General features: G+C 41.4%; 2 protein-coding genes across 4 annotated transcripts; one reads left to right on the forward strand and one right to left on the reverse strand.

The window, feature by feature from the left end:
• Positions 1-714: 714 nt before the first annotated feature.
• Positions 715-58,139, reverse strand: mtmr1a (myotubularin related protein 1a). Of its 2 annotated transcripts, XM_071926416.2 has the most exons (19): positions 57,922-58,139; positions 55,801-55,906; positions 55,677-55,700; positions 51,087-51,110; positions 45,358-45,442; positions 42,952-43,046; positions 42,569-42,676; positions 41,501-41,599; positions 36,478-36,561; positions 30,177-30,326; positions 25,729-25,917; positions 25,009-25,194; positions 23,552-23,710; positions 23,414-23,461; positions 21,755-21,847; positions 21,124-21,237; positions 19,033-19,076; positions 18,801-18,933; positions 715-3,366 (listed from the first exon to the last, which is right to left on the reverse strand). In XM_071926416.2, the coding sequence occupies exons 1-19, from the start codon at positions 58,026-58,028 to the stop codon at positions 3,199-3,201; spliced, it is 2,016 nt and encodes a 671-aa protein (XP_071782517.1). In that variant the 5' UTR covers positions 58,029-58,139; the 3' UTR covers positions 715-3,198. The 2 variants fall into 2 exon arrangements, with proteins under 2 accessions (XP_071782517.1, XP_071782518.1); XM_071926417.2 differs by lacking the exon at positions 55,677-55,700.
• A 3,403-nt stretch (positions 58,140-61,542) lies between these two features.
• Positions 61,543-232,817, forward strand: mtm1 (myotubularin 1). Of its 2 annotated transcripts, none has more exons than XM_078291627.1 (16): positions 61,543-61,633; positions 94,018-94,098; positions 108,965-109,037; positions 117,867-117,961; positions 136,856-136,966; positions 138,494-138,595; positions 151,991-152,074; positions 152,928-153,077; positions 177,335-177,520; positions 187,917-188,099; positions 188,392-188,547; positions 191,100-191,147; positions 191,428-191,520; positions 200,613-200,726; positions 217,753-217,929; positions 232,182-232,817. In XM_078291627.1, exons 2-16 carry the CDS (start codon positions 94,042-94,044, stop codon positions 232,374-232,376), a joined length of 1,824 nt encoding a protein of 607 aa, XP_078147753.1. In that variant the 5' UTR covers positions 61,543-61,633; positions 94,018-94,041; the 3' UTR covers positions 232,377-232,817. The 2 variants fall into 2 exon arrangements, with proteins under 2 accessions (XP_078147753.1, XP_078147754.1); XM_078291628.1 differs by having other exon boundaries at positions 232,185-232,817.
• Positions 232,818-288,358: the final 55,541 nt, after the last annotated feature.

Below are 288,358 nucleotides of genomic sequence, written 5' to 3' on the forward strand. Positions count from 1 at the left end.
GAGGAGAAATTTCTGGTTGTGTTTGTAACTGATGCGCATAAGAGAACATTTTGGAATGACAAAAAAAAAGAAAAGAAAAAAATAGTAATAATAAAAAAAAAAAAAGTAAAATCAATATTAGGTCACTATCCAGGCTTTAATTTGGACAAATCTGAATGTAACAAAGATATTTTCACACATCTCCAAACTATTTTCAATAATATGTGACTGTTCTGCCTCATCTCTCTTTAGGTTTGTTTACCGTGAAGTCACCCAGTCTGAATGCAGTGATATTATAACATGACAATGACCTATTACATCAATGCTGATTTTACAATCTAAGCATTGCTTCAGACATGCTGCCACTCTGATTGTCTTCTGCATGCAACGCATTTGCCTGTCTCCCACTACAACACACACACTTACAGTCACAGTATATTGTACTCATGTACATGCATAAACACAAACACACACTTTCATGCATGTTTATACATATACATGCACACAGTTACTGGTCACTTAAGAGTGCTGTTTAACTCTGTGGGTCTATCTGACACGTGAATGTTGACAATCTTCACTGCTTGAAGTGTAATAGTGAGCCTAAATTCTTAACTCTGTTTTCTCTCTTATTTCACTATCGTAATTCACTGGCAATACATCACAGATAGCTGTTAATACTATGAAACCCAATAAAATAAACCATTTGAAAAGAAAAGACAACCTGAGAGACTTGCCTTTTGAATTCTTACTTTTATTTTGAAAGTGGAATGTCAGAAGTGGTTATGGCTCATTATGGGATTTTGTGTTTTTTAATACCTCACTTATTAGGCAGACAAATGATTTACATGAATGACAAGATTCACATGCCACTCAACTATTCAGACTTCAAAAACACATGTCATTACATAAGAATAAAGGGAATGACATTGCAATAATGTAGAACACACTGACTAGATGACCAAAATAAATACAACACAGCTATGGGTAAAGACTGATGTGTGAACAAAGGAAAATTGCAGCCATTTCTATTGGTATTCTACTGGTATTGTCTAGGCCTTTTCAGTCAGTAGGGAGACATTTGGGTTCCCAACATGAACTTCTCATGAGGATCATTTCTGTTTCAAGGGATTACAGATGATGTAAGGCTGGATTAACATTGGCACCAAAGATTTGACGCATACATCTGATATTTCCATAGCTGTCCTGGAGGAAAGCTGCCTGAATCTAATATTTTCCTTTGAGAAAATCAGGAGGAGGAGGGTTACCAAGTTAGACAGATATCTCAGAAAATAATGCAATAACTTGTCAAGTGTTGGTCACAATGAGAGATCATTTGGCTACAGAACATCTATTAGAACCAATAGGCAAGGTGAATTTCATGTTATTGAAAAGACTTAAGAATTATATCAAATCCTCTTTTGCAGGTGGCTGGCTAACAGCAACTTGGAATCCTCCCCCAGATCTGTACCACAAGGAAAACTAAAGAATTGAATTAAAATAGATTTCCTGTTAGTGTGTAAATATATTGTTGGGATAATTAGGGCCTTTGAGAACCTGGCCTTGCTTACCGGCAGAGTTACACAGTCAAAGAAACAATACTTTAATTTTGAAACCAGTTCCGTGTACAAAGACCTATAGTTTGGTTAATTTATAATAAACACATTAGAAATTCAAGTGAATTTTCACATCAGAGACAAAAATCACTAGTCTAAAAGAAGAGATACAGGAGCAGTAACATGACATGACGTTATGAAACGTCTTAATAGGACAAAGGCAAACTAAACTACAAAAACATCCAGATTTTCAAAGGAGCATAAGAAAAAAATTAGAAATGTGTACAGCGGTTAGGAGCAGACCATGGACCAAAAAAAGTGCTTGATTATTACTTAATATTTAATAAAAACAAGCTCAGAACACTTGAATTGGGTAATTGACTGATGTGTCCCTTTTTGAAACTATTTTCAAGCTTGTTTTTACGATTTTGGTGCCTATAATTGGGGAGCAAAATTTATATAGGTATATATAACATTTTTGAAGTGATTACACAAAATTTGCATGTTCTTGTAAAGCCCTCCTCACATTTGAGTGACTGATACGTGCTTTTCTGACTAGCAAAGTGAATTAACATAAACCATAATCATAGCCCTCTCAATACCCCAAAAACCCCAAAACTGGTTTCTTCGGTCATTTGTATGGTCAGACCCACATTTTTACCCAAACCTGGTAAGGAGATGAAGACAACATGTACAGCAGTACATCACCACCAAACCACCTGCTGCATTCCACTGGGTGGGTTTAACTTAGACACTAAAGATCTGCTGTCATCATAGCTGTCCAGGGATAAACCACATGAAATTAGATTTTTTACCTGTTCAGACTCAGACTTGGTGAGGTGCTGATTATTGGATGTTAGAACATATCAATAGTAAAACGAGGAAAAGGTCACAATCTTCTCACAAGTCAACATCAGTAGTCAATAAATGACTATTTCTCTTTTTACCACATAAGATTAAAAATCTGACCTCTTTCTGCCAGTCATGAAGAATGCTATGCATGCCAACCATTTGGTTCATGTTCAGCTATCTTTACCACTTAATACAGGAAAGATATTTGCAATAACATACATAAGTAGCGTGCTATCTGAAATCAGCTAGATAGATAGATAGATAGATAGATAGATAGATTTTTAGTCAGATAGATTTTTAATCCTATGTGGTAAAAAGAGAAATATATATGTATATTCTTTCAAAAAACAGCAGTGCCACATTTTATATTTCTACACATCATTTGTGAGAGTAATTGATAGTGGTGATAATCTGTGATAAACAGTTAACATTTTGGCAGGTAGAAATATATTAGTATGATCTATTCATATTTACAATTCAAATGTTAGACTTGATTTAGTCAAAATACTATGGTGTGTCCCTTTTTACAAGAAGATACTACATTTTTCACATTTCTCTTCATTAAAAAATAAGACAAATATGAAACTTCAGTTGAGTTTTGAGCTGCAGACATCACTGCAGTTTAACTTCTCCATGACACAAACACTACAGGTAAAAGACCACGCATGAAGTAAACACGGTGAGTGTGTGTGTGTGTGTGTGGGTGGGTGTGTGCGTGTGCCAGAGGGTGGTGTGTAAGGGAGTTCCTGTGATGTGTGTGTGTCAGACTGTGGTGTATAGGGGTATTCCTGCAATGTGTGTGTATGTGTGTGTGTCAGACGGTGGTGTGTAGGGGAGTTCCTGTGGTGTGTGTGGGGGAGGAAGTGTGTTCAGAGGAGGACAGGGAGTGGGAGGCGGAGGTCTCCCTCTGCAACTCCTCCACCTTCCTCTGGAGCTCTGCCCTCAGGACCAGCAGCTCCTTTAGCGTCTGGTGCACCGGCATCTGATGGTGAGGACGGCACACAGATAAAAGACAAATCAGAATGTTGGTAACAAAAGGCTCCCCGATACTTCTGGATGGATAACTCAAAAATGGAACCAGGGCAAGGTGGCGGTAAACACAAAAAAACATAAAGCAAGATCTTAGCTTCAGGTAGCCAACCTGAGGTACAAAAAGGCCCAGCAACATTGCTGTTAAGAGTTGCAATGTCTCATTTAGACATTGCAATTAATTTGGGTTTTTCCATTTTCCCTGCTGAAAAATGCGAAGTGGTCCAAATGTGACTCTGGATTCAAAGACTCAATAGGGAGAAAGAGCTGGGACTTTGGGTTGGTCTACCTGGCGGTCTTGGAGTTCCAATGTTGGGAAAGGACTGGAAACCCAGTGAATAAGACAGCAGTTAGCCAAAGTGTAGATGCCATAGGTGTAGGCTAGACTTTTGACAAAAACTGTTAACATTTCTCCAACAAAATTAATGCAGAACAATCCTGAGGGTTCCAGATAGTAACTAAGCATTTAAGCATTACTAAAAAACAAAAACAAACATAAAATCTGTGTAAGATAAATGTAACAAATGTACTGTAATTAATAGTAAACTACTACTTTTTTAACACTTGTCCTGTCAAGAAAAGTAAGCTGCAATCTTGCCAGTCACCTAGACCAATGGCTTTAAGTCATGTGGAGGTCCAAGTGGAGGTGCAAGTTTTCATTTTTCATTTCATTTTCCAAACAATCACTACAGCAGCTGAACTTGCTAATGAGTTCTACCCTCTCTGGTTGAAAGTGTGCTAATCACTGAAATTAGGTGCTGTGGCTGGAATGAAAACCTGCAGACATTGGACCTTGATGGCACATGATTGAAAACCACTGGTCTAGATAGGAAGCTGGGTTGTCCACTGCCACAAATTCAGATAGCTACACAACACACTTGATGATGAATCTGTTCTGTGTTGAACACATCTGTTATAGCTACATATATCGATCAGTAGCTAGATTGCCAGATCACTATATAACTGGTTCAAGTGCAGGTAGCTGGTTAGGTAGGCTATGTTAGAGAGTTGGTCAACTCCTGGGTAGCTAGTTAGGCTATGTTAGAATGTTAGATAATCCCTAGGTAGCTGGTTAAGTAGGCTATGCTAGAAAGTTTGGTATATATTATACTGAACAAAAATATAAACCATTTTTCATGAGTTGAAATAAAAGATCTAAGACTTTTTCTATACACACAAAAGGCTTATTTCTCTCAAATTTTGTTCACAAATTTGTTTAAATCCTTGTTAGTGAGCACTTCTCCTTTGCCAAGATAATCCATCCACCTGACAGGTGTGGCATATCAAGATGCTGATTAAACAGCATGATTATTGCACAGGTGTGCCTTGGGCTGGTCACCATAAAAGGCCACTCTAAAATGTGTTCTGTTTTTATCACACAACACAATGCCACAGATGTCGCAAGTTTTGAGGGAGCGTGCAATTGGCATGCTGACTACAGGAATGTCCACCAGAGCTCATGTTGCAGCATGATAATGCACGGCCCCATGTTGCAAGGATCTGTACACAATTCCTGGAAGCTGAAAACATCCCAGTTCTTGCATGGCCTGCATACTCACCAGACATGTCACCCATTGAGCATGTTTGGGACGCTCTGGATCGGCGTGTACGACAGCGTGTTCCGATATCCAGCAACTTCGCACAGCCATTGAAGAGGAGTGGACCAACATTCCACAGGCCACAATCAACAACCTGATCAACTCTATGCGAAGGAGACGTGTCGCACTGCATGAGGCAAATGGTGGTCACACCAGATACTGACTAGTTTTCAAAAAATGCATATCTGTAGCCCTAGTCATGTGAGATCCATAGTTCAGTTCAAAAGCACAAAAAACAATGAACTGGGAGGGAAATTGCTGCAGCTCTTGGTGTGAACGTATTGGCAGCAAAACAGCGATAGAGAGGTCTTCGTGACAGGTAACGTTAAGCTTATTATGTCCGTTTAATTTACTATAATGTCAACTTGATTAGCTACTGTAGCTCTATGTGGCAATGAATGCAGTTCACGATCACAAGGTAAACCCTTGGCATTAACAGTAATTAAGCCGTGCTACAATGTTGTTGTTTTTTTACGGTAACGCTAGATGCTGGATATTGCTAATGTTAGCTAGTGTGTGTGTGTGTGTGTTTGTGTGCGTGTTTGATACAGCTTGTGCAGACGTCTCCCAATATGTCGTTTGAGCATAAATGCCTCAGTGTCGTCCAACACTTTTCATAAGACACCTGTTGACACTTGTCTTATAACCATAAAACAGCCTTAAGGCTGGTGGTGCCAGGTAGGTTAGGCTATGTAGACAAGGACCCGGATACTACTAACATGTCGCAATTCCCAGCGCAAAAGCAATTGCGGGTGCAACTGGTACCGCCAGCGCAAGGTACTTACTAAAGTAGGGCACGCAAATGAGCGGAGGCGCAGATATTTAATTAGAATTGTGACTGCGCTAATATCAGGGCCAAGCAATGCGCACAATAGCCCATTAGCGGCAACGTAATGATGGGCAAAAGAAGCGCATATGTCTCTCCAGTGGAGCTGGAAGTGTTGGTGGCAGAGAAAACCCCAAAGAGCTGCAGGGAAGACATATTTAACCTGCACGTAAAAAGTCACTCTGGAACGACATAAAGTGAATGCAGTTGGGCACCAGAAGCGCGATTTAGCAGAGGGAAAAAGCACTGGTATGATATGAGGAGGTGAGCCAAACTGTTTACCACAAATAAAGCCAAAGAGGAGCCTTAATTCCCTTGGAGGAGCAAGTGCAGGAGAGCCTGACTGAGACAAAGGTGCCAGGTGTGGGAGGGATGGAGACCTGGGCTGCGGTCGAATAGTCAAAAAAATACGTCCTAACTCCTATTCCTAACCACTTTTCCTTGACCTCGTTGGAAAACGTCATGAGGTCAAGGAAAGATGTCAAGGAGAATTCATAAGGACTTAGGAAAAGACAACCGCGGTGCTAAGAGAATCCGACTGCACTTACACTAGGCTACATAATTATGCGACGGCGGATGTTAATGACGTGGGTCTGCCGTGGTGAAACTACAATGTTCCGGAGATGGACTACTAAAAGCGCATCTTAGATACTTCGCCCCGTGCGTTCTTACCGTGTTGTTTCATGCAGGCTATATAAACGTGGACAACCCAGTGAAAAATATTACTTCATCACCAAGGTTGGAATTGAAATAAAAAAGGAATATAGGCTACCAGTCACAAAAGTGAAACGAAATGGTTGTCACACTGAGAATGGTTGCTCACGCTCACCCTCCTGTCCACTCATATTTATCGACATGAATCCCAATTAGTATGATTGTATGAAAATTATTGTTAAATTCATGCAACATAGGCATAACTTGTTAGGCCTACAAATCTACTACTGTACATATCATCATTCTTAAGTTTCAAACATGTTGAATTAAAAACATCATCTGGCTAAAAACGTCTCATATCCCTTTTTCTAGAAAGACAGACTTCTGTGTTATGGTTAATATGCTGATTATGATCTGATTATAAGCCTATGCATATAATAGCTTAAGAACCACCACACACCTCAGTAAACACCTTGAAATGTTGACTTGATTGTGCTTTGAAGTTGTTATGGCTGATACAGGCCTTTATTAAGGCAAGGGTTTCAGCATCTGTGACTGAAGTAAAATTAATTAATGATATTCCTAAAGGCTGGCAATACAACAACGCTCAGAATGAAGAAATAACTAATGCAAACTGAGCATAGGTTACGCTACAACGTTAACTTCACTTTGATCATTTTACGACAGCAGCGTAACGTTCATAGTTCACCTCTATGGGTTTAACATATTGTTGAAAGTTCAAAACATATAAGCATATTAGCAAGTTATGGCATAAGATGGAACATGCTTAATAAGCAACGGTAACTTGCTTGATGATCTGCGTCCCTTGTCGGTCATGATCGTTTGTTTTTGTGAACGGCCGAATGGTGCGTCGTTGCTGCCGCAAAGAATTGTGGGACGGCATTATCTCCTTTCCTTTCGTAAAGGATGGTCCAGTGTATCCTATGCTAAAGGAGCTAAGTAAGGAAGCATTGAAGCACCTTTCCTTAGTATGTAGAGAATTCGAACAGCTCTTATCATGGCTGCCACTTAGGTACTTCCGGGTCATTTCACTCAGTTAGGAACCTTCCTAAGCAAAAAAGACTATTCGACCGCAGCCCCAGTGAAGGTATGGTTACATATAGCTGGAGAAGCCACGCACACACCTCTCCACTGTCGTGAGTTATTACACACACATCTTTTAGCTGCATTGTTTTAATCAAGGCAATGTCGTGGAGACATTGGCTCATAATAAGTGTCAGCAAATCCAGAGAAGAGCCTGCAACTTTTCCTTTTTGTATATTTAGGTAATAGTCTGAATATTGAGTGCGCATTCTGCTACTCTGCCAATGAGGCTTAAATGGTGCATTTTTAAGTCAGCATACTCGTTTAAACCCTGCGATCTAATGACTGCATATTATGCTGTGTAGATGACTGTGTCACTTTGATCTTGGAGCCGGTTCCAGAGACAGTCTCTGTGGAGCCGGCCTATGCGCAAAATGATAAGACATGCTTTTCCTAGGTCTTAAATTCCGTACGCAATCGACAGGTGATAATGGCCACTGCCAATTTCCATAAATCCCTCCCTTTATTTTGCGTCTCAGTCTTGGAACACCCACAAATGCATATGCAATTAGACCAAACCGCAAAAAACGGCACACACAGATCAACCCATGGTTTCAGGCGCAAATGCCCTGTGCACTGGCTTAGTAGATCAGAAAACAAGGTTTTAGCACCCGCAATGCGATTTGCACTGGCGCAAAGCTTTAGTAGATCCGGTAGGTAGGTTGTAATGTCTTGATGAAATCTGCTTTGGTGTGTCATTTTTTTTCCTGATGTTTATTGTTCTGAATTCCCCGTCTTTCACCAGCAGGTGGTATCACTACATAAGGTACAGCTTGGGAATTTGGTAAGGCAGTGAGTAGGACGACTAAGGGGGTCCTTTACATGCGCTCTGCCGTAGTTTTTCTCTCTTTGATCTGGACTGTCGGTGATTGAGCAGCATATGAGTGAATGAGCAAATGTAAGTTGGCTGAAATGTGTAATTAGTTAAATCTACCGTTATTGTTGCATAGCCTGTACCCTGTCATGACGTTTTGATGACTCAGGTTCAGCTGTTGATTCATTTGGCCATTACCACCTCATAAATAATTATAATGCCACGATGCTAAAGTTAGCATGCTAACACAAAATCGCTAATGCTAATGCTAAATCGCTAATGCTAACGCTAATCGGCTAATACCTTTATGTTAATGTTAATATGCTGCTGCTAGCTATTTTAACTCAATGCTGGTTTGTGTACTGACTTATTTCTTGGTTGTGTATTGATTTATAATTCCAGAGACCATATGACTGTTCAAGATTATGGCATTTATGGCATTAAAGTCCGAAGGAATCTGAGATCCCTGCTTCTGTGTCACTCTCTGATCGGAGATCTACTGTAGATGAAGAGACTAGCCTAAGTTTTCTGAGAAGACGCAACTACTACATCTTATATCTTCAATATTGGTCCTTCGAGCCGGATATCTTCACCTGCAGTGGTTACAGTATGGCAGAGCAGGGAGCAACAGCAGCCCCAGACGCAACATCAGGTCAGTGACAGAGTAGGCACCTTCCATCTCATCTGCAAGATTATCAGGTGACCCTGCCACAATCATTGACAACGTCTAAACCTCTTAGTGCCAGCAGTCCGGAGTTGCGGTTATCTAGTAGGCAGCAGATGTCTTCTGTAACAGATGACCAGCTTCATACAATGCTCGGGCATCCAAGGGGTCTGATACGGAGTCCAAGCGATGAGGTAGAGGAATTGGAACTAGCTACTCTCTCTAACCAGCTGAGTGAAGGTCTGAGGCTTGGACATTCTTTGTCAGCGGAGGACATTAGTGGGCCTTCCTCAGTACAAAATGCCAGCTTTTGTGATCTACCCCAAAGCTCTCAACAAGCTTATTCATCCCACAGTGCAGTACCTATGTCTGTTTACGCCCCTACATCGTCGCCCATCATCTGCAATGCAGGACCCAATACACCTGTACTGCCGTTTACATCAATACCGGGACAGTTAGGGCCAACGCAGTTTCTCGTCCAGCAACCAATGATATCAACGGGCTATACAGTGCCATCCACTTCACTACCAACAGTGCCATCAACGCTACTGTCGGCAGTAGGTCCCATTTTTTCTGCCCCGCCAGTTAACCCTAGCTTGGCACAGCCTATTCTATCTCAAACCCCAGGGACTGGGCATGCAGGTGCCCACCCATTGATGAGAAGCCAGCAACAGGTGCTTCAGCCAACATTAAGCATGCAAACCCAATCAGTGCCCATACAGTCAGGAGCACCAGTTACCTATCCCCTTGCAGTGACAGCTGGACAGGGCACAAATCAGCCGTTGGCGACAGCAGCAGCCTATCCTCAGTACTTGCCTGCTTCTAGTCAATTCATGCCAGTGTATCTGACCCAACCAGGAACTGTTCCAGTTTCAGCTCCTCAGCACCAGCCGACGGAGATGCATCAGCTCGCATCCACAGGATCGCCAACACTATATCAACCCCTACCTGTGGTAGCGGCTCAGCCCCCTTTCTTCCATCCCTCAGCTACACTGGTTTCTCAGCCCCAACCAGTTCAGACAGCCTAACAGCCAGGGTATCCCTCATATAATCCATTAGCTTTCCAGCCAGCTGTTTCAGCTCAAACAGTCCATCAGCCATTCTCAGCCGTGTCTCCACTCCCTACTCAACCAGTTCCAGTGCCAGCACTTCCCAAGTTGGTGAATGATAGCGAAAGGGAATTCACAGATCTGAAGATGGCACTGGACTATTTGTTGACTCCACACACTGAACTGTCTGAACACTATAAATATTGAGTCCTTATGGAACACCTGGTACTGGAAGAAGCGCGCCTTATTGCTCAGGCTTGTCGCCACCACCCTCAGCCATATTCAGCAGCTATGCAAGCCTTACAGCGACAATATGGGCAACCGCACCAGCTCGCACAAGGTGAAATCACATATTTTATTTGAGGGACAGTTTTATAGAGCATCTGCAAGCACGTGGCCAACTGCAGACATACAGTCTCAACCCCTACAACCTCCAGGATCTTGCAGAGTGGCTAAGAGTGAAGACTGAAGTGCAACGGTTGTCTTCCAAAATGGCTCAACGGAACCTACCTGAGAAGTCGCTGACAGCAAAAAGGGACAAACCCTTTAATGTGCCGAAGCCAAAGAGCCAGCAACCTGTGACGATCTATCACGGAAGTGATACCCCTACCGCGGAGCCTGTTTCACGAACACAGTCAGTTCCTTCCAATCCAAAGTCAAAGAAAGCAGCAAAACTCTGTCTTTTCTGTGAAGGTACTGACCACTATCTTTCACAGTGCCCTACAATTATCACACAGACTGCTGATCAGATAGAGACATGGATTGCAGAGGGAAAGAGATGTCGTAAGTGTGGCCGCACTAGTCACAGACCTGACGCATGTACACTCAAAAAGGCTTGCATTGAATGTCAGGAAATCCACCTACGAGTCTTGCACGTCATCGCTAAGCCAAGTCCAGGGGTGTACCTCATCACGCCACTCAAGAGAACCTCCCTCACCCCTACTAAACAAGGTGTTTATCTGAAGGTTGTTCCTGTCATAATAAGGAATGGTAGTAAGTCGCTACACACCTATGCCATACTAGATGACGGCGCTGAGCGCACCATCATACTTACAGAAGCAACACATCAACTTGGTCTGGTAGGTCAAGCTGAGTCCATGGCACTGAGGACGATCCGTCACGATATAGCTCACCTCAGTGGTGCATCAGTTGACTTTCACATATCGTCCACCATACAGCCAGACAAGAGACATTTCATCCGCAGTGCCTTTACAGCTAGCCGCCTGGTTCTTGCAGATCAGTCATATCCGGTGCCCCTTTTGCAGAAGCGCCACCAACATCTCAGAGGGATACTGATCCAGCCCTTTGATAATGTCCAGCTGCTTCTCCTCATCGGATCGGATAACACCCACCTAATCGTGGCGAAGGAACCAGTTCACATTAACCCTAATGGTGGGCCAGCAGCGGTTCACACAGAGCTTGGCTGGGAACTTCAAGGAGCAGATGGCCTTACACCACACCAAGTCCCAACCAATTGCTACTTCAATTCTATCAGATCAACCCCAGAAGACCTCCATCAACACGTGGAACGCCTTTGGCAGGTCGACGTCCTGCCCTTCAGGAGCGAAAAGCTGGTAACCCGCTCCCGCCAAGATCAGGAAGCTATCAGTCTCCTAGAAGCACGCACTACTCAAGTGAAGTTTGGAGACACACTGAGGTATGCAACACCACTACCCCGCATCAAGGGAGCCCCCTTACTGAAAGCAACAGCTGAAGCCGTGATGCCAACTCTTCGTACCGAAAGACGGTTGGTGAAAGATCCTGTTATGGTCAACATCTATGAGGAGCACATAAGGAAACTACTTGATGGAGGGTGCATCAGAAAGATCAGTACAGATGAAGTAGCCGAAACACGTGAGTCGTGGTTCGTCCCTCACCACCTTGTCGAGCATAACGGGAAACACCGGCTGGTGTTTAATTGCTCATTCTCATATCAAGGGCTCTCCCTCAACTGCTGCTGCTGCCGGGTCCAACACTTGGGCCATCACTTCTTGGTGTACTCCTGCGATTTCGACAGTATGCCATGGCGGTGAGCGAAGATATCAAGGCAATGTTTCACCAGGTATGCCTTCTGCCTGAGGACCAAGCCCTTGTGAGATTTGTTTGGAGGAACCTGAGACGCGACGAAGCACCAGGTGTCTACCAGTGGCAGGTCCTACCATTTGGGACCACTAGCAGCCCCTGCTGCGCAACATTTGCCTTGCAGAAACATGTGCGGGACCACATAACTGGAAATGAGGATATAATGCAAGCTCTAGAGGAGTCATTTTATGTCAACAACTGCCTTCGGAGCCTTCCAACTGCTGCAGAGGCAAAGTCCTTTGTGGATAAGTTACGCGACCTCTTGTCAGCTGGGGGTTTCGAGATAAGACAATGGGCAAGCAACGACCAAAAGGCAGTGTCCCATCTTCCAACTGATGCCAGATTCGAAAGCACGGAACTTTGGCTCTTGGAGAAGCACAGTGACCCCCAAGAACCTGCTTTGGGCCTGAGCTGGCATTGTTTCTCAGACAGGCTTGGCTATAAAGTCAGACCCGTGGAAGTGTCATCTCCCACTATGCACAATATATACCGGGTACTGGCCACCCAGTATGATCCTTTGGGTGTGATAATCCCCTTTACTATGCGGGCCAAAGTTCTCATTCAGCAACTGTGGGCAAAGAAAAGGAATTGGGATGATCCAAACCTTCCTCCTGACCTCCTGGATGCGTGGACCAAATGGGAGAGAGAACTACCAAATCTGAGTAACATCACACTACCACGGATGTATACATTGCCGGAGCTGAACCCTGAAGCCACTGAATACAGCTTACATGTGTTTTGCGATGCGTCGGAGCAAGCGTACGGTTCAGTGGCTTACCTTGTGATGAAAAGTGAAAGCAAGATCCATGTCGCCTTTGTAATGGCGCGTTCCAGGGTTGCTCCTAAGAAACAACTGTCGCGATAGTCTGGCGAAGTACCAAATCAAATTCCAATTCAACCCACCTGGAGCTCCCTACTTTGGAGGCATGTGGGAGTGCGAAATCCGCTCGATCAAAAATGCTCTCCGGGTGGTAATTGGAACTGAAGCTCTACAGGAAGAAGTTCTACTTACCCTTCTGATTGAGGTAGAAGGTATCCTCAATGCTAAACCGCTTGGATATGTGACATCAGACATAGCGGACCCAGATCCTGTCATGCCTAGCATGCTGCTGATGGGGCGGCGGGACGCCTCTTTGCCCCAAGTGACCTATGCACCCACCTCTGTCACCAAAAAACGATGGCAGCATAGTCAGATGATGGCAGATCACTTTTGGGCCCAGTTTATTAGGAACTATCTACCCACCCTTCAGGTCCGGCATAAATGGCAGCAACCAGCTGAAAACTTGGCCCTGGATTCTGTGGTAATGATTGTTGACCCACAGTTGCCCCGTGCTTCTTGGCCTGTAGGGAAGGTTGTCCAGGTCAACGCCAGCTCGGATGGATGTATAAGATCTGCTGAAGTTCAAGTCAAGTCTGTGGCCCGGCTGGTTCAACCGCCAGCAATACCAGGGGCCTCATGTATAAACAGTGCGCACGTACAAAAAGGATGCGTACGCTGGTTTTCACGCACACGCGGGATGTATAAAAATGAACGTGACGTGAGAATGTGCGGGCCATGCCGCAAACTCTAGACCAGCCGTGAGAATGTGCGGGCCGTCCCGCAAACTCTTGTCTGGCTCTGTCAGTTGGCGACGCCAAACTACAAAGTAGTGAAACTCTCCAAATGTTTCAAAATAACATTTTCACTCAATTCACTGTGCTATGTCTATGAAGTAGTCTATGAAAAACCATAATTATTTCCGCTGATACACCATAATAGTTTGATTATTTATGTGGATAATGTTTAACATTAGAAAGGCCAAAACCCATCTGGCATTGTTAGTTTCAATTTTTAGTTCCTCCAACACTTGAGGAAAATGGTATTTTTTCCTCCTCCATGACTTTTCCTAAATATGAGGGTTTTAAATGAATGAAAAAAGCCACTTAGGAAATAGATACAGGCACTCTCCACTATATCGCCACGTTGGTTTGTGTGAATGCGCGTCTCTCTCTCCTCCGGCTTGCTTCAAGTAGGTCTGACTTATTGAGCGCAATGAAAACCTAGTCAAACTAATTTCCCACAGATGACATCAGGCCTTACTCACAGTGCCAAAACCAAGATCGCCAGTAAACTGGATAGTTTTCTTTGTTTATGTGACATGGAGATGTTAACGCACGTCGGGGACTGTACAGTTGCCGAGGCGCACAGAGATCTATGGCGCACAGGAGGCGAGGCGCACAGATCCATCTCTCCTGGGAAGAAAACGCAGTGTCGGGTGGGCAGATGCACTTGGAATAAGTCCTGGAACAACTGTGTGATGTCCAAATGATTTGTGTGTAGTACCTGCTCACACAAACCACCGAAGTTGTGCGCTGACTGCGGGACTGAATGGTAAGAAAGGAAAGGCCACCCGTGTGTAAAACTAAAAAAAAAAAGCAGTGTAGAAAAAAATGCCACAAATTGCCATATTTGGAGCGGCAGCACTGCGAACACTGGACATGTCACATTATATGGTTTTGTTTTTAATCTTTGAATCAGTTCAATTGTGCAATTTTACCTTTATTTACAAGAACACTGCATGTGTAAAAGCACATTGGACATATTTGGAGAGGGGAGCACTGAACACAGGCACATTCACCATCATTTTTGACAAGAAGGTGACAAGAGGGGCGTATTTATAGTCATTTGCATAGTTAATTCTGGGAGGAGACAAGGCGGGGTAAGAGGCTCGTGCATGTGCGCTCAATTTCACGTTGATTGGGATGTATAAAGGAAAGGTGCGCAGGACCTGGCGTGCGCACGGTTTTATACATCTGAAAATTTCTGTGCATACGTACTTTTCAAGTTTTGTGAGTACGCCATCTTTCAGTATGAAATCTACGCAGTCTTTTATACATGAGGCCCCAAATTCCACGTTTATCTTTCATTGCGTTTCAGATTCTCAGCGGCTGTCAAACCCTGAGTGCACGCTGGCTACGTTGGTGGTGAACGCACGCGCACCGCGAGGGGAACCGTCAGGGCCTATTATATTCTAAAAAATTATATTTAAAAAGTCATCAGTTCTAATTTTATTTTATCAATTCATAATTTGACAATCAACATCTATCGTTGGAAAAGGTCAGCCTTTGCTTTTTATTTTCTCCAATACTACCTACCTTTGGTGTGAATATAATAAAATATGGTTATTTATGGTGGAGGGAGGGTCATGCATTTTCCCCCAGTCACCCAGTCAGGAAAAATGTTTGTAGCTCCGGGGGAGGGTCAAGATAAAAAAAAAAGTCCCCCCCCCCCCCCCCCCCCCATAAATAACGAACAGTCCCTAAATAATTATAATGCCACGATGCTAACGCGAAATTGCTAATGCTAATGCTAAATCGCTAATGCTAACGCTAATTGGCTAATACCTTTATGTTAATGTTAATATGCTGCTGCTAGCTATTTTAACTCAATGCTGGTTTGTGTACTGACTTATTTCTTGGTTGTGTATTGATTTATAATTCCAGAGACCATATGACTGTAGACAGTAGTAGACTGTAGTAGATCGAAGATCTACTGTAGATGAAGAGACTAGCTTAAGTTTTCTGAGAAGATGCAACTACTACATCTTATATCTTCAATAGTTTATCATATTTCATTCTGTTCTATGATTGATTGTTGATCAGTTAGATCTAGTTAGGCTCTTACTCTGTAAAGTCCTTTGTGACATGTCTGAGAAGCTGACCAATATAATAGTGTCAAACGTAATATATCAATTGTACATTCACAATTTTCAATTCCCAACATCTAGGCCAGTGGTTCCCAAACTTTTTCTGTCAGGCCCCCCTTTTATGAAAAAGGAACATTTTCAGCCACCAACACGTCAAGACGTTTTATGTATTTAATTGCCACTTTTCAATTCGGCATACATACTACCCTCCAAATTGCATTTATTTCAATACATTTTAAATTTTTTCAGACCGGATGCACCGGCTATTCCCACAGTCTTCTTCCGCCAAAACACATAAACCGAATTTAAAAGTTGACATTTTATTAAAATGCAAGCTGTTTGGCGGATTATAAACATGCCGAATTAGCCGTAGGAAAGGCTAACGGCTAGCTAAATGTTAGCTAAGATATTCAGTAATGGTGTATTTATGACCCAGTTATTATTTCTATTGGTTAGCTAGAAGGCTAAATCGCTAATGCTAACGCTAATCGGCTAATACCTTTACCGTAAATCCTCTAATAGTGACCTGTAGTCAATTAAAAGCCGGGTCTCTGATAAAGGCCGGGGGCGTGGTCGACACGAACAAATAAAGGCCGGCCTCAAATACAGTCCGGGGAAAAAAACAAAGGAAACAAGACTAGGTCAAAACCTAGTATATGGCTGGACCGTGTCCGTCTCCTCTCTCCGCCGCTGTCCTCTCCACCACGGCCACGGTCCGCAATGATCCTCCCAATCCAAGCCCCGGACCCCCGCCGAAATCTCAGCCAGATCACCGGGAACACATCGGCGCCCAGCTATCGGCACTGGCCGGAACCGTGCCTCCGGGAAACCCCGGGGGCACGCTGAAACCTCCATGCTTGTCTGTGTCTCTCTCTCCGCCGACAGAACAGAGGGCTGTCAGGTGGACTGAGCTCGCGCATATGCATCGAAATGAACGCCGATATGATATAACTGTATAGATTCTATTCTTAGGTTCAGTTAGCTTCAGTTAGCTTCAGCTTACATGCAAACAACGGTGGATACCGGTAAACTCCTGGTGTCTGTTTGTAACTGTAGTTTGTAGTAACGTACAAGTGCCACAAGATGGCTCGGCCGGCAGAAATCTCTGGAGCATGCCGTCGTCGATTACCGTAATTATCGAAATGCATTGTAGTAACAAAAAAACGTCTAGCTGACGTATCCCAACAGAAGCAGATCAGAAAACAAGGAGGCTTCGTACTAAAATATGAGCAAATATACTTATCAAACAGAGGGAATTAGAAATAAAGGCCTGTCTCTAATATAAGCCTGCTTCCAATAAAGGCCTGGTACCCTCTGCAGTTGAGGTAAATAAAGGCCCGGGCCAGTATTAGAGGATTTACGGTATGTTAATGTTAATATGCTGCTGCTAGCTATTTTAACTCAATGCTGGTTTGTGTACTGACTTATTTCTTGGTTGTGTATTGATTTATAATTCCAGAGACCATATGACTGTTCAAGATTATGACACTGTGCATTGGTGCATATGGCATTAAAGTCCGAAGGAATCTGCGATCCCTGCTCCTGTGTCACTCTCTGATCGGAGATCTACTGTAGATGAAGAGACTAGCCTAAGTTTTCTGAGAAGACGCAGCTACTACATCTTATATCTTCAATAGTTTATCCTATTTCATTCTGTTCTATGATTGATTGTTGATCAGTTAGATCTAGTTAGGCTCTTTCTCTGTAAAGTCCTTTGTGACATTTGGTCTTAGGGTTTTATTTCCATTGTGGTCTTTTACTATTTAGTTATTCATGACTGAATTTAAATTTAGTTTGTTAAAAACTATTTCTCTCAATCCCACTGTGACTTCTCTATTGGAAGCCACAGTGGGGAAAGTTTTTGTCATGCCTCTCATCACTCAAATATATGAACTTGAACTTCTACTTAGAAAAAGTGAGTAATGATTGCTACACTTCATTTATACTTGATTTAAAAATCATAAAAATATAATCATAAAATTATTTTTAATGTGGGCATTCCAACGAGTTAAACACGTCGACGATTCCAAGTTGTAGCAACAAGATGCCATCCCATTCTTATGCTTCTTCCCATATGACACGCAGCATAGCAGCAAACCAAACCCTGACATGACAGAGTGTGAAGAGAAATGCAGTTGAATTTAGCCTAGCATAGTTTGTTTTGTTTTGTTTTGTTTTTGGGGGGGGGGGGGGGGGGAGATACAATACAACACAATACAATACAATTTTAATCCCCAAGGGGCAATTTGATTTGGGGCATTGTAAAAACAGACAGTCAGATACAAAAGAACCATATTTGAGCTGAAAGTGCAAGTGCAATTAAAAAAGGAAATTGGCAACAGTCCATACATCTGACTGCCTTTCATGTGCCAAGCTCCAAATAGAGCGCGAAACTGTCCTTCAGCATTTTGTTTACTATGCGAATGGCCTCTGGTACAAATGATACTCTGCGCCGGTTGGTAGAGCTCCCCTCTTGGGAGGTGCAGGTGCCGCCTAACAGGGAGCAGTTGACACTGGGACTAGAGAGTATTGTCCCCCAGGATGTCGTACTCATGTCCTTTATCCCTAGTTTCAAATGCTCCCTTAACAAGTCAAGAGAAAGAAATGTAAGTGGACTAGATACATTTGGTCACTGAATTGCGAAGTGCTTACTGGTCTTACAAATGTCTTTCTGTTTTGGTTGTTGACTAGTTTTACTGGTTAGATTGTGGCTTTCTGTTTTGGTTGTTGGCTGGTTTTACTGGCCAGTCTGTGGTTTTCTGTTTTGGTTGTGAGCTAGTTTCAACCGGGCAGGTCAGCAGCCTGCTGCCAGGAAGACAAACTCCACCAAGCTGATACGTCACCATCTAACAGGGATACCTTAAACATGTGCACCCACACAGTACATCACACTTAAAAGAGCCAGCCTACCTGTGGCCTCATGCATGGGTTCCAGCGGGTATAATAACTGGTCCACAGCTCCAGATGTCTGGAGGAGGCCAGCGGATACAGAACATGGTGCTCATAGTCCACATAGAATGGATTGGTGAAGTCCTCTGGCTGGCTGGAGGGGAAGAAAAATAAAAGTCAGTACATTTTTCAGCCATTCTTTTACTATCAGTCACTCACTCCCTAAAATGAATGAATAAAGCAACCATCTTACCTGTTAATGTAGGACCACAGTGAAACTGTTTTGGTCTGCACTTCCTAGACAAGGCAGAGGAAGTAGGCAGAGGCAGGAGAGAAAAGAAACAAATGAAAACTAGCTTAGTGCTAATTTCAAGCTTGCCACTTGTTTTGTCTGAGAAGCTGACCAATATAATAGTGTCATACTAATAGTGTAGTATATCAATTGTACATTCACAATTTTCAATTCCCAACATCTAGGCCAGTGGTTCCCAAACTTTTTCTGTCAGGCCCCCCTTTTATGAAAAAGGAACATTTTCAGCCACCAACACGTCAAGACGTTTTATGTATTTAATTGCCACTTTTCAATTCGGCATACATACTACCCTCCAAATTGTATTTATTTCGCTACATTTTAAATTTTTTCAGACCGGATGCACCGGCTATTCCCACAGTCTTCTTCCACCAAAATACATAAACCGAATTTAAAAGTTGACATTTTATTAAAATGCAAGCTGTTTGGCGGATTATAAACATGCCGAATTAGCCGTAAGAAAGGCTAACGGCTAGCTAAAGTTTAGCTAAGATATTCAGTAATGGTGTATTTATGACCAAGTTATTATTTCTATTGGTTAGCTAGAAGGGTAACTAGTAAAAATGGAATAACAAACAAAAGGTAAAGCACCCAGATATGCTAACACTAGCTAGTTCCCAAACTAAAAAAGCAGCAGCCTTTGTCCTCGCACCTGCCGGCTGCTATTAAAGCCACTGTACCTGACATATTCAAACGGCTTCACTACTTATCAGTTCGCTGCGATTGCTGCATAGCTTGCGGAGGACTGTGAATGCAGCCAAGTCTTTTTGGGGTCCTGGCGTCACAGGCATGGGAGGGTACCACGCTTGAGTGGTAGGAGGGCTTTCAACAACAAAAACACAGCCTTGGCCAACTTCTGTGTTTTTGAATGCAGAAATCTCTGGAGTGGGTGCACCGTGAGCTGTTTACGTTGTTTCACACACTACCATTCAGCAACCCCTGCTGATATTTACTAGTCATATTATGCTTCAGGAAAGCAGATATATTACACATTACACCTTTAAGTTTTTTTAATTCAACCATTACATGGTAAACTCTACTATCCTAATCCAGTATCTAGTTGTAGTGTTCAGTCCATCAGTTATTAAATATATGGCTCTATCAGTAAAATTTACATTTGGTACTCAATATTTATCCCAGAGCTTAGACACATGCAACTGCTCTAGTTAGCTAGCGCCACCAGTAGAGTAGCTTCCGCTGATGTAACTGAATAAAATTGAATGAGCATCCAAAATGAATGGAAGTCCATGAACATTGTCCCTAAAAAAGTTCTTCCTTATGGACTAACCACAGAATTTGAATGGATAGAACGGTCTTTCTCATTCTCATCAACGCTCCTGGATGGTCGGAGCGGCGGCCATTTTTATGTGTACCGTTCCTACATAAAACCTCCTTGGTACCGTTGGCCTAGCTTCCGTATAAACCGACTTACGGCAATTCGCAGCGAGGACCAAGCAGTGGAAAACTGGCGTTGCGCTATCTCTGTGGCTTTGCTGTCAGTGAGGACCTACTCAAGGATTTTTGGACAGATTGGGTTTAATCACGCTATATTACTGTTGGTAAGTCATCACAATTTATTCATTTAACGTTCGTCTTGTAACATTACAAAGCTAACCCACTCACGCTGTGTGGCAGCCGGTGTGACACACTTTACGGCCTTATTGGCCAAACTTCCGTTGTCACCATAGAAACTAACCATAGACGCCATTTTTTGGTGTACCACCCAAAATACCATAGAAAACAGTGTAAAGACCGTTCTATCCATTCAAATTCTGTGGGACTAACCAACATATTGAAGCTCTCCACCTAGTGGCAGGCTTGAAAAGGTTACAGTAGTCAGCTCAGAGCTCAGAAATCTCACAGCAATATTGACATAATGAATTTTAGTTTTCTTTTTAGCTTTCTACTTCGCATGTACAATTTTCCACTTGAAGTATCAAATGTTTACCCAAAATATCAAGGTATCCCCTTATTTGTCAACTGTCACTGCTCTAAAAAACCCACTACCCCTGTTAATAGAGGAATGGTACATACCTTGGCTACCCTCTCCTGTTCGCTGTTATAGAGGAATGTACCAAACAGACAGCTGTAGAGGTGGTCCAGCACCGCGATGAGGAACAGCTCATTGAACTCAAAGGCTGCTGGGAACTACAACCAAGACAACATAACCTGTATTTAACTGTATGCATTTGTCTCCATTTTTACCTTATTTTATACCACGTTTATAAAATATATAGCCTACCTGGTCAGCATCAAAGAGTTTAAAATATTTTAACTACCTTAATTTAAAGTCCCAATCAGTAAGTGTAGTATGGTGCCCTCTGCTGAAACACTGTTGCCCTATTACTGTCTACAGTTTGATTCACTGAAAACTCAATTGACAGATTGAGCTGCTGATAAAAGGACTACAAGATATGTCGCTAAACATGAGTCTTACATGTATTGTAACTGTATGTTACTGTATATTGATTTATCAAAGTTGAAAAAAGCTTATTTAACATGGAATAACCTCTCAGTTGAAACCATCACTAACAACAAGAGATAAATATAGTTTGATTTGATGACTACAGCTGTGCAGGTCTGGTTATGACTAATCTTGGGTTAGCAGTTCTCCAGGTTTTGAAGCCTGGGTCAGAGTTCATAAGGACTGAGGAAGAAGCCTGACCTGTCGAGTCATCTGCCAAACACAGTCGATGAACTGGATGAAGAGAGGTGAGCGCTCCGAATTGGCGTGGTTCTCATCACCATGACCCACACGCTACACAACAGAAAATCACCTTTCAATAGAGATATGTGTATGTAGGTCTGCAACAATTATTCATCATTATCAACAATGCCAAATCATTTATTAGTATTTCTGATTGTCAACTTGTTATCAATAATACTCAGGCATGAACAGATCAACTTGGTGGACTACAGCAGTAGCCTACAATAAGCTTACTCAATCTGTGTCAAGCCGCCCTGAATAAAAAAACAAAGGACATCCAAGCAGAATTTTCAAAATGAAACCCATACTGAGTGCTATATATCCATTTTGGAAAAATTTTGCTTCCTAAATTTCATCAGTCAATATTTCAACTGTTTTGTAAGTAAAGGTCTCGTAACTTTTAACAGTTACCCACAATGGACGTAACTTTAATACCAGCCATTTGACTTTAGTCAATGTTTTTAGTGTCAATGTTTTGAAATGGTGGATATCTAATTTTTGATTAAAACTCTTCATATGTTGCAAAAGTTCCAAAATGAAAATAAAGAATATAAGGAGAAATCTGTACAAAATAAAAATACAATTTCTTTTCCCAAAATGACAAGTACATTTTAATCCTTGTGACATAATGATATAAACCAATATCCACACATGCAGGCCAGCTGTGTTGCTGTTTTCATCTCTTTTCTAAAGCTTGTTGTCAAAACCCGGGCCGACTCAAAGCTCCTCCCAGCCCATTCAGTAGCTTTTCATTTTTTTAAAACTAGCTTGTCTCCTCCCTCTCTGTTTAAAAGCAGCACTCACCCCCTCCCATCCCTGAAAAAAATTCTCGTAATGGTGGAATCGATGAAGCGAGCGAGTAAACATGTTAAACTAGTAAACTTGTTACCTACCACTTCACTTGTCATTGTGGGACATGTACCTTTCAGTGGGAGAAAAATCTGGCTAAGTGAGACTGGTAACCGGCGACTTCTCCGTAGGTATGTTTAACTAAGCTATTAGCCTTTATGCACGGTTTGTCCTTAGGGGATTCTGTAGTCCAGTAGTTTTGCTGTGCTTTATTTACAAATGTGTTGCAGTTTCTGTCACCCTCTGGTGGTCTGAAAATCGCTTAGTCCAGGTTTAAAATTGGAGCTCTGGTGCCAAAAGTGACAAATTTAGTTTTTTTGTTTTGAAGGCCAGTCTAATTCTAGCTTTCTCTGGCTAGTGTGGTGCTGGTAATCTAGCATTTGAAAAGACAAGAGGGTGTCTTCAAAGTTAAGTGTAAATATGTTATATAAGCACAGTGCTAACAGTATTAACTGTGCAGATAACTGCAGAGGCAATATTTTTATGACATCTTAAAAAATGTTTTAATATTTAAGCAAAAGACTGCAGTCTCAATTTGTACCAGCACAGTGCTATCGTCGACCTTACGTTCGCTAAAATAACAATAGTTGTAACGATGACGATACTGCAATGGCACTGTTTACATGTCGATGATCCGATGGCACTGTTTACATTTCTTGAGCTGACAAATCAATTAGTTGCTAGAATAATCGTCAGAATAATTGGTTCTAAAAATAATCAATTGTTGCAGCATATGCTTATCCCTCCTTCCCTCTCCCCATTCCTTACAGCAGCAAACTTGTGTCCAAAACTGATCCACTCCTTCTCCACCAGAACCTGGAAACACAAACACACACATACATACATTACTATGTTGGACAGATGAAGCCTAAAGGATATAGTTTTTCTACTGTTGTTGTGTGTGACCTGGAATCCTCTGAGAGTGCGGTAGTGGCTGTCCAGCATCAGCATGGCCAGAGAGGTGAGCTGGGCGGTTCGGTCCCAGCCGTCACTACAGTGAACCACTACAGATGTCTTCCCAGACTCCAGCTTATCAGCAATCCTCACTGCCCCGGCTAGCAGCAGCTAAACACGACAGGACCACCGGTAAGCACATTAACAACAGTAGAATGAAAGTCATCTTGTTACTACTCCCTTTTGTATTCAAAGCTCAGTGAGAAAGGTGTCATTAGGAATCTGATATAAAATAGTATTACATAAGATAATGAATTAAACATGACAGGACTATTTCCATAGAAAATGTATTCTGCATTGATCCTAATGACTTGTGGACTGCTTAAGACCAAAATAATTATTTACATATTCAGTATTCCTAACATTCAAAATCAAATTTCTGTTGTTGTTCAGTTCATGCAGTTCTTAATGAGGTTTTTATATTTGTCAATGGGAAAATTAATGTTGAAGTGGACTGAGGCTGACATGAGTCAAAATGTGTCAGCAACTCGTGGTTGGTTATATTTCATCACAAAGGCAGTCCAACTTGGCTTCACTGGTCTTTTACCTAATTTTAACTATTATCAGTGTGGAATTAATGGCCAGACAGAATAATTTCACACAGTTGTCTTTTAGTTAGTCCCCTTCCACTGAATAGGCAGGGTTGATCAGCCTGCCATCCCTCTGGTAATGATTTCACTTCAGTTTGAGAATGTTTTCACATCTTGTTGGTTGACGGAACCCTGGAGTGTTTCCTTCTTAGTTGGGTTGGTTTGGCCGTAAGAGAACACAGCCTTCAGAACATGACCTTGTTGAGAGGGAGGTTTCTCAGTATGTTTCCAAACCAACTCTGGTTGACGTGACCCAACCCAACTAAAGGAAGCACTGTGCATTATGAGTTAATGACTCTAATATCACAGAAACTTGATTAATAGGGAAATAGAAATTGTTCACGGTTGTTTGACTTGAATGTCAGCATAATCTTTTGTTTCTACAAGCTGAATTGGAAAACTGAGACAATTAAATGAATGACTATGTTTACATGCTCAGAGAATAGTGTTCCTAACTGATACTCAGTAACCGGGTTTTGGGTTGGTGCATGTAACCATCCTAACTGGGCTAGAACTTGGTAAACTCAGATTCCGATTATGAGAAACCTGGTTAAGATGTCTAGCCTACCCCCATATTAAACCTGTAACTGTGGCATGGAAACATCTTACTGTTTTCACTTTTGGCTTTCACCGTCTGTCAAACAACATTAAAGGTCTGATATTTTACACTTTCCAGTGTTTTATTTTATGTCTAGGGATAAAAGATGTCTAAGGATAAAAGAAAAGACACATAGCTCGTAAAATAACAAAAAATAAAACAAGGAAGTCTGTGCATGTAAACGTGTGTGTGTCTGTGTGTGTGTGTGGGTGGGGAATCACCCGGATGTACTCTAGCCAGTGTGTCTGGTCGATAGCGGAGTGCCAGTGGGCTTCGTCTATGGTGGGGTAAACCACCTCCTTCATCTTCCTCAGAGATTCTCGCATCACATGGATGTTGGGGATCTCCAGGAAGTTCAGCTCCACGTTGGGGTAGAAACTCTCACTCTCATACCCTCCATCCTTCGCCTGGTAGTGGTGGTGGTGTATGTTGCAGCATAGGAAAATTACTATAATGTCAATGACAGTACTGCAGCAGAATGCCACACACAATAACTAGGAGTACATGACAGGGTGTTAGCCATTCAGTTAGATAGTGGTTTCATGTCTCTGACTGTCCTCCCTCAATCCCTCAAATTGTCTTTGGCTGTCACAGACAATAGCAATGTGCTGTTAGGTTTGCTGGTAGAGGCCTTCACTGTTCACCACCAGTAGCTCACATAAAGGATTTCCTGATGAAACCATGAAAAGCTGTCCAAAACAAGTCCAGTTGTGTATGTTTGGCTTTAGATGGATTAAAGCAGTTTAATACAACAGAAACCATTGGGTGATCCAGTAAAATTTAAATACGGGGATAATAACATGATCTGTTTTTCTGCCATACATCTTCTTTAAAATCTATGGCTTTCAAGGGAGAAACATACAATTTTGTGGCAAAAAGAGGGATATGGATCCTTTCCAGTCCTCAAATGCCTGATTATCATTCTGACTAAAAACTGGTACCTTGTTGGTGTCTGCCACGCTACTCTGCCGTGCATCAAAGATGGTGAGCTTGTGAGACTGGGCGTTGGCATCCATGATGATTTGGAGGAAGCGCTCGTCCTCTTTACAGCGACGGTCTGAAGGTCCAACTAATGGCTGGCTGCAGCGTATGATAGTGGCCTGAGACTCCGGGTGGATCCAGGACAAGGCCTGCAGGGAAAGGAGGACTGGTTAGAGACCAGGAGGATTGGTTAGAGACCTGCAGTCTGTTGTACCAGCTGGATGTGCATTGGATCGTAAACTAGGGTGTAAAGTCTAATCATTACATTGAAATTAGTTAGTTTGACATCAAAGCTGTGTCTTTGTTTAGTCGCGCCAAAGATAAGATAAGATAAAATAAGATAAGATAGCACTTTATTGATCCCCTGGGGGAAATTTGGGTGTCAGAGCAGCAATTGGCAGAACAATGGCAAGGCAGTACAGGAAAGGTAATAAGGTAATAAAAATTAGTGATGGTGAAATGAAGCTTTCTGAAGCATTACGGTTTTCCGACACACTGGGTCGAAAATGGGTTCAGTACTCGAAGCTTCATATGAGATGAGACATATCGCCTCTACTGGTGAACAGAGTGTAGCACAGTAAACCAGACGAATACTAACAGCTTTACAGTCTATGAACGCCCTGTAGGGTAGCTGGTCTGTATAGCGAATAGAGTAAGCTTTTGCCCTCCCACACGGTAGACCCGGGTTCAATTCCACATACGGGAAAATGTGTGTGCATGAATTTGTGTTTTTCAGTGGTTCAAACTTGATAATAAAATATTGAGCGTGAGAGTGAATATTTTTTGACAATAAACGCAAGGACAGAAGAACAAAAGGGATAAATAAAGACAACGACTTCCTGATAAAGTGGAAGAATAGGGAGAAAGTGCTTAAGGACAGACTGTCATTGGGCACTTGGGCAGAGGTAATTCAGTGATACGTTTTGAAATAGCCTGTATTTTGCTATTATATGGAATGTGCTGCACAAGCACATTGATTTGGTTGGGCATTTATATATTTGTTTCAAACAGAAATCAAGTGAAAGTGTTATTTAGGCAAAGGCATTTGTGTAATATGACAACCTTGTTAGGATAAATTCAAAATATTCACACACTGGGGAACGGCAGCTCTTTCTTTCTGGCTCCATCATGATACATAAATAAACGCAATCTAATGGACTGTCCACAACGACGACGCTATGCACGCAACTAATACTACCACCCATGATTTGTTCATTCTTACAGTTCATTGTAAAGGGAAAGCCGCCAATACGTTTCAAATCTGACAAATCCGGTACTCGGCAAATCGAAGCAGTCATGTGATTCACTGCGGGAAGGAAGCAGTCGCTGCTTCGAACGTCATCATTCACGTGACATTTTCCGTAAAAAAAGCAAGCTCCGAAGCAGTGGTTCACTTGAAAGTACTTCCGAGTTTGAATCACGCTTCGGAGCTTCGGTGTCAGACGTAACATCACTAATAAAAATAGTACATGAAAGATAACAAGGCAATATGAATACATATAAACCTATAAAACTATGAAGATAAAAATATTGTAGTGAAACCAGGGCTTTCACAACATAAAGTGTTCATGCTGATACCATTCTGTCCCTAGCACAACAATGGCCCTTCACCTCTCAGATTATAAAAGTGTCAAGCTTGATACTAACCAATCTTGAGAGTGGATTCCTCCACCAGTCAGAGACAGCTCTACGGACAATTAACAGCGCTTATCTGCCAGCCATATCAGACTGCAACAGACCAAGGACCCCTCAAGAGGACACACACACAGACTCATACAAATTAAAATAGAGGATTTCTTTTCATCTGGACTATGGGACTGAGTTCTAATGAGCTGAAGTTGGACATTTGTCACATTAGAGACTGCCATATAGTTCATATCATATTTCTGAAAGAATCAGGAATTGTTTCTTTACCCTGTTCTTGACACTCTCCCTCCCCCTCTCTACAAAAGGGCAGCCATAAATTCCATCACTCACTAGATTCTTGTTATTAGTTCAATTTTCTATCTTGTACCCTTCAGTGAGTTTCTAAAATAGTGTGAATTATAAACCAAATTGGTTAATCATATAGTATATGTTTAAAGGTCCCATATTCTACACTTTCCAGTGTTTTATTTTATGTCTTGAGGTCCATTAAACACTGTTTGTGTGGTGTCATGTACCAAAAACACTCCATTTTTACACATTCATTTTCCAGCATCTCTCTGAGTCTTGCCAAGAACAGGCTGTTTCTGATGCTGTGTCTTTAAGGCTCATTAATATTAACAACCCCTCTATTCTGATTGGCTAACCGTTTAAAGAGTGAAACGTGAGACACCACAGACCCGGCAGCTACAGGCAGCTACAGGTAGGGAAAACTCTCCGGTAAATAAACAATGTTTAGATAGCACATCCAACTCCTTTATCAAAGGGGCAAAGGAAATCCCGTTTTCTACGATATGGGACCTTTAAGTTGTTTAATCAATAGTATGCTTTGTATGTTACAATGTCACTTACTTTATCTGAGGAAATGGTAAACTGGTCTTTACAACTCCTTCCAAGCTCCACAAAAGGTTAAAACCACCCATTCCCATGGGACCACATTGCCATCTAGTGTCCATAATACATCAATAGTTATACTTGATTTAATTGTTTTTCCTATATTAATCACCAAGTTACCAAGTATTAGGAGTATAAAGTTATGCATTTAGGCTATTCTGCTAAAGAATGTAGTTCATAACCAAAGGTTTTATTTCATATTAATTTAATTAATGTTATGCATTCTATAAGTGTTTGTTTATAGGTTTCATGATATTCGCCGATTGACAATAGTAATTGGTCAAGTATCTGAAATACAAGCGCGTTATTCTCTAAATCTTAAACATTCCATAACCAAAATAAGATACAGAGATATCACTCCCCATCCTATCTCTCTCTTTCTTGGGTGGATCCCATCTCCAAACAAAGAAATTAATTAGTATACCTCAAAATGCGCAAAGTATCTGTTTACATTGCAAAATCCTGCCTTGAAATTCTGAAAACTATATATTTCTGTCCTTTGTTAAACCCCGGCTTCATGCCAAGGCTAAACGCTGAGGCTAAGAACACCAATACTAAGATGTCAAAACCAGCAACAAGCCAAGACTTTATAAAGCAAGAGCTAAAATTCAAACCTTAGGGTGGACGCACACCGGACTCGTCTGGCGGACGACATACAACGTCCAAAAATGTGATACTGTTGTTTACAATGAAAGTGCACACACTGCCGCCGACGGGCGCTGTCTGCCGGCGCCCAGCTATGACTTCCAACACTGCTCAAAGTCTTGGAGCGCTACTCAGCGCCATTCATCTTTTCCATTACTGCTATTAAACCCAGAACAAGACCAAAAAAATAGATATTAGATATGCGGCTTGAAATGTGTCATTGTGAACAGAAGTAGCAAGCTATCCAATATTTTCAAAACAATAATAATTTTTATTTTGTCAGCTGACATTTGTTTTCCATCTAATAAACATCGCCTATTAAATCAAATAAATGTAGGCTATCTAGTATATCCATTCATTCACTTTATTAATGGCCTGAAGGGGGTCACGCAAGCTGTAGGTTTGATGTCAAGTCAAGTCGCGCCAACAGTAAACAAAAAGATGGATGATGAACTGTTAATCAATGAAGTGGGGAAATATCCGTAATTTCTTCTCATAAGTTTTATTACACTAATATTTCCTACATTTAGAGAAGAGCGTGAAATCGACAACTTACCCATCTTAAACTTGGGCTCAGAGTGGCTTGAGCTCGCACATATTAGAACGTCCACTGGGGCTCTCTGAGCGATACTTCCTATCTGCTATACCTGCGCATTGTCCTATCTACTACGCGGCGCTTCTTGTCCTGTGTGTGACCCCCTTTACTGCTAAAGACATTTTTGAGCTAATTAGTATTTAAATTATCGTCACCAAGCCCGTGAAGACTGTTGTAAAGAGCGAGTTGATTTTAATCTGTTAATTAGTAAAAGTTAGAGAAGTCAGAAGCTCCATGTCAACTCATCGGACCGCTGGCCGCCATATTCTTGTGCAACACCGCATGAATAGGCCTACTATTACTACTACTACACTCTGCCTACGAGATCCCAACCCAATCTCAATCCCAGCTCGTCCTATATTGCCGCTTTGTCAAATCCCTTGGCATCAGTATGTTGATGCACAAGATACCCTTTCACATCTGTATAGACTCCATGGTAAAACCTCTTGCGGCAGTATTTGACGCCTACAACTTTTTTCTCATAGATCATGTTGAACAGTAGTCTGACTGTTGAGCTCTGAAATAAACTCAATGGATTTACAGTTACTTAGTTGTCTTGGATGCTGCCAAGTTGAAACTAACTAACATTAACCCCTTACTCTCAGCTCAGTATATAACAGTCATACTGACCGGTATGCGGTGCTTGGCTCTGAAAACAGCTACTCGTTTGATGTCTTCATCCTTAATGCTGGTGGGGATGACCAGGATGGAGGGATAGGTATCACACACCTCGTAGCTGCTGTTCATCTTACTGATGGTCCAGCTCTCGTTGGGAAGACCCTGAAGCATAACCACCAGCCACATACAATTCAAATAACATAACATCATTGAATCTTGAATTAATGTATCATTATATATTAACATTAAATTTATGGCTGCATTGATTTGTAAACGTCAAGTACATTGACTATGTACATTTGTCATATATTAAACAATCCAAAGTCTGAGAATACAGGAAGCAGAAACCAAGTGATATGTTGCCTTTTCCAGTGCACTGTAACTCTAACTGCCATGTGCAGCAAACTAGCTTGTTATCATTACAGAGTAAGGAAAGTAGATCATTACTATTTACTATTTATTAAAGACATATTGTTGTTCTCAGATACTTTGCTGAAAAATTACATTTACTGATAGTGTATGGAAAGAGATTAGTCTCATTAATGACTAATATACTGTATGTAATAAAATAAATTAATACTACCCATTCATCTAGCCATTAACTGGGTCAGGGTTGCAGTGGCAACAGAAAATGTAAAAAATGTAAAATGTAACATCATGTACGAAAAAAGACATATTTGTTAAAAATTTGCTTTCATAAAAAGTTATAACACGTGCAAGCATATTTTCATATTTTTAGCGCAAACATTTTCAGAACCTGAACAGATATGTAAATTGCTGAATTGGCTTGCATTTGTATTCTTGTTTTTGACACACTTGAAAATGGCCCAAGCAGAGTCCTTCCTAGTGTTGCCGTGGGCTATCTCTATGGCAGAGGACCTTTAGAATTGATTGTTGTCACCAAAGAAGACGAGGAACGAGAGAATCAATATGGTGGGACTGTAATGGCTGTCAAATGCTGATACATTTCAGCTCTGGTTGGTATGTCTGTCAATTTTGATAGCCACGTTGGCAGATAACCAACCTGTGAAACAATCTTTTCTATCCTAAATAATAATATGGCTGCTAAGAAATAATACTGGCTGTAGAAATGCTGCTAGTCTGCTAGCTTTTGTGTTTTCTTGTCTACAGTTGGCTTTATCTGCATTGATTTCCCATTTGGTTCATGGATGCATGAACAATCGTTGATTTATACTATTCCACTTTCCTGTGTAAACCAGAGATGCAACACCTCCTCCCCATGCGGTCTTCTCCAATGATTGACTTACCCAATCCATGATATGATACATCATTCTGCTGCTGCAAGTTATAGGTGTAACAGTCAGATGAAATAAACTAGAGGCCAACTAGCAAATTAAGTACAATTTGATGCACACACTATGATGGACAGTAGTGTGTTGCACATGAAAAAAAGAATGCAATGGAAACTAGTGGTGACTCAAGACTACTACATTGTAGACAGTCATAGCTACATTTTGACTATTTAGGGGTCGGACCCCTTAATAGGTGCTTGGACCATCTTTTCTAGGATAGAGAATGGACATTCATTTTAAAACCACTTGGGGGCGCCAAAAGATTGATTTTACATGTTCTATGAGCCCTGAACAAATACGGCAGACGATCGCTCTTGTATCAACCAAACTAGATTGATTTCTTTGAATAAACACTCATATTTTCCAAAAGATATTCATAAGAAACAAATCTGCAATATGTCTAGAGTCTAACCAGCTACTTGTTTTGGGACTTAATGATATAATATTTTGGCAATCTTTTTCAATGACAATGAGTGATAATTAAGGGCTAATATAATTAAATGGCAGAGGTAAGAAAATTGGCAGTTTTCATGTCATATCATCATATAAATGCCATCTATAAATGCCATCTGACTGCAATTTCCCTCTCAAGGGGGCCTTAAATGACATTAACTACTGTTAAACCCTCAGGGACGAATGATAAGAACACAGGATTTAAGTAAGTTTGAAAAATTTCACAGTTTAATGTTCAACATGGATCTTTTGAGTTTAGCTCCATCAAACTGTGAGACAGACGTATGTTATAAATGGATAAACGTTACCAAAATAATATAAATGGACAAATGTAGCCAAGATGATAGCCTAAACCTGCCCTTCTGTTATATAGCACTGACAGACGCTATGATTTTGATAGTGGACTTGCTAGAACAATATGCTCTCAAGGCTAATCTGACATTATCTGACTAATAAAATTATGGGTGATTCTCTGAGATGGGTGCCTTTGGGGTCATACCATTTTAAACTTAAAATCACTAACAGTATCAGTTGAAAATAATGATATCACATTCAATAAAATTATTATATAAATATAAAATTATATTGATATACGATATTATCTAGATAATTATCAATAAGATTAAAACCTTAGGAGGAGGATTTGACGGGGATGGTGAGGCTGATTTATCACTCACAGCCTGATTATCCCTGGCTTCAGCCATGACTGTGTTTACCACAGACACTTCCCAATGAGTGGCAGAGGAATAGAGGGCTCCCCCTTTTGGGTCAAATAAAACATTGATGACAGACGAGAGATGGGGGTTGTGCTGTGTGTTTGAGTTTGTTTTTCAGCCTCCCAACAAGTTGCCGATTATAGTGGTGGTCACAGTAATAAAAAATTAGAGGCAGTGACATAATTGTTATTGTTTTTTACCACAATATATGACAATACCGATTATTGTCCCATAGTTCTGACTACAGGCTACGAAGCAACAGGAAGTTATTCATTTTCAATGGAAGCCCGTGACACAAAGCTACAAACGCCAGTGCGTAAAAGGTAGGAGCGTGTTGGGCATATGCAGCTACAAATTGAAGTTCAGCTGGCTTCAACTTTTTATTTTATGTCTTGAGGTCCATTAAAAGCTGTTTATGTGGTGTCATGTACCAAAAACACTCTCTCTATCCATTTTTACACATTAATTTTCCAGCATCTCTCTGAGCCTTGCCAAGAACAGGTGGTTCTGTTGCTGTGCCTTTAAGACTCATTGATATTAATAACCCCTCTGTTCTGATTGGCTAACCGTTTCAAGAGTGAAACATGAGACACCACAGACATGGCAGCTACAGACAGTGAGAGGCAGGGAAAACTCTCCGGTAATAAACAATGACAACCGCTCAACCGCTTTGAAAAAAAACACTTTGTTCAACTAATATTTCTTACAAAAATGATAAAATGATTTGTGACGCCACAAAGTTACGGAAGTCCAAACGGCTCGTTTAGAGGCTCGGTTTTCTAATATAGATTGTGTGGATTTAGTTGGCTACCATGTGTTTTGATACTTTCACAATGTTTACATAGCACATCCAACTCCTTTATAATCAAAGAGGCAAGGGAAATCCTGTTTTACACGATATGGGACCTTTAAAGCCCCTACGTATAGGATTTGAAAACTTGATTTTGGCGACTTAGTGGCTTTTGCGACACCCCCCTCCATACAGCTGGAATATGTAAACAAAATACTGTAGCCCAAGCATTAGTTTCTATATTATTCTAAATGACAGCATTGTACTATGAAGTAGTTTGTTATTGTGAGAATTCGGGTTAACAGATGTTTGGGGGATTGCTGTCATTGTGAACATAGCTTATCCAACATTTTACTATTCTGATGCTACGAGCTGCAGCTAATGGAAAATGCTACCACTAATGAACTAGACTAAACACAAATCAAGTAACATAATCGGAGTATGGAGTTGTATTAAATGTGCCGAATACGGCGATCAAGGTGGCAAAAGGCAGGACACAAGAACCCAACACAACCGAGGCAACCAGACGGCAGATGTGGACTATAAACGATGCGATTACAACCCACACACACTGGACTGGAGGATCGCCGTGGTCTGCTCACTGATGTCAGTCACTATGATAGTTTCTTTCCCTTCACCAAATGCAAAAGGCAAATGCGACTGTAGCCCCACTCTCTGTCGACAGTCGGCTACGTACCGACAAGTGAAGCTAATTTGCTAGGTTACGTTAGGTAGGTTAGATAATTTGATAGCTTAATAGCTGTACATGTAGGTGACTACATAAAAAAAACATTACACATAACCGCAGATATAACCCACACTGGTCCTAAAAAAATAGTTAAAAGCTTTGGTAACACAATTTGATACCCTTATTGGTATTTCACTTACATGTCTAGGAGAAAGAAAGCCAGCTCTATGTCGGTCTTAAACCAGGGGCGGAAATTACGGGGGGGACAGGGGGGGTCCGGACCCCCCCTTCCTGGGACTAACAGAGAGTTGTCCCCCTCAATATATCATTGTAAACATAACTATATAATTTTAAATAATATAATAATATGCATTGAAAGCACTTGTGCTAATTATAGACGCAAAACAATGCGTTTTTAAGTTTCGAAAGATTGCGTCCCCCCCTCATACGCCTCACAGTGGTTTGGTCCACTGCCTACCTGCCTCCCCGAACCCCCACACACACACATTAGCCCTCGGTACGAGTGTCTGTGGAGGATCTCTGGAAGTGTGTCAGTGGTGGCTGACCCCCAGTAAGTAGCTGAGGTTAACTTAAAACAAAGGATGTGTCAGACATTTTTCTTTACTTCTACCACTCAATAGAATAAAACTCATTCACAATTGTAACCAGACTACATTTTGTTCGCTCCATTACCTCGCGGTTGAATCTTGTGCGTCAACGTGTTGGTACGGAGCAGCCGCGTCTCCTAATGCATGTATGTGTATGGAGGCAGGAGGTCTATCCACAATTAAAATCATCATAACTCACTGAATTTTCGACCGATTTTCAAGCGGTTTGGTTTGTTACAAATGCCAGACATGTATTTATGATACAGGATACTTGGTTAAATTAAAATGCGGGTTTTCATACCAAAATACTTTATCTTTTGTAGATGGTAACAGTAATATTTCTATAATATAATATTTAAGATTAACTTACCCTATGTAATTAGGTTCTAAGTATATTATTTTTTTCTTACTGCATGTAAAATGGCTGCCACTATGTTATTTTGTTCATAATTTTGGAAATAAATGAAGACTTAATTAATAAAAAAGACATAATTACAACAAACATTATGTTAAAATATAAGTAAGTTTCTGGCAGGCTTAATAGCGTTCTGGACTTTTACACATTGACAGCAAAACATTAGAGATCTGCTTTTTCGGGAAAACTAAATCTAATTAGGCATATATTAGCTTTAGTTCAGTTAATGGGTGTTGCATCTCACCTACTACTGTAAATAACCTGCATGCTGTGTGTGTGTGTGGGGTGTGTGTGTGTGTGTGTGTGTGTGTGTCTATTTGTCAGCCAGTCAGTTAAAATGGCAGAGAAAAGAAAAACAGACATCCGATCATTTTTCAGTGCACCGAAACGCCAAGTAGAAAGACCCCAGTAATATCAAAGGCAACTTGATAAAATCTTCATAAGAAAGGAATGAAGTGCTTATGGAAATGTTTCATAATGGACCTCTATATACATTTAATACAACAGTACTTTTGGCGGGACCTTTGGTGTCCCCTTCAGGAATTGCTCTTGAGAAATCTTTCTGTTTATTGTCCCCCCCAACAGTGAAATGAAATATCCGCCCTTGTCTTAAACCCCTTCAGCTCCCGGAGCTCTCCAACGAGTAAACGCCCGGCCGCGGTTAACTCTGGTCTGACTCCATGCTTTGTCATTCTCCTTCTTAGCTCTTTTAGCATCTTATAGAACTAGTGCTCCGCGCCGATGGGTCTGTGGAGCTCCCGGGGTCTCCTGTCTGGTGTGTACCAAGGGGCCGGGAAACAGGTACTTCAAGCCGATTGGTCCGTGGAGCTCCCGGGAGCTCCAGGTCCCGCCCCCCCCTCCTCTCCTTCTTAGCTCTTTTCTCTTCTGTTATAGGCTTCTTGTTTTGTTTTGTTGCAGAGGGTCCAGCAGTTAAGAGTTCTGTCTTCCATGTTACCACTATCTGCCACATTGATTAGCTTCATGCTGTTCAATCTAAGCAACTAGTCTGCATTCAAACTCCCTCTCTTTTCTTCCTGGTTTGGTTGAGGTGCCTCCTTTCTGCCGTAAGTCAGTACGGCCACTTAGTTCGACCCGGGGACACAGAAAATGAACAGACTGAAAGCAACACATAGACTAAATGAATTTTCTCTGCAATGGTCTAATTTTTCTACTGACAAACTTTTATGGTATCAAAATTAATTGAAGGATGATATGATCAGATACAAATTCTATACGTAGGGGCTTTAATGTGAAGTGTGAGAGCTGGATCTCATAGCAGCCTGATGTCTCTTAGCCGATTCCCTCCCTTCTACTGTTAGTCCTTGCTTACCTGTCTCCTGTATTCAGCCATGGGGTCATACACCTTCCAGCCGTCCACAGGAAACTCCTCCTTGTACACAAAGGCGAACAGAGGCTGCAACACCATAGGACAGTTACTGACAGGACTCCACGACTCAGCAGATAGCAATATGTTAGAATTCAGTCATCATGGAATGCATATCAAAGTCATACATGGTTTTGTGTTTATGGCTCTTACATTCACACTTGATTTCTCACAGTACAAGCTCTGGCTGACTTAAACCTGCAGCATGGAAGATTTTCCTTAAATACTGAGTGTATACATACACACTAATAATATGATCTTAACCTGATTAACACAATACTCTGTCTGTTGTAATTATCATGTAAACACCTTTATCTGATTATCTTATTTGGAGTAGTTAGTTTTCTTTTAAACCGCTCCAGTCACCAGACACAATAACCCAGATGTTGTATTTTCAGCGCAAACAACATGGCGCAGTGCAGTGGACTGGCGAGCAGTGCAACAAAGAAGCTCGGAAATGTGGTTCTTGCGTCAGTTCCTTTAAATCTGCAGACTGAATTTTAAATGAATCCAAGTAAACAGGGTTATTACAGAAACCACGTTACTTTGAACCATGTAAACATTGTAATCAAAATATTGCCTTAAGCTGATTACTCATGTAATTGGAGTGTTAGTGTGCACATACTTATTCAGTGTCAAATGAATTGTGATAATGATCATCAGTGCCATGCTCTAGGGTCCCGGTCAGAAGCTTTCTTTCAGCCGCCATATTGATAGTGTTCCATTATAACCACATATCCATACAATAAGTCCCAATGCTCGTGATCATATGATCGGACTCAGAAAAACCTATTTAGTTGCCTAAATAGACAATACCGCTGCTGACTGAAGCTATCTGTGTTGTCATCAGCACATAGGCCTAAAATTTTATTTAGTATGGATGCGATTGTTTTAAATTTTAGTACATAAATATAGCCGCAAGCGGCAATGGGCAGGGTCCAAGCGCAATATGGTAATTTGTCCAAAAATAAGAAACTTAAGACATTATGATTAGTTAAGAGCGCATGGCTTGAAAAGCTGATGCATTTTAGAGATCTTTCTTGGTCTAATGTCCAAGAATATCTTTTGCCACTGAATCTGCTTGAACAGAGGAGGCAATGAAAAAGCTTCACAATTAAATTGAACTCATTTTGTCAAAATGGCAACCTGCAATACTATTCTCTGCTAACTGATTTATAACTATCTACTGCAAAGATAGGATGAACTTACAAACCCCACACAGAGAAGACTTTCTGAATCACAAGTTTGTTGCTGTGAGAAACCGGTGTTACACACAGGATTTAAACTCACGATCTTTTCCATTGTAGACCTATTCATTAACCACTAGGCTACTGAGTCCACTGGATCACCATGGAGGGAGCACAAAAAAGATAGGGCTAAGTTATGAGACTGTCCAACCTATATTTATGGCTTTACAGATATGATCTTGAGAGTCCAGACATAATTTGTCTTTAGTTTGATAAAGATTGATCAAATCAAAAAATCACATTATCAATTTATCAAACTATTTGCAGCTAGACATTGCGATTTACCATGCGCTCAGTTTTCAAGCTATCATTACAACTTTTTGTATGTTTACTAATTAAGGTACGATGATTTCAAAAATCATGTTGTTTTTTTTCTGTAATGTACAGTTTAGGAGGACAACGCTGTGGGATCACAGTCAGTTTTTGCTATAAACAGAGGGGGGCGACTTCAGAATCGGGGGTAGGTACCAGTGTACGAAAGATTTATCTCACTTCAGCCGACATGTCCTGAAAATTTCAGCTGGGATGCCTTCATGAAAACACTGCTGTCGGAGGCATTGGATATTAATTTGGATATGTCGATGACTGGTATGAAGTTTTGAGCGGGTTACTTGGCTGGAAGGGAAGAGCTATTTAATGAAGTATGGGGCCCATTCCTTGCCCAGTTGTTGGATATAAAAGTTTGATGCTACCTACCTTAGCTTAATTTGTATTTGCACCAGGTACGTGCTGTTCATGCTATGTAGATTTCCTAGGGTGTTGTGTTTTTTGTTTTTTTTTGTTTGTTTCTTGTGTCTTCATTTTGATGGTGTGTTTTGTGTTGTTTGTCCGGCTAGATTTTAATGTTATTGCTGGACTGCAGACTTTTTTCCTTTTAGTTGTTTAAAAAAAAAAAAAGACTGGACAGACCCTGAAAGAAGACATATTATGTCATTCATGAAACTGTAATAATGTAACTGTTATTTCAATGTAAATGTCTGACCAAAAACATTAATACAAAAATAAAAAAATAAAAAAATAAGTGTTCCTAGTCTCGGGGTCCCAAAGTTTCCCCCCTCTTCTACCATGTACCACTGTCAGCGCCTCTCTCCTTACGGCCTGGATCCACATTTTTCTTCTTAACGGCTCCCTTATTTTGCTCAGGAACACAAAAAACTGTAATTCACGTTTTTTAAGTTTGTTGGAGGTGAAGCCCACCACACAGCAGCTTTTAGGCATGTTTAATTTGGGGAATAATGACAATGATGTACATTCAGTCACACAAAGTGAATGGAGAGCGGTGCAGCGGTTTCCCCCATGATGGGCGTGGCCTATTTTATGCACTGTCTCTATACCAACACCAGTGGCCTAGTGGTTAAGGCACAGGTCTACAGTGCACAAGTTTGTGAGTTCAAATCCCGTTATCAGCACTGTCCTCTCACACTGACAAGGTTCTGGGTTGGAATCTCTGCCCTACCCCTTTCTGTGTAGAACCTGCATTTTCTCCCTATGTTTGTAGATGCAAATGAGTTAGTAGAAAATTATATTGCAAGCAACAAAATTAGTTCAATTTAATTGTAAAGTTTTTCCACTGCCTCCTTTGTTCAAGCAGATTCAATGATAACAGTAGCAAAAATTATTCTTGGACATTAAGACCATCAAAGTTCTCTAAAATGCATCAGCTTTAAAGCCACACTTCAAAAGTCTTATTGTGAGAAACACAACAATTGTGCCTGTGACTCAATGGGTCATTGTGTATGGCAACTGCCTTCAGAGGTAAGGGTCATGAGTTCTAACCTCAGGTGGGGCACCAAAACTACAAATTTTATTCACTTCTATTGTACCTGAGGTGGTCAAATGACCAATAGTTTAAGTGTCGCTTTGTGACTGTTTTAGTGCTAATGAGTGTGAAAAGGTGTTATATTTACATAAAATTAAAGTCACTGTGTCCACTGTGTAACTTGCCAAGTCTTGAGACACTTGGTCACATGAGGGCATTATTCTCTGCAAGCTAAGGTTTCTCATCTTTGTACAATTTAGCACATTGTGCTTTGACCCCGTTCATTGCCGCATGCAGCTATATTTGTACATTGTATTGGTTGCCTGTGGCTGTAGCCTATGGCTTGTGTTGTTGCATGGTCGGGCCCATCTTTATTCCCCCGCCAACTTCACTTTGATACATTCTTTCATATTTTTCATACACTGAGCTGACAGTGACAGACTGATTGTGTTGTGCATAAATTTGCAATCGAGTCAACCTAACAACTGAACATTATGTGCTATCAGAAATATCAGAATTTCTGAGCACGCATGAACAATATAAACAAGGAGGTAAATATGGCAGGGAAAGTTGCTGAGATGTGATGTTTATGGGTAGAGAGCATTCAATCTTGTCAAAAACTGATGGAAAAGTGATTTTTATCATATTTTGAATGAAAATATATCACCCCATGTATAAAATACCAAATTCATATTAAAGATTCTAAAAAAATATAGGCTATAATAATATTATTAATACTATTTTATAATACTTTGTTCTACATGTGTCCATATTGTGAGAAGCGAGACAGCGGGTAGAGTATCTGTAGGTCAGTTGTGGTGGGCCAGTTTTGGTCACATTTCCAGGGCAGTTTTTTTAATCCCAGTCCGCCTCCATAATCAGATGGAAGAGTAATACTCTTCTAATGTTGCAATGGCATTAGCTTGTACTAGAGAGAGAGACTTTAGTGCCTGAAAAAATATGAGTTACTGGGCTCACTAAATGAAACGTTAAAAACAGTCCCTCTCCCCCCATATGGCAGCATCAGTAGAACAGTGACGTCCCTGCAAGTCATGGATACATAACTTACCAGTCTACATTTAATTTTCATTCTAGAATTGGATCCATTAACTCCCAAACTGAATCAAATGAAGATGCAAAGCAGATCACTCCAGTGAGTCTTTGGACAGGGTGTCTGCAGATCCTTCTTACAATGTTTTAGGTATGGTTGTTCCAGAGCTCTTAAAAAGTTGTTTTTCCTTGGTGCACCACTTTCCTGGTGAGAAATCTACGCAGTGCACTGAACTCTGACACTGCTACTGCTTTTAAACCCTTTATGCTTATTTTAGGGGTGTAGCTAATTTGATTTAAATTGACATTAGAGTGGTCTTGAAAAGGCTTTCAAGTTCAAGTTGCAGAAATCAAAACTAACTTCAAGGACAAATGAATAAGAGCCATAAATGGATCATTGCGTTAGTTCAGGCAGAACACCGAAGTCGCTCACACTATCAGCTGATCAGCTATCAGCTGACTCTAATCACCAATCACATTCAAACAAGTCAATGAGGCAGACTTTATAATTTGACAGCTCACACTGCTGATCATTCATGCTGCTGCTGCTGCTGACCCAAGTCGATGCAAACTCCCTCCACCACCCCAACCTCCTCCTGCTATTATCTGTACACAGGATGCTTGTGCAAGCTATCTCTGAATTATGTCTGGTTTTATGTTTGTTTTTGTGTACTGTGCCTTGGGGGGTTTATTGCGCTCCCCGCAGAATCTCTTGCATGCTGCTTGGATTCATTTAGGAAGCATCCTTAAGAGCAGAGCTTTTCCCGCCAAATACAACTGTAAACCATATGTGCTATAAATTGTCCAAACTCTTTTGATGTAAGAGTCTCTGACTGAACCCTAAATCTCATTCACTCTCATTCACAGAACCTATTCCAATCTCAACCCATTTTAAAATCCTATTGAAACTCACCAGGCTGTTGGAGAGGGGGAAGGAATGCTTGGCCAACACTTCTACCACTTCTGGCTGGCTCTCCTCTCTCTTATAGGCAAACCTCAGACTCCTCATGTCCTGATGCAGAGAGAACATGTGATGACAGTTCAAGCCTCAGGTTGGCAAATGTTAACAAGAACTGGAGACTCGTCACAGTTGAAGAGATTCTCAATATTAGCAATTCTGTAAATGGCACTTGTTGAGAAAAATGTTTGCTCTCCACTGCAATCACAACAGAAGATATATTTTCTCTGATACCTCAGCCTCTACATGAGAGGGAATATGGCAAATTAGACCAATTAGGCTAATACAGGACAATATCTGTGCGAAAAGTCTGAAATCATCCAGATAAGTAACACTATATATTATTATTGATGAAAGTTTATTTTCATAATTATTATTATAATTATTTTATTTTATAATTATTTTTATAATTGATTAAGTTTAGCAAAAATAAGTATTTTACGTCTTCCTACTCCATTTCGGACATGTAATATTTATTTATTTATGTTGTTTATTGAGAATTTGTTGTATATGTTTACTGTTAATTTTATTGGTTATTCTTGTTTTGTTTTCTTACATATGTATATATATATATATATATATATTTATTTATTTATTTATTTATTTATTTTTTAACATGTTCGAAATAAATCTATTCTATTCTATTCTATTCTAAATTGTGTTCACAGACACACACGTTGTCAGGATGGCCAAGTGGTCTAGAGCTCCAGGATTTCAGGTCTCTGGATCCCACTTGTGAAAACTAGTTATGATACTCATTTAGCTGCCTTTTTTCCAGTCTTTCTACACCCTGTATAATGCCACATACATCTGATGGTGGCTTTCTCCAAAATGTATTTAGCAGTATGCAGGTCATGCATGGACTTTTGTTGCGTGTGTATGAATCTAAAATCAGAATTCACCTCAAGGTCAGGTGCTCTCCTTGTTACTCCCTCAGTGTGTAGAGGAAACAGTTAGTACATTGAAACGTTATCTCAAATTATTATGCGCCTGTGTGCGTGTGTGAGTGTGTGTGTGTCCTACCTTGCAGACCAACTCCAGTCCTCTGGTATTCTCTCCATGGTTGGGGACGCTGATGGTTTCTAGTCGACTGATGGCTCCCAGGTTCACATCAAGCATGAATGGAGACTCCTGGACGAATGGAGACTGGAATTAACAGAGAACAGGACTGGAGGAAGGATACTCGAGTTAAATGTTAATAACAGCTATGATGGCTAGCATAGACTCTAGACTCTTGTCAATGTCAGATAACTTATTTAAAACATTAATTCAAAATTTATATTAAACCAATGACCAGCAAACAAAAAAAACCTTTAGCTGTCTGTTCCATTATGAGTGTATACCTTGAATGTAAAACTATGGACATTTCCATTAGAAAGAGGAATAATAAATTAAATATGTAGTACCCTCTCCAAGCTGGCGAAGTAGAGCTTGTAGTCTGTGATGGTCAGTGTCCCGGTTACCAGACCACTGAATGGACAGATATACATCACATCCTTGGCTAGATGTCACACATACATCCGCAAACACGCGCACACACACACACACACACACACACAAAGGTGGTGAGCAAATTGTACATGTAAATTGTACATCTAAATAATAATAATAATAATAATAAACTTTATTTGTATAGCACCTTTCATACAAGAAATGCAGCTCAAAGTGCTTTACAACAGAGAAATTACATGCACCAAGTGCTTCACATAAAACTTGATAATGATAGTGAGAATAAGATAAAGAGGAGAATAGAATACATAAAATGCATCTTCACATGAAAATAGACATAGAATGAGCATAACATAAGATGGAAAATAAAACCCACTGAATAACAATAAAAAAATTTTAAAAGAAGTGCAGCAGTGCATAAGTGCGAAGCAAAGTGAAAGAAAAAAAAAAAAAGAGTTTAAGGCCTGTATCGGGAAAGTCATAGCTAGTTAAAGGCTAAAGTGAAGAGATAAGTTTTTAGCTTTCTTTTAAAAATATTTAGCGAGCTGGCTTTCCTGATATCTATAGGTAGTGTGTTCCATAGCTTTGGGGCGTAATTGACAAAGGCTGCATCCCCAATTTTCTTTCGGCTGTTGCTGGGAACCTCCAATAAACCAGCAGCAGATGATCGCAGTGTTCTTGAAGGCAGGTAGTGAACAAGGGAGTTAGCAATGTAGCTTGGTCCTAGCCCATTAAGGGCTTTGTATATAAGGAGGAGGACCTTAAAATCAATTCTAAATGTTACAGGAAGCCAGTGTAGAGCAGCTAAAACTGGACTAATATGCTCTCTCCTCTTGGTTCTGGTTAATAGCCGAGCTGCAGAGTTTTGAATGAGCTGAAGTCTCTCAGTGGTTTTTTTCGGGAGACCAGTAAAAAGTGCGTTACAGTAATCGAGTCAGCTTGAAATAAAGGCATGAATCAGTTTTTCAGCATCTTTTTGATTTATAAATGGTCATACTTTAGCTATGTTTCTAAGGTGGAAAAATGATGTTTTCGTCACCTTGTTAATGTGGGACTTGAAGCTTAGATCTGAATCTAGGATAACACCAACACTTGTAACCTCAGATTTAATCCAGGGAGTCAATGTTCCCAGATTATTAAACAGCATTTCTCTTTTTGTTTTAGGGTCGACTAGTAGGATTTCAGTTTTGTCCTCGTTTAACTTTAAAAAATTTTTGCTCATCCATTTATTTATTGCCAAAAGACAGGTAGTAATGGAGTTTATAGCTGCAGCATCATTTGGTTCAGCAGAGATGTACAGTTGCGTGTCATCCGCATAACTATGGAAACATACATCGTGCTCTAAATAACATGTTAACTTAAAGGAATATTGGATATACTACAGTGCATATGCTAATGATTTGAGATGAAGTTAGGTAGCTTGTACTGTGCATTAAACATATACATGGGCTAAAGCATTACAATGCACTTCAGCAGACTAAATGCTGGGCATGCAAAGGTGGAAGTGCTACCATTCTACTCATCCCACAGTGGAAAATATGAAACTTTCTATACAAAACCTGTGTATTCCCTTAGTAAAGGTGCAATAAGTAATATTTTTTACTGCCCCATAGCACAAAATGACCATAATATATACTGTATGTGTGGTGTTGATAGGGTTGTTGATTAATATCAATGACTCAATGTGTTCGGACAAGACAATAATAGTAAACCAAACTTGTCTTGAGGAACCAGGCAATGTTGCAGTCAGACACAATTCCAACTATGTGTATGTCCAATTATTTTAGTCCAAACAAAAAGGATAACAAGGGCTACAAAAATGCTCAAAAAAGAGGGGGCGAAAACAAAAGGTTCAAAACCTTGCAACTCGCTCTATCAAACGAAAAGTGATCTTGGCATCAAAATATGCAAAATAAACATAAGCAGTCAAAAACTGTGAACCACCACTGTTTCTACGCATGCCTGTGCCATGAATTGGCTATACTATGTAGGCATGGTAAAGGCCGCACATGGAGAAAAAACAAGCACAGATCCTGTACAGGGCCCAGGTGAGACTATAATAAACAAAATTCTACGACTGTCAAGAAAAGTATTTCCACTGAGGATTTCAAATGTTTAACAAAACAACAAGGCAAACAAGGCAACATAAAAGCCGTATTATTACAGTATTTTGCATGGTGATTTATTACCTCTTCACTTAACATTTCTGTTGGATCTCTGCGTCAACTAGCTAGATTACTCCTCTGTTTTGTGAAATATGACTTTATCATTTATGTCAGAGACCTGTCGATGTTGTTGTAATAGCCCTCTTTATCCACTTTCAAACAAACTACTGGACCTACAGATTGACAGGGTGAACTTACCCACAGTCTGGATGCTCTCTCCTGGTACCAGAGGAACCTGGTCCTGCATTTGGACCTGCTTCCCGTCTCTCAGAGCCTGCAGGTTCTGCACAGAACATCGACCAGTTAGCTGGACCAGTACAATCAGCATAGACCAGCAGCTTAGAACTGTGTACAACTGGAGGTTGTAGACAGGAAGATTTTACTGAACATGTTCACAACAAGGTTTTACTGAGATGTAATTCATAATTTGTGCTAGTGAGCTCCTATGTTCTAGCACAATGTATCAGAAGGGTGGTCTTAGAGAGGCCGTCCTTCAACCTGAGGAGCTGGTTCAAACCCTCGCCCTGCTGAAGTGTCTTTGAGCAAGACACTGAATCCTTACCAACTCCAGGGGTGTTGTTCTGCAGCTGACCCTGACCTCTAAAAGAAAAAATGACTATTTCCCAACAGGGAGCAACAGGCTTTACAGTTGTGTCACAAATCTCCCAGCAACCATGAAGGTCTATTGCACAATTGGCTCTGTGTAAATAATGCATAAATAATGTAATGCAAACATTACACATACTGTATGTTAAAACCAGGCTAGAAAAAGACAGATATTTAAAAAAAGATGTGTACCAAATTGTGGCATGGCTGTAGATCCATTCAGCAACATTAGAAGTGAATTGAATAGTCTGATAAGGTAGATTTGTTCCTAAATTTAGGTTACTGTGACACAAAGTACACTGTCTTGTCTTTAGCCCTGGTCTCTACTCCAAAACACTCTGAATCGTAGCTTGAGAACAAAACTGTTAGCTAGCTTAGCTGACTAGCCAGCAGGATAATTTTACAAAGCAACTGATGTTAATGTTAACATGAAACTAGCCACTGCTAATGCTTCTACTTAACCAGAAGTAGAAGCATTAGCAATTCATGTTGGTTAGAAAAGAAAACTTTTATTCCACTCTCACAAAAAGGGATTCACCTCCAGTGGAGCTACAGTATATTAGTGGCTTTAAACAGACAACAAGGTGGAAATTGGAGTAAGACACATAGGATGGCTGAGATAGAAGGAGAGGAGAAATAAGAAAGAGAAGGAGAGAGAGACAGCAGGAGGAGGCATGCAGACAGGGGTAGAGGGAGGAAGGAAGGAATGAGAGAAAAGAGAGAGAGAGGGAGACTTGCCAAAGCATGGGGAGGAAGCTCAGAATCACTTTCTCCATGGTAAGAGAGCTGTTCACATGTATCCTGGCCCAGGGGAGAGCAAGCATGGAGAGAGAGAGAGAGAGAGAGAGAGAGAGAGAGAGAGAGAGAAAGAGAGAGAGAGAGAGAGAGAGAGAGAGAGGAAAAGAAAAGAAAAGAAAAAAAAGAAGCGTACTGAGTTAGTACAAGCAGAGATTGAAAGTAATGCTATTCTCAGTCTAAAGTGTGTTCAGAGCTGCTGGTTTCCATTGGCTAGGAGACAGACACAGACAGGAAGTAAGAGGTGAGTGGGCGGGACTCTGTGGACAGTAAACGGGAAGTAGAGTTAACGTCTGTCCTCCAAAATCAAAGACAATTCTAACCTATCAGCCAACAAGTCATGTTCAGTTTCACACAATTCAATGATATAATCACATCCTGTTCACTTAGTATGCAATTAAGTCTGCTTTGTTTAGGGAGAGAATATTAAAGGCACTGTAACACACTAATGTAGATAGCCTATTAGCAAGCAGTTTAAACCAATTCAGGAAGTGGATTTTCTTAAAAATCAGTTTTCTTCAAAATATTCACGTATGCTATCTTTAATAAATTAATTAAGAATGGATGTTCTGTCATTAACATTAGGGCAGTTTACTTTACATTTTGAATGAATTGACCTGAAAGTGCTGGTCAGATGTTAATAAGACAGTGACTACTGGAATGCACAAAAAAATCACTCAAGCATAACTCTGGCCATTTTGGACCTGGACCGTAGATCATCAATTGCTTCACAATAGACCTACTTACATCTTGCTTGCCTGGGTGTGCAGGTCTCCAATACAGTACTAACAGGCCACTCCAAAAATCGACCTCAAAAGCACCCAAAGTATCTATTTTTACACATTGATGAGACATGTCGGTAAAAAGATGTAAATGAAAATTGGCTCAAGTCAGGCCTTTCTCTTACAATTTTGATGATACCATGGCTGCTGCTTTAGCATTTCCTTGCTCCCTGTTTGCCGGCCGGCTGTGCCTGCCTGTCTACATGCGTCGCTGTGCAAAGTAGTCAAAATAGTGAAAGTTTTCAGGTCGTGGATACACTGAAAATTAAACATATTCATGTCCAAAAGAGCTCAATGACCTTAGGCCTGTGGCTCTGACCTCACTAGTGATGAAGACTTTTGAGCGATTGGTCAAACAAATCCTGACTGATAAGGTTCAGGACCTGCTCGACCCGATGCAATTTGCATATCGGGTTAATAGAGGAGTGGATGATGCTACTACTACTTTATTTAATTATCTGTACAAGCATCTCGAGGGTACAAAAACTCATGCAAGGCTTTTATTTGTAGATTTCTCCTCAGGTTTTAATACAATCCAACCACACATTTTAGCTAGTAAACTACTGTCCACTTTTAATCTTGATGCTGGCATGGTTAAATGGGTAATGGACTTTTTAACATGTAGGCCCCAGGCAGTCAGGGCTAATGGTGCCCTATCCCAGAAGCGGTTGTCATCCACAGGCTCACCCCAGGGGTGTGTCCTGTCCTAATTATTGTATATTCTATATACAAATGACTGTAGGGGTAACTACGACGACAGGCATCTCCTGAAGTTCGCAGATGACACTGTTTTAATCAGTCTGCTCCAGGATGGAGAGGTCGATCATTGGCCAGTTGTGAAAGACTTTGTAGAGTGGTGTGACAACCACTTCCTGAAGTTAAATGTTCACAAAACTAAAGATATGGCCATCGACTTCAGGAAAAGCTCCCACTCAACCTTCCCAACTACAATCAAGGGCTCACTTGTTGAGACGGTTGAGTGCTACAAGTACCTGGGAACAGTGATCGACAAGAACTTGAACCATGACCTCAACACATCTGCAATCTGCAAAAAGGGCCTGCAGAGACTTCACTTTCTGCGCAGACTGAATACTTTTAATGTGGACAAGACACTGATGGCTTTATTTTACAAATCCTTTATTGAGTCTATTTTAACCTTTTGTTTAATTTCTTGGTATGGGAACCTTACAGTGCAAAACAAAAATCGTTTGTTCAATATTGTTATGTAGCCAGCAAAATAATTGGCACGCAGCAGCTTTCTTTAACAGATATCTATGACAGACAAGTTTTGCAGAAGGCACGGTCGATCTTGGCCAGCTCTGACCACCCACTCTTGGAGGAATTTGTTCTTCTCCCCTCTGGGCGGAGATACAGGTCCCCCAGGGTAAAAAGCAATAGGTTTAAATTTTCCTTTGTTCCAAGCGCAATAAATGCGCTTAATTTGCACTAAACCTTGACTGCACTGCTCAGCAGCACTTTATTATGGTTACCATTCCAATGGTTTGATAGTTTTAACGAACAGATACATTTTTTGGTTGTTTGCTGTAACTGTTGTGATTAATGTCCCATGTCCTCTTGTATGTTGTGTTTGTGTTTTTGCCCTCTACTGCAAATCAAATTTCCCCTCGAGGGACAATAAAGATCTGAACTGAACTGAACTGAACTGTCTCATGTGTAAGGGTCACTATGTTGAAAAAGACATGCTTTCAGTGCATTTGGGGTTGATTTTTGGAACATCCATTGGCCCGACTGGACTGGAGAGCCACATCCAGGCAAGCAAAATCCACAATCCAGGTGGAAAACAAACGCCCAGAGTCATGCTTAAGGAGAGATTTTAAACAGAGTCCCATCTTAAAAGTTAGTGAGCACCTTGACAAGCTGACAAGAAGGAAGCAGCTGAAAATCCGGTAATAATGTTGTGCAATAATTCAAAAACAAAGGGGAAGGAAAAAAGCAGGAGTGAAAGGCCCAGGTCAGGGATTTCCTCCTACTCCTCCTCCCCCACACCCACCCACAGATTTCTTATTTTTCGTATTTCTATATTATTGTTGTAATATATTGTAGTATAATGCACATACTTTACATATTTTTATTTTATTGTAGTATAATGCACATATTTTACACATTTTTATATTTATTTCTTATTTCTATTTTTCTTCTAATTTAGAAATGACTTTCTCTATGCCTATATACACTCACCGGCCACTTCATTAGGTACATCTGTTCAACCGCTTGTTAACACAAATATCTAATCAGCCAATCATGTGGCAGCATCTCAATGCATTTAGGCATGTAGACATGGTCAAGATGATCTGCTGAAGTTCAAACCAAGCATCAGAATGGGGAAGAAAGGTGATTTAAGTGACTTTGAACGTGGCATGGTTGTTGGTGCCAGATGGGCTGGTTTGAGTATTTCAGAAACTGCTGATCTACTGGGATTTTCACACACAACCATCTCTAGGGTTTACAGAGAATGGTCTGAAAAAGAGAAAATATCCAGTGAACGGCAGTTCTCTGGGCGAAAATGCCTTGTTGATGGCAGAGGTCAGAGGAGAACAGCCAGACTGGTTCGAGCTGATAGAAAGGCAACAGTAACTCAGATAACCTCTTTACAACTGTGGTGGGTCCAACCTTGAGGCAGATGTCACTTTGGTAGCCGGTTGACACTGAGCTGAAAGCTGATACCTACCCAGTATTAGTAAGGTGTACCTAGTGAAGTGGCCGGTGAGTGTATATTTCTCTTCTAGAATGTCAGCAACTGCAACGAAACCCAATTTCCCCTCGGGGATCAATAAAGTATTTCTGATTCTGATTCTGAAAATGAATATTAGATAAGATGAAACTTTATCAATACCTGAGGGAAAATCTGGTCATTGCAGCAGCAAAAGCAAAAGGACACGACCTCACATCACTACATATGCACAGTACACGTGTACGGTACATAACTATACATTTTGTCAATATATTTACTGACAGATGGTGATCGCATATGTACAGGTGTGCTGATTTGAGTACATTACTAGCTTTCCACCTGGAAGAAGGGAGAGAGGTTATGACCAAAAGCCTCAGCATGGACACAGCCAGCTGAAGCTGCTTTTGCTGGTGTCATTGTTTTAGGCCAACAAGGAACCATCAAAAAATAACAAAATACTTATTTTGTCTCAGTCATCTAGTGATGTAAGATCCATAGTACAGTGTTATGGTTGCCCGGTGAATTAAAATGAAACATTCTGCTGCCATAATTGTAGTAGTCAGTTTTGTATGTTAATTTAATATACAGTATATTGGGTAACACTTTAGTTGAAGTGGTGCTCATAAGTAAGTGCGTCATGAGGCATTATAAGGCATCATTAGTGCATTTTAAGGCATCATTAGTGCATTTTAAGGCATCATTAGTGCATTTTAAGGCATACGGCATCATAAATGCATTGACAATTATTATGATCAGAGAATGATATAATAGACACAATGTGCAAAAATATTTAGGGGATTGAATACTTCATGGGGCAACTACATAGTTAATAACATGATATTAAATTGAATGTAATTTTCTGATGACTGTCTTGATTATATTGTAACATTTATCTATGCTTTTATTTATTCTTTATACTGGAGCAGAGCTGTCTGTGTGTTTAACACTTTGGCTAAAACTGGACACACACACACACACAGACATGCATGTGTGTGTCTTGAATGTAAAGTATTTATTACTAAAGAAGCTGATATGAAGACTACAATTCTTACCATCAGATTCGGCCTCTTGGAAACCTGGGGGTTAAAAACACCAAGTACACAGGGTGGGTTACACACACACATACAGTATATATATATATGTGTGTGTGTGTATACATATATACATATATATATATAAATACACATACATGTACACACACAAAGTCAACATACAGTGGAGGCCAATGTAGAACCCCTACCCTACCCAGGATCTATCCTGCATTAGCAATGTACACAGTGGCAGCTTTGGTCGTCTATTCTGCATACAGTGGCCAACCTGCATCTAACACCATGCGTTCATATTGGTGGATGGATGGTTGCAATAACAGTGTACAACGTGAGACTTGTATAACAGCCGAATGTTTATCCATAGCACACATAAAACCATAACAGGCCCAGACTAACAAACCGAGGCCTCCTGTAAAAGGTCCTGAAAAAAAACGGCAAGACAAGACTATGTATAATAACAAACACTGCAAGAATTATGAGCTATGAACAAGCTAGGAATGCATAGTTCCCTCAGCGCTGGCAATGCAGCAAATACACAATTTCCTTCATTCGTGGAGGCTTGAATGTTGACTCATTACATTACAATACGTCATTTAGCAGACGCTTTTATCCAAAGCAACTTGCAATAAGTGCATGTTGTCAGTAGTATATACATTAGTCAAACCAACTGTATATCACAGTCTTCATCAGCTAAGCCTTTAATAGGAATAAGTACTATTTGTAGAATCAGAGTTGTTTTTTGTTTTTTTTAATTGAGAGTGGAAGGGGAAGATCGTTGCATCAATGGCATCACCGGAAGTCCCTCCAAACAAATAATTTTATTCTAGGGGACAAGTTGAGCCTCCTTAAAAGTGGTTGACCTTTTGCAGAAGACCACCTTTAACCATGCTTAACCAAGTTGTGCGGATACAGAAGACAAAGCTTTATAGAACAGTCGTGGTTCTGAAGGGTAGCAGTGGCAGGGTAGATAAAGGATAGCCAACAGCCCTTGAAAAAAGCAACTAACGCAACACAAAAGCAATTGCGGGTGCAAGTGGTAACACCAGTGCAAGGTACTTACTAAAGTAGGGCATGCAAATGAGCAGAGGCGCAGACTGGTGATGGCCCCTCTGAAGGAGAGCCCTTAACTCCCAGACAGCAAGTGCAGAAGACCTTGACACACCTTGTGAAGGTACGGTTAAATATAGCTGGAGAAGCCGCACACACCTCTCCATTGGAAGAATAGACAATTGGAATTTTAATAGGGATGCAATCTAATGAGTTATGTTGTGTAGATGACTGTGTCACCTTGATCTTGGAGCCGGTACCAGTGACGGAATTGGGGCCAGGGCCAGCCTCGGTGGAGCCAACCTGCTTTTCCCAGGTCTTATATTATGTGTGCAATCAACAGATGATAAAGGCCACTGGCTCTTGATAAATCACATCCGCTGCCATAAATCCCTCCCTTTATTTTGCACCTCAGCCTTCGAACACCCACAATGCATATGCAATTAGGCCAAAGCGCAGAAAAAGGCGCACCCAGATCAATCCATGATTTCAAGTGCAAATACTCTGTGTGCTGTCTTAGTAGATCAGATATTAGTAGATCCGGGCCTTAGAGCCTGCATAAACGGGGTCTAAGTGTTTTTGGTAGGCAGTAGGTATAGTGTGGAAATGCATTTAATGGGATGGTGAAGGTAGGAGTGTGTACAGTTAGAGGCTAAACTAGCAGATTTATCAGTGTACTTGCTAAGGTAATACTTTTGTTTGAGTTCGTTGTGAGTGGGTAAAGAGTGGGGTGGTTCCAGGATGCTCAAATCAACTGCTGAGTCTTTGTGAGGTGTCGTGGGCCTAATTCAATGAAACATTGGTCAAGTGCCCACTTGATAACCCCAATGACAATCACTTACACACTTAACCTGAAAGCTAGAGTAGGTAGCAGGCACCTATCTAAGGCTGCGGCCACACTGATCCGTCGGAAAATGGACAGAATTATTGACGGATATATTTCTGTCCATTGGGCTGCTGGAACGTCAACAAGGTGGGAGAGGCAAATATACAGCTTTGCTCATAACGGTATTACAAGAAAAAAGAAGAAGCAGACTATACAGTATAAATTCAATAAGAAACTGACCTACAGTCATCCCAACGTTATACCAGACTTTCTCTGTTTTATCTTTGGTTTGGTTGTTGTTTCTGTGATCGCCTCTATTTTTTCCAAAACAAACGTAGGAACGCCTCTGATTGGCTGAACGGACAGTGATGAATCCGTCCGTCCAGAAAAAGTTCTGCTGGGTTTAACTTTCTGTCCGTCAAAACGGACGGAGATCAGACGGAGACGGACGCATCATCAGTTCTGTCCGGACAATGGACAGCTCTCATTGAAAATGAATTGAAATGAACAGAGATGGACAGACACAATGGATCAGTGTGGCCGCAGCCTTATGGTCCTGCAGATTTATGATGGTAGAGCCTGATGTTTTCTATGATATTCATTTGTACTCAGTATATCATTCTGTTAAATCCTGAATTGGGCCTCTATATGAACGCTCACCTTGGATTATGGCACAATGGATAGTAACATCATATCTTGTGCATTGATAAATGTTTTTGGGGCTATTGTGACAAGTGGTAGCCCAAAGCAGGCCTATACTTGTTTAGATTGTGCAGTCACCAATAAGGATGTACAGGAATAGGCCTAATCAATGATCTGTTATTTAGGCCTATTCTTGACTGTGTGCAACATCAATCAATGTTATCAAAATGAAAGATTAATCTTGGTGTGGGCTGTAACAGTTTCTTAGTATTTTGGTGTAAATATGCTATCTTTTAAACTGACCATGTCAAATACCATAATGTAAACATTCTGTGTTCAAGAGTTAAACTATGAACAAGGACAAATCACCTGGCATCGATGGTATTCCACCTGAATTTTATCTCTCTTTCTGGCCTCTGCTAGGACCACCAATGTTAGCCATGGTCAACACTGCCATTCAAAAGGGTTCTTTATCCTCTAATACGAATATTGCTATTGTCTCCTTATTATTAAAGAAAGATAAAGACCCTCTAGACTGTGCAAGTTACCGGCCAATCTCTCTTTTAAATGCAGATGTAAAAGCTTATGCCAAAGTCCTAGCGTTGAGATTGGAGCTTCTTATGACAATTTTAATACACCCAGATCAAACCGGCTTTATAGAATCACGCTTAGCCTCCGATAATGTACGTTGTCTATTACATGTAATACATTCTGTGGGAAGTCTTAACTCCTCCAGTGCTATCCTTTCTTTGGACGCTGAAAAAGCATTTGACCGGGTTGAGTGGCAGTATATGTGGTCAGTTATGGATTATATGGGCTTTGGGCAGGGTTTTATCAATATGATCAAGGTCCTTTATACCAATCCCACTGCTTCAGTCCTAACCGGCAGCATATGTTCCCCCGTTTAACCTTGCGAAAGGCCAAAGACAGGGCTGTCCATTAAGCCCCTTCTTGTTCGCCATCGCTCTGGAACCAATGGCTCAGACTATCCGTCAGTCCTCTGGTCATGAACCAATCACTGTCTGCAACTCAAAGCATTACTTATCTTTATTTGCAGACGGCACCATCATTTTTTTGCAGAATGTACTGAAGTCTACCCCTCATATATTAGCATTATTTGATTAATTTTATCACGTGGCAGGATATAAAATCAATTGGTCAAAATCCACAATAATGCCATTTAATATAGGGGATTCCGCACCTCTTAGGGATCTTAACCTGAAGGTGGTAGCCAGAAACACTACCTTATGTTTGACATTGGCTCTTCTCATGTGTTCTCCTTTCTCTTTAGTCTTGCCTCACTAATATTTTGTTTTATTTTTATTTACTTATTTATTTTGTTGTTGTTGCTTTGTTTAATGTATGTATATCTTGAATATTGCATACCATCACCTTGATTGGTGCTTGAGGCAAGTAATCTATGGTGTATTTTAGGGAAAGTGTAATGTCTATTATATACCAAATAGAAGTGTTCTGATGATCCTTGTTTTATTATATGATATAAATAATTAAAAACAATTGATCACAAAAAAAAAACGATGAATCATTTGCCAACCAAGGGATAAGAACCTGGGACCCCTGCATGAACGTTCACTGTCCCACGAAGTGAGCAAAAGCTCACTTATAGGTATTGTATCTCTGTATCCCGCAGCTCTATATCTACAGGAGGGTGGGAGCAACAAAGTGACTTATACAAGCTGCTGGTCGCAGCTAAATAATCAACTTCTCACTGCATGAAAACAGTGCCAGTCCAGTTTTCCACGAATAGCTACAGTTTGGAGGCGGTTGTGGCTGAAATAGATACTAGGTGACCATAAGAACTCAGCTCACTGTTCAGCACAAGAATGTTGACTGCTGGTAATCTATGGACTTTTAACTAAACAACAGCCCTGTTTGGCCCTGCTGTAGAAAGCAGGCTACTGAAAGCCTGAAGCAGATCAGCTAAAAGCAGCACTTTTCGCTGATCTAAACACGTGGGAAAATAACAGAGATGCCTGGACACACACACTAAACACACAACACACTAAAGCATGCATACATGTGCATACTGTACATACTGGCACTGCTGCCAGCCTTACCCTGAAATCTGGTCTTCTCCCAGCCTGCCAGTTACAAAACACAACCTTATGAGAAATACTGTCAGGAAACAGTGTATGTACTGTATGTGTGTACTATGAATGTGTGTGTGTTCAGTCAGCTTACCTTGCCATCCCTGCTGATAATGTCAGGGGGAACTGATCCTGAGATCTGACTGGAGATGGTGGCTGCTATCAGCTGTTTACACCACTCTACATGAGAACCTGTTGGACTGGAGAGAGAGAGAGAGAGAGAGAGAGAGAGAGAGATGCTCTTAAATGGGCTTGGTACTTTGTATTAGTCAAAAAAAAAACGTAGCTTCATACTGTTATTTTGAAAGCTGTGACTAGAAGTCCTAAATTTGATTCTTGCTTGACATAAGCGTTCACACAGCATATTGGACTAGACTGAGAGATTACACATTAACAGTTTAGAGACATGTTAACAGACATGAAATTTTACACTGTGACTCTGTGTTTACTGTGTATTTTACAACCCAGCCACAGACATTCAACAAACATAGAGAGGATGCAGTCTGTAGCCCTTATACATTAAGGAATGGTCATTCTGGTCTAAACAGCACTATCTTCTTGATTAGGAAACATTAATGTAAGATGTGATTATCAGGGAGAGGACAGTTGATCATGTTTTATTATCCTGTCATAAATACATCCAAGAGAGAGAATTATTAATATCTAGATTACAAGGAGTTAAAGAAGAGTTTAGTAATAGCAGAATTCTTGATAATTTATCATACATTAAGTGTCTAGTATGTAAAGGGAAATGACACCATTTTAAGAATTCACGTCATTTCTGTGCCCCAAGGTAGTTCAGTCAATGTTTTTGAACACCACTTATTCCTGAAGCTAGAAATCAGAGCGCGCACTTAAATTTGTGATGTCTAGGGCTGCAAGTAATGATTATTTCCTCTCATTCTTCTCATTCAAGTGATCCACCAAGAAGCACTTTATTTCAATAAAATCTCAGTTTTTAAAATTGCTTCACACTGCTATCATCCTCCACTGTTTATTTTGGTGGAACACTGTTGTGGGAATAACATGCGAACCAAAATTGAAATTGTGTTGAAATGCATGCCGCGTGTTTTGGATCTATGCCGAATTGAGGAGTGAGTCATAATATTTAAAAAGTCGTAAATGTTCTGCAAGGTTTGTACGTTTGCCGATAAGCAAGGCGGAACTGAATTGCCAGATTATTAAACTGAGTTTGGCACGAAATTCTATCCATACTGGAGAACCGCACGTATCTGGGCTACAGGGCTACACAGTCTGTAGACACCGCCCAGTCAGCTGCACCAAATACCATCGATACTGTCTGGTTTCATGTGAATGATGATATAGGCTATCGAATTAGAAAGGCTCAGTGGAGACGTTGGGGTTCCACAAATTTACCCCAATGGCAAAAGAGTTTAGATTCGCTGGGGCGGAGAAGTGTTTTGTAGATTAAGAAATGATGTGATCGCGTCGGAAATGCATTTGTCGTCAAATAATGCCAGAGTAAAGATGGATGCGTTTCCTGATACAGCTGCTTCTACGTTCAGGAAGACGATTAAATACAATTTTTTTGTGACATTTCAAAAGTTCGCTTAATTTTCGCTTCACAGTGCATGAAAACATTAGGCTACATTGTGTGTGTCGCCTACATCCGTGTAGCGTACATTACATTGTATGCCTACTTTAACACCACAACATGGATTTTTCTTATACCATAGAAGCCTGTCTTAGTATCTTAATATCTATTAACCAACCTGAATGCATATAGGCCTACCCACCATTCTGAGCAGTCTAGCCCGTAGCCGTTCTCTCTATACGGAGAACGTATCTTAACTTAAAAATCATTAGCATTGCTCATTAGCAAAGATGCATAACTCTAACCCTATAAACCCACCAAGCAACATTATTTCAATACAATTCTAGCTGTTATAACTGGTTTACGGTCGCTACCGTCCACCACGGTTTTGGTAGAAGAAGATGCAACAACAGGAGAACCAGTTCTAAAATTTGCAATTTTATTGGCATAAGTGCTGCTTGGTGGATTATAGCTATGCCGAATTGAAGACAAGATCCTAGTAATTCAGAAAAGGTCTCAGGTAATATTTTATGGTTGTGTAGTTTTGCCAATTAGCAAGAAAGCATTACATTTACAGGCTATTGAATGGAGTTTGGCGTGTATTCTTTAAACACAAGAGAGAACTTAAGTTTTAGTATAAATAACTCGGTGTCTACTCACCTGTCCAGGGTTTCACCGGTGGTTGGTCCGCAGCTCGCTGGGCTCCGGGTTTTTCTGTTCGGGCCCGCTCCGTCCGCCGTCCCGCCGACAACGGTCTGTTTCTCCATCTGAAAAATGAACGCTTCCTTCCTGTGTTACCGGGGGATAGGCTACGGGTTCCTCTGATGATGTCGACAGATGAGGATGGGCCTACTGGGAATGATGGAGAGGAGAGGCTGCTGTAGTTAAGGATTGCAGAGGCTGATGCTTCACAGCTAAAGGTTTTTTTTTTGTTTCATTTTGTCGAGGTGAGGCTTGAAACCGCCCCCACAGGCGAGCAGCGGGATTACAATATATATTCCCAGCCATGACAATTGATTTGAACAGGCTGTTGAATTTGCAGTAGCCTAAAAAACTAGGATGCTGTCGGGGCCGACAACAAGGGTATATCCCCGAAATTCTCAAATCCTCGAAGGCCCCATTAAGTCAAATATAATAAAAAGTCATTCAATAATCACACAATGAGACTCCAGGGTTAATCTTCCCAATTATATTGGTTGTATGTCCCAACTATTTTTATTTTGCCAAATAATAAAATTTTTCCTTCTGGGCTAAACACTCCAAAATGAATGGATATAATCCTCTAGGGATTGTCTCCCCAATAATAAATGTACCTTAACTATTTTTTTTACACTCAATAATAAATTTAACAAATTAAATATAGCCACTAGCAACGGTGGCTGGGTTCATGACAGTACAGCAGCCAGAGCTGAAACGTTGAAGTTTGCATTAAGATTACTGTCAGTTTTGTCATATTAGGCTGTTGAGCCATCAGGCCCCAAGCTATCAAATTCTGATACTGAAGAATAGCAAGTTAAAAGGTGTCAATATCCAACTCCATATGGCTTTACTGTGTTTAGCTGTACACTCAAAATGCTGCTGTTGAGCAAAATCTAGTCGGATCTGTATGGAAATTGGTTACCAAGTGATTACCAAGTTTCATAGCTATTGGTGAAATTCTGTTTGAGTTATAAGCCAAAATGTCATAGGCCACGCCCACTTTCACTAATGACGACCAATCTTCAGATTGTGACTAGGACATGATCCTAGAGCATGTGTACCGAATTTCGTGCAATTTCACTATTTGGATTAGGAGATACAGTTTTCTGGGCTTTGTGGCGCCCCCTATTGGTCAATATTTGATTGGCTTTGCACACATGTTCATTCGTTTCATGATGATTGGACCATCTATCACAAAGTTATAACAATTTAGCTTATAGGCCACGCCTCCTTCACAAATTTAAGAGTTAATATCTTCAAAATTGCAGTAGATATCAACAATCTATAAACCAAATTTAAAGAGCGTAGTACCATAGATGTTACTGAGCGATTTTGGTGGTAATCGGTCAAACGGTGTAGGAGGAGATGTTAAAAATGTGTTTTTCAAATAATTCAAAATATCTCAAAAATTTTCAGGTGAACCTTGAGGGTCCTTATGGCAAATTTGTAGAGTACGGTTAGGTGGACTTGTGTACCAAGTTTCATGTAAATCTGACAAACGGTGTGGGAGATACAGTCCTTTAAACTTTTTATTTTTGACCTTTAATTATAGCGCCACCATCAGGCCGATGGGGGTGATATTTCTTGTGAGTCTAATTGAAGCCATACTAGACCATGGTGCAAAGTTTCATGGCTCTAGCATTTACAATCTCAAGGGAAATTGAGCCCAAATAGAAAAACAATAATAATTTTTAAAAAAGTAACTGTACAAAAATGTATTAATTTATTTATTAATAATAAGCACAGAAAGTGCAAATTTCATAAAAATCTCCATAATTGCCTGAACAATTCTCTTGACAAATTTCAGTACAATATAATGCACCACTGGTGAGATATGGGTCCAAATAGCATGGAGATTCATTTAATCAGTTAATGAATAATAGCTCAATCTAGTTGTAATTAAAACATTTGTCACACATAGATTAGTTACCACAGTTGCAAAGCCATAGCTACAGTAAGGCTACCTAACACCAGTTGACTGACCTGAATGTGGTTACTTCCTGTTGAACATGTCTTGTGCAGTGGGAAAATAACTGGCTTCCTTACACAAATTTAATCCCATTCCAATATTCAGCTTGGATTATGGCTGTTTCACCTGATCTCTTCTGTGAATATATTTGTTTTCTCTCTGCAGTTTGCAGGGCAGGCAGGACTAGACTGTCTGTGCACATGTGATTGACAGGCAGAGGTGGGACGCCTCCTTGCAGAAGAGCTGTCCTGATTGGTTGTTAAGATGCAGACGCCCTGAGATTTTTGAGTGGCTGATTACAGGGCCTGGGACAGCCACAAAGACCATATTTTTTTTCTCAGAGCATTTGATTCATTGATATTTATTGATTGCTTTTATACTGTTAAAACTGTCATAAGTGGCTAGAGAAGGCCTTAAATGAGGTACAACTATTGACCTTTCAGAACCTTAAGAGCTGCATCTTCACAACATGTTATTATCCTGGTTTCAGATGGTTGGAACATCATACAGCCTTAATCTGTGTTGTCATTTAGACTGCCAGGAAAGCACATTTTCAGTGAAAAGGTTCAACTTTATGTTCTGGTAAATTCGGCATGTATATAATCTTCTAAACAGCTTGAATCTTAACGGACCAGCCCATTTGTGTGCTGGGGAAGTGGTATTACTTCTCACACAAAATAGCGACTCCTTACCTTCGATATGTTCCAAAAATCCACAGACAACAGGAATAGCGGTAATGTCAGTATCCTAATCACGGCATGCATTCATCAAACAAAAAAAATGCGCTAACTTGGTAAAACATTGATTCTTGATTCTGAAACCAGCGGCACCATGCTGATGATGGTCTTGCTCTACGTAAGGTAGGAGAGTGTTGTCGCAATGACAACGCAGAACAAAAGTGGCCAGGCCAGCATTGGACCAGAAATCACACGTAGACACTTTAAAAACACCTGTAGTGGAGTGAAAGTCTTTCAACAGGGGGCACTGCAATCTGGATGTGGCCTTCAACAGCTCATGTCTACAGATTGCATATTTTGTATAGTTTGCATTTTATTGCATATGTTAGGCTGCGATGCTTCTGATACTATGGAATGGTAATCAGAATGGGTTTTGGGGCTGCCGGATCATCACATGCCAGATGTTTTAATTAGCCTGGGTCCCAGTGTGAGACATCACATTTCTTATGTGGTCGCAGAATGAAAACGTCCATGAGGCCCTGGACTGTATTGTTTAATTCCATTAAATCCAATTCTGCATTCCTGATGGCATGATAGGCCCCAGTTAGATTATACAATATTCCATAGGAAGGGGGATGGCTAAAATCTTTCTTATTTTATCATTATTATTATTATTATTATTACTATCGTTGTTATTATGATGATGATGATGATGATGATGATGATTATTATTATTATTATTGTTATTATTATCATCATCATATCATTCAAATCATGATAGGCATTCATATCAAGTTCCACCATAAACAAAAATACCATTTTGAACCAAAACTGCCTTCATAAAATGTATTTGAAGTGTTTTTCCAACACATTTGAAAACTACATTTCCCTACATTCCATGCAAGCTTCGATTTGACAACCGGCCAATCCGCGCCATGACAGCCCGACACGTGACCTGGAGTAAGTTCCTGCTGCGGCCATAGGGAAACAGACCGACATCCAGCCACGGGAGAATTGCACTTTGTGGGTAAGTAAAGACATTTGGCCACAAAGTGGCCAACAGAGTGTAGCTTAGGTATTCTTCGGAGGACATGGCTATAAGTTTTTGTGCGCTGCAACGATGAAATTGCCTGAATTAGAGGTGTAACAAGCTGTCGTTCCGTCTAGGCCTCCGCTATTTCCTGGTGCAGCTGCACTGGTGTGCCTGCTGGAATGGCCAAGTTGGAAAAGTTCAGTTTAGGGGTTTTGGAAAAGCTTTGTCCAGCTCTACTCCTCTAATAGCTGTTCTATGTATTCACAATTTATCATATTTACTACCTATTTACTACTACCGATTGTATTTTCTACAGCAAAACAGACAAAAACAGACATTTTGGCTCTTGCATTTTATTCAGACCTCGTCTGGTTTGGGGACTGTCGCTCTCCAACATTGAACTGGTATAGGCCTACTATGGGAACACAAGAGTTAGGTTTCTACACCGCAAACTGCACTGCATGGACCTGAATCCCTCAGATATTCAGCTGTCACTTTTTGTTAGTCTGTGCAAACTGCTAGTGAAATAGGATAATTGTGTAATAGTTTCAGTTTGTAGCCTAATAGTAGCTGCAGTGCACGGGAGACCGCGTTTAGGTGCAGCAGATCATAGGCCTTTTTTTTTTTTTTTTTTTTTACTGCTATAAAAAACACGTGCATTGAATTTCAGCTACAGTGACTCCCCAACCTATTATTATGCCCTGTACCCACAAAATTTGTGTTCTATTGTTAGTTTGAGGTCCATTTGGACCAAAACGTTACTCATTACTTATTAAAAAAGGTGCTGCATTGCAAGTAGTAGAGTGCAGGAGTTCTTTAATTGTTGAGTCTCTTGCTTTTCTCCAACGCACCAGCACAAACCTTTTTGGGTGTGCGAGTTTTCTGCTTGCTGAAACAAATATTTTCAAATAAAGAATTGTATGGGCTATGCAATTAAAGTACAAGTCTTTCAAGTTTGTTCTGATGTAGCCTAATGCATTTAATTCAACCAAAATATGTCATTAATAGCTTACCAACTTGCCATGTTTGACCTACATGGCAGCAGGTCAGTAGAAGCTGTACAGCCACCCATGCTGATGTTGGCCAAAACAAATCCAGCATGGGACTGATACTGATTGGATTTCTCATGGCCTGAGGGAGCGTAGTGATTTGATGGATACAATATGGTTAGTAGGGTTACTAGTGTCTCACCCCTATGAATGTTTCGATTTTTATTGCAAAGGTGTTTTAGGTTGGTACAGTATTTGTTTTTGGGTGGCTGGTTCAGGGTTGTGTATTCTCCCCTCTTTTCACTGTTCACTAAAGATTGGACCCGTCCAGTAAACTACTGTAGTTTTTTAACTTTATTTATCCAGAGAGGATTTTTCTGACCAAACATTTTCTTTTTCAGCGACATTTTGCTTCTCATCAGTTATCATCCATCTAATTGCTCTAGTTGCTGACATCAATATGGAGGCGGGTATGCAAGGGGTGATTGGATTGGCCAATGATGTGGTGGTGATCCAGTCCTGGTGTGATGTAGTCCCTGACCAGTCAAAACAAGGAACGTGATGATGTTATTTGTGAGGGCAGCTTCACACTCTTGGGTTCAAGAAAAGCATAAACATAGGACAGTGTGAACGTTTTGTAATGCCTACTGCAAACCCAAACGATAATTTATGCCTCGCCTCTATGGTGAGAATTTGCAACATTGATAATTCAGTCTTAAAGATTATTATTATATATATTTTTTTATCTTACTAACATATCAGGCCTCAGTGTATGCTACAAGGCTAAACCCAGTTAGCAAGCTCAAAGAGTAGTCTGTGTGTCGATTTAAGTTATTTAGCAATAGCGTTATGTTAGTCTCATGAATTGAATTTGATCAATTTTTGGCCCCTGTCAAAAGACAAATTTGACCTCATCCCTTGCCAAAGTTGGTTGTATCATTAGTCGCAAAAAATTGTTGTGGCAGGCTTTAACACTCAAAAAGGCAATACATACGTAAGTACATTCACAAAACATAAGAACAGATGGCTGCAACCACACTGAATAGCATGAAGCTTGAAATTGAATGCCATGTAGCTGCAGAATATTGATTGTATTGTATCTGTCTTGAGTGATATGTACAGTTTGCTGTCTGTAGCATGTCCTCTATAGTATGCCCTTGGACCATTTGTGTACTGTAAAACTAAACTCTTGTATATTTATTGTGCTTGGCCGTGGAAGGGATTTTCACGCTTGTTCCACTTTTTCGGTCCCACTTATGTTCTGGTGCAGATTGCAACTCTCAAAATATTCTTATTGACTCTGGATACTTTATTATGATAAAGGTGTCAAGTGGTCCTTTACTTGTTTCTGTTTGGAGGTAAAATGAATCCAAATTGTTTTTTCTTTCTAGCAGTAGTCCTCTAGCTGTATTGGCTCATCACTGCTGAATGAATAAAGGAGAAACGGTCCAATATCTTATTCTTGTTTGGATTATAGTGGCGTATTGATCAGGGAAAACGCAAGTAAACTCAGTAATTAGAACAAACATTGCCTCAAGTAGAAAGCCACACAAACCCTCTGTTCCAGTTGATGCTTCCTTCCTTGCGTAGGTTTCACAATTGTAATAATTTCTTCATAAGGTTTGTTCATAGAGCCACTGGATTCTCTGTCAGTGTTTTCTTGGAAACATCCAGTCATCAGTACTTTGGCCCGTCTGATGCCAATAAGGATAGGTTTGGAGTAGACTGTAAAGTATTGATGTAGATGTCAGTTATTACAACAGAGACACTCAGAGGAATGCTGCTGTCAGGGTGATTCTTGACTAATATCAGCATAATATTACAGATTAATGTACTCACACACATGGCATGCCAGAGGTTCTGTTGCTGTAGTCTGACTCTGATACCAATAGGCCATACAGGCATCTCTGGTCAGTCATCATTCTCTGACATATCTCAGTGAATGTGATGCTTAACTGACAGCACGTTGTTTATGGTTTGGTTTCTTTGTCAATATCAGCAGTACCGAGCCATAGCTGATGCTAAATAAATTGAAGCCATAAGGGAAACTATGACATGTTATATATGGAGGGGCATTTCTGCTCACAGTAGAGAGAGACAGGAATGACAGGGCAGAGAGAGGGATGACATGCAGCAAAGGGCATGGACAGGATTGGAACCCGTGCCGCTGTGATTAGGACTTAGCCTGAAAGGTACACACTCTACCAGTTGAACCACCGGGGAGCTCTGGCCATTATATATTTATTTTTTTCAAAATATGTTTATTCATTTTCTTATTCAAGTTATGCACAGAATCAGAAATAGTTTTCGCCAACTTCACCAGCTGGGGGAATGCATTCTCTTTCATTGTGCTTATATTTCAACTTTGTATTACAATGTTTACAATGAACACTGTTGTCTTTTCGGGTGTAATGCTCCTACACTGGACTTTTCGCCTGTTTGCTTGGCTTTCTTCTTCCTCTGTATAAGTGGTGAAGTTAAATTGTGCCCTCGTGATGGTAAATGATTTCAGCAAAAAATGAGAAATAGCACATGGCCTACATTGTCGATTAATCAGTTAATATATGCTTGATCGATCAAATTCTTAACAGTGATTAATCGATCGTCGATTAACATCCCTATGTCATTACTCTTTCTCCCTGTGTTTCCTGTCTCCCAACTTTGAACTTATGAATAACCCCCCCAATAACTTATGAATACCCCCCCCCCCCAAAAAAAAAACAACAACAAAAAAACCCCAAAAAACACTGAATTTTGAAGCCAGTAAGGAAGTGGCGGCAGGTGGCAATTCTTCTAATGTCAGATTAGGGTTACGGTTCCCGAAAAAAACCTCACGGTTCGGTACTTGCACGAGTGCCACAGTTAATTTGGTTCTGTGTCACCCCCACCCAGACATCACAGCTGGATACCATTACTAACACAGGAGCATGGAGCAAATTGTGGAATTTTAAGTTTTACTTTCAGGCTCTTGTCAGATTGACAATGCTGCTGCTCTGCTGGTCTGTGAATCGCCAAATGACAGACATGACGTGATGCGCACATTGGTGCATTAGAGATCACGTTTGATCAATTTCTATACATTGACCAACTTTTGATTCAGTGGCCTCAGTGCCAATATTGTGGCGGTGTGCCGCAGAAGGGCCTGACGTCACTCTGCAATCACACTGGCAGCAGGAGGAAAGGAGAGGAGGAGGAGAGCCGGTAGGACCAAAACAACTTTGGTCATTCCCTGTCAAATCAACCAAATTTCAGGAATTTCCCCAGCTCAAACGTTTGATTTTGATCATTTTTCTCCTGGCGGAAGATACACATAAATGATGAAGAAAGCCCAAATATTAAAGCTCACTGATCATGTACTGAATTTCCCCCAATTTTGTAGCAAGGGGGGTCAAAATGACAAATTTCGCCTATGATTTGGAGCAAGTTTAGGGGTCTAAAAGTGACACTGAGAGAGGTAGCAGCTCCACTATTTTTTCTTTTACAGAGACACTTGTAGGTAGACTACAAGATTCAAGCATTTGCAGCACTTGATTTTGTGATGTGTGCCTATGGCAGCCAAAAACGTTGTGAATCTGACTCCAGAATGAAATTGTCAAATTTCAAAGGTCAAAAACCAACTGTGAGACACATGGTCGGAAGCTAGTCTTTTGTGTCCATAAAGAAGAGGTTCTAAAGTAAAAATAATTAAAAAATTAGAAATGTGTCTTTTTCCTTCATTGAAAAAAAATTATGGCAAAGATGACAAAAAAGTAATAACTGGAGCTATACATGGCTTTCAGAAATGTACATCTGCAAAGCTCTGGAATGCATCTTTTATCTTTTTAATGTCCTTATCCTCAAAATGATACTGTCTGCCATTGGATGTTGTGGATGGCACCGGAAGAACAGACAGTATGTGCCCGAGTGGTACCCAGCACTCATCAGCGCGTCCTGGTCACTTGAATGATCTTGAAGTGCCCAGCTGAGCCATGAAGGACACAAGAACGTCCGGCTTCTCCTCATCACACTTCACAATGCTGCCCACGTACCACTTCTGGTCATATACAGCAGCAATGTACTGTCCTGGCACATATTGCTGCATGCTTGGCAGCCCTGCAGGTTCCTGGATAAATGTTCCAGTGGTGTCTGCAGAGATACAATACATCCGGCTATTCTTTGTGTTCTATATAACTTTTAAATTTGGGGATGTGGGAAAGGTCAATTCACAGGCCCTCTACACAATTATGAATACATTGGTTTGCCACAGATGGTTATAGTGTAGTTGTGACTCAATTTTTTGTACATTTCTTTTGTCATATTTGCCATTTTTTTAATTAAGAAAAAAATATACATTGGTATGATCTGGTAATTGAGAAATCTTAGGGTACAACCGAATTAGGCATAATGATAGCCTCTAAGCTAAATTATTGTGGTAGATTGGCCTTTTTTTTATTCATTGCTATTCCATATTTGACATGAAAGTCAGCATCGCTGCTGTCCACAAACATGCTGACTACACCAGGCCAGATGCATAAAACTATGGAGATTCAAGCCAAAGCAGCCACTGTATCATTACACAGCAACACCGCAATATATTGTGAGCCATAATAGCATATTGATTGATCACACATGAGTAGGCTAGGTCTAATTTATGATCTGATGTGCATTATTCTTATGCTCACACCATAACAATATGGTGACAATATGTTAACCTATTTACTGGCGCTAGAATAAAAATCACGCTTGCAGAACAAAGGGATGTCAATGCACACATCTATAAATGTTATATTTAACTCCGTTGAGACTAATAGGCTATATGGTGCGCTGAAAGATGAAGTTGTTGGAGTTTTTGTTGTTCCAGACAGGACGATGTATTGGTAAAATGGTCTTTGAACTTTTCTATCAGAAATAAAGTTTACTATTATTTAGGGCTGCACGATTAATCGTATTAAAATCGGGATCTCGATTCATACCTCTATGCGATCTCATTCCTAAAATAGAAAGGTGCATTTTCTGGAGAAAATGCGTGTGATTGCTGAAAGTGCAAACTGTAACCATAATAACAAATATCTAGTGTGTGTGTGTACATCCGTATCTGTGTGTGTGAAAATAAAGACAGATGAAGAAGACACACTTAAAAAAACTGGTGCAGTTTAGTGTGGGTACAGCTCACCCTTTCTGTTGGCTGTCTGTGACTGATCTATCGTTCTCCTCTTTCCCTCTTTCTTATCCTATGGCTGTATCTATGTCACATATTTCTGTCTGTCTCCACTTGTTGTCTCTGTCTCATCTGCTTCACTCTCTCCCTGTTCTTCAGTTGCTGTCTCGCTCTCCTGGTAAAACAGGATAGGTAACATCAACTGACTGCATCTACATACTGGTGCTGATACTGGTCCTATATACACCAGTGTGTACCAGTAGCTGTGTGTGTGTGTGTCTCTCTTTGTGTGTGTGCGTGGGTGCGTGGCTGGATGTGTACCGATGTGTAGTGTGTGTGTGGCAGACTGTACAAGTACTGGTACTGGCACATACTGGTACACGTACTGGTACTATATATGTTCCAGTAGCTGTGTGTGTGCGTGTGGGTGGATGTGTACCGATGTGTAATGTGTGTGGCAGACTATACACGTACTGGTACTGGCACATACTGGTATAGGTACTGGTACTATATACGTACCAGTAGCTGTGTGTGTGTGTGTGTGTGTGTGTTTACACGGCCTACCGGCTTTTCCCTCTGTGTTGAAAATCGCGACAATGGCCAGAACCGTTATAGATGAAGGTCCGTGCCGCCTAACTCCTCTGTAGACTTATCATGAAGAAGAAAAGTCCATACATCCATAATTGATCTTGTGGAAGTGTTGGAAGTGTTCCAAAGTTACAGTCCAGTCTTCTCTCTCTCTCTCCCTGAATCCCCCGCAGCTGACGAGCCAGTGCTGCATGCATCGGTAAAACGGCGATATGATATAAATGTATAGATTTCACTTTTCACGCTTCAGTTTAATACAATGCATGATACTGGTCACTCTGCTCTGGAAAATACTTATTGGACAAACTGTGGGACAAAATGAGAGCGTTGCTGTCCCGGTGTGTAGATAAATGTCAGTGGCGGAAAAGAAAAAACAGATCTTCACTGTCACAAACTACACATCCTTCCTGTAGCAGAACTTGTGCTGCCATTAAGGGTTGCCAGATCTGATATAAGTATAAGCTTAGATTCATAGTTAATATCTTCGAAACCTCGAGACAGATGTCTTATAAAAATAAATAGTGGGAATATTATACCTGTGATTGCTGACTCAGCAGTCACATAACTAGAAAAGGCAGTAGCAGTAGTTCTAATGGAAGTACTGTGTGTGTGTGTAATGTAAAATATATGCATGTAGTGTGAAAATTGTGGGAAAAGTGACAGTTTAAAAACGTGTATAGAGACAAAGCTGTTGAAAGAGGCAAAAATGCTGTAAAACACAGTATAGCACTAGTGTTGAACAAACGTCTATTTCTCAAAAAGTACAAATGTTATCACTTAGATATTTGCATTGTGAGAGACAAAAGAAGTAGCTTAACAGTTTGATGTGTAATATGTGTAAGTAGTGTTAAAATTCTATAAATGGTGACAGTTTACAAAAATGTGTATATTCAGTAAAAAGCACAGCCTCTAACGTCTGTAGAGTGCCTAGAGCATAGAGTTATAACAGTAGAGGGGACATGTTATAGAGAATTCCCATTCTGGAATGGGACCATATGGCAGCCATCTTACCTGGGTACACTTCTCAGCTGACTGTCATTGGAATCAATGGTGAAAGTGGCTTATGCTGCCATTATAATGCTAATATTTTTTTATTGAGACATCACTACTACTTTTTATTTAGCTCACTGTATGCAAGACAACTGTGACTGTCTAAAATAGAACCAAACATGAGCATTTTTTGTAGTCTGTAAATAAAAATAGCTAAACTATGTTAAGTAATTATGTTTTAAATCATAAAGATTATCTTCTGGAAGTATTTTAATGGTGCACTTTTCAGAAACTATGAATCCTATTTTCAAGAAGACTATAATTCTCAGATTTCTTTGGTACTCTTTGGTACTGAGTAGTTGTATTAAGAGTATATATGAAAATCTGCTTATTTTTAATGTAAAACCCCCAAATGATCTGTTGTTGTAACAATAGACAAATGTTGGCAGCAATTAAATATCAACATCACTGAAACACACCTAACAATACACCCAGATAAAATATACAATAAAAGGCAAATGTAATGCCATTAAGTGGTTAGTGTGACAGCTCTAAGCCAATTTAAGCAGGTAATAATGGACATAGGCCCTCACATTTTTTTTTTACTTTATTGGCATGACATTTTAGCCTTATTTAAGATTACAATCCATAAAGAAATAATTTATATAGATGCCATCATGTAAACAAGTAGGCTACTACAGTAAAAACAAACATCTCTACATTTGAATCAACTTAAAATCCACAGTAGCCTATACAGATATGCAAATGAATGTCCTCTCTGTCTGCCACCACATGCCACTATGTACCACTTCCATCATTAAGGTGCGTCTTGGCAGAAATAGCCTGCAATTAAAAAAATCGGCGCATTTTCAGCAGTGGTGCCACTACTGAGTACTATACAAATACTATAGAAAACACTATAGAACGTATGTTTAGCATGGCGGGTCGCGACTTTACGGGGCGACCTGCCACAGTAGAATATAAACACTGGTTGGACATAATGCTGAATGATGTGTGCTGATTGTTCTCAGAAACAACGTGTTTGTATGGCAGCAGAGAGCTAGCCAACTAACATACAGCTGAAATGTAAAGATTACATCTAACAGCTAACTAACTAACACATACCATTACAAACTGTTTCAAATAGAACTCCAGTCTGTTGGCTACTACTAGCCAGACATGTTGTGTTTTAAGTTGTGTCAGTTAAATTTAGCATATAAAACAGCCTCTATCTTCTACTCTACTGACGTGTGGAAGTTGATGCCAGCTTCTCTGGTCTCTTTGGTCCTTTTAGTGCAGCAGTTTGGTCCAAATCAGGACAACAGTGGTTGCTTCCCATAGACAGCTGTTGTAGTTGCTGGTAAACTGTACCCAGGTAAGATGGCGGACGGTTATCCCACAGTCTATGACGTAATGTCCCCTCTAGTGTTATATCTCTATAGAGAGCCTAAGTCTCCCCCCTTCCGCTGTCCCCCATGGGACCTTATTTCGGAAAAAATATGTACGGTAGTCAATGGCGAGAGACAAATAATTGTTTAATCCCGTTTGAATTGTGCCATGAATTACACATATGATGTTTTGTCAATTTAAAAGATAATTTTTCAAGTCAAGAAAGTCGCAGTTTGTTGTAAAACAGTAAAGTAACGTTTAGTTTTGTGTGAAACCGCTCAGTGAACTACATCTCTCGTCTCGCACAATATACGTCACCAACACCAACATGGAACGAAACATAGGAAACACACAGGCATCGCGTTTTTTTTCCGAAATAAGGTCCCATGGTGGTCCACCGGAAGGGGAGGGACTTAGGCTCTCTATGGCCTAGAGTGTGTGATGTCATCATCCACTCTAGCAGACTGAACATTCCGCCAGCAATCTCTATGGGGCCAAAAGCTTGCGTTTAAACGTAAATTGCGAAAAAACTATAAATTGTATCACTTTGAGAATTACACGCACACTAGTCCCAAATATGCTGAACATTTTAAAGTTTGAACGGCGTCAATAGCATAAACGGAAAAAAAGGGCGGAAGAATAAATAAAGATATAACAGTGTTTCCCCTAGGATGGAGTTGTAACAGCGCTTGGCGCGCATGCTTCACCTGAAAAAAATATTTTTTTTTTGCACGAAAAAAATGTGCTTGCAAAGCACGCCCTGCCAGGAGGTTTGTGTCTGCCGGCACCAGAGGGGCTCTTGAGGCCTAAGTACATACAGTACATTTGTGCACAGTAATGAGCAGGGGAAATGTCTGTCTAGCTTACATATGAGGTGTCTCAAGATTTAGGAAAATACACTTTTATTGAACATAATAAAAGTATAATCTTTAAAACAATTATTGACATTTATTGAACAAAAAATATATTATATCAACAACCACCCATATACAGTAAAATCACATAACACAAATACTACAACAATCCAAAAATAATATGTAACGTTAATATCTCTCTGAAGGAATCTGTCAGTTGTCTTTGAGATTGACAGCTTTCGCGCGTCACGGTGGCCCTCGTGCATAGTAAGGCCCGCCTCCAGGAAGAAGAAAACAATCGGTGATTGCGTTTGCTGTAACGTTTCTGTGCGATACTCACGTGAAGTTGCAGGACTGTTTTCCCTTCTGCAAATGATAATCCTGAATCCGTGATCAGCATTACTTGCTTCATTGTTGACATATACCCGGTGCTTGTTGTTATAATCGTTGTGCTGACATTGTCAGGTAAGCGCAAAGTTTCTTGTTTATATGCTTTACTCACAGGTGTGTGACTTGACCTGGATATGAAGCGTCCGTAGGGCAAAATAATATAACGTTAGTTTCTAAAGAGATAAGACGGAGCCCTCTCCTCTCCTCTCCTCTCGTAAAAAAAAATTATAATTCAGCAGCAGCGGTCATATGACCTGGTGCATATAGGGGTGCATATAGGGGAAACACTGTATAATGAAGAAGTAAATACGAGTGCATAAGTGTGACTTGCTTTCAGCAAGCACACTAATAAAGAAGTAAATTAGAGTGCAAGACTGCATATGGTATTGAAAATAAAGACTTTTTAAAATATATGCAAATAAGATCACAATTGACTAGGGCTGGGTATCGTTTAAAAAATTACGATACCAGTACCAATACCAGTACCCTTAAAGTGATACCGATACCAATAGAGTACTTCATTTGATACCTTTTTTTTTTACGTTTTGGTGGCATCTCTGCACGCTGAACTGCCAACTCCGTCACATACACCACGCTCGACTTCACCACAGACTGTATGGGTTGTAGCTGCTGCGGTAGTGGGCCAATCACACGTCGCATTACATCGAAGAACGCTTGTGGTGATTGGCTGCGAGCAAAACCATACAAATAGTCATTTTTTTCTAGATCTGTGTACAAAAAGTATCGAATGCAGGTATTGTTTGACTGGAGAAGTTTCGATACTACTTGGTACTGGGTTATTTCGGTCGATACCTTAAAGGTATTGAGTACCAATACCCAGCCCTACAATTGACCAGATATTTAGGGGAAGCTGTAATCATACCCAGGTTGACAGAAACTGAGTTTAAACTAGAATTAATGGTCAGACAGAAGGACAAAATTGCATAGAAATTATACAAATTGATGAACAAAACATCAGGAAAAAATTGGAATGCAGTTCAAAGAAATTGGGAAACCGACTTAGGTATATCCTTGGAAACTGAAGACTGGGATCATGTCTGGAAAACACTTCACAAAGTATCCAAATCGGTAAAGAACAAAATGATCAATTATAATTTTGTACATAGAACGTATTTCACCCCTGCTCGATTGCATAGGATGGGTGTATCCGACTCTGATCTTTGTTGGCACTGCAAACAAGATAAAGGCACTTTTTATCATATGGTATGGGCTTGCACTAAAGTAAAAACCTTCTGGGAAAATGTTACGCAATCTCTGGGAAAGATCATTGGCTATACTGTTCATTGTGATCCAGTAATGTGCCTTTTGAATTACACTGTTGAAGGAACCTGGTCCAAATGCAACAAAGAAATTTTAACAACCGGATGCATGACAGCTAAAAAACTGATAGCAACGAACTGGAAGGATGCAGATCAGCTGAAAGAGGGACTGTGGCTTCAAACATTCCTAGAGACCATCTCCATGGAGGGAGCTGCATCTAATCTTTCTGAAGTTTATAATGAGGAGCAGCAATTGTGGAAGGTCATAATGGACATCGTTCGTAAAATATCTACCTTTCCCAGAATCTTGAGACATACTCCCGAAGCAACATAAACGGTCCATGTTTCCTTTGTTTACTACTCTATTGGATAGATGGCTTGAACTATACTTTATTTTGTTTAGTTTATCCTCTAGACCCTCATCTCACTAAGCTACACATAATCCCTCTAATTTTTGGTTGGTTTGTGTGAATGTGCGTCTCTCTTTCCTCTGGCTCGCTTCAAGTAGGTCTGACTTATTGAGCACAATGAAAACCTAGTGAAACTAATTTCCCACAGATGACATCAGGCCTTACTCACAATGCCAAAACCAAGATCGCCAGTAAACTGGACAGTTTTCTTTGTTTATGTGACATGGAGATGTTAACGCACGTCGGGGACTGTACAGTTGCCGAGGCGCACAGAGATCTATGGCGCACAGGAGGCGAGGCGCACAGATCCATCTCTCCTGGGAAGAAAACGCAGTGTCGGGTGGGCAGATGCACTCGGAATAAGTCCTGGAACAACTGTGTGATGTCCAAACGATTTGTGTGTAGTACCTGCTCACACAAACCACCGAAGTTGTGCGCTGACTGCGGGACTGAATGGTAAGAAAGGAAAGGCCACCCGTGCGTAAAACAAACAAAAAAATAGTGTAGAAAAAAATACCACAAATGGAAAAGCACATTGCCATATTTGGAGCGGCAGCGCTGCGAACACTGGACATGTCACATTATATGGTTTTGTTTTTAATCTTTCAATCAGCAATTTTACCTTTATTTACAAAAACACTGCATGCGTAAAAGCACATTGGAAATATTTGGAGAGGGGAGCACTGAACACAGGCACATTCACCATCGTTTTTGACAAGAAGGTGACAAGAGGGGCGTATTTATAGTCATTTACGTAGTTAATTCTGGGAGGAGACAAGGCGGGGTGAGAGGCTCTTGCATGTGTGCTCAATTTCACGTTGATTGGGATGTATAAAGGAAAGGTGCGCAGGACCTGGTGTGCGCGCTCCTTGCATGTTTTTAGTGGGGGGTTCTTATTGATGTTATATGGAGGGAACCCCAAGTGAGCACGGGGAGAACATGCAAACTCCACACAGAAAGGCCCCCTTTTACGAGATAACCCACCTGGGCACTAGGCACCGAGGGCATGGTGAGAACATACCCCCAGTGCCAACAGCGACCCAGGCGGGAATCGAACCCAGGACCTTCTTGCTGTGAGGCAACAGTGGTACCACTGCGCCTCCGTGCCACTCAATGTTACCATGGTTACCATGCCATTTACACGTGCGTTTGCCCAGTTTTAGGCTACTTTTCACTGAAGAAATCCCAGTTCTGCTCCGGCTTTTTTACTAGGTGGGGAGGTTGGTCAGTACCGGGATAACTAGCCCTCCTTTTTACCAGCATGTCATCTTCAAACAATGTGTATTTTTAGCTTTATGTCGGTACAAATTCTCTGTGTAAAGATGGCTCCAAAAAGGACAACAATGACCATAAGATTACTCCAAACAACATAATCCCAGTGTTCTGAAGCGAAACGATTGCAATGTGAGTCCAGAAGTCCAATATTTACTTCATTATCCTACATTTTTCCCACTTCTACATCGCCACTCAGTCACAACTGTAGCAAGCCGATGCTGCCTTCAAATGCTGTCAGAAATATTGCAATTGCAGGTCGCGCTTTAACGACCCAATAAAATGGTAAATACAAATGGCAAAGTTGAATTTTACATGATAGCCAAGATGCCAAGATGTGGCATTCTCACTCTTTGTTGAACATTTAGGTGTCACTTTCATTTTAATAATAAATAGTTGGCTAAAAATTGTTGTATATAAGTTACAAAGCTGATGGGAATATTCTCTTCTTCATTCTATTGTGGCAGCACAAAGTAGCCAAGCTTTGTTTCTAAAATAGCCAGCAAAAACAGCTACTATTATGTCAGGATCCATTTTGTAATTTCTCACTTAAAAATAGGCTACTTGAATACACAATGAGTTGTAATTACGATTGTCAAATTTTCGAATTATGAGTTTATGAGGAGCGCCTGAAGGCAGCAAGACTCTTCCATCAGATAGCCAAAAGGCCCGTTTGGCCCAACTGTTAATATTTGTTGGATCTTTGCATTTGGTTTGTATTGTTTATTGCTATTTAAATTGACTCTAGCCTATTTAAAACATATGTGCGGTATATATTCTACTTGTCCGGAATCCTGAAATCTTACCGACCTTTTTGGCCGGTAAAAAAAAAAGTCTAGCGGAAACCCTAGTTCTATGTATGATGATATATAATGTTAAATTAATAAAAGTTGATCATAAGTAAAACAAATCCTGCCTCCAGTGCAATTATTAACTCTTTAAGACGCAAATGTGAACGATGATTTCTGGGATATGTCTGATTTACATTATAAAAAACAAATGATATATATATCGGCAGATATATCAGAAATTGGGAAATTTTTACCCCTTGACATTGGTATCGGACCTAAAAATCCCATATCGGTCGGGCCCTATTAAAGACAGCATGTCTCTGTCTGCTTATAACGGTAGTTTACATTGTAGGCTACGTGTTCACATCATCTAAGATGTCTTCTTGGTGAGATTGAGAAGTTTCCAATGATAAGCATTCTGTTATTCTTTGGGTATTGATCCATGGCATTTGTATACTGAACAAAAATATAAACGCAACACTTTTGGTTTTGCTCTCATTTTTCATGAGTTGAAATAAAAGATCTAAGACTTTTTCTATGCACACAAAAGGCTTATTTCTCTCAAATTTTGTTCACAAATTTGTTTAAATCCGTGTTAGTGAGCACTTCTCCTTTGCCAAGATAATCCATCCACCTGACAGGTGTGGCATATCAAGATGCTGATTAAACAGCATGATTATTGCACAGGTATGCCTTAGGCTGGTCACAATAAAAGGCCACTTTAAAATGTGCAGTTTTTAATGCCACAGATGTCGCAAGTTTTGAGGGAGCGTGCAATTGGCATGCTGACTGCAGGAATGTCCACCAGAGCTGTTGCCCGTGAATTGAAGGTTCATTTCACTACCATAAGCCGTCTCCAATGTCGTTTCCGAGAATTTGGTTTTGGTTTGCAAAACCAAAGAATTTCTGCAGAAACTGTCTCAGGGAAGCTCATCTGCGTGCTCGTCGTCCTCACCAGGGTCTTGACCTGACTGCAGTTCGTCGTCTTAACCGACTTGAGTGGGCAAATGCTCCGATATCCAGCAACTTCGCACAGCCATTGAAGAGGAGTGGACCAACACTCCACAGACCACAATCAACAACCTGATCAACTCTATTCGAAGGAGATGTGTCGCACTGCATGAGGCAAATGGTGGTCACACCAGATACTGACTGGTTTTCAAAAAATGCATATCTGTAGCCCTAGTCATGTGAGATCCATAGTTCAGTGCCTAATAAATGTCTTTTTTCAAGATAAAACTGCACATTTTAGAGTGGCCTTTTATTGTGACCAGCCCAAGGCACACCTGTGCAATAATCATGCTGTTTAATCAGCATCTTGATATGCCACACCTGTCAGGTGGATGGATTATCTTGGCAAAGGAGAAGTGCTCACTAACACGGATTTAAACAAATTTGTGAACAAAATTTGAGAGAAATAAGCCTTTTATGTGCATAGAAAAAGTCTTAGAATCTTTTATTTCAATATTTTTGTTCAGTGTAGTTGCAACAGATGGTGAAATAAAAGTGCAGTGTGTGATTTTAACATGGGTCTTTGATTTTGCACACAAATTTATATTAAAGCTGTATACACATAGTTGTAAAGAATATGTGGCTAGTTATACAATAGTTGATTGAGAAGCATTTGCACAGAGTGAAAGGGAAAATGCTTGGTAATATGCAGTGTTCTTGAGAATGACGCATGGAGACACTGAGACTGTCACATAATATAGATTTAGACATTCACTGAATATACTGTGATGTTATTCATTGACTCAAAGAAAGGTCCAAAGTGTGGAAATTGCTTTGGGACTCACTTAAAATCTTACCTGTTCAACTCACATGGCTATTCCTATGGCTATAGTCTGACTTGCTATGGACGCACCTTTGTATTTGGTTGTTTCTTTTGGTTTATCTTTGGGATCCTGAAGAAAGTTTCACACTATCCAAGTGGCCCTAAACTAGTCATAATAGTCATGGTCCACTTAAGGCTGGGCGATAAAAGGATAACGATATCTATCGCGATAGAACTTATACTCAATATAAATGTAATACATGCTTGATAGAAACGTTGATAGAAAGCAGTGCTTGGTTGGTTAAGTAAGCAACTCCACACAGAGGAGAGAAAGCCTTGGAACAAAGTTAGGTTACACAACCAACGCATCAACCAATCATATAGCAGAAACGGAGAAACCTTAAACCAATCGTGTAGCAAGAAGAGCGTTAAGTCCTGCCTCGCATAGTGGGGTTAGGTTGCTGAAGCACCTAAAATTATCTCCTCAGCTAAGGGCTTGTATTTAGTGTTTTACTGTAGTTTCAGCGGTAACACCGCGGTTGAGTCCCTCGTTACCGTGTCAACCGCTCGCTGCGCGATCCACAGATGCTCAGCAGAGATCACTATTCCATTTGTCAAACAAATAACATTTGCCTTTTTATTCTTGTATTCTCTTATATTGTCAATTATCAATAAAGGATACCATTACCTGGATGACTGAAAAATTATCTAATGTACTCCATTTTAAATAGTTCAATTTGTCAAACAAATAACTAATCTGTATATAGCCTATCTAAAGTGCCCCCTTTCAAGTACTTTGTGTCAAAGATAACATAACTTAAAAATATAAACAGTGCTACACTGTTCTGTTTGTTGCTTGCTTGTCCTGTCTACAAGGTACAGAAAAATAAAAATGAGGCCCCTTTTACAGAGAAATCTGCTTTTCTGACCCTCTGCCCTGCTACATCTCTCTGTGCTTTTCAGTATCTTTACATCATTAATTACTAGCCTTTGACATTTTTACATGATCTACTCTGTTTTACTGCTTAGCAGCTCCTCTGGTCCCTGCTCCTCCTTAGGACGAGTCCTTTTCCTTCTTTGAAAATATTTTTCAATATTAATCTGTATTAATGAGGTAGCAAACATTCAGAGCCAGAGTTAAAAGGTTAGTATACCGCGTGCTAATTTCGGAAACCCAGCTGTATTCCGAGTAACGTTAACTGTTAGTTCTTCTTTTCGGGAATTCAGCCGGCCGTCGTCTTGGCATAGAAAAAAAATATCCCTCACGCCCGCATGTGTAATGGGAGGCGCGCAGACGGGTTCAGAGAGAGAGAGAGAGAGAGACAGAGAGCGTGGAGCAATTAGGGGTGGAACGAATCAATGCGCTACACGCAGTTCTACAATTAAGTAGTGAAAAAAAACAAAACATTGTGGCGGTCAGTGCAGATATTGTCTATGTATGGGAAACCCTGAGCCAGAATAACATAGGCTAGAGGTTATAGTGTCTCTCTTTACAGCGCATCCAAGTGTCGGAGAAGCGGACTCGTCATGGTGAAGCCCCACTGAACGCAAATTGCCTAGCGACCAATTCCGCCTCCATTCATTTTCTATGGGACGCGAGTAAATTGCTGCGCTGACCATGCTGGGATAGCTCGCGGCACGGTGAAAAAGGCGGGACAAAAGTTGAGCTCAAGTTAACTTTATGCAAATGTACGCGGTGTTCGCGTCTCAAGGGCCAATCACTTTCGAGGCTGCAGCACCGGTGCCTTGTCTGTACAGCCAGGAAATGCAAAAGTGAAACTCGTGAAGAGTGTGAAACTTGTATTGTAGCTGATAATCTATCCATGTAAAAAAATATTTTTTTTAGCGAATCTCTTAGTTACACTAACGTTGTTGTGAGGCAGTTATTTCCATTTGGGCAAAGGAGAAAAGCCTACTGTAAATCACAGACGTAGACCTACAATACAATACAATGCAGTGCAGTACAATACAACTTTATTAAGTGAATAAAGGGCTCTTGGGGGCTGGGGGAGAGAGAGAAAAAGAGAACTTGTGGGGTTGACGAGACACTCTCACTCACCACACAAGTCAACACGCCCATAAGTGGCCAGCGAGAGAGCGCAGACGCGAGCCAATACGAATTCATCGCGTTCAGTGGGGTTTCACCGTTAGTCGGCTTCTCCTCTCCTCCGCTATGCGTGAGGCTGCAGTGAATATTCTCTCTCCTACAACTTTGAATTGACCCAAACGAATTTCGTTTCTAAAGTGGCTTATTTAACGAATTTTATGGGCCTGATCATTAAATATGAAATTCTATATGGGCAACAGCTGTGGGCAATTTGTGTCATGAAAAGACGGACCTGCTGCTCCTGTCAAAGAAAAAAAACAAAAAAAAAAACAGCCCATAGATTAAATACTAGCAGATAATATGGGCCTACACACACCTTGGATCTAAGATTGTGGCGACACAATACAGCGGCTCTGTCTCCACCGTAGCAAATCACTGTTCCACCGTGTCTAGCAAGGTAGATTTCATAGTTTTCCTGCCACTTTCAGTGGTGTTTTACCGGCTTGCTGTGTTGCTTGGCTGATGCTTAAGTTAAGTCTCACTAGCTTGTTGTTTAGCTGTGGTGAACTCTTTGTGCTCCTTATGGTGATGTGCCTTCAGATGTTTTATGAGGTTTGTTGGTTTTTCTATCCCGCGGACAATAAGCCTATTGTTCATTACGCATGTCATTATGTATCGGTATTGGAACAACTTCATCTTTCGATTCGAGTATGAGTACTTTGGGGCCGGATTGGAGCCGATACCGATACTACAAATAGTATCTGTGCACCTCTAATTGTAATACAATGTTGAAATACAGCACGTCTACAAGCACAATGACAGGGAATGCAGGAAGATTCCCCCCGCTGGCGAAGTTGGCGCGCCACTATTTCTGCCTCCCGACTCTGGGACATCTGTTCCATCGCCGTGTGTGTTTCAGTGGCTGGACTGACTGTCAACAGGCTGCACACTGGACTCATCCCTGACCATGCTCTTATTCTTTTTTTTTTTTTTTTTGTAAACTTTATTTTCAGATTTTCAGATATACAAAAATACCATAACAACAAACAGACTAACAAAGCAGGAGACAGGGCCTAAGAAACTTATGAGGAGAGGACAGGACCAAAATACAAGGTCCTCCCAAATGAAAGAAAAATAATGTACAGCTGTTATCGTGAAGATAGCAAAAAAAAAAAATAAAATAAAATAAATAAATAAATAAGTACATCCAGTAAGTACCATATCTGTTATTACCACCTTTAAGCCATAGTACAGTCACAGTATCATAAAATCATGACCGTGGTCATGCAAATGATAGGTTTTCTACAAACTCCATAAAGGGGCGCCATACCAGGTTAAAGTTTTTGCGAGATCCATGCATGGTGTACCTCAGCTTCTCAAGTTTCAAGTTTGACATAACTTCCTTCACCCACTGTAAGAAAGATGGAGGTGTTTTTGACTTCCAACCAAAAAGAATAAGACGATGAGCCAAGAGTGAGGCAAAAGCAATTGCATTTGCTTGATGAGTGGTAACCCTGTTTTCCACCGGACATACACCAAAAATAGCTGTAATTGGATTTGGATCAATAGTGATGTTACATATATTTGAAAAACACTCAAAGACGGATGTCCAAAAATCAACCAGAGATGGACACGACCAGAACATATGACACAAAGTAGCTGGGCTTTGATGACATCTCAAACACTGGGGGTCTACTGATGGATATATTTTTGCCAGTCTCTCATTGGAAAAATGAAGACGATGAAGGATTTTAAATTGAATGAGACCATGCCTTATACTGAACGACGAAGCATGTATATATCTTACACTGCGATGCCATGTGTCGTCAGGTAATTCACAGCCAATGTCCTGTTCCCATGCAGATTTAGTTTTCAACCACAATGGAGGGTTTATATTTTGGATTATGTTATATACTCTGGAGATTGCACCTTTAAGAGAAGGATTAAGGTCTAAACAAAATTCAATTGGGCCCTTGGTGGGAAGTTGTGGGAATGAGGGGAAATGTTTGCTGGCAAAACTGCGGGCCTGTAGATATCTAAAGAAATGAGATTTGGGGATACTGTGGTCTTTACCTAGAGCGTCAAAAGAGGCAAATACACCATCAATAAAAAGATTACCAAAGAAGACAAGGCCATTTCTATGCCACATTTTAAATGCTGTGTCAATTAATGATGATGGGAAAAGATGATTAAAAGACAATGGGGAAAAAGTACTGGTGTGACAGAGGGCAAAATGTGTCCTGAATTGAGACCATATTTTCAGGGATGATTTAACAATGGGGTTCTGGATAAAAGTGGTAGGCTTAATAGGCAGAGGGGAGCTCAATAGAGAAATAGGAGACGTCGGGAGACTGGACTGCAGTTCCATGATAGACCAGGAGGGGCCCTTGTTTTCTTCAAATGTGGATACCCAATACATACACTTTAAGATATTAGCTGCCCAATAGTAATGAATGAAATTAGGAAGGCCTAATCCACCATCAGATTTTGGTCTCTCTAGATAACTCTTTCTCATGCGTGGCGTTTTCTTATTCCATATAAAAGTAGAAATTAGTCTGTCTAATTGTTTGAAAAAATTTTTTGGCAAGAAAGCAGGAATCATTTGGAATAAATATAGAAACCTCGGCAAAATTGTCATTTTAACAGAGTTAATACGCCCTGCAAGTGAGATAGGTAGAGACACCCATTTTGCTAAATCCTGCTTAGTTCGTTCCAGCAGTGGTTGGAAGTTGTGCTTGGAAAGGTCTTTGAATGCATGTGTGACCTGAATCCCTAGATAAGTGAAGCACTGTAGCTCTGTTTTAAAAGGAAAGGAGTCATATGTTATTGTTTGAGCCAGCTGGTTGATTGGAAAGAGTAAGCTTTTGTTAAGGTTCAATTTATAGCCTGAGAAATTTCCAAAAGTCTGCAGCATATCTAAGAGGATAGGAATAGACTCTGTTGGATTAGAAACAAAACAGAGCAGGTCATCCGCGTAAAGCGATACCTTATGGATAGTGTCTCCCCTCTTAATTCCTGCAATTCTGTCCTCTGTTCGCAAGGCAATTGCTAGGGGTTCTATGGCTATGTCAAAAAGGTTAGGCGATAAATTGCAACCCTGCCGTGTCCCTCTGTGAAGGGGGAAATAGTCTGATATGACCGTATTTGTGCGGACTGACGCCATAGGAGATGAATAAAGAATCTTGATCCAGGAACAAAATTGTGGGCCGAAACCAAATCTCTCTAGAACAGTAAATAGATAGGTCCATTCAATTCGATCAAATGCCTTTTCAGCATCAAGTGAGATAACAATCTCAGGCTGTACTGTAGAGTGAGCGGAATAGAGAACATTGAATAGGTGGCGCATATTAAAAAAAGATTGTCTGCCTGCAACAAACCCTGTTTGGTCAGGGTGAATTATAAGAGGTATCACTGTCTCCAGGCGTCGTGCAAGAGCTTTAGTGAGGACCTTATAATCGCAGCACAATAAACTTATTGGCCTATACGAACCACATTCTAGGGGATCTTTGTCCTTTTTGAGTAAAACTGAGATTGAAGCCTGAGTTAGGGTTTGTGGCAACACGCCATTATTAAATGTTTCAGCAAACACCTGGCTTAAAATGGGGGATAATTTGGAAGAGAATGCTTTAAAAAACTCAATGGGGAACCCATCAGGGCCCGGGGCCTTTCCACTTTGCATTGCATTGATTGCTTCAGTGATATCTTCTGTGGAGATCGGGCTGTCTAGGGCGGTTCGATGTTCAGAGCTGAGGCTGGGAATATCTAGTTTATCAAGGAAGGCGTGCATACAGGATTTATCTTGGAGAGCCTCTGACGTGTAGAGAGAAGAATAAAATTGTTTGAATTGGTTGTTAATGTCTTTTGGATTGCAGGAGGTTAAGCCTGGTGCAATATTTAATTCTGGTATTGTATTCTTGGAGGCAGCTTGACGTAACTGGTGAGCTAGTAATCTGCCAGGTTTCTCTCCATGCTCATACAAGCCCTGCCTTGCTCTCAATAGGAGTCGTTCAGCTTGACTGGTGGAGAGGTTCTCAAGTTCAGATTGTAGTAGCAGCCTCTCCTTCCTTCTGGGTTCGGAGAAGCTGCATATCTCGAATCAATATCTGAAATGAGGTGAGATAGCTCTGAGAGATGCCTGAAACGTTGTTTGTTCTCGTATGCAGCATATGAAATTATTTGACCTCTCAAATAGGCTTTTAATGCCTCCCATACAGTGCAATAGGAAACATCAGGTGTAACATGAATTCTTAGAAAATCATCTATCTGCGCTGCAATAAATTTCTTAAAGGCACTGCTGGACAGTAATAGTGGATCAAGGCGGCAAGTGCGCCTAGGCGCTATACTATCTGGAAAACGGATAACTAATTCGACAGGACTGTGGTCTGAGATGATGATGCTATGGTATTTGGTGTCAGCAACATAGGATAGCAGTCTGTTGTCAAGCAGGAAGAAGTCTATTCTGGAATAGGAGTGGTGGACTGGGGAGAAAAAAGAAAATTGTTTTGTGGTGGGATTCCTCTTCCTCCATGGGTCTGATAAATTATAGGAGTTCACAAAAGAGTTAATCACTGCGGCAGATTTAGAAAGGGCACGATCAGACTTTGTACTTGACCTGTCAAGTTTTAAATTCAGAACACAATTAAAATCACCTCCTAATATCAGCTGGTGCGAGTTCAGATCTGGTAGGGTAGAAATAAAATTGGAGAAAAACTGTGGATCATCCCAGTTAGGACCATACAGGTTAGCCAACACAACAGGTGTGCTGAATAGTTTCCCCACAACAATAATATAACGGCCATTATCATCCGAGATTACTTGGGATGAGACAAATTGAATGCCTTTTCTAATGAGGATGGCTGCTCCTCTAGCCCTTGCACTAAACCTGGAATGGTAGATTTGGTCAATCCAGCCTCGTTTAAGTTTGGAATGGTCATTGGACCGGATATGTGTCTCTTGGAGGAACATTATATCAGACTTTAAGGATTTCAGATGAGCAAATACTGCTTAACCGGGTTATTGGCACCTTTTAAATTCCAGCTCAGTAGAGTTGTAGAGCCTAGGGAGTTAGGACCTATGTCAGACAAAGCCATGACAGTAAACAATGAAGGAAAGTGACATAGTGATTATAATCAGAAATGTGTAGTAGGAAATAAGAATGGCTAACGAGTTGGTGGATTTGGATGCTTGCATAGGAAAAAAAATAATAAAATAAGCAGAAAATGATAAATGTAACAAGGAAGAAACATATAAGTGCAAAAAGCACTGAACCGTTCTGCCGGCCTACATATGAGGCCGCAGCTAACCCCCCTGAACTAGAGCTTAGTACTAACATGTCAAACAAAGCTAAACCGTATCTTAGTATTACACTGCTCAGGGCATTTTAACATTATTTACATTCACATACAACCGTTCCGCTCGTTATTGAATATAACCACACTGAGACCGGTATCGTAGGTAGTGTATGATGGCAGCTAGTCCAAGTTCTGTGGTCCAACAGCTAACGCTATGCGTGCTCCATCCCCTGGCTCAAACAGGTGAGGAGTGCCAAAAGCCAAATCCCTTATTATATACACCCATCAAACAACATTATAAAAAACAGCACTGCAAAGAACCATATAGAACATGGGGTAATTCTTAAAATATGAACAAAGGAATGACAAATGACTGAAGTGGCACTTAATGAGCTCAGTAGCGCACGGAGATTACGGCTAGATAATCATGACGGGGCGCATAGACTGCAAGCTAGGCTATTAATAGGACCAGACTGCTCAGCAATGGTTTTCCACTTTACCGGTAGATCACTGTCCATCAGCCCGGGGGTGCAGGTGTGCGAGGATGTACTCTTTCGCCTTAGCTGGGTCGTCGAATGACTTCTGCAGTCCCGCGGGAGTGGTGATTTTCAATATTGCCGGGTAAAGGATGCCAAACTTTGTGTTCTGACATCGATGTAGAAGCCCTCTCACCTCGGTGAAGGCTGCCCTCTTCTTCATCACCGAAGCCGTGTAGTCCGGGTGGATTCTAATCTTCTGGTTGTTGTGGAGAATGGGGCTGGCGCGTGATGCCTTCTGTAGTAGTTCCACTTTCTGCTGGAAGTAGTGGAATTTAACGATGATGGGTCTGGGTGGCTCACCACCCCTCGGCTCTGGCTGGAGACTTCTGTGCGCCCGGTCGAGTGTGGGTGCGTAATCCAGACCCAGTATGTCTTGAAGCAGTTTAGCCACAGATGCCACAGAGTTAAAAGCACCAGATTCCTTCACTCCAAAAATACGGCAATTTGATCGCCGTTGCCTGGACTCCAAGTCATTACAGGCTGTAATCAGCCTGTAATGGCCAATGGACTTCTCTGCTCTGCACCCTTCAGTGATCAATTGTTTAACGTTGATTTCGCGTCGGTGGTATCCACGGCAACGAGCGAGTGGAGAAGTTCCGTCCCATTCGCCCCTTGTATACAGTCCCGCACCCCTGAGCCCTTGCGAACTCAGGTAGTTACGCTGAGCACTTCAGTCAACGTCAGCATACGTAAAACCATAGTCCGCAAGTCTACAGTCCGGACATTTGGATTGGGCCTCTGTCTCTCGCTCTCGCTCTCTCTCGCTTTCTCTCTCTGTCGCTCTCTCTCTCGCGCGGTGAAGCCCCACTGAACTGGCTCGCGTCCGCGCTCTCTTGCTGGCCGCTAGGGATGCCCCGATAAGGTTTTTTGCCGCCGATCGCCTTGAGCCATATCTGCCGATACCGATTGGCCATACCGATCGTTTTTTTGTTTTGTTATAGCAGCTGGTATAGCAGTATTATAGGTCTAACAGTTACCATTTTACATACATTCCATCAAATTGAGTCCTGTTTAAAAAGTATCCACATTTTCTTTTTTTCTACCTCAATATTTACTTGATCATTATGTAAACAAAACCATGCGCGTTCTAGGTAGAGCAACGTGATTTGGTGAGATAACCGAAGCACAAGACTCAGACTGTTGCCACTTGCCTGTGTTGTTGAGTCGAGTTAAATAAATGGAGACACCCTCCGAAGATATATATCCGTTTCAGTCTTTGTTTTTGTATAAGTGAATGTTCTTAAGAGAGAGAGAAATTAGACTTTTCAGTTGCCTCTCCGCTGTTAGGGTCTCGACCGTCGTCCAGTTCAAGTGCAGACCATTATGTAAACAAACGCACATGGCATGTGATGAATTGATGCATTAAATAAGCAGAGAATTAAATGAGGGGAAGTAGCGGGCGTGACGGACTGTGACGTTACTGGTTGTCCATGAAGATTTGTGTTTTTAATTAACATGTAGCCTAAAGAAATATGAATTCAAGAAGTTAAAACGAATAGTGAATTAACACATATTTATTAACAGGATGAAAAAAACAATTAGCCGATTTAATAGGCTAAACGTGTATTCAAATAGCCTAACAATAAAAGGCAATATGTCTCGGAACATTGGCTTGCAGACAGTTGCATTTTAGAAATATAAATTCAAGAAGTTAAAATGAATAGCCTAGTGAATTAACACATATTAAACAGGCGAAAAAAAAAAACAATTAGCCGATTTAATAGGCTAAACGGTGTATTCAAATAGCCTAACAAATAAAAGGCAATGTATGCCTCGGAACATTGGCTTGCAGTTGAATTATTGCAAATAGCCTAACGCAACAATAATATTATGCGTGCCGTTCAGGATGTAAAATAGTCTAGTATGGCTTCTAAAACATGGTCCGAAAAACTTGAAAATAAAAAATAGCATGCAGGCCAAATAAAAATGCATTTGCTTTAAAGAAGGAAAAAAAAAAAGTTGCAATATCGCTTAGGCTAAATGCCTATGGCTTGTTAAGCATCGTCGGCAGATTCTTTTTAATAAAGAGGAGCATCTCGGCCTTTTCGGATGAGAGTCTGTTCCTGTGTTCATCCACGATGTTGGATGCAGCACTGAACAAGCGCTCACTCTCCACACTTGTGCAGGGTGCAGATAGGTAAGCTCTTGCGACAGTGGCGAGGGCAGGAAAGCGATCCTTGTTGGTTTTCCAGTACGCCAGTGGCTGTGCAGTCCGAGAGATGGGTGGCTCTGAGAGGTAGAGATTGATCTGTGACTGTGCCGCGCTGTCGCCATGGGCCTGCTGCTGTGTTCCTTCTTCCATGATTTCGCCTAACATTGATGACAAGGAACCCGGTCGTGGCACCTTGTCAGCTGGCTCGCCTGTGTCGTTGGCTCTGGGTCCTTGGTCGGCGTCTGTCTGTACGGCCAGCAGATCCAAAAGCAGTCCCCGTGTTAGCGCCTTGAGCTCGTCAGAATAAAATCTGTCCTTGTATCTTTTATTTAAAACAAAGAAAACATCACATTAATTTAGCATGGCGTTCGTTCTTTTAGACCAGCATAGAATAAAACTGTGTTATATGTCATCCTAAATAGGCCTATATAAGCCGAATACTGTATATAAACGTTTGAGAAACGATGGAAGAATGACTTCATTCTGCATAATAAGTAGCCATGTGCTTCTGTTTGTTTGAGAAAAGATGGAAGAGTGTGTATTTTCGGAGCAATGCATTTTTTTCCAGCTAAAACAGAATATTTTTGCTATTCTAAATTGGGGTGTTAGGCTAATCTAAATTAGATTTTTTTAATTATATTTTTGCTGATTATTCTATAGGCTAAATGTTGTTTTTCTCACCTTGGTGAGGTTGCCAAACTTTTTCGATGTCGGCGAATCTGAGGGTTACAGCTTCCAGCAGTGTGGATTTTGTCGTCTTCACGCCATGATCTGATGCGACATCTGTGCTAAGGAAACGTTTTAAAGCCATCACAGAAGGTATGACATCGGCGGCAGATGCGGAGGACGAGCTTATTTCCTTCGTGAGTTCTTCAAAAGGTTCCAGAAGGGATAGCATGTTTTAGATGAGTCCCCACTGGTTGGCAGTGAAGGTAGCGGGTAGATCGAAGTCAGCTGCATAAGCACCCAATGCCCGTTTTTGCTCAAGAAGACTTTGGAGCATATAATACGTGCTGTTCCATCTGGTGCTGACGTCTTGCTGCAACCTTTTTATAGGCTGGCCGAGTTGTGTCTGCACACTCTGCAGTCTGGAATATGCTAGGCAAGAGTGCTTGAAGTGTCCCACGATGCGTCTCCCTGTAGCTATGATGTCATTTATGCTGCGCTGTGACAGCACTCCATCGTGGACAGCCAGCTGAAGCGTGTGGGCCATACATCCCAAACTTTGTAATCCTGCGTCTTGCATGGCTTTTACCATGTTTCGGGCATTATCTCTGAGTATGACATGCACCTTTTCTTTTGGAATATGCCATGTCTGGAACATATTCTCGAATGCCATTGCCAGCGCTGCAGCAGTACGGGAGCCGGAGAACTCTTGGGAATGCAGGACCGCTTTACGAAGTTGGAAGTCTGCGTCAATCCACTGAGCTGTCAAACTCAGCATTGACATGGGGTTGACGTCCGAGCTCCAAATATCACTCGTAAAGCTAATTGAAGAAAAGTCTTCTTTCAGAAGGCTATCGATGTGTGAATACACTGCCTGGTAGAGCTCGGGTAGGGCAACATCTGAAAAAAACGTGCGACCTGGGAGAGTGTAGCGGGGCTCAATGTGAGAGAGTAGTCGTCGGAATCCGATGTCTTCGACCACACTGAATGGCTGATCGTCCAGCCCTATGAATTCCATGACTTTTCTTGTGATCGCCTTAGCCTTCTCACTATCACGGCTATACGCGTGGGTGCTCTCTAAAGTGGTTTGCCTTAGCGGCCGTTGTGGTGCTTTCTCTGCTTTTTTTTTTCCACTCTCCGCGGTTAGCTTAAGGAACGCGCCATGCCACGCTGGGTGATGCGACTTAAGGTGCCGTATTAAATTTGTTGTGTTGAAATTTTTTACCTTGCTTCCCCCACGAGGTATTTTGTCCTGGCATACATTACAGATGGCCTGTGTTGCATCTGTCTCACACACTTTGTAAAAGTTCCACACCGCCGACATGTTTTGAGGTGAGTTAGCATGTGACAATGACACCAACTCCGCTGAGAAATGGCTCACGTGTTTTGCGTCATCGATCGGTTTTTGCAATCGGCGACTATAAAGCATTATTGTTAGGGATGGGAATCGAGAACCGGTTCCAAATTGTCTGATCCATCAGAATCATATGCCTCCGAGGTTATCAATTCCTTTTATCGATGCCGGCATGTTTTTCTGACAGTTGCGCATGCGCACTGCAAAAACTCATGCGTCATGACGTCAAACTCTGCCTCTACGCTGCTGGACACTTGCAACAAGAAGGAGTCATGGCGGAGAGGAAGAAACGGTCCAAAGCGTGGCTTCATTTCACGAAGAAAGATGACAACAGTGCTACTTGTAACGTCTGTAAAATTATAATTTCTGTGTTCACACATAGCGTTTTTTGATGTGGAAAAAGCGCTGCCTGGAGCGCTTTTTGTGAGGAGAAATAAGAAGCGGATCACGGCAACGTCACCTGACGTTAGCTGAGCAGCTGCTAGCTCACTAACCAGCTGGTTAGCACTTCTAGCAGACAAAACAGTGTTGTGCAACAAGCAAAGGCTTACCAGATATTTCCAATACATGTCCAGTATAATCCATACTGCCTTTATGATCGCTGTTGCGGTAACGGAAATTCATTTATTACAATGTCCCATTTCTCCACCGGCACTTTCACTTTCTCCATATTCGTTGTTGCTATGGGAAGCGGCCAGCGTCTCTGTCATCGCGATTGGTCGGCTGGGAAAAAGTGGTTCACGTCACCCGGCACTTTTCTGAAAAGTTGAACATTTCTCAACTTTTGAAAGCGCTCCGCTCTGACGAAAAAAATGCCGGCTGCAGCGCTTTTCGGGAGTGGCTGCCTTTTGTGCGCCTTGCGGCCGCTTCCCATTGCTTTTAATGAGAAAAGGGCGCTGGCGGTTGGGGAAAAAACACTGTGTGAACGCAGCCTTAAGGGTGGAAACACCAGCAATATGTTGAAACATCTTAGGGTAACCATCTAACGATCTTATTTGTTTTCCAAGTTATATAATTTTAAGAAAAGGAGCATTGTCATTTATTTTAACATGTTCAAATGTTATTAGGCAGACATTCTACACTGTGTTCAGACTCGAGATAATAAAACAGCTGCGTTGACGCTGAAAACCTGTGTAGGCCTACTTTTTTTTCCACACAGAAAATTGATCGGGAATCGATAAGGGAATCGATAAAGAACCGGACCGATTAGCAGAATCGATAATGGCATTGGTATCAATAAAATCTTATCAATTCCCATCCCTAATTATTGGAATTCTCCGATCTCATATTTATACTAAATATCGGCCGATTCCGATTGCTGGCCGATTGATCGCGGCATCCCTACTGGCCGCTTATGGACAGGTTGACTTGTGTGGTGAGAGACTGTCTCGTCAACCCCATAAGTAATTTTTTTCTCTCTCCCCCAGCCCCCAAGAGTTCTTTATTCACTTAATAAAGTTGTATTGTACTACATTGCATTGCATTGTATTGTATTGTAGGTCTACGTCCGTGATTTACAGTAGGCTTTTCTCCTTTGCCCAAATGGAAATGACTGCTTCACAACAACGTTAGTGTAACTAAGAGATTCGCTGAAAAAAAAATTTTTTTACATGGTTAGATTCTCAGCTACGATACAGCCCAGCAAACATTTCGACGTCGATCAGAGGTCTAATCAACGTCGGTCCTGGAGGTCGATACGACGCCTAGTGGAGGGGCTGATATGAAAGTTTTTCTGACGTCGGTCTTTCGACCCACGTCGTTTAAACAGCTCATAGATGACATCAATCCACGTCGTTTCAACGTTTTATAGATGACATTTCAACCTATATCAAATTTACTTTTAAGCGAAGCCACTAAATACCCACATACCGTATTTCCTCTAATAGTGGCCGGTAGTCAATTAAAAGCTGGGTCTCCGATAATGGCCTGGGCCGTGGTCGACACGAACAAATAAAGGCCGGCCCCAAATACAGGCCGGGGAAAAAAACAAAGAAAAAAACAACGGTGGATACCGGTAAACTCCTGGTGCCTGTTATATAATGTAACTGTAGTTTGTAGTAACGTACAAGTGCCACAAGATGGCAGTAGCTCTATCCCCATTCAAGTTAGCAGAGGGCTAACCGGAAGTTAGCCCGCTCGGCCGGCGGAAGTCTCTGGAGCATGCCGTCGTTGATTACCGTAATTATCGTAATGCATTGCAGTAACAAAAGAAATGGCTACCTAACGTACCCCAACAGAAGCAGATCAGAAAACAAGGAGGCTTCGTACTAAAATATGAGCAAATATACTTATCAAACAGAGGGAATTAGAAATAAAGGCCTGTCTCTAATATAAGCCTGCTTCCAATAAAGGCCTGGTACCCTCTGCAGTTGAGGTAAATAAAGGCCCGGGCCAATATTAGAGGAAATACGGTACTTATGAAAGAAAATAGAATTAAGCTAAATTTCACATCTTTCTATGATACCTTGTAGTTATTTTTTATGGAATACTTTAAATCTTTAACCCATTTTGGGGCGTAGAGAAAGCATAAATACATTACATAATACTTTTCAACAAAAGACAGCATTCAGGATATAAAGAAAACACAAAAAACATTTTGAAAATAATGTTGCATTTGCTTGTTTATTGAGACAAATCCCAAACCCTGTCCCCCAGTCCTTGCTGGTGCATGTTTCAGGTAAAGTCCTATGGCTGCTTTTTCGTTTTCTGTGGCCTTCACAGCAGCTGGAAAAAAGGCACAACAAAAAAAATAATATTAATCTTTCCAGAGCCTCTTCTGATGTTGGAGCATTTTTTTGACTGTCAACGGTGGAGGCGCCTGTCTGCGGCCAGGTCCTGTTGGAAATTAACGCCATCTAGCGCCCCAGCCTAAAGGGCTTTCTGTCGGCTACACCAACTCCATTTAGCTAGCAACATCAGAAGCTACCACCCCCCTCGCTATGAATAAATACAGGAAAAATAGAGAAGAGTGGGTCCTAAAAATAACCAAAAACTCACAGGATTAATGCACAGGAAAACTGCTGTGCCACATGAATATGCACGTGTTTCATTTTCCACTACCTAACACATAACTAGCATGCTAGCTGTGTTTCCCCCCCCCCCAATTCTTATTTACAAATACGAAAACCAGCTATCTAGAAAAAAAGCCATGTAGCCTCAATCTCAAAAGTTGTCTGATCTCACCGCTGGCGCATGCATCAGAGGCCGAAGGGATTACTTAGTGTTGATGCGCAAGGAAAAATAGTTCCTATAAAGGCAACTAGAGGAAAAGTTGGAATAAAAGATAAACCTATTTTAGCCCCTATCTTGGCCATATACATTATTGCATACTGCGTTTAGAATAATAACCTTTGTGATTCATGCGTAAACACTGCCGTTTGCACCAGGGGTCGCGTTAACCGAATATTTTCCGTCATTGACAGATTTTTTTTAACAAGTCCGACTTGCACACTGACTCCATTTTGCCAATGTTCAAAATATAAATGGGAAAAGTAAAGGGAGGAACAGGGAAAGATCATAGGGGCTTCTGTTTTAGGAGGGTTTGTTAAAGCCCCAGTATGCAGGTGTTATGACCATGTAAAATTGGGGCATTTCTTCATTATTTAAACTGATTTATGTTTCCATAATTATTGGATCTCAGTTCTGTGAGTGCAGTAGTACTCAGGCGAGAGATCCAGTATTGCTCTGAGAAGACTAAAATATGAACTTTGTTCTTATATTTATTACTATTTGTTATAATATTTTTGTTTTAGCCTACTTATTTCCTACAATTAAAAATTACATTTCTGCACTGACTCAAGAAAGTACATTAAACATTCACAATTAATAAAGATTATCCGTTTATTTTTCAATTGAGCCTTTAATAAAAATGTTTATTCATGTTATTTTAATTGTCATGCTTTCATAAACATATTTAAGGTTTGGTAAAAAGTGGCATCACCGGAAAAATGTATCTTGCTGCCACAAACATCCCTTAGGCGGTTACTTTTCCCCATCTGGCTGGCTACTCAAAAATTTGGGGAACCCCCTGATAATAATCTGGATTGAGGGAGCAAACATTCAGAGTCAGAGTTAAAAAGTTAATAATAATGTTATCAATCCACTCTAGTACCTATATACAGCTAATCTGCTAATCTCGGAAACCCAGCTGTATTCTGAATAACGTTAATAACTGTTAGTTCTTCTTTTCGGGAATTCAGCTGGTCATCTTCTTGGTATGGCCCTCACGCCGCCCTCACGGCACTACTTCTGTTTGGATCTCTTCCCAACTCGTCTCTCCCTAACATTGTTGTCTCGTTTTTATTCGTTGACAAAAGTGTCAATACATTTCGTCGTAGTTTTTGTCATCATAAATTATTTTTTATTTAGTTATTGTCTCGTTTTCGTCAATGAAAAAATGTTGAAAATTATTTGTCAACGAAATTAATGTTAAAATAAAATAAAAAAATGTCTCTCTCTCTTTCAGCCTGTGGAAGCCCCTCCCTGAGTGATGGCCTCACCAATCCCCGTCTACAACTCCAACCCCCTGGACACACACAGCTCCAGTGTAAGTTTATCTGCGTGTGTGCTGCATATAATGGACTATACCTTGTGTGAGTCAGGGAGACTGTATAACTGTGCTATTTAATGTTGAAATATTTAAATCACAACACCAAAAGCATGAAACATTAATCCAATTTAGAGCTTTCAGCCGATACAGAGTGTACTTCTACTAACCACTTCTAGTACTATCTGTACTGTGTTCCTTGGTCATCTCCTCTGTAATCAAGTCATGTTCACACTAGTGTAGTGTTTCCCCTACCGTTGTCTTAAACTCACGTGCCGCCCGGCTTGGTCAAGGGGTTGCAAAAAATAAAAATAAAAAAATTACTAAACTAGAAGGGCACTCGGAGAGCGCAGACCTCCGCCAAGGCTTGTTTGTGAGTCGGATACGGATCCGCTCCAAAATTTAATGGGTTCTTCCTTGGCCCATGCTACACTCCACGTAGTTTCACGAAAATCGGGCCAGTAGTTTTTCCGTAATCCTGCTGACAAACAGACAAACAAACAAACAAACAAACGGCACCGAATACATAACCTCCTTGGCGGAGGTAATAAAGTGTATATATATATGTACATATATATATATATATATATATATATATATATATATATATATATATATATACATACATACATACATACATACATACATACATACGTACATACATATATACGTACATACATATATAATATCTTTTTATTTTTAGATGTTGCTGCAGTATTTCCTCTACTGTAGAATCTGTCATGCTGGAACGATCAAAACAGCATCTTGAAAAACCATTGCCAAAACTGCTTTGATTTTCCATAAATTTTCAGTGTCAGAGCTGATGCTTATGAGGGTATAATTTTAAAATCAAAAATGGCGCAGTTTCATCTGTTTCGCTATGTGACCGGTAAAGTTAATACTTTAGAGTAAAATCTAATACTGAAGGGGCAGGAGTTTGATTCTACCTGTTTATAAGGACTGATTCTAGATCAGCACACAGTATGGAGGAGTCTCAAAAGCTGCTCCACGGTAGGGTTGCCAACCCTCCCGGATTGGCCCGGGAGTAGGGGTGTAACGATACACTCAGCTCACGGTTCGGTATGATACACGGTACAGGGTTCACGGATCGATACAGTCACAATATTTTTAACAAAGTTTAAATGGAAACAAATTATGACTGTAGAAGATCCTTCCTTTGTTGCATAAAATGTCAAAAAACAATATTTTCAATTTAAAGTTTAACCTATTCTTAGTTTCTTTTATAATGGTTTCTTTCTTTCTTATATATTTTTCAGTGCAAAAAGCAAATAATGGAATCTCTTAAATAAAATAAATGTTGTCTAAATGAAACAAATTGTAAATTAAAATAAAATGTCTAAACAAGAATGTCCTCTTTACAATTAAGTGCAAATGTCTGAACATGGTTGATCTAACATTCTCCAAACACCTAGTTGGCCAGGCAGGCCACAAAACTTAAACTTAAATTAAAACAAATACGATACGATACGATACAACTTTATTGTCCACACGAGGTGGAAAATTGTCTTTGGCCCACAGGCATTACATAAAATCAACACAGTACATAAAATCACACAAAACATGCATATGAAGAGACACTAAGATATAATATAAAAGTGCATTAGCCGGAGTTCATCAGCTCAAACTGAGAGAATAAAGGATGAGAGTCGTCTCTAACAATACTCTGGGCTTTGTTCCTGGTCCTGTGGAGGTATAAGTCACTCATCTGGGTCTGGGGTTTTTCACTATTTTGCTGGCCATATTGACAATTCTGGCAAGTTTACCCCTTAATCTGCATTTAAGGTTGCCATACCATACTGTAAGATTAAAAGAGAGTACACTCTCAATCAGAGCCTTGTACACAATTTCTAGAATAGGCTGGCTTACTTGAAACTGTTATGTCTTCTAAGAAGATAAAGAAGCTCTACACATTTCTTGTATGTATATATTCAGTGTTTTCAGAGAAGCTCAGTTTACAGTCCAAGATTGTACCTAAGTACTTGAAATTGTCTACAGTTTCAATAGGTTGGCCATTAAGTACAATTGGCTTAACCAGAACGTCCTGATTTATATAATCAGTTCTTTAGTTTTCCCTATGTTTATCTCTAAAGCACTGCTTTCACACCATTTTTGAAGAGTGTGAGTCAGATAGCTCTCTTCACTTAAGGGGTCCCCCTTCAGTAGGAGGCCGACTAAGGCCGTGTCATCAGCATACTTATACAGACTGTAACATTGTTCTTGAATCATCATTTCATTAGTATACAGGGAAAACAATGCAGGTGAAAGAACTCTTCCCTAAAAGCAGAACAGAAATCGAAAAATAACACTCTGGCATATCCTTTCGGCTGCTGAAGATGTTTTGTGGCAGCATTAAGCAAGGTTAAAATTGCATCATCTGCTCCTCTGTGTCTTTTGTGCGCAAATTAAAGTGGGTCTAAACTACTGACAGGAGATTAAGCGATTGACTAAGAATCTTTCCATCGTCTTGCACAGGATGGAAGTCAGTGCTATTGGTCGAAAGTCATTCATCATGGTAGCACCTGCTTTCTTAGGCACAGGCTTAATGATTCACAGTTTCCATGATTTAGGTACTGTGGAGGTGTCCAACAAATACTGAAACAGCATAGTAAAGACCTCTTTTAGTTGAGGGATACAGTCTTTGAGGACACAACCTTTAAGTTCATCTGGGCCTGTGGCCTTGTTTAACTTCAGCCTGGCAAGGCTTGCAGCAACCTCTTCCTCTTTTAACACCAGAGGGGAGGATATGGGGATACTGGTGCATAGCTTATCACATTCTGCACTGTGATCATCTATGTCTAATCTGCCAAAAAAGACATTCAGTTCATTAGCAAAGGATTGGCTGTCATTGGTAGGGCCTTCATGCCTTTTACTATCCCTGCCCATCAGTGCATTGAGACCTTCCCAGGCCTGTCTCACATTGCCTGTGCAAAACTTATTTTCTTATTATCTTATTTTTATAATCAGTTTTAGCTTTCAAGATCTTTCCCCTTAATTCTCTCCTTTTCTCACGTACTAATTCCGTTACAGAAAGCTGTTTTCTTTTCATTTAGACATCTTTTCAGCTCTTTAGACACCCATAACTTATTATTTGGGAAGATAGTTTTGGTCTCGGTTACATTGCCTTCACAGAACTTGATATAAGAAGAGATAGTGTCAGTGAGATCATGACCGTCTATACAAGATTCAAAGAAAATGTCCCATTCGGTATCCTCCAAGCAGTCTCTGAGTTCCTCTTTGCTCCTTTCGGACCATACTTGTATCACTTTCGTTACAGGTTTCGTTCGCTTCACTGCAGCTCTTTACTTAGGCAAAAGGTGAATAATATTATGATTCGACCTCCCAAGGGGCAGTCTGCATACATCCTTATAGGCATCAGGGATATTCCCGAAGCAGAGATCCAATATACGGGTGGAACGAGTGGGGCAATCCACATATGGAGGGTTGGAGGGTGGGCAGGTGCCCGGACAGGTCACAAGTATTAAAATCTCCGAGAATGAAAATAGCTTGATCCGTGGAGCATGAGAGTGAATTATTATAACTCCGCTATCCTCTCCGCGGCTGCTTTATCATCCAGGCCAGGTATGTAGGTGAGAATAATGGTGATCTGGCCAAGCTCACACGGGAGGTAAACAGGTCTAAACGAGACAGTTAATATTTCGTAGTCGGGAGTACACACCTGCTCTCGTAAGCAGAACTGTGTTGCCCAGTTGTTATCAACAAACATACAAAGCCCCTCACCAATTAGTTTGTGAGAGCTACGGTTGTCTCTGTCTGCTCTGATTGTGGTGTAGCCTCTTAATTTAGGAATAGCCTGCACCTCTTTGAGCCAAATTTCAGTAAGACAGATGAGATTACGCTGCCTGAATTCACAGTCGTATTGTACTTTAGCAGTAAGTTCATCCAGCTTGTTGCTTACCGACATTGGATAAAGTGATGGCAGGTAGAGGAAATCTACAGCCACGTCTCCTGAGCCATTCTCTGACGCCTCGTCTTGAGCCTCGTTTCTTTGCTCTTTTTGCAAGTCTTTTAGTCCTCCTTATTTCAACGCAGTCCATCACCGGTGTGGGTTTGGAGAGCTAGGAGGTCCTCTCAAGTGTAGGTGAGGGCGTTCTCGTGCCAAGCAGTCCGGCAGAGACTCCCTTGCAGCAGAAATGCCGTGAGGCAAAGGGTCGTCCATAGTCATGTTAAGATCATTGTAGTACTATAAAATACTGCGGGATCACTCTAAAAGAGTATGTTTAACAACATTAAAAACGTTAAAACAAACAAACAACACTGTACAAACACGGACGCCAGGTGAGCACAGGGTCAGCAGCAGAGCCGCGACTCCGGAAGCCAACTTCCTGCATCTCACACCTGTTTCAGGATGATCAGGATGATATGTTCAGACACTGCATTTCTAACCTCGGAGGCCAGGTTTTTTTTTAAGAAAATTAGTATGTCAACATTTTCAGGCAGCAGCTGACACCTGTGACAGTCTCCTGTTGTTGAAAAAACACGCTCACTTGGGACTGAGGTAGCTGGAGCTGTAAGGTAAGCTTTTACCAGATGGGCAAGCATTGGATAAATGTGAGCATTTTCTTTCCACCACTTCAGTAGACAGTCGGTGAGAGGGAGAGAAGTCTCTTTTCTGAACATGTCCATCTCTCGCTCTATCCTTTGTTTGACTGTGCTGGCTCAACGGCAGTGAAAGAGTCCCCAAGGAGATCCTCTAATGCCGTCCTCTTTGAAGGAAGTTGGTCCTGCTCAGCACCCCCTGAGTCAGTCAGATCAAGCTCTTCTGCTTCACGTGTGAGGTTTTCACCTGTGACACCTGCTCGACTCTCTTCTGTTTCCTCCACAGTGGTATAGGTCTACAAAGAGGAGAGGTAGAAAAAAATAAATATTGAGCTAATTTATGGAGGTCTTATCTGTCTTCTTCACCCCCACCTAATGCAGCCATACACAGAAGGATGAAGTACCATAGCGCTTATGAAATTCACATTTTAAGCTAAACATGCAATTACACATAAATGTAGTTATTTAATGTCATTTTAAAAACTCATCCTCCCTCTGTCACTCACTCTCTCACACACACTTACAGGTCTATAGTTTTAATATCATTGCTAATCTATACCTACATTGCTTTCTCTTGCAGCCTGTTGAAAACAGCCTGGTGCTGGTCATGACCGACATGGTGCGAGTTCAGAATCTGGGGTCCAGAGCTGTACTCTCTAGGAGATAGTTGTAAATATCCCCGCTGTACCTGTGCACAAGCTTTTGAAGGATTGCATGCTGGCCACTGTAGTGGAGTCATCCTCGTCGGGTGCCATGCTCTGTTGAATCATGTGGGTCAGGGGAACAATGAGAGACACTGTTGGGGTCTTTTCATCGCACAGGACTTTGGTGGCTGTCTTCAGAGGATTGAGCAATTTCACTATGTCCTCCGCATCAGTGATGTCATTGCCATCCAGAGTATCAATGTCCTGTACATTCTGCCACAGTTCTGGGCTGACAAGAGCTGCTTTTACAGTTGCATGCTGCTCAAGATAGCGATGTAGCATGTCCAATGTGCTGTTCCACCGGGTGGTTACGTCAATTATCAGTTTATGCGGTGGCAGCCCCAGAAGTTTTTGTTTGGGTACCAATAGTGCGGTGGCTGTGCTACTGTGGAAAAAGGATGCGACCCTTCTCATGCGTCCAAGCAAACGACTAATGCAGGGAACTCCCAAGCCTGCTTGGGTAGCCAGATTTAAAGTGTGTGTCCTAGCCCGGCCTCTCTCACAGCTACATCCATATTCCTAGCATTGTCTGTCACAACGGCGATGGTCTGATTAGCTCTTCCAAGCTCCCACTCAATAACAGTCAATTTCAGCGCTATATTTTTGCCAATGTGTGATTTGAACAGTGCGCGTGTTTGGAGCACAAAACTCACCATTTCCCTCTGGCAGTTGATTATGTGGGATGTAGCTCTGGGTAGGTCGGGACGACGATGGCACGACCGGGAGGTCGTGCCATCTGTGGTTATCGCAACGCTTTTGGCTTCTTTGAGGGCGTCTGTCACATTTGCCTTTGCCTTGTTGTACATGGCTGGGATTACAGATTGACTGAAGTGTGTACGTGACAGAATTTTATATTTGGGCTCCAGCGTGTTCACGAGTTTTCGAAATCCTGCGTTATCGATTAATGAAAATGGCCTAATGTCTTTTGCAATAAAAACACCAATGCTTTGTGTTATCTCTTTTGCCCGCTGACTTGTTTCTGGAAGCGGTGCTGCAAAGGAATTCTTCTGAGTTGCTTGGCCTTTGGCTAATTTAGTAACAGGTTGGGACTGAAGCTTTGCCTTATGATGGCATTGTAGATGGTGAAACATATTGGAGGTGTTGCCCGTACTGTGAGACATGGTGTACTTGCAAAGCCTGCAAATGGTCTTTGTTTTGTCAACAACCTTGTCATTGTTTTCTTGCCTACGTACTGGAAAACCAAAATGCTGCCATACAATTGATTTAAAGTTTGACGAGGCGTCCTCTATTTCGATTTCCCAGCTTTTTTCCTGTTGCGCGCTACACACTTGGCTGATCCGGGTCTCGAGTGAATGTCGGTGAACGTCGGTGTCAACGACGTCATAACGCCATCCAGGCAGACTAGGATATAGGATTACTGATTCCGCCCTCTAGCGTTTAAAGTATGTAAATGAAAACAAAGAGTAGTCTATATTTTGGTGGGGCAGCTAATTGATGAGCTTTAGTTAATATTGCACACCATTTTTCACATCCACGATGCCCATCGTCCCGTTTTTGGATCATGAGATTTTGTCCCACAATATATCGTTACACCCCTAGCCGGGAGACTCCGGTAATTAGCCTCAGTCTCCCGGGATGGAAAAAATTTATTCCCAGAGATTTTTTGATGGCTGAAATATAAGAATAAATAAAGAATAATAAAAATTGCACTATGTAGGTTGATTTAAGTGACATGAGACACAACTGGAGAGGATTTACTAAATTGTTCTGAATGTAGCATAATGTTTTACCAATCATGGGCGATGTATGTGTGCGTCGGGTACGTTGTGCGTCAGATGAAGGTAAGATGCCTTTGCTGTTTATTTTTATGACTTTTTGCTGGGCTATGCTTTTTACGTATTTACTGTGTTTTTCTTGGTTTTAGGTTGTGTATTTAGCAACTGGCAGTGTGTGATGATGGTTAACGGGACATGCACGTTTAGGGCTGTGACGGTACTGAAATGTTCTTACCGCGTTGAAAAAGTAGTGCCCCCCTGCGGTTTGGCTTACCCCAGACACTGCTGCCAACCCCAGACACTGCAACATTTTATATTGTTTATCAATATTATATTTTGTATTTTTATGTAATAAGTAGGCTATTGATATATTTATTAATATATTTTTTTTAATTTTCCTGTTAAATGATAAAGACTGAGAACAAGAGTTAATAGAAGTAGTTTGAGGTACAGAGAGGAGCAGCGCTCACATGATGCTCACGAGACGAAGGGGAAGGATGCCGACTAGAGCGCCTCGTATAGCCTAGGACTCCTAGTTATGAATAAATCTGCACAGCTTGCACAGCTGTTCAAGAACAATATTGGACGTTTCACACTGGCTGGCGTTGAGATTTAAAATTGAAATTTCTCAAACACTGGAAATGCTATGGTCTCATCCTTCCGTGAGTTTTTCCAAATATTTGGGCTTTAAAGGCCTGCGTTTTCAGAATTCTAAAAAATGAGGGCTGTAAATAAATTTTTGCAATTTTCTCCCTGCAACACACCCACAACTTGCGCAAGTACAGCGGGCTACAGCGCACTGATAGACAGATGTGAAAGTCTCTCCCTCTCCTCCTTTTTTCCATCCAGCAAGTCAGCGGCATCAAAACATGTAAAGTAATTTCACACATATGATTACCAGTGTTGGGAATAACGCAGTACAAAGTAAGTACTTTTGGCAGTAACTAGTAATGTAACTAATTACTTTTGCAAATTAAATAGCACAATTACAATTACTGAAATTTAAATGGGCTCGTTACTCGTTACTGGATTATCCGGTTTATGATCATCCGACTTTACGGTGGCGCAAGTGAATCAAAAGACTATCAACCTCCCTGGCGACTTTATTTCTCAAAAGTGACTAGCGGCAAATCTGGCGACTTTTTCTGACAATGGGAAGCAATATTAATGTGTTGAATCCCAAAGCATTTGGCAATAAATTGGTATGGCACCCGCTTTTCTCTACTTGCTTGTCTAATCCAGAGAGGTCTGATGATCACAGCACTTCCCACACACAGTGTAGCTCCCTCCCTCCGCTGAGAGCAGGGACTGTAGGATAGGGTCCACTTGTAATTGTTACCGGCGTACGCCGAAACTGGCCCAGGTGGGCAGAGTCAGCACTTATATTAAAACGGGCTACGCCGCGGCGTGCATAACAAGTGCAGCATTATATATTGATATGCAAATTATCGTATGACATCATCTGGCGACTTCTAGCGACTTTCTGAGCAGTCAATACAGTGTTTCCTCTAGGTTTTTTTTAGCAGCGGGGGAAAGGGTTTTGTTGTACCTGGGTGGTGCGCGCGTGGTCGGAGTGAATATCAATAGGTAATTAAAAAATATGAAATAAAGTGACACTTGACTGCAAAACAAACTTTAGAACATACTCCACTCTCCACTCTCCTCACTTTCTGCCCCTTTAATGGCAGGTAACGTTACCTGTGGTATTTAAGTTAAGTCAGCCGTGGCGACACTGATCCGTTGTATCTGTCGTTTTCCGTTCATTTCAATTAATTTTCAATAAGAGCTATTGTTGTTCGGACAGGACTGATGATGAATCCGTCTCCGTCAGATTTCCATCTGTTTTGACGGACAGAAAGTTCAACCCAGTTGAACTTTTTCTGGACAGACGGATTCGTCACCATCAGAGGCGTTCCTAAGTTTGTTTTGGAAAAAAACAGTGCTGATCACAGACACAACGGTCTGACCAAAACAAAGATAAAACGGAGAAAGCCTGGTATAACGTTGGGATGACTGTAGGTTTTCCAGGTCAGTTTCTTATTTAATTTATACTGTAGAGTCTGTTTCTTCTTTTTTCTATGAAGTAGCACTGTTATGAGCAAAGCTAGGCTACTGTATTTCTGCCTTTCCCACCATGTTGACGTTCCAAAACAGCCCAATGGACAGAAATCTATCCGTCAATAATTCTGTCCGTTTTCTGACGGATCAGTGTGGCCACAGCTAGTGGAATTCAACACGTGCTGTGGGCCTGTACCGGATCTGTACTTGTTTGTCCTCCGCACTGCACTCATGTTACACATCTCTGATTACTTTTCACAAATACTGTTACTAACACATGCGAGTTTGGAGCAAGTTGTGGAATTTTAAACCTACAATAAGCAATATCAGACCTTCTAACCAATCCTGAAACTGTGTGCTATGTGGAGATTTCATTGAGACATACCGTATTTCCTCTAATATTGGCCCGGGCCTTTATTTACCTCAACTGCAGAGGGTACCAGGCCTTTATTGGAAGCAGGCTTATATTAGAGACAGGCCTTTATTTCTAATTCCCTCTGTTTGATAAGTATATTAGCTCATATTTTAGTACGAAGCCTCCTTGTTTTCTGATCTGCTTCTGTTGGGGTACGTTAGGGAGCTGTTTTTTTGTTACTGCAATGCATTACGATAATTACGGTAATTGACGACAGCATGCTCCAGAGACTTCCACTGGCCAAGCCATCTTGTGGCATACTGCCATCTTGTGGCACTTGTACGTTACTACAAACTACAGTTATATGTATAACAGGCGCCAGGAGTTTACCGGTATCCACCGTTGTTTGCATGTAAGCTGAAGCTAACTGAAGCTAAAGTAGAATCTATACAATTCTATCATATCGCCGTTTATTTCGATGCGCGAGCTCAGTCCACCTGACAGCCCTCTGTTCTGTTGGCGGCATGGAGGTTTCGGTGCGCCGAGGGCTTACTGCCGACGCTTTGAGTTTCCTGGGGGCACGGTTCAGGCCAGTGCCGATAGCTGGGCGCCGATTTGTTCCCGGTGATCCGGCCGAGATTTCGGCGGGGTCCCGCCGCCGATGCGTCACCGGGTGTCCCCGATAGGTACGGGCCGCGGGTGCGGTGGAGAGGACAGCGGCGAGAGAGAGGAGACGGACACGGTCCAGCCATGTACTAGGTTTTGAGCTAGTCTTATTTCCTTTGTTTTTTTCCCCGGCCTGTATTTGAGGCTGGCCTTTATTTGTTCGTGTCGACCACGGCCCCGGCCATTATCGGAGACCCGGCTTTTAATTGGCCACTATTAGAGGAAAATACGGTAATGATATAAACCAATATCCACACACGCAGGCCAGCTGTGTTGCTGTTTTCACCTCTTTTCTAAAGCTTGTTGTCAAATTCCACTCTGGAACGAAGCTCCTCCTGGGCCATTCAGTAACTTTAATTTTTTTTTTAAACTAGCTTGGCACCTCCCTCGCTGTTTAAAAGCGGCCCTCACCCCCACCCATTCCTGAAAAAATTCTCGTAATGGCGTCATCGACGAAGCGAGCAAGTAAACTTGTTAAACTAGTAAATTTGCTACCACATGTGGGACATGTAACCATCAGCTGGAGAAAGTTCTGGGAAAGCAAGACTGGTAACGGGCGAGACTTCTTTGTCCTTCATAGGCCCCTGTAGTGCAGTGGCTTTGCTGTGTGTTATTTATGAAAGTGTTGCGGTTTCTGTCGCCCTCTAGTAGTCAGAAAATGTTGCTTATTGCAGCTTTAAGTTTCACTTTTGTTTTCATAACGGGAGACTGTCAGATTGAGTACAATGCTACTGTGCTACTGATCTGTGCACCGCCAAATGACAGACATGATGTGATGCGCACATTAGGTGCATTAGAGATCGATTTAGATCAATTTCTATACACTGAACAACTTTTGGTTTTGTGGCGGTGCCATAATACCGCCACAACATGAATTTTAAACATGAATAAATCAACATGAATATGTTTTCAACTTCACATTGCTCCTCATAGCAGCATCATAACACTATATCAACCATCAAGGGGGACTGCGTTGTCATCAGTTACACATGCTGGCACACAGACTGATACTGTGGAGCAATACACATCTCCTTTCCTCCATCTCCAACACATGTTCCCAGGGCTCTGAATCTGGGGGTGGATTTGCTGTCCTCTTTACGGGGAATGGAAGCTGCACCCATCTGTTTGCGTCAAGTGTCCGCTGTTTTTCTCTCTACACGATCAGGACGCACCACTGGGAGTAGAAGCGTTAGCGCATGCGCTCTGTTATACTGGTTTACACTGTTAACCCTGATTCCCCCCACGCTGTTCAGGGTGTGGGAGAATCATTTGATGTTAATTCTGATTGCTCTGATTGCTCTCTATGCTCTGGCTGGCAGGTGTGAAACAACTTCTCTGCAGTCAGCTGTGGCCCCTCCCATTGCGCATGGATCTGTTACAGGCGCGCGGGGAAATATTTCATCCTCACACGGAACGGCTTGCTCTATCGTGAGTGGGTTAATTTGAGTACTATGGAGCTTCCCTAGAATGTTATAAATATCATTCAGAATACTAGGGTGTCCTCCACCAGATCCCTGTATGATTGTATATGGAGGGTGTTTGAGGAATGGTGTGCTAAGGCTCAGGAAATTTGTTTCCAGTGTTCGGTGGGTGTGATTCTATCCTTTCTTCAGGATTTAATCGATAAGCGAAGAGCATTCTCTACTGTTAAAGTGTACTTGGCCGCTATTGCTGCTTGCCATGTTGGCTTTGGGGGAAAGACAGTGGGTCAGCACCCCCTTATCTGCCGGTTCATGAAAGGGACACGGAGGTTACTCCCTGTCTCCAAACCTGTTTCCCCTTCCTGGGACTTGGCGATGGTACTGGAGGCTCTAGTAAGCCACCCATTTGAGCCGATTGAGTAGACAGACATGATTGTTATATTATCTTAGCTGGTCAAATTGGCTAGGTGTAGTGGATGCTGGTCCTGACGGAGCAGTGCTCCTAACATAAGATTTTTTTGCCCTTGAACCATGGTTTGTTATCACATAACAAATAAAAACAGTGCACAGGAAAAAATGACAAAAGATACACGCTATAGCCTAAATGATGACAATTAAGTACAACAAAGTTTCTTTTTAAAATATTTTTTTGCGTGTGTAGTCTCTCACTCATTTGTTGCTGATATTCATATTAGGCTACCTTCTCCTGTATACTATCAATTTATCTGTAGCCTACAATATGGTCACTGTTTGTTGCGATGTTGTGGAATATTGCCTGTACTGTGCTTGAGAAGGAGGCCTGTAAGCCCAGGGGTGAGGAATTTTTGTTGTGCAGATATGTATTGAGTGGTGGGGTAGGTGTTAGTCAGCTTGCTGTAAGTCCCAACATTATGGGCACCGCATGATTTTAGTTGATTTTAGGTTGTCATAGCACGGTTGTCCAACACACTTTTTTTGTCTTCGTGCCACGCTGTGTGTGGTTACTTCATTTTGTTTAGTTCATTTTGTTTGTTTTGTCATAACACCATGGCCGACCATCTGTTTTTTATCTAGGAACAATGAGGACTGTGAGGAACATTGATGTACCATGTAGGGCACTTTTTTTGGCTTGCTGTTGCCAAATAGAAGGCTTCTCAGCGGCCATTCATCGGTCATGACAATAGATAACCTCATCTCCAACATTTATTGTTGGAGATGAGGTTACCTGACTCCTACCAACTCTACAACCAAGTGTCATTGGTTCATGTATTGTCTATTTTATTTACTTGACATGGTGATAAATGACTATAATAAGCAAAATCTTGTCATTTATATACATTTATATGGCTCAAATACACAACAGACCGCTGCCTAGTCCGACAAAAATCGAAGACATGCCTGTGGCTCTGATCTGGCTCCGTTTCATGTGCAGTGTGCTGCGTGCAGCCAGTGGAGCAGCTGCATTCAAATAATGGCTGTGTATCTGATCCAACACAAATGGACTGAACAGAATCACACCCAATTTAGGTGAGCCGTTGCACTGTAATATTGCTTTAAAAATACGATTGTAGCAAAAGCTAAGCTACCACAGGGATGAACTTAAACCACCGCTCTGGTGTCTTTATTCAAACATAGAAACTGCTTACAAAGAAAATCAAAACACAGCAGTGCTCTCTCTGAGTGTGTGTGTGTGTCTGTCTCCATCCACACTGCCAACAGGTCCAGCCGCTACTGCTTAAGAGAGAAGACAGGTGGTTAGCAATGTGAAACACCTGCTTCTAATTCACCTGTCCCTGAGCTTGCTCCCATGAGCCACTCCCCATTACCTCTTCTCTACCGACTGTGCTAAACCACACACCCTCCACAGCAATTAAATCGTTGATCGCGATTATTTATGTGACAAATAATCGTCAGCTAAAATTTCAGAATTGTCACAGCCCTACCCTAAGGTAATAAACTCATGCTTGCATGGGTCTTCAGGCCCCAACTGGCTTATGTACGCACTCCCCCGGGGGTTTGGCAACTTCCTGGGCCCTGTTTAGGGGCGTCTCTATTCAGGATATCTGTGCTACAGCTAGCTGGTCCTTGCCCTTCCCATTTGCACATAGGTTTTATAAATTGGATATCACTGCTTCAAGTCTTGCTCATGCTGTCCTGAGTGCAGGCTCTTCAGTGAGGTAGTCGGACTCTAGTCCAACATCAGGGAGTTTGGCAGTCATCTTCAAGATAAGCTTGTCTGGCAATACGGGAGTCTCCATATCCCATAGTGAGACATTTAAACAAATGCTATGATAGAGAACTAGTTCTCTGAGTAGCATGAGTGAGATGTCTCACCAGACCGCCCTTCTTGCTGTGGGGGTGAAAGCAAGAGGTGTGCTTATTTTGAATGACAAGTGATATCACGACTGCCAGCCATTCAGGGCTTGCGTAGTGGAATAAATGCCTCTGAGAATACGCTACGGGGCGTATCCTTTAGTGAGACATCTCACTTATGCTATTCAGAGAACCGGGGTTATGCAAGTAACATAACATTTTCTCATCCTCTCCCTTTTGCTGTGCTCTGTCAGAGCTGTAATGAAGTCCCTTGCAATGTTACAAAGCGATCCTCCCACAAAAAAGCTGTGAAAAATGCACAAATTTAGATTTAGACAAACTTTTACTGAGCAACAAGTTAGCCCTCTGTGGCTAACATGACACTGCCATTTACATCAAGTGCCTGCAGCTGCTTCCCAGGAAAAGCCTTCCAGCGCTGCCTCATTGCTTCATACGTTTATTTGTATTACCTGCATTTTTTTGGTCCCATTTTATTTTGTTGTATAACAGAGAAAATGTTAAACAATTTTATGCACTTGATTTAAACAGCAATAAAGCAACCCACAAAGAAAAAGATTTGCATTTTCTGCATGTTAATGTACTACTCCTATAAGCCCTTTTAGCGTTTATTTATTTATTCTCTTGCCAAAACCCTTTTTTTCCCGGATTGCTTAAATAAATAAATCAAAGTTGACCATTGATCAGTAATGCTTCGTGAATGAAAATGATAAAAAGGAAAAATAAGAACATATTGTCCTCAATGTCGATTTACGTGGCGCTGCTGGTGCTACTAAAATTTTCAGTAGGTAGTGGAAAATGTTAGTCTGGAGCCCCTGACTGTGTTGATGTAATTGTTTTTAATCTTGCCCACTTTTAACCCTGTGTTGTTTTTTCATTTATTCTCTCCTTTTCCTGTTGTTTCCCATTTTATTTCCTTTTTATATATTGGATGTTTTTGTTTTCATGCACTTTGTAAACTCTGCTTTTGATAAATGCAGTAGAAATAATTTTTACTTATTAGTGTTATTTCACCATTTCACGTGTGTGTGTGTGTAGACGTCCAGAGAATCTCTGAAGATGGAGCTGTTAGCTGATGTGTCTCTGCTGCCAGGAGAGGAGAGAGTTATAGGTGAGTGTACATCACTGCAACTTAAAGTAATAATCAGTGACTTTTTCATGTAAATAAATGTCAGTTTTGCTAATCTGGTTTAGTGTTGGGAAGACCGATTCTTTTAACTAACTTAATTCTTTTGGGCTGTGTGACAGTCGTAAATGGATTCAGCACCCGGTTAATTTGATTCACCTTGTAAAAATGATGTTTCAATGAAACTGTAACCATGTGACAAACTGTATATAACTGCTGCACACCCACACACCCCTCTTTTTATCCTCCTGGTCAGGTGAGCATGTTATGAGGTACATTTTACAAATCTTAAAAATCTGCACTTTTAAAGTTGTTTGCAGCTTTGTAAACTTTTATGGTTGAGTAGCCTCTACTGGGGTGTCCTTGAGGGTACCCTGAGGTGTCCCGTGGTGGGGACTTTGGTGTATATACTGTATATGTATATATGACGCTTCTTTCTCTTGCCCCCCTCTTCAGTTGTTTTGAAAGTGAATAGGTGGAGATGTGGAGATGTTATGTATGTATTACTCAATTGCCTGTCTATGGGGTATTGGGATATGGCATCTCAAACGAGTGAGCCAAGAGGTGTACCACCAGACGAGAATCAGCTTCCCTCCATTGCTGATGGTCAATCTAAGGGGAGTAAATGTGGCCGGAGCAAACCAGAGTTTGCGACCCATGTATAGACCTCATGCAGAGGCAGTTGGAGGAGATGCGTAAGACCCTAGAAAATATGGCTGCAAACCAACTTCGGGTCCTTGTGCCGCAGGATGGGCGGGGTCAGGGTCCTTTCCTCAAGTGCTTCCATCCTGATACGGTGTGTTTTGTGGCCTCAGATAGCCATGATAAGCCTGATGACTCACTCCAAGGCTCCTCTGAAGGTGAGGATGATGATGATGATGATGATGATGCAGATTATGCTGATGCCGATTCCCAAAGGGGAGGTAGTTTCTGGTGGCTGTGATATGTCTATTGAAGCATTGGTTTCACAAGCTGCAGCTGCTGGCATTCCTCACCTGCATCCCCTCCCAGGGCTTCTGCACTGGACTGGAACCCTAAAAGGCAGAGGTAACACCCCTTGCCTGTATTTCCAGACACCTTCAGGTGTCTTGGTCAAAACCTAAAGAGGCTGCAACTGCCCGTTCAGCTCTTGCCAGTTTCAGTGGTGCATCTGAGCATAGGCTGGAGCAGTGGTTCTCAACCTTTTTTGAATGAACGCCCCTCTACCTAATGCCCAGACCTCTTGCCACCCCCCATCAATGAGAAAGCAATTCAAGCCCCTGTGCATCAATATTTATGGTTACATTTGTGAGTTTTTCATAGTCCCACTTGTGATATGCCCACTGTATAATAGCTGTACTATATACAGCTATTGTGGCCCTGCCATTAAACACAGTTTGATATTTATTAAGAACATGGTAACAAACTAATTGCGAAAAGATGGAACCCGCTGAGTCTGATTAGAAATACTAGTTACCGTCAGCTTGCAAAAAGGCTTTTTAATATTAGCAAACTATTTACAAATAACTTATTGTCCATTTTATTTCCATCGGGTCAGAGCTGAGCACTAGTGAGAGCCCTGCGCTTGGTGATTTTCAGCCAACTGGGGATGACAAGAAGTGCAACTGAGGCTAGAAGGTTTAGCCGGTTGCAATACTTTGACTGCATATGCAGAACCTGGCTGAAGCTCTGTTCAACTAGATAGGAGTTCATGATAATACCACAACTTGCAAAACTGATAATAGGACATGCTTTTCCATCCTGTGTAGGCCTATATTTTGACGAATATTGCATCGCAGAGAGAAGACGGCCAGAGCAAAACCATTGTTGTGACAGTGGCCAGAGAGTATGCTACAGGTTTGGATACCAGCTGCTGCTCCACACTGCCTGGGCTACTTGCTAACTCCAAGAATGAATGCTCCTCCTCGCTCACATACTCTCGCTCCAAACTGACATGCATACGATAAAAAGACTTAACAAACTCATCAGAGAATAGGCCTTCTTATTTTAGATATTAGCGGTATGGATTGATATTGACGTCTTGGTTGACATCTTTCAATTATCTTTATTTGAGCACAAAAAGTTACAAAAATGCATATATAATGATATAATGCTCTTTTATAACAGATAGACATAAAGGTACATTGGAAATACATTTTAAAGATATGCATGTATATATGAAAAAGGAAATAAAAAAGTAAAAAAAACAAAAACAAACAATAAAGAAATATCTAAAACACATAGAATACTGGGATGGTGATAGGACAACCCCCCCCTCCCCCCCCCTTTATCTGCCCACCCACTCTCCTCTCCCCCACTCTCAACTAATTAAGAATATGATGTAGAATGCTAATAATTAAGGTTTTACATTGTTTAGGTAATGCATGAAAGGAGTCCAAATCTTTTCGAAATCTGAGACTTTTGTATTTAAGAATGTATCTAATTCTTTCTAAGTGTAACGTATTAGTCAAATCATTAAGCCACTGTCTGGGTGTGGGAACCTGTATTTTCTTCCATGATATGAGCAAGAGTCTCTTCGCTGTCATAAGACAATAGGAAAGGAAATGTTGTTGTTTTACGGTATATCTGCCAAGAGTTTCAGAAATGCCTAAAATGATTATTAAGGGTTCTGGCTGTAGCTGAACATCCAAAATGTTTTAAATCGCATCAAAGATTTGAGCCCATAAGGGTTGTACCTTTGGACAAAACACTAAACTATGTAGTAAATTGGCCTCTGCTGATTTACATCTGTCACATATAGGTGAAATATCAGGGAATATCTTATGAAGTTTTACCTTAGTTTAATGTAATCGGTGTACTAGTTTAAATTGAATAAGACAGTGTCTTGCATTGTTTGAACAGGAGTGTATGTGTTCAAGTCCTTCATCCCATAAATCCTGAGGGATAAGGGCTCCCAATTCTTCATCCCATTTCAATTTTATATTATCTGTTGAGGGTGAACTGATCGCTAGTAATGCATTGTACAGGTAGGATAACAATTTGTCTTCAAAGGGTGACAATTTTAGACAACTGTCAAATATTGAATGGGTTTTCGTCTCAAATCCAGGTAAATGCTTTTGTATGTAAGCTCTTATCTGTAGGTATCGGAAAAAAATGTTTCCCGGAAGTTTATACTTTGCTTGTAGTTGTGCGAAGGAAGCGAAGGAACCTTCAATGTATAAGTCTTCGACATCATGTATCCCGGCCTCGTCCCACAGGCCATAGGTTGCGTCCAGGTTTGAAGAACTAAAGGATGGGTTTTTAGCTATAGGTAAGGCAAGGGAAATTGGTTTGAGGTTGAACTGAGATTTGATTTGCTTCCATATTCGTATTATGCCATGTATTACTGGGTTATAATTGTACAGTGGTCGATTGGGATGGGGGATAAGACAACGGCTCCTATAGAATAGGGGTGACAATCTTCTCGCTCCCTTGTCAGCCAACTAGAAGGATGGATTGTGGTGTCCCGCCACAAGTTGATCTTTTTGATGGTTGAAGCCCAGTAATATAAAGATATATTTGGAAGCGCCAGTCCCCCCTCACATCTTAATTTACAGAGATGTGTTTTACCTATCCTATGAGGTCTGTAATTCCATACAAAAGATAAAATAATAGAATCTAACTGTTTAAGGAATGATTTTGTGAGAAAAATAGGTAAATTCTGTATTAAATATAATATTTGGGGTAAGAAGATCATTTTAATGGCATTTACTCTTCCCAATAAAGATATGGGTAGAGTTTTCCAAAATTGTATGTTCCCTTTTAATTTATCTATTAGTGAAGGGAAGTTGGCTGTGAAGAGGGAGGAGTAGCATTTCGTCACGACAATCCCCAAATAGGTACATTTTTCTGTGGATATTTTAAATAGGAAAGCCTCTAAGGAGGGTAGTTGTATGTTATTTAAATGTACTGGTATCAACTCACTTTTATGCCAATTGATTCTATAACCGGAAAACATGCCAAAAAGATTAATTTTGTCCAGAATATGTTGAATGGTACTCAATGGTTGTGTTACAAATAGGAGAATGTCATCTGCATATAACAAAATTTTGTTTATTGTCTTCTCAGTGTTGTAACCATGAATTTCAGGGTCGGATTGAATACTTTCTGCAAGAGGTTCAAGTGCGAGCATGAAAATCATAGCAGATAGAGGACAGCCTTGTTTTGTTCCTCTGAATAATTTGAAAGGGGGGGACATTATTTGATTTGTAAGGATCCTAGCAGTAGGGCTTTTATATAGAAGTTTAATCCGTGTGAGAAACTTGTCACCTAAATTAAATTTTTTCAGCACTTCAAATAGGTAAGGCCATTCGAGCTGATCATATGCCTTTTCGGCATCAAGCGAAAGAATGATCAGGTCTTGATTTGATTTCTTCCTGGAATAGATAATATTAAAAAGGCGTCTGATTGAAGGAAGAATGTCTTTTAGGTATGAAGCCTGTTTGATCTAAATGAATTAGATTGCCCAGTAAGGGGCTCAATCTATTGGCTAATATTTTCGCTAACAATTTTCCGTCTAAGTTTAGAAGAGATATCGGGCAATAAGAACCATCTTGGTTGACATCACATTAGAGTTGTCACGGTGGTGCTATTTTTACATCAGTGGTGCTTCCCTCCTCAACACCGGTCATACCGGTTATACTGCCTTTCGCCACTAGAGGGCGGTATAAGCGCTATCAAAGTCAGTCACAAAAAAGCAAAGTGAAACTTAAAATTCTACAATTTGCTCCAAACTGCATGTGTTATTAATATATTTGTAAACAGTAACACTTTTTAATCAGAGATTTATAGCACTGCTAAACACTCAGAGTTAACGTGAGTGCAGAGCAGATTCTGGCATGTTGCTCTTGGACACATTACTGTCACTGTTGGTAAGGACAAATAATTAATCCTATTCATCCCAATCCGTTATATTAGTGATCCGATATTAGTGATCAGTGTGTTGTTAGTACTGTATGTCCATTTATCATTTAGTAGCCTAACTTGAACATGGAAGCTCTGAATATGTGCTTTTATTTTTTGGATTACAAAATAACGGTATTCCTGGTGTGGGGCTAATAACACCGGTGTGGGCTCCAAGACCGTATGCCACCGGGAACACCACCCACCAGGACAACCCTACATCACATGCATTGTTGTTTTCTTCCTCCAAAGCGAGGTTCGCAGCAGTTATCAGAATCAGAATCAGAAATACTTTATTGATCCCCGAGACGAAATTGGGTAATATCAGGGGGATAAGCAACCATGTCTGGTTATGTACTTGTAAACATGTAAAACCATGGACTTAGTTTTTATTTAGTTTATTCGCAAATACAAACGCAAGGTGATATTTGTCAGACATGAAAGGCTATTAAACAAATACAGATCCTGTACAGACCCACGGTGCATGTGTTCAGTTCAATTCAATGCATTCCAACAGTTATTGGTTCAATTACCTAATTCCACTAACGTTACTTAAATACCACAAGGTAATAATGTTACCTACCTACAAACTTACCTTTATTAAAGTTTGTAGGGCCGCAGAAGACGAGTTATCAGGTTACTGTTTACATTCTCAGTTTTGCAGCCAGCTCTAACATGATGTCGATTTGACAAATTTGAGGTTAAAATAAAAAGCAAAAAATATTTAGAAAAATTTTCCTTGGTGGGAACAAATCTTCCTGGGCGGGCACTGGCTGAATGACTGTTCAAAAGAAACAGAACGCCCCCCATTTGCACTAAGGCTAGAGGGAACCTTGAGGATAGTCTCACTCTTTGCTAACCCTAACCCTCTGCCAAAAGGGATGTCACCCTAATAAGAGGTGCCACACCACTGATGGCCTGGTGGTGAAGGAGTTTCAGTTGCCGGCCACAGCCTCAAGCTGGCTAATATCAGCGCCCTGTTGTTGGTTAACCTGGTGGGCCTGATAAGGGACTTTGAGCCGAAAGAACGTGATGACAGAGATGCTCAGGCTCATTGACGTGGTGATGCAGGGGGTGCTCAGGCCAGGGTCCTTGGCAACTCACTGGCTCTGTTGACACTGGCACTGTTGACACATTTCTCCAGTTTGCATTCGAGGGGAGATCCTTCGAATACACAGTCTTGCTGTTCAGCCTGGCTCTCTCTCCACGCACCTTCAAAAAGTGCATGCTGCACTGGTCCAATTCAGAGGGGCATATGCATTTACAACTACCTGGATGACTGGCTGGTTTGTGCTCAATCAGAGAGATACTCAGAGTCACACAGAAGCCATGCTGTTATATCTCTCCCTTAGATTGCATCTGAGTGTGGTTACAGTATTGCAAGTGTGGTACAACATTTGAGAGTAAAGTTTACGAAAGCTCCATATGAAAGGTGCTTAAGTGGTGGACTCTTGGTGGTGGTGGTCTTCAGCTCCCAGGAAAGGAGTTTTCCTGGGCCAAAGGTACTCCAGGATGACCATAACTACTGTTGATTAGCACTGACAGCACCATGGTGGTGTCTTAAATCAATTGACAGGGCAGAATACGGTCCCCATCCCTGCATGCAAAGGCTCAAAAGCGTCTCTTGTGGGCACAGGCCCACGGTTCCTCCTTGAGGGCCATTCATCTCCCAGGGTCTCGCAATATTTTGGTAGACCTGTTGTCAAGGGAGGGGGGCCCATTCAGCCACGTGGCCGTTGTACCCACAGATGGTGGAGCGTATCTGGCTCAGTGCTGGCAAGAGCCAGGTTCTTGGGAGCCTGAGTGCTATTGGTGGCCCCACGCTGACCACAGATGCCTTGGATGGCAGACATGATGGATACTGGAGGGCAGCCCATGGACTCTTCTGTATAGGCCAAATATGTTGTCACAGGTGCAAGGCACGATATGGGTTTCTTTTTTGTTTGTTCAAATGAACATTTGATATGTGAATGAATAGTCAGTCCATGAAAGCTTTTATATTTGCTGTTCTAAACACCTGGTGTCAGGTCTTTCCTGGGAAAAGGGTGGTGGAGAGACGGTGGTGGTCTTACAGAGTCTATACTTAGGGTTGTGACGGTTACCGCATTACCGCAATACCGCGGTCATGTGACACCTACCGCGGGGTTGAGCTCATTACCGTCATCTCCGCAATTTTTTTTTTGATGTTTTATTGTATACTATATTATATGAAATATTACAGGCACAGCGCCAAAAGCACTTCAGTAGCAAAACGCCAAAAAGGGACTTACCAATTAAATGATAAACAGTAACAAACTATAAAAAACATGACAGGATTGTTCATCTGAATTTACTGAATGGAATTATTGGAATGTGCCTTTATGTACGCACTCATCTCATATTTCCTATAGCACATCTTACAGTATATATCGTATACAATAAAAGGAAATAACCAGCATGAATAACATTTGTTTAATGTCAAATATTTATACACATAATGAGCTCTGTCCATTAAATTCTTTTGGGAACGTGATTACGCAGCACCTGTCTCGCTCTCCTCTCCTCTATTCCTCCAACCGACAGTCAACACTCACAGGATTTCTCTGAAGCAGTTCTTTGGCATGGTTTGTCTGAAAAAAGTCTGTTTATGTTGACTAGCTGTTGATATATATGTTTGGATATTCCATGGAAATACAGAAGCGCAATACTACTGCGCAATGAATGCTTTCAGTTCATCCACGGACAGACTATTGCATGCTTCATGCCTCTGTGCGCCTCGCACATCGCACTGTTCTAAAGGTATGTCAGTAATCATATGTGTGAAATTACTTTACACGTTTTGATGGCGCTGACTTGCTGGATGGAAAAAAGGAGGAGAGGGAGAGACTTTCACATCCGTCTATCAGCATGCTGTAGCCCGTTATACTCGCGCAAGTTGCGGGTGCGTTGCAGGGAGAAAATTGCAAAAATTAATTTACAATCCTTGTTTTTTAGAATTCTGAAAACACGGGCCTTTAAAGCCTAAATATTTGGAAAAACTCACGGAAGGATGAGACCATAGCATTTCCAGTGTTTGAGAAATTAAAATTTTAAATCTCAACCCAGCCGGTGTAAAAAGTCCAATATTGTTCTTGAACAGTTGTGCAAGCGGTGCTTTAGGGACAGATGTGCAATGGACATACCTGTAGCTACATCAGAGAGGCTATAACAAATAGGCTACACTACGATTTTCTTGCTCATGACTTATTCATAACTACGAGTCCTAGGCTGTACGAGGCGCTCTAGTCGGCATCTTTCCCCTTCATCTCGTGAGCGTCATGTGAGCGCTGCTCTTCTCTGTACCTCAAACTACTTCTATTAACTCTTGTTCTCAGTCTTTATCATTTCACGGGAAAATTTTAAAATATAATATTGATAAATATATCAATAGCCTACTTATTATACAAAATAAAATATTGATAAACAATATAAAATGTTGCAGTGTCTAGGTTTGCGGTAAACCGCCAAACCGCAGGGGGGGGCGCTATTTTCTCACCGCGGTAAGAAAATTTCAGTACCGTCACAGCCCTAACTTGGACCACATCACTCTCACTGCCTCTTCTTCTCTTTTTCTTCATTTCCTTTTTTTCATTTTCTCTCTTACTGAACACTGTTATAGCAGTCGATAGTTATTTATAGATTGCCTTTGTTTCTTTTTTGTCTTTTTCTCCTTCCCTTCCTGTTTGTGGTGATTTCTTTCATTACAGTCTGTACACAACAACTGTCTCCAACAATATTATTGAGGCCTGGCCATGACCAGAGTAGTAACATGAGAAAATTTGCCTGACCTGAACCAACTGGGTCTATTTAGTAACAATAAGAGGGTAAGGGAGGATGGGTAAGAAATGAAGGGAATAAAAGTCACTCAGTCACTGGTCACAGTCACACAGTCTGTCTTTCTTTCTCTGTTTCCAGATAAGGACATCATCTACGTCTGTCCATTCAGTGGAGCTCTGAAAGGCAAAGTGGTCATCACCAACTACAGACTCTACTTCAAGAGCTCAGATGCTGTATGTCACATTAAATTAACATGTGGGGACATTGGGAATGATTGGGTGTATCTGTGTGTTTTCAACAGATGGAAGCCATCACAGCCAACTAATCTACTAGCAGTTGGGCAAAATAACATATCTGACAACCTCACACACACCAAAGACATGCATACAGGGGCATGAGTGATGGTAATGTTTGTGTCAGAATGGTTTGATCCTCACTTTAATCTGTTATTACCGAGTTAGTGCCTTATATAACATGTAATGATACAGATAGGTGATTTCTTGTTTTGTGGGGCCCAACATTTTAAATTGAAATGATTTTCCCTATATCCCAAAATGATTTTGCACACTATTGTATTACCTAGTGTAATTAGGGCTTAAGCCTTTTTTAGGCTACTAACCTACTAGCCTAGAGTATGTTATGATTGAACAAACTGCCATGGAGTTCTGGTCAATTACGTGGTTAGACACAATTCTTTGGAATTTAATTTGTTAATAGCGTCCAAACGGTTCATGCGATTGGGCTGTTGAGGTTTGTGTATTTCAGTCCCTTGAAGCTGTCTACCAATTTTGGCACAAATATGCCAAAAATTGAAAGAGCCTATTGGGAAAACACGTTTTTACATAAAATACAAAACAGTGGATAAAATGGCTGACATGGATAGTCCCAATGGTAAAGTTGTAGATCTAGGATGCTCAAATGTGTGTGCAAAGTTTGGCATCAATGTTGTAGTATGAGAGTTACGGGACAAAATATAAATATGTGCCATCTCTGGTGGCACTACAGCTGTGGGCTGCCTTGTCTGAGTAGTGGGGGGCCATAGGAGCCCACCTGCCAAATAAGTTGCTCTAGGACTTATGGTTTCTGAGCTGCAGACATTTTTAGCTGAGTGAAAGAAGAAAGAAGAAGAAGAAATATAGCTGCAAGTAGCAATACGGCAGCTGGGAACAGCTTAGCTGTCTAGTCATGAGGAATAAAAGGGAAAAAAGGAGAAAAATTAAATCTGTTAGGCCTAAATAACATCTTTAAACTGTTAGAAGAACTTATAGATCATAACAGTAGGCTGCTTTAACATTAGCTTATCATCCTAGTCTGTCAGCATGAAAGATTAGCATAGTGGCATGAGTAATCAGTTGGCATCATACAATAAACCTAAAAAAATAAATAATATGCAGTGGAAGAATATCATACTGTAAATACAGCAACTTGTGACAACGTAGGGCAATCAAATGACTATTAAATACAAATTTATTGGCTCACCTCATTGTTAAACCTATGCCTTAGTCTCGATCATAACCGCATTTTGGGTGTCCCCGAGAGTTGTCACGGTGGTGCCATTTTGACACCGGTGTTTCCCTCATCAACACCGGTTATACCACCTGTCGCCACTAGAGGGTCAAGCGCCATCAAAGTCAGCGTCACTACAATGAAAGTGAAAATTCCTCTCCAAACTCACGTATGTTAATGGCATTTGTAAACGGTAACACTTTTTAATCAGAGATTTATAACACTGCTCACCACTCAGAGAGTTTATGTGAGTGCAGGTTAGATTCTGGCATATTGCCCTTCTTTAGGCTACCATTGGATTGCACTGGACACATTACTGTCACTAGGTAATTGTAACTATTCATCCTAATCTGTCATATTAGTGATCAGTATGTTGTTAGTATGTCCATTTATCATTTAGTAGCCTAACTTGAACATAGAAGCTCTGAATATGTGCTTTTATTTTACAAAATACAAAATAACGGTATTCCCGGTGTGGACTCCAAGACCATATGCCACCGGTAACACCTCCCACCACGACAACCCTAGTGTCCCCTAACCGTTTCCTCCCATTGGACAGCCCATGGCCCTTCCCCCTGAATGGAGGCTTTGCTTGACAATAAGGGCAGAATTCAAATAATTGTCATAAATTCAATGCTGAAGATAACATTCTGAAAATCAAGGCATTTTATTTGCATTTTTTATTGTGCAATTTTTGAAAATAACTTTTATGGTTATTATTATTATGATGATGATTACGACGATTATTCAAACTGTTCAAGAAATATAGATGTTTGAAAATTCTCCAATTTCCCATTGACTTCCATTGTGTACATGGCCGCCAAATTCAAAATTTTGTCAAAACTTTGTTTTTTGATATATCATTATGAAACTGCACACAGGTCACCTACAATGTCTTCTAGATATTTCCATGAGGATTGGCCTCATATTAAGTGAGAATTTACAGTAGATGTGAAAAGTATTGTTTACATTTAAGATATTTACACAGGTCAGTCAGTTTTGCAGGTATCGATAAGCCTTATAGATTGTTCTTGAAATAGAGCATGAAGATGCCTGTGGGCAATTTTGGTGTAATTTGGGCATGCACTAATAAAGTTATAAGAGTTAATTAGTTTTACAGGTTTGGGAAAAATCAGAGTGATGGACTTCCAAAGATAAGATAAGATAGCACTTCATTAATCTCCTTTCTTGTGACAACAAGAAAGGAGAAAGGCTGCTGTGAAATTCAGGTGCCACAGCAGCAACTGGCAGAATAGTACCAAGGAAAACAAGTACAGGAAGATAATAAAAAAGAAGAGGTAATAATATAAATAAAGGTAATGTACATACTATAAAACTATAGAGACAGCGCAAATGAATGCAAATAATACTACTACTAATAATAACAATAATAAATGAGTATACACACATATATGTATATATACTGTACATATTCACGTAGTCAGTGGTCCGGAGTTCAGTTATTAGTGCCGGTTAGGGGAAGTGGGAGGGTGGGGCAAGGAGGACCCTTGCCCCACCCTCCCACTTCCCCTAACCTTCCCCTCCCCCAACCTCTCTGCTACTGCCTCCAGACTGTCCAGTTTGTGTCCCACTACGGAGCCAGCCTTCCTCACCAGCTTGTTAAGTCTGTTGGCTTCCCCTGCCTTGATGCCGCCTCCCCAGCACACCACAGCAAAGAAGAACGCACTGGCTACTACAGACTGGTAGAACATCTGCAGCAGCCTGTTGCACACATTGAAGGACCTGAGTCTCCTCAGGAAGTACAGCCTGCTCTGTCCTTTCCTGTAGAGGGCCTCAGTGTTGTCCGACCAGTCCAGTTTATTGTTGAGCTGCACTCCTAGGAACCGATAAAAGTTCACCATCTCTACCTCCTCCCCTTCGTGGTGACAAGGTTTGGGGGCTTCCTACTCCTTCTGAAGTCCACCACCAACTCCTTGGTCTTGCTGATGTTAAGCTGGAGGTGGTTGTTGTCGCACCAACCTACAAAGCTGTCTACCAGGTCTCTGTATTCCTCCACATTGTCCTTCGATATGCAGCCAACAATGGAGGAGTCATCAGAGAACTTCTGTAGATGGCATGTTCTGGACTTGAAGTGGAAGTCCGAGGCGTAGAGGGTGAAAAGAAATGGTGACAGTAAGGTTCCTTGGGGTGCACCGGTGTTGCCCACCACCACGTCTGACAGGCAGTCCTGCAGCCGGACGTACTGTGGCCTGCCGGTGAGGTAGTCTGTGATCCAGGCCACAAGGCTGTGGTCTACCTGCATCTCTGAGAGCTTCTCTGCCAGCAGGAGGGGCCGGATGGTGTTGAAGGCACTGGAGAAGTAAAAAAACATGATTCTCACAGCGCCCCCTGGCCTCTCCAGGTGTGAGTAAGCCCTGTGGAGCAGGTAGATGATGGCGTCCTCCACACCGATGTGGGCCTGGTAAGAGAACTGCAGGAGGTCCAGGGAGCCAACCACCAGGAGCCTATGGTGCTGCAGAACCAGTCTCTCAAAGGTCTTCATGACATGAGGTCAGAGCGACTAGCTGGGACGACCTTTCTTGGGCACCGGGACAATGCAGGAGGTCTTCCACAGCTGAGGCACCTTCTTCAAACTCAGAGAGAGATTGAAGAGGTGCTGAAACACTCCTGCCAGCTGCCCAGCGCACGTCTTGAGCACCCTGGGATTGATGTTGTCTGGACCCTTTGCTTTGTTTATTTGCAGCTTGGAGAGCTGCCGTCTCACCTGGTCAGATGTGATGAATTGGCTGGGGGGAGGGAGGGGGTTGTTGAACTGTCCTCTGAGAGTAGGTAGGGGGGATCATTGAGCTGTCCAGTGTGGAGCACAGATGGGAATGGGTGACCATGGTGTTATTGTCTGTGGAAGTGGTAGGGGGAGTGGGGAGGGGAAGAGCTGTGGTGTCTACAGTGTCATCCTCAGGGTCATTAAGGGAGCATAAGGGGGGAAGGGCAGCAGCAGAGTAGTCGATGGGGGGAGACATGGTGGTGGATGGGGAGCAAGACTGTCCTCCTGAGTCAAACCTATTGAAAAACAGGTTTAGCTCATTTGCACATTCCTGCTTCCCCTCCACGGCTGGACCTGATTGTTTGTAGCCAGTAATCCTTTTCATCCCCTTCCACACCTTAGCATTGTTCTGTTGGAGCTTTCCCTCCAATCTCTCCCTGCAGCTGTTCCTAGCCTCCCTCAGTTTCCTCTTCAGCTCGCTCTGGACAGACTTGACTTTCTCCCTGTCTCCAGCCATGAAAGCCCTCTTCTTCCTGTTGAGGAGGGCTTTAATGTCCTTTGTAATCCACGGCTTGTTGTTTGGAAAGCAGCGCACCCTCTAGGAGGAGATGATGCTGCTCTCACAGAAGCGGATGTAGTCTGTGATGCAATGGGAGAGACCCTTGATGTCCTCCCCATAGTCCTCCTGGAACAGCTCCCAGTCCGTGGTCTGGAAACAGTCCTGGAGGGCCTCCTCGGACTCCTCAGACCACACCAACACACCAACACAGTCCTGGTGGTGGCGGACTGCTGCTTGACAACAGGCTTGTACGTCGGTACAAGGTGTATCAGGTTGTGATTTGATCTGCCAAGGGGGGGCAGGGCAGTGGAGCTGTATGCTTCCTTCACATTAGCATACAATAGGTCCAAGGTCTTGTTCTCCCTTGTTTTGCAGGTCCCATACTGTGTGAAGTTGGTCAGGGTTCTGGAGAGTGGAACATGGTTGAAGTCTCCATTAACTGTCATGAAGGCGCTGGGGTGATTTGTCTGTAATCCCGCGACGGTAGAGTGGATGACGTCACACGCACGCACCACCACTGCCGACAGTGGGATGTAAACAACAACCGGTGTGCGAAAACTCCCGGGCAAGTAATATGGCCTCAGACCCACAGCCAACAGCTCGATATCTGGAGTACAGATGCGTGTCTTCACAGTTATGTCCTGGGTTACACCATCTGGAGTTAACAAAGACAGCTAGACCTCCTCCTTTCTTCTTACCACTTAGTTTCTCTCTGTCCACCCGCGCTAGCGTGAAGCTGGCTAGTTCGACCGAACAGTCCGGTATATTCCCATTCAACCATGTCTCCGTGAAGCACAACACACTGCTCTCCCGGTACTGATGTTGACTGCTCACCAGGGCTGAGAGTTCGTCTGTCTTGTTGGCCAGCGATCTCACGTTCCCCATGACCACCTATGGAAGGCAAGGTTTGAATCTCCTATTCCTCTCCCTCTTATTCCTCACCCTCACAACGGCTCTCTTCCCCCGTTGGTGTCTCCTTATCTCTGCTGGTATTCCTGCCGGTGGAGCGACTGCTTTAGCCTGAAGCACAAGAAGTGCCTCTCGCATATAGACAAGCATTGTCTGTCCCGTCTGCTTCCTCTTTCTCAACCAAGGTTCAGGCATGTACAACAAATGGCTGATTTGTAGTGAATCTTTTAAGTTTTAAAATTTCAACTGTTAGTTTTCATTCATGCAGTTTTAATCAGAAAGAAAGAAAGCGTACAACAACAATAGGCTGCCAGGCCTATGGGCCCGGCTGCCAATTCAAGCGAATACAATAGGGTTCCAGCTAAGCTTGGGCTGATATTCAATAATATAGAATATCGCAAATATATTGTGAATATAGCAATATTTTCTGCGGTATTGAATATGAAATTATTATTAGTAGTAGTAGTAGTGGTGGTAGTACTAGTAGGAGTACTCATTTTTCTGCTTCTCGCTGGACTTAAAACCTTTGGCACCAGCGATAACTCTTTTGCTAATTGAGCTATCTCAGAAGTGACACATTTTTAGTTGTTTCCAAGTATAAGTAAAGCAGCCATAATCATGGCTGTCCATTCATATAAAGGCAGAACTCAAAATTGTGTAAAAAAAAAAGCTTTTAAGATAAAATTTGTAGAATTTGGATGAATTTTGATGCTAGACAACATAGAAATGTCTGGAATTTATTTTTACAAAGATTGAATGCTCTATAAGCGAAAAACTGATGTTTACATTTTTTTTTTTGCTGTAACACGTATGGCTGATTTTAAATCAATTTTCAAAGTTTTGAACTTTAGACAGTTGCTAGCACCATCATGGCGACAACATGTATGTGGTTAATAATAATAATCCTAACAAATACAATAGTAAAAATTCTACCTGGTAGCCTATTGCTTTTGCTGGTATTATTTTTAAGGGTAGGTCGCCTAAATACCAACAAAAAAAATAAGAGGACCTGGAATGAGGAGAGGTCAAGGGAGGTTTTAGGCACAATTAGCAGGATGTGACTAGGGGACCTAGTTTTATGCGAAGCTGATGAGATTTGTAACACATCTGTCAGATAGGGGATTAAATAAGAGTGACAAGAGTGGTGGTGGCACGCCCATCCATTGTCTTTATGTAAGGCAGGTGCTGGACAGAACAGAAGTCAACCAGTGTTAATTTTGACAGCAAATTTTGATTTAGTTTTAGTCATAGTCTTTTGACTAAAATGCCATTTAGTTTTAGTCGTATTTTAGTCATCTGAATTGTTTTAGTTTTAGTCTAGTTTTAGTTGACCAAATATTATAAGATTTTAGTCGACTAAATCTACAGTAGATTTAGTCGATGAAAACTAGTTAAAGTGTAATGCATTATTTAAACGTTTCTCTTGAATTTTCCAATTAATTTTCTGTATATAGCTTATATATATAGATTGCTCTACATTCACATCCATATGACTGTTCTTCTCTTTCTCCCAAACGCTGGCTGTGGCAAAGACATTTCTGAACTGTTTATGCTCATTCATCAGGTCTTTTTATTCTTGTATTCTCTTATATTGTCAATAGGCTATTATCAATAAAGGATCCCATTACCTGGATGACTGAAAAAGTATCTAATGTACTCCATTTTAAATAGTTCCATTTGTCAAACAAATAACTAAACTGTATATATCTAAAGTGCTCCCTTTCAAGTAGGCCTACTGTGTCAAAGATAACATAACTTCAAAATATAAACAGTGCTACACTGTTCTGTTTGTTGCTTGCTTTTGTCTACAAGGTATAGAAGAATAGAAATGAGGCCCCTTCTACAGAGAAATCTGCTTTTCTGCCCCTCTGCCCTGCTACATCTCTCTGTGCTGTCAGTGTCACCTGTATCTTTACATCGTTAAATTAATAGCCTTTAACATTGTTACATTATCTACTCTGTTTTACTGCTTAGCAGCTCCTCTGGTCCAGACTGTCCCTGCTCCTCCAGACACCATGAGACCACACAAAGACTGCTTCTGTTTGGATCTCTTCCCAACTCGTCTCTCCCTAACATTGTTGTCTCGTTTTTATTCGTTGACGAAAGTGTCAGTACATTTCGTCATAGTTTTTGTCATCATAAATTATTTTTTATTTAGTTATTGTCTCGTTTTCGTCAATGAAATTTTTTCATTGACGAAAACTATGACGAAAATTATTCGTCAATGAAATTAACACTGAAGTCAACTAACAGGTGAACAACAGTCCACACACTACACGGCTCCCTTTTCTTTTAATGCAGCAGAGAAGTAATGTTTTCAGCACAGTGGCATTTTCTATAGAAGTAATTAGTAGGATTTTTGTATAAGGGGCCATATTATTATATGTATTATTGCCAATTCAGCTTCAGTCTTTTCCTTTGCTGTGCCTGAGTAGAGCTGGGCCTGTGTGGACTGGAATACCCTCCTAAGTATGCCCAGTGTGGCTCGGGATGCACCATCATATAAGCACCCCATTTGGTTCATCTTTGATGCTCCACCAGCATACAAGCACTCTGTTGATTCATTCCAGAGGCTCTACCAGCGTACAAGCCCGTCATTAGTTCATTTTAGAGGCATACAAGCACCCACTTGGTTCATTTTGGAGGCTTCCAATCCATTTATATATGTATTTATTTAATTTCCCCATCTCCGATCAATGTATGCAAATTCACATGAAGCATTTGCGATCATCCACCACTTACTGCCGTGTGGCACTCCTTTTGAAAGCAGCTGCGTACCACTCATGTTTGCAGTCTGGAATTACTTTTAGCTTGAGCCTGAAAGCAGTATGGCTGTATCTATGTCACATATTTCTGTCTGTCTCCACTTGTTGACTCTGTCTCATCTGCTTTACTCTCTCCCTGTTCTTCAGTTGCTGTCTCACTCTCTTGGTAAAACAGGGTACTGATACTGGTCCTATATATGTACCAGTGGCTGTGTGTGTGTGTGTGTATGCGGGTGGATGTGTACTGATGTGTAGTGCGTGTGGCAGACTATACACACACTGGCACTTGCACTGGCACATACTGGTACCAGTAACTGTCTGTCTGTGTGTGTGTGTGTGTGTGTGTGCGTGCAGGTGGATGTGTACCGGTGTGTAGTGTGTGTGGCAGACTATACAAGTACTGGTACTGGCACATACTGGTACACATACTGGTACTATATACACACCAGTAGTTGTGTGTGTGTGTGGATGTGTACCGAGGTGTAGTGTGTGTGTAGTGTGTGTGGCAGACTATACAAGTACTGGTACTGGCACATACTGGTACACGTACTGGTACTATATACGTACCAGCAGCTGTGTGTGTGTGTGTGTGTGTGTGTGTGTGTGTGTGTGTGTGCGTGTTTTTGAACATGACTGTGGATCGTCTGTTCAAACTAAAACGGCTGAAGCAAAGTATAATATGTGTATGTAATGTTAAAACTGTGAGAAATGTGGCAGTTTAAAACACTTCTGTGAAGGAGCTGTAATGAGTGTCAAAGTGATAAGTAATAATGTTAGAAATGTACTAAAATTTCATAATAGTAGCAAATACAAAAGTAAGAAAATATGTAGGAAGGAACAGCTGGAAGGTGGAAAGAGTTTGAATACTATAAGACTAGGAAGGCAAACAAACTATCTCTTCTGATGCCCCGGGAAGGCTATTTTGTAAAAGCTGAAAGGTACAAGGAGTATGAAGAGTAGGTATATATTCAGTAGAAAAAAACAGAAAGAAATGTACTAAAATTTGTAGGAAGGCTTATGTGTAAAAGGTGGAAGGAGTATGAAAGGTATGAAGACAGTAAGTAGGAAGTTTGTAGGAAGGCTATTTTGTAAGAGGTGAAGGGTACAAGGAGTATGAAGAGTAGGTATATATTCAGTAGAAAAAAAACAAAGTAAGAAAGTGACAAGTAATAATGTTAGAAATGTACTAAAATGTAATAATTCTAAGAAGTAAAAAGGTATGAAAATATGTAAAAGACATGTTGAAATGGAGAAGAGTGAATTAAGCAGAAGAGCTGCATGTGTAAGAGAGCAGCAGTGCCGCAGAAACTAGTGTGAAAAAGAGTGGAACACTAGTGTCGAACAAACGTTAATATCTCAAAAACTATACATCGTATCGCTTATATATTGACATTGTGAGTGAGAGCAGAAGTAGCTGAAGGGTTTGATGTATAATATGTGTATGTAGTGTTAAAGTTGTGTGAACTGTCACAGTTCAAAAATTTGTGAATTTAGTGAAAAGTACAGCCTGTAAAGTCTGCGTAAATAGTGAGTTGTGACATCACACTAGCGTAGCTCTATAGGGTCCCATTATAAAGGTTGAAAAAAGTATAAAACTTAAACTGTGATTACTCAAAAAGTACAAAAGGTATCAAAAAGCTGAATTAAAGTGATAAAGTACTAAAAGTGGTGACCTGTGTAAAGTTTGAATGGAGTTTCTAGCTTAAAGTATGAAAGAGTAGTTAGAGTTCAAAGAGGGCATGGTTTGAACATTCCGCCCATAGACTCCCATTATAAAAAAAAGTGGAAAAAAGTAGAATAGTTCAAAAAGTATAAAAGATATCAAAAACTTGAATATGTCCTAAACAAGCTGAACATTTTAAAGTTTGAATGGAGATTCTAGCTCAAAGTATGAAGGAGTAGATAGGTGCCAAAAAAGTGTATGGAATAAAAATAATAATAGAGTGGGAATATTATACCTGTGATTGCTGACTCAGCAATCACACAATAAATATAGCCACAAGCAGGGATTCCATGGTTCAAGCACACATGGCATTTCATTTTAGACCAATTTCAGCTACATTTTGTAGGGCACGCCCACATGCAACGACCACAGCGAAACTTGTCATTTTGACTAACCTTTGCAGCTGAAGCATGCACATCAAATTTTTTGTAATTCCATATACCAAGTTTGTTGTTGATGGGTGAAAAACTGAATATGTGTACCAAGTTTTGTGTGAATTGGACTCACACTGTGGGAGTTGTTTGACAGGGATTTGCAATCCATTTCCAATCATGTAAAATGTCAAGTCTCTAGCATGTACCATCTCACGGTAAATTGCGCAACGCCAAAGGAGGAAAATAATAATAATAATAATAATAAATCAGCAGCAAAACAATAGTGGTTCAGCGCTATGTGCTTGAACCTCCAATAATAATAATAATAAACCAGTAGCATTACAATAGTGCAGCTATACGTGCTGAACTACGAGCTTGAACCACTACGTGCTGAACTACGTGCTTGAACCACTAATTACTCCATGACAGGAAAAAAAAAGCCCCTCTTGGTGGTTGAAAATGGAGCATTTGGATGAACTCAGACACTGCCCTCCCCCAACTGTACAAGAAGGTATGGGAACGCCTATTGGATTGCTTAAAAGATGTGACTGCTTGAAAGATGTGACTCATAATGTACTGTTTCACTACAGTCAGGGCTCCAGACTAACTTCAACTGCTGGTGCCACCAACTTTTTCAACTGGTGGCGCAATCACAAAATTTGGTGGCGCAACATATTGCCGTGGCATCGCATATCTAAAATATAATTTTGCTACAAACTGCAGTGGCCTATATGTCTAGATTTGTTATTACAAAGTACATAAAAATGCTTTGAAAGCACAAATAATGGGTGTAGAATTGAACGTCTCAACTGAAACATTTTGTAAAGGTATGCCAATTTAAGATTTTGATGATGACATCAATTTACACTCATAGGGGCACCACCTTAGATGAAGGAAAACAGAACTTTACTTGTTTGTACTAATCAGTCGTCAATCTGAAAATTATGAGATCTTTTAAGTTCAGGGATTACTTTTCTCTGCAGAGAAGGAAAGATAGAACAACCGACTTTATAATAAAGGATAAATATTTATGAACTACCTGCTAGACAAAATAATTAATGATTAATGAAAGGGATAATTAAGGAACACTTGAACAGATGATAAACCAGAATAAAACACTGAAACTATAGGTTGAATAATAAAACTAAAATGGAAATCAAATTAAAATAAAATGACAATGAAGGGAAAATTGACATGAAAATGAAATGGAAATTGGAATGAAAATCAATAGGAATAATAATTGGCAACAGTAAATGGAGTTATGTAAGTTTGGATCAATAAGCCGGAGAAACGAGGCAGGACGCTCTAATGGAAAAATTAGACTACTACCTTTCCTGATTGAATTGGGTGATAGTTTTAGAAAAGCTTTTGCATCAACTCTCAGCAGGAAGACATGGAATGTTTCAGCCTACTTGCCAGGGTCCGTCAGGAGATTTTGCCCATGTAGACGCTGGTCTCCTGAAGATCAATGAGTCCGGTAGACTCCGCAGTAGTCGGGTTGCCTGGCAACAGCAAACAATAGAGTTGGAGTGGGTCTTTGAACAGATGCTCTTTCAGGTGGAGGTCCGCGACTGGCCTTCAGCTGTCGACAGGATCTCGTAGGCAGGATGTAGCAGGAGACTCGGCAGGCTGGTCGATGGTCAGCTGAGAGTCGACACAAAGCTTCTGATTTCTCTAACTTTTACAAACAAATTAAAACACTTGTTAAAAAAAAATAGCTTTGAAACAGTCTTTGCGGGATGTGGCGATGATAATTCAATCAACTATTAAAGCGAGGCTCAACTTCAAAGTATAAAGTTGCTTGTAAAATGGCAGAATAAAAATGAACGGCAAGGAGTGCAAAAATTGGACGTTGGAGGTGCAGCACGGGGTTTAACACAAGGCAAAGAGTTTTATAGTTTTCAGAATTTCAAGGCGCGGTTTTGCGGTGTAAAAAGAGGTTTTCGAGTTAACGCCTTGATTTCTTTGTTCTGGTTACCGGAACCGCCCGAGATAAGAGAGAGAGAGATCTCTCCATTTTACTTTGGTCACTGATAAAGATTTAGAGAATAACGTGTTTGTGTGAGAATAGAACAAAACAAAAATGTAAGGAATTTATGAATTTGTGACTTGTTTTATGAGAGTGAGAGAACTAAAGAGAGAATGAAGAAAACAATTCCTGACCCTTCTGGTAATATGATACAGAATGTATTTAATTCTCTAAGGCAGGGGTCTTCAACCTTTTTCAGCTCAAGGACCCCTTGGTCGATAGAGAAACAGAGCAGGGACCCCCTAGATTAAAAAAAAAAAAATTGTGTTGCATTTTAAACCTGGCCTATAATAACATATTTATAATCCCTTATTAACCTACTTATATACTCAGTTATTATGCTTACAGTTGCTAAAACGTTTATACATAATTATTATTGATGATGATGATGATGATGATGATTATTATTATTATTATTATTATTATTATTATTATAGATTGAGGCTTATACTTTTTTTTTTTTTTTTTACAATGAAACATTTAGCTTAACTTTAGCTTCAGGATGACACATAGGCCTACCTCAGTGAGATGACTGACCCTGATGAGTGGCACACAGCTTGTCTATTCTGGGGGAGATGGAGGTTGTCAGGCAGAGCATCATATCATTCTCAGGCTGCAGTCTTGAACGGTATTTACTCTTCAGGTAGGTGAGGGAAGAGAATCCACTTTCACAAAGATAAGTTGTTGCAAAAGGCTCACCATTGCCTTTGCTGTCAGTTGGTGGAAGGCTTTCTGGCAATAGATCCAGAACTGGATGAGAGGCCTTGACTCATACACATTCTTGTGCGTATTGTCTGTGGATAGGTCGATCAGCTGATCTTCCTCAGAGGCTGTCAAGTTTGAGCCGTCCGATGCATTGTGTTTGAATGGAAACTGTATCCATGTCTTGTCCCTTCTCCAGGACTCAGCCTCAGAAAAGTATTTTTCAAATTGACTTTCGAGTGCCTCCAAGTGTCCAACAATTGCGCGTTTCACGTCAGGCGAGAGCACCGCAGAATCAGCCAACTCCTCCATTGACGGAAACATGGAAATGTTACCTCCCCTGATTCGCTCTCTCCATCTTTTTGTTTTCTTCAGAAAGCCTTCCATCTTGTCATACAGCTGAATGGCATGTGTATTGCGGCCCTGCATAGAACCGTTCAGTCTGTTCAACTCTGAGAAAACGTCCGCCAGATATGCCAGTTTAGTGACCCAGACATTGTCATTGAAATCCGCAGCCAGCTCCGCGCGGTTTTGACCAACCGTGGATAGCTGTGCGTAACTCGAACACGCGTGCCAATACTGATCCACGAGAAAGCCATCTGACCTCAGAATGGTAAAGGAGCGCATTGTGTTCCTCTCCCGTAGCATCGCAGAGAGAAGCAAAGAGACGCGTTTGCAAGGCACTCTTCTTAATAAAATTGACAGCTTTCACAACAGTGTCCATAACGTCAGCAAATTCAGCACTCATTTCTTTGGCAGTGAGAGATTCTCTGTGTAACATGCAATGAGTCCACAGAACTTGTGGGGCGACTTTTTTGACAAGCGCAATCAGTCCACTTTTTTGACCAGTCATAGCTCGCGCACCGCCAGTACAAATCGCAACACATTTTGCCCAGATTATGTCATTTTCTCTGAAAAAGTAATCAATCACTTTGAAAATTTCAGAACTTGTTGTGCGTTCAGGAAGCTTCTTACAAAACAAAAATTCCTCACACAAAAAACGCACAAATGCCAAGAGCTGTGCGTCTTTGGACATGTCCACAGATTCATCCAACTGTAATGCAAACGCCTCCGCCAATTTTAGTTTCTTGATTAATTGCACCCTCACATCAGATGCCATTTCACCAATTCGCCGAGCAATCGTTGTGTCTGACAACAGGATAGTCTTCAGTTTATTTACATATTCATCATTCCCAAACATTGTCTTGCACATATCACTGGCTGTGGGCAATATCAAATCTTCTGCAATTGTATATAGTTTTTTACATTGAGCAATGCGAAGAGCAACTTGATATGAAGCTTTCAAAGCAAGCTCTCCAACTTTCGCTGATTTTCTCATCATTGTCTGTTGGCATTGGAGAGAGTTCAGACGAGCCTGAAAGTATTCCAGTGTTTTATCTTGCAAGTGGCCGTGATTCTTCTCCAAGTGTCGCTGCAGCTTTGATGGCTTCATGCTTTCGTTTGAGAGCGTCGCCGAACAAACAACACACACCGGCAATTCAATCCCTTCGGTTTCTTTGAAGGTAAATCCAAACTTTAGGTAGGTTTCTGAATATTTTCGGGACTTCTCTCTTTTGCGTTTACCCTCTGCCGCTGGGGCAGGTGCTGCTGGGGCAGCCCCATCACCTGTGGTCTCGGCTGTTACAAAGCGATCCATTCTACTTCACATATTAACCTAGTAGTAGGCTAGTTATTAATTATTTTAGCACCGAACTGCGTTTTAGCCAACACTTAGCTCTTAGCTATTCACATAAATTATTTTGACGAAAATTGGCGGACCCCCTGCAGTACCTCCGCGGACCCCCTGGTGAAGACCACTGCTCTAAGGTGATGAATTTCCAACGTCAATTTCTTAAAACTCAGTCCTATAGTCCAGATAAAAATAAATCCTCTATTTTAATTTGTATGAGTCTCTGTGTGTGTGTGTGTGTGTGTGTGTGTGTGTGAGGGGTCCTGGTCTGTTGCCGGCCAACAGACCAAGTTGTCCCTGGCCAGTGGAGAAATCCACTCTTAGGCTTGGTCAGCATCAGGGTGACAGTTTTGTAACTTAAAGGTGAAGGGTCATTTTTGTTTCTGGGAAAAAATGTTTCAAAGGCTCACTTGGGCTGTGGACACCTGGTTCCGCTACAGGTGCAACATTTATAAGTTAAGTATATATATACTAAATATTTTTTAGTAAGTATATTGGGTGGTGGTTCAACCAAGGAGAGATCTCCAAGGAGGCATACAGATGGGGAGACTGGAATGCTGAAACCAAGGATGGAAGATAATTTGTGTGTAATGTTTGTCCAGAATGTTTGAATGGGTGGGCAGAACCAGGTGGCATGAAAATAGTCATCTGTAGTGTTTAGTGTGCACTGTGAACAAGTGTCAGTGTCCAAGAATCCCATTTTGTGCAGTTTATGTTGGGTGATATGTCCTCTGTGTAGTATCTTGTATTGAATGAGTTCTATTTTGGAGTTACAGGACATAGAAAAAGTATTATTGCAAATTTGCTTCTAGAGGTTGACATCGGTCGTAACAGCAAAGTCTCTTTCCCAATCTGTGGTTGGTAAGGAGAGAGTGTTATCTGTTTTTTGTAAGAGTTTGTATATTTTAGACATTTTTTATTATTTTTTTTGTTTTCTTTCGAACATAAAGTGCATAACAAGTCAATGTGCAAACAGTAAACAGTATTTTCCTGAGAAGCCTCCCCTTAAAAGAAACCTCCCTGAGCACCACAAGGTTCCTCAGTAGGGCTGGGTATCAACAGGATTTTACCGATTCCGGTGCCATTTTCGATTCTTCTTATCAATCCAATTCTTTATCGATTCCTGCTGTATACATTTCCAGGGGCAAAAGACTACATACAGCTTTAGTAGAGTTAACTTTGTTTTATTACTCAAGACAGACATTGCTGTGTAGAGTTACTCTTGTCTCAGAATTACTTTTTTTTTTGTGACTGGAGCTATGTGCCAAGTTTTGCAGGCAGTGAAAGAAAGAAAGAAAGAGAAAGAAAGAAAGAATATAGCCACATGCAGCAATTGGTGGGGTCCAAGCATAATATGGTAATTTGTCCAAAAATGAGAAACCTAAGACCTTATGAATAATTACAAGTGCATGGCTTGAAAAGCTGATGCATTTTAGAGATCTTTGTTGGTCTAATGTCCAATAATATCTTTTGCCACTGTTATCATGGAACCTGCTTGAACAGAGGAGGCAATGAAAATGTTTTACAATTAAATTGAACTCTTTTTGTCAAAATGGTAACTGCAATACTTATTCTCTGCTAACTGATTTATAACTATCTACTGCAAACAAAGGGCAAACTTACAAACTCCACACAGAAAAGACCAGGGAAAACTTTACGAATCAGTTGAAGTTGAAGTTCACAGTTCTGAGACTGTCCAACCTACAGTATATTAAAAGCCTTAGAAAGATTATTTTAACTGTATTAGTGCACTCCATTAATCAATTTAAACATGGCATGATATCATCTTGAGAGTACAGACATCATTTGTCTTTAGTTTGATAAAGATTGATCAAACTATCTTGAACATATCACATTGTCAATTTATCAAACACTTTGCAGCTGCACATTTCAATCTACCCTACGCTCACTTTTTAATTACAATTACAATTTTTTGGCTGTTTACTAATTAAGGCGTGACGATTTCAAAAATCGTGTTGGTTTTTATCTGTAGGTACAGTTTAAGAGGACAACGCTGTGGGATCACAATCAGTTTTTGCTATAAACAGAGGGGCGACTTCAGAATCGGGGGTCGGTACCACTTCAGATGACATGTCCTGAAAGTTTCAGCTCTCTAGGACATATGGCTGATTTTTTATGAATTTATGATTTTTTATTTTCATTTTAACATCTATGGAAATGTGGTTATTATGTAAGTCACGCCCACTTTCATCAATCAGAACTGCATGTTTCTTTAAAAGTTTAGGAGGAGAAGCAAAAAAACTGATTTGGAAACTATTTAAAATGGCAGAAGATCTAATATGGTGGACAATTTAAAGTAATGTGTGAGTTGGACTCAGCACCCTCCAAAGAATCTATAGACACAATAATTTTCTCTCTACGACTTATGGTTCAGAAGTTATAGGCCAAAACGTAAAGTTGCTTGTTATAGTGCCACCATGAGGCCAATTAACGTGGGTTTGTTGCCCGAGTAGCGGCTGAGACTCTGAGAAGGAGGAGACTCCTCCTGCGCCTGGTCCCCTAAGCATACAAAAACAATAGGGACTGGCAGCAAAGCTGAGGCCTGTCTCACTAAGCGAGATTAGTGGGTTAGCGAACTAACTTTTGGTTTAACCCTGGCTTTTTGGTGTCACGAAGGTGGCTCACTTTTAATCAGGGTAGATCACCATGGTAACTGCACGGCTAACCTGCTCCGGAGCAGGTTAAGTTCAGGCTATTGGATCAAAACGGATGAAAGGCCTGCCTCCTGACCAATCAGCTGTCTGGAAATAGGCAGTCATCATTCCTACAAGATCCCCATATGGACAAATATACTGCATTCAAATGAAAATGACAAGTAATAAAAAACTGAAAACTGTTAGGCTACGTTTGAGTTAACAGAAAGTAAGAAGTGCTATTCGCAGGGCGACGTGTTTACAGACCAGCAGAATCACTTTGTTTTCCATGATAACTTATTATATCGGAGATATAGCAGGTAGGCTACTTAATTTACCATATTATTGATGGATTAAAGTTACTGTTGCATATTAATTGCGCTGAATTTTTGCCATTGGATTCCCGACAGTGTTTGGTTCAGTGTAGGCTATTTCATAATCCATTACCACAGCCCCGAAGAACATGAGGCCGACTTTATGAATAGAAAATCTTTTTACAACCTCAATGTGTCCACAAACTATTTTATCAATGAAGAATGGAGAGAAGAACCCAATGTTAGTATCCATTTCTTTCCAATACCCATGTGTTAAAAATGTCAGCAGGAAATATTAGGGCTTATATAATCCTATAATTAGGTCTATTTATTGTCTATGGCTTTTATTGTTTGATTATTTTATTATTTTCGCCTATTTCTATTACTTCTTTTTATAGTTTTGCGCTTATATTCTATATCCTTTTCCCCGCTGAATCATATTACTTCTGCTGTTGCAACAATCTAATTTCCCCACGGGGATCAACAGTTTTATCTTATCTTATCCAAATTGTCTGATCTGGATCTGTCCATGTTGCATGTGATTGGCTATTTGTTACAAACCCCGCCTCTTTCATGTGAACGCGCTCATAGCTGGATAGGTAAATCCTGGGTTGACAGAGCCAGTTGATAACCAGCTATGTGAGACTGGTTATCCAGGATTGCCAATGTTAGGTTTAGTGAAGCCGGCTAACTCAATGATAGCCTGACTTTGTTGAACTCGCTTTGTGAGACAGGCCTCTGGCCGACCCCTAATAAAAACAGATGAATCACAATAATAACACATGTATCTGCAAGTGGCGATTGTAGGGGTCCAAGCACAATATGCCAATTTGACTGAAGATGACTTTTAGGAAAAAAGAAACACTTATGTCATACTTAGCACTTACAAACTTGTATTTGTTATTAGTGGTCTAATTACATAGAGACACTGGGGGCTATGGTCTAGCATATCAGTTACAGTAAAAATACGTTGCAAAATATATAAATATACAATACTGACAGCACAATTAGCTGAAAACCAACAACAACAACATGGCAGCCACCAACATAATGGCCATCGTCATCATCAGTTACAGTAAAAATACGTAGCAAGATGTATAAATATATTGTCATATTGTGTGTGTGAGAGTGTGACAACATTTGATTTGACATAATTTAAGCTGTGTGTGTGTGTTAGGATTCGGTGGTGACGCTGAACGTTCCTCTGGGTGCCATCAGTCGGGTGGAGAAGATGGGTGGAGCGTCTAGCAGAGGAGAAAACTCCTACGGCCTCGACATCACCTGCAAGGTCTGTGTGTATATGTGTGTGTGTGTTTGAGGTGGGGTTGGCCTGAATGCCATTTAACAGGCTTTGAATATTCGTTGTGATTTCCTAATGAACACTCAAATACTCTTCTTCTACTTCTAAATAATAGCCCTACTCATTCAAGATATTAATATAAAAAAAGGTTAAACTAGGCACTGTAGCCGTGCATTCAAAAGCATGAGATCAAGTACATAGCCTGGAAATACACCAGCAGAAATTGAAATACATTATCAATATGGGTATTTATGCCTAGTTTGTACATTTTTCTTTTGAATATATACAGTATGTGTATATTATCTAATATAAAGTCATTGAATACTTAATTAAATGTCAAGGTAGGGTTTTGAACGATGGAATGAGACAGCAGGCAACAAAAACAACAGGACTCTCACATAGAGTTGCTTAGTCTACCATTCATAAAAGTGATTATTTTATTTAGGGAATCACTATTTTGGTGATGTTTTTTATAGTTAGCTTTTATAATTGGATCATTGGATGGGATCATTCTCAGCTATTGTCTGGTCTAGAAAGGCTTGACTTTTAAGCCCACTTCAGCTAAGCAAAGACAGCAGTAGACCTCACAGCGTTAGAATATATGTCAGCATCCACAGCAATCTAATAACCTGATGTTCAAAGGAGGTAAAACGTTATCCTGTAAAACTTTATCTTTGGAATAGAAGCTACACAACCAAATCAGTGTCTGTGTATTTATATCTAAAATATAACTACAGGGAGAAATGGAAGCATAGCCATTACTTGAACATATAACACAAACTTGTGGACCTCTGTCCAGGTGTGGACCCAGCATGGGATCTATACAGACCGCAAAGCATTTCATATAAAATAAAGAATAATAAGGCACAGCTTTGTCACTTCAACGGAGCCGTGAGGGCCTCCAACTGCAGTGCCTTGTTTAATCGCGTGTGTTCATGCAAATGACGTGTCTCTGGCAGAAGAGCAGCTGCTCTAGCAGAGACACTTTGAGCTGTGGCGGTGCTGTGAGATGAGAAAACAGACAAACAGGGAGAGAGAGTGAAACAAAGATGAAAGGTAGCGAGTGATGACAAAGAAATATCTTGTTTAAAAGTGGATGACACTGTAGTTGACACTGAAAAGTTGATTCTGTTCAAAGATGTCAGTTGCGCTGACTCCAATTTTGCCAAGGTTCAAAATACTGGCAGGACAAAAAAGCTAATTTCTCTCATTGAAGGAATAAGTAAAGGGAGGAAGAGGGAAAGATCAGAGGGACTTATATTCTAGGGAGGGGGTGTTAAAGCCCCAATATGCAATTGCTATCACCCTGTAAAATTGGGTCGTTTTCTCATTTGTTTAAAGTGATTGATGTTTTTCATCCTTATTGGATCTCAATTCTCCAGAAAATATGGACTTTAGTTATCATTTTAATGAGTGAATGCATTAGTACTCAGAAGAGAGAACCAGTCTTGTTCTTGAAAAGAACAAGAACAATTGTGTGTGTGGGTGTACTGATGGTAATGTTTGTCATATCAGGACATGAGGAACCTGAGGTTTGCCTTGAAGCAGGAGGGTCACAGCAGACGAGATATCTTCGAGATCCTCTTCAGATATGCCTTTCCCCTCTCACATAGTCTGGTAAGCCAACTGGTCACCTCATCTGCTGTGTATTTCACTTGTATCGCAAATATGAAAATACTGAGAAATCTTTTTTCTGGCCAGCAGATGGAAGTGATTTAACCCCTAATCCCGCAGTGGTATTTTTCACATTCATTATGTGTTTTTTTACAGAGAAACTTTCATTAAATCTGGTCACACAATATACCATTTAAAATTGTGAAAAACTCAATTCTATCTTTATACACCATTTTGATATTCCAATGTTATAGCAAAAATGATCCCTTCTTTTGTAACAGGGAGTGCACACAAAACAGACTCTCAAAATGGCAACTCCTTACCTTCTATGTCTTCTAGAAATCCACATGTTGGTATCTTAATCACAGCAAGGGTCCATGGAACAAAACGATTAGTAATTAGTAGTTATTAGTAGTATCACTTCCGGCATGATGGCGCCTGTGTTTGGCTTGCCCGCTGCCTGCCCGTCCCGCTTGGTCCTACCTGTCCTATGTGTCGTTGTGTCGCTAGCGCACCTGTTTGTTCATGATGCATCCGCTGCTTGGGTGTTTGACCGCCAGACCCTTCTTGGTATTTGATCATCAATGGTGGATTTCTATGGCACGATTCAGTGGGATGATGTCTTCCAACCCCCGCTTTCTCGGTCGTTCATGCCACTCCCTTGTCTGCAGTATGGAGGCCGGCCTCTCTGAAGCTCCTGCAGACACTGGAGGAAGTGGGGGAAAAGGGCCGGGGTGCAGGTGAGGCTGCGGAGGCTCTGGAAGCAAGGAGTTGCTGTAAATCCCGGCCAATCGCTGTATATGGGCCTGCCCATGGCTTGTTCTGCTCCATCTGTGGATGGATCTCCCCTGCCCTGGCTGTCTGTGGATCTTGGTGTCAGATTCTCCTGCCTCCGACCTGTGTTTCCGGACACTCCCTGTCGGCTGACTGCTTTTCCCCCAGTGTGACGTTCCTTGGAGCGCAGCGAAGCAGACTCTCGGTGCTTGCGCCCCTTGGCTCGGGCCTCTGCTGTTGCTGGTGGTGGGTCTGTGCCCCTCAGGATGGCGCTGATAAATGCCTGCTCCATCGCGAATAAGTCTTTCATACTGAACGATTTATTAATCTCAAAAGACTTGGATTTCCTGTTTCTGACAGAGACTTGGCAGAGGAGCATGGAATACGGCCCCCTAATCGAACTGTACCCGTCGGATTGTACTTTTATCAGCACTCCCAGGACCTGGGGCCAGGGTGGAGGACTTGCTGTGGTATTTAGGAGCTGCTTTGCATGTCGGACAGTGAGCACCGGGTCTTTCTCCTCGTTTGAAGTGCAGATGACCAAAGTTGGTTGTTCAAATACGTTTTATTGTATTTTAATTTACCGACCCCCTTGCTCAAATAGTTATTTTATGTCTGAATTAAGTGATTTTTTAGTTATTATGGTTGGTGATTTTAATATTCACATTGATGATTAAGCAGTTTTGCTGCAGATTTACTTAATGTCACTGAGTCTTTAAATTTTATGTGTCTGGTCCAACGCACATTAGGGGTCATACCTTGGACGTTGTTTTTTACGCTTGGTTTAAATATTGATTCTATTTGCTCTGAGGAGCTGCATGTTACTGATCGTAAATGTGTTTTGTTCAACCTGTCTTTTAATTTAGATTCTCTGCCCTGTAAACAAATAAATTGCTCTCGCATCTTAAATCGCCTCTCAGCTGAGAAATTTTCTGCAGCTTTTGATCCAAGCGCAGTGCGGACTTCTGACGCTGACGTTGATTGTCTGGTCCACTCCTTTATTGCGCATTGCTCTTCCCCTAGGACTGATTATTAGCAAATTTAAAAGTATTTCTTATCACTGCTACGCTGATGATATTCAGCTGTTTCTTAACTTTCTACAGCTTAACGCAGACAAGACTGAGGTCCTTATTATTGCTTCAGACAGTATCGTTTCCAAGGTTGCTCAGTGTATTGGGTCCCTTTCCTCAACTGTACGGTCTAACCTTAGAAATCTTGGTGTCATTTTTGATCAGGCTATGTACTTTGATCAACATATTAAGTCATTGACCCATACATGTTGGAGTTGGAGATGATTATTCATGCTTTTATATCATCCCACCTAGACTACTGTAATTCCCTTTTCACATGCCTCAACAAGTCATCCCTGGACCGTCTACAAATGGTCCAGAACGCTGCTGCAAGGCTGTTGACTAGGTCCAGCAGGACATCCCACATCACACTCAGCTTCTTTACATTGGCTTCCCATCAAGTTTAGGATTCAATTTAGGTTCTTGTAATCACATATAGAGCCCTGCATTGTCAGGCACCTGTGTACATCTGCGACCTACTCCATCCCTACATTACCAGCAGGTCACTGACCAGGGCTTACCGGTTGTCCCTCACTCTAGACTCAATACAAAAGGTGATCGAGCCTTTGAAATTGTGGCTCCTAAACTGTGGAACGGTCTTCAATTGGACTTAAGATCTCTGTTGACACTTTTAAAAATCTGTTCAGACTGGCCTTTGTCTAGCCTCTTGTGTCTGTAGTTCTGTGTTTTTATGTCCTTTGTTTTTATGTTTCATTGTTTTTTACTGTTTTATGGTCTTAATTTAACTATTTTACTCTTGTGAAGCACTTTGTGACTTTGCTCTGTGAAAGTTGCTATATAAATAAACTTTACTTACTAGTTTTTAATCCCAAAAACATGCAAACTGGGAAAAAAATTGATAGAACTTCCATAGTTTACTTTGCTATTCCTCTGAGTAAATATCATTCATGTCCGTTTCTCCATTGCATTGCAGTGTTGTGAGTAGTGTCTACATATGAATGCTTACTATCTGTTGTGTAGACCTACATGATTCTCCAGTCATTATTGGCCAAACAATCCCTCAGTATATCCAACCAGCGCCACCAATGCTGATTACAACTTGATACGGACAACCTCACTTCTCCCCAGTACAAGTGTTTAGCCAGTGAAATTACAATTACGACTTCCATAGACGGCCATTTTATGCAGCTCATGCGCAAAATAAGTCAGCACATCTGCCCTTTTTTGCGCATGGAAAAATAATATTTTTTGTCGCTTCCGTGTTTTTTTAAATTTTTTTAAACACTTTATTTATAGATTTTCAGTTCACAAAAGAAAAACAAATATTGACAGCATAGAACATCCACCCCCCACCCACCCACCCACCCACCCCAAGGCCTCAGTGAATAAATACCTATAATATGGTTGCAGACAATTCCTGACATGTACATTGTTAAGCAGTGTTTAGAATAGGAACATTGTACAACATTATGCATCAATGAATCCAACTGGCTATCTCATGTGTATGTAAGTGTGTAAGAGAAAATGATATCAAGTGAAAGGTATGCTTTCGACAAATTCCATAAAGGGGACCCAGGTTTTAATATATCTATCCCGGGAGTTCTTTCGATTATATCTCTACTTCTCTAATGGAATCATAGAGAGTACTTTCTTAACCCATTGATTAAACGAGGGAGGTTTCACTGATTTCCATTGCAGAAGAATTAGCCTCCGGGCCAGCAGCGTTGCAAATGCTGTAGCGTTTGCCTGGAGAGCAGTAAGTTCTTCAAAGACAGCAATAATGGGGCTAGGATCTACTGTCCCACCACAAATATAGGAGATTGCATTGAAAATCCTCGCCCCGAAGTTACTTAGTGAAGTGCACGACCAGAACATGTGACCTAACGTAGCTGGACTGTGGTGACATCTCGGGCACTCAGGGTTGGTGCCAGGGTATATTTTGGCCAATTTCTCATTCGAATAGTGCAACCGATGTACGACTTTGAATTGAATGAGACCATGTCTTATGCAGAAAGAGGTGGTATGTATACGTTGTAAACTACGTTGCTACGTCTCATCAGAGAGTATAACATCCAAGTCCTCCTCCCATGCCAGTTTAGCAATATCCCGTGAGGGGGGGCTGATGTCTTGTATTGTTTTATAGATTTTAGAAACCCTTCCTTTCCCATAAGGGTCAAATTCCAGTATAGCCTCTATTGCATTTTTAGGTGGTAAGGAAGGAAATGGGAAGTGTTTCTTAGCAAAACTACGCACCTGCAAGTATCTGAAAAAATGGTTCTTCGGAATATTGTAATCTTTCTGCAGTGTTTCAAATGGAGCGAATGTGCCTTTGACAAAGAGGTCACCAAAGAATACCAACCCATTCCTATGCCATGTTTTGAAAGCAGTGTCAATTTGGGATGGAGGGAACAGGTGGTTGTCTACTAACGGGAGGAAACTGTTTGCCTGGTTGAAGCGAAAATGTTTCCTCAATTGAAACCATATTTTAAGGGAGTTTTTAACAACTGGGCTCAGGCTATGGAGACTTAAATTGACAGGTAAAGAACAACTCAGGATAGAAATAGGTGAAGGTAACGAATTGGATATAAGTTCCATAGAGGCCCAGGTTGGTCCCTGTTTGGTTTCATACATTGAAATCCAGTAATTCAATGCTTAGAAATGTTAGCTGCCCAGTAGTAAAATAAGAAATTAGGCAAACCCAGTCCCCCCTGTGCATTTGGGCATCTCTAAGCAGGCTCTTTTGATTTGCGGGGTGGAGTTGCCCCAGATGAAGGTGGTGATATGGCTATTCAATTGTTTAAACCAGGACTTGGTTAGTAAAATGGGGATCATTTGGAATAAATATAAGAAACGTGGCAGTGTTGTCATCTTGACTGTGTTTACCCGGCCTGCCAATGTAATAGGGAGTGCCGACCATCTTTGGAAGTCCTGTTTAGTGCGGTCTAATAGCAGTTTGAAGTTGTGGTCATAAAGGTCCTTGTACAATCGTGTGGAATTTATACCCAGGTAAGTGAAGGATTGATGTTCTAGTTTGAAGGGAAAGCTGCTGTAATCGATGGATGTTGCCAGTTGGTTTATGGGAAAAAGCAAACTTTTTGATAAATTTAATTTGTAGCCAGATAGTCTCCCAAACTGTTGTAATGTGTATATGAGCTTAGGAATTGATTCTGTTGGGTTAGATATGTACAGTAAGAGGTCGTCTGCGTATAGCGATACCTTGTGTGTTATTTGGTGTCTAATGACACCTGCAATGCTCTGTTGCATTCTCAGGGCTATGGCAAGTGGTTCAATGGCTAGGTCGAATAAAAACGGTGAAAGGCAGCATCCCTGCTGAGTCCCTCTGTGCAGTATAAAATAATTAGATCTGATAGTAAGTTTGTGCGCACTGAAGCTGTCGGCGAGGTATACAATATTTTAATCCATGAAGTGAAAGATGGACCAAACCCGAATCTATCCAGTACCATGAATAAATAATTCCACTCGACCCGGTCGAAAGCTTTCTCTGCATCGAGAGAGAGTACGACCTCTGGCTGACAGGTTGAGTGGGAGGAGTAGAGTATATTGAACAACCGTCGCATATTATAGAATGACTGCCTCCCTGGTATGAAACCTGTTTGGTCGGGATCGATGATGTTAGGTATCACCGTTTCAAGGCGATGTGACAACACCTTAGTGAGGATTTTGTAATCGCAACACAAGAGGCTGATAGGACGGTAGGATCCACAGTCTAGGGGATCCTTGTCTTTCTTCAGTAGTACTGATATAGTTGCCTGGGTCATAGTGGGAGGTAACTTCCCTTCAGAGATAATTTCATTAAACAGTAAGCACAGAAAGGGTGTTAATTTGGATGAAAATAATTTGTAGAATTCCGTAGGGAATCCGTCTGGACCAGGCGCCTTCCCACTCTGCATGGAACCTATTGCCTATATTACTTCTTCATTTGTTATGGGGGCATCAAGGATGGTTTGGTCTTCTGTGTTAATTTTTGGTAATTCTAGGCCATCTAGAAATGTTTGAATTTCAGCAGTATTTGAGGAGGCTTGTGATGTGTAAAGTTTGGCATAGTATGACTTGAATTGGTCATTTATGATTTGGGGATGTGTGGAGGTTGAGTCTGGTGAAATGTGGATTTCAGGGATTGCGCTGCATGCCGCTGCTTGTCTGAGTTGATGGCACAGTAATTTTCTTGCCTTTTCACCGTGTTCATAATATGATTGCTTTGTTTTAAGTACCAACCGTTCCGTTCGTTTTATGGAGAGGTTATCAAATTCTGTTTGCAACAATAGCCGTTCTTTAAAAAGTCCAGGTGTAGAGTCATGGGCTAGCCTGTTGTCAATATCCAATATCTGCTGGGTTAGTTCCGTAAGGCGCTTAGTTCGTTCTCTTTTCCTGTGAGTTGCATATGAAATGGTCTGTCCCTGAGGTAGGCTTTGAGTGACTCCCATATGATAGTATATGACATTCCAGGGGTGCTATTGACCTCCAAGTAGAAGTCGATTTGGTTGGAGATGAGCTTTTTGAATGAATTATGTGTTAGTAATAGTGGGTCAAGTTGCCAAGAGCGCTGAGGTATGGGACTGTTTGGAAATTACATATCTATTTGGACGGGGCAGTGGTCGGAGATCACTATGCTATGGTATTGGCAGTTAGTTACAAAGGAAATGGTCCTGTGGTCAATCAAATAGAAGTCAATTCTTGAGTATGAAAGGTGAACTGGCGAGAAGAATGAAAACTGTCTGGTAGTGGGATTGGAGTGTCTCCAAGGATCGAACAACTTGTAGGATTGCATGAACGACAAAATCGATGCACCCTATTTGGACACAGTTTTGTTTTGTCTGGGATTAGATTTATCTAGCGCTGGCTGTAGTGTACAGTTGAAGTCTCCCCCTAATATTAGCAGGTGTGAGTTAAGATCGGGAAGTTTTCCTATGAGGCGAGAGAAGAATTGAGGGTTGTCCCAGTTGGGGCCATAAAGATTGACAAGTACAACTAGATTGCCATATAGCTTTCCTGATACAATTACAAACCGGCCATTATTATCTGGTATTACACTGATTGACGTAAATGAAACACCTTTCCTTATTAGTATTGCTGCCCCCCTAGATCTGTCTCCATAGTTGGAGTGGAATATCTGTTCAATCCAGCCTTTCTTTAGCTTGGTGTGCTCACTGTTTCGGAGATGGGTCTCCTGATGATACATGATGTCTGGACCCAGTGACTTTAGGTGTGTGAAAACCCTGCTGCGCTTAATAGGATGTTGGATCCCCTTAATGTTCCAACTAATGAATCTAATTGAGCCTAAGCCCAGAGTGTTAGCCATTGTCTTAATATATTGTTAAAATATACAATTGTGTAGCCAGTTGGATGGTTGCAGGTAAAATAAAGGTCCCTATCATGATAGAAAATGTTGAAAAGAGTGTACAGACATGTAATTGTTTCTAGGCAAAAAATACAAACAAAAATATATTGGCCTTGTTTCCCTAAGCTGACCTGTCCTCAACTCCCAGGTTGCTCTAGCCTCTCCTACCTTAAGGCTTAATCCCAACATAAGTATATATTGGGTTACCACTTAGCTGTCCACTAAGGCCCCCAGAACATGGCTCATGAAACAGTATCGGCACATAAGTAGTGATGAAATGTACACATATATACAAAATAAAAAAAAATAAAAAAAGGGAAAACACATGTGTGCATACATAACCATACACAGCACGCACATATAAGCACAGCTCACATTACACACACACACACACACACACACGCACACACACATACACACATAAAAGAACACAGTAGACTAGTAAAAGGTAATAGTACTAATAGTGATAGAAAGAACCATGGAAGCAATTATAGCAACAGAACTGGCAATAGGAAGAACTCTGGAAACATTTCCAACGATAGAACTGTAAATGTCATTACGGGATAGAGCTATGAATTGCCTGAGAACAGTACTCACTCTGATAGTCTATGGAACGGCACTTTGAAGGCGCTGATTCAGTCACAGGGCTCCATATTAGGAGCTCAGCAGTTACTAACTTATTGGAAGTAGCCCTATGTGTGGAAATGTTCTTTACGATGTAACTCTGGGCCTCCTCCGGTCTAGAGAAGATCCGTTCCTGGTTGTTATGCGTGATTCGGAGGCGGGCCAGTGTAGTCTGGATAGACAGAAATGGTCATCCCGTCCACTTTGATCTGTTGCTTCTCTCTGGCAAGGCAAAGGATGTTGGCACAATCTTGGAAGTAGTGCAGGCGAGCCACAATGACGCGTGGTAGGTCGCCCTGCCTCGGCGCTGGTAGTAGTGAGCGGTGGGATCTGTCCAACACTGGCGCCTCCGTTAGGCTGAACGCCTTCTGAAGCAGCGCTGACACAGCGGCGGTGGAGCTGCCTTGGCTCTCCGGCACTCCCACAATCCTGATATTATTCCTCCTTGACCTCGATTCTAAGTCTTCACATTTGTTCTGTAGTGACTCCGACTGAGCTTTGAGTTGCGCCACTTCACGCTGTAGAGTAGCAATATCACCTGTGCATGATGACAGGCTCCTCTCCATCTTGCCAGTAGTACTTTTCAGCGTGGCTAGCTCTGTAGCAACCGAGCTCTGATAGGATTGTAGTTCAGTCCTTACCGCATTAATGTCAGCTCTAAACCCCGCCATCTCCTTTTCCAGTACGCTTCTAATCTCTGATTTAATTATGTCTCTGATATCTTCACGTAGCGACGCGAGCAACTCCTGTCTGAAAGCGTCAGTGGTTAGCGCCGTAGTCACGTCAGCTGAGGTTGGCTCATCACGCTGCTCCGAGGATGAGCTGGGGGCGCTAGGCCTCAGAACAGATGAAGTTGTGTTATGTACGGTGGCCCTGAGGGTCAAAACACCACAACATTTCACAAAACACAACGACATTTCACAAAACACGACATTTCACAAAACACAACAATATTTCAGAAAACACGACATTTCACAAAACACAACATTTCACAAAACAAATGAACATTTCACAAAACACAACAACATTTCACAAAACACAACAATATTTCACAAAACAAATTAACATTTCACAAAACACAACAACATTTCACAAAACAAATTAACATTTCACAAAACACAACATTTCACAAAACACAACATTTCACAAAACACATTTCACAAAACAAATTAACATTTCACAAAACACAACATTTCACAAAACACATTTCACAAAACAACATTTCACAAAACAAATTAACATTTCATAAAACAAATTAACATTTCACAAAACATAACATTTCACAAAACACATTTCACAAAACAACATTTCACAAAACAAATTAATATTTCACAAAACACAACAACATTTCACAAAACAAATTAACATTTCACAAAACACAACAACATTTCACAAAACACATTTCACAAAACAAATTAACATTTCACAAAACACAACAACATTTCACAAAACACATTTCACAAAACAACAACATTTCACAAAACAAATTAACGGCAAAAGAGAAAACATTTCAACATTTCACAGAAAACGGAAAAGGTAGGTCCTTTCTTTGTTGTTACTGATTGGATGCATTCGTTGTCACTCAAGGTAACAGGAAGTGGGACCAGAGCAATGGCTCTGAGAGATGCGTTCCGCTGGTTCAAATTACTGTAAGAGAAAATAACGCTTCCAGCATTTAGCCTTCAAAATAAAAGTGTGATATTTTAAACATGTATAAATACTGTTTTAAACCAATTACTTTGTATTTAATCATCAAATTCAATAAATGAACACCCATATTAATGTTTGATGTCAAAATAATAATGAAAAATGCTATAATATGTGCCATTTTTAACTATAAACGCTGCATATATTACACTTTCTGACATTTTTGACTAAATTGGACACTGTACAGTTTACCTTTTAGTGTAACTGCACAAGTTCTATGTCAGAACACTCCTGCAGATCTGAACTTTCACACACACTAACATTTAGGTCCAAATGGTTTAAGAAAAGTCGTGACAGGCCCTCAAAGTCAGCCATACTCTAACACTGTGACATTTGTAGAAAAAAGTATCTAAGACACACATTTGAAACACACACAATAGTCTCAAGTCTTTTTACAGTTTTTAATTTTACTGGTTTCAATGGCAGGTGTGACTGAAAAAAAGAAATGGGACAAATTAGATATAAATACATAAATAATAAATACACAGCTTGGACCTAAATGGTCCAACTTAGTCAGAAAATGTCACAGTTTTACAGTATGGCTGACTTTGAGGGCCTGTCATGACTTTTCTAAAACAGCTTGGACCTAAATGATAGTGTGTAGAGAAAGTACAGGTCTGTTAGAGTGTTTTGACATAGAACTTGTGCAGTTACAATGAAAGATAAACTGTACAGTGTCCAACTTAGTCAGAAAATGTCACAGTTTTACAATATGGCTGACTTTGAGGGCCTGTCATGACTTTTCTAAAACAGCTTGGACCTAAATGATAGTGTGTAGAGAAAGTACAGGTCTGTTAGAGTATTTTGACATAGAACTTGTGCAGTTACAATGAAAGATAAACTGTACAGTGTCCAACTTAGTCAGAAAATGTCACAGTTTTACAGTATGGCTGACTTTGAGGGCCTGTCATGACTTTTCTAAAACAGCTTGGACCTAAATGATAGTGTGTAGAGAAAGTACAGGTCTGTTAGAGTGTTTTGACATAGAACTTGTGCAGTTACAATGAAAGGTAAACTGTACAGTGTCCACTTTATTCTACAAATGTCACATTATTACAGTATGGCTGACATTGAGGGCCTGTCATGACTTTTCTTTAACAGCTTGGGCCTAAATGTTGGTGTGTAGTGAAAGTACACATCTGCAGGAGTGTTTTGACATAGAACTTGTGCAGTTACTCTAAACTGTACAGTGTCCAGTCAGAAATATCAAAAAGTGCATGCAGCATTTATAGTTAACAATGGCACATAATATGGCATTTTTCATTATTATTTTGACATCAAACATTAATATGGGTGTTCACTTATTGAATTTGATGATTAAATACAAAGTAATTGGTTTAAAACAGTATTTATACATGTTTAAAATCGCGCTTTTATTTTGAAGGCTAAACGCCGGAAGCGTTATTTTCTGTTAATTTAAACCAGCAGAACGCATCTCTCAGAGCCATTGCTCTGGTCCCACTTCCTGTTACCTTGAGTGACAACGAATACATCTAATCAGTAACAACAAAGAAAGGACCTACCTTTTCCGTTTTCTGTGAAATGTTGAAATGTTGAAATGTTTTCTCTTTTGCCGTTGTATTTTGTGAAATGTTGTTGTGTTTTGTGAAATGTTAATTTGTTTTGTGAAATGTTGTGTTTTGTGAAATGTTGTGTTTTGTGAAATGTTCATTTGTTTTGTGAAATGTTGTGTTTTGTGAAATGTTGTTGTGTTTTCTGAAATATTGTTGTGTTTTCTGAAATGTCGTTGTGTTTTGTGAAATGTTGTGGTGTTTTGACCCTCAGGGCCACCGTAGTTATGGGTTTTTGTCGGCTTGCCAGCCATGTCTTCTCACCTCACCGATAGACAAACGTATAACGAAACATAAACAAATAAAATAATAATATATTCTGTCAAAAAGTGCCTATTTAAAACTTTTTAAATTAAAAGTTCTGCGGAGCCTAGTCGCACACGTCTACTCCATAGCTTGCTCTCCCGCTTCCGTGTTTTAAAACGGCACCAAACACTACAATATCCATGATCCTTAGAGGCCGTTACTATGGTGATAGCACAATAAACTCGTAACGCCGATTTGGTAGGTGTGTCAAGCACATTGACATAGAACTGTAGAAATAGTATTCATGTTTTTCATGTTTCAGCAGCAGCGCCTAGACACACTGGTTCTAACCGCAGTTTAGCCTATCAAGTGAGACCATTTAAGCCTAAAATAAAATTATTTTGAAAATATTTTTAGCGTGGCATGTCATGATCTTACGTGTGTGTGTGTGTGTGTGCGTGTGGCACTGGAAAAGTACTATGAGTTAAAAGTGCAACAAAGTAATAAACAGTAATGCCTGTTTATTTAGTGTTGATTTTTCATTGAAAAAGATTTGAATAAAAGTTGTGAGGCTAAACATGAATTTGCATACTAAGATCTTAAAGTAATAATTTTTAATGAAATACTGCATCATGCAGTATTTCATTTTTAATGAAATATTGCATGATGCACTTTTATGGCTGGTAAAAAATATTTTTAGCTGGTAAATTTTCTCAGTTTACCTGCCATTGGCAGATGGGGCAAAAAGTAAATTTTGGACCCTGCATCCACATCTTCCGTTGCCCTATAAACTTTAACGTTAGGTAACGTTATTACCTGTGGTATTTAAGTGACATTAGTGGAATTATTTAACTGATAACCGTGTTGTAATGCTTCAGTGCAGTGAATTGAATTGAACACACGCGTCGTGGGTCTGTACAGCATCTGTACTTGTTTTTAAGTACACCCTAGCAACAACCTAGTACTTCCTAGCAACAACGTATTACACCCCAGCAGCCACCTAGTAACACACCCTAGCAACCTCTGTGTATCACCTAGACACTACTACGACTACAATTAGTGCTACAACTACTTCTGCTGTTGCCACTGGATCTAATACTACAATGATGCTACCACCACAATTACTGCTGCTACTGCTACTTCTGCTGTTACTTCTATTGCCACTACAACTACTGCTACAACCACTACTACAACAAATACCACTACTAATTCTGTTACTATTACTGCCACTACTACTCTTACTCCTCTATTACTCCTAGTACAACTACTAAAATTATTAATGCTGTTACTACTATTTTGTATTATTACCACTACTACTGCTATCTGTACAACTACTGCTACTACTATTGTTACTGCTACTAGTACTACTACTGCTGGTACTGTACTACTACTGTCACTGCTGCTACTACTGCTACTGCTTTTACAACTACTACTACTGCTACCACTATTTCTGATACACTTCTATCACCATCCTTTGCAAGTACAGATGCTATGGATCTCTGCCCAAATAATAAGAGACTGCTTATCAATGGAAATACGCAATACCTGCACTTCTCAATGTCACCTAGAACATCTTACATGAAAAAAAATTATTAGTCAGTACTTAGCATGTCAGGCCCCATTTGACTTATGTCCACGGGACTTGGATATGATTGTCTTATGAAGTAAGCCACACAACTTTGTCAAGTGGACTATTCACATGCATTGCATCGTATGTCTGCTATCTTGGAAATTGTTAAACACACCCAAAACAAACTCCTCCTACACCGTTGACCTGATGTGCACCAATAAAATGTTGATTCTGCTCCTTGATCTTTACAGCAGTACAAGGAGGCAAGTTCTCAAGGCAAGGGCAGCCCTACTCCTTATTAGCTACTAGATATTCATGTGTTGTTTGGTTTCATTGTTTTGTCTAATCAGAACCACAGTTTTCCCACACACGTTGTTGCTAAATTCGATACTTCCTGAATGCCATCCATCGGAAAGTATAGGCTGTGCTGTTAAGGTTTCAAGGATTTAACACCTCTGTCTCTTCCCCATTCTCTCTCCCCCCCCCCCCCCCCCACCCCCCCCCACCACCACCTAGCCTCTGTTTGCCTATCTGACTCAGGAGAAGTATGAAGAGAATGGCTGGAACGTCTACAAACCCATGGAGGAGTTCAGACGGCAGGTGAGCAGGAGGATGAAGCTGCTATGTTTTTAGATGAGTAGATTTCTCCCTCCCATGGAACCAATGGAAAAATTACTAAATTAACAAACACGGAATTCATGATAAGTTCAACCTATTTGGCTCTATGAAAACAAATGCAAAAGCCTAATACAGCTTATTGGTTAGTAGACAAAAAAATATGACCCCAATAAATGTCATCTTTGAAAGGCCATAATGCCAATTGGACCATCAAAGTCCGCCATATTGGATTTTTGGCTAATTTTCATTTTTTTTTAAACGGTGTTTCCGTAAGGCTTTTTCAGTATTAGGCATGGCCTAATAATAAATGGACATTCATCCACCCTTTTTCCAATCATCACCAAACTTGATAAGGTACTGAGCCATGCTTTCAAAAGTTTAATATTGGCCAGTAGGAGGCACCACAAAGGCCAATCTCATATTGTGATTGATGGACTTTCACGAAATGTGGTGCACATGCTTTAGAGCCAAGTATTCCTCAAAATGTGGAGTTAGTTTGGTTGTAAATGACACATGGGTGTGGCCTAGGTGCATTTGTTGTGACCTATCAAATAATGGCTTATAACTCAAGGTGTGTTTGCACAGTCACCATGAAACTTGGTGTACATATAGTGGTATTGGTATAAAGTTCATCTGTCATGAGGCATACATGTCATTTAGGGCTTGAACCCCAGAATCGGCACACTGTTGTATTGAGCATGAATCTCATTGGAAAACTGTAATGATACAAAGTGTCAGTACGTGCTGAGGTGTTACCAAATATATCCATACGAAATATGGAGTAGATATGCTGGACGTTCAATCAGTAGCTGATGATTGTCATTGGCTTCTCCAGGGCTTGCCTAATGACAAGTGGCGTATCACGTTCATCAATAAGAGCTATGAGTTGTGTGACACCTACCCCACTATGTTGGCTGTGCCCTTCAAAGCCACAGAGGAGGACCTCAGGAGAGTTGCCACCTTCAGGTCAAGAGGACGCATACCGGTGAGTGACCCTACACTCCTCAAGAGTATAAGATTAATTTAATATCAATCGATTAGTATGACCCAAAGAACAGACTGTCAGTTTTTGCTTAGTGGTCTTCATTGGTGGTCATGCTAAATCATCTTAAAATGGCAATAGCAAAAAAGACAGTATGTAGCACTAGTAGTTACTTGGTCTGGTGTGCTTGCCTTAGAAACAGTCCTTGTAATTGATTGATTATTGATCAGTTTTAGGTATCAGATCTAGGTAGGCTGTTTCTGTGTAAAGTCTTTCCATGTGATGCATGTGATAAAGGGCTATATAAATAATTGAACTTTGCAAGAAATACACTGTTGAAATCATACTATGTCTACTATGTCGCACTTCCTCCTTTGCTGATTATCATCGTTCTGTGAAAAGCTATCGGTATCCGAAATTCAGTTTTGACTCATCTGCCAAGGGCTGGTAAACTCAAATAATTTACCTGCCAAAAATAATTTTTACTGGCCAAAATAATTGATACACATTTTTTCTTAGAAATATGTCAAGTTAGCTTTTTTTTTTATTTTTTATGCTACTGCTTTGTGTAGAGCCAACAGGCAGCCAATCAGGAGTCTGTTTGATACTGAATCATTGTTTTGCTTTGATATGATTGGCTCATTTTAAGAGATCATATCCCGTGGTCACCAGGGACAAAGTTTGAGAACAGGCAAACACTGTATATAATCAAGGCATTCAAATGTTATTGTAGAAAAGTTACTGGCCAGTGTGGTTGTTGACCCTTATTGATTTATCGACTAAAGACAAATTTTACTGGCGTTTGATCCTTGGCGTACAGGCAGCCAAGTTGATTGGGATAAATTCAGGCAATTAAGAAACAGATGTACCAAATTAGTAAGAGATGTCAACTGTCAGTATTTCTTAGATTCCATTACCAATACATATGGTGATCCAGCAAAATTCTGGAAGGTAGTAAACTCCTCAATCAATCAATCACTAAAACTTTATTTATATAGGATTTCATGCAAGCAAATGGCTATTGAATTTTCTGACAGGCAGGTCCAAGACTGTGAGATTAGGCAATCTACTCTCCTCCACACTTGTCCTTAGTACGGGCATGCCGCAAGGCTGCTGTCTGAGCCCCCTTCTATACAGCCTATTTACTTATGACTGTACAGCCAAATACAACAGCAACACAATCATTAAGTTCGCAGATGACACCACTGTGATTGGTCTGATTAGCAATAATGATGAGGAGGCCTATAGGAGGGAAGTGGAAGCCTTATCCAAAGAAAGACCAAAGAAATTATTGTTGACTTTAGGAAGACCAATCACAAACACACTCCTATCGCCATCTATGGGTCACCTGTTGAAATTGTTGACAGCTACAGATTTCTTGGCACACACATCTCAAACACTCTCACATGGTCCTACAACAACACATACATCCACAAGAAAGCACAACAAAGATTGTACTTTCTGAGGCGTCTCAAAGGTTTTGGTGTCTCTACCAGAACTCTTCTGAGTTTTTATCGATGTGTCATTGAGAGTGTCCTCACCAGTTCCATCACAGTGTGGTTTGGCAACCTGACTGGCCGTGACCATAAACTCCTACAAAGGACCGTAAAAACAGCAGGACGAATAATTGGAACTCAACTACCTCAGCTTCAGAACACTTACACCACTCGCTGCATAAGGAAAGCCCACCACATCATCAAGGACTCAAACCACCCCGCTTGCAGTCTGTTTTCACTCCTACCGTCTATGAAACGGTATAGAAGCATTAAAGCACATACCTCCCGTCTCAGTAACAGCTTCTACCCCCGGGCAGTCAGGTTGCTGAATGGTTGAGTTGGAATGGTTAACTCGCACTTTATCCTGTATGCCATGAGTACACAGGATGCCCGATTGCATTTTTGCACATACTGCACTACTGAACATAACTCGTATTATATATTGTCATATTTATTGTGCCATTGTTATGTCTATACTACATGTACTGTGTGGGTGGTATCTGTAGGGTAGCTGTTGGATAGTCATGGCTACTGTCTAATGTCTACTAGGGGTGGGAAAAAAAATCGATTCACTTAAATATCACGATTTTTTTTTTTTTACGATTTTTAATCGTTTTTTTTATTCCTGAATCGATATAATTAAAATTCATTTGCTTCGTTTTAGTCTATGCTTATTAGATGAGGTGGAAAGAAGTTACCGCTTTTATCCAGCAGATGGCGAAATGTATTTGTGTTGAGGTAGAAGGGTCTAGACTTTGATGGTCAGCAGCTCCAGAACCGGGGAGCAGTGCGTATTTAAGACACAGACATCCGTAGCCCACGAAGAGTTAACCATAAAGTACACACCCCCTCCCCTCGACTTGCCTGAGTCCTTCGTTCTGTCTTGCCAATAGATGGAGAAACCCTCCGGCGTGACGGCACAGTCGGGCACGCTGGGCTCCAGCCAAGTCTCGGTGAACGCCAGAACGCAGCAGCTCCTAATGTCCCATTGGTGTTTAATCCGTGCATGCAGCTTGTCGAGTTTGTTGTCCAAGGACTGAACGTTAGCTAGCAGAATGCTGGGAAGAGGGGGTTTGTTGTTTCTCTGTTGGGTTTTGCACAGAGCCCCGGCGCGCTTCCCTCTCTTTGTTTTCCTCCGTCGGTGCGCAGGTAAACAAAAGACCCAGGGGAGTACGTGGTCCGCGATGTCAAAATTCGGCTTAAAGTCCGAACTGGCTGACAATCGTAACTCCAAAAGTGTTTGCCGATCATACTGAATGAGTGAAAGTACCATATGTGCAAAAAGAACCAGTAATACAAAGTAAATCCACATAAGTTTGCTGAGTTGACACAGAGCTCTCAGATGCATTCCATTTGGCCAAAATGCGTCCTCTCCTCCGTCCTCGCGGCCTCGTCTCCTCGCTGACTCGGCATCCAAAAATGAAGGGCGTTCCAATTGGTCAAAAAACTCATGAAGGATCCTTCATGTCTCCTCGTCAGTGCGGCTATCGCACGGCGCACTGGAAGTCTTTTGAGCACTAGCTTGATGAGCAGGAACAGCTAAATGTAGCAGTTTACTTCAAAAAGTATATATATTTTTTATTCATTCTATTGTACATTTTATGTACCACTTTTATATGCAGTATAGCAATGATGCTGCTGAAATAAATCTCAGAAAGACTGACTGACATGATGTGCATTGTTTTTGGAAATATGACTCATGATATACAGTCTCTAGAAGTGTATGATTCAACTTTTTCCCATGGTCTAGTGTTAAAAAAGCAAATGAAAATCGCAATAAATTGTAATATCGAATCGCAATACTTGTAGAATCGCAATGCTTAAGAATCACAATACATATCGAATCGGCACCCAAGTATTGTGATAGTATCGAATCGGGAGATAAGCATATCGTCCCAGCCCTAATGTCTACTGTGCCATTGCTATGTCTATGTGTTATTTTGTGAGGATGGTATCTGCTGGATAACTGAGTGTGCCGTAGCACAAGCATTTCATTGTATTTATTTACATATGACAATAAACTGAACTTGAACTTGAACTTGATGATGCTCCTGTACAGGAGGAGCAGGAGGGGGGGTGTGACTGAAAGTGCCCTGAGGTTCCAGATGGCGGAGAGCCTGTTGACAGCGTTTATGGATGTCGGTGGTATGTTGATCGAAGCTGAGTTTATTGTCCAGGGTGGTTCTAAGGTATTTGAAGCTCTACACCATCTCGACTGTTTCATTGTTGATGGAGATGAGGCAGTGGAGGGTGCTGGGTTTATTGCGGATGTTGCGGATGAGTTCCTTAGTCTTGGAGACATTGAGGTGTAGGTGGTTATCTGTACACCACTGAGTGAAGTGGGAGATTGAGTGCTGATAGGCTGTGACTGAGTTATTGTCCTTAAGGAGTGCAAGTATGGCTGTGTTATCTGAGTATTTGAAGTATTTTGTGATGGGGGAGGGGCTGAGACATTCATTGGTGTAAAGCAGGGGTATTCAACTAGGCTATTATCAATAAAGGATCCCATTACCTGGAAAATTATCTAATGTACTCTATTTTAAAACGGTTCCATTTGTCAAACAAATAACTAAACTGTATCTAAAATGCTCCCTGTCAAGTACTTTGTGTCAAAGATAACATAACTTAAAAATATAAATAGTGCTACAGTGCTACACTGTTCTGTTTGTTGCTTGCCTTTGTCCTGTCTACAAGGTACAGAAGAATAGAAATGAGGCCCCTTCTACAGAGAAATCTGCTTTTCTGACCCTCTGCCCTACTACATCTCTCTGTGCTGTCAGTTTCACCTGTATCTTTACATTGTTAAATTACTAGCCTTTAACATTGTTACATTATCTACTCTGATTTACTGCTTAGCAGCTCCTCTGATCCAGACTGTCCCTGCTCCTCCTCAGGACGAGTCCTTTTCCTTCTTTGAAAATATTTTTCAATATTAATCTGGATTGAGGGAGCAAACATTCAGAGTTAAAAAGTTAATATTAACATTATCAGTCCACTCAGTGGATACTGACTAGCACCTATTTACTGCTAATCTGCTCATCTCGGAAACCCAGCTGTATTCTGAATAACGTTAATAACTGTTAGTTCTTCTTTTCGGGAATTCAGCCGGCCGTCTTCTTGGCATGGAAAAGAAATATCCCTCATGCCCGCGTGTGTAATGGGAGGCGCACAGACGGGTCCGGAGAGAGAGAGACAGAGAGAGTCTCTCCCTAACATTGTCGTCTCGTTTTTATTAGTTGACAAAGGTGTCAATACATTTCGTCATAGTTTTTGTCATCATAAATTATTTTTTATATAGTTATTGTCTCATTTTCATCAATGAAAAAATGTTGTTGACGAAAACTGATGAAAACTAATCGTCAACGAAATTAACAGTGCATGGGTCCTAGTTTGGCATTTAGGAACAGTTAAAAGACCACTCCCAGAGGACCTGATGGATCTAGATGGTTTGTATCTTAGCAGCATTTCTGACATGTAAACAGGTGCCAGTCCATTTAGAGATTTTAAGACCAGTAAAAGACCCTTAAAATCAATGTGGTAACTAATAGGTAACCAGTACAGAGACTTAAGAACTGGGGTAATATGTGCCCTTCTCCCGGTCTTAGTTAACACTCTAGCAGCTGAGTTCTGTTGGTTTATTGCTGTTTTGGGAAGACTGGTTAGGAGACCATTACAGTAGTTGAGCCTGGTAACAAATGCGTGCATCAATCTTTGTGTTAGCCTGGGAGAGAAATAGTCGTACTCTAGTAATGTTCTTAAGATGATAATAGGAAGTCTTAACAACATTCCTAATGTGAGCCATAAAGTAAAATCTAAATCAAATATGACACCTAAGTTTTTTACCTGCTGACTAGGAGATAATGCTATGGGTTGGAGCTTAGTAGTCAGTTTCTCTTTTCCCCAATAACCAGTACTGTTTTATCCTGGTTCAGTTGTAAAACATTTTGACATCCATGCCTTGATATCTAAAATACAGTTAAAAAGAACATCCATGGGGCTTGTGCCGTCTGGAGAAACCGCAATGTACAGCTGAGTATCATCTGCATAGCTATGAACATTTATTCCATGTCTCTTGATGATCCTACCAGTGGGAGCATATACAAACTAAAAAGGGCCTAAAATTGAGCCTTTGGAACACCACAAGTAATGGCATAACTTTTTGATATATGCCCACCAATGGTCACTAGGAAATCTCTTCCAGAGAGGTAAGACCTGAACCAATTCAGAACTGTGCCAGTGAGACCAACATATCTATGGAGTCTGTCTAGGAGGATAGAGTGGTCAACGGTGTCAAACGCTACACTTAGATCGAGTAGTACAAGTATTGACAGTTTATTGGCATCCAGATTGCACCTGAAGCTTTATGGCACTTACTCTCGTTGTTCTCTCCTGACTAGATCCTTGCTTGTGTTGTATTAAAATCTCATATGTACGTCGCTTTGGATAAAAGCGTCTGCCAAATGAGAAATTGTAATTGTAAATTGTAAGTCATTTACAACTCTAAAGCCGTCTCTGTGCTATGATATGCACGAAAGCCAGAAGTTCAATCAAATTCAAATCATTCAATTGTTTAAAAACAATCTTTTCTAAAATCTTGCTTAGAAATGGTAGATTAGATACTGTTCTAAGTACTGACGAGTCAAGATTGCTTTTTTTTAAGGAGTGGTTTTACCATGACAGATTTAGGGTTAGGATTAGGTTTAGGGTTAGGGAAAACACCCAACCCCAAGGAGTAGTTCACCATAGTTCGCACTTTCTCTGATACACAATTAAAGACAGACTTGAAAAAGGAAGTAGGAATGGGATCAAGAGAGCAGGTCGAGGTCTTTGGCTGAGACACAACCCTGTTAAGCATCTCAGCATCCACTTTAGCAAAACACTCAAATGTGTCCATATAAGGTGTTATAGGAATTCTGTATGGTCGTTGTTTTCCTGACAGATACCAGACCTAATAGTAGCTATCTTGTCTCTGAAGTAAGCTGCAAATTCTTCACATATCAATGTGGAAGAAATATCTCTAGTACTCAAGGGTACAGGGTTGATCAGACGTTCAATTGAATTAAATAACACTCTTTGATTGTCACTGATTTAATTTAATTACTTGCCTGGCCATTCTAATTGCCTTATTGTATGAAAATATTTTCTCAGGAAAAATTTTGCGATAAATATTTAATTTTGTCTTTCTCCTTTTTCGTTCAGCCACTCGGCACTTTCTTTTTCCCACGGCATGCCATGCGGCCGGGGGCAGAAAGTGGAAATTTCAGGTCATTCACTCAGTCACTCACTCACTCACTCATGGACGGTTTGCACGGAGCCTGCATTTCGTCAGATGACCTCTAGAGGGCGTCTTTGACTGCGAGATGCAATGTTTCCCATACAGAGGAAAATTTTGTACATTTTAAAGTTAAATGCATTAATCTGGTGCACTTTGAGAGCAAAATTAAGAGGCTAGATCTATGAAGAATTTTGTGCTCTTGTAAACAATTCTGTGCTCTAGTAAACAATTTAATCATAATCACATTGTATAGATATGAATGGTGATGACACGGCAAAAAAGTCACACCCACAAAGCATGGCAAACGAGACGGAGTTTAACGCAGTTCACAAATGGTCAAAACACAAAATCGACTAGAGCATACATTTGAGCCATCAAAGAAATGAAGCCAAAGTGGTTACCTGTGTTGAACTGGTTTATTTTTTAGAAAATAAATACTGGATGAGGAGGGCACATCGTCTCATTTTTCCCTGTTCAACTTTGTAGTAGAAAAATTTAAGCTTTTAGCCAAAAAAAGACCTATTTCCAGTGTTTCCCCTGCTTCTCCGTCTCTCTCCTCTGCTCCTCTGCCACAGCGGACTGCATTCAAACAAAATCCGGCAATGCGGCACCTTCCCGCAGGGTTGTGTGGAGGTGTGGGTGTGTTTATTTGTGCTTTAGAATGTAACCGCTGTGAAACAATCAGAAAAGAACGTTTTATTCCTCTGATTCACCGGCTTTGTTCTCGCCAGCGCCGCTCTCTCTCTTCATTCACTCTCTAGCTCGCTTGACCACTGCTCTCTCTCGCTCGTGGAGCCGGGGAGGAGGGGCCAACTTTGAGTGGTTTGTTTACAAACAGTAACCGACAATTGCTGCATAGTATGCCTTTTACTTTAATTATCAATGATAACTTCTGCAGTAACGTTATCTGTTTGCTGTCGTACATTGCTAATGATAAATTGTGTTTGGACTAGTGGATAACCGCAGTGGATACACTTAACGTTAGTTAACTTTACTTACCTCAAACGATGTTGTGTCCTCAACAAAAGAAAAGGTGTCTCGAGTCGGATGCAGCCAGGAATGTTCCAGTGCGTATGTGTGTGTGAGCCATAGTGTGTGAGTGTGCGAGTTTATAGCAGCGGGGGAGGGGCTGACTGACTAGGAGTGAGAGATGCTTTGCTGAAGCAACGGCGCAAAACACAACGTTAGAGATCTTTTATGTTATTATGAGAAGTGTAAAAATATTTTCGGTTCATTATGAGACTGTGGCGGGCCGCCACAGTCTAGGTAATTAATGGGAAACACTGGTCAGTGTATAGAAATTGATCTAAATTGATCTCTAATGCGCCTGATGTGCGCATTACGTCATGTCTGTCATGTGGAGATGCCCAGACAGCAGACCAGCAGCATTGTATTCAATCCACGGAGTCTGCCGGTGTGAAAGCAAAAGTGAATCTTAACATTCCACAATTTGCTCCAAACTCGCCTGTGTAACACGTCTTGTGCTGCCCTACAAACTTGAACGGTATGTAATGTTATTACCTCGTGGTATTTAAGTAACGTTATGGAACCAGGTATGTCGCAGTGCTTCAGTGCATAGAGCTGAACACAGACAGAATCATTTCTTAATTTCTCCATGGGACTTTTTGTTTGTGGGTTACTGTCTTGAATTTAATCGGGGCACCTGCATTGATGCAGACCCTCAGTTTGGTATTAAACTGATCAAACATATCATTGCAGGATGAGGGTAGGATAGCAGCTGGAGATTTAACTACACATGACATAAAATTTGTCTTTGCAGGGAGGACCTTTGCAGCACAACGGTCCTCCCCCCCTACCTACCTACACTACCTAGACTCTGGGCTTGCTGTTCATCCAAATGACATAAGTGATGTATTTAACCAGCAGTTTGCTGCCACAGGTCATCTATTTTATACTGTTTACTGATCTGACTAGCCCATCTGTTCACTCTAGGCCTAGTAGTATTATTATTGTCTCCTTCTGAAACCGTCAATGTTACTTCCCATAACAGTGATGTATCCTTCTCCTTCTGTTTGTTTTCTTTTACTGAAGTATTTGATGTTCTATCAGCTATTGATGTAAAAAAAATGTGTTGGAAATCCTTTTTTCCTAAGGCTGTCTGCGCGCCAAATTGCCGAACCATTAACTCATATTTTCAATCTTCCTATTCAAACTGGTACAATTCAAAATCGGCTCATGTACTCCCACTTCATAAGGAAGTCGTAGTAACTTGAACGACTACCATACTATTTCCAAATTGTGCTGCCTAGCCAAAATACTGGAGTCCTTAACTCACAACTTCAAAACTTTCTCAGTAAGTTTTCCATTTTAAATGAAATGCAGTCTGATTTCAGAGCTGGCCACAGTACCATCTCTGCCTGCTCACTCGTTGTAAATGATATAGTATCATCTCTTGATAATAAGCAACACTATGCAGTTCTTTTTGTTGACCTGTTGTAAAGCCTGGTCCCAAAGTGGCACGAAGGGCCCTGGACCTCTCCACCAGAATACAGCGTGCCATGAAAAGGGCAGGGACTTCAGCAACCAGACAACAGCTGAAAAAGTTCATCTGGAAGGAGAGGAGGAGAGAGAAGAGACAAGAGCAGGCAGCACAACGCCGCCAGGAAATCACACAGCAGCATAAGACTCAGTGAATAACATTGTATAACCATATTAGGCTATACTTCCGCTTGCTTTACTAGGAAACAGGGCCGCTTAACGGGAGCCAATATGACAGGATGTGATAAGAGCATGTGGTTAGAACAGCTAAAAAAACTGCATATATACCCAGCCAGCTTGCAGCAGCTTACTAGGAAGGTCTTCTGAGGGCTGAGAGAGACAATTCAGAGGTATTAAACTGTACCTATCCTCTCAAAGGGAAACTGTCACTCACAAAAGCACAACCTAAGGTTGGAAAATCCAGTGTTTTCTAAATAAAGGAAGGGTGTTGTATTACGTGTTTTTTTTTAAATAAATTTGAGAAAGACAACTCTGAGACTCATCTGTCCCTTCTCCAGAATCAGGATCTGAAACAAGGTAGGCCTATTGACACTTTCACTAGTCTAACGTCTGCTCTCGCCAGGGAGACCTGTATAACTTGGTTGGTTACTTAAAGTAGAGGTAATAGGAGTAGGTCACGAATAAAGATTCTAGAAGAAACTACTAACCTTCTCCCTTGGGGGAAATCAGGGAATATCCCTTCCCGGCCTCATGACCTAAAGGGAAGGGACTCCCACCCATTCCAAACCAAGGGCCTTAGGGACGGGTGAGACTAGGAGGAGGTTATTGTAAGTGAGGCCTAGGCATAACAAGCCTCCACCACCAAGTGGATCTTTCAGGACACCCTAGGGCAGGGGTATTCAACTAAAATCCAAGGAGGTCCAGTCACTAAAATTTCTTGCCATCAAAGGTCCGAGTATCATAATGTTTAACTTGTGCTATGATTCGGAGGCCTATATGTAGTTGTTGTATGAATTTATATCAAAGAAAATAAACAGCGTTCAAGCACTCCTTTACAACTGCCCCGTCAGTAAATGGCTTTTTATGTTGCCCCAAAATCCATGCTACTTTCAGGGAACATTCGTTTGCGCATTGCTGGGCCGTAAATGAATGGGAGAGGATTTGGGTGGACCGGTCATACTGGGCTCTCAGTTCAGTTATTTTGCCTGCCCTCGCCTCAGACTGCTGTGGATAGGCTTGCTCAAAAGATCGGTGCTTTGTTTCATAGTGGTGTTTCGCATTGCCACTTTTTATTACTGCCACGGTTTAAGAACATATGAGACAGACTGGTTTAGAACTCGTTGCGGGGAGAATGAAGGCATATTGGTCTGTCCATTCATCCTTGAAAGCTTGATTTTCTGCATTTACTTTGGTCTCTCCACTGAGCGATTACCGTATGAGCTGAAATAGCTGTGCCTAGGGTCTATAGCTACGCCCGTGGAAAAAAATGCTCCGTCAATCTTATTAATTTTCATTAACTGATCAGAAATGGGTCACGTTCCGCACAGAACCGTCACTGGGTCCGGATCTTGCCTGGAGTCCGCCAGTTAGTGATGCCTGCCCTAGGGTGAAGTAAGAAACTACACTGTCAAAAGCATTTGATACAGTTGATCATGTGTGGTTATTAGATAGACTCTCCTCTATTGGGCTGGATCACAATGCCTGCAATTGGTTCAGGAATTACCTCTCCGACAGATCTCAGTGTGTCAAGGCTGGTATTATTAAATCAGATTCCCAAGGTATAACTAAAGTTGTTCCGCAAGGGTCAATACTTGGACCTGTATTGTTGTAAATTAATGCAATTTATGCAGATGACACAGTGCTGTATTGTAGTGCAGACTCTGTACAACAAGCCCTACAAAATTTACAGCTTGCATTCAATTCCTTACAGGCCATACTTATAGATCTCAGGTAGGTATTGAATGCAGGTAAAACTAAATATATGCTATTTTCCAAGACCAAGAAACTAGACATAGTAAATGTACAGCTGTATACTCTTGATGGCACATTGATTGAAAGAGTACCACATTATAAGTACCTTGGAATTTGGATTGATGATAAATTGTCTTTCAAAACTCACACTGATAGAAGACCAATTTGTGCTTTTTGTACAGAAACAAATCATGTTTTTCTTTAGATAGCAGAAAAAAGGCAACATTTCTCCCAATTTTAGACTATGGTGATGTAATTTATATGCCTGCTTCATCAACAACCTTAAAACTTACCATGCTGCCCTTCATTTCATTACTGGTGATAGATTTAGGACACATCATTGCACACTCTATCAAAAAGTGGGCTGGCCATCTCTTTCTTTGAGGCGAGAGCATCACTGTATATTATTTTAGTTTACAAGGCTCTTGCAAAAATTCCTTGTTACTTAACTTCTCTTTTAAATTACAAGTTAACAAATAACCAATGTTAATATCCCTTGTGCCATAATCCAAGGTGAGCATTCATATAGAGGCCCAATTCAGAGTTTAACAGAATGATACTGTATACTACCATACCAATGAGTACCATAGAAAACATCAGGCTACACCGTCATAAATCTGCAGCACCATAAGAAAGGCAGCAACATTCACCAGCTACCTACTCTAGCTTCAGGGTGAGTGAGTGTAGGCAAATCATTGGGGTTATCGGGTTATCGTTGAATTAGGCCCATGACACCTCAAGAAGGCTCAACAGTGTATTCCAGCGTTCCAGAACCCCCCCCACCGTTGCCCAGACTCAGCAGACCCAAGTCCACTACACTACCGTCGCTGCACCTTGTTATCAACACCATGGCCGTAGCCAGCTATGAGGTCACCGAGGTCCGGACCTCGGTAATTATTTCCTAAAACAAGACTAGGTCAAAACCTAGTATATGGCTGGACCGTGTATGAAACGCTAGAGGGCTTTTAATTTGAAACGACGGATACAGGAAGTGGCGACACGTTGCGACACCTGGCCGAGGTGAGTGTCTCTCCCCTATCTGTGCATCACCAGGCAGCCTACTGTGCATAAGTAAAAGGTTAAGTAAAAGATAAGTTATTGCTATGAAGCTTTCATTAACAACATTAACTAGAGCATCAGTGTTGATACAGTATGCAGCATTTCACTTATTTGAAGAGTGCAGGACTCAAGCAAGGCTAGCTGGCTTGAGGCTGATAGCTAACTAGTTAACATGTAAACACTAGTTAACAGCAAAGAGAGAGGCCAGGCTGAGAGTTGGTTTTCTCAAATGAAATTCTGTAATTAATATTTTTTACATTGATCAAATTATTTGGCTTAAGAAGTGCCTGTCCTTTCACATTTTCAAATGCACAGATTTAAAAACGACTCTTACAACTATAGAAATTAAAAGCATGGAAAATAAAAAACTAAAAACCCTCTAAGTACTTAGATTATTTAAAATGTTATACGCCTATAGCCTATATAGCAGACCCTGGATGTGTTTTTTTTCTTCTATTTTTTTGTTTTATTTGTTATCATTGTATTACTCTTGCTATATTTTCATAATAATTACATGCATTAATTCAAACCCTTCATTTGAAATTATCTTCAAGCAACATAATGTGATGTAATCAATAAGGTCTAATCAACCTCCCTGATCCCTCCTCCCACAAAAGATAAGTCAGACAGAACAGTGAGAGACAGACCAGTAAGAGAAGAAGAATGCCAAAAAGATTACGGTAGAATACGCTAGATTTATTTGTTAAAAAAAAACCTAAACCAGAAGAAACCAGAGAAAAATGTGACCATGAGGACAGAGAGGAGAACATAGAGCAGGACAGACAGAAGAACAGAGAGGAGGAGAACAGAGAGGAAGAGAACAGAGAGGAGGAGCACAGAGAGGAGCAGGACAGACAGAAGAACAGGATTTTGCTCGTCCAGAAATGCAGTAAAGCTCCATTAAAAGAAAAAATTCTGGACCTCACTAATTTCTAAACCCTGGCTACGGCCCTGAACAACACTACTTTACATCACACGCTACCATCTGTCCGCATATCCACATTGTATCTACTTAGGCAAAGCTAAGTCTGACTGGCCCTGCTGGCTTTGTCTGGCAGCTTCTCATTGAATGCGTCCAGCCACCCTCAATTTTTATGTAAGTCACACTATTAATCAGAGGCCCCATTTGTTCGGGCTTTAAGTATGGTTGCTACCATCTTAATCTGCAAACAAATTCTAGCACAAGGCTACCTCAATATCCTACTAGACACTTAGGCCCTGTTTATGCAGGCTCTAAATCATATTACCAAACAAATTCTGACTCATTATATGCACTCATGCTGCCAAGCTAATGCTAACACAAACATGCTAGCAATATGATGCTAGCACCTGGCTAACCCAAGAATGCTACCAAGCTAGTACTAACACAAGGTTAACCCAAACATGCTACCAAGCCAATGCTAACACAAGGCCTACACAAGCATTCTACCAAGCTATTGCTAACACAAGACTAACTCAAGCATGCCACCAAGCTAATGCTAGCACAGGGCTAGCTCAGGTAAGCTATCTACCTAGGCTACTCTGTGCCCCAATTAGCATGTTTCCTCCTCATCCACAGCCACTCACTGGTACCCATGGCTGCTTCTGACATAGTCTTAACTGCCTGCCTTAAACTCTGTCCAGTGCTAACATTGATCTGCTTACACATCCTCTGCAACCTACCTCAACAGGCTTCAATCGTACATTCCAACCTTGCTGGTCCACCTCAGCTGCCAAATCAGAATAATTGAGCATCTTCCTTCCATAAGCTTCATCTACTGCATCTTCCTATGGCAGTGTGAGTTCCACAAAATACACAATCCAATGCAACTCTGACCACAGCACCAAGACGGGTCTTAAATTTGAGCTGACTATCTCTCTCGGGATCAGAAGCTGTTAACCTAAATCACTGCGGGTGCATTCCATTTGGCCAAAATGCGTCCTCTCCTCCGTCCTCGCGGCCTCGTCTCCTCGCTGACTTGGCATCCAAAAATGAGCCGCCATCATTAAGGACGTTCCAATTGGTTAAAAGACGCATAAAGGATCCTTCATGTCTCCTCGGGTGCGTTGTCTTGTGTCTCCTCCTCCGTCCTCGCGACCTCGTCTCCTCGTTGACCTGGCATCCAAAAATGAGCCGCCATCATTAAGGACGTTCCAATTGGTTAAAAGACGCATGAAGGATCCTTCATGTCTCCTCGCCTCCGTCTTCCAAGAAGGCGTGGTCGGAGGATACACAGGTGTATCCTCAATGCGGAAATAATGAGTGAAGTCAATTAACCATTGGCACGTGCGGTTATAAGCCCGCCTCCATACCATCAGAAAACGTGCTGACATTGGCAGAAAAAAATCCACAGGTGTAAGTAGCCCCAACTTGTTATATATTCTCCAAACAGAAATAGCATAGGTTTTAAATGTTAGCCGAACATTTGTTAATTAAGGGTTACGTTAAATGTTCCTATACTGACAGATCTGTTGTAGTTGTAGGATGTCAAACTTTTCCCAAATGGGCATAAGTAAATGAGCTTAAGGCTTGAATGTGATTATAGGGACACAGGAGGAGACGCGCCAGCTGATCCTCCAGCGCATAGAGAGGGTGAGTGGGGGGCAAGTAACGTGAATGTTATATGGAGTTATTTTATAGGATTTCATTTGTGACATTCCATGATCTAATAAGCCTGAATGAAATCCGTTCATTAGGACATGGACATAGCCTATAAATGGACACATGCGACTCTTTTACCATGCGCGTCTCTTTCTGTTAGGACCTCAAGTCACCAGCGATGGGCACTGGGACTGAGGATGGGGAGCAAACGGCTGCGACCTGGCCCTGGTTCTCGGCGGGTGGCCATCGGCGCTCCCTCCCGCTTTAATAGACTCGTGTGGAGGACCAGTAGCCGGAGTCAGCCGCTGTGCACTCCCCATCCCACCCCAATCCCAGTCCCTCTGGTGAGCAACCGGGGCCATCAGATGCTGCTGCCCTTCCATGTGTGACCTCCGCGGCTTCCTCGGGTCCCCCAGCAGCCAAGAGGCAAAGAGGAGAGGGAGCACTGCTGGGATTTCTCCGGGAAGAGGCGGCCAAGGACGCATGGGCTGAGCAGCAGACGGAGCGATTTTTAACTATATTAGAGAGAATGGCAGACAAGATGTGACACCCCCCCCCCCCCCTTTTTTAAATTTATTTAAAAAAATAAAAATGCAAATTTCTCTGCCTTTTAGGCAACCTCTGTTTCCATTCTCACCATATTCATAACCTTGGTAATGACTGTTGCCATGAAAGGACATATTTTCATCATAAAGGCCGGTACGTTTGTCTTTTGCTGGAATCATTTCTGTGTCTTCTCTGGATCACCAGTTGGTTTGCTGTGTTTGTTTGCTGTGTCTCTCATTCTGTATTCATCATTCTTGTGAATTGTGTTTGTGTGTGTTGCCATGGAATTTCTCTTTGGGAGAATAAATTCTTCTAAACCTCATTAACAGCATTTCATTGTTTAAATCGCACATTATGCTTTTACAGCTAGATCTGTGGTTATTTGGGAATTTATTTATTTATTTAGGAATAAAAAGAAAGCACTTTGGTTTATTGCCAGTGAGGTGTCAAACAGCCCACATGATCATTGTCTAATCCAGGTTGCATAAAGGATAAAAGTTGGACAATAACGCACAGATACACATCAGCTCAAGACATTTCTTTACTAGCCCAATAATAATCTCATTTGTATAGCACCTTTCTTATCAGTGCTACAAAGTGCTTCACAAAATGACAATGTAGCATACAGCAGACAGAAAAAAACAAAAAACAGAATATAAACAGAAATCAGGAAACAGGACACTTTTTAGGCGTTAGGAATTTCTTTTAAGTGTTCTACCTTCATGAGGTAGACAAGGCTCATTAGAGGTTGGCATAATTTAGATGAATTAAATATTAATCTGACTTTTGCTAAACGCTTTTATGTGGATAAAACATGAGCCTTACAATAATTTAGACAGCTGTCATCCTGCGTGGGAGGAGCCGCAATGCAAAGCTTCAAATGTCAGTTCAATATGGCGCGTCAGGACGTTCCAATTGATAAGCCCGGTTCACCCGCCTCCTCGCATCTTCTCCTCGTTTCCTCCGTGACCTTTGACCGAGGAGTCGAGGAAGAGACACGAGGCGAGGAGACAAGGAGAAATCTTTACCAAATGGAATGCACCCTACCATTTGCCAATTTCGCCCTGCCCCTAGCCCCGCCTCTAGCTGCCCTATGACCTACCTGCCTAAAATGGCTTCCCTGCTGATCTTTTTCCCCTTTCTGACAAACTTAATCTTAGTACCCTCTTGCTTACCAGGCAATTAATTTATTTCTAGTCACTTACTCTCAATTGCTGCTGCTAGGCACCTAAGCATTTGACCTAAGCACCTGATAGCATATGCCAAAGTTTAGCTATGCCTGAACACAATGGGCAGGCAGGATCCTTACCTACCTATTGGCTAAGATTTTGGGAAGAGGGTAACACATAAGTAGCACCTATGATGAATTTTATGCGGTTTGCCTCCATCCTCCATAGCTCTCTCCAGCTGAGTTTCTTCCGCTGTATACTCTCCCACTTCATCACTGAGACACTGCCTTGGCACACCTTGTTGACTCCTCCTGTTGATGTATTTGATCTACAACCATCTTTCTCTTCTCTGATGAAGTTGCCTTACTCCATAACGGTTGCCCTATCCCCAGGCCTAAGCCCCCTTGCCCTTGTTGCACCTGCCCTACAATATCCCTATGTCTTAGAGCTGACTGCGTCTGTTGCACTGCCTCTCTTGGGTTCCATTTCTGCCCTGCTAACACAGGAGGTGCTGCACTCCTGACTATTGGATCCTTAGATTCTATCAGTGTCAACTCCAATCTTAGTTTTGCACATTTAAACTCCTCTGCTAGGCTAGATATAGGTAGTTCCAGAATTCCTTTTCCATACAAAGCTACACTACTAAGACAGCATGGAACTCCTAGCCATTTCCTGACGTATGAACTGACCAGCCTCTTCAACTTCTCTACCATTGACAGTAGTATCTCATATGCTGTCAGGGGCCACATTAGCCAAGGCAATAGGCCAAATTGCACACACCACGATTTTTCACCACGACGGCTTGACTGGTAACCTTGATGTCATGTCCCGAATACCTCCAACTAGCTGCTGCCGTATTTCCTGAACCTGCTCCCTATCACTCAGATTTGTATCATACCACCTTCTTAGGCTTTTGGCAGGCTTCTCTAGAACTGTTGGTATAGCTTCCTCATCTATGTTAAACCTTTTGCCTGCTAGCTTCCCCTTAAGAATGGATATGCTCCTTGACTTACTCAGTTTAACCTTCATCCTAGCCCAATTAAGGTTATCATTCAATTTATTCAGCAGCCTTTTTGTACAAGGAGCTGTAGTCGTTACTGTAGTCATATCATCCATACATGCCCTAATGGGTGGGAGGCGCAGCCCTCCCTGCCGCCTTTCCCCCCCTACTACCCACTTTGATGCCCTAATAATTACCTCCATCGCCATAGTGAATGCTAACAGGGAAATGGTGCACCCTGCCATAATTCCTGTCTCAAGATGTTGCCAGGCTGTAGTAAACTCTGGTGTTGTGAAACACATCTGAATATCTTGAAAGTATGCTCTCACTAGATTCTTAATGCTAAGGTCTAAAAATACCACATGAAGATCTCTCTTCTCTCGCTTAGCTGACTGAATTTGGTGCCAAATCATGCTTGTGTGCACTAAGCGTGCAAAAAGATTTCCGGCTTTTTGCACGCTTTTGTCAATTAACCTCGAAGCCGGACTGACTCGGCTCTATTAATTATTCCCATTCTACTTCCTATTTCCCTGCTGCGAGCTCACTGTCTCTTCATATCCCAACCTACATTAGTGATAGGCGCAGGTGGCCCCCCACTGCTCGGACACGCAATTTATCTAATCTCACACACATACCTGTTCTCTCTCAAGCCTCTGTCACTAACCTGAATCCCTGTAGCCCTAAATTCCTTTAGATTCCATTAGATCTCTCAACTTAGCTTTTTTAATCAATTATCTTATTAAAGAACATAGTTTTAATCTATTTGCGCTTTGTGAAACCTGGCTTAAATCAGAAGACTTCTTATCATTAAATAATGCTGCCCCACCAAATTACACCTACCACCACATTGCCCATACCTCGTCCACAGGTGGCGGTGTTGAACTCATCTTTGACTCCAACATCCATCTATGCCCAAAAGATGTTTCTGGATTCACATCATTTGAGCTTCTGGTTATGTATTCCTCAACTCCATCAAATGGCTGCAGTGATTCAGGTACCCCACTATTCTTTGTCATTACACTGTACCGCCCACCTGGCCCCTATACTTTCCGAGTTTTTATCAGACATAGTGACACAAACTGATAATATATTAATTATTGGTGATTTTAATATTCATGTAAACAATCCATCTGACCCACTTAACAAGCTTACCTCGCTTGTTGATACATTTGATTTTATTCAATCTGTTCTGGAGCCCACCCACAACAAGGGCAATACCATTGACTTAGTTCTCACTTGTGGGCTTATTATTATCTCTGACCTATCAGTCTCGTCATGCTCACCTTCTCTGACCAACCATTCCCTCATACAATTTGTGGAACTAAATGTCCCCACTCCTGTGCGTGGTGACACCTACAGCAGCTGTCATATCAACACCTCTACCATCACTGCTCTTGCTGAGCAGTTGCCTATCAATCTCTCCTCCCTTTCTGATCACCTAGGTTCTTTGGACAGTTTCAAAAGATGCTCCCGGACTAAATCAATACCCTGGTTTTCTGATACTACCCATGCCCTTAAACATGTATACCGCAGGTTGAACACAAATGGCGAACCACAAAGCTTGCAATACACCATGTAGCCTGGAATAATAGCTTGAAAATTTATAAAACTGCACTCTACTCAGCCAAAAAAGCCTATTTTTCACATCTGATAAATATCAATAATTCTAACCCCAGGATTCTTTGGACACTGTAGCTCAACTTACCAATAAACTGATAATGTCTTAGACTAGAAACACAATCATGAGTAACGTTAACGACATTAGAAACACAATCATAACTACCACTCATAACTCTTCTCTTGTCCATAATATAGGTCATCATTCCACACCCACAAATCTCAATTACTCTGTCCGGCAATTTAGTTTAATCTCGCTGGAGACCCTTACCTCTGTCATTTATGCATCCAAACCCACCACTTGCCTTCTTGATCCGCTACCCACTAAACTTCTTAAAGAGTTATTCCCACTCTTGGGAAAATATGTCCTGGAAATCATCGAGTCACTTGCGACTGGCTCTGTTCCATCCACCTTCAAGACAGCAGTCATTAAACCACTGCTTAAGAAACAGAATCTCAACCCTGCAATCCTCAGTAACTACAGGCCGATCTCCAATCTTCCCTTTATCTCGAAGAGAGTTGTAGCTGGTCAACATAAGACGTATCTATCTAGTTAACAGTCTTTTTGACCTATTTCAATCTGGCTTCCGTCAATTCCACTCTACAGAAACTGCACTTGCTAGGGTAACAAATGATTTTTTGGTTGCTATTGACTCTGACCTTTCATCTATGCTCCTTCTGCTTGATCTCAATGCCGCCTTCGACACTGTTGATCACATCGTGCTTCTAGACTGTCTACAGAATTTCACTGGTATTCATGGTCCAGCACTGTCATGGTTTCATTCATATTTGTCTGATAGAACTCATTATGTCCTCCACAAAAATAATGTCAGCTCCCTCCACTGTTAAATCTGGTGTGCCTCAAGGTTCAGTACTTGGTCCTCTACTTTTCTGTATCTATATGTTACCACTTGGCGATATCGTCCGTAAATATGGTGCTCAATTTCAATGCTACACTGATGACACTCAGTTATACTTACCCTTACAATCTGGCAACCGTTCCCACTTATCTACTCTCAAGGCCTGCCTATCTGACATTAAAAGCTGGATGTCCTCTAATTTTTTACTGTTGAACTCTGAAAAAACTGAACTGTTAATCATTGGACCAGTCAAACATAGACCTGGTTTTGGATTTTATCCTAGAGCTTGATGACTTCACTATCAACCAAAGCCCAACTGTCAGAAATCTTGGTGTTTTATTTGATCCCATACTGTCATTTGAACCCCACATTAAGTCCATCACCAAGACTGCATTTCACCACCTCTGTAATATAGCTGGAATTGGACCATCCTCTCCACTGCTGATGCCAACACCCTGATTCATGCATTTGTTTCGTCTAGACTAGATTACTGCAATTTTCTCCTCTCCGGTCTCCCTCTTTCAGCCACTAAACCCCTTCAACTTGCCCTGAATACTGCTGCCAAAATTGTTACCAGAACCAGAAAATTTTATCATATTAGGATATATTAACATTTTAGGATACTTAGGATCCCTCCTGCTCTACGCCATGATCTAGGAATATACTGCTTTTTCCATGCTAGCTTCATTAATTTCAATAGTTATCTCAATACATCTGGTGCACTTTTGTATACTCGGTAAGGGACACAATTAGGCCCTGGGGCTGATGAAGCCCTTGCATGCCTTACCACCTTTTCCACCTCGCTCCTCTTTGGCGGGCTGTCATCTATTTGAAACTCTATTGCCCCAATGGGTGGGATATCTGGGAGAGGCCCTAGCTCTCCACCCCTCTCCCTATCTGTATGCACCTTTTCTATGTGGTCTTCTAGCTCCTGTCGTGTTACTTTCAAGCTGCCACTCTTGCCTTTACTAAATAGCTTCTTAACAAATTTGTATGGATCTTTATAAAATGCAATCCTAGCTTGTTCTTTCTTTCTTCTGTTTTTCCTAAGATTTTCTGCTGTCCTTAGTGCTGCTAACCGATTCCCTAGTGCTGTCTGAAGGACATTGATGCCCTCTTTCTTGCTATCGCTAGCCTTCCTCCATTGCCTCCTAAGCTGCCTCCTTTGTACGGCAGTTGGATTGTTGATTGCAAGATTTCAAGATTCAAATGTAGTTATCACACTATTGTATTGCACTATCAGTAGGTTTGTAGAGTATTGGTATTATATGTGAACACATGTAGATGAATATGTGTATATATGTAGGTCCATACAGGATGAGTGCCAATGTATGTAGGTTATATGTGTCGTGCATGTATGTATATGATATGTGTGTGTCAACAATTATGTGTTGTATAATATGAATTATTGTATGCTTAAATGTTTTTAATGTGGACTCTTGGAAGATTAGCCAATGGGCTAAAAGAGATCCAAATAAAATCAAAAAAATCGAATCCTTTCTTGGATAATTCTATCAATCTCCTGTTGTCGCCTAGACTTAACTGGTGGTGCAACTACTTTCTTCCTTTTCTCATAAATACCTTGCTATCCCATAATCATAAATAATATCTCCCAGTTTCTCTAGCTTCTTCTCTGCTGTTCCTCTAAGTTTATCAAGAATCCCATCAAATCTGAGTTAATAATTCCCATTCCCTCTTCTCTGCAGCCCAAGGCCATGCTTACTCTAGGTTTTAGCCCACTATCCTTCTCTTTCTTTGGCTGGGTGACCTCACTGCTCTCCTCACTTGGAATTTCAGTGCTATCGTCTGCCTCCTCAGTGACAGGGATACACTGATATCCAGCGAACTTTGGTTTGTTACCTGATGCTGGACTTCACCCGACTGACTTGAATGACTGAAATACTGGTCAATGCGGGGTCCCTGGCCAACCTCTCTCAAGCACTTCTTCCTCCCTTGGTGTATTCTGAGGCCCTTACTAGTAGTTGTCATTTCTAAGCCACAACAACACACCTGATGCTTCTTTCTCTCTGCATCTGAACTGGTTTCCATTGTAGTGCTCTCCCTGCTCATAGTCAAGTCCGTTCCAGGGTCTGTAGCCGTAGTTCCTTAGCCTGGTAAGATCATCCTGATCACGTGACCTCACATTCTGTTTTGCTCCACGGATCAGTCTGGACTTCTAGCCGCCCACATCGATTTCCTGAAATTACAATGTAACCGGGCCAATCAGGGACTGCGTCGTAGTTGATGACGTGAAATACGGGCCACCGCTGGCAAAACAGTAGTGGCGTCTCCCGAAGCAACGAGCGGTAACGTTAACGTTAGTAGAGTAAACACAGCCATAAGTGCAGTTATTGCAGAAATAGACTCAATAACAACAATTAAACAAGAACAAGAGTATGCACTAGCGGAGTTTCTCACCGTTCTTCCGACTGGATTTGAATTTTGATTCAATGATTGGCTGAAGGAATTTGTCTGTCAAGGCAAGTACTCCCGCCCACTGAAATCGATGTGGGCGGCTAGAAGTCCAGACTGATCCGTGGAGCGAAACAGAATGTGAGGTCATGTGATCAGGATGGTCTCACCAGGCTAGTAGTTCCTACCTGTGAGTCTTCTTCCACCCCTGCTCTCGCAGACTATCTGGGTATTCTTCTTGTCTTCCTGTTCATAGCTGATAAGGGTGTAACTATGAGCTAAGTTAGCCCTGGGTACTGCTGCCATGGGTTTCTAACCCATGACGGCCCTAGTGGGGTCTATTTCCTCCTGTCAGCTGTCTTTCCAGGCTGTCACTTGGTTTTTCCCTAGTTGTCAGGTGCTCTATTCACAGCAGTCACTACCCTAGGCTACTTGAAAGCATTTATCAGTACACACATGATGTTAATATCCCTTGTGCCATAATCCAAGGTGAGCACTCATATAGAGGCCCAATCCAGAGTTTAACAGAATGATATACTACCATACCAACAGGTTGAAGCTGGTCTCGCTCATGCCAGTTGGACAGTTCAAATCCTTAGTTGAGGACTTCTTTATTATTGAGTGTTCTTGTTTTACCTACCTGTGGTTATTATTACTTTTAATAATGTTTTCTTATTACTATTAGCCTAACTATTTTATTATTAACATGAGATATGTAAAAAAAAAAAAAAAAAAAAAAGTTTATTTTGTAGCATTAGGACATATTTTCTGCAGTTAGGTATGTTTGTGTGTTAATGAGAGAGAGGTTAGGTGTGTGTGTGTGTATCTGTGTGCATGTGGGTGTTTATCTGTTGTCCACCTTCACTTTATTGTACTGTATTATTGCTACTCTGTAAGCAGGGCACATTTGTAAAAGAGGGCTTGCTCTCAATTTGTTTTCCCTGTGTAAATAAAGTTTACTAACTAATAATTTCAGACCCTGGCTAGTGTGATAGTGAAGGTGTGTGGATGTTCATTTTCCTTGAAAGAACCTGCTGATAATTTAAATAGTTTCACTATCAGAGTTTTAAATACCATTATGTGCTACCTGGTAGTGCCTTCATATCTATTATATTAGAACAGAGGGGCCGTGTTGTTTAGCCATGCTCTCTGGCTGCAGAATTATTTTAAGACAGCGGAAGTCAACAACATCCTCCTCATTTGAGCATTGGCTAGAGCTTATGTCTAATATTGCTAGCTATGAGCAAGTAGCATTCAGAGTTTCAGGGAGACATGATCTTTTTTTGAAAACATGGAGACCTTTTTTAGAGCTTGTTAAAAGCAGATAATGTGTATTATATGCATAACAGAACCCTGTGCTGCTCACTCTTTCTTTGATGCGGAGTCTATTGTTGTCATGTATAGCTATAATACTGCCAAGTCATGTTTTTTTTTTTTTCTTTGATGTGTGTATTTATGTGTATGTATGTGTGCGTGTGTATCTGTGTATATGCATATATGGATATATGTGTGTATGTGTATATATATGCATGTATATATGCATATTTGCATATTAATTCTCTTTTTTTTTTCTCCTTTTATGTCTATGTGAGGTTAGGGATGGAGTGTATGAGGGAGGGGGGTGTGGCCTAAAAAATGTATGTAAAATGTATAAAAAAAAAAAAAAAAGAACAGTGGGGCCATAAATTATATAATCTAACATTATTTCAGTAATTCCACCTCTTTCCCGCTGCCCTCATCCATCCTCAGGTACTGATCGATCTCCCCCACTCACTCTCTCTCTCTCTCTCTCTCTCGCTCTCTGTCTGCCTAAGGTGCTATCGTGGATCCACAGGGAGAACCAGGCAGTGATTGCCCGCTGCAGCCAGCCGCTAGTTGGTATGTCCGGTAAACGGAACAAGGACGACGAGCGCTACCTGGACCTGGTTAGGGAGGCTAACGGCACCGCCAAGCTCACCATTTTCGATGCCCGGCCCAACGTCAACGCTGTGGCCAACAAGGTCAGGAGGAGAGGAATTACTCTTGGGGTCAAAGGTTGAGTATGACAGACACATGAGGGCAGAGTAGGGGACTCGAGTCACATGACATGGGGTGCAGTAGGACAAAGGGGAATGGGTACGGCCGGTCACCTGATTTATAGACTGTCTCCTAGGGGTGTGTATCTCTCCTTCTGAGAGGTAAGGGTAGGTAAATGGTAGCTTGTAAGTAAATTTTAAGCAGCAAACGATTCGATGCGATTCAATTCAGCCCAGTTTCGATGCGATACGATATGAATACGATACGATGTGATTCAATATCATGGAAAAGGTTCCATTTTAATTCTACTACATCCTTGACACTGGTTGCAATAAGAAATCTAGTAGGCAGGCTTAAATCAACAGAATCCAGTTACAGGAGAGAGAAAGATTTACATTTAAATCGTTCCTTTAAATTACCTGATAACATCCTACTGAATCTAATTTGTTGCTGATAGTAAACAAGTACAGATCCTGTACAGGCCCATGGCGCGTGTTGAATTCCACTAGCTGCGGCCACACTGATCCATTGGAAAACGGAAAGAATTATTGATGTATATACTGTATTTCTGTCTGTTGGGCTGTCTTGGAATGTCAACATGCCTACTCCAAGGTAAGCCTAAACTCAATAACATGAACTGGAAACTTAGTTAACATTGATTAATGAAGGACATTTATTTAATCAGATTGTATGAATTATTCCCTTGTTTTGTATTTAGGTCTAATATGAATGTCAGTCGACTCACCAAAATCATCAAAATGACAAGAAAATGATATATGATCAATATTTCCTATCTTTACAATAAACACTACACTTTGCAGTGAAATCAATGAACACTCTTAAAGCTTAATGTCAAAACAAAATATTCCAACTTCACATTAAGTCTAAAATATTTCAACTTAAATACTTTTCCCACTTCACAAAGTGTTCAGTAATAAGACCATCAGATTATCTCTGAATTTCAAATAAGTCCATGTTCACATTCTTGAATAAACAAAAACAATAACTGACACAATAGAAGAAATTTCACTTTTAACTGTGATCACGTATCAGTCCATTTTCCAATGTCCAGTTCAATAAATGATAAAACTTAAACACACCTCCATTTCTGGTATAGAATAATGAATAGTCTGTTGAGATGACTCAGGACGAGATGAGGTGAGATGAGTTGCTGGGAGAAAGTTGTGTGAATGGCAGGGGAATCTCTCTCCTTGTAAATAGTTCTGATGACTTCGATCTCCGGTGTATCTCCCGCGACGCAACGTGCATCTCTCACTGCTATCACTGCCACTGCTATCACTGCCGAAGTCCGCGCACTGGACCAAGCAACCACCGCAGAATACTCTTCAATCCCGAACAGCAACTCTGTTCCAAACCTGTTCAGTGCTCAGTCAGCTTCCTCCAAAAACCCCGGAGTCATCGCCTCTCCTATGGACAACTTCACCACCGTGACTTCAGCTACCCACCAGCACCGCCACCGGAACTCATAATGTCGGACTGAAAACTGTCACATTTTTTGTGACAGTGAAAAAAACTGAATGGTTTCCACGGAACTAGTAAACCCACAGATGGGGGTAAATGAATAGTCCATATCAAAAAATCTGTCTGAGAATAAACTTTGTTCTTCCACAGAACAGCAAATTTTATCTTCTCTTGAAACTCACAGTACTGACGAAGCCTCTGTTGCTTTCAGTCTATGACCATTTCCAAAACACTAATCCGCCGTTGTTCCACCAGCAAATTATCCACAGCAGCTACGAAGCAAGTACTTTGTCACTTAAACTTGTCCGTAAAAACAACAGTCCACATAACTTCAGCATGGCTTCCCGTTTCGATGTCTCTATTTGAAGGCAATTACTAATTTCACCACGGCACTCAGAAAACTGAGCTTTCTACTCATTCCGCCATTTTCCTCGTCTTCTCTTTCTTCAACTTTTTTAAATTCACTTGAACACATATTATCACTCACATTCGGTTGAAAATAGTAAAGATTGTCTAGTTTCTTCTTTCTCGACATTTTCACAACACAATCTGTCAGCTCCACGGCTCAGATTAAACTGTCTGTGCTTGTCATTTGATTGTGTGTTTGTTTAATGTGTCCCGGCTTCCCGGTTGAGTGGAGTTTTCCGTTTTTAAGCACTGTGATTGGCCCGAAGGTCCAAACACCGCCCAGCCGGGAAACTAGAGGCCATCTCACGAAGCGACATCTCACTAAGCGTTACCTGACTGACTGACTGACTGCCTGACTGCCTGACCTGAATTTGCCGTGTGATGCCCTCGACTGCGCCGTGGGAAAAGTGTGAAAATCAGTCAACTCAACATAGCCTAATACTTTCAAGCTGGCCACGGTGTTTATTGATAATGCATTGCTGCAGTGTTACATAAGATAAAACAATGTAAACATATACTGTATAACTGCTTAAAAAAAATTATAAAGCTGATCTTTATGCTGGGGCAATGTAAACAGCTGAATGAACAACAACAATAAAAAAAAACTCGGTGCTCTTCTAGGCAAGGGAGCTAATGGGCTATTTTAGGACCACCTGTGGTAATTTCTAATTCCATTGCAAACGATATGCCACTACATTTTTTAAATAAGTTTCTGTTATGATAATAGCGCTAATATCACTGGAACTACCTGCAGATGAAGACTTTCTCCAACAGCAGATCTGTGGTGTTTGGTGTGGGTTGCAGGATTTGTAGCGCTGTCTGTGTGTTTCACGGCTGCTCAGCAGCTTCTGCATACTGCCACACTGTTGTCCAGTCTTCCGACTTTCTCATTCAAGTGGGCACACTTGGGGTTTATAGACGTTTGGTGGTGCATCATATATTTGTTTTTCTCTGTCGTTTGACATTCTCTGATATTTTGTGTTCTCCGTTCGACAACAATGAGGGAAAAAGTTTCTCTTTGTCTGAGCGAGGGAGGGGAGGAGCCGCCTCCCTGCTCACAGACTGACAGGCAGCAGGCAGAAACAGACAAGCCTAGATAGGCAGGGAGAGAAACACACCGTGCAAAACTAAATACATTCAGTGGCCTGCTACAATAATATTTTACGAGATACGCGTCATATAGGGCTTTACCGATACAGAAACGGCCACATCGATTCAGTTGCGATTTGCTCTAAATTTTTGACCGATACAAGCTGTTTGAATCGATGTAGCCGTATCTTAAACAATCAACGATTTCAATCGGTGAATTGTTACACTCCTACTGTCTCCCATGGAATTTTCCAATTGCTATACATGGTTCTGATGTTGACTATAGGTCAACTACATGAGCTGTGCAGTGGCAAATTCTTACAGGCAGTGTGTCCTTTTTCCATAGATGTAAAATAACTTTTTTGGCAATCGCCATTCCATATTGAATGGTTAATTGCTCCCAGTGACTACTGGCCATCAATAACTCAGAAAATCATCAGTAGGTCTGCGTCAAGTAATGTGTCACAGTTATATATCTCTGAGTAGGAGTGGAAGATATCTGACCAGAATTTGAAAAGTTTAGGACATGGCTAAAAGAGGTGACACTTCGCTGCCCAGTAATAGTGTTGGAAGATTGGTAATCCTAAGCCCCATGACTCTGTGTTCAGTATTTAAAAAAAATGATTTAGTCAAAAAGATGGAATAGGTATAAAAACCTACGGAGGGTTACCATTTTTATTGCGTCCAATGTGTGTCAGTTTTTCTAACCTTTCCTTAAAGTTCAATTTATATATGACCTTAGGATCTTTTAGAGCAACTACTCCAAGATATTTCATATCTTTCTTATCTGTAGTGAGGCAGGCCTGAAAACAGGGTCTGTGTTGTCAGTAAGTGGCATGAACTCACTTTTTTGCCAGTTTATGGTGTTACCTGAAAACTGTTGTTTTTAGATGTTTTAGTTACATCCAGTAAGAGGGGAAATGGTAATTAGTGCCAGGAGAGAGGACAACATCCCCTCTCCACCGCCTCCAACAATTTCTGGACAAAACATCAGTAGAGTCTCCACCTTTAAACTGCTCGGAGTTTAGATATCATCTGATTTGTCATGGGATGCCCACGTTAAGTATATGCTCTCAAAGACACGGCCAAGGATCTATTACCTCAGTGTTCCCAAAAGCGCTGGTCTTCCATGTGACGTTCTAAAACAAATATACCTGACCTTCATTCATCCAATCCTTGAGTATGCCAGCCCAGTTTGGGGTGGGCTGACAAAAGGCCTCTCCGAGGAGCTGGATTGGGTACAAAAGCGATGCTGCAGGATTATTGGCATTCCGTCGTCTTCTCTTCCATCCTTGAGTGAAAGGCGTGAGGAGGCCACCCTGCGTACCCTCACCAACATACTCAAGGATAGCTCATCCCCTCTGCATGTTTTTCTGCTTGCAGCCTCAACACCCACTTACTCGCTTCGTCGGCACAGGGAATACGTAGTGCCCACGAGCAGAACCAAAAGACATGAACTCTCTTTTATTCCTCGTGCTCTTAAATTGTTTTTTAAATGACCTATTTAAATGACCTATTTATTTTAGGGTTTATGTTCTTAATTTTATGCTTCTGCTTATGATGTTGATCGTTGTAATGTCTGACGCATTTCAGGATTCACTGTTTAAAAACTGTGTTTTTATGCTGTTGTACCCTGCCTTGTCAAACTTTAATAAATGAAACTTGAGGGGAACAGACTGTTCTGGGTTTGCAAGGTATATGGCTACACCATCTGTATGAAGGGAAATGCAGTGGTCCAGCACCCCAGTTCCTTATGCTAACAGCAAGGGGCTCGATAGCAACAGAGAAAAATAGTGGCGAGAGAAGACATCCTTGCCATGTCCGTGTTATGTAATTGAAATGACATAGATTTGTCTGAATTAGTGATGACTGATGCTATGGGGCAGGCGTATATCATTCAACCCATGAGGTAAATTGGTTGCCTAGTCCAAATTCCTGAATCACTACTAACGTGTCAAATCAACCAAATTTCAGGAATTTCGCCGGGTCAAACTTTTGATTTTGATCATTTTTCTCCTGGTGGAAGATAAATGATGAAGAAAGCCCAAATATAAATAAAGCTCACTGATCATTATTTACTGAGTTTCCCCCAATTTTGTAGAGTGAGGGTCAAAACGATAATTTTTGCCAATGATTTGGAGCAAGTTTAGGGGTCTAAAAGCGACACTGAGAAAGGTAGCAGCTCCACTATTTTTCTTTTACAGAGAGGCTTGTAGGTAGACTACAAGATTCTTGCAGTTTCAGTACTTGATTTTGTGATGTGTGCCTATGGCAGTAGCTGAAAAATGAAAAAAAAAAATTTGATAGATTTTTGTCCAAATCTATCAAAGATACTTTCTGGTTTAAAACAAAAATATCTTCCTGTCTATGCATTTGCAAGGCCCTGGGTGGTTTATTCTCTGAGATAATGGCCTGTGAATATAGCTCCAGAATGAAATTGTCAAATTTGACATGTTTTCAAAGGTCAAAAACCAACTGTGTGACACATGGTAGGAAGCTAGTCTTTTGTGTCCATAAAGAAGAGGTTCTGAAGTAAAAAATAATATAAAAAATGGAAATGTATCTTTTTCCATCATAAAAAAAAATTATGCAAATATTAGGCAAATATGACCAAAAAAAAGGTTTTCGAGGGTCAAAAATACACTACACTGACAATGTGTGACAAACCAATACATTAATTGTTGTGCAGAGGGCCTGTAAATTGAATTAAGAACTGTTCCTCTCATGAAATTCACAGCTGGGGGCAGAAAGTGGCAAAGTCAGGTCACTCACTCATGGACGGTTTGCAGGATCCTGTGCTTCGTCAGATGGTCTCTAGAGGGCGCCATGGGTCTGCACAGGATCTGTGCTTGTTTTTTGTCACATTTGCCCTAATTATTTTTTAATGAAGGAAAAAGAACCTCTTCTTTATGGACACAAAAGACACAAAAGACTTGATGCTTGGGACTTTTTATATTCTGAATTCATAAAAGTTATAGATAAACATGCTCCCTTGAAAACTACCAAAGTCAAGGGAAGGCATCTTCCCTGGATAACCTCTGAACTTATAAGCATTTTCAGGCAGAGAGATAATGCATGGGCCACATTTCGAAAGTCTAAGGATCCTGCTGACTGGGAAAAGTACAGACAGTTGAGAAATACGAGCAAAACTATGACCAGAAATGCCAAATCCAATTATTATAAAGAATCTCTTGCTCAGGACTTTAAAAATCCTAAACAATTTTGGAATAAAATCAAAACTATAATTAATGTATCTGATAAAACTTCACCTAATCAGATAAGAGTTAACAATGTCATATTGCATGATCCACTTTTAGTCACTCAAGCATTTAATCAGCATTTCTCCTCGGTTTGTTCTGCTATAATGCCTGATCCTTCTATTGGTGGTGATTTTAACAATGTACTGTCTAGTCACAGCTCCTTCTCTTTCAGGAGTATAACACCTGTCGAGGTACAGGATGCCATTAATGATCTAAAAGTGAGTAGTGGTCCTGGGTTAGATGGCATTGAAACCAAATTTCTCAAATTATCGTCCCACATTCTCATGTACCCTCTTTGTGATCTTTTTAATATGTCTTTATCTACTTGTGAAATACCTGCCATATGGAAATGTTCACGTATCACTCCCTTGCACAAAGGGGGCGATGTACTTGAACCCAATAATTATAGACCAATTTCAATCATCTGTTCGACTGCAAAAGTATTTGAAAAACTAATTTATGATCAATTGTCATATTATCTCAATAAGTACAATATCTTATCACCTTTTCAATCTGGCTTTCGATCAAATCATTCCACAACTACTGCTTTATTAAATCTTACAAATTATATTTTCTCTGCATCTAACGATAGTAAATTAACAGGTGCAATTTTCATTGATTTGACCAAGGCTTTTGATCTGGTCGATCACTATCTTCTTTTAGATAAACTTTACTCTGTTGGTCTGTCACGTAATGCTTTACTTTGGTTCAGTTCCTATCTTCATAACAGAAAACAATGTGTTGTCATACAAGGAAGCAAAAAATACATTAGTACAACAACGAGGCGTGCCTCAAGGCTCCACTCTTGGTCCACTTCTTTTTTCCATTTTTATTAATGACCTCCCCTCGATTTGTTCTGAATGTTGTGTTCAGCTTTATGCGGATGATACGGTAATATACACATCTAAAACTAATTTAATACAGATTGAAGCAGCTTTGCAGTCTGATTTTAATATCCTACAACACTGGCTCGCAGCTAATAAATTACTACTCAATAAAACTAAATCTCACTATGATTTTTGGTACTCGTCAAAGCATTAAATCCAAATCTAAAGCTTATTCATGTGTTATTGCCCGTTTTGATGGTACGCCACTGCAAAGAGTGGAAAACACCAAATACCTTAATTATATTGTGAAGAAAATGAACTTCGGTATTGGTGTTCTTTACTGTTCCAGAAACTGCTTTTCATTTACTGTTAGAAAGAAGCTTGCGCTACAACTCATCTTACCAATATTGGATTATGCTGATGTTGTATATCAGGCTGCATCCAAAACTAATCTTCTTCCTCTCAATATAGTTTATAATAGACTATGCAGATTTGTTCTTGGCTGTCCTTTCATAACTCATCATTGTACAATGTATGAAACTCTTAATTTGCCCTCTCCTATCATAAGAAGACAGCGACATTGGCTGCAGTTTATTTTTAAATGTATACATTTCAATTACCCTCACTATTTAAAACAGTTAATGGTACCTTTCTCCTCTAATTATCAATTGAGACAATCTATACAGCTCTTTTTTTCTGTTGCTGCAGTCTCTAAGTCAATAGCTAAGAAAGCCTTTATGTTTAAAGCTCCCTCTGATTGGAATAATCTACCTGTAAATATTCGGTCCATATCATCTTTCCACCTGTTCAAAAATACCATGTCTTCTTATTATAGGATCAGTTGTACATGTCCATAATAACACCTCTATAATTATGTTTTATAACTTTATTACTTAATGCTCTCACTGACATTAATACTTTAATACTTTTCTATAATCTATGAATGAATGATCCACTTTCATGCTCTGCTTGGAGTATGATCTCCTGATTTTGTATGTCTTATTATTTGGTATTTGTTTTTTTTTCCTTTTGCTATCGTTTAATTATCTTGTTGTTATTTTTGTTTTTGTTAAATGTTTTTTCTAATTGTGTTTATATTGTATTTTTGTCGTTGAGGACCCCCTTGAAAACGAGATGGTACATCTCAAGGGGTTATTCCTAATAAAGAATTTCCATAAGATTGCAACTGCTACATGCATGTTGCTTTACATGGGTTAGACAAATTAAATGCAGCTCATCGTAGGGAGAAGCAGTTTTGTTTTTTGTTTTGTTTTATTGCGCTCTCCACAAAATCTCTCGCCATATTTGACCATTTGTTGCTATATGGTTTTATCTGGTGTCTAGAGTGTTCCTGTCTGAAGTGATATTATTGCTACCAAAAAGCTTTGAACTCTTAGATGGCGCTTTAATTGTTTCCTCATAATAAATGGTTGCTCTGCATAGTAGGTGGCTGGCTGGTTCTCATTCTCACATAAATGTAGAATATCCATTTAGATCTTGGCTTCATCTTTGGTGATCCCCGCAGACGTGCTCTGAGATGTGCAGTAGTCTCAGAAGTCACTGATATCTTATTGGTTATCCTGGTAACCCAGGAAGTGGTGGGTGCTCCACCATACACATAGTTTTGTCATTACAGGTAGAATATTTTGCATACACCAGGATATACGTAGTAAGCAGTATCTTGCCTTTGTGTACATCTCTAGGGGCTGTTGACACACACTAGAGGGAGTGATGTGTCTATTCTCTAGAGGAAACTCAATTCCTGCCCTGTAGTACTATAGATGAGAACGGTGTTGAAGGATGTGTTGTATGCAAAATGCTTACACATAACTATAGTTTACTCGGGTAGCATGGTTAATCCCTATTCTTGGTAGGAATCAGGAAGGCCGAACACATACTAGTGACTTGTTGGAACTGGGGCATTATTGCAATGCTCCCACACCTTATTTATCATGTGCTATGTATTCTATGCGTTATGCTGAGTAGGACCATATCGCCAAGTCAAACTGTATTACCATCTCTATTTGCTTAAATGGTTAAGCTGTGACATGAGTGATTCCTGACAGAACTGATAATTATGATTTTTCATACCATAGCCTGCCAACATCGGTGGATTTGCTGCTATGTTTACCGCTTGTGTTGATATACTTCCACAATTTGTGATAGAGCCTACCAAAATTCCCACCACTAGGAGGTTGTTGTGAACACTTTTTCAGTCAGCAGTTTGTATTTAGAGAACATCTGATGAACACAGTATCAACGGTCTAGTTGCCATAAACTCATATCTAATACTGCAATATTCACAAGTTTCAGTCAATGGATAATCAATGGATAATGCATGTAGGAAGGTCCCATTGCAATGTGAGTGTTATTGTGATGAAAGGATGGTTTTGGGTTTTTTTTTAATTTTATTTTTTAATATTTTTTCCCAGTTTTGTTGTTGCCAATTCCTGATGTGTTCCCCGTCGTTGAATGACCCCCTATTGGCCAGGGAGAGCGTAACTCGTGCAGAGGTTCATGCTATCTCCCACACATACCCGGCTGCCAAAATCTTTGATGTTGCAGGATGACAGGTTGCCAAAACTATGTCAAATAAACTGGTTTGCTTGTATCTGGGTGTTCATTAAGATGGACTGACAGCCTTTTGCATTCCCTGGACACCTGTAGGCTCTTGCTAGTTGTCTCCTTGGTTGTTTTCTGGTGTCTGAAGAAGTACCAGAGTACAGATAAACAAGCCAGGGCTGGACACAACAGCAGCCTAGGTGTTGTGAAGTATGCTCACTGCTCAAGCATGTGTCCACTCAAAATTACTCATATCTTTGTCCAGAGGAACATATTGTTGGAGAGAAAAGCTCTTTGCGTTTAATAACGGTTTGCGTTTAATATTTACTATTGTTAATAGTATTATTATTATTACTACCTCACCTATTTCCCCTCGGTAATTCTCGTCATAAGTATGTGTATCCTGTGGGTTTTAATTTGAATTTTGTCATGTGTATGTGTATCCATGTTCACTATTATCCCTGCCATGTCATGTGTATCCATATGGGTATGTCTCTATGTGGGCATATCAGTGCAAATGTATGTGTGGTTATGCTTGTGTGTGTGTACATTCTTAAATGCTTTTATTTTGCTGTTAAGTGTGCAGAGACCCCTTGGGGGTGATGTTGCACTATAAATAAAATAAAAACTGAAACTGATGATGGGACTACAGCACTACTCAAATGTGTCAGGAACTGTTACTGTTTTAGAATATAATAGCCAAGGTTTGATGCCACCTGACCTTGGACCTTTAACATCTTTGCAATCCCCAGGCCACGGGAGGAGGCTATGAGGGTGATGAGTACCAGAATGCAGAGCTGGTCTTCCTGGATATCCACAACATCCATGTTATGAGGGAATCCCTGAAGAAGCTCAAAGACATTGTCTACCCCAATGTGGAGGAATCCCATTGGCTTTCCAGCCTAGAGTCTACACACTGGCTAGAACATATTAAGGTAAGGAAGTGTGTGTGCATGTGTGTATGTTGTAAATGAATCTAAGTGTACAGTATCATATTTATTTCATGTGTCATGCCTCTATGAGCTCTCATTTGAGTTATTTATTTATGCCCTCAGGATTCAGGACATAAATAATGCAAAAGCAGTTGCTTGCGCATACTTATCTTTCTAGTGACAAATCTGCTATGTGAAAAGAATCTATCTCATTCTAAATGCAATATAACACTGTCAGATGCCTTGTGTTAAAACCCCAGCACCTCCTCTACATTATATCATTGTATATGTGTAGCTGGTGTTGTCAGGAGCCATCCAGGTAGCAGACAAAGTGTCCAGTGGGAACTCAGTGGTGGTTCACTGTAGTGATGGCTGGGACCGAACCGCTCAGCTCACCTCTTTGGCCATGCTGATGCTGGACAGTCACTACCGCACTCTCAGAGGATTCCAGGTCAGTAGCAGGACAGACACGATTACATTATGAAACTAACTGCTTATACACACTGCAGGGAACATGTTGATGGGTCATTTAATTCTGACCAATTGTTGGCAGTGTGAGAGTATGTGTTGGTCTCGTGCAGCTGCAAAGTCTTGACCAAGAAAAATAAGCTATGTAATCATACAAATCATGTATTTTGATGAGTTAACATATCTCGCTAGCAAGCGCTAATTAGGTAGCATTAAAGCCCCTGCGTGTAGAATATTAAATTCAATATTTCATTCTCAAATGAATTTTGATAGCATAGTATAATGGTACACATCTGGTACACACATTCTATGTGTTTACTCTGTGAGTTCTGGGATACGATTTGGCGTGAAATGTGCATGACTGACTTACGGCACAAAGGAGGGGCCTCAACCAAAACGGACTCTACTTCTTTGTAGCATGAAAGTGTATTATATTAAGAGTATTATATTATAGGCGAACAAGACAGACAAGTAAAAATGCTGTCCAGGCTACTTCTACGGCTAGACTGAAACAGGATGATGATCAGGTGCAGGTTGGTCGCAGGAATAAGACAGTCCATATAAAGAAATTATCCAACCGCATACTGTTAGACTTCGTTGTTAACAATGAAGTAAATATTATTATTATTATTATTATTATTATTATTATATTATCTTGCACCAATGATGCAGTCCCCCCAGACCAGGGGTGTCAAACTCAATCCATGAATGGGCCATATTGAAAACTCATGACAAATTTGCGGGCCAGATAAGAGCCATATTTATTTATCTTAACACTTCTTAAACCACATGAATAATTGCAACAAAATATGCCTGGCTATTTCAAAACTCAAACAATAACCACATATGGGATGGCTGCACTTGAAGCTTAAAGAAAAAAAAATCATAGAATAAAAATAAATTTTTTTCAATCTCTTTACATGCCTCGGTAGGTTTGCAGGTCTATTGGACTCACCTATTTGTCACCTATTTGTCACCTATTTGCTAGACACCTGGCATCTTTTTTTGGCTGCAAGTCCATCGATGTTTGGAGTCATTTTCTGAGCTGTTGAAATTCTCAGTATGGAGTGCAGGTGTCTGTCAGTGAGACGTGTTCTGTGTGATGTTTTATTTATCTTCATGACAGCTGCTCACACAGGTACGTGCTACCAAACATACACAGCATACGGGCAGCATGCAGGCGGAGTTCGGGCATCGTTTCTGGGATAAAACGGGGGAACTCACTTACCCTGACAGAATTGTACTTGGCCCTGAGTGTGCTGTTACACTGGAGTTCGATCAACTCCATTTGCATGTTCATTGGTGTGCTGTCCACATCAGCTGCAAACGGATTACTGAACAGTTTCGAAATTGAATTTCTGAACCTCAAAGTCGGAGTTGCCATGCTGCATTTGATAAAAAAAACAAAAAACCCGTGTCAGTAGGAGGAGGGGGCGTGTAACTGTAGCGCAACACGCTGCAGTGCATGTTGGGGATTGGAGTGTAGCGTTTGAATTACAGAAACGGGCCAATATTAATAGAAAATCAAAATCATCTCCCGGGCTGGATAGCATTGTGCCACGGGCCTAATCTGGCCCGCAGGCCTTGAGTTTGACATATGTGCCCCAGACCATCAATAACAAACATGCTGCACTGGATTCACCTGTAATTATACCACCTCCCTTGGGCCAATCAATATAATTCTGAAAATGCATGGTGAGATGCATCATTTTCCCAAGTGTCTTCAAAATCTGGTCTGGTCAGCGGAGTCTGACTGAGACCGAGCAACAGTCTGATCGATAGTCCCCCAGTGTCCATTGTGGGGAGACCTAGGGATATCCTAGATGAAAAACTGAAACTAGCCAAGGTTTTAAAAAAATAAGCAAAAATTGAAATTGAAAAACTAAATGAAAAATATAAAGGTAAGTGAATTAAAAAACAAAATTGTTTTGGTTTAAGTCTTTATACTATTGATAGACAGGTCCTTTATGTGTAGAGTTTATATGTTCTCCCTGTGTTCGTGTGTGCTTCCTCCGTGTGCTCCGGTTTCCTCCCACAGGTAGGAATGTGAGCGTGAGTGTGATTGTCTATGTGTCTTTGTTTGTCTATGTGTGTTATCCCTGTGATGGACTGGCAAACCTGTCCAGGGTGTTTCCGTGCCTTTCACCCAATGCATGCTGCGATAGGTTCCAGCTCGCAGTGACCCGTAATAGGAATAAGCGGGTATGGACGATGAATGAATCAGTGATATTTGAACTAGAAAATGCAGTGTGAAAACTAACTGAAACTGGATTAACTTAAACAAAACCAAATGAAAGGGGGAAACATATTTGAAAATAAAATGTGTATGTGTATTGTTAAGTGTTTAGTTGTGTGCTGTCATTCATTTAGTAAGAGAAGGTGTCACTTATTACTAATGTAGGATATCTGGTTTTAGATTGAAACTATTCAGCTGTCCTCCACACATCTGTGTGAGACTGGACAAGTGGACAGAAAGAAGGAATATAAATACTTTGATTTATTAATCTAACATTTTGTGTGTCTTTGTCCGTTTAGGTGCTGCTTGAAAAGGAGTGGATCAGCTTTGGACACAAGTTTGCCTCAGTAAGAAAATAAAATATTAACAGCTGAGTTTGTGCCTTTGTGACTTGCAATTCCTGCCTTGAGCATGATTTAACTCGGCTTTGTGTGCTTGGATATGAATTCATGTTACATATTGTCAAATATTATAAAGAAATATTGTATCATGACAATGGTTTAGTTTGATATTTTCACATAAAAAACGCCTTAGTGGATTGATAAAAATAGTTCAGCTCCCTGTGACTCATATTTGACTGTGTGTGTTTGTGTGTGTACGTGTATGTGTGTGTGTGTACGTGTGTAGAGGATAGGTCACGGTGACAAGAACCATGCAGATCAGGACAGATCGCCCATCTTTGTTCAGTTCATCGACTGTGTATGGCAGATGACTAAGCAGGTATGTTTAGGCTTTTCACACATCTGAAACATTATGAAACAAATCTCAATATTATTTGGGTGAGTGGTAATAGTAGCTGTACAAAAATTGCCTCACCATTGGAATTCCTTTAGTCCGACAATTATCCATTATCCAGGCATGCCTCCATATGCTTGAGCTAAGAGTGCAGTTTTTATCTCATTCACTAAGAAATTCATGCAAATCATGTGTCACAAACAAGCCCTCAAAAAGAGCATAGTGCAAGCAAATAGTCCTCTTGATCACCACCTGCAAGCGCAAATTGCTTCAGCTTTAAGACTAATCGACTAAGGTAGTAAATATAGTATTCTCTGATCTGAGATTCTAGGATGGAAAACCCGCTCCTCTCCAGCAATGATAGCAGCCATTCTAAATGGCCAAATTCTTTGTCAAAGTATTGATGTTATCTTATATCTTATATATGCATGACCATGAGACTCACAAAAATGTATGTTTTGACCAGCATACAGTATAAGGCAGCTTTCCACTTATTTTACATGGTTAATGAATAGCATGGCTTTCTTGATTGGTCATTTTGGTCATATAGCAAACTCTTGACTCTGCAAACCTTTTGCTGAATCTGGGCCTATGTGTGCTTTAGTTAAACAATCTAAGATGTACAATGACATTTTGTTCGCCATTTAGAAATACTGGCACTAGTGAGTGAAAACAGGGGAAGCAGGGAAAACAGGGGAAGCAGGGAAAACAGGGTCATCACAATTGAAAGCAGAATGGTGCCATTACACTTTTGGTCTATGCTTCTTGGAAAACTCTGTTATTTCAGGCATTCATCTGACACTGAGTACAGTGTCATTCATCTGACACTGAGTACAACATCAGAATAAGCTTCATCAGTCACCAACATCGCAAGCAACTAATAGTAATAGTAACTAAATCCTGATCATAAATTGATACACTTCAAATTTTTACATAGGATATATTTCACTCCAAGGAAACTATATGCCATAATGGCCAGGTTGGCTCCTTTCTACACATGCACTTGGAATGTCCAGGTGTGGTAAAATTTTGGAATCTATCCATCTGAGACTCATCGTATTTGCCATGTTGACTGTGGCAAAGAAAATGTTGGTGGTGGCATCCTGCTCAGACCCTTACCCGTACACAATGGTTATATACTGAATGTTTTTTGATATAATACTACCCAAATATGTAGATTACATGGTGACAAATGGCAAACTATCAATATATGGACCTCTATGGCAGAGAAAGTGAAATGTATGTTACAAATACATATGTAGTTCAAGTTTGTTTATTTATATAGCCCTTTATCACAAGCATGTCTCAAAGGACTTTACAGAGAATGAGATCTAACTGATCAATAATCAACCATAGAACAGAATGATACAGGACATCAGAAGAGCAGACACAAAAAAACGGATATTAGCAAGTCATAATAACATACCTATTCGAAATAGCCTAACCTACCTGGCACCGCCAGTCTTAGACCCTCAATGCATACAAGGAAAAACTCCCAAGAAAAAAAATAAATCTAAACTCTGCTTCCAGTTTATGTTACTACCAGTTATGTTACTTGATTGATATTTAGGGGCCGGCAGCAGCTCTGCTGCCGGTCCCTATTGTGTTTGTATGTATTATTATTAGGGGTCCGAGCACGTAGTGCTGGGAACCCTATTGTTTTTGGTTGGATTATTAGGGGTCCCAGCACGAAGTGCTGGGAACCCTATTGTTTCTGTTCGGATTATTAGTTGTGCTTGCTTCAGCAAGCTCAACTATTGTTATCCCTCTTACTTATTAGTTGGGCTTGCTTAAACTTTAATGCGGCTTGAACTGTTTGAGCTGTCGACGCCGTTCCAACTCTCAAATGTTCAGCACTTTCTGGAATAGCGTGCTATTACTTTTCTAAGCGTTCGGATTTATAGTTTTTTCACAATTTATGTTTAAACATGATATTTTTCCCCATAGAAATGAATGGAGAATGTTCAGCCTGCTAGAGTGGTAATGTCATCACACACTCTAGGGACTCTAGAGGCTGTGATTTTTAACTGCGACCAGCAGCTCTATAGCTCGCTCGGTCGGTCGGTTGGTTGGTTGGTTCACAAAAATTTCCCCACGCATGTATGCATGCGCGTACGTGGTCGCAGCTATTGCGAATTCGCGCTTGTTACTAAATATTCCAAGTTTTGAAACTGTGGTAGCTCCCACATTTTTCACCCTACATAAACATATTACACATCAAACTGTTCTGCTACTTCTTGTGCCACTCACAATGCCAATATCTAAGTCATAGCATTTATAGTTCTTGAGTTACGAACGTTTGTTTAACACAAAGTGCAAAACTGTGTTTTACGGCACTTTTCTCTCATTTGAGCAGCTGTGTCCTGTACAGATTTTTAAACTGCCACTATACCCCCAATTTTCATACAACATACATATATTTTACATCAAACTGTTCACACATCTTCTTCTCTCTCACAGAATGTAAATATCTAAGTGATAGCGTTTATAGTTTTTGAGTTAGGAATGTTTGTTCAACACTATAGTGCAATAGTATTTGTGTCGATTTTCAACAGATTTTTTCCTTTTAACTGTAGTCATTTCCACAAATTTAAAACTACATAGACATATTACACACCAAATTTTGTCTCTGAGAATGTAAATATCTAAGTGATAGCATGTCTAGTTTTTGAGCTGTGTTTGTTTCCACTTTCAAAACAAATTCTCAGTGTCCACACAGCCTTTTTTTTCCTTCTGTAGAGAGTGTGTGATTAAGAATCAAGTACACCTGGTGACTGGTGGGAGACAGGGAAAGAGGCAGAGAGAGACACACATCTCTACAATGACTGATTCTACTTCCATTACACACCCACTACTACTACTACTACTACTACTAATACTACTACTACTACTGCTACTTCTAATACTGCTACAATTAGTACTGCTACTACTACTTCGAATACTGCTGCTACTACTACTTCTAATACTGCGACTACTACTACTGCTACTACTACTACTACTTCTTCTAACAGGGGGTTCCCCAAATTTTTGAGTAGCCAGCCAGATGGGAAAAGTAACCGGCTAAGGGATGTTTGTGGCGGCAAGATACATTTTTCCGGTGATGCCACTTCTTACCAAACCTTAAATATGTTTATGAATGCATGACAATTAAAATAACATGAATAAACATTTTTATTAAAGGCTCAATGCTCAATTGAAAAATAAACGGATAATCTTTATTAATTGTGAATGTTTAATGTACTTTCTTGAGTCAGTGCAGAAATGCAATTTTTAATTGTAGGAAATAAGTAGGCTAAAACAAAAATATTATAACAAATAGCTTCTCAGAGCAATATTGGATCTCTCTCCTGAGTACTACTGCACTCACAGAACTGAGATCCAATAATTATGGAAACATAAATCAGTTTAAATAATGAGGAAATGCCCCAATTTTACATGGTCATAACACGCATACTGGGGCTTTAACAAACCCTCCTAAAACAGAAGCCCCTATGATCTTTCCCTGTTCCTCCCTTTACTTCTCCCATTTCTATTTTGAATATTGGCAAAATGGAGTGTGCAAGTGGGACTTGACAGGATTGGTTAAACTTGGGTGGCAACATCAAAATCAAGGACCAAAATGGCTCGCGCAGATTAACATGACGTTGTTCAGTCAATAGCTTCTTTAGACACCCCCCCAATTCCAGAAATGGCTACATACTCACTGCAACTAAATAGGGTTGTCACTCCTCATTGGAGCGCTTAAGTTGACACACAGTTCAGTTATTAAGGAGAGTGACAACCGCATTCTACAACCGAACTCACTACCTGAAAAAATCAGGTATTGACACTGAATTTGAGAGCGGTTTCGGTTAGTCCGGGTAGGGTGTAGCAGAACTGGACTGGACAACCTTTTGTTTTGTGACGTAAGGTGAAACACTCGTTACGTTACGTAATTTGAAAGAGACGGAGGTAAGTGTTGTGAGACATTCTCAAATTTTCTATCAGTCTGTTTCCTCAACATTGCGGTTGTTCCTACCAGTTCTGCGGTGCGCAAATGTTGTGGTTAAAGAAAGGCGGATATTCATTTCATGTCTGTGCGGTGAAAATGAGAATCAAGGGAAATTTCAAGGGAGGAAATTCATGAAAGTTGGGGGGGACACCAAAAGGTTTCTCAAGAGAATTACTGTTGTATTAAATGTATATAGAGGTCCATTATGAAACATTTCCATAAGCACTTCATTCCTTTCTTATGAAGATTTTATCAAATTGCCTTTGATATTACTGGGGTCTTTCTACTTGGCGTTTCGGTGCACTGAAAAATGATCGGATGTCTGTTTTTCTTTTCTCTGCCATTTTAACTGACCTGGCTGGCTGACAAATACACACACACACACACACACACACACACACACACACACACACAGCATGCAGGTTATTTACAGTAGTAGGTGAGATGCAACACCCATTAACTGAACTAAAGCTAATATATGCCTAATTAGATTTAGTTTTCCCGAAAAAGCAGATCTCTAATGTTTTGCTGTCAATGTGTAAAAGTCCAGAACGCTATGAAGCCTGCCAGAAACTTACTTATATTTTAACATAATGTTTGTTGTAATTATGACTTTTTTTATTAATTAAGTCTTCATTTATTTCCAAAATTATGAACAAAATAACATAGTGGCAGCCATTTTACATGCAGTAAGAAAAAAATAATATACTTAGAACCTAATTACATAGGGTAAGTTAATCTTAAATATTATATTATAGAAATATTACTGTTACCATCTACAAAAGATAAAGTATTTTGGTATGAAATCCCGCATTTTAATTTAACCAAGTATCCTGTATCATAAATACATGTCTGGCATTTGTAACAAACCAAACCGCTTGAAAATCGGTCGAAAATTCAGCGAGTTATGACGATTTTAATTGTGGATAGACCTCCTGCCTCCATACACATACATGCATTAGGAGACGCGGCTCGTGCCAACACGCTGACGCACGAGATTCAACCGCGAGGTAACGGAACAAAATGTAGTCTGGTTACAACTGTGAATGTGTTTTATTCTGTTGAGTGGTAGAAGTAAAGAAAAATGTCTGACACATCCTTTGTTTTAAGTTAACCTCAGCTTCTTACTGGAGGTCTGCCACCACTGACACACTTCCAGAGATCCTCCACACACACTCGTACTGAGGGCTAATGTGTGTGTGTGGGGGTTCGGGGAGGCAGGTAGGCAGTGGACCAAACCACTGTGAGGCGTATGAGAGGGGGACTCAATCTTTCGAAACTTAAAAACGCATTGTTTTGCGTCTATAATTAGCACAAGTGATTTCAATGCATATTATTATATTATTTAAAATTATATAGTTATGTTTACAATGATATATTGAGGGGGACAACTCTCTGTTAGTCCCAGGAAGGGGGGGTCCGGACCCCCCTGTCCCCCCCGTGATTTCCGCCCCTGAATCTGACGCCGCTGTCAGTGGCGGTTTATTAAGACCTTATGGATAAATTGACACCTCTGGTTACTGGTGTCAAGTAAACCTAAAATACAGGCAATGGTAGCCGCCATATTGATCTGAAGTAAACGTTACTATGGTTACAGACATTACTTACAGCCATCGCGAGATCGTAGGAGTGGAGTGACTCCCGTACATACACAGTACATACGCAGTAATGTTACTCCGGTCTGCTCCAGTGTGTACCATACATATGCGCATTCACTCAATTCGGTTGTCACTACCAAATTCTGGCTGTGTGTACGTAGCCTTAGTGACATTCAGTTATAAAAGTAGCCGGCCAGACAGAGGTGGGTAGACGGCTAAATAGCCGGCAGCCGGCGCTTGGGGAACCCCCTGTTCTAATAGGCGCTTGGGGAACCCCCTGTTCTAATACTACTACTACTGCTTCTAAAACTGCTACTACTACTACTACTTCTAATACTGCTGCTACTACTACTGCTACTACTACTACTTCTACTACTGCTACTACTTCTAATACTGCTGCTACTACAACTACTACTACTGCTACTGCTGCTACTACTACTACTACGTCTAATACTGCTACTACTACTACTACTTCTAATACTGCTGCTACTACTACTACTACTACATCTAATACTGCTACTACTACTACTACTACTACTACTTCTAATACTGCTGCTGCTACTACTACTACTACGTCTAATACTGCTGCTACTACTACTACTGCTACTACTACTACTACTGCTACTACTACTACTGCTACTACTTCTAAAACTGCTACTACTACTACTACTACTACTTCTAATACTGCTGCTACTACTACTACTGCTACTACTACTACTACTGCTACTACTACTACAACAACTACTACTACTACTACTGCTAATACTGCTGCTACTACTACTACTACTACGTCTAATACTGCTACTACTACTACTACTACTTATAATACTGCTGCTACTACTACTACTACTACTAGTACTACTACTTCTAATAGTGGTACTACTTCTAATACTACTACTACTGCCAGTAGCCTGCTACTACTTCTACTGTTAGTACTACAACTACTACTGCAAATAATACCACTATTACTACTACTTATTGTAGCTAATTGCAACAACTCAACTCTCGCAAGACTTGAGTGAGACTTGGTTACACACAGATCAAGCGAAAGGTAAAGAAAAATGTTTCATTTCTCCGTAGGGTCCTTTCCATAATGTTGTCAGACACTTATAATAACAATCTGAGCCTGTCAGTGGCAAAAACAAGCACTTTTAGTGGACGTACATTGACGGTGTGATTTGCCCCGTTGAATTGGCTGCCGGCTGAAGTGATCTCGCTCAATACTGGACCAATTTCAAAAATTGTTGTCCTCTTTAGTCACTTATACACAAAAAGATGGGAAAATAGTTTCCAGGTTGAAAAATACCTAAGTTACCCTTTAAGAATGTGAGCACACACACACGCACACTCTCTGCGGGGAGTAGGCGTAATGACTTGAATTGTACAGTAGCTTTTAAATGGGCAAAGGAAGGGGCATTTTCACATTTTAAATTATAATATACTGTAACTCTTCCAGTTAAGCAAAAAAGGGAACAAGAATCAGGTGACAGTGCATTCCCAGTAGAAAGTAGTAGTACAGCGCACTCAAATGGGCCAAAACCAGCACAGGAATGAACTGGGAAATGTTGGCTGTGTTGAAGCACTAAATACATTTTAAATCAACTTGAATGTAATTTTTGTTCTTCTACATTTGAATTTTAGCATTTTCCACAGAAATGTGTTAGTCAATGAAGTACTGTAGCTATACCAGTAAATACAGAGAGGAAGGCAATGCAAAAGTCATTTGCAATGGCATGAAGGAAATAATTTCAGGTAGTCCTTGCTGACAGAGCAATTTATCAATGCACAGGATATGATGTTAATATCCCTTGTGCCATAATCCAAGGTGAGCATTCATATAGAGGCCCAATTCAGAGTTTAACAGAATGATATACTACCATACCAATGAGTACCATAGAAAACATCAGGCTACACCGTCATAAATCTATAGCACCATAAGACAGGCAGCAACATTCACCAGCTACCTACTCTAGTTACAGGGTGAGTGAGTATAACCACAACATTTAGACAAGCTATGCAGATATTATGGCTTTAATGTTAGCTGAAGTTGTAACATTTTACTCAAACGATGTGCTATCCTCTTCCAAGATATGCTCCTCGTTGGTTGCAAAATTGCTTTAGTCCATTAGATGCCACAATTAGAACCTGTGTACAACAGGGCTTTGGTCTCAATGAGAATATACTAAGTACTATAAACTAAAAGTTTGGGATTTATTTAGGGTTTTACCACCACAGTGAGATGATCTTTTGTAAAGGCTATCTATGGTTGTCAAGACCTGCGAGAAACACTGACAGTGTTGCACTAGGGTAGGTAGAAAGGTAGCAGATCCACAGTGATTGTCTGGAAGAGGGGGATGAGATTGGGTCAAGAGGTCAGCAGGTGGGTCGACTGTCGGAGATGAGTTTGAGGACTCAAGATAGGAGATAGAAACAACAAGCCAGAGTCGGAGACTTTAAATCTATGTTCAGACTCACATGTTTAATGGCTTGACTTCTACAGACCAAGCCATTATGATTAGTGTTAATGGTTGACATCTTTCTATAGTCCAGCAATTATGCTTAGTAGTTATGGTTGACATCTTTCTATAGACCCAGCCATTATGATTAGTGGTTTTGGTTTACATCTTTCTACGGTCCAACCATTATGATTACTGGTTATAGTTGACGTCTTTCTATAGACCCAGCCATTATGATTAGGAGGTTAGAGAAAAGTTTCTGAGGGCTTGAAGCGGTGGATTGGATTTTAGAGTGGATTTGTAGACTGATTTTCAAGTGGTTGAAAATAATGTAAATTTAGTTTTATCAGTGCTAAATTTAAAGAAAATCCTACACCAGCTCCTTTTAAAGCCCCTCTCCAGAATGTATTCAACCATTGTTAACTTTTAGGTATATAGGTATATCACATAAACTCTTGGTTAACTGCCACATACTGTTGGTACTCTGTAAAAACGAGTAAGACGAGAACAATGCAGCAGAATTGAAATCACATCGTGAAAGTATCAAAACGCACAGTAGCCAACTAAATCCACACAATCCATATTAGAAAACCGTGCCTCTAAACGAGCCGTTTGGACTTCCGTAACTTTGTGGGGTCATAAAATTATCATTTTTGTAAGAAATAATAGACTAACAAAGCATTTTTTTCAAAGCGGTTGAGCGGTTGTCATTATTTATTACCGCAGTGTTTTCCCTATCTGTCGCTGTCTGTAGCTGCCGTGTCTGTGGTGTCTCGCGTCTCACTCTTGAAACGGTTAGCCAATCAAAACAGAGGGGTCGTTAATATTAATGAGCCTTAAAGACACCAACAGAAACAGCCTGTTCTTGGCAAGGCTCAGAGAGATGCTTGAAAATGAACGTGTAAAATGGATTGAGAGTGTTTTTGGTACATGACACCACACAAACAGCTTTGAATGGACCTCAAGACATAAAATAAAACACTGGAAAGTGTAGAATATGGTACCTTTAACTGTACTCTCCTCTCATTTCAGTTTCCCACAGCGTTTGAGTTTAATGAGCGCCTCCTGCTGACCATTCTGGATCATCTCTACAGCTGCCGCTTTGGAACTTTCCTCTACAACTGTGAGAGTGCACGAGACCAGCACGTAAGACACACACACACACACACTGCTGCTCAGTCAACCTTCCGTACAACTACATGCATCTCTCTCTCACCTCCTTGAAGACATTTTAACATCCACAACACTTTTGCTTACTTGGTGACTTTGTGGCTAGATTTATCAACTTTTCAGACCCCCTTGAAGACTTTATTTCTCAAAAACAACTAATAAATATAGCAAATATAGCTGCAAGAGGCAATTGGCGTGGTCTTAGCACCTGATGACCTCAGGGGTAAATGTGTGATGTGGACCAATGTGCAAGTGTGATCCCTGTGGCATGTTTGGTCTCTGAATGAAAGAATTGTAATTCTGCAATTTACAGTGACTGAGTTATGGGCATTTAAATTCATTTTGCCCCCTATGGGCAAGATGAGACCAAATTTTTACCTCAGAGTAGATACCTGCAAAAGTGTACCAAATTTGGTTGATAGTACAATGAGTTCATGAGTTATGGCAATTTTTGTAAAATAGGCCCTGCCCACCACATTTGACCAAAATGTGGAAGCAAATTAAATCAAAACAGTATGGAATATCAAAATCTTTTGATAACTTTTAATAAAGGGCGTCCAGAGATCATGCACACCAAATTTGGAGATGATTGCCTCAACAGTCTAGGAGGAGTTCGCAAAAATAGGTTTTTGAGAAAATTAAAAATGGCGGAAAATCTAGTTAGACGGAAATGGGCGGGGCCTATATGGATAGATGCGTAATGACCCAAGGAATCCAGTGGAAAAATGTGGAGAATTTTGATTCTATGCCTTACGGTTCAGAAGTTATTGGCCAAAATGCAAAACTGGTTGTTATAGCGCCACCTAGATTGGTGTGATTTTCTTTGCCTGAGTAGCGGCTGAGACTTTGAACGTATCTGCCAAGTTTGGGACCTGTAGTCCTTACGGTTTATGAGACCCAGATACTTTTATGGCTGAGGCGGAATAATAATAATATTAATAATAATAGTAGTCATCAGAACAAAAACAATAGGGTTCCAAGCACCCTAAATATGGCCGCAGGCGGCAATGATGGGGTCCAAGCTCCTGGTGACCTCTGGGTTAAATGTGAGATGTAGACACCAAATGTTGCAAATTTCCTCAGAGTAGATAAGTGCACAAGTGTACCAGATTCAGTGAAGATTGCACAAAGCGTTCATGAGTTATCTGCCAAGTTTGGGACCTGTAGTCCTTACAGTTTATGAGACCCAGATACTTTTACGGCAGAAACAGAATAATAATAATAATCAGAACAAAAACAATAGGATTCCCAGCACTTCGTGCTTGGACCCCTAATAATCAGAACAAAAACAATAGGGTTCCCAGCACTTCATGCTTGGACCCCTAATAATTAGAACAAAAACAATAGGGTTCCCAGCACTTCGTGCCTAATAAATGTACCCACAGTGTTGCCCATGTAATGTTACTACTTTATTGCCCCAACAAGGTACCAGCTCCCCCGTCCAGGTCTCACGTTGACCTTCATGGTCAACGCAACGGTCAAATTTGTTTGTCTAGCCATTCAGTTTTCACACACAGCTGAGCAGTATGGCACCTTCCCTTGCCCTCCCACACATGCTCTAATAGACAGAAGATTAAGCTTGTTCCAATCAGACTCGCAAGCCACACCACAGCCAGTGGTTGTATGAGACGGGTGTAGGATATTTATCAGGGATGGATGTAGTCAGACGACCTGGAGCACACCCACTGTCTTCACCAAGCGAAGGAACGCACATCTGTATGTAGCACAGGAGTTGATGGTAAGTTGTTATCCCATCGGCTGTTTTAGATATTCAAAACAGCTTCAAGTACCTTAACTCTAATGTAACTAGCAAACATCAATGATTAGGTTATTAGGTTCAGCTAACACAACGTTAGTTTTGCCAGGTTGTGATTTTAGTTTGCAGGTCTCTAATCTGAAAAATACAGCATCCTCATGAGTATTGAAAGGTATTTCAAAAAGCTTTCCAGGGACATCCCAGCAAACAAAGTGTGTATGTGTGTGAGAGAAAGTAACCAAAGTAACCCCCCCCCACCCCCTCCCAACTGGCAATAAATTGGTACAGGTGATGCTACTTGCCTGTTTTATCCAAAGAGATCTGGGTTTATCAAATCCAAGAATGCCAAATCGATACTTGTGTCCTTGTGGAGAACGTTCTTCCCAAGTTGTCTTGGGGAGAACAATCTTCTCATGAAAGTAAGCACAGAGAAGCTTCCTTACAGTTTGAGATGGATTGTGTGCTTTACGTCGTGCACGTGATTAAGACACACTGCTGTTAATTTTCCCACTTGATAACCGGCTCTCTACTGTAGACTACAGCACTGCTTGGATGTGATGCGCCATTGTCGCAATGAATCTTGGGACTTTCAATTTGTTGTTGTCGGTCATGTCACCATCCAATGCATCATCAGTTTTTTGAGGTTGGCAAGAAAACTTCCAGGTTTTCTATCCATCCTCCATTCTGTCATTTGTTTGTTTTGGAATCGTGCTTCGGTGGTTAGATATTACGTAATCGCACAAGAATGCATATTGATAATGAGCCCTGGTCACAGCATAGCCCAGCAGGAGGGCAGCAGATTGGGACTTCTTGACAAGTTTTTCCTCCTCCTCTCCCTTGGTGTAACAGCACACAGCAACACCAGTAAATGAACCCAAATAGGCAACACTGATCTTCGGAGAAATATTTGGACATGTGCACATCTGAATACTCATTACTATTCATCAATCTTTGATATGGATTTAGTTGGTCTCCAGTTAGTTGATCCAGTTACGTATTCTCCCTCACTCTCAAATTCACGCTTTACATGTAAATGTGCTTGGGGACGTTAATCATATCCAAATTAATAAAATCTGGCAACTTCTTGAGCAGTCAAAAGCTACTTTCCTCAGAAGAGATTTGACAACGCTGATCCAGTATCTACACAGGTTTTGCAGCTGGGTCACAATACTCCCATCAACCACGGCTGGCGCCATCATGTAGATCGACTGGAGAACTGGCTGTGTACAAATGTCTATATAATATATAACCATGTTAACCACTATTCCATACTGTTGTGATGGCTGCATAATAAGTTTAGAAATGCAATCAGCAATCCTCAGCCACTGTTGCCAAGAGCTGAAGACCTTCAACGTGGCAGCCAGAGGGAACGTTACATCACCTGAAAGTACTCAATAAATTTCCAGTTTGAGTCACAGTGAAGTAAACATCCACAACTCATGAGCTGAACTTGTCCAACTCCCATGTTGTTGTTGAGGAAACATCTAGTTCTGATCTGTACCTAACTACCAATCTCTCATAAGGCTTGTTCACATCAAGTATGTTTGGAGTGGTTTATTTGAACTCTGGAATGCTTGTTTTGTTCCGCCAGAAAAAATGTGTCCAAGGCACTCTTTCCATACAAAAAGTAAAAAGCCTTTATTTATTGGCTAATGCATAGCATACGTTTAAAAATGTTTAAAAAGTACTGCTGCGTTGTGGTACATACATAGCCTTCCTCAGGGTGCAAGCTGTGAAAGACTAACAGGTGCCATATATAATCTCTATTAGGTCAAATGACCAGGAAATGGCTGCTTTATCATATATCCGTGACCTACATTCACATATCTACAATGTTTACGTCCAGTAGGCCTACATACAGTACATTCAATACAAAAAGAAGATTGTTAGGCACCGGTATCTCCCTATATACATCAGAAAGAATGGAACGGATACAAATATAGAAAATAACAATCCGAAACTCACAACCATAACATCATAACTTTAACAGAAAAGGAGTATAATCGAGATCCTCATTTAGACCCACCTATACAGTACATTGTTCTTCAACAATCTGCAATCCAAAATGTCTCTCTCTGAGCCAGTCGCTTAAGTCTGTCTCCCCCTCTTCGGTTTTTGGGTAAAACTTCCAACACACTTACTTTTAAAGGGTCTGAATTGCCATGTTTCTCATCCCTATAGTATATGGCCATGGGGTAGTTTTCATTGGTGACTCTAATGGCATTCTTATGTTCTGCCAGTCTATCTTTTAATCTCCTTTTTGTACAACTACAGCAAACAACCCCATAACGCAAGAGTTTATGGGTATAAGGACATGGATGTTGACATTTCATAGTCAGTTGTTACTTGTGCATAGCATAACATAATGAACCGAGGGCAAACCGAGGGCAGTATGGACTGAAGCTCATATTCAGCTATTTCTTCATGTGATCTTAACTGGTATGAACATCAGAAAGTGGACTCCAATCATTGGACCAGAGCCGATCCATAGTACTTCCACAATTTCATTGTGGACAGTTACCGTTGCGGCAATTGTACCCAATGCCATCACTCTGTAAAAATATTTATCCACCCTATCACTAAGAAACAGTTCCCCATAAGAGATGTTATTACTTATCCTACTATTCATGTTATCTACATGTTCACTTGTCGCTGCCGCATTTCCTATATTGTTATTTTAAGATAAGGTAAGATAGTACTTTATTGATCCCCTTGGGGAAATTCGGGTACCACAGCAGCAATTAACAGACAATGCCAAAGAAGTCAAGCATAATTCAAGTACAGGAAAGAAATAGCAGAAATAGGTACTAAGATAAAAGAGTTAAAAAAAAAAGGTAATGTACATAATACACTACAGTATTTACAACAGTGACAGTGCAAATAGATGCAAATAAATGCAGATAATAAATGCAAATAATAATAATAATAATTGCAGAATTCTGGATACATCTGTGTATATATTCCAGAGGAACATAATCCATGTGCGCCATGGTCAAGAGTTCAAGTTGTTAAGTTATTAGTGCCGGTTAGGGAAAAAAGGGGGGAGGGGAAAAGAGGGGTGTGTGGAGTGTGGGCTGGAGGGGTGGCATAGTCACTGCTGACTGGCACAGGGGTCACTGATGGTGTTAAACAGTCCAATGGCTGCAGGTACAAAGGAACTTCTGAGGCGCTCCGTCCTGCAGAGTGGGAGGAGGAGCCTGTGGCTGAAGCTGCTCCTCATCAGCCTCAGCTTATCATAGAGAGGGTGAGAGGGGTTCTCCGGGATGGCACTGATCTTTCCCCTAATCCTCCTCTCTGCCACAACCTCCAGTCTGTCCAGTTCATGTCCCACCACAGAGCTAGCCTTCTTCACCCGCTTGTTAAGTTTGTTGGCTTCTCCTGCCTTGATGCAGCCTCCCCAGCACACCACAGTAAATAAAGGCTACTACAGACTAGTAGAACATCTACAGCAGCCTGTTGCACACATTGAAGGATCTGAGCCTCCTCAGGAAGTACAGCCTGCTCTGTCCTTTCCTGTAGAGGGCCTCCGAGGGTGTTGTCCGACCAATCCAGTTTATTGTTGAGCTGCACTGCTAGGAACCAATAAGAGTTCACCATCTCTACCTCATTTCCCTGGATGGTGACAGGGGTTGGGGGCTTCCTGCTCCTTCTGAAGTCCACCACCAGCTCCTTGGTCTTTCTGATGTTGAGTTGGAGGTGGTTGTTGTCACACCAACCTACAAAACTCTCCACCAGGTCTCTGTATTCCTCCTCATTGTCCTCTGTGATGCAGCCAACAATGGAGGAGTCATCAGAGAACTTCTGTAGGTGTCACGATCCAGAGTTGAAGCGGAAGTCAGAGGTGTAGAGGGTGAATAGGAATGGTGATAGTACGGTTCCTTGGGGTGCACCGGTGTTGCCCACCACAATGTCGGACAGGCAGCCCTGCAGCCGAACATACTGCAGCCTGCCGGTGTGGTAGTCCGTGATCCAGGCCACAAGGTTTCTGTCTACCTGCATCTCTGAGAGCTTCTCCACCAGCAGGAGGGCCAGATGGTGTTGAAGGCACCAGAGAAGTTAAAGAACATGATTATCACAGTGCCCTGTGGCCTCTCCAGGTGTGAATAAGCCCTGTGGAGCAGGCAGATGATGGCATCCTCCACTCTGATGTTGGCCTGGTATGCAAACTGCAGGGGGTCCAGGGAGCCACCCACCAGGGGCCTGAGGTGCTGCAGAACCAGTCTCTCAAAGGTCTTTATGACGTGTGAGGTCAGAGCGACTGGCCTGTAGTCCTTGAGAGCGCTGGGATGTCCTTTCTTGGGCACCGGGACAATGTAGTAGGTGTTTCACAGCTGAGGCACTTCTGATCTCTTTCTTTTTATTTTATAGACTTTGCATCTAATGAGTACTCCTGAATAGAATGTTATAGCTTAGCTGAGATGTTTTACCTTTTAATCCACATATTTAGACTTGACCTTTTGTGAGACAGTGCTTAGGATATTTAAAGGTACAATCCACGAATGATGGAATTGAAAGTTGTGCCTCATCACTTTAGCCTTCTCTTTAAACTCCTCAGTATAGTGACACAAACGACAAATACTAAAAAACTGACCCTTGGGGATACTTTTATTTAGTTTCCCGGGATTAAAAGTCAGCCCGCAACAGAGTTTTTTGCAAGTTCTTTCTGTATATTGTAGTAGTTGCATTGCATTTTCAGTTTTCACAACCCACAAATTCACCTTAACAGAATCATAGTTCAAGGAAAATTTTACATTATGATCAACTACAGTCTTGTTACACTAATAAGTGAACTTTTGATGACATTACCATGCTAGTTGAGGGTGACCAGACATTCCCGTCCTTGGCTGGCACTGCCCCAAGCTTTCCCTCTCTCTGGACAGCATTAGTATTACCAGGGGAAGTCTGGTGATTAGTAATTTCTACCTCAGGGCCACAATGCGAATTTTATCTCGCCCAGAATTAACATAGCCAGATGTCCAATAACATGTATGTATTTCTCCCATAACTTATTTTGGGGGCGTATCGTATAGATTCCAGAATAGGGTAAAGGTGGGACAAAAGAGACACTTTTTGATTTGTTCCTAAGTGACCATTTGCAAAATAATGATTGACTTAGCGATCCACCAATCCGTGCCTAGCATCCGTCTACTTCCTCCGACATGTTGCTCTGACAATTCCGACAATTCTAACAGAGCCTCCGACACCGCACTGAGAGTATGGCTCAGAAGTACAAAAGTACGGCTTTTGTTGCAGCGGTTTGACTCTGACGAGTCGGATTGTAGCGTCTATGGTAGCGCCCATCTTCAAAGTTTGTCAGACATAGCAACAGTAACTAATGGGGGCGGGAGTTAACAGAAATGTTGCAAATGGTCAATTACTCAAAGATCAACAGGCAGGATTAGGGTTAGGTTAGAGTTAGGCAGAGTAACCATACTTTATAGTAAGCAACTGACACGTGCTCTAATATTGGCAACAATAATAAAAAAAAAATTAAATAAACGATTCCAATCTAATTAGATCGAAAGTATAAATAGCGCACTTGTTTTGTCCCTTTTTGCCTGTTGGGACAAAAGAAGCATAGGAGGTGGACAAAAAAGCCGTTGTCAAAGCTGCCTGAAAAAATTTAGATTTTCAGATTTTTTTTTACATGTAAGCCTCATTACTTGTGACCAGTGTTAATTTCGTTGATAATTTTCGTCATAGTTTTCGTCAACGAAATTTTTTCATTGACGAAAACGAGACAATAAAAACAAGACAATAAAAAATTATTTATGATGACAAAAACTATGACGAAATGTATTCACACTTTCGTCAACGAATAAAAACGAGACGACAATGTTAGGGAGAGACGAGTTGGGATGGTTCCAAACAGAAGTAGTCTCTTCATGTGGTCTGTCTCTCACTCTCTCTCTCTGTCTCTCACGCTCTCTCTCTCTGTCTCTCGCTCTCTCTCTGTGTTGCGCTTTCTCTCGCTCTCTCTCTCTTTGTGTCTCTCTCTCTCTCTCTCTCGCCGGACCCGTTTGTGCGCCTCCCATTGCACAGAAAAGAAGAACTAACAGTTATTAACATTATTCGGAATACAGCAGGGTTTGCAAGATTAGCAGATTAGCTGTATGTAGCTGCTAGTCAGTACCCACTGAGTGGACTGATAACGTTAATATTAACTTTTTAACTCTGACTGAATGTTTGCTCCCTCAATCCAGATTAATATTGAAAAATATTTTCAAAGAAGGAAAAGGACTCGTCCTGAGGAGGAGCAGGGACAGTCTGGACCAGAGGAGCTGCTAAGCAGTAAAACAGAGTAGATAATGTCACAATGTTAAAAGCTAGTAATTTAACGATGTAAAGATACAGGTGAAATTGACAGCACAGAGAGATGTAGCAGGGCAGAGGGTCAGAAAAGCAGATTTCTCTGTAAAAGAGGCCTCATTTCTATTCTTCTGTACCTTGTAGACAGGGCAAAAGCAAGCAACAAACAGAACAGCGTAGCACTGTTTATATTTTGAAGTTATGTTATCTTTGACACAAAGTACTTGAAAGGGAGCACTTCAGATATATACAGGTTAGTTATTTGTTTGACCAATTTAACTACTTGAAATGGAGTACATTAGATAATTTTTCAGTCATCCAGGTAATGGGATCCTTTGATTGATTGATTGATTGATTTTATTTGACAGATTTTAAAGTACACATAGGTTTGAAGGCCCTTAGGCCACAACCATACACATATAAAATTGTCGAGGAATTCAACACAATAAAGTCAAGAAGACTTATTTCCATTGTGGTCCTCGTTGTAAAAAGCAATGGTCAGCACAGGCAGGTCTTGGCAATGCATGAATCACTTAAGACATAAAAAACATTAACATATTCATTATATAAAATAACTTACATTCAAAAAACGCATTAATTAATAATTGACTGTCAGCAGCTCAGCAGCCATCCCTTCACTGCTCTTTTAAAATGGTTAACAGAGACAATTACTTTAATATGGGATGGCAATAGATTCCATTCTGTAGCTGCTGAGTACAAAAAGGTATTTTTCCCTGATGCACTCTTAAACCTACAGGGGACGAAATCTGTTACACTGGCTCTAGTCGCATATCCATGAGTATCACTGACGAGTTTAAAATATTTTTTTAAATACTTGGGAACGGAGCCATTCATTATTCCGTGGGTAAGACCCAGCTTCAAATGTTTGACCCTGCTCTCAACTGACAACCATTTTAGTTCTATGAATTGGGAGCGGCCAACATGGGTACGAGAAGGTAAATTCAACACAACTCATCAGTTTATTCTGAGATGTCTGTAATTTAGTTTTAATGTACTTAGGGGTACTGGTGTACCACGCCGTACACGCATAATCATAGTGGGGTTGAACTAATGCCATAGCCAGCAATTTCAGGGTTTGTGTGTCTAGAAATTTAGCCTTTCTGGCAAGAAATTTGATTTTTTTGGTTGACTTTGGCTATAACTTTTAAGCCCATCCTCTCCCCCGTGAGAGACTGGTCCAGCTCACAGCCTAAATAACTAACACAGTTTTTTGTTGACACTACTGTGTCTCCAACCATAACATTGAAGCCAGGTGATCTACCCAACTTCACCTTGGTCCCAAAGAGAATAGACTCTGTCTTACCTAAATGGAGAGAAAGCCTATTATCAGTGAGCCATTTATTTATTGATAATAGCCTACATATTGAAAATATAAGAGAATACAAGAATAAAAAGACCTGATGAACGAGCATAAACTGTTCAGAAATGTCTTTGCCACAGCCAGCGTTTGGGAGAAAGAGAAGAACAGTCATATGGATAAATGTAGAGCAATCTGTGTATAGGCCATATACAGAAAATGTATTGGAAATTCAAGAGAAACGTTTAAATAATGCATTACACTTTAACTAAACCTGTTAGTTTTCATTGACTAAATCTACTGTAGATTTAGTCGACTAAAATCTTATAATATTTGGTCAACTAAAACTAGACTAAAACTAAAACAATTCAGATGACTAAAATATGACTAAAACTAAATGGCATTTTAGTCAAAAGACTGACTAAAACTAAATCAAAATTTGCTGTCAAAATTAACACTGCCTGTGACACACATCCTTTGAGATGTAAATCTATATTCATTTAAATAGTTGTTTTTTTAAATATCTCACCCACCATGGATCATTACATGTCCTTGAACACTATTTTGTCACCTCTGATAATAACCTATTTCAGTGTAAGATATTTTTCATCAGTAATTACCACTAACCATGCAGCAGTTATGCAGTCTCATCGTGACTGAGTAGCATAGTGCTTCTTCTGTCCCTCTCCCGCAGCATTTCCCTCCAAGATTAGGTAGAATGATACATGGAACCTATGCTAACTTTTAGTCCCTGGATTGGTTTATAAAATGGCACAAGTTTGTAATCTCCAATAAACAAACACAAGTAGAAAAACGAAAAACAGTTTGAGTTTTGGAAAAAAAAATGTAACCCAAAAAATACAGTTTCGGGGATAAGTCTGGTAAAATAAGTTGGATTGCTTTTGCAGAGGAGTTGTGGGCAGAAGTATGAACATAATGACTTCACAACTTGTGTCACGACTTCCGTGTTACACTATAAAATGTCCATGCTTCTTTTCTCCTGTGCTTCCTTTGTCCGGGCTTTACCCTAAGTCTAAGTATTTGAAATTAATGAGTCACTTACACTGATCCGGACGGTAACGTTGGAATTGATAGCGGATGTGGGGGTTTGCTGAAAAACAGGTTATTTATTGGGTATCTGCACTCCTAAAAGACTCACAAATAAAGTTGATCGGGAATGGAATTGAAATTACTGAATCACTCCAGTAAATAATACATTGCCAGACTTCCAGTAGTAATACTAATGCTGCCACTAAAACAAATTGTTTTTTTCTGTGGTATATTTCTGTGGCATAATTTTAGTAAAAGTATGAATGAAGCATGAATCAAGCACAACTCGTAGTTTGTAACTTTAAGGCGACCTTTTGTGTTTACATAGTGTTTACATTCATTTCTACCTCTCATTAGCTTTTCCCTGGTTAAAACCGTGTGCCCTCCCTGGTGCATCACTTGTCTGCTTTTCCCTGCCTGTCTATATCTTTGTGCTCTCTAGTGCTGCCTCTGTGAACAAAAGGACATTGCAAACAAAAGAATGGCCAAATAATAACCCACAAACATAAATAGCTCCTTCACATGCATTATAAGGACTCTTGCAGGTCAATTATGATGACTCTGAGAGACGATGTTGATTTAATTAATTAATCACATTTTGTGATGTAACCTTGTAACCTTGAATATCAATTAGGGCTGGGTATTGTGAGGATTTTACCATTTTTTTCAAAGCAGCTAAGGCACATTTGGCTTAATGCCTTACTTGAGAGAACACAATGAAAGAAATTCTAGTAATTGGAGGTTAACATCACTGAACAAAAACAAAATTGCCTGAAAATAACTTGCTACAATGGCAGAATGAGGAGAATATTTGCATTGGTTTTATAATTGATATTTTAATAAGTTTATGGGCTAAAATGTGTTGTATATGCGTAATGCTTAAAGTTAAACAAAGTTAAACAAAGATTGAGAATGTCACATCTTGGCATCTTGGGTATAGTTTTTTATATTTACCACTTTATTGGGTCATGCAATCAAGCCAGTACTGCCTGCACTATTTGGCTCCGCTCCAGAGTGCTTCAAATCTCTATCAACCTGTTGGATCAGGAGCTTAGTTGTGGGATAACTTGGGTCGATGACTTGGGTGGATTGCGTCTACGTTCATCCTGATGTTTGAACGGGCTAGGGTGTGCTATCATAAGGCAAACTGTGGGCTCCTTCAGGTCCAGTAGCATTCCAACTGTGATGCATGAGGGGTGTCATCTTGGCGTATCCCTCTGACTGCCAGCTGATCTCTTCATCTCTGGGTGAATGATATACCTGTTGGGCTGGCGGTAGCTGCACATTATAATCGTCCATCCATACTGGAGTGCATATCTGTTGCCATGGGCGATACAAAGAAATCCCAACACTTGACATCCAGTCCTTTGGCTTTAATCTGTGTTCTGGTAGTCATATGTGTTCTATACAAAGAGAAACGGAACACTGAATAATCAAACTTTAATTATTATGAATATAATACAACACCGAATGAGTGATATACAGAGATGCCAACTACTATGCTTTTTGCATTTGGTTTGCACAATTTTCATGATCACCTGTGCTATTACGACCCACACTAGGACTACTATGCTTTTTGAAACAAAAATCCACTGATGTGAAAGTGATTGACATGTGGCTAATTTTATACAGTCTATGGGTGAGGGTCATGATAGGCTATTGTTTCTGCCCTTCTGTAGCTTGACCAATCTAACTACACAGTATGTGTAACATTTGCATATCCGAACTTGTTGCAGCCCAGTTGCAGAATGGCATTTTAAGCTGCTACACCAGGTCCATTCTTCTTCCACCTGTGGTCTGCCGGTTTTGTTGCGCCTATCTGCATTTTGCCTATGGTTAAGTGAACACAATTATCTTGTTTTGTTTATTTTTCCATAAACAACTCAAGTTGTACCATGAGGAACATTAATGTATGTTTCTTTCTATGTTTCCCTCCTTTGGAGCAGAGAGTCTTGGTCCAGCCCATGTTACCGACCTCTAAAGAGGAAGAAAGAGCCGATCAAAATTTTTAAAATCGGAGGTTTCATTTATCTCCAGCTCTCGACACAGGTTCAGGAAAGCCCCTTGAGCCTGTCGCTGGAGTATCCATGATTTCACCCATTTAGTGCGGTTTCTCCTTATTTTTCGCCTCCGCCTCTTCCTTTCTTCTTCCACAACCAAAAGACCAAGGGCTGACAACGCCAGTGCCATTTACAACTTCTTATCAGACATATGGTCTGGCTCTCCTGCAATCTTCGTATCGCATTTTCCCAAGATGGCAGCACGTCAGCACGTCTCTACCTGTCTCTACCTGTCTCTACCTGTCTCTACCTGTCTGTACGTCTGTGTGACTGAGTGACATCCGCTGTTTCTGGAAAACTACCGGTCAATTCTGCAAGTTGTTCGGCTAATACCACCACTTTACACCTGTTTCGATTCTAACCTGGATCTTATGTGAAGTGTGGCTTACATTCTCGCCGACTCTGGAGGACCTAGATCGCTCCGTCTGTCTGGACCATGGAGCCTGTTCACCTCGCGGAGCTGGGATGTCGACTCACCGCTTGATTTTGATGGGCCCAAACTTCTCATGATAAAGGAAAGTGCTTCTTTCTTGGCTCTGATACTGGTGTTCTAAATTGTTTTCCTATTGTTTTAGCCCCCGGCTGGTCCTGATTCTAATTCATTTATTCACAGTGTTGCCTCACTGGGCTTGATTTCCTGTTTACATGTGACGGCACGCAACAACATCAGCCGATCGACGAAAAATCACGGATCGGATTTTACGGCACTGACGTGGATTTCTTCAATACACCTGTTCCCTACCACACACCGATCTTCAGCCTGTTTCCTTCAGCACCTCTTCTGCTTTTATTGACTGTACTGTATCTGACTGTGTGTTGACGAGGCTAAACTTGGCTACATTGTGTGGTGGTGGTCTGAAACTCGGCGCCTGGTTGGGTTTTGGAGTTGGCTCTCTTGGGCAGCCTAAATCTCCGGTGCTCTTATTGGATTATCCCGATTCACGGGATTGAAACGTACAGTGTCGCTGCTCTTTGTTGTTCTGTCTTTGTTAATTTTGTGCGGCACTGGTGGAAGCCTCCACGGGACCGACAACTCCCGTGCAGTACTCTCAAACCCGGATGCTTCTGCTTTAAGTTTTAACACTCCTGCCGATTTTAAATCAAGGACTGGTCTTGGTTTCATCCATTTGAATGTACGCAGTTTGACCGCTAAAATGGATATGATCCGTATTTGGGCACATTCAACTGATGCTGATGTAATTGTTGTATCTGAAACTTGGCTAAGCAAATCTGTTCTGAACAAGGATATTAGAATTGATGGTTATAATGTATATAGGACTGACCGACCCAAAAGGGGCGGGGGTGTCGCAATTTTTATTAAAAGTAAGTTTCACGTGAATGTGCTTCTGTCTACGTCAGTAGGTAAGCAATTCGAATTTTTAGCTCTTGATCTTGAGGTCTCTAAAACTCTCCATATTACTGTCGTTGGTTGCTATAGGACACCTTCAGCTGTCAGTGGTGCTCTACCCTCTTTAATGCAGCTTCTATCGGGATTAAATTTTAATGAAATTGTCGTTATTGGTGATCTAAACTGGAACTGGCTACAACCAGTGTCTGATGATTTTAAAGCTTATTGTGATTCGCTAAATCTCTTTCAGATTGTTGATAGTCCCACTAGACCCAATCTGAAATGTCCTGAAAAATCATCTCTAATTGATCTAATCCTAACCAATGTTCCTCATAAATACACAGATGCTTCTGTTTTTGCAAATGACATTAGTGACCACTGTGTCGTTGCCACAGTTAGAAATACAAAAGTACCCAAAACCAAGCCACGCATCATTATAAAGCGTGACATGAAACATTTTACGGAGCAAGGGTTTTTTCATAACCTGTTTTACTTTGATTGGGAAAAAATTAACCTCATTGCTGACGTTGAAAATGCCTGGAAATTATTTTATGATGGTTTTACTGAAATTGTTGACAAGCATGCTCCCCTCAGAAAGTACAGAGTAAAAGGCCGAAACAATGCATGGTTCACGTCAGATTTATCCAACTTACTTCATGAGCGCAATGTGGCATGGGCAAAAGCCAGGAGAACAAGTCTTGATTCAGACTGGCTGCTTTTCAGGCGACTGCGCAACAAATGCACAGTTGCAATTAGAAAAGCCAAAGCTGATCATTTCCTCACCGAAACTTCAAACAATCTAAACAATCCCTTGAAATTCTGGAAGACTATTAAATCCTTAGCTGGAAATAAAAATGGCATAGAGCTTCCCCCATGCATTGTTAAGGACTCACATAAAATCTCTGATAAGGCCGAAATGCTTGGTTGTTTTAATGAGCATTTCATTGCCTCTGGTTCCTTGTTCGACTCTCTCAACATTGCCCATGGAAATTCCCCTGCTGTTTGTTCTGACGGTCATGTTACGGTGGGTCAAGCCTTTAGTTTTAGTCCGGTTACAGTCTCAGAGGTGCGTAAAGCCCTCAAACTTTTAGACACTAGAAAATCGGCAGGTCCTGATAACCTGGAGCCTTACTTTTTAAAGCTAGCAGCTGATTTTATCGCACCACCTTTGACACATCTTTTTAATCTCTCCCTGGACACAAACGAAATTCCACATATATGGAAATCTGCTTTTGTTCTTCCCCTGTTGAAAGGGGGTGACCCTACTGTCCTAAACAACTATAGGCCCATCTCCAAATTGTCTGTCCTGGTTAAGGTTCTGGAATCCCTTGTGAGTGAACAACTGAAAGAGTTCTTATCCATTAACAACAGTTTATCTGATTTTCAATCAGGTTTTAGGAAAAAACACAGCACAGTGACAGCGGGTTTAAAAGTAGTAAATGATTTTATTGAATCTTTAGATAACAAGCAACATTGTGCAGCCCTTTTCATTGATTTATCTAAGGCTTTTGATACTGTGGATCATGCAATACTGATGCAAAGACTTATCAGTGTAGGACTGTCAGAACAAACTGTCTGTTGGTTTAAAAATTATCTATCAGGCAGATCTCAGTGCGTGCAGGCAGAAGGTATCACTTCTAGCTCCCTTAGTGTATCCAAGGGCGTGCCACAGGGATCGGTCCTGGGACCACTACTATTCATTATATATATCAACAGTCTCGTTCAAAATGTTTCCAACACAAATTTCCACTTTTATGCCGATGATACTGTGATATACTGCTCTGCGTCTACACCAAACCAGGCTCTCTGTCAGCTACAACTTGCTTTTAATACTGTACAACGTACCCTGTGTGACTTAAAACTTGTTTTGAATGCCGACAAATCAAATCTCATGATGTTTTCGAATGCAAAATTCAAGCCACTGAACCTCCCATCTATCACCACTTTTCAGGGCTCTGAGATTGAGTCTGTATCTCAATACAAGTATCTAGGAATTGTAATTGATGATTCTCTCTCATTTAAGCCTCACATTCAGCAACTGGTGAAAAAACTGAAGTTGAAATTAGGTTTTTATTTTAGAAACAAGTCTTGCTTTTCCTTCGAGGCCAAAAGGGGACTTGTTGCTGCCACCTTTATGTCTGTGCTGGACTATGGCGATGTTATATACATGCATGCATCTTCGCAATGCCTACACACGCTGGATACTGTCTACCATGGAGCACTGAGATTTATTACAAATTTTAAAGCCCTTACTCACCATTGCTCTTTGTATGCTCGGGTTGGATGGTCTGCCTTGTCCACCCGCAGACTTAACCATTGGCACATCCTTATTTATAAGGCTATTCTTGGTCTGCTTCCATCTTACCTACGGATCTACATCCTTCAAAAAAGTATGGGAAGTTATTGTCTTCGCTCCCAGGACTTATTCCTACTAACTGTCCCTAAAGTCCGTACTGAACTGGGAAAAAGGGCGTTTAGGTATGCTGCTCCCTCTGCTTGGAATCAGTTGCAAAATTACCTGAATCTTCGGGAGCTGGTCTCACTGGATGCATTTAAAGTGTTTCTAAATGACTTGGAAGCAAACACATCTGGCTGTAGATGTTTTGAATGTTGATGAAATGTGTTCTTTGTTTTCATTCTAAATTGTTATATGTTTGTTTTATGTCTGCAACCGTGTAACTGTGCTGCTGCCTGTCTTGGCCAGGACACTCTTGAAAAAGAGATTTTTAATCTCAATGAGACTCCACTCCTGGTTAAATAAAGGTTAAATACAAATGGTATGGAGAGTTATTTCCCCTCACACAGGCGTAGAACGTACGTGCTAGTTGGCCGTTGGCTGTAGTCTTTGTGGTGTGTTCAAGCGCAACTTTTTGGACCAGACACAGGCGACGTGAGGCGACGCAGCAGTCGGCCTTCGTCGCTGCTGGTTCTTTGATGTCGGTTTGGTGTGTCAGGGCCTTTATACCTACCTCTAGATACCAATGTTTCACCTTTGAGACTAATATTAGTTTGCCTGGGACCCTTTTCATCTTTTGGTCCCAACCTAGTGTGTCAGATACATTTCCATAACAGGGACTCTCTCTCGGTTTCCCATATATTTCTTTCTTTAACACACTTTCATTCTCTCTCTAACTCACGCTTTCACCCTTTGTGTCCTGTAGGAGGTGAGGTTGAAGACTGTGTCGCTATGGTCTTTGGTCAACAGTGCCAGTGACGTCTATCTAAATCCATTCTACACTCCGGAATCCGGCCGGGTCCTCTACCCCGTCGCCAGTATGCGGCACCTAGAACTCTGGGTGACTTACTACATCCGCTGGAATCCACGCATACGACAACAGGTAGGACTGCATGTACAGTACATATGCGTGTGTGTATGTACATTAGAAGATGATTGAGTACTTGTCCTCCTAATAATCAAATGGTACCAACCAGATATTTCACACACTCTCTAAGCAACTATATATATATCTGGGCTTCTCTGAAAAATTGTATGTGAACTGTACGTTTTGTAATGTTTCAGTTGATTTTAATCATTCATTTAGTTTTGAACTGTAGAACTGTCTCACAGCTGAGGTCTTGAATATCACTAAATATAGCATTTAAAGTCTTAGAGGTCTTAGTGTTGTTTTTCTGGTGAGAACTCAGCCAAATCAAGCAGAGTACCATTCTGATAAGTACACCGTTGTTTTCATTTTCAAGATTACTTAATTTGCAAAATTGGTCTTTTAATTCATTTGAACATTTAAAAGGTCTTAAAAAGTCTTATTTAAGTTGAAGAAAGTTGCAGATAACCTGCTAATATCATTTGCCAAAACTTCAAATATGAGTATAACTGTAGTTAAGTATATAGACACAATTTCTGGGGATAATTTCCCACAAAAAAACACCAACACACTTACACACATGCATGCAAATAAAGACCATCCCAACCCCTAGCCCTTCTTCTACAGCACAGCCTGAGTTACTGGGGCAGAAAATGCTCTTTTTATAAACACACATCCGAAAAAAGTAAATATAGAGCAGTACCAGCAGTTGTACCAGTTTTGGGTGCTTAAACAACTGGTTCGGTTTGCTTTGTACACCAAAGTTTGCTGGTTAGGCGGTGTTTAGACCTTCGGGCCAATCATAGTGCTTAAGAATGAAAAACTTCACTCAACCAGGAAGTGTGTTCACATTAAACAAACCCACAATCAAAGAGAGCTGCCAAGTTGTGTTGTGAAAATGTCGGTAAAGAAGAAACTAGACATTGTCTCATTTTCAACCCAGTGTGAATGATAAATGATGTGTTCAAGTGAATTTAACTTGTAAACAGACACGTCATTTTCAATTATCATTCAATTATCATTTTCATATCATACATCTTTGTAACTGAAATTACTATAGTGTAAAGTGTGCTACCCAGCATGGCAAGGAGAGTGTCTATTGTTTGTTTGACTGTAACGTTAGCTAAATATTTTGCAGTGGTGTATCATATATTATCTTTGAGTTAATCTGAATATAGTCATTTAAATATAAGAGAATATCTCACAACACTTACCTCCGTCTCTTTCAAATTAAGGATGATAATGTTACGTAACATAACGAGTGTTGAGCCTTAACGTCACGTAACAACCAGCTGTCCAGTCCCGTTCTGGTTCACACTACTCGGACTAACCGAATCCGCTCTCAAATTCAGTATCAGTACCTGAATTTTTCAGGTAGTGAGTTTGGTTATAGAATGCGGTTGTCACTCTCCTTAATAACTGAACTGTGTGTGAAATTGCAAGGGGAGTTGTGCGTTTTTTTAGATGTTTCAAAATAATAGCGATCTCTGCAGAGCTTCTGCGCAACGCGCAGCGAACGGTTGCCATGGTAACGACGGACTCAACTGAAGTGTTACAGCTGAAACTACTGTATAACGCTAAATACAAGGCCTTAGCTGAGGAGATCATTTTAGGGGCTTCATTACCATGACCATGTAAAATCATTATTTAAACTGATTTATGTTTCCATCATTATTGGTACTCAGGAGAGAGATCCAGTCTTGCTCTGAGAAGACTACAATATGCACTTTGGTATTATATTTATTACTATTTGTAATAATATTTTTGTTTTAGACTACTTATTTCTTCTGCACTGACTGAAGAAAGTACATTAAACATTCACAATTAAAAAACATAATCAGTTTATTTTTCAATTGCGCATTGATCCTGTAATAAAAATGTTTATGTTATTTTAAGTCATGCTTTCATAAACATATTTAAGGTTTGTTTATTAATTCGGTAAAAATGCATCACCGGAAAAATGTATCTTGCCATCGCAAACATCCCTTAGCCGGCTACTTTTCCCATCTGGCTGGCTACTCAAAAATTTGGGGAACCCCCTGCTTGCACTATATTGTGTTGACTGCTGTAGTGTGTTGGTCATGTTAAATAAAAAGTACATTAATGTAACTGCTTTGGGGTCAATTCTTAATGTAAACATTAATATTTTTAATAATGCACCAGGTTAGAGGGTTCCTTGTACAATTTACAGCATTAGTTCTCTGAGAATCTCTTTCATATCCAAGCAAAATTGATATTGTAACTGAAATATCCCTAACCGAATCGATATTGAATCGAATCGAATCGAATCGGAAATCGAATCGAATCGGGACCTTGTGAATCGGAATCGAATCAATTCAGGAAATCAGTGGCGATACCCAGCCCTATTGCATATAGTGAGCAAAAAACTTCTGCTTCAAAGTTGGGGCGCTTCTGAGATCTTCTAGAAGTTTGTTCCGGCTATGTGTAGCATAATAGTTAAATGCTGCCTCAGCATGCTTAGTTTTAACTACTAAATAGTTAGCAGACCGGTCCCAGATGACCTAAGGGGTCTAGAGGTTTCATATGGTAAGAGCAAGTCAGAGATGTATTTTGGACCTAAAGTGATTTGTAGTTTTATTTAGAATTCTAGCAACAGCGTTCTGAATAAGCTGTAGCCATCTGAGAGCAATAATTTCAGTTTTATCTTAGTTTTGTCTTTATTTAGTTGGAGGAAATTCAGGCACATACAATCATTGATTTGTTTAATGCACTGAAGCAGCGAATCTATGGGACCATAGTCACTTGGTGAAAGAGCTATGTAAATTTGGGTAAGAAATTTTGTTATTTTACATAATTTTGCTTAACGGGAACATGTAATGGTCGAATAGAAGGCTCAAGGCTGGAACTTTGGGAGCTCCAATGAACTCCACGTCATGTTAACTCACTCTGATACATAGTTGCCGATGGAGAAAATAGTCCCCATCCTGGATAGGACTTGAACCAATTAAGGACCTATGGTGTCAAAAGCAGCAGTAATATCCAGTAACACTAGAATTTAAAATTTTCCGGAATCTGAATGTCATTTATAGGGTTGGGTATCGAGAACCAGTTCCAATTCAGTCCCGGTTAGGGTATTTTATATGTCCATTTAATGCACAGTGAGTTGGCTAGCGCAGCTTCGTGGCAGCCCTCTTGGATACAGTTTCTTTAGAGTTCCAAAAACAGCAAATAATAAGCACAGATTGTCTGTGGCGCGTGTGTTCAATTCAATTCAGTTCAATTCAATGCATTTAAGCATTGCGACATGGTTATCGGTTAAATTACCTAATTCCCCTAACATTACTTAAATACCACAAGGTAATAATGTTACCTACCGTTTAGGTTTATAGGGCACTTTTGGAGCAAATTGCAGAATGTTAAATTTCACTTTAGTTTTCACACTGGGAGGCTCTGTGGGATTGAGTACAATGCTCCTGGTTCAAGTTTGTTTATCCCTTTATCAAGCATGTCTCCTAGCTGAGCCTAGCTAGATCTAACTAGACACAATCAGTGATGAACAATAAGATATAGGACAAGCATAGCGAAAAACACAAGGTAGACGAGCAGATTTTAGCAAGACAAACAATCAACAACATAGCCTAACCTACCTGGCACCCCCAGCCTTAGACCGTAATGCACACAAGGAAAAACTCCCAAGAAAAACCTTAGTAAAAAAAAAACTTGGAAGAAACCTTGGGCGGGCTGAGGCAAATAGGGATTCCATTGACAGAATTATGGGCAACAACAATGACAGGAGAAAACAGAGAGAGACAAAAAGAAAGAGAGGCAGCATGCGGCGATGAGAAGGGGCTGAGGTCAGCGCTAGAAATTCAGAGAAACGAGGGCAGCAGTCGTAATTCAGCGTCCAGGTGGCAACAGCAGCAGGGAAGAGGAAGGCCAGCACTGACGACCGAAGAGCCAGGGCAGCACCCGCCACTGCCAGGTAGGACACTGCACTGGAATCAGAGAAGAGGAGAGAAAAGCAGCCGCGTACACGCACACAACACACACAGACACACGCACAGGGGAAGAGGAGAAAACAGCTGCACACAGAACACACGGGGTCTGAGACACGTCAGGTGGGAGCAGCATCAGGGATGGGACTAAGGCCTGCACTGGCGACCACTGCACTGCACCGGAGTCTGAGAAAGGGGAGAGACAGCTGTGCACAAAGACAACGAACACACGGAGAGAGAAACATCCAGGGCGGAGCAGCATCAGGGGTGGGACTAAGGCCAGCACCGACGACCATCAGAGCCGGGGCAAGACTGCACTGGAATCTGAGAAAAGGGAGGAGAAAACCAGCCGCGCACACACGCACAGAGCTGTGCAAATGCAGCACAAAACCCAGACATATTTGGCCACAGACACACTTGTACAGACAGCAGATAGAAAGTTATTAGACACAGTGTAACCAGGAGGCAGCCCTATGCTATGTTCCCAACGGCAAATTCCTATATAAATACTGTCTAAGCTAAGGTAAGAGAAAAGACTGTGTCGATCCCAAGCCAACGGTGCTAATGAATGTGCCTCTTGATGCCCTCGGCTGTGCCATGGGAAAAAGATGACTTAAAAGCATGTGAACATGTGAACCTATGATTTAAAGCACTGATGGTTATTAAAACACAGTATGGTTTACATCCATGAAACTGAAGGTTTCATAGGGATGAGAAAAGGTTAGAAAAAAGAAAGATAAGATTAAATAAGATAAGATAGCACTTTATTGATCCCCTTGGTGAAGTTCAGGTGTCACAGCAGCAATTGACGGACAATACCAGCCCCATGGCTGCAGGCAGAAAGGAACGTCTGAGGCGCTCCGTCCTGCAGCATGGGAGGAGGAGCCCGTGGCTGAAGCTGCTCCTCATCATCCTCAGCTCATCGTAGAGAGGGTGAGAGGGGTTCTCCAGGATAGAGTTTATCTTTCCCCTCATCCTCCTCTCTGCCACTGCCTCCAGACTGTCCAGTTTGAGTCCAACAACAGAGCTGGCCTTCTTCACCAGCTTGTTCAGTCTGTTGGCTTCCCCTGCCTTGATGCCGCCTCCCCAGCACACCACAGCAAATAACAGTGCACTGGCTACTACAGACTGGTAGAACATCTGCAGCAGCCTGTTGCACACGTTGAAGGACCTGAGTCTCCTCATGAAGTACAGCCTGCTCTGTCCTTTTCTGTAGAAAGCCTCAGTGTTGTCCGACCAGTCCAGTTTATTGTTGAGCTGCACTCTTAGGAACCAAAAGGAGTTCACCATCTCTACCTCCTGCCCCTGGATGGTGACAGGGTTTGGGGGCTTCCTACACTTCTGAAGTCCACCACCAGCTCCTTGGTCTTCCTGATGTTGAGCTGGAGGTGGTTGTTGTCGCACCAACCTACAAAGCTCTCTACCAGCTCACTGTATTCCACCTCATTGTCCTCCGTGATGCAGCCGACAATGGAGGAGTCATCAGAGAACTTCTGTAGGTGTCACGATTCGCAGTTGAAGCGGAAGTCAGAGGTGTAGAGGGTGAATAGAAAAGGTGACAGTACGGTTCCTTGTGTTGCCCACCACCACGTCTGACAGGCAGCCCTGCAGCCAGACGTACTGCTGCCTGCCGGTGAGGTAGTCTGTGATTCAGGACACAAGGTTGTGGTCTACCTGCATCTCCGAGAGCTTCTCTACCAGCAGGAGGGGCCGGATGGTGTTAAAGGCACTGGAGAAGTCAAAGAACATGATTCTCACAGCGCCCCCTGGCCTCTCCATGTGTGAGTAAGCCCCGTGGAGCAGGTAGATGATGGCATCCTCCATTCCGATGTGGGCCTGGTAAGCGAACTGCAGAGCGTCCAGGGAGCTGACCACCAGGGGCCTGAGGTGCTGCAGAACCAGTCTCTCAAAGGTCTTCATGACGTGTGAGGTCAGAGCGACTGGCCTGTAGTCATTGAGAGCTCTGGGCTGACTTTTCTTCGGCACCAGGACAATGCAGGAGGTCTTCCACAGCTGGGGTTTGTAACTGTAACAGCTCCCTCTGGACAGAGGGAGAAGGGCTTTAATGTCCTTAGTAATCCACGGCTTGTTGTTTGGAAAGCAGCGCACCCTCTTGGAAGAGATGACGCTGCTCTCACAGAAGCGGATGTAGTCTGTGATGCAATGGGAGAGACCCTTGATGTCCTCCCCATAATCCTCCCTGAACAGCTCCCAGCCCATGGTCTGGAAACAGTCCTGGAGGGCCTCCTCAGCCTCCTCAGACCACACCAACACAAAAAAAGAAAAAGACTAATGGAGGGGATAGCAGAACTAAAAAACAGTGGTGTAAAAAGTACTCAAATCCTTTACTTAAGTACCTGAAGGAGCATGAGGAGCACACCACAGCAAAACAGCAGACAGCAAAACAGCAGACAAGAGCATGTCCCTATTAATTGACCTTAAATACACAGTGGCCATTTTGAACACTCAGGTTGAGAAACTACCCGGAAGGCAGGACTACTCCATAAGTGTGAACTTGAGATAGACCTAATTTATCAAATTAGCTAGCAACCTTGGGAACAACTACTGCTTGACATTATCAGGGAAGTTAGCTAGCTTGCTAGTTAGCTAGCTGCTAGCTAGCCATCTAGGCTAGACTCTGGTAGCAATAATGGACCAAATATATTACAATGTGAACCAATTCATAGTATTCCTATGTTGTCACATGCATTTCCTACCAATATGGCGCTTTACAATACACACAGCTCATTGGCTGTGCCATTTGATTGTTATCACCTCAATTATCAATTTATTACAATCACCTGTTATTTTCCTACCAAGATGGCCGTGTGATGATGTAACAGAATACTATGAATATCCCTCCAGATTCTTGAGATCCTTTTGTTTCTAATATGTTTTTCAGTGGGGAAATTATAAATGTTTGTATGATTTTGCTGCAAAACAGTAGGACATAGCTGGGCTGTACTTGCTCTTCCAGATAGTTTCCCACCCCGATTGTTCAAAATGCCTGCCATGTGAATAAGGTCAATAACACTAAAGCAAAGAGAATTTGAGAAAACAGCAGAGTTCATTGTTAAATGACTAACTGTTTTCAATCATGGAAAACTCCTACTTCACGCCTCGGTACACTATCCCCAGCTGGTGTCACCTCACAGATAAGGTCCTACCACAGCAGGATGTGTCAGCCATCTGCTTCACAACCGACATCTGAGCTCTGATACTCAGCATAATCGTGTAATGGATTGACCCTGATTTTAAACTTTACCATGCTATATTGCAAGCAAAGAAATTCCGAGGCTCCCATACAGCTGAGGCTATTGTTGCAGCCTTGGAAGGCATGCTGGCCGACCTGGAAGAACACAAGAAACCTAACAAGTTTTTTTTTTGGTTTAGTTTAGTTTATTTATTTGACAATTCACTTTAAAAGGACAATTCCGTGGTTGCAACACCAATGTACATGCACTATTAAAAGAACATCAAGGATAACACAAAAAAGTCACAGGACATATTTCCATTGTGGTCCTTGTTGTAGTTAGATGTCGTGGAGGTGTGTGCGTGCGCGTACGTGCGCGTGGAGTTGGTGGACTACGGCATTAGCGGCATATAAAAGGACAAAAAACATCAATATACAGAAAATATTCACATTGGGCATTAACAGGCATTATTCAGACAACAGGCTAAAGTACACACTTCCTATTATACTAAAACTGGTCCATTAAATGAGCTACATACAACCCTGCCTACACAACTGTCTTTTCAGGGGTACGTTATCTAAAAGCCAGTGTTTCAGTTTTGCCTTAAACGTGACTGGGTTTGTAGTCTGTTTAATGCTATTAGGAACCTTATTCCAATCCTGGGCACCCAAGTATCTGAAAGAACTTTTACCCATCTGGCTACTGATCCTTACCAGCAGGGTGCGAATTGCCGGGGGGGATGGGGGGGGTGGGGGGGATTTCCCTCCCTCTGCTTTTGATATCCCCCCCTCTGGTCATTAATTTTTATCGCCGGTGGGGATACGTTTTATCCCTGCTTCTGGTCAGACTGAATTAAATAAATGCATTTCCTATGCCCGACAGTTAGATTGCGCAATAAAATGCAATCGCAGGTGGGGACACGCTTTCCCCCACTCTCTGGCATGTTTTATTCTGTCAGTAAATTAAATACATGTATTTCTCCAATATGACAGTACATGGCGCAAACAACTTCCAAAAAAAAACACGCATGGATTATAGAAGGTGCGTTCTTTCCAGCTCATAAATTTGCAGAGCTGTGGATAAAAGAAGGGCAACCAAGTGTAAAAAGAAAAGGAGGTCCGTCATCAACACTAATTGTTTTGCTAAAAGAACGGTATGTGAGAAATCTTTCTTCCTTTTGTCAGCATCGCTGCTGTCCAGAAACACGTGCTGACTGGCACACAGCTGGCATCACCTGCGGGCCAGACGCATAAAACTGTAGATTCAAGCCAAAGCAGCCACTGTATTACGCACAGCCATTACGCACCGGCACCACTGTATATTTTGAGCCATAATGGCCCGATTGATCACACCAGTAGGTCTGATTTATTATCTGATGTGCGTTATTCCTATTCCCACATTACTGTACGATATGGTGACAATATGTAAACCTATTTACTCCACTAGAATAGAAATCAGGCTTGTAGAAAAGGGATGTTAACGCACGCATGTATTACATTTAAGGCTCAAAATAAAATGTCGCACAAATTCCCTCTTTTATATTATCCTTCTCTTTGCCACATAGCTATATCACACTCACCGGGAGCTGACGCAAGCATGCATGAGTGTATGCATGCTTGCGTGGAGGTATCCAAGCATGCATACACGGCATTCTCCTACTCTCTCTCTCTCTCTCTGTGGCTCATATATGACATACAGATATGGTCATGATATATATGGACATATATGGATAGAATTCGTTGGGGAACAATAATATGTGTATGATAGGGGTTTGCACTTGTATTTTTCATTTTCACACCTCCTTGTGTAAAATATCACCCGGCAAAAATGCATTCCAAAAATATCCCCCCCTCTGTTTTTTTTACAAATCGCACCCTGCTTACCCGCGTCAGATTTGCTACACTAGACCTGGTGTTGTGCCTGTGAGCCTCTCTGACCTGCGGGAAGAAATTTAATAAATAATTTGGGGCTACACCATTTACAATTTTGTGAACCTGACAGAGTTTTAACTGTGTCACTCTGGACTCCACAGGGAGCCAGTTTAGCTGCATGAACTGGTTCCTCCCCATGTGTTCTCGTGGACCGAGACCTAGGACCACTCTGATCAGTTTATTTTGGGAGATCTGAAGTTTTATCTTCCACAGTTTGGGAAGACTACAGTACCAGGATGTGCTAGCGTAATCAAAGTGGCATTGGATTAAGCTGGATGCCACGAGTTTCCGACTTTCCCTGTCCAGGAACACTGACTTTCTGGCCAAGAACTTAGTTCTGGCGTTCACTTTTCCTACCACTTTCAGGGCCATACCTGCACCCCCTGCATTGCCATCAAGTGTACAGCCCAAGTAATTGACAGATGTTTTAACAGAGACGTCATTACCCTTAAAACATAGTTTGAAATCCTTAGCTTTATTTAATCTGGGTTTGGAGCCAAACAGAATAACAAAAGGTATGCAAGATGCAGGGTTATCCAGCCTGTTGTGTATAGCAGTGTTTCTCAACCCAGTCCTCAAGAACCCACTGCATCTGCAGTCAGGAGTAAGCCAACGATGAGAATTTGAGGTGCCTAACAATCTTTCTGAAGATGGCTATGGTGTCAGTGTAGTAAGTGTTTAGCTTGTTGCTAGCAAAAATACTGCTTAGACTAGAAAGTGGTTGCAGAAATCAACAGATCCAGTGCCATTAGAGACATAAATATACGTAGGTAAGGATGGACTGACTTTGAAAAGACGATTATGTGAAACCCCATTAATTTTGCCTACGGAGAAATCGCAATGGAACCGGAATTCCATATTTGGGCTTGTGGGCATCTGACTTACGAGGTCTATAGGCCTACCTTTGTTACCTCCGCCAACAGAGTTGGACGGGTAGACACTGAGCACCCCAAGGAACCAAATCTCTCACTGCAAGACTTATAAAACAATAAAAACCCATAACAATCAAGACAACCCTCACACTCCTCACCTTTAACCCCACTCTACACAACCACACAACCCTATGTTTAAAATTTACAACCAACCACTATTATTCCTCCATCTGGAAACACCACAGCATTACATACCTGGATCATCTCTTTAAAGATGGCTGTGTCATGACCTTCAACCGGCTACAAGAACTATATAACCTACCAAACTCCCTTTATAGGATATCTGTGATATTGGTGGCCCAAAATAATTTAATGATATGATATCACAAACTGGAAAGTGAGGGCACAGTAGGTTGGGATTATTTTAATATGACATATTGCCTTCAAACTGGTAAAAAACTGGAAATATTTCATATATTTGGCCGCTATTTGTTGGTCAAAATCCCTCCTTTTGGGCCAGACTAGAATTTGTTTTTTTAAATATATGAGCTTGTAGTTGTACCATGGCCCAAAATAATTTAATCCAGAGTTCTGTAACTCTAATAAGATTATGGTGACCACCTATATCATAGTTATTGATGTGTAACATCATTTAACTGAATGATGTCATTCTACATAGCTAAAGTAAACAAGGTGTGCATTGCCATCTTTTACAGGGTTAGAAATGGATTTAGGTTTCCCATTAAATTTTCTCTGACCTCACGCATAAGATCATGATCCTTGTCTCATAAAAACGCAAGGAGGAGGGGAAAAAATGGAAAGCAGTAATTTTAGGAAATGTTGGCTAGGATGGCAAATATTGTTTTGGTGTGACGATACGTATAGTTACATTACATTACATTACATTACGTCATTTACTAGACGCTTTTGTCCAAAGCAACTTACAATAAGTGCATTTTATCAACAGTAGTGAAACCAACTGTGTATAACAGTCTTCATCAGCTAAGCCTTTTAATAGGAATAAGTAGCATTTTTAGAATCAGAGGGGTTTTTTTTGTTGTTGTTTTTTGGTTGTTTTTTTTTTATAGTTCACACATAAAACATAAACCAAATCTGTTGTGCAATTTGTGGCCAATTTCTAAGTATAATTGTGCCTGCTCTTACCAAGGGGAGATCTGGATACAATTAATGCCTGCGGTGCTTTCTTTACAGTCTTGAGGAGTGAATGAGGCCTACATGGGTTATTTGATGTCTCCCTGCAGCTTGAATATGGCTAGACTATTTTGCGCTGGTGTATATTTATATATATATATATATATATATGTATTTACATACATACACTCACGGAGCACTTTATTAGGAACACCTGTACACCTGCTTATTCATGCAATTATCCATTCAGCCAATCATGTGGCAGCTGTGCAATGCATAAGATCATGCAGATGCAGGTCAGCAGCTTCAGTTAATGTTCACATCAAGCATCAGAATGGGGAAAAAATGTGATCTCAGTGACTTTGACCGTGGCATGGTTGTTGGTGCCAGACGGGCTGGTTTGAGTATTTCTGAAACTGCTGATCTCCTGGGATTTTCACGCACAACAGTCTCTAGAGTTTACACAGAATGGTGCGAAAAACAAAAAACATCCAGTGAGCAGCGCTCCTGCGGACGGAAACGCCTTGTTGATGAGAGAGGTCAGAGGAGAATGGCCAGACTGGTTGGAGCTGACAGAAAGGCTACAGTAACTCAGATAAACCACTCTTTACAACTGTGGTGAGCAGAAAAGCATCTCAGAATGCAACACGTCGAACCTTGAGGCGGATGTCACTTTGGTAGCCGGTTGACATTGAGCTGAAAGCTGATACCTACCCAGTATTAGTAAGGTGTTCCTAATAAAGTGCTTGGTGAGTGTGTGTATACATATATATATATATATATATATATATATATATATATATATGTGTGTGTGTGTGTGTGTGTATGTATGTATGTGTATGTATGTACATATATATATATATATATATATATATATATATATATATATATGCACACACACACACATACAGTATATACACACACACACAAAACTTAAATTCTTATTATATATATATATATAATTAGGGGTGTCACGATTCTCCAAATCCACGATTCGATTTGACTTTCGATTTTAAGGTCACGATTCGATTCGATTTTTGATTTAAAAAATTTTTTTTTTCAGCACTGACGGCTATGCCATTGTTAGACTATTGAGTCTTTATTTGTAAAGATCAACAGATCATTGGTTTTATGCCCTGACAACTGTCATTTACATTTTCAAATTCTTCTTTAAAAAGATGGTATTAAGTGTGACATAACTGCCATATTTTTTTTTGGAATGTACCACACTAAGGCCATATGGTCAAATCTTTTCAAAGTTTTTCCATTTAAAAAAACACAACTTTCCCTTTAATTTGGTACCAAATACATGGCAAGGCGATTCAGGGCGTCCTTACTTCAGTGTCAACATTCACAGTATGACAACAAAACAGATCCTTCCTATCTTGGCTAACGATAAGCTTTCAAAATACATACAAAACCTCCAGCGCTTCAGCCCACACAGTAATAAGATTAGACAATAATAGTTGCCAAACAAATATGGAAAAAGTCGCCAAACTTATATGGATAAAAGCCACTGCAACCCGGCCAGTCCTCCTACCGACTCTTCGGCGCACTGCCTCCCGGAAAACAGCATCCGTCTCCGGCGGTGAGAGCCAGGTAGGTCCCGCTGTTTAGTGAAGGTGATCTTGTGTCTTGTTTTATCGAGCAAGAACAAGCGATTTCGATCAAAAGACTTCACCTCACAATGTCTTCGTAACTTTCCACTACATACGGCGGGTCAGGTTCTGTCTCACAGCACAATCTGACAGCTTCCAGAAGGTTTTAAAAGCGTGACGCTAAGCCGGCGAAGCCATTTTTAGATCTAACGTTACCGGTGGAGGACAAGTAACCCCGGGGAAAATCAAACGTCTCAGTGTCACCAGATATACAGTATTTTCCGGTTCCGGTTCATCGATGACAACTTGAAGTATATATAAAACAAAGCTGATAACTTGATTTTCAGTTTTTGGTACATTTTAAACAATTTAAAAATGACGGGCACTCTTGGGCGCTATAGTGAAATATAGAACGGGCGCTCTCTAGCAGCTACGCTGTGTCGTCATTGAAATGTTGTTGTTGGTTTTGTTTTTTTTCAGACGCGTGCAAGTAGGCAGGAGTGGAGAGAAAAAAAATACTGGGAGAATCGCGAACCTGCTTGTGATTTTGAAGGTCGAAATCGAACGCTCATTTCGATCGATTTTCGATTTAGAATCGAAATCGTGACACCCCTAATATATATACATATACACATATATTGGTCCACTTTTTTGTTTTGGCTCTCCTATAAAGTTTTCCAAAATGTAATTATGCCAAAGCCATTGATGTTCAGAACTGTACATGTAGACTGATTTTGGTGCTTTACATAAATCTGCTGTAATCAGCTTCTGCAAGTGTTGTGGACCTTCAAACCAATTTAATGAACCATGATGGATGATAGCCTCAACCATGTACCATTTTCATCATCTATAGATGCTGTAATTTTCACGTATTGTTTTTCTTCATATTCTAATATTCCTTTTATTTGTTATATATTGCATATATGTTGATATTTTTTAGAATTTTCACTTATTTCATACTGCACATATTTCACATTCTTTTGTCTCTAAGTTCTTTGACTACTCTTGAAGCTGTAATCCAGACCTTCTCATTTCATTCATACATTTCTACCATGATGTTCTAGTGTTGAAATTGTTATTGTGTGTTTATATTAACCCTCCTTATTATATTATTTTTTCCTTTGCTGTATCCTATTACTGTTTAATGCTCCAAAGATGCAATTTCTCCACTGGTATCTATAAAGTGATCTTACTTTATTGATGATTGATTATTGGTCCCGTGGGGAAATTAGGTAATTGCAATAGCAACTACTTTGTCTCATTTTATTTTATTTAACCTTTGTTTTACCAGGCACTCCAGAACAAATTCTTATTTATAGGGACGGCCTGGTAAGAGGTTAGTCTCTTAGGGGATAGGGGAGGGGATAAAATAAAAACTCAGACATCCAAACTTTCTTCATTAATACACATAACAGACAACATTAAACAACAAACAACATTACCATTAATAGCATACAGCAAAGAAAAATATAATCTAAATAAGAATAGACCAGTATATAACCAGTACCGAGGGTTGTACAGACAGTAAAATTGTGTGTGTGTGTGTGTGTGTTTTGTCATTCAGCAGCAGAGTCCGGTGGAGCAGCGCTACAAGGAGCTGCTAGCTCTCAGAGACGAATACCTGAAGAAGCTGGAGGAGCTGCAGCTCTCTGACTCCGCCCCTTCCTCTCACCTGGCTCATAGCTCCGCCCCCAATGCCTCCTCGCCTGCCTCCTCCACCCCCTCGCAGCAATACACACACCTACATACTCCCTTCTGAGTGTTGGCAAAACACACACACACACACACACAAGAAAACATATTTTCCACACACACTCAAACACACTTCTTCACTTGCACTTCTGTCCTCTTCACTCTGATTTCTCTCTCTCACTCACACACACACACACACACACACACACATACAGTCACAGGAAAACTGTATTTGTTTTGTACAGTCGTAATTGTGGATAATAAGGAATAATAATAGTGAAATTTTATAACAATGAGGTAGCTCATAAAAACCACAGTTATGATGATGATGATTATGCAATATATCACAGTACAGCCTTGTCACATGACTTTTCTATACACACATCCTCTTTATACAGTGAAGCCTTAAACACATTCAGTGGCTTTCAGTCTAATACTGATCAAGGTGTTATAGAAGTCCCACATTTTACACTTCTTTCGGCTTGCTGCACTGCTGCTGCAGAGTTGAAGGCTGGGGGACTCCTACAATGGCTGCCACTGTATAACTACAGACGACTTCAGAAATCAGCAAGTGTATGTATATAGTGTCTCAGAGTTAGAAGCATTGATGTGGGGTCTGTTGCCTATCGGGTCAGATTGAATAAGGTGGGCAAGGCTAGAGCCATCAATCTAGGAAGTTCCTGGCAAAGCTCCAATATTTTCCAGCACTTCCTAAAATAAGCCAATGCTGCCAGGTAGCAAATATAATTCTAGCTAAAAAGCAGAGTTTGGTTAATATTACTTGGTAACATAAATTAATCTGGCTAGGTATAACCTGAATAAATACAGCCTTGAAATAGTTTGATATCCCTCCATATTTCAGCTGCTGTAGATACAAGAGGGGATATAGAGCGGTGCTGGTCAGTGATCCTGGATTAGTGCCTCTACTTGGAAGTTCTTGATAAATACAGACCCAGGATAGAGAACCCCACTCAGTTCCATGATAGCCTTAGCATGCCAAGATGCTTATAAAAAGCACAAGGTTTGAGAGAGGAGGAGGGAGCAGAAATAGACTTTCCCTAGGTATCGCTCACCTCCCCCTAAATACATTTCTGTAAATCACCCACTTTTTCGAACTATTCCGACTAGTGGTGCTGTCATGGAGCTGGTCTCTACAGAACAGCATGTAGAGTTAAAGCAATATTCCACTTAAAAGCAGGATATGTATGTTGAATCTGTTCACAAACTTGTTAAATTAAGTTTTCAGGCTATTTTCATGGCCTCATTCCAATACTACAAAGGCTATAAACTTGTCCCAGCTGCATCCGATCTTGGTGAGTAATTTATATAATGGTTTTCATGGCGGTCAAGTGCCAAATAACCCCCATGTTAAAACTAAGATAATAAAGCAGTAATTGGTTGGTCGTCATTTTGCATTTCTATTGTTGGTTTATACTAAAATTAGTATTTAAAAATGAAAGTAGATCCGGTCACCCGAACAGGAACCATCTCTCCTAAATGGTATCCCTCCGCTATGTTCTCTTCTATTGATAAAAATGCTATTTGGCTAAATTGTGTTCTACAACGTTCGACCAACAGTTAATTGAAAATCACAGTAGTGGGATCTGTTGTTGAATATGTTTACGAACGTGTTGAATGTAAGTTTTCAGGCTATTTTCGTGGCCTCATTCAAATGAATAGGATGTACAAATCTTGCATCCGATCTTGGTGATTATGGTTTCAATGGCGGTCAAGTGCCGAATAACCCTCATGTTAAAACTAAGTTGGATATTGCTTTAAACTCACAGCATCACATGGACAACAATGTCTGTGTTCAGCTGAAAGGTCACGTTATGTGTTGGAAACAGGGAAACAAATTTTGTTCTATCATGACGGTAATGGAATTTAAGGATTTGGGGAATTGGCCTGATTCGGTGATCGTACTGCCAACCCCAAAGGCCCCCGTTAAAATGTTGTTTTTGTTCGAAAAAGATTTACACAAACCCAGCCAGAATACTGCCTTGTGGCCAGGAGGCTGGTAAAATGTCTATTACCAATTTATGTATTGTATCATTCAGTCTGTGGGAATGTTGATAGGATTGTTTCTTACAAAAGGAGTTTTAGCTCTCTACCACCATTGCTGTATACGTTCACTCTGTCCAATAATCCAGTAATGTCTGGTAGTTCCCAATCCCTGGCACTTGATCCTGATCTAGAGCACATAAAGCAGTATTTGAAAACCTTTCAAATAATTTGGGCTTTGGCTGAGTGCTGGACTACTTCCAGATCAGTATTGGAGTCTAATGCTTTCTGTGTTGCCAGTGCAGCGTGATCTGTCCGAACTTTTTTTGAAAAGATTTCAAATCCCACTGGGTCTGTTATTAGGGCAGTGCCAGTTGTGGTGGGGGCTAGTTCGTTGGTTAGGGTTAGACAAAACAGAATAACAGTATTTCAAACAGATACAAATGTTTGAAAGTCTCAGGTGCATTTGGTTTGGGCCTGTTCACCATCATTTTAACACAATAACATTTTCAAGAAGAGCTACAGACATGGTCATGATAGAGGTCCACCTTTAATACTCTCACTGCAACGGTGCTACACCGTTGCTCCAAAGGGCATCCTTCAGAAAGACTTAATGATGGACCTAATAATACATGGATTTCTACATTTGGCTACCACTGTAGATGAAGTCCTCCTGGCACCTTATTTGTAAACTGCTCTAATGCCTTGTTCACAATTGAATATTACATTATGATACGTCCGGAGTCCATTCATCCCTAGTGAAGACAATTTTGACACCGCAACAACGCAACACCCTCTTGTAGACAGCGGTTCTGTTGGCAGCAGAGTGGCGGATACATTCCAACTTTTTCCTAGTGTCCAGTATGTCTGGAATCTGTTAACTTGACTGCAAGTTGTATTCTCGACTGGATTTGTGACCTGTTTTTTCTTCTTTTTTTAAAGATTTTTTCTTTTGGCATTTTCGCCTTTATTAGACAGTTTCAAGTCCAGAGAGACAGGAAAGACTGGGAGAGAGGGGGGGATGACATGCGACAAAGGTCCTGGGCCGGATTGTAACCCAGGACATCACGTTTACATGGCACGCGCCTTAGACCACTGAGCCACCACAACGCCCCCAGGTTTTTTCTTTGAATACAATAAATTATCTTTCAGTAGAAAACATGTATTCCATGTTTCATTTTAAATTATGAAAAAATCTCTGCTTTTGGTGACAATAATGTTATGTCACCTGTGTATGATAGGCTATTACTTTGCTTTAACAAATAATATAACCTCCCTCCAAAATGTATTTTTTATATTGTGCGCACAACATAAATAGCTGTCCCGCTCAAAGAGGAATTTGAGTCAAGCGGGCGTGGGAAAGCCGACATGGCAATTATTGTAAGATAGAGTCCGCACACTAGAGATTGCTCCAAAGGTGTTTAATTACCACCACATGTAACGTTTCGAGCAAAGCTCTTCTTCAGACATGAATGCTAGACAGATAGATAGATGAAAGGCGACACGGCAACCACTATGTTTTACTCCATATTGCAATTTCAATTGTGAATGAGGCATAATAAGTATTTTTCCTAGGTGTGTCAGGTCCAGTTTTGTGCCTTGATCCTTCTGAGAATCATCTTCACCACTTCAGAGGGACATTTTCTACCCAAAGAGTTCATCTGTCTGTCCTGATGCATGTTTGAGATTGACTGCTTTGTGGTTCGGGGCTGAACAGGAAGAATGCCATGTATTTTCTGATTTGGAAGGATGCCACGCTGTCATGTTAGTCTTGTCACCAAGGTGACTCGGAAGTGGATAGGTGGGTATCTTCCTTGTTCACCAAAGTCATTACATGCATCCTTGTAGTAGCTATAGATGTTAGTAGATATAACGGTGGGCAGTTTACCGGTCTAGCATCCCCTCTGTTAAATTGGAAAAAATCAGCTAGTGATGTTCAGAACTGAGATGGGGAGGAGGTCGTCTTGGCTGGCACTATGGAGGAATATTAGGACTTGTCTTGGGCTAACTGCTGTGCTGTCAAATCTCAAACACGACCCTTGTCTGTTTCTGTCTGTGGGCGGCACCTATAGGTGGGTGAATAGGGACAGATTAGAGGGTGAAGCTTGATTCCTGTGTCAATCAGCAAGAGGTGCACTGACATAGTTCAGTCTACCAAATAGTAATATAGTTTTGACTGGGTTTTCACCACCTTGTTGGGTTAACAAATCACCCCTTTTAGTCTTGGACTGTTAGCTGTCGACAGTATGCCCTATGAATTCTACATGTCAACAAAAGCACGAGTAGTTCATTTGAATTTTAAATGTAGTTGACAAATCATCTCTTTTGGCAACAAAATGCAGAGAGAAATGGCCCTTGTTCCTGGTGCTGCCCCAGAATGCAGCACTTTTTGAAAAAACATTTGGCCTCAGCAAGGAAGTTTTTAAGTTAAGAAAATGGAGACAAAAAAGAAATGACAGCAACACAAAATACTTTGTGAGTTGGTTGGGTGGTGGTGCTTTTAGGGAAACACAGAAGAAAATCTATTTTGTTTATTTTTTACTTTGTACAAGTAACACAATGATGTAATTACCTCAATCAAAGCCTATTTTACTGTCTAAAGTTCTATTGTTGTAAAATATAATTATTTTATTTAGTGTAAAATTTGACAGTTTTATAAAAAGAAAATTAACGAGAAAAAGTTTTTGTTGGTTTGAATTGTTGGTATAATTTGTGGATTTCTGCTATATTGGTTAAAATTTGGTTATCTTTGTTTTCTTTTTGAGGGCATTTTTTACTTTGCTTTCTAACTTAAGAGGAGAAGACAAGCTTATAGACACCGTTCACTTCTCACGAACCTCAGTCTGTGATCCCGGTTCACTGGTGGATCTTCAACTTTTTAGATTCACTTTGGCTCTGTGGTGATGATTCTGAGAACTGTTGTGTCATTTTTATTTTATTGACTCTCTTACCTTAATGTAGGTAAACTTTGTTTGAAGGGATTTTTTTTTTCTTTGTGTTGGAATAGAGTTTACGTTTTTTCACAAATACACGTGAAATGTGTTTCTATACATTTTTTGGCATAACAATGAAATTTGCCAGAAAGTGAAATCAAAATACTTTTCAAATGTATTTCTTTCAATCATGTTATATCCTCTCCATGGTTTGTTGGATGGCTCCTGTTATGTAAATAATACTGATTAAATTAATTTAAGGACTTCTCACTTAGCTTTTTGCCTATGTTGTTTCTTGTCCGTTATTTTGAGGGCTTGAGGGTTTGACATGCTTTTCAAGGTGATTCTCTCTTTCTACATCATTGCATCGTAATATGACTAAAGATTGGACTGTTACATACAAAAATTGTTATAAATGACTGCCGTCATAAACATTTTTTTTCCATTCAGCACTCTTGGATTATGGAAAAGATGGAAAAAAATGATCACACAGACATCACTGTAATTCAAGAGAAACCGGAAACAGAACTCTTAATTTTCACAATTGCTACCACCTTTGATAAGTCAAAAAACAAATTGGCAACCAGACCCACTGAGCAATTTTAGGTTGATTAGCCATTTAAAACGCATCCATACCCATCTAGGCTAAATTTAGGTTAAATGGGGTTGAAAAGTGAAAGTTTAGTAGACATCTATGTCTTAGCTTGGACGTTGTTTCCATGTCATTTTAGATGACGTCTAATCAATAGCTAAGATATGATTGAAACCTTTCACTTTTCAATCCTACTTAACCAGGTTTAATATAGGTATTGTATATAAATACGTTTAACCAATGTATTTTCAACGCTTAAGTTTGAATGTGTAAACATGGAATAATGGTCAAGTTTGCACACAGTGTTAGGTTCAGTTCTGTTTTCTTTCTTTTTTTTACTTAGAAGATGGAAAAAATAGTGAGGACATAGCGTTCATATTCTAACAAAATAGCTGAAGGGAAAATGAAAAAAAAAAAATTCATAAAAATACAAGCGCACAATGTAAAAATTTCCACAGAAAAACAATTATTTTTTACGTAGAACATGAAAGTGAGGGCATACCTCGTTGACATTGAGGGTTCATAGTTTATGACAGGCATCACTAACTGGTGGGCTCCGGGCCGGATCCGGACTCAGTGACGGTTCTGTGCAGACCATGACCCATTTCTGATCAATTAATGAGAATTAATAAGATTGATGTAGCGTTTTTTTTTCACGGGCGCAGCTATAGACCTTAGGCGCAGCTATTTCAGCTCATACCTCAGTGGTGCTAGGTCACAGACCAATCACATGTGTCTACTTCACTGAACTCAGCCAATCAAAACGATTGTTTACGGTGCATGGAGAGATCACTAGGGATCACTAGGTAGAAAGCTACACAGAGATGACAGCATTTGTTGCTCCAAAATAAGAAAAGTAGATGCAGAAAATCGACCAATATGCCTTCATTCTCCCCGCAACAAATTCTAAACCAGTCTGTCTCATATGTTCTGAAACTGTGGCAGTAATAAGAAAGTGGTAATGTGAAGCGCCACTATGAAACAAAGCACCAAACTTTTGGGAAAGCCTATCCACAGCAGTCCGAAGTGAGGACATGCAATATAACTAAACTGAGAGCCCAGTATGACCTGTCCACCCGAATCCTCTCCCATTCATTTACGGCCAAGCAACGCAGAAAAACAAATGTTCCCTGAAAGTACAACATAAGAAGCCATTTACTGACAGGGCAGTTGTAAAGGAGTGTGTGAATGCTGTTGCTGAGACATTACTTGAGGGTAAACAAAAAGACAAGCTATGTGAAAAGATTAAGCAAATCCCCATGTCAGCTTCACAGCAACAAAGAAGGCTGAAATATTAACAGAGGATGTACTGGCACAGCTTGATGCAGCTATACAGAGTGCAGTATGCATATCATTAGTCAGTGTCGGCGCTAGAACAAATATCCAGGGGGGGCATCAAATTACTGGCAAGTGGCAACGTAGTCATGCATAGTGAAAGTGAAACCATTCGGTGGTATGCTTTCCAGGAGAAAATTTTAAGAAAAAATCACAAAAATAGTGCATTCTCGTTGCTTTCCTAATAATCTGACTAAAAACACAAGGAGAAATCACTTAGGTGTAAATAAATGCAAGGACACGCATGTTTTACATTGACCGAAATGTTTTACTCAAAACACACATAAGGTAACACATAACAAGATCACAGCAAATTGACAACACAGACAAAATATCCAAATAATCTCACTGTGTTCGTATTTGCGGACTGAATGTTAAATAAAAAGAACACTCTCCCAGGGGCATGGATTTTCATGGATTTGCATATACCAAATAATTACGCCAGTCAGTGGCCAGTATGCACACGATAACAATGTTATTTAGGCCTACACAGGCTTACATAAAAGTTCACTTAAGTAGAAAATGCTAAACGCTATACTTACACTGATGGGAGAAAACATTGACATGCTTTTATACAAGTGAGGGGGCACAGTGAATGAAGTGGGGGGGCACTACCCCCTGGTGCCCCCTCGTGAAGCCGACACTGTCATTAGCTATTGATAAATGTTGTTGAAATTATATTGAAATGTACATTGTTTATTTTATTTGATAGAAAGTCATACAACAACTACATATAGGCCTCTGAATCATAGCACGCAAGTTAGACATGATACTTCAGACCTTTGATGGGAAGAAATTTTAGTGACTGGACCTCCTTGAATTTTAGTTGAATACACCTGGTTTATGATATTGAGTTTCAACCGATAAAACAATCAAGCATTTGCAAGCACTTCATTCAAAAATTGAGCATCCTATATGTAACTGGTCGCTTGTTAGCAGAGAATGCTGGCTAGTTGGTTTGCTATCAAGTATTGTCTGCTAACAAGCGCATGGCATGGACAACTCAAATTGTGTCACGCAACTTGCTAAAAGTCGATAAAGTTGCACAACTTATGGATAAAAAGAAGAATACCAAAAGTGCAGATTTCCTCTCTTCCTATTTTCTTCGAAATCCGTTGATGCTGATGCAAGGAAAACACCACCGCCGACTGACAAAAGAATGTGCAATGTGCTTCCTCAAACTTCATTCCTCTTCGTCTTATTCTTTAGCATTTTACAACTGTTGGTTCCTAGCAATTGAAACTATTTTAGTCCTACTAAAGTTTCCTATTTCTGATGTGCACATTTTATAAATTTAAAGCCATTTATGCTATGTTTAAGCATTTTTAGTATTCAGTAATTTCTTAACCCCATTGACTTCTCTTGTGCATATTTTGGATATTTAAAGATTTTTATGCGTTGTTTAAATATGTAAATATGAGAGCTAAGACACATAGACACAACATTGAAATCACATCTTGTGCTCAGTGGGGAGTGTCTCTTTGAAAAGTTTGAGTGTAAGGTACCTTTAATGTAACAAACTACATAGTAAATTAGTTAACCAGCCAGTTAATTTAGAGCTATATTATTACATTTGCGCTGGCTCCTCGCTACTCCTCTCCACCTCATTTTTGAGGGAACATCGGAGGGCTGAACACTTAATTTGACTCACTTGGGGGACACCCTCCATCATGGCGGCAGCTCAGGGGCACGCGTAAATCTGAGTGTTAGTGTCTATGCCAAGTGTTAAAGGGTAACTTAGGTATTTTTCAACCTGGACCCTATTTTCCCAACTTTTTGTGTCTAAGTAACTAATGGGGACAACAATTTTTGAAATTGGTCCAGTATTGAGCGAGATCGCGTCAGCTGGCAGCCGCGAAACGGGCTGCAATGTAATCCTATGGGCAAATGTGAACCGTCAATGTATGTCCACTAAAAGTGCTTGTTTTTGCCACTGAAAGGCTCAGATTGTTGATTGTAAGTGTCTGACAACATTATGGAAAGGACCCTACAGAGAAATGAAATGTTTTTCTTTACTTTTCGCTTGATCCGGTCTGTTTGTTATTGTGTGTAACCAAGTCTTATATAGGCTTATAGCCTATTTCACAATAAAGCCTACGCTTAAAAAACACAACACCAGCCTATAGAAAGAGTAAACTACAATGCACCATGTATTTACCAAGCTGCACCTACTATGTGTCCAAGTCTGAATTTGGCTCCGTTAATTCACCGTTTTTAACCGAGACCAGTGCCTGAAATGGGCCGGTACTCACCGGCACTGAGTACCGGCACTTCTGATTTTTGTCCACATGCGTACCCTTACTTCTTATTGCGTACCGGCACTTCTGTTTTTTGTCCACATGAGTACCCTTACTTCTTATTCCGTACCGCCACCTCCTGGTACACCTTAGTTGAATGAAGAGAGCATCTCCGTATGAAAAAAGTGCGCCGTAGACTTGACAGGGCTTCATTTAAGCAGACAGCAGCCTACAGACTGAAGGCAGCGCTCCGCTCACACATGGTGAGTCAAACTGCAGCCGAAAACAAAGCTACATAGCCCCGCAAAGGCAGATTGTAAAGAATATAATGGCTTACATTCTGATGCAGGACTTTGTGGGCAAAACGACAATGGAATGATATTGTGTAGAAAAAATAAATACATTTATATTGTGAGCAGAGTGATTGTGACCATTGCCTCTTCACTTGATCTGATGGAGCAGAGCAGTCATTGGAGCACAGGGCCGTTAAAGTGTCAATCATGAAGAAATTCATGGTAATCAAACGCCAATATGTCCAATCAACACTACTGGTCAGGTGCCAATAGAGAGAGAAAAGAAAATAGAGGATGTGCAAGCACAAATGAAAGGTATGTTATTGCGCCAAGGAGGAATAAATGTACGTAAAAAGTTACATAATGCTACTTTTCTTATATCATGACTGTCAACAACAAAAGGTCAATATTGCTTTGTTGCGACTACCTCCAAAAAGTACAGACAGCTCTGCCCGTCAGTTATATAAAGGCAATATTGGCCTCTGTCTATTTGCATCAGTCTTCTGTATGCTTGTAAGTATGTAATCTTTCTCTGATATTATTACAGCACTAACCCAGCACATTTTTCTGTGTTGATTTTTTTTAAATGGCAAGGTAGGTTAGGACTAGTTGTTTTGCAGCTAAACTGACTGCAATCTTGTTTCATTTTCAGTTGGGTTTATTGTAGCATATATGCAATATTATATTTGTATGTAATGAAATGCATACAAAAATACATTTGAAGTGGGATATATTACCAAGATATGCGTATAAATATAAATATGTCCAAGACACATGCGATGCTCATGTCATGCAACTGCTGAATTAGGGTACTGGCACCTTTTTTGGTCCAATTCAGGCACTGACCGAGACCGGGGCCAACAAGTCGGTCCAACTCTCTAGACAAAACCATGACACAACTTTCAGGGACCATAACGGCCATCCAGCGGGGAGATTACCGGACTACCGAGGCTACTGTTACTTACCCCGAGCCCCGGCAGCAGTGTCCTCCACCGGGGAAATGGTCCCTTTACCAGGCGAGCCGTCCTGTCGCCTCCCCGTCGCCGTCCTGCTTCTACACCCCGGAGGAAGTTGTTTTTCACGGGGACCCGACTCTCCCACCCTCATCGGAGCGGATCTTCGGAACGATTGTTTTCTGTACAGCGGTGCGGTTTATGGCACTCCCAGTCCGCGTTATCACGCCCAAGCGTTTGCCGGAGCCCTTCGGACTTTCCACGGCAGCCCCTCCGCGCCCAAGCCGCCCTCCCCACTCCTCTCCCCGGTGGGGCGGAACGGGATCTTACCGCCGGGTTTCGACCCGTTCTTCGAGGCGACTGAGGGAGGGGGTCCCAAAACAGAGGGCACACCGGGGAGCCGCCGGGCACACGAGGCGAACCGGTCCCGGTGGAGAGACTGTCACAGCGGGGAGAGGAGCGAACAGAGGCCGGGGTCAGAGCCTCTCAAGGCGGGGAAGGAGGATGAGGAGGACGCGGCTTTATCCAGCAGCACCGGAGAGGACAGTAATGGGCTGAGTAGGTGGAAGTCATACAGATTGTCTAAATAAATAAGTATAATAGGCTAAATAAATATATCATTATATATAGATTATAATAGGAGATTGACTTGGTTACACATAATAACAAACAGACCGGATCAAGCGAAAGGTAAAGAAAAACGTTTCATTTCTCTGTAGGGTCCTTTCCATAATGTTGTCAGACACTTATAATAACAATCTGAGCCTGTCAGTGGCAAAAACAAGCACTTTTAGTGGACATACATTGACGGTTCACATTTGCCCCATAGGATTACATTGCAGCCTGTTTCGCGGCTGCAGGTTGAAAAATACCGAAGTTACCCTTTAAGGGGCCAAATTAGTACGCAGGAGGAGTGGAGGGAGCGAGGGAAAGTTGAGACCATTTGGGAGTGTTTATTTGCTACTGCATCATCAGAAATGGACGTCTGCTGTTGATGAAGTGGCCCTATCATAACTGACATAGCACAATACACCTCATAGCCAATATACTATGGCCTATACAGTAGGTCTATGCAGACTTGACACACATTCATGGATGAACCTTTTTCATTAGTGAATTAATTTTCTTAGTGGGCCCAACAAATCTGACTCAAGCAATATTGCTTTTGTGACATACTGAAATTAAAATGGGCCCATTCTATATGTCACAATCCCTTATGCCTATAGGCATACTTACTCCACACTTGGAAAGGAGTGGTACATTTTAAACTGCCTGCCATTTTTTTTGTCAATGATGTCATATTCCAACTGAGACAAATTAAGTGAGGGCAAGTGGCCATTTAGCCCTCCAGCGCTCCCTCACATTGAGGCAATTAAAGGGCTGGTTTAAAAAGACTCTTCAAAACATTTGCACTCAAAGACTGGAAACCACATCAAAGAGTGTGTGATCAATTGGCCACTGGTCTGTTACTGCTAACTAAGCTACTATCATGGTGAAATTAGAGCATTTAATCTTCCAGTTATTCAGTATAATGTTTCCTCCACATGATTTTACAGGTTTGATGCAGATGCCAGATGGTATTTATGTTTACACCAGTTTCTGTTTCAGTGCTTATGGAGAGTCTACAAAATTTGTAATCTGTAATGGATGAAATGTAGCAAAGTACATTTTAAATCAGAAAATCAAAATGTACTGTACTTAGGTAAATGCTCAATAAAGTATAACTACACAAAAAAGATACTCAATTACAGTAATGAGTAAAGGTAATTAGTTACTTCTACCCTTCCTTAATCCTTCCTTCCTTAAGTATGTAGTAATGGCATAATAAAGTTTCATTACTGTTGTTCTTTTTGAGCTTGGCGCTGGGCCTAAAGAAGTGATGAGGAGGATGAGAAAGAGGTCATAGCATTGTCATAGCGTTATCAACAACTCAATCTGAATAAGACCTGTGTCTGAATTTTGCTTGTGGCATATAGAATGATTGTATGCGACCCTTGAGGTGGCAGCCAGGCTTGTATCCCAGCAAGCTGAACATGAAGTAACTTGGTGGTACCAAACCTGTTGATCCTATTCAAGGTTTAATATTAACAAATGAATCATAAGTATACCGTCTTATCAGCCAGTCAGAAAGTAGGAAATCAAAGTAAGGATGGACACTGTCACAACCTGGCCGCAAGACCATGACAGACCATGACAAAGCGGGGGACGCACACAAAGCCAATAGGATATACAGTCCATTTATTAAAGAAATAACGGTAACACTTTCTATGATGCCCATGTCTATAATGCATTATAAACATACTTATAATGCGTTATAATCTGCTTATAGCACTTTATAATTATAGTTATAAGCACTCATAAATATTCATAATGATTTATAACAATAATCATAACATTATAAAGCATTTTATAATAACTTATAAGGTCAAGTATCATCATACTTCATAACTGCTGGTCACTCACTGACATTTTTTATTGCAAGGATCATAGTGCATTATAATTCTCATAGTTGTAATACATTATAATCGTTTTATAAAGCATTATAATCACTGTTATAATGCATTATAATGTGATTATAAGTTACTCTAAGTGGTCATTGGGTGCTTTAAGTAAAGTAATGAAATTCCTGAGGTATAGGCAGATATAATACATTACAAGCTGGTTATAAGTCACTGTAAGTGGTCATTGTTTGCTTTAAGTAAAGTGAAAAAAATATCATTAAATCTATGCAAGAACAACACACAAAACGTAAAATTAATTTATTTGTTTAACGGGTCATAACAGAAATTGAGTACTCCAATTTGACAGTAAATTAAATAAGTAAAGCTCTCTGAATTAATAAATGGCGGTGCCTCCACTTAGTAGTGTTTAAAGAATTTAAACAATATCTACTAAGAATTTCAATTACTACAATTAACCTGAACTCAATGTCCCCCTTTGAAATATGTGACTGTATAAAATTACCACAACTCAACACCACATACTTTAAATGCAAACCAATTGCCTTTAGTTATGCAACTAGCAAGATGTGAAATATAAAAACAGAAAATAAAAAACAACTTCCAATTATCAAAGCAAATACCCAGATATTCCAATATCAATCTTTTACATTCCACAGAGGCAAAGTGTGTACCTTAAAATTAACTGACCAATCTTACTTTCTTTAGCTTATTCTCAAAATAAAATACAGCAATTGCGGATACACATACACTCAACAACACAGTCTTTGGAATAATAGTAGATGTACTAAAATAAATAAAAATGTCCAAATTAAATAATCGTTGCAGGCCTGAGTCGTTGCTGGGGTGCATAGAGGCCTTTAAGATGAAGATGTCCGCTTCACTTGCTCCGAGCAAGGCAAAAACAAAAGTAATGCAGTGCAAGTGCATAGACCTCACGACTTGATGACAGAGTTTGTGATGGGTAGACCTGATGAGGGCGATGCAGGAAAATGGCGAGTGAGGCCGACTGCAGGCGGATCCAAACACAGGCAAATGTTGTACTTCCTAAGCATGTGGAAACAGGGCTTGAACAGTTCTGTTGTACTCCTGGCCCACGGAGGATTTCCTGCTCCATTCTCTCTCTATGCGGTACAACAGTCCAGTTCCTATATGCATAAAATCCAACTAAAAATCAAGTACATAACACAAGGATGTATCATAACCTATTATTAGCTTACAGGCTATCTGATAGCTCGTTCACATAAACAAATGGCCAAAGCCATTGCTATGCTAACGTTAGCCGCAATTAGCATTTCTTTAGGTTTAAACCATAACATTTAGCTACAGTACCACACTTAAAATAATAAAGTCATGCTTTACCTTAACAGCATTCACACAGGTCTAACATGTCGTCAACCCAGTTAGGAATATTATGATGGGGTTTTCAGGACTGATAGTCCTTTCTCTGCTGCTTCCACATGCTCTCCCCTGCACTCTACCTAGTTTTTGCGGTCAGCGCCTAAGTCCCGCCTCTCTTAAATTCCGATTGGATATCAAATATCTACTCGTTTGGCAATCAGTGAGTTTGGCTGTACTACACACATGCAAAACCAATTTAATTTCAATCCAACTTAGAATTATTTTATAACTATATATATATAACTTATTTTTTTTATATAAACTAACTAAAATTCACCCTGGGCTACACCCTCCCCCTTCTAATTGTCTAGATGTCCTCATCTGACTCCTCACTCTCTCTCACCTTCGAGAGTACTTTCTAACTTTACAGTTACAGCAAAAGGTTGAAGACTGGGGGTGTGAGGCTGTTTCAGGGTCATCTCCAGGTTTTCAGTTCAGACTGAACTGAATGACCATCCCATGGTGTTGGATAGTGAACGGCCGGTTCGAAGGATTTCCGGGCTCATCATAGCTCAGGTGAACTACTGGCTTCACAGTTCGTCTAGACGTGCATCTCTATGACGCCCATGTCTATAATGCATTATAAACATACTTATAATGCACTATGATCCTTGCGAAAAAAATGTCAGTGAGTGACCAGCAATTATGAAGTATTATGATACTTGACCTTATAAGTCATTATAAAATGCTTTATAATGTCTTATGATTATTGTTATAAAGCACTATGAATATTTATGAGTGCTTATAACTATAATTATACAGTGCTATAAGCAGATTATAATGCATTATAAGTATGTTTATAATGCATTATAGACATGGGCATCATAGAAAGTGTTACTGAAATAGCATAATAAGAAAACTCAAATACTACAATGGCATGTGGGAATCTGTATAATTACTGATGTTCTTGAGTGGATGAGTGTTAGAGATGTAAGTACAATGTTGTAGGGTGCGGAAAGAAACCTAGGGAACGCAAACAAATGTCAAACAAAAGCCAAAGTGGTGGTGTCTCTAGCCCTCCTATCAAGGGCGGATATTTCATTTCACTGTTGGGGGGGACAATAAACAGAAAAATTTCTCAAGAGCAATTCCTGAAGGGGACACCAAAGGTGCCGCCAAAAGTACTGTTGTATTAAATGTATATAGAGGTCCATTATGAAACATTTCCATAAGCACTTCATTCCTTTCTTATGAAGATTTTATCAAATTGCCTTTGATATTACTGGGGTCTTTCTACTTGGCGTTTCGGTGCACTGAAAAATGATCGGATGTCTGTTTTTCTTTTCTCTGCCATTTTAACTGACCTGGCTGGCTGACAAATACACACACACACACACACACACACACACACACACACACAGCATGCAGGTTATTTACAGTAGTAGGTGAGATGCAACACCCATTAACTGAACTAAAGCTAATATATGCCTAATTAGATTTAGTTTTCCCGAAAAAGCAGATCTCTAATGTTTTGCTGTCAATGTGTAAAAGTCCAGAACGCTATGAAGCCTGCCAGAAACGTACTTATATTTTAACATAATGTTTGTTGTAATTATGACTTTTTTTTATTAATTAAGTCTTCATTTATTTCCAAAATTATGAACAAAATAACATAGTGGCAGCCATTTTACATGCAGTAAGAAAAAAATAATATACTTAGAACCTAATTACATAGGGTAAGTTAATCTTAAATATTATATTATAGAAATATTACTGTTACCATCTACAAAAGATAAAGTATTTTGGTATGAAATCCCGCATTTTAATTTAACCAAGTATCCTGTATCATAAATACATGTCTGGCATTTGTAACAAACCAAACCGCTTGAAAATCGGTCGAAAATTCAGCGAGTTATGACGATTTTAATTGTGGATAGACCTCCTGCCTCCATACACATACATGCATTAGGAGACGCGGCTCGTGCCAACACGCTGACGCACGAGATTCAACCGCGAGGTAACGGAACAAAATGTAGTCTGGTTACAACTGTGAATGTGTTTTATTCTGTTGAGTGGTAGAAGTAAAGAAAAATGTCTGACACATCCTTTGTTTTAAGTTAACCTCAGCTTCTTACTGGAGGTCTGCCACCACTGACACACTTCCAGAGATCCTCCACACACACTCGTACTGAGGGCTAATGTGTGTGTGTGGGGGTTCGGGGAGGCAGGTAGGCAGTGGACCAAACCACTGTGAGGCGTATGAGAGGGGGACTCAATCTTTCGAAACTTAAAAACGCATTGTTTTGCGTCTATAATTAGCACAAGTGATTTCAATGCATATTATTATATTATTTAAAATTATATAGTTATGTTTACAATGATATATTGAGGGGGACAACTCTCTGTTAGTCCCAGGAAGGGGGGGTCCGGACCCCCCTGTCCCCCCCGTGATTTCCGCCCCTGCCTCCTATTATGTTGTGGGTCAATTTGACCCGTTTCCAGTTTTGAGTTGTGGCGGGTTACCCTCTCTTTTTCTCCCTGAAATTGACTTTTCCTCATTTAGGGTGATGAACTTACATGCAAAGTGTGGACACACTTTGTATACAAATATGATGAGGGTCATTTTGACCCGGATACTTTCATGTACAAAGTTAGTTGCACAGACCCAAAATAAAAACATGTCTTTGATGTATATTGTTTTTATGACTGGTTCTGATTGCCCTGTGGGGGTAAAACGGAGGTTTCCCACACTACTTCTCAGTGCTGCAACAAACTTTGTCAGGTATAGATGCTAAAAAATGCTAAAATGAGCTCCAAAAGCCTGACAGTCCAAGAAGTCCTAACACAGATTTTCAACTGTGACACTAAAACAGAGGAAGAGGTTTCAGAGACAGAGGATGCTTCAGAGACAGAGGACAATATAGTTGAAAAGATGCCAGGTCTGCCCCCCTCAACATGACAGTAGTACAATACAGGAAATACATCTGCAGAAAGCACACACGTGCTCATCATGTGGAGAGTAATGAAAAGGTGAGGGGATTATTTTGACAAAAAGGGTGAAATCATATCTACTAGGGATGGGAGGATATATCGAAATTCAATATATCGTAATACAAAACTGTGACAATACATATTGTCAGGCAGAAAAATTAATTGCGATATTAGCTCAATTTTATTCTGCTGTAGTAATCCCAAATGAGACGGCTTGCCCATCAAAACTTCACAAGCTCTCCATCCAAATTATGTTATTGCCACTTTGTAATGACATTTTTAAATTGTTGTTTACATTCTAGCGAGCCAATGCCATCGCTTGAAAGATTTGTGTCTCAGAAATAAAACATAATTCTGCACTGTCAGACTTTGTTGTCACTGAACTTTTATTTATTACATCGTATCGAAGGTTGTATCGAATCGTGAACCCCATATCGCATCTCAAATTGTATCGTCAGATAAGCAGATCGTCCCATCCCTAATGTCTACAGTAACTGTAAAATGAGCTTACTTTTACAAAATACAAAAAATATATAGGCCTATTTAGGGAAATTGAAAATCTTTGCATTACGTTAATTAAACAGTGTTATCAAAATGCCACAGCTTGTGAGAAAGTAAATATGTTTATTAAACAGTTATTAAATATAGTGTATATATCATATGTTCTCACATTTCTTCTTTCTGAATTTTCTGACAAGCCATAATAACGTTTTACTGTTTTGACCTGATTCTTTACCTGTTTTTGAGTGTATTTAACCTGTGCTGGAGACTGGAGAACTGGAGACCAACGTATTAGCCTCTGGTTTGGGCACCACAGTAAGTGCAAAAAGGTCAAGGGATTGTGGTCTGTATAAACCACCAAAGGCCCAGACCCAACATACATCAAAATGCTGAATTGCTGCCCATCCGATTGTTGCAGGGCTGCTCCTTCCCCCACCTGACTAGCATCCACCTGTAACACAAAGGGCTGGTCGAAATGGGGAGCTGCCAGCACCGGAGCAGAGCACAAAAGAGACTTCATATTATCGAATGCCTGTTGACAGTCAGATGACCACACAAACTGAGCCATTGCCTTCAGCAAGTTGGTAAGTGGAGCAACAATAGTAGAACGATTCTTGCAAAAAGCACGATAATAGCCCACAAGCCCAAGGAACCACATGAGCTCCTTTTTAGTAGTAGGTGGCAGATAATGTTCAATTGCCAACACTTTGCACAAACAGGGGCCATGCACCCCTGGCCAACCACTCAACCCAGGTACGAGTCGCAGCAGACTGTACAAGCTGCCAGCTGTGCAGAATACAGGGTTAAGGTAACTCTACATCATTATTAATTCGCAAAACACGTTTCCAATGCTGTTTTTCGAATAACCTCTTTATCGACAGACAAACAAATCCACCTCAAGCTAACGTAAAAAGTTTTTTTTTTTAATTTGGTGTTTCCATTCAGCTTATTCCCATTCGAAACTTCAAATTTCGCAAAAAGTGGTTTGATGGAAACGCATCTAGTGTTACACGAGCAAACTCACACTTTGACAAGGTAACCGTGAGGTGCATCTCAGCCAAGCGGTCGAACAGGGCATATACACGCTTCAAGTGATAGTACCAGGAATCGCTGTACATGACCAAGTTCCAAATAAAACATTCAACCCAAATGGCATGGCCTTATACGAATACAGCCCAGATGGTGTGATAAAGGCAGCAATTTCCTGCCAATAGCCCTTCAAAAGATCAAACTTGCTGACGTATTTAGCAGACCTGACTTGGTCAATACGGGCATCCATGCGAGGGAGTGGAAAGGAATCCGACTTTGTAACCTTATTCACCCTACGAAAATCTGAACACAACCTAGGTGTTTTATCTGCCTTAGGAACGAGCAGACATGGAGAAGCCCAACTTGACGACAACTGAACCAGCTTGGCCTTCAAATTTCATGTCTGGGTCAAAAATAACACCAAGATTCCTGCAGGTGAGCTTGATATTAGGGGCCATGGGACCCATACACTGATGGATCTTGCTAGCAGTGTGGTGGGGACCAATAACGAGAACCTCAGTTTTATCTGGGTTTAGCTGGAGAAAATTTACAGCCATCCAGTCCTGAATAGCAGCCAAACATTCATGAAGAGTGCCTAAATTAGATGGATCATTTGGCTTTACGGAAAGATACAACTGTGTATCATCCGCAAAGCAATGATAGGATATACAACCAAAGCAGCTGATAATATTTCCCAAGGGAAGCATATATAGTGAAAACAATATGGGTCCCAGAAAAGACCCCTGGGAACCCCACATAACAGGGAAGGAGGTGAAGACACATCATTTCCAATAGAAACAGCAAAATGTCTGTTGGACAGGTAGGAGGAGAACCACTTCAGAGCATTTCCAGAAATACCAACCCATATACGCAGCCTATCAATAAGGATGGCATGATCAGTGGTGTCAAAAGCTGCCGTCAAATCTAGTAGCACCAAAACAGAGAGTTCACCGCATTCAGCACGCATGAGTATGCCATTTGTGACTCTTAACAGAGCAGTTTCGGTACTGTGTTTTTGGCAAAAGCTAGACTGAAATTTATCAAAGATATGATGCCCTTCAACCACCTGTAGGAGCTGCTCAGCAACTACTTTTTCTAAAATTTTGGAGGTGAAGGGTAGCTTAGATATAGGCCTGTAGTTGGATAAAAGAGAAGGGTCAAGTCCAGGTTTTTTGTTTTTTTCAAAAGGGGCTGGACGCTAGCTGTTTTAAAGTAATCAGGAACACATCTGGAAGTGAGGGACTGATTTACAATAGAGAGTATGCTAGTGCCAATGACAGGTAAGACCTCTTTGAGAAATTTGGGAGGGATAATATCAAAGGAACTGGACGACAGGCGCATATGAGATACCATATCAAAGAGACACTGTAGGGAAATAGGCACAAACTCAGTCAGCAGATTGGAACATGAGCCTGGTAAATCAGGACAAGAAGATAGAGGCAGGATGTTTGCTCTGATATCATTGATCTTGCTAACAAAAAATGATAAAAAATTTTCGCAGTCGACTGAGGAAGAGGCAGAAACAACAGAAGGGGCTGGATTTACAAGATGATTAATGGTGTTGAATAGAAACCTGGGATTATGCTTGTTGGCAGTGATTAATGCGGCAAAATAGGCAGCTCTGGCATCCTTGATTGTTTGATTAAGTCTAGTCCATAGATCTTTCATGTAGTGATAGTGGACAATAAGCTTAGACTTTTTCCATCTGCGTTCAGCCTTTCTGCACTCTTTTTTTAGGTGGCAGATGTTGTCATTTATCCAAGGTGAAGAATTAAAAGATAATATAGACCTGGTCGTGAAGGGAGCAATAGCATCTAGGGCAGAAGAACATATATCATTAAAATGGTTAACCAAATTATTTATGTTTGTGAGCTGAGGAAGGCTGCTGCACCGGTCAGTGAAGATAGCTGAACATTTAGTGATGTGAGAGTGAATAGTGCGCTTCTAGGGTAGCGGCAGTGACTGGAACACAGATTGAAAAGGAATACATTTATGATCAGACACAAAATCAAACATGGAAGGGGAGTTTATATGCAGAAGGGTAAACACCAAGTCAAGAGTGTGACCACAGTTATGTGTGGAACCAGAAACATGTTGGATAAGATTGAACGAGTTGGCAATATTTAATTCTGTGGCAAAGGAGTCAGAGGGATCATCAACATGAATATTAAAATCGGCAACAATCGTAATCCTGTCATGATTCAGAACAACAGAAGATAAGAGCTCTGAAAATTCTGTCAAAAAACTACAATTTGATTTGGACGATAATTGACCAGGCAACATACTGGGTTATCACAGTCAACTTTAAAATTAAGGGATTCAAAACTATGGAAGTCATCTGCCCTGATAGAAATACACTTGTAGACCACAGCAATGCCCCCACCACGCCCAGTAGACCTAGGGGATTTCAGAAAACAATAATCTGATGGACAAAGCTCAGCAAGAGGGCAGCAGTCCCCTGATCTAAGCCTAAGTCTCTGTCAGGAATAGAAAGTCAAGGTTTCTGGATGTGATAAAATCATTTAGAACAAAAGACTTGTTAGATATAGATCTAGAATTAAACAATGCAAAATTAACCAAAGGCTGGGCTGACAGAGCACGGTTACAAGAAATGTGGATCAAGTTATTGTAGTTGATGGCAGTAGGGCGATAGTAGTCAGCAGTGATGACAGGGCACCATGAATTAAGACGGTTACAAATACCAGGGATAGGGGGCCCTTGAGAAGAGGTTTGAGCTGGTGTGACAGTCATAGTACTACAACGATGAAGGTAGTCAGAGTCAGAATAGAGGAGGAGAGAGACCAAACCTCATTTGCGAACCAGTGGGGACGTCAGGGGAACAAATCACACTGGGGCTAAGATTCTGGGGGCGTCAATAGTAGACGGGCTGGTCTTCATTGGTCAGCGGGGAGGGATTATTGCAATCAACATGAGCAAGGCGGCCAGCCGTGGAAGCACGTGAGATTGGTGAGGCAACCTTCGGCCGGGAAGATGAACAGTTCCAGTCGGTCCCAATGCAGCAGCACCCCTCTGCTCAGCAGGCTGTCACCGGGGTCGAGTAGGAGGCTCCTGGTCTATAAGGTCCAACTCCTCCAGCAACTGAAATCGGTTTCCCATCTGGATCGCATCATTCGGAGGGGTACGGGAGGAGTGCCCTCTCCGCTGATTTTTTCTCCGGGTAACAATCCAGTGCTCCTGAGCGGATGGAGTGAAGCAGACCACGGTCTTCGGTTTTGCTTCCAGTCTGGGCCAGAGCCGAAGGAGCTGCCGACGACACAGGAACTCCTGAATCTGCAGCGCCAGCTCCCAGCCTAGGCCAGTGAATGTCCGAAAGGGCCGGCGGAGCGACTGACGGTGCAGGCTCTGTGGTGGTTGGACAGCCATGACAGGGGAGAGTGGTGTCGTTACCGGTGTTACAGTTTAACTCGTTTCTAGATTAACTGGTGACCGTAGCTTGAATGCGTCAGTGGTTACTCGGAGCGACGGCAGATGTTGCAACCAGGAAGAGAAACTTTAGCTGACCTCACGAATGCCTTAATAATTTCTGTGCCAATTGTAACTGTCATTTCAATAAATATTCATCTGATTGTGATGTTGATCTGTAAGTTCTTTAATGCAGCTGAGCTCGTGACAGTCATCAACCGCATTTTGAATGTTTCCCAGAAAAGAAAGGGAAAAAAAAAACACCCCACACGGGATTCGATATCGCAGACAAAATATTGTAAATACGTGACGCGAGTTACTTGTTGTAATGTCCCTGTACTATTTGGGACAAGTGATTATTTCTCAAACTTCACTTTATATAGACTTACATCTACAACTGAACAGCTGACACGATACAAGGGTTTCCTGGTTTGAACAATACAGCCAGATTAACTTGTGACCATGCACAGTATAGCGTTGCAGCGCTTTCCCAACTAATGCACTATCATTTAGAGATTTGTTTCAGAGAACAGTAGCCTACTGTACTCCTTTATAATTCAATCCACGCTGTAAAGTTTGTAATGACAAAATGAAAGTTTCATTAGGCTATGTTAAATTTGTGAGGAAAATAACTCAACAAAAAAGACGCAGAAAAAAACAAATACACCCCAATTTCTCAATGTTCATACGTCAAAATGTCTCGGTCTTCATCCAATCACCTGCAAGTCTATGGTATATAAATTGGAGCGGAATTCAGAACCGTGTTGGAAGAAGGAGTAACGTTTTGACGATTGTCAAACAAACATGGATACTGCGATTGTGAGAGAATTGATGGACTACAAAGTCCATAATAGATTCCCTGAGGGAATCTCCAAACAACAGAGATATGTGATAAAAAGAAGAGCAACAAACTTCACAATGAAGGGTAAATATAATCCTACAATATCCTGTAATTGTAGTGTTAGCCCAATCTGTGCTCAACAGTTCATGAGCTCTATCGTCACCAGATGGAGAGCTTTACTACATATGTCGTAGAAAACAAAATAAAGAGGAGCACCTGGCTAAGGTGGTTTCAACTGCCAAGGAGGCAGATGCAGTATTCAAGGAGTTCCATTGCAGTAGTTTTGGGCACACTGTGGTGTTGAAAAAACCCACCATGCCATAATCAGCAGATACTACTGGCCTGGTATGGAAGCTGACATCCGCAAATGGGTAAGTTAACAGGGGAATTCAATCTACCCCAAAATTTCACATGTACAAAATAAAACCTAGTAGAATTGAATCTGTATTTGGGATTATGATGAACTGTATGAAGTTCAATCACCATCATGTGTGTAAGGAAGCACAAGGCCTGTGATGATAAATTTGTGGGCATTCCTTTTTTTAGATTGCTCAATGCCCAGATTGCCAATCCAAGCGAGCAAATCTCAAGGAGAAAAGTCAGTACAACCCAATAGAGGTGAGTTCATTTGTTTTACCAAGTGTTCTTGCCAACACTCAATATTGAGTCATACCTCATGCTCATCTAATTATCTCTTTCAGATCACAGAGCCATTTGAGCTTGTGGGGATGGACCTGGTCAAATTGACTGTAACTGAGGGTGGTAACCAGTACATTTGCGTAATGGTTGATTATTTCACAAAATGGGCTGAGGCCTACCCTCTAAAAAGTAAGTCAGCAGAGGAGGTCACCAATTGCATTCTTGATTTTGTATACAAATTTGGTGCACCTCAAAGACTGCTTACAGACCAGGGCACAGAGTTCAAAAATAAGGTAGATTTTAAATAAACAACATTCATCATATCCTAGTAAGACATATCCACGCTGACTTTTTTTTTCACTACAATGAACAAATGGAAGGTGAACCGTCAACTCTGTGAACGGCTGGGCATCCAGAGGAGCTTTTGTTCACCGTACCATCCACAAACTAATGGTCTTGTGGAAAAGCTCAATGGCACCATCCAAAGGTAAGTAAAACCTTGCTCAAATCTACACCTAAATCTACCCACATGGATATCATGAATGCTAATGAGTTAATTTTGCAACATCAAATGACCTATATTAATGTTCATGTATGGAATATTTCAGGTCCCTCAACAAGCTAGCGAGGGATTACCCCAAGAAGTGGGATGAGTATCTTGCCCCAGTCATGTTCGGTCTCCGGACAAAGAAACAGCTGACTACGAAGTACAGCCCATACTTCCTAATGTTTGGCAGGGAGGCAAGATACCCGTCTCAGGTGCCAATGGAATATGCAGTAAGAGGCTCTAATTGTTTCTGGGGTTTACAGATGGCAGTCATGGTAATTTGGCTGACTTCATTTATTAACATTAGTACTTTTGTACTTGTAGATCTCAGCAGAAAAGGTTGAGACCATGGCAAAGGAGGAGGTGGTTTTTGAGGGCCTCAAATCCCAAAACAACACATATGCTGAGGTGAAGGCAAATGTGGCCAGGTCACAGCAGAAAATAAGGCGCAGAAAGGAGGCAACGGGTGAAGACGACAACTTCACACCTGGGGACATTGTTCTCAGGAAGAACATTAGAGAACAGCAGCGGAAGGGAGGAAAAATGGCCAGTGACATGCTGGGGCCATTCACTGTGGTGAGCCTTGATGGAAAAATGGTAACCCTGAGAGGCTCTTCAAATGCAACGACGACAGCAAACATAGACCAGCTGACTCACTTCATAGAGCCAGAGGAGAGGATTCCAGCAAAGCTGAGAAGATTTGAAGGGTCCTCTCCTCTGGCCTCTCCATTCCATGTTCCTGCCTGTATATTGTCCCCCCCCGGTCTCTCACTCAGCCACCCAGAAAACCACCCTGATGCTGCCAGCACCCCTCCCACCATCCACTCTCCTGCAACAGCCACATTGCCTCTCCTAACAGAGAGTCATGTCACACACCCCAGTGACAGCAATGGTATTTAAAGCTTACAGTAATGTCACAAACATATTCCATGTTGACATTCTACTCTATGCAAAAGACTTAAATGGTTTCACTTTCCAGTGATCGAAGAAATTTGGAATGGGGCAAAGGGCGAAGTCGTATGGGCAAAGATGGGTCCCTACAAGGTCTTCACTGCAGACCTCCAGAGCCTTGCCCCTGAGAGGGAATTGGAGAGTGAGGTATTGCATTTGTATTGATTTTAAGCTTTTGATAGCCTTACTTCATATTTTGACTAATTGAATTATAAATGACAGAATGTTACAGTTAATCGTTTTATATGTGCAGATCTTGAATGCCTATTTCACATGGCTGGCGAGAGGCAGCAATGCAAAGGTACATGTTGTTGACACCTTTGAAATGACAGCCATATGGAACGGCACTTCCAGGGGGATGAGAAAGGTAAGGATCACCACACTGCTCCTTCTAAAGGATATTATTTGGAATGTGCATCCCATTTAACTACTGGAATGATTGCTTGTAGATCGATGTAACAGAATATGACATCCTCATTGGAGCTGTCTGCAAAGACAGACACTGGACTTTGGTAGTAAGTGCACTTTTGTTCAAATGTTAGCAACTATATTTACCACGCACCATGCACATTTAAGGACCCAACTATTCGCTGTTGTTAAAGGCTATGTATCCAAAAGAAAGAAGGGCCATTTTTGTCGACCCATTTGGAGCCACTTCTGATCAAATAAAAAAATGTACAGATTCAACAAGGTAAGCAAATCTAAGATACTACTTCTGAAGTACATTTGATTTTATTGGTTTTCAGATGCCATCAATGGATGATTGCATTTGTAAAATAAAACTCATATGAAAACAAGTTTCTAGGTACATAAACATTCAACATTCAATAATTCCTCTGTAGGGCCATGAGGAGGAAAAATGTCCATGTGTCCAGATGGACATGTGCCACCTTGGCTCATCCCCGCCAGCAGGACACCACATCGTGTGGGGTGCTCGTCTGTAAAGTAAGTTTGTCAGTCTATCCATCTCTCAGTCCAAAGAGTAAAGAAGTGACACCAAGCTTTATTCAAGGTGGCAGAGCTGGTTCTTAAAGGAGAGCCAATGGACTTTCCTGTTGACCTGGAGGGGGTCAATGGAATGAGGGCAGAAATGGCCCAAACTTTAATTAATAATTCAGGTAGGTATGAAACTGTTCATCTTACATTTAACTATTGACTACACTGTAAGTTCAATTGACATGTCTTTAACAGATGCCTTGACGGAACTATGCCGTGCATGTGGGGAGAGGGACACTGGAGAGGGCCACGTTGATTGGGTAAAACAACATTTACACTGCTTTGTAAAAAAAGAAACCATTGTCATTAAATACAATGTCCAAATTAGTTATGATTTCATTTCTTTCAGATTGCATGTTCAACATGTGGCCGCTGGTACCACTGGGTCTGTGTGGGAAGGCCTCCAGTGGAGCAGAACTATATGTGTCCTGCATGCCCTGCTCTACATCATTTAAACATTGTCTAATGCCCTAGGTAATATGTCATTCTTTGCTGTATGCACCTTTGCCCTCAAGAGTGGGTTACTGTATGATTTTTATGTGCACATTTTCTTTTTCAGATCATTTGTTGCAGCTGGGTGTTTTTTTGTTTTGTTTTGGATTTGTGAAGCGCTTTGAGTGCTTAGAAAAGCGCTATATAAATGTACTCAATTATTATTATTATTATTATTATTTTTTTTTTTTTTTGGTGATAAGCTATAAATACATTTTGTAATAACCAGTACTTGTTTGGTCACCGTGGTGTATGTAAACTGTTCTGTGACACCTATCATTCAACTGTATGAGATATTTTGTCTGTGATATCGAATCCCGTGTGGGGTGTTTTTTTTTTCCCTTTCTTTTCTGGGAAACATTCAAAATGCGGTTGATGACTGTCACGAGCTCAGCTGCATTAAAGAACTTACAGATCGACATCACAATCAGATGAATATTTATTGAAATGACAGTTACAATTGGCACAGAAATTATTAAGGCATTCGTGAGGTCAGCTAAAGTTTCTCTTCCTGGTTGCAACATCTGCCGTCGCTCCGAGTAACCACTGCTGCATTCAAGCTACGGTCACCAGTTAATCTAGAAACGAGTAAACTGTAACACCGGCAAGCCGGGAGGCAGTTGCAGCCAGCGAGTCAAAGAGCCGCTCGTCCTCCTGGATCTGGTATAGCGTGGAGATCTGACCTTCAAGTTCGGCAACTTTCTGACTCAACCGACAACAGCCAGAGCAAAGAGGTAAGTGGAGGCATTGTATAAATAAGAACAGCTTAGCCACCAGGCTAAAGACAAGCCTAGCTATGCCAGTAGGAGTAGCCTGGCAGCGGCAGGGACCAAAACTTCAGTAATCGAGGTATACAGGCAGCGAAAAAAGTTCATAATCCGAAAGTCTCTAATAATCACAATGCCAAAATCCACAGATCCAAAATCAGACTCAGTTTAAATCAGAAGTCAAGTCAAAACCTGGTATCAAAACCAGAAACATAGAGCGGCAAACAAACACACAAGCTGACCAGTAGTGACGTGTGGCATCAGCTCGACCACAAGTCAATGATCAATTTGCATGGAATAGATTTGATAGCTGTCACTTTTGAGGAGATTGACATGACAGAGCTGAACAGACTTCTTACTTCAGACTTGCTTAACCACAGTATAAGGCCCACTAAACTTGGCCTGACATGGTGAACCCACTATTGGACAAAGGGCAAGAACTTGATCACCTGGAGAAAACTGACACAAATCAGCCCAATAGTCATACAATTTTGTTGTGAAGTTGCAAGTTTTTCTTTAGCGAATTCCCCTGCCACATATAACCGGTGCCTGGAACCATTCACATAATCTATCAAGTTCTTAGGAGGGTCTGCTGCTTTCCAGTCATCACTGAGCACAGCCAAAGACCACGCACAGTGTGCCCAAACACAAGGTCATTTGCACTAAACCCTGTGCTCTCCTGTATCACCGTCCTGGCTGCCAAGAGCAACCATGGTAACCCCTCCTCCCAATCCTTATCCAACTCTGCACAATACACACGCAAAAGGGACTTGAGCGTTTGGTGAATTCCTTTGTATTGAAATGGTGCTGCTAGCTGTACTGGCAAGTAGCAGGCCTTATTCCACCCTGCTAAGTATTCTTCCAGTTGCATGCCACTCATCAGACTGACAATCATGCCTAATAAAGAGAACTTTAACTTCCCCCTGAAGGTATACCGCTCATAAAATTCAGTCCAAAATTCAGTTAAGCAGTCTCTAAACACATCAATTCCTTCCCCCTCTTCAAGCTGTCCATTAGGTAGACACATCTTAACATACACCAGTGTTTAAAATGTCTGGATTTTTAAAGGCTTGAATGAGGTTGGTAAGGCCCCTCCTAATTATCAGTGTTATGGGAGCAGGGTCAGGATCACCTGGCATCTGTACCTGCTGGCGGCTCTGTGGCTCTGATGTTACAGGAACCGGATCACCTGGTGTCTGTAGCTACTGGCGGCTCTGTGGCTCTGGTGTTACAGGAACAGGATCACCTGGCGTATTTTGGTGCTGGCTTCTCAGTGGGTCTGGCATTACAGGAGCAGGTTCATCAATGATATGTATTGGCAGCTCATCCCAAGGTTCAGTATCGTCTAACTGTGTATAGTCATTTTCTGCTTATAATTTCATAATCAATGTCTTCACCAACCACCTGATCTATATCTTGCCAACTGTTTGTCAGATCCACAACTGGTGTCGATCATAGCTGGATCTGAACAACTTCTGTGGCCAGGTCCTCCTTTTTAGTACAAAGATACAGCCTCAGTATTCTAACTCTGCATTTGTCATATAATTGATTGATGGTGCTTAAGCTGCTGACTTCAACCTGAGACAATTGCATGTCTGTTGAATAGCATGAAAGCTTTTTCTTCTTGGACACACCATTGAGGAAAAATAAGCTTTCAGCTAGGCTTTTTATTTCCTCAACAGTTTTCCCTTTATGTATTGTAAGGTGTCTCGTCCCACCCCCGTTTATTGCTTCTATTTGTTTGTAGTGCTGTTCTTTTTTTGTTGAAGTCCATCCATCCAAGTTCTACACATCTTTACTGTCTTTGTGCACTTGTATTTCCTACCCACTAATTCTTTCTCTTATGAGTCTTCTCCTCCCCCTTCCCTGGCAATAGTCTCCACTGTAGCCTTGTCAGAATAGAGTCCTTCCTTGAGTTGGTGTCGACTGACATGTTTGCTTGCCAGCAGAAAACCACTGTAGACACTCAATCCCAGGCTTTAGGGAGGTACTTGGCCAGGTCACTGTCCGCCATTAAAGGAATTACAGATGTATCAGTCTGAAAAAGAGTTCTTACATTCATTATGAGAGCAATTGTTTCGATGTGTATGTCACATTGGCCGTGAATAAGTCATATCAGAATTCTACAGTACAAGCAATTTACTCCCATATGCTTCTAAAAATTTCAGGTCAGAAAATAAAGTTGCACTGGTGTGAGTATTTTCATGCTGAAAACTGTTCTTCCTATACTGTTCTTCTCAGTTCTTTAATGACCCTGGCAAGTGAAATTTTGTCAAAAACAAGGCAGCTAGGAGACATAAGTGAGTGCAGACTAACATGAGATGTGCAGTTCAGTATGTACACTCCTGTCAGGGATCTGGTTGCACACTGTGGGAAATAAATAACGTAGAAATAGATAACTTTAGGATAGAATAAGATTGTGTATGTTTTATCAAGTACAAAAGAAGAAGAATATGTGATATGTGTGTGCACAGTGTCTGAGTGGAAGTGGAATGGAAAATTACTGAGAGAGAAAGAGAAAAGGACCTTGAACAGTGTTTGACCGGAACAAACTAGAGATAGTATGCTCTCCTATGAGACTAGTTATGTTAGGGGTGTGTTCAAGGAGAGCCAGGACCCAGATGCAGAATCGAACAAAAACAGTTTATTTTCAAAAGTTAACAGAAAATCACCTTGCGGGACAAAACTAAGGCAGAGTACAAAAACCAAAATCCCGAGGTAACAAAGTAACAAACAGAAAATCGCCTTGACGGGAAAAACGAGACCATGAACAGGCAAAATAACTATAAGTGTCCAGGAGGGAAAAAAAAACTCACTAGAAAACTGGGACTAGAGTATCTACAAGAGATACGCTGAGGAAACACAACGACAGGAGATCTTCACGAGAGCGAGGAGGCATGAGACACGAGCATGTGCGGGAATCATCTGGCACTGGGGAGAATTTGGAGCAGGCTTAAGAAGCCGGGCTGATTGCGGGATGAGAGACAGGTGTGCCTTGTGAGCCTCACTCCCGTGGAGATCGGCCCCGCCCCTCTGCATGTACCTACTGAGGGAGAGGGAGAAAGGAAAAGGATTAGGTGGGCGGGCAAAACACAAAGAGCCAGATCATGACAGTACCCCCCCCTCAAGGGATGGCTACCAGACGTCCCACCAGGCTGGTCAGGGACACCGAGCAGGGTGGGTGGAGGGGGTCCGGAGGAGGGATTCAGGGGCAAGTGACCTGGGGGCTGAACAGGGGCGGAGCAGGGAACCTCAGGCGGACGACCTGGAGGCAGGACAGAGGCCGAGCGGGAAACCTCAGGCGGACGGCCTGGAGGCAGGACAGAGGCCGAGCAGGAAACCTCAGGCGGACGGCCTGGAGGCAGGACAGAAGGGCAGTGTAGGTCTGGACGATGGCCTGAATACTGGCGACAAAGACGGGGCAGCTCTGGAGATCGACCTGGAAGCTGGCGATGTAGGAGACGCAGCTCTGGAGGACGAGCCGGAGGACGACCACACAGGCGGAGTCGCCCAGGAGGATGACCTGGAGACCGGCGACGTAGGCAGGACCGTGCAGGAGGTCGGCGACGTAGGCGGGACCGCTCAGGAGGTCCACGACGTAGGCTGGGCCGCACAGGAGGTCCACGACGTTGGTGGAGGTCAGGAAATGCAGCAAGCACCAGAAGATTCGGCTGCAGGTCGGGGCAGGTTGCAGGATCTGCTTCCAGCGTCTGGAACTACAGGACTGGAGCCCGGCGGCGGGAGTGCAGGACCGGAGTCTGGAGACTGGAGTACAGGAGCAGAGGCCGGAGACTGGAACGCAGGAGCAGAGGCCGGAGACTGGAACGCAGGAGCAGAGGCCGGAGACTGGAACGCAGGAGCAGAGGCCGGAGACTGGAACGCAGGAGCAGAGGCCGGAGACTGGAACGCAGGGCCGGTACCGATGCTACAGGGGTCACTGGAGACATAGAAGTAGTCGGTGTCACTGGAGTAGTCAGTGTCACTGGAATCACTAGAGTCACTGGAGCTGGCCAGAGACTGGAATGCAGGACCGGAGTCCTGCAGTGGCCGTCGGCGGAGATGGCCGACGGGGAATAGTTGGGCGTCGGCAAATGCGGCCGACGGTTGGGAATCTGGCCGGATGACGGCAGGCATGGCTGGAGGAGCCAGAGGAACAGGAGACCGCCGCAGCTCGGGGACCAGGAGCTTCCGCGGCGCAGGGACAGGAGACCACCGCAGCTCAGAGACTGGGAGCTCTCGCGCCGCAGGAGCAGGGGACTGCTGCAGCTCAGCAGGAGCAGGAGATTGCTGCAGCTCAGCAGGAGCAGGAGATTGCTGCAGCTCAGCAGGGACAGGCTGGACATCAGTAGTGGCGCTGGGGAACGGAGACTCTGTAGCGTGGAGCAGCGGAGACTCTGTGGCGTGGGGCAGCGGAGACTCTGTGGCGCTGGGCAGCGGAGACTCTGTGGCGCTGGGCAGCGGAGACTCTGTGGCGCTGGGCTGCTGAAAGAGCCAGTGGCGTTGGAAACCATGGGGACCTCGCCTCCTTTTGGAGACTCCGCGGTTCCCCGTGAAGAAGGCAAGGCGAGTCCCTTCATAGGGTGACCGCTGGACGTCAGGGTGGCTCCACAGCTGATCCATATTAGTCTCAGGGAATGCAGAATCAGGACAGGTAGGAGGCGGGCTAACCGGCTCAAGACAGGCAGGTTGCAGACTCACAAACCCGAGCCTAACCGACTGGAATGCAGGCGGGTTGCGAGCAGTCCGAGGAGCAGGCTGAAGGCTAGCAGACTGGGACTTGGACTGGTAGCTCGGCTGCTGCTGGGGCCTGGACTGGTTGCTAGGCTGCTGCTGCGGCCTAGGCTTGGGCTGATGGCTAGCTGGCCGGTTGCTAGCAGACAAGGCTGCTTGACGGGCTAAGTAAGCAGGCAGGGAAAGGGGCTGAAACCCCCCGGAGCTTTCTTCCACTGCCGGGACACGAGAGGGTTGGGGCTTGAGTGCGCTGGGGACTGAGAGCGCAGGCGAGACAGGCAAGCGGACAGGGAAAGGGGCTGAAATCCCCGGAACTTTCTTCCTCTGCCGGGACACGAGAGGCTAGGGGCTGCCACCCGGAGGCGTGAAGCGGAGGATGACGAGATTCGGCTCACCAGGAACCTCCTGTTCCCTGGTGAGCCTGGCCTTTTGGCGCCTCCGGGCAGCGGCTGGCGTAATGTCCCTCTTGGCCGCAGTAGAGGCAGAGTCTCCCTGTCATCCGCCTCTGTCGCTCCGCTAGGGTCAGGCGCGCCCGTCCGAGCTGCATGGGTTCCTCCGCTGGGGGTTGGCGGGACTCGTGGGCGAGGAGGGTGGAGCCTTGAGTGGGTGGTGCGGGGTCCTGGACAGGAGGCGGGGAACCGGCTGCAGGTAGTCTTCTCCTGGTTTCCAGCCTTTCCCTATTCCTCTCCCTCAGTCTGTTATCTAGTCTGATGGCTAAATCTATGAGTTGGTTAAGTGAGGAGCATTCTTCACGCACTGCCAGCTCATCTTTAATTTCACTGGAGAGCCCTTTACAAAAAACAGCCTGAAGGGCTGCGTCCCCCCACCCGCTCTCCGCGGCTAGAATGCGGAAACTTACAGCAAACTGTGACACTGGCTGGTTTCCCTGCTGAAGATCCAGCAATTGACCCACTGCCTGTCTACCCTTGACTGGGTGGTCGAAAACCCGCTTCATCTCATCAGAGAATAGTTTGTAGTCAGTGAGGAGGTCTGATTGCTGCCCTGAGATGGCTAAGGACCAGGCGGCTGCCTGTCCTGTGAGTAAACTCATGACCAATGAAATTTTAGCTGACTGAGAAGCATATGTATTAGGCTGTTGGCTAAACACTAGTGAACACTGATGGAGAAACTGAGCACATGTCCCTAAATCACCGGAATACCTGGCAGGTATAGGGATGTAGGGCTCTCTGGTTTGCTGCGCTGGACTGGCGGTCTGGTCAGCTGCTTGGAGTCGAGGGGAAGAGCCGGAAGGTGGAATCACTTGGTCTTTGATGGCCTCCAGTTGGCCGCCCAGTTGAGACACGCTGGCGGTGAGCTGCTGCAGGTGTTCCATCACCTGGAGCAGGGAGGACTCGTGCTGATTAACCACTGCTGCCTGGCTAGAGAGCGCCCGCTTAAAACTCTCAGATTCTGCTGGGTCCATTCTGGCCAGATGATTCTGTTAGGGGTGTGTTCAAGGAGAGCCAGGACCCAGATGCAGAATCGAACAAAAACAGTTTATTTTCAAAAGTTAACAGAAAATCACCTTGCGGGACAAAACTAAGGCAGAGTACAAAAACCAAAATCCCGAGGTAACAAAGTAACAAAGTAACAAACAGAAAATCGCCTTGACAGGAAAAACGAGACCATGAACAGGCAAAATAACTATAAGTGTCCAGGAGGGAAAAAAACTCACTAGAAAACTGGGACTAGAGTATCTACAAGAGATACGCTGAGGAAACACAACGACAGGAGATCTTCACGAGAGCGAGGAGGCATGAGACACGAGCATGTGCGGGAATCATCTGGCACTGGGGAGAATTTGGAGCAGGCTTAAGAAGCCGGGCTGATTGCGGGATGAGAGACAGGTGTGCCTTGTGAGCCTCACTCCCGTGGAGATCGGCCCCGCCCCTCTGCATGTACCTGCTGAGGGAGAGGGAGAAAGGAAAAGGATTAGGTGGGCGGGCAAAACACAAAGAGCCAGATCATGACAAGTTAGCTCATTATCATAAAAGGAGAAGTATTACCATGATCCATAACACCTGCTCATGTCCTCAGACTTGTGTGATTACACTGTATAAAAGAAGGCCCAAGATCCTCCTTCTTCAGAGACTTCTCTGCAGCTTCTTGAATTACCTGTAACAGTTCTTTCTCCATTTACATGTAATAAAAGACTTGTATTCACAGAAACATCTGATTCAGCGTATTACTCCAAGTATTGAGGAAGGCATTTTTCCCTCACAATTTGGACAATGAGGATGGGATGGACGCTTCACTGATCGATGCCTGAGCCTAGACTGAAGGTCAACCGCTGGCGGGGGTCTCTGCGAGACCCAGGGAAGTTCCGCTTCAACAAACGGGGGACAGGACCTGCCTAAGATTAGGCACGGGCAGCGGACAGTGGACGCTCCATTCTGGTTTTGTGAGTAAATATTTATGTTTCTGTGAATGCATGTTCTGATATAACAAAAGGTATTGTTTTATTTGGGAGCGTAATTCCTAGCTTTTATTGTAAGTCCTGTGTGGTAGACTCAAATAATATTGTTAAGAATATTTGGGACTGCAATTCCTCTGGGAGGTAGGTTTTATCGTAAGTCCTGTGTGGCAGACTCAAATAATAATTGTTAAGAATATTGGGACTGTAATTCCTCTGGGAGGTGGATTTTATCATAAGTCCTGTGTGGCAGACCCAATGAAAGTGCACAGAGTAAGGCGCATGACAGACTAGTTTAAAAAAATAAATAAATAAAAAGGAGTAATGAGTATGAAGAGTAACCAGAATTAAGGTGTGAATGAGGAAATAAAATTCTGGGTGATTGATTCAGTGTCAGTGTACGAAAATACACTTAGAGCACGCTGCTCGGAACGTAAGTGTCATATAAGCTGCTGGCCAAACAATCACTCTGAATTACTGAATGAATGATGGTGTGAAAGTAAAATAAGATCTTGGTAATGTCAATGTCTGTTTGCTGACAAGCATACATTGGGGTACGTTGCTCAGTATGTAAGTGACATACAAACTTACCTGGTTGACATTGCAGAGATCGTGTGAATGTGTGTGTGTTAAGTTGACCCTTGAAAGAGTAGGCAACCACATGCCCAGTATCCACAAGCACTGAACCAACTCAGAGTCAGACATGGGAAATCAAACAGGAAAATTAGATCCACTCCCTCACCCACTTACGGGTCCAGTCAAAATCATGGCAGAGCAGTGGGGAAACAGTGTAGTTGGGGAGGTTCCACTTTGGCACCACATTACAGAAAGCATTTTTCCCATGATAGGCTCACTCAGCACTAATTGCCTAGCTAGAAGCAGAAAAATGTTAAAAGAGAGAGAGCAGAGAGAAAAGGGAAAGAAGGGAAGGAAAGAAAAAAATAGACTGGCACTCGTTCCAGAAATGGGAACGTGAAGCCGAGACGAGTAGTAAAATCTGCAGCTGGTTTGATGTTATCACAGAAAATGGCAGAAGTCAGTGTGAAGGAAAAAAAAAAGCCAAAAAGAAAAATTGGGTTAGGAACAGAGACCTGCCTCCCCCTTATGCTCCTCACACAGCCCCTCCAACTGCTGCGGCCACGCCTGCCGACTCATCAGAGGATGATGATCCACCCCCTTCTACACCACTATACCCAGACCTGACACCATATAAGGGACTTCCTCCGCCCAACCCACTCAGCCCACTTAACTCCTTCAAGGAAGAGGAGCCCGGACAGACAACACACACACCGAAAGAGGAAACAGACACAAGCCAAAGCCTTGGCTCCTTTTCTCCTGTCTCCCCCCCTCAATCTCTCTTTAACCCTCTAGGTTATTTCACTCGCAGCAAAGCTGGACAGACTCTTGGACCAGCATTCTAGATGCCCATGACGGTGTTCCCTAACCCATAACCTCGACCCACTGCTGGAAATGGTGACAACTGGCGACCAGAAGTGCTGATCTACAGACCATGGCAACCGAATGAACTGAAGGAGGTGGCCAGTGATTTGCCTGACCCTCAAAAGACTGGAGGTGGGAAATGGGTTACTGCAATGACACAGCTATTGGCAATGTATAACCCCACCCTTGAAGAAGTGGAAACAGTGTGTCGTAGGTGCTTCAAGCTGCGGTGGGCCAACATCAGGCCGGACACCTGGGACACCAGGCCACATCCGGGTTCACCAGACTTCACCACCCAAATGACTGCACTCTATGCAGCCGTGCGTGGAGCTTTTCCACTGCAAACCAGCTGGCCCGAAATCCACAAAACAAGACAAAATGAGAGTGTATCTGTCTCTGATTTCCGTACCCGTATGGAATCTGTTTTCGCTGCCCACTTTGGCCTTGAAACAGGAAATGAAGCCTACAAGAACCTACTCAAGAACACTCTGGTGCAAGGCCTCCACCCCAGCCTGAAGAACCGCGCCCTGGCCACGTGCATCGGTTGGGAGACCAAGGCCTTGACTGATGTCTGGGCCCATGTCCTGCATGCAGAAAGAAACCAGGTAGATCTTGACCTTAAACAGAACAAAAAACTACAAACTGCACAGTTGATGTTCTACCAGCAGGGTGGAAACCAGAATGATGGAGATAGAGGACATGGACGAGGCCGTGGGTGGGGTAGAGGTGGAAAAAGACCAGAGCAGCGTCCTCAGAAGCAACGATTCTATTTCCAAGATGGACATCAAAAGACTAACCCCTTTGAGATAAGGTGCTACAACTGTGATGGCTACAGTCACATCTCCCGTGACTGTCCTTCCGGACTGATACTCACACCGGGCCATCAACGAGGTGAGCAACCCCCATGCACCCCCACCAGGCCTCTCAGTGCATGCGCCAGGTTTCCAGCTGGCTAACCCATAGGAGGCAGCAGAGGCAGGTCAGACAAAGGAACAGTGTAACCTAGAAACAGACATAGAGACACCTGTTATCACATATCAACAGTACACCAAACTTGCAGGTAATAAACCAAATTCAGCTAAATTGGAACTTAAAGTGGAAAATGTGCTCATAACATTCCTAGTTGATTCTGGTGCTGATGTTTCCGTCATACAGATGCGATTGCTTCCCAAGGCTCCCAAATTATCAAAATTACTCAAAACCATAGGTGCATCAGGCATCCCTTGTTTTGAGGCTATGTCTGAACCCCTCACCGTGATTTACAGTGATTACAGGGGAGACCATCCATTTTTGTTATCTGATTCATGTCCAGTGAACCTTCTGGACTGTGATTTGACGTATGCTTTGGGTATAAATCTTTACTATACTGAGGGAGGCATTGAAATATCATCATCTGTGTTAGGCATTTTTTCTTTGTGCACTCCAGAGAGTGATTATTATTACTCCTGGGGCCTCATAAATCATGGAGACGTAGAAGTTCTTCTCTCTACGCCCCCACACCTCACAGACATCCCAGACTTCCTTCACTGCACTTCACATTTCTCGCCCGACAGAAAAGATTACTCATATGAGTTCTGGTTGTCGGGAGGAAGTGAAAGTACCATAACAATTGACTGTGTGTTTACTGATTCTACATTCGCTGCAGCATCTATGAACCTTTCTGAAACTCAGTTGTTCTCAGTGCCAAATTCTTGTCCACACATTTCTCTGTCTAAAACACCTGACAGTAATTGGGAAGATATTGGCCCTTGGGTAAAATCAGCCAAGGCTGCCACTGACTGGCAGAATCGTCCTGATGGTACATCCTTCTCTCCCTCCCTGAAAATCACTTCCTATCCTATGACATTGACAGTAACTGTTGTGAGATCTGTCCACATGTTAGACACCACTTCCTCTTTTGCTATCATGCCACTGACATCAGAGGAGGAGGAAATGCTCTCGTCAGTACCTTGTGGGCTACTTGTCAGTTTGATTTTGGTAACATGAAAAATGCTACCCCTGTTGATGTAGAACCAAAGTCTGCTTTAAGACCACGCAAAAGACAGTACCCACTTGGTCCTGAGGCTGTTGAGGGCATTGCTCCTGTCATCCAATCATTGATAGGAAAAGGTGCCATTGTCCACATTCTCCCTGTAATTCTCCTATCCTGCCTGTGAAAAAACCCAACGGTGGCTTGAGGCCAGTTCAAGATCTTAGGGCCATTAATAATGCTGTCCAACATCCAGCTCCAACCGTCCCTAATGTGGTAACACTCATGTCTCAAGTTCCATCTGATTCCTGTTGGTTTACTGTTGTTGATTTGGCAAATGCATTTTTCAGTATTCCTGTGTACCCTGACTCCTTTTTGGGATTCACAGGCTACTACTGCCCGTGGATTCGTGATTATGCAGAGATTCCCAAGAACTGTATGACATCACACACGGTGGTAAACATTTGGCCATGACTGACCTTTTGACTTAGACTACTGATGCAGAAAAAGCTTTTACCGACCTCAAACTCACTCTCTCGAGCCCCCCATGTCTGGGTCTTCCTGACCACAACAAACCTTTTAATCTCTTTGTTTCAGAACGTGATGGTTTCATGTCCGCTGTTCTCGTTCAGCCTCATAGTGACAAACAACGCCCAATTGGTTACTATTCTAAACATCTCTCTACAACCGAGAGAGCTATGGTAGCTGGTTTAAGAGCTGTAGCAGCCGTCACTGAAGCTGTTCTAGCCACTGCTGATAATAATAATAATAATGATAATAAACTTTATTTATATAGCACTTTTCAAAAAACAGAGTTTACAAAGTGCTTTACAGAGAAAATAGAAACAGACAGAAACACAGAAGTACAATAAGTTAAAAGCCAAACCATAAAAATGTGTCTTGAGATGTGATTTAAAAGTAGTAACGGATTCAGACAATCTTACAATGGGAGGCAGACTGTTCCACAGTCTAGGTGCCATTGCTGCAAAAGCTTTATCACCTTTTGACTTCAGTCTGCATGTTGGAACAGCCAAGAGACCTTGGTTGGAAGACCTAAGGGACCTTGTGGTCTGGTATGGATGAAGCAACTCAATGATATACTCAGGTGCCTGGTCATGCAAGGCCTTATATGTAATTAGAAGAATTTTAAACTTAATTCTGAACTCTATTGGAAGCCAGTGTAAAGAGGCTAAGACAGGTGTAATGTGTGACGTACGCTTAGTTTTGGTCAACAATCTTGCTGCAGAGTTTTGAACTAGTTGGAGCCGTCCCAAGGCAGACTGATTCAGGCAGGTAAACAATGTATTGCAATAGTCTAAACGTGATGTCACAAAGGCATTAATAACCCGTTCAGTGTTGTGAAAAGAGAGAAAAGTACTGATTTTGGCAATGTTCCTTAATTGAAAAAAGCATGACTGTACCAGTTTCTTGACATGATGTTCAAAATTTAAGTTGGGGTCGAAGATGACCCCTAGATTTTTTGACACAGGCTTAACATTGCTTGTAAAAGAGCCTAGGTACTGCTGAATTTGTTTAGAAAAGCATTCAGGACCAATAATAAGAACTTCAGTTTTATCTGAATTTAGCTGGAGAAAATTGTGAGCCATCCAATCCTTGATATCAGCCAAACAATCACGTAAAATGGTCAGCCTACTGAAATCATTGGGATTAATTAACAGATACAATTGCGTGTCATCCGCGTAAAAGTGAAAAGCAATGTCATGCTGGCGGATAATTTGTCCCAAAGGTATCATATAAATGGAAAACAATATTGGCCCAAGAATTGAGCCCTGAGGCACCCCACATGTCATTTGGGGGGGTCAAGGCTGGGTTTTTTTAGCAGAGGCTGAATGCTGGCGTGTTTAAAATAATCAGGAACATGGCCAAAAGAGAGTGAGCTATTTATAATATTGAGCAAACAAGGACCAACAGTTCCAATAATGTCCTTGAGGAATCTAGTGGGTAAAATATCAACAGGGCTTGATGAAGGTTTCATGTGTGATACAGTGTCCATGAGATCTTGCAGAGAAATTGGCATAAAATTACTCAATAAGACTGGGCAAGTTTGATGGCGATCGACAATTAAACTGGGTGGTGTAATTGATGATCTAATGTCCTCAATCTTGTTGACAAAATAAGATAGAAACTTCTCACAGTCCTCAGAGGACGAGGCAGAGACAACAGCAGGAGCAGGATTCACAAGGCTGTCAATTTTGTTAAATAAAAACCTGGGATTGTGCTGATTTGCAGAAATTAACTCAGAATTTTGGCAATTCTGGCAGCTTTAATATTTTGATTATAGGAAGACAGAAGGTCTTTCATCAGTAAATAGTGAACATGGAGTTTGGAGGACTTCCATCTTCGCTCTGCCCTTCTACATTACCTTTTTTGGCTGCGAATGACATCACTTATCCAGGGAGTTAAACTGACTGGTTTTAGCCTAGTTTTAAGAGGGGCAACAGCATTTAGAGTTGATACACACATGTTGTTAAAACAGTTTACCATATCGTTTGGATGGCAGAACTGAGCCATACATTCAGTTAAGCTTGTGAATATAGATGTAAATTTAGCAGCAGACTGGTCATTTAGAAAGCGAGAGCATACAAGATGTGTGCGTTTTGTGTCAGCAGTATGGAAAATAGAATCAAAAATTATACATTTATGGTCAGAGACAAAAACATCCTCAATAATAATGGTGTTCACATTGTAGCTTTGAAGACAAGTCTTTACTGTGGGGGCCGGCTGAGTGCTGAGGTACTGGTGGTTAACACCACCAGTCCTATGTGGAGGCTTTGGAAACCTTGCAGTTATTATACTCTGGATAGAGAAACTGGTGAGGAGATGTTCAGTAGATGAGATATCTGAAATGACATTATGAGTCACACTAGAATGGGATGAAGGGAATTGTCAGTCCTGTAGACATTTTTCGATATTGGAGGACAACACTTGGGCACCAGGTGGGCTAGGGTGCAGACCATCTGGTTTATAGAATGTGTCTCGTAGCCAAAACAGGTCAAAGTTTTCAACATAAGCTACATTGTTTGTAAAACAGAAGTCTCTTAGCCAGCAGTCCAGGGAAAACAAGCGGCTAAAAACCTCACTTCCACCGCGTTTGTGAAGGGGTAGAAGACCAGATAAGACCACATTTAAGTTGCGGGCTTTGATATCATTTACAACTGAAACAAATTGTTTCTTCAAACACTCAGAATACTTGCGACAAGAAACATCGTTGGTGCCTGCATGAACAACAACAGTACTCACATGAGGATATCTCTTAAGCAGAGATGGCAGCTGAAAGTTGATATCGGCAAGTCGAGCCCCTGGGAAACACTCCACGACAGCTTTCCGCACCTTAACATGCCGCACGATTGAGTCACCGACTAGAAGAGTAGTGTGGTGAGTGTAAGGGCCGCCCGCAGCACGGCGATCCTGGGTGGCAGAGCCAGCGTCAGATGTCTCGATCGCGGTAGTAGATGTCGTCTCGGAGGGGGAGATCAGGTGCCCAGAAGCGGTGATGTGACCAGCCATAGATGTTGATCCCCCTGGGAGGTCCACTGTGCTTTCCAAGGGGAGGAATCGGTTTGAAAGGTTGAGCGGTGGAGATGCTACCACAGATGAGGAGGGCTTGCTCTTGGTTTTCCTCTTCCTGCCCTTAATCACAACCTCTGCCCAGGTAGAATGAGGGAGAGGGGTGGAACAAGACGCACGGGCCTCTTTGAGCCCTTGTTGCAGCCGTGAGACAGACACATCCTTCCGCCGCTCAATAGGAGTCCCATCCCATAGAACAGTAGGATCCAAGACTGCTGCGCCATCGCCAGACAGGAGCTTCTTTACGGCGTCCAGTTCCCTCTGGAGAGTCGCTACTTGGCCGGCCAGTGCTCTGCACTCCCGGCAGGGGAGAGGTGGGTCAACAAACACTTCCCGTCGCACTGCTGGGGACCGGGATATCTCTCTCCAACCGGCATCTTGCTGTAGTACTGACGCTTCCAGCGCCCCGCAAGCCATTTATATAACGTCCAGTTCTGAGTCAAAAGGCAATACCAACACTGTCTCTCAAGTGCACTGCACGACAGTGTGCGACTTAATCGCGCTCCGTAGTCCGATTGGAATGATAGCGCTGGTTGGGCTTTCCAACTCAGAGCAGCCGGCTAGCCTAGCCACCAGGCTAAAAACAAGCCTAGCTAGTCTGGCAACAGCCGCGGATCAATCAGGATCCGGGATCAGAAAGGCATTAATTAGCACGTTAACGCCAGGCAGTGTCCAAGAACAAATAGACTGGCGAGATCAGGTAAGATGGGATTTAAAATGTAGCATTCAAAATTCAACAGGCAAGTGCCGTCTGATATTGTTGCTATGTGTCCTATCACTGTTCATGTTCCTCATGCCGTTCATTCTCTCATTCTCCAGGCTAAAACGACTCATCTCACTCCTGCTAAGATGTTACACTGGCAGAATGTGCTGTTGACCAGTCATGACTTGTCACTCTTAAATGCTGCACTGTTCTTCACCCCTCAACTCTCCTCCCAACAGCTGAGGAAGGAGAACTTCACTCCTGTTTGGAGGTTGTGGAAACCACGTCAAAACCACGTGACGATCTGTTTGACACACCCCTTCCTAACCCTGACTTTGTGTTCTTTGTAGATAGATCGGTGCAAAGACACCCGGTTGACCACTCACCCTGTGCCTCCTACGCTGTATGCTCCGCACATGACGTAGTTGAGAGTGCCAGACTTCCTGGCCATCTCTCTGCACAGGCTGCTGAATTATTTACTCTAACCCATGCTTTTATTCTAGGTAGTGGAAAGAACATCACTGTTTATACTGACTCTCAGTATGCTTTTAATGTGTGCCACAATTTTCATGCTTCATGGAAAAAAAAATTCTCACTTCCACAGGGAAACCCATAGCACACAACCCCCTCATTCTCAATCTCCTTTCTGCACTTCTTCTTCCTACTACTGTTGCTGTTTGCAAATGTCAGGCTCACACAGGTCACACTGACCCTGTCTCACAGGGGAATGCTGTTGCGGGTGCAGCAGCTAAAGCAGCTGCCCTCTCTCCTGTCTCCCCAATTTTGCAGATGCCTCTTTCTTCCCAGGATGCTGTCTTTTCCCTTGATGATGATCTTCATCTTCCCCTTCCTGGCTAAGTTGACTCATGGCCTTGACCATATGTCAAAAGGGGGGATGCTAAGTATTGTAAATAGACTGTGGTATGCACCAGGTTTTTCAACGTTTGCTGACAATTTTTGTAAAAAGTGTGTTATTTGTGCTACTAACAATGTTGGCAGAGGCACGAACATGCCCCTGTCTGCACACTGAAGGCCAGAGGGCCCCTTTGAACATTTGATGATGGACTTTATTGAACTCACTCCATGCAATGGCTACAAATATTGCCTAGTGATTGTAGATATGTTTTCAAAATGGGTTGAGCGTTTTCCTTGCAGGCATGCCACTGCTGTCTCAGTAGCAAAAGGAAGAGAAGTGATTCCACGATGGGGACTTCCATCCAAATTGACTAGTGACAATGGCTCTCATTTTGTAAATAGTGTGATCCAGAGCCTCTCGGAAAGTCTACAGATAAATCTGAACCTACCACCCAGCCAGTGGAGGTGCAGTTGAAAGAGCAAATCAGACTCTAAAAACAAAGCTCACAAAGCTGATGGCTGAAACACAGTTGTCATGGTTTGAGGTCTTACCCCTGGCACTAATGTTCATGAGAGGCCGCCCACACAAAACAACTGGACTCTCTCCCCATGAGATACTCACGGGGCACCCCATGCGCATGACTAACACCTCCTTTCCCCAAAACAGGTTGACCCTGACTGGCCTGGATGATGGCATGTTGCAGTACTGTTACTTAGTACAGCACTTAACAATGTTCTAAAGCTCATCTTTCCTAGGGTAAAAGCTGCCCTCCCTGAGCCTACCTCTGCACAACTCCACAGCATCCAACCAGGGGACTGGGTGGTGGTAAAAGACCTGAGGAAGAAGCGCTGGCACCAACCCCGTTGAACAGGACCATTCCAGGTGCTGCTGACCACTCCAACCACAATCAGAGTGGCTGAAAGAGACACCTGGATACACGCCTCCCAGTGTAAGCCATTCCCCAGAGATGCAGCGACCACTGCCATGATGCCGGCATAAACCCAACCTCTGGGGTTTCAAGGAGGAATCCTGCTGCAGACTCGTAGTGGCAACCTTCATCGTGTGAGTTGTCACCACTCTCCTCATCGCTCAACCATGGAACACAGTCTGACGGCGGGACTTAAAAAATAGCCAATCCACAGATGAATGTGCCCAGCCAATGGCACCAATACAGACCTGGAGTGGTCCAGAAGAAGCTGACTGCCCTGAACGAGACAAGAAAGGAACTGCATCCACACTCTCACTCACTCACACTCACCCGGCCTAACGTTTTCACTTTAAGGGCCAACCCATCTGTTTGCCTGCCTGAGGTTTTAACCACGATTCACTATTTTTTTTTTTTTTTTTAATGCCACAGGCTCAATTTCTAGTCAAGAGCATGTGTTCAGTTGTATTGCGCTCGCATGCAATTCACGTCATATCCCAAAAATACTAGTTATTCCAAACCCCTTGCATAACCTCACACACCTATGAATTTACCCACTTACCCGTGTGTTTGCAACAATGGCACCAGCCAACATGTAGGTCGCGCAAATTAGCAGGTTGTCCCGGACCGAGACGAGGTCCCCCCATACCACTACCCCCCATACAGAGACTGCACCCATCTCCACATCCACAGGCTCTCTGGTTCGTGTCCCTTTCAGGAAAAAATCGACTTTCATTCCACCAAAAAACAGAAATGCTTCTTTGGACACTTACTGTCGCCTGGTTGAAAATGATGTTGCAAGTCTATTAAAGAATAAAAGGCAATACAAGGTGTACAATAATTTGTCAAAAGCAGAGAGAGATGCCTTACTTGAGTTGGGAAATGACGATTCAGTGGTGGTGCGCCCTGCTGATAAAGGAGGTGCGGTGGTACTCCAGAGGGCAGCAGATTATGAATTAGAAATTAGGAGACAATTGGGTGATTCCTCCTTCTATGAAAGACTGCCTGCAGATCCCACCCAGAGGTTTAAAACCCAGGTTCACTCTAGGCTTCTGTTTCATCATGATAATACAGAGTTTGGTAAAAGTGAATATGAATTCCTCAAGGTGGACCACCCGATAACTCCTGTTATTTACACTCTGCCTAAAGTGCGTAAGGGGCTTAACACTCCTCTTAAGGGAAGACCTATTGTGAGTGGTATTGGCAGTCTCACTGAGAACATCTCCTCCTATGTGGACCACTTTATAAAACCATATGTCAGAACTCTACCTTCTTATGTTAGAGACTCTATGGATTTTATTGGGTCATTGAAAACCTTTGTTAATGTATCCGATGATGCGCTGCTTGCCACTTTTGATGTCCAGAGTCTGTATACTACTATTCCTCACGAGGGTGGTTTAGAATCTCTTCAGCATTTTTTGAGTCAGCGCCCAGATACTTCTAAGCCCAACACTGAATGTCTGTTGGATCTAGCTAGCCTTGTCCTTACTAACAACTTTTTTCGTTTTCAAAACAAATTTTTTGTACAATCCAAGGGCACTGCTATGGGTAGTAAAATGGCACCTAACTATGCCTGTCTATACATGGGTGTGTTTGAAAACAACTTTATTCTGAACCCAGTAAACCCTTTCTTCTCTAACATTTTAATGTACAAGAGATTCATTGACGATATATTCATTATAGCAGACTCCACGACTGAGGAACTTAATGATTTTCTGATATATATGAATTCATCTTCTGAACATTTACGATGGAGTGTGAGAAACAATGTATACATTTCCTTGATGTTAAAGTATACAAAAGGGAAGGTAAACTACACACGGACTTATATCGTAAACCTACGGACAGAAACACAATACTACGGGGGGACAGTTTCCACCCCAAGCCACTCATCAAGAGCCTTCCTATCAGTCAGTTCAACCGTGTTCACAGAATATGCAGTGATGATGATTCCTATAAGAGACAGGCTGCCGACCTCACCAACAGATTCCTCAGGAGAGGATACAAAAGTGAATGGATCGACGTGGCGAGTGACCGCTTCAGCGATGTGTCCCAGCCGGAGTGCCTTCAAACACATGGTGGGCGTAAGAAATTCATCAATGCCCCCCTGTGCATCACCAAATACTCCCCACTGGGCTATGAGCTTCGCAACATCATCCAAAAACACTGGCATATCATCGGGACAGATCCTAAACTCAAACAGGTTTTCACAGAACCCCCTAAGGTTGTTTTCAAACGATCTACTAATTTCCGGGACATTCTTGTAAAATCTGACATGCCTTCTCCTCAAGTACCATCGTACATACCCCCTCTGCCTGCTGGTAACTACAGATGTGGCAACTGCGCCTAATGCGCTTTTACGCACAGATGCAAGTCCTTCAGCCACCCCCACTCCGGCCGCAGTATCCCTATACGCGGGACTATCACCTGCAGCACCACCCACATCATCTACCTCATCCACTGTCCGTGCGGGTTAGCGTATGTGGGAAAAACCTCCACAGCTCTACAGACTCGCATCAGTGAGCACCGTAGCAACATCAGGACTGGAGATGAACGCGGTCCTGTTGCACTCCACTTCAAACAGGCCGGCCATAATATCAGCACTCTCAGATATATTGGCATTGAGAAGGTCAACAAATCCCCCAGGGGAGGGGATCTGGAGAAAAAACTTCTCCAACGTGAGGGTTTTTGGATCCACTCACTTAATACCATGTCTCTCTGGTTTAAATGAGGAATTTGATTTAAGCCCTATTTATAATTGCCTCCATATAGGTGGCTCCCCCTGGTGCCCATTTTCATTATTTGTTCATTTATTCCCCCATGTTGATTACTGTTTACTTTACATTGTATTACTAGGCCATTTGATTATTGTATGGCACATATGCCTTTCTGAGAGCCTACTATCCTGATATGTGTATTATATATACCCAGTATCAACATTATCTGTACATACACACTGTATATATATACTGAACAAAAATATAAACGCAACACTTTTGGTTTTGCTCCCATTTTTCATGAGTTGAAATAAAAGATCTAAGACTTTTTCTATGCACACAAAAGGCTTATTTCTCTCAAATTTTGTTCACAAATTTGTTTAAATCCGTGTTAGTGAGCACTTCTCCTTTGCCAAGATAATCCATCCACCTGACAGGTGTGGCATATCAAGATGCTGATTAAACAGCATGATTATTGCACAGGTGTGCCTTGGGCTGGTCACAATAAAAGGCCACTCTAAAATGTGCAGTTTTATCACACAACACAATGCCACAGATGTCGCAAGTTTTGAGGGAGCGTGCAATTGGCATGCTGACTGCAGGAATGTCCATCAGAGCTGTTGCCCGTGAATTGAAGGTTCATTTCACTACCATAAGCCATCTCCAATTCAATTTTCAATTTTATTTGTATAGCACCATCTCATACAGAAGCAGTTCAAAGTGCTTTACATAAAAACAGAATAAAACAGCAGAAATGTGCAAATAAACAGAAACATCCATGCATACATACACATAAAAACACATATAGCCTACATACACACATGCAAACAAACATAATGTACAAATACAGTGTGTTCATTTAAGAAAATGCTCGAGTGAAAAGGAAGGTCTTTGGTTTGGTTTTGAAAGAACACAGTGTTGGAGCAAGTCTAAGATCAGTAGGCAAACTGTTCCATTCTCTGGGCGCATAAATACTGAATGCCATCTCACCAGACTTTGAAAGTGCTCTAGGCACATGGAGGAGATTTCCTCCTTGTGACCGAAGAGATCTGCTGGGGTTATAAACTGACAGCATGTCTGAGATGTACTGTGGAGGCAGACCAGCAAGTGCTTTGTAAACCAACAGAAGGATTTTGAATTTTATTCTGAAAACAACAGCCAGTGAAGGTTCCGGAGGACTGGAGTTATATGGTCTGATCTTTTTGTCCTGGTAAGAACTCGTGCGGCTGAGTTCTGGATAAGTTGTAATCTATGGATTGTTTTGTTTGAAAGACCGATAAACAGAGAATTGCAATAATCCAGCCTGCTCATGACAAATGCATGCATGAGTTTCTCTGAGTCAGATTGGGAAAGAAAGCCTCTGATTCTGGAAATGTTTCTGAGTTGGAAAAAGGCAACCTTGGTGATGCTGTTGATGTGATCCTTAAAGCTGAGTTCGCCATCCATGGTAACTCCTAGGTTTTTAATCTGGTCACTTGTTTTTAGTGATCTGGACTCCTGGGGCCTCATTTATAAACTTCGCGTATGCACAAAAGAAGGCGTACGCCACTTTCTAAGCAAACTTTGGGATTTATAAAAATTCAAACTTGACGGGAGAATGTGCGCACCGCCACGGAAACTTTGACCCATGCGTGCGCACATTTTGGAGACAGTGGGAAACGGCGACTGACATAGCAAAGCAGTAAAATAAAGCAAAAAGTGGCATTGTACACTCAGTTAACTTCCAGGCCGACTCCACATCAACTTAGAAACCCCTCTAACAATAATATTCCTTGTCGGAAGAACGTCTAGGCTACAACTAAATAGTGTCTTTGTTGCTTTCGTTTGAAAGCCGATCATTTGTCCAAAAAGCATCTACATGTCATTATAGGCTGACATGGTGTGAATTAGTCTCAAGTAAGTGCATTACAGTCTTTTAGCAGAGACCCAGTTTGTCACAATTAAATCTGACAAATTCAAGGTGTTAGGCAATTGGACTGGATGTCTCAAGGTAATAAATAATTATGCGTTATGACGCACGGGGCGCATTGGAGACGCCGGTGCCAGGCGCAGCGTCCTCTACAGCCAGCTGTTCACCCCGGTCGCACACTGTCTGATCCCCGAGTCAGAACACGAGAATACAGAACTTGTCTATGCGTTTTTTATTCAAATCAAATGAATGTGAAATGCTGAGTGCGTGGTTACGTTCACTCTTTCCAAAAACAAAAGGCACATTTACGATACCTGGGTATCGTAGCAGCATCTCATCTTCCTCTCTAACGTTAAGTCAGTGTCACGCTGTTTTTCTGGCACAATGCCACTAAATAGGGTTTCCCCCGTCATCGAGGTGTAACGTTCAAGAGGAGAGAGCTCCGGTATCTCCTCGCCCAGCCGGTGGTGCTGACACAACAGTCCAATGTGCTTCTTGGCGTCAACCTTTATATCGGACAATTTCTTTTTTATTTTTATAAAGGGTTCTCCTCTCTGAGCTGCAGCATTAAATACTGCTGTGACATGTTGCCACTCAACAAACTGTTTCTGGTTGGTGACGCCCGAACTGAGGCCACCGGGGACACAGAGAATGGAATGACAAGTACATTTACATACACATCAGTATTCATTCAGGGTTAAGGGGTGGAGTATGAGGCTCGCGCACGTGCGCAACATTTCGAGTTGATTGTGATTTATAAAGGGAAACCTGCGTAGGACGTGCGTGCGCACTGTGTTATAAATCAGAATATTTTTGTGCGTAAGCACTTTCTGTGTTTCGTCCGTACGTAATCTTTTGACGTGAATTCTACGCACAGTTTTATAAATGAGGCCCCAGGTACTCGCAGACTAACTGTCTCTGGGCTTTAGGACCCACAACCAAAATCTCAGTTTTCTCCCTGTTCAGCTGAAGGAAGTTTGCTGCCATCCAGTGGTTGATTTCTTCCAAGCAGCTGACTAGGGAGTGTATGGGTTGGAAGTCATCAGTGGATAGTGAGATGAGAAGCTGCGTGTCATCGGCATAATTATGGTAGCTGATGTTATGTTTGCTGATAATGTGACCAAGGGGAAGCATATATAGGTTGAATAAGAGAGGACCCAGGATGGAGCCCTGCGGGACCCCACACAGTAATTCGTGTCTGCTGGAGTGGAAGTCCCCAAGTGTGACTATGAAATGGCGATTTTGCAGGTAGGACTCAAACCACTGAAGGACCGTGCCAGACAGACCCACCCAGTTTCTTAGCCTTTCCAGCAGGATCCAATGTCGTTTCCGAGAATTTGGCAGTACATCCAACCGGCCTCACAACCGCAGACCACGTGTAACCACGCCAGCCCAGGACCTCCACATCCGGCTTCTTCACCTGCAAGATCATCTGAGACCAGCCACCCGGACAGCCGATGCAACAATTGGTTTCCTAAACCAAAGAATTTCTGCACAAACTGTCAGAAACTGTCTCAGGGAAGCTCATCTGCGTGCTCGTCGTCCTCACCAGGGTCTTGACCTGACTGCAGTTCGTCGTTGTAACCGACTTAAGTGGGCAAATGCTCACCTTCGATGGCGTCTGGCACTTTGGAGAAGTGTTCTCTTCACAGATGAATCCCGGTTTTCACTGTACCGGGCAGATGGCAGACAGCGTGTATGGCGTCGGTTTGCTGATGTCAATGTTGTGAACAGAGTGCCCCATGGTGGCGGTGGGGTTATGGTATGGGCAGGCATAAGCTACAGACAACGAACACAGGTGCATTTTATTGATGGCAATTTGAATGCACAGAGATACCGTGACGAGATCCTGAGGCCCATTGTTGTTCCATTCATCCCCCGCTATCACCTCATGTTGCAGCATGATAATGCACGGCCCCGTGTTGCAAGGATCTGTACGCAATTCCTGGAAGCTGAAAACATCCCAGTTCTTGCATGGCCTGCATACTCACCAGACATGTCACCCATTGAGCATGTTTGGGATGCTCTGGATCGGCGTGTACGACAGCGTGTTCCAATTCCTGCTAATATCCAGCAACTTCACACAGCCATTTCTCACACTGGGTGAGAAATGGGGTATTGGTCTATTCCCCTTTTCTTGCAGATCACATAGATAACATCACATACTCCATGTCCAGTTTTGCAAATGAAACCATTAAGGATTTCTGTCTTTTGGCTGCTAATGATAAGTCCCATAGACTAACTCTTCTGAAACATGAAATGGCCCTTGACTTCCTGTTAGCCAAAACAGGTGGTTTATGCGTTACTCTAAATCTTACCGGCAACGCATGCGTTACCCTGATCCCTGACAATTCTGACAACATCACTAGTGTCCTTACTGCTTTGGAAAATATTAGAGATGCATTCGGTCCTTCTGATTCAGCAGGTTTCAGTTTTAATAAGTGGTTAGAGTGGAGAGTGGAGATGAAGTATTTGATAATATGACTCTGGTTCATTTGCATTTTACCTCAGACAAGACAGGACACTGCATTCAAGCCTGAATTTCACCTAGATTTGCTAGAAAAATAAACAACAGTTCGCTTTTTCGCCACTAGGGCCCAACCATCTTCCAACAAGCTAGCTGGTGACATCACGGGAATAGTTCGTCTCATCTGCTCAACTTGGTAATGCTACGTTTAACATTCCTTTAAATAGAATAACCACGGGAAATGTCTGTGCTGGGCCAAAGCTGTGCCCCTAAATATTTCATTAATATTTCAATTAACACAAAAAAATTATGCATCATATGATCAGGATTATCACACAATATATGAGACAGTACTGTATAATCATACAATTAAATCAGTAAAGTCTACGTTGTAACAATAATTATATGTATAAGCTAATATATTGAAATAAAAAATGAATAAAAATAAAATATTTTCACAACTAACATGACATAGCGCAGGGTCAATCAAGATCTCTCTCTCTCTCTGTGATACAGCGTTCCCCTATCAGATAATCCAAACTGACCTCTTGGCAGCACATACTTTCAACATAGGTTGGCATCGGGCTACAAGCCCCACACTGGCATCACCTATTATTTCCAATGCGCCGTTTTCAAGACAGTCCTGTCTCCGTCCTGTCAGTCCTGTCTCAGTCCTGTCTCCGTCTTTCTCCTCCTCCATACAGCTGGTCATATCACTGCAATTTTTCTAACAGGCTCAAAGCATACGCTATTGGATTTTCTGACTTGGTTTGTGGGTCTTTTTGATTCATCAAAACTTTCAAAATCCTTAGTACTATAGTGAGGCAGCAGGGGGCACTGTCTCCCTGCAATGGGCAGATTAATCAGAGAGGAGAGGTTGGTTGCCTACTTTAGCTAGTGAGGGCTGGGGCTTAGGAGTGTACCGGCTGCCGCTCTCCAGCTTGGTTTCCAGCAGCGGCATGTCGCTGTATGCTGATGTCTTGGGGTCCTCTGGTCCTGTAATCCTGTGGTCCTGTAATCCTGTCCTGTGCCGCCCGACGAAGCCGTGATTCCCCGAGGAGTCGGATGGCGCCACAAACTCAGACCCTGGGGGAGGGTCTCGCCAATCGGGCGAGTTGAGTACTTCGTACATGTTCTATATTTGTTGTTTGTATGGTCCTGCCTCTGTTTTACTGTTATTTGAGATTAGTTTTAGCCTTGCATGGGGAGCCTGTAGGGGAAAAGCTGCAGGGGGGAGTCAGCTATTGCTCCTGGGGTGGAGGGTGTGCGGTTTCTTCCTATTTAGCTCACAGGCTTTAATTAAGCTTACAGTGAAGTTTGTAGTGTAGTGGTTAAGCTAGTCGATTTTATATCTAGTTCTTTTGTAGTGGTGTCCATAACTTTCAGGGAGACCCTGCTGTTCTCAGGCCCGATAGGCCATACCTGCCCTCCTGGTAACACATCCTCATCTTCCTCCCCGTGCCTTATGAGTTGAACATTTAAATAAAGTGGATTTTGTATTTATTCCTGTTTCCTGTGTGGGATTATTTAAAGCCTCTGACACTGGACCATACCCGTTCCTCCCAGTTGGTGGCAGCATTTAGCTGCTCTTACATCCAGTAAGGTTTATTACAGTACCAACACTTAACTAGTCTGTACTCTTTACTCAGGCTTCCTAGTTAACAACCATTCTCATGACGTAAGCGCTGACAAAAATAAAGATGGCAGCGCGCTAGGCTACAAATATAGCGCAAAGGCATTTTTAACAATGGCTTACTTTTACAATTAGCAATACACAAAGCGCTATGCAGGTGTCTATTTCATTATTTCATCTCCACTTTAAATGATCGGTTTTGCCATAGGGAGCTATGCTTGTCCAAATTTTGATCCCTGTGCTTAATGTATTCGGCATAGTGCTGTGCCTCTGTACCTGTACACTCACCTGTATGCACGCCCTTATGTATAAATAGATTGGCGGTATTGTAGGAGGTGCTGGACAGCAGTATTTGAAATTGTCAACAGAACCCAAACCTGACCTTTTTCCTAACCCCGATTGGATCCCTGGGTCCCCTTACACTGATGACGAGGATGATGAGCGTGTTTAATCAGTTACAACAACGTTCTTAATGATGGTGAAGGATTGAAGGGTAATTCATATATTTTCATTTTGTTTGATTACTATTCTCTTTAATGTTCACTGCTTGCTTGTACCTTAGAAGTTCATTCTTCACTATCCCAGTGATGTCATGTTAGTTTAGGTGCACATTCAGTGTTATTTTATTTCATTTTTAAGTAACGTTGACACTTTGTGTCAAAAGGGGGGAAATGTGGGAAATAAATAACATAGAAATAGATAACTTTAGGATAGAATAAGATTGTGTATGTTTTATCAAGTACAAAAGAAGAAGAATATGTGATATGTGTGTGCACAGTGTCTGAGTGGAAGTGAAATGGAAAATTACTGAGAGAAAGAGAAAAGGACCTTGAACAGTGTTTGACCGGAACAAACTAGAGATAGTATGCTCTCCTATGAGACTAATTAGCTCATTACCATAAAAGGACAAGTATTACCATGATCCATAACACCTGCTCATGTCCTCAGACTTATGTGATTACACTGTATAAAAGAAGGCCCAAAATCGTCCTTCAGAGACTTCTCTGTAGCTTCTTGAATTACCTGTAAGAGTTCTCTCTCCATTTACATGTAATAAAAGACTTGTATTCACAGAGACATCTGATTCAGCTTGTTGCTCTAAGTATTGTGGAAGGCATTTTTCCCTCACAACACACCTGGATTCAACTCACAGAATGTTTTCATTAAATGAAAGTTCTGGTAGGAACAATTTGATCACAAATCTGTTATTTTGTGTTGACCTGTACTGAACACCACTGTAAACTAGTCTTACTAGGCCCTGCCGCTCTATCTCGCTCTCAATCACTAACGTAAAAAATTATATGTACACTGTGAGAACTTTTTTTAGCTCCTTGCATATGTCCCACCTTGCCCGCACAGATAGAGTCTATTCAAGAAATGACTTAAAGAATTTTGACATTGCAGTATCAGAGAGTGATGAACAGAAATGGTTTCAGTTAATAAATAAACCTGAGGGTAACAAACTGCGCACTTATTGCCTATTTAAAAGTGCTTTTGATACAGAGCCATATGTACAAAGTATCTTATCAAGGCAGCACAGAAGCGCCTTTGCTAAATTTAGTTGCACCTTTAGCTATAGAAACTGGTAGGTACACAAACACCCCAGCTGATAGACGGTTCTGTACCCTGTGTAATAATGGTTCTATTGAATCAGAAGCCCATGTACTCTTACACTGTGAACTCTATACAGACATTCGTTCTGAATTATTTTTTCAACTTTCAAACCATGTTGCAAATTTTAATGAGTATGATGATTTAAATAAATTGTGTGTAGTTTTAGCTGGTAAATATTGTATCCACGAATGTGCCAAAGCTTGCCACCTCATTCTCAACAGAAGACGTTCATTCATGAGTGTCTAAATTTTATAATGCAGTATTAAGATTGTTTTATATCCTTTGTGTTTGTGTGTGTGTAATATGACCTTTATTTTATTTATTTTTTCATCTCGTGTGTGTGTGTGTATGTATGTATATGTGTATCAATGTATCTGTACGAATGTATGTACTTATGTGTGTGTATATTTGTGTGTATGTATGTATATACATATGTATATATATATATTCTAGTATCTTTTTTTATGTGTATTGTTTTTAGCCTGTGTCTCATAACTCTTGATGAGTGGTCCTCAACTTTCTTTTTTTTGGGGTTATTGTTTTTGTTGCTTTGTTTGACTTGTTTGTTGAAGAGTGACACATTAATAAAATTCTATCTATCTATCTATCTATCTATCTATCTATCTATCTATCTATCTATCTATCTATCACTCTCCTCCCCACACACAGACAGCTCATCCCCCAATGATACTCAAATTCTAAGGTCTGTTTGCATCCTTCTGTCTTGAAGCTTCAACTATGTTTGAAACTTTTTTTAAAGCTCAATTCCCAGTGAGTCCGCAGCCACACTGATCCGTTGTGTCTGTCCATCTCTGTTCATTTCAATTCATTTTCAATGAGAGCTGTCTGTTGTCCGGGCAGCGCTGATGACGCGTCCGTCTCCATCAGATTTCCATCGGTTTTGACGGACAGAGAGTTCAACCCAGTTGAACTTTTTCTGGATGGACGGATTCATCACTGTCCGTTTAGCAAATCAGAGGCGTTCCTTCTTTTTTTTTTTTTAAATAGCAGCGAACACGTTGATGGTCCAAAACAGCCCAACGGACAGAAATCTATCTGTCAGTAATTCTGTCCGTTTTCTGACGGATCAGTGTGGCCGCAACCTAAGTCTAAAAGCTGGGACCTTAATTGATCAAATGACAGTACGACTCCCTTCATAGCTTTGTGTGTGAGATTAGACTCCATTATATAACGTGAACACTCACCATGTGCATGTCAATAGGTTCAGGTGATTCCTGAAAGTCTTAAAAGGCCAAAATTGTCTTGAGGTTAGCGATAACTATGGATGATCAAGGCAAAAATCTGCGACCTGCACCTAAAACAGGTCAGTGTTAGATTTTCATCCTAGTTCTTGGTAGCTCCTCATCCTCCATTGCCCACATCACATGCAGACTACCCTAGGGTTCAATGCCATGCTTCCTCCAGCTGAGAACTATCTCTAAAATGTAATCATTCTTGTCTTTTGCTGGCCAGCAAACTGAAAAAGCTGGTGAAGAAGGCTAGCTCTGTCGTGGGGCTCAAGCTGGACAGTCTGGAGGTAGTGACAGAGAGGAAGATCAGGGGAAAGATTAACTCGATCCTGGAGAACCCCTCTCACCCTGTCTATGACGAGCTGAGACTGATGAGGAGCAGCTTCAGCTACAGGCTCCTCCTACCACGTTGCAAAATGGAGTGCCTCAGGCGTTCCTTTGTGCCGGTGGCCATCGGACTGTTTAATATCATCCGCAACCCCTGCACCAGTCAGCTGTGACCATCTCCCACGA

This window comes from Centroberyx gerrardi, chromosome 23 (assembly GCF_048128805.1).
Source record: "Centroberyx gerrardi isolate f3 chromosome 23, fCenGer3.hap1.cur.20231027, whole genome shotgun sequence".
Lineage (NCBI taxonomy): Eukaryota > Metazoa > Chordata > Actinopteri > Beryciformes > Berycidae > Centroberyx > Centroberyx gerrardi.

Bases quoted from the DNA above. Each gene is read 5' to 3' on its own strand.
- mtmr1a (XM_071926416.2), bottom strand. From the start codon at position 58,028: ATGGAGAAACAGACCGTTGTCGGCGGGACGGCGGACGGAGCGGGCCCG. The intron at 51,111-55,676 runs GTAAGGCTGGCA...TTTAACCCCCAG, and splicing joins GGAGAAGACCAGATTTCAGG to GTTTCCAAGAGGCCGAATCT. The intron at 36,562-41,500 runs GTGAGTTTCAAT...ATGGTGTTGCAG, and splicing joins TCCCCCTCTCCAACAGCCTG to CCTCTGTTCGCCTTTGTGTA.
- mtm1 (XM_078291627.1), top strand. From the start codon at position 94,042: ATGGCCTCACCAATCCCCGTCTACAACTCCAACCCCCTGGACACACAC. The intron at 188,100-188,391 runs GTAAGGAAGTGT...GTATATGTGTAG, and splicing joins ACTGGCTAGAACATATTAAG to CTGGTGTTGTCAGGAGCCAT. The intron at 188,548-191,099 runs GTCAGTAGCAGG...TTGTCCGTTTAG, and splicing joins GCACTCTCAGAGGATTCCAG to GTGCTGCTTGAAAAGGAGTG.